Source organism: Callithrix jacchus, chromosome 14 (assembly GCF_049354715.1).
Source record: "Callithrix jacchus isolate 240 chromosome 14, calJac240_pri, whole genome shotgun sequence".
NCBI classification, from domain to species: domain Eukaryota; kingdom Metazoa; phylum Chordata; class Mammalia; order Primates; family Cebidae; genus Callithrix; species Callithrix jacchus.
Genome location: NC_133515.1, coordinates 104,541,942 through 104,794,001, shown reverse-complemented (window position 1 = coordinate 104,794,001; position 252,060 = coordinate 104,541,942). Strand labels below are relative to the sequence as shown.

General features: G+C 52.3%; 2 protein-coding genes and 2 non-coding genes across 31 annotated transcripts; 1 reads left to right on the top strand and 3 right to left on the bottom strand.

Moving 5' to 3' along the window:
• Positions 1–91,750: 91,750 nt before the first annotated feature.
• On the bottom strand, positions 91,751–91,879 carry LOC118147609 (small nucleolar RNA SNORA51). The gene has a single exon (XR_004734051.1). It is a non-coding gene; the product is annotated as a small nucleolar RNA SNORA51 (small nucleolar RNA).
• Positions 91,880–99,401: 7,522 nt separating this feature from the next.
• HPCAL1 (hippocalcin like 1) lies at positions 99,402–223,043 on the top strand. Of its 26 annotated transcripts, none has more exons than XM_078349966.1 (9): positions 99,402–99,475; positions 115,056–115,123; positions 121,824–121,976; positions 122,082–122,170; positions 122,600–122,731; positions 196,976–197,061; positions 215,802–216,201; positions 218,863–218,968; positions 222,222–223,043. In XM_078349966.1, the coding sequence occupies exons 7-9, from the start codon at positions 215,824–215,826 to the stop codon at positions 222,317–222,319; spliced, it is 582 nt and encodes a 193-aa protein (XP_078206092.1). In that variant the 5' UTR covers positions 99,402–99,475; positions 115,056–115,123; positions 121,824–121,976; positions 122,082–122,170; positions 122,600–122,731; positions 196,976–197,061; positions 215,802–215,823; the 3' UTR covers positions 222,320–223,043. The 26 variants fall into 26 exon arrangements, with proteins under 26 accessions (XP_078206092.1, XP_078206081.1, XP_035129137.1 ...); XM_078349957.1 differs by lacking the exon at positions 99,402–99,475 and adding an exon at positions 100,006–100,327; XM_078349965.1 differs by lacking the exon at positions 99,402–99,475 and adding an exon at positions 111,580–111,640.
• A 9,019-nt stretch (positions 223,044–232,062) lies between these two features.
• ODC1 (ornithine decarboxylase 1) lies at positions 232,063–239,856 on the bottom strand. 3 transcript variants are annotated; one of them, XM_078349952.1, is made up of 13 exons: positions 239,467–239,679; positions 238,912–239,010; positions 236,815–236,910; positions 236,591–236,709; positions 236,134–236,307; positions 235,751–235,923; positions 235,357–235,491; positions 235,145–235,226; positions 234,885–234,968; positions 233,717–233,879; positions 233,521–233,633; positions 233,223–233,437; positions 232,063–232,548 (listed from the first exon to the last, which is right to left on the bottom strand). In XM_078349952.1, the coding sequence occupies exons 4-13, from the start codon at positions 236,690–236,692 to the stop codon at positions 232,404–232,406; spliced, it is 1,386 nt and encodes a 461-aa protein (XP_078206078.1). In that variant the 5' UTR covers positions 236,693–236,709; positions 236,815–236,910; positions 238,912–239,010; positions 239,467–239,679; the 3' UTR covers positions 232,063–232,403. The 3 variants fall into 3 exon arrangements, with proteins under 3 accessions (XP_078206078.1, XP_008979386.1, XP_008979384.1); XM_008981138.5 differs by lacking the exons at positions 238,912–239,010; positions 239,467–239,679 and adding an exon at positions 239,740–239,856; XM_008981136.5 differs by lacking the exon at positions 238,912–239,010.
• Positions 238,078–238,211, bottom strand: LOC118147605 (small nucleolar RNA SNORA42/SNORA80 family). Its single transcript, XR_004734047.3, has one exon. It is a non-coding gene; the product is annotated as a small nucleolar RNA SNORA42/SNORA80 family (small nucleolar RNA).
• Positions 239,857–252,060: the final 12,204 nt, after the last annotated feature.

Here is a 252,060-nt window from a genome sequence, read left to right as displayed (position 1 = left end):
CACCAGCCCAAACCTTCATTTTTATTTTATCCAACTTAAAAAAAAAAAGAATCCTTTAAATATTTAACCTAGGCAAAAATCTGTATTCACATGCCTCTCTACAATTTTTCTACCAAAAGATTTTACTTTTTATATTTATATTTTACTTTTCCTACATATCTTGCTTGTAAGGACAGTGGCTTGGAATGTTGGAGCCTTTCCTTGGAATGTCCGGGGTTTCAGCACCAAATGTAAGAGTTGAAGAAAGAAGAAAGAAACAGGAAAAGCAGCTCAACAGTCAAAGACAGATTTATTTTGGAGAATCAACCTGAGAGGGGCTTCTGGCCAATTTCGGTTAGGAGCAGTCTCTCTTACAGACTAAGGGTCTCTAAGGGTTTAGGGAGAGAGCTTATTGCAGGTTCAGAATGCTTCTGGTCAGAGGAAAGTTTATTTTGGGGTAGGAATGTTTCTGGTCAGCAGGGGAGTTAGCTCAGGGTTGGCATGTTTCTGGTTGGAGGTGTCATTTGTGGTTTATGGTCATGCTGACATTAGCCATTAGGCTGATGTTTTCAGAATGGATTTAAGTGGTTTTTAATCAAGGGGAACTTAAAATGGTGGTGTTTGTCCAGGATGGCGATGCTCCTGCTCTTTTACTGAGCTCAAGCGATCTGCCTGCCTCGGCTTCCCAGAGTGCTGGGATTACAGGCGTGAGCCACGATGTCCAGCCATTGGTCCATTTTTGAAAGCTGCGTCTTCCTCTGTGACCGTCAGAACAACACAGATTCTCCACCTCCTCTTTTTCTAAGCTTCCCATTGGCTCTTGCTGCAAATGCTGGAGAAAGAACAGTGACTGTTCAGGCTGCAGCTTGGCCAAAAGGCCAGTGAGGGAGAAGTAATTACCTCAGCAATGACAGGTGTTCCACCCTTTCCTCTCCCCTGTAAATATCAGCCATCCATCAGCCAGGGCCAAACACCCGCCCACACCTGGCTGGGAAAGCAGCCATGCGCCGGGAAGCAGCCATTTTCAAGAGAAGCCAGCCGTCTGTCAGTTTACTAACTCATTCTCTCGCTCATTCGACACTCGTGCATTTATCATAACATCCCAGGGGCAGGGTGGCTTAAGGATGGGTCTGGGGCCAGCCTGGCTTCTCGGTTTCCTGGCCGCCACCCCACTGGCTGTGTGACCTCAAGCAAGCTGCTTCACCTCCCAAGCCTTGGTTTCCTCAACCATTAAGTGGGAGGTAATAATAGTTGTACCTATGCACATTAGTTCCTGAGGGGTGAATGAATTAATACACGTGCGGGTCTACCAGATACGGAGTCTGGTTCCACCTTGGACATGGGGATGGGGCTCCTGGTTAAGTCAGACCCTCAGGCTCTTTCTCCAGGGAGTTTGATCGCTGAGACTTGGGGTGATGACATAAAGACTCAAGTGGTGGCTGCGCCTTTCTCCTCAGTGTGTACCCCCAGAGATTGCTGGTGCTTCCTGCCAGCTGGATCCCCAGAGCTGCCTGGTCCCTGTTCCAGGCGAGGCCGTTCAGCAGTCCTTGTGATGTTCTGAGCATCCCTTAGCCTTCTAGCATACTCCTCCCTTCCCTTAAAATTAGCCAGAGTAGGTTTCTGTTGCTTGCACCCTGACTACCCTCATTGAGATGAGCCCTTGTGCTTGAAACAAGCAGAAGATAGGCTTTCACCTGGGGTGTGGCTTCCTCTGACTGCAGAGCCCAAGCTCCCGGGAGACTGAGCTGTGAAGGGCGTGGGAGCCCAGAATAGGGGATCAGAGCCCAGCCTGTGGGATCAGAGGAGGCTTCTTGGAGGAGGTGGTGCTGGGCAAGTGTTAAAGCATACCTAGGCATCAGCTAAGTGAAGAGAGCAGGGAAGGAGACTTGTGAAGGAGTGGGGGGAACAGTCAGTGGGCAGCTGCCACACTGTCCCCTGGCAGAGGAGCAGCGAAGTCTCTGATGGAGCCCACCTGAGCAGCCTACCCAGCTTCTGTGGTCACTGGCTGTGACCCACCAGCCCTGCTCAGCACCGTGCCCAGCCCTGGTGCAGGGAGGTGCGGTTTGCTCTCAGAGGAGCAGCCAGCCCGGGAGCAGCTGAGGCCATTAGGGATAGGACGCTAATGCATCAGCACCCCATTGATTCTGCCTGGCTTTTGTGAACACGTCTGCACTGACTAATTATGTTTAATTACTTATTGCAGCATCCATTCTCAGTTGCCCTATGCAGATACTTAGTCTGTGGCTGGAAGCCAAGTCTCTGGGTCCCTTTTCCTCTTCCAAGGTGGGTGGCATTGAAAGCTGAGGCCATGGCCCCTCCTGATGTGGTCAGAGATGTCCTCATGTGCCACTAACATTGAACAGGCATTGCCAAGACCAGCCATGTGCAGACCTTGGGTGGCCGCTATGGGGTCCTAGAGGAACCGTAGGCATGGTCCCTGATGGTCCCCAGGAACTACTGCCCCGAAATAGCAGAGGCAGAGTGTGAACAAAGTCAAACGCAGTGGTTAGCAGCAATCCCATGTGGTCGGCTTCGAATCCAGCAAACTCGTGTTCAGTGCCCAGCTCCCTGCGGCTGCTTTGTTCTTACCCTCTCTTCAGAATCTGTCTGCTTCACTCTGAATCTTGACTATTGTCCTGGCTAGTTCAGCGACCCAGAGAAGTGATGAAGGGGTGTGGAGCAGGGGCTGAGGCTTGAGCTTCGAGGGAGGCTCAGTATTGATGATCAGTGACCAGTCCACTGGGGTGTCAGCTTGAATGGGGCCCATGATATCTTCAGTCCCCGGCCTCAGTATGTCTCACTCAGCTTCCTCCCCAGCTCAGAACACGTTTTGGGGCAGAACCCAGAGTTTTCTCATCACTTTCAAACTCTAAAGTCCAGCTCACTCGGACTCATGAAGACTTTCAGCTCATGTTGGATGAATGATTCTTTTCTCCATTCCCTCTGATGCCCCTGGACTCTTGGAGGTCGGGCAGGGCTCTGTTCTTTTACTTTTCTGGTTCTAATTTCTCAGGGAATGAGGCATGAGGGGAGACATGGAAAGGAAGAGAGATACCTTGTTTCCAGGCATGTGCAGTTCAGATGTCTGAAAAACATTTATGGCAGAGATGCTGGATGGAAAACGCACAGTTTGAGAGTGTCCCTTTATTTTGAGATGGAGTCCTGTTGTGTCACGCAGGCTGGAGTGCAGCAGTGTGAACTCTGCTCACCGCACCTCCGCCTCCTGGTTTCAGCTGATTCTCCTGCCTCAGCCTCCGGAATAGCTGGGACTACAGGCACCTGCCATCATGCCTGGCTAATTTTTGTATTTTTAGTAGAGATGGGGTTTTCACCATGTTGACCAGGCTGGTCTCAAACTCCCAACCTCAAGTGATCCTCTTGCTTTGGCCTCCCAAAGTTCTGGAATTACAGGCATGAGCCACCATGCCTGGCCAAGAGAGTGTCTTAAAGTTAAACACACTTCTAACCTATAACCCAGAAATTTCAGTTCTAGGTGTTTATGCACAAGAAATGAAAATGTATATGTCTGCATAAAAATACTTACATAAGATTTTTTATAATAGTTGTATTCACCATAACTAAAAATATAAGCCACCTAAACATCTATTATGTGAAGGAGTACACAGGGAATACACAGCTTGGAATGCTATTTTGCAATCAGAGAAGAATGAAAAGGAGATAGAATGCAGTTCAGAGACGCACATATGAAAAGTACGAAAGGTGGCAAAAAAAGGTGGAGGTGGAATGAGGAATTCTGAGATCTGCTTAACCGGAGTTCGAGAAGATAATACAGTGAACGGGGCCATGTGATAGTCAAAGGTGGGCCCCATCCTCAGATTCAGGAACCATATCAGTTCTCGGAGGGAATAAACAAACAGAAATCTATGTTTAGATCCATCAGAGTGAAACTGCAGAACACCAAAGACAAGAAGATTTTAAAAGCAGCAAGTCCAAGCAGATTACCCTCAGAACACCAGCAGCAGGTTGACAGCTGACTTCTCAACAGCAATACTGGAAGACACAGAGCTGGATACACAAAGGAAATTGACTACAATCCAAAAGATTCTTGAAGGATGAGGGCAAGATAAAGCCATTTTGGGATACATGAAAGCTTACTGCAAAGAGACTCCCACTAAAGGGGCTCCACACCAACACACTTCAGGAAGAAGGAAAGAGGTTTCAGACGGAAGGTCTATATGCAGAGGGAGTGGCTGTCTCTGAGACGACTCAAACTCAGCGTGTCCGAAACGAACTCACAGTCTGCTCTCCAGCCTGGCGCCTCCGGGGACTTTGGCCTCGGTGGATGATGATCACAATCACCTGGGCCTGAAACACAGACAACATCTTGACACCCTTCTCCCTCACCTCCCCCATAGCCAATCACCCCTGGTCCTGTCATTTTGCCTCCTAATCTCTCTCAACTCTGTCCTTTTCTCTCCATCTTCATGGCCACCCAGCTGCCACTGTGTTTTGCTCACCACCTGCGATTGGCCTTCTAGTCCCTGAACCTCTGTGATCTGCTCAGCCTGCTGTCCACACTGAACCTGAGGCTGTCTCTTTGAATGGCAATCTGATAAAATCTCCGCCCTGTTTAAAATATGAAATGGGGCCGGGCGTGGTGGCTCACACCTGTAATCCCAGCACTATGGGAGGCCGAGGTGGGCAAATCATAAGGTCAGGAGTTCGAGACCAGCCTGGCCAACATAGTGAAACCTCATTTCTACTAAAGCTACAAAAAAAAAAAAAAAAAAATTAGCTGGGTGTGGTGGCACATGCCTCTACACTTGTAATCCCAACTATTCAGGAGGCTGAGGCAGGAGAATTGCTTGAACCTGGGAGGCGGAGGTTGCAGTGACCTGAGATCGTGCCATTGCACTCCAGCCTGAGCAACAGGGCAAGTCTCAAAAACAAAAACAATAAAATGTGGCATGGTATCCCACTACCCTGGGGATAAAAACAAAACAAAAACATTTAACAGGTTAGAGAGGTCTTCATGGCTGAGTCCCTGCCCACCTCTCAGACTCACTTCCCACCCCAGCCTCTCTGGACTCCCTTGGCCCCTCATGGGTGCCATCTTTTTTGCCCATGTAGGCTCTTATCTGTGCTGTTTTCACTACAGAGTGGGTCCTTTTCTTCTTTGTCTGGTTCATGACACTCATTGTTTTGTTCATTTGGCCCTTCCTCCAGGAAGCCTGCCTTGACCTCCCTGACTACATCAGCTCTTCCCCATTAAATGCCCTCCTTGTGCCATGGTCCCCTCACCTGTGACATTGATCACATGAGTAATTTCACATTTATTTGTGTAGTTAGTTATGGTCCGGATCCTCCTTTGGATTTTAAGTTCCTACAAGTAAAAGCGTCTCTCTTCTGCCCACCGAGACATCTCCAGGACCACCACGGACATGCAGTACACATTCACCAGTTGTTGAATTTGTGATGAGTGAATGGTGCCTGCCACCCTACAATTTCCCTTATTTGAAATTCCAGAATATGCAGATTCACTTCTTTTTCACATCCATGTGAATTTTGGTTCTTGTATAAATGAATTGTAAGTAAGAGCCCTAAGAAATAATTGGAGAAAGAAGGAATTGGGAATTGGGTAGAGAAAAGAGGAAAAAGCAATCGAGGCAGAGCAGGGGCTTTGTGCAGTCAAGCTTGGGGAGAGGAAGGAAGCCGAAGGGACAGCAAGTGGGTGGGTGGCAGGTGTTTGGCCCCAGGTTATCCAGAGCAGAGCTGAGACCACCCAGTCCTAAGGGGAAGGGACTGGAAAGGAATCCACTCAGCTATGCCAAGCAGATTAAATACAGATCAACAAGAGCCTTTCCCCTTTTGAAAATGTACATCGCTCTGTGTCGCTGGGACTGTGTGAGACCCAGGAGGCAGGAGTAAACAATTCTGAGTCATAAAATCATTAAGGCATCAAAGACTTGGATAGATGAGCAGGCACAAAAGAATATGCTTCCTATACACATGTTAAAAGCCTAACTCTTTTGACAAGGATCTCTTGGGCAGAAGGATTCTGTAATGGAAAGTAGTTATATGCCACTCATCTTTGTTAATTTAAGATGAGTAAAGGGTTATCGATTTACTCTTTGTTTCATGAGCTGTTTTCATGTTGATTTTAGTGAGTAAAAATATTTTCAATAAGGGTTTCATGGGCTCACTTGCCATCTTTCTCTCCCAAGCTGCAGAGCTGTAGATCCAACTGCCAGCTGGACAAGCCCAGTGCATCTCCAGCCATGGCCCCTCCTGATATGAGCCTATCTCAGGATCGGGCACCACAACCCAATGCCAAGCCAGACACTCACATATCATCCTGGATGCTTTCTGCACCCCTCCACCCATCCAACAGATGCCCTATCCCTGTGTCTGCTAACTCCATCGCGCTCTCCAGCCCAAGACCTCCCTCCCACGCTGGATCCTGCCAGTTCAGACCTGTCCTGTCTCATGCCTGGTGGCCACACTGACGTCCCCAGTCAGTCCCCACTGCAGAAAGTCCTCTCCCCTCCCCTCCCTTTCCCTTCCCTCCCCTCCCCTTCCCTCCCTTCCCTTCTCCTCCTCTACCCTCCCCTTCCCTCCCCTCACCTCCCCTCCCCTCTCCTCCTCTCTTTCCCTTCCTTTCCTTTTTTTAAATTTTTTATTATTATGTTTTTTTAGAAATAGAAATTCGTTTTTTTTTTTTGATGGAATCTTACTTTGTCTCTCAGGCTGGAGGGCAATGGTGCCATCTTGGCTCACTGCAACCTCCGCTTCCCGGATTCAAGCAATTCTGCCTCAGCCTCCCCAATAGCTTGGACTATAGGCATGCACCACCACGTGCTGCTAATTTTTGTATTTTTAGTAGAGATGGGGTTTTGCCATGTTGGCCAGGCTGGTCTCAAACTTCTGACCGGCCTCCGCCTCCCAAAGTGCTGGGATTACAGGTTTGAGCCACTGAGCCCGGCCTGGAAAGTAGTTTCTACCATGCACAAAGCCAGGGGTGCTGCACCCCTGCCCCACACACCTCGGCGCCTCCATGTTGCTTTCTGTGGAGTGGACACTATTGTTTTGTCTCCCCCTCCCCTCTTTTCTTGTGGGAATATGCTTCTGGAATCTTCATCTGGAAAACACTCTTCTTTTGATAACTGTCTTTGCCTCCCTAGGACTGCAGCTGACGTGCCTGTGTGTGCGTGTGTGTGTGTCTGTATATGTGTGTGTGTGCGTGTCTGTGTGTGTGTCTGTGTGTGCGTGTGTGTCTGTGTGCGTCTATGTGTTTGTGCATGCATGCGTGTGTGTCTGTGTGTGCATGTGTTTGTGCATGTGTGTCTGTGTGTGTGCGTGTGTGTGCGTGTGTGTCTGTATATGTGTGTGTGCGTGTCTGTGTGTGTCTCTGTGTGTGTGTCTGTGTGTGCGTGTGTGTCTGTGTGCGTCTGTGTTTGTGTGTGCATGCGTGTGTGTGTCTGTGTGTGCATGTGTGTGTGCATGTGTGTCTGTGTGTGTGCGTGTGTGTGTGTGTGTGTGTGTGTGTGTGTTGGGATTGGCTTCCAAATCTTCCTACTGGGAAAATGCCCATTATCCATTATATGCTACTCAATGGGAAGCAGTGCCTCACCCCCTATGGAGACCTAAGGGACTTAATAGACTCTCCCTGCATAGCCAGAGACAGATATGATTTGGGCTCAGCTCAGTGAACCGGTGCTTTGACTGTCCTCAGGGTAGCTGAGAGCTTACTGCCAGGATGGTGAAGGTGGCAGAGTCCCCATAGCTAGTGCTGTTGGCTAGTGCTGTTGGCTGCCATCACCCCCTTTATCCAGGGGCACAGCCAAAATCTGTGCCACTCAGCTCTGCCAGGCAGGTTGGATAAAGCCACCCCAGGCTCTGGGCTGTCCCCATCTCTCCTCCTGCTGCCTGGCCTCCTGGAGTCCTTCTCCAGACTTCCTGTATCTCTCTCCATGCCAGTGCCCTCCCTCAGGTGAACGAGGGGCTCTGCTCACCGCCCTCGGTGCCTGGGCTTGCCTCGGCCCCAGCCCTCCTCCCTGTGCCAAAATCATCTCCCTGTGCATCTTGCTCCTCATGGACCCCACCCTCCTTGTGGGCAGGGACCAGCCCTTGGCCACGTTCCGGCTCCCTGGTGCCCAGTCTGTGTTTGGTGAATTTATGGGCATGAGTTGGATGACCCCAGTTCAGTTCCCGAATCATTCTTTCCCATCCTATCAGTCTTCCAGGATCTCAACCGTTTCTCTCACTGAAGAGACTGGAGAAGCCCAGCCCTCAGTGTGAAGGGAGAGCCACTGTGGTGCTCACAGCAAGACATCCAGAGTCCCTTCTGGGCAGGACACCCCTGGCACCACCCTGTTTCAGCATGAAGTTATTCGTGTGAGAGAACGCAGCAAGCATGCACCCAGGGTGCTGGGCTCCAAATGTCAGCACAGCCTTTCACTGACCTCCACGCAGCCCTGCTGAGCAGGTGGGACCACCATCCTCAGACCGCCACAGATCTGCTGCTCTCAACCGCATCCACTGCCTCTCGTGTACCGGAGTGGGGGACATGGAACCCGCAAAGCCTGCAGGCTGGGGAAGGTGGGAAGCTGGGGTAATGTGAGCCCCCGGGTGGGGGAACACTGTGGACAGAACATCTGTGTCCCCTTGGTTCATATGTTGACCCCCTAACTCCCAATGTGATGGTGTCAGGAGGTGGAGCCTTTGAGAGGTAGTTAGCCCATGAGGGTGGAGCTGCATGCTGGGATCAGTGTCCCATCTGAGGACAGAGAGGGCAGCCATCTACAAATCAGGAGGAGAGGCCTCACCAGACAGCAAACCCACCAGCACCTTGCTGCGGGACTTCCAGCCTCCAGAGCTCTCAGAATCAGTTTCTGTGGTTTAAGGTACTCAGTGTTCTGTTATAGTAGCCCAAACTGACCAAGCAGATATTCATGTGGAAATTGAATTTTGATCTCTACTTCTTGCCGTATGTAAAAGCCAATTCCAGATTGACTGTAGATGTAGATTGGCAAAGCAAAACAGTACAGTTTCTAGAAAGAAGCAGGAAAATGTCTTCATGAGGTGGTCAGATATTTCCTAGACAGGACACAAAAAGCACTAACCAAAAAATAAACAATGAGAAACTGGACTGATTAAAATTAAGAACATCTGTGAAATAAAATACACCATGGAGAGCAGGAGAGGCCAAAGCACTGAGCGGGAGGAGAGCTTTGGCCTGAGATGGGAAATCGGAATATGAAGAACTCCTTCACGTCAGTAAGAAGACAGGCAAACCAAGAGAAAGACGGGAATCGACCTGAGCAGACACTTCACAAAAGAGATATTCAGACTGGGCGAGGTGGCTCACGCCTGTAATACCAGCACTTTGGGAGGTCAAAGCGGGTGGATCACCTGAGGTCAGGAGTTCAAGATCAATCTGGCCAACATAGAGAAACACCATCTCTACTAAAAATACAAAAATTAGCAGGACACTATTGTGCACGCCTGTAGTCCCAGCTACTTGGGAAGCTGAGGCAGGAGAATCGCTTGAACCTAGGAGGCAGAGGTTGCAGTGAGCTGAGATCGTGCCATTGCACTCCAGCCTGGGGAACAGAGCAAGACTCTGTATTAAAAAAAAAGAGAGAGAGAGAGAGAGATCCAAATGGCCAATACACATTCCCGTCTTTTTAACTTCAGCTATTCCTAGGGGTATTGAGTCTTATCTCTCTGTGGCTTTAATTTGTATTTCCCCAATGATTAATAAAGTTGAGTATTATGCTAAGTCCCTAAAATTTGAGAGTTGTTTGTTAGAGCAATTAGATTTAATCTTTCTGAAAGCCTGTCTGAAAAATACCCATCTGTTCTGAATTGACTTGAATTAAACCTTGATACTTTTTTTTGCTTCCCCTTCCAACTAATACATTTTATTATATTGAAGATTAAATACCTAATTTAAAACTCTTTATAGAAAGTCATAAGAGAATACTCAACTTTATTAATCATTGGGGAAATACAAATTAAAGCCACAGAGAGATAACACTCCATACCCATAGGAATAGCTAAAGTTAAAAAGACAGGTGTTGGATGTGAAAGAACGGCACTGTCATGCGTGCTGGTGGGAGGAGGGAGGTGGCCTCCACTCCAGAGGAGGGGCTCACATGCCACACCAAACTGAGGGCTAGCTAAAACAGGGACGGCTGGAAGCAGCTTTCCATGAGACACACCCACCAGTGTGCCACGCCAGTTTACCATTGCCATGGCGACATCTAGAAGTTAATGCCCCTTTCCACAGCAATGATCTGATGACCAGAAGTTACCACCCTTTTCCTAGAAATTTCTGAATAATCCACCTCTTAATCTGCATGTAATTAAAAGTGGCGATAAATCTGACTGCAGCCCTGCCTCTGAGTGGCTGCTCGGGGCACACTGCCTGTGGGATAGCCCACCCTGCAGGGAGCAGCCCCCCTGTGCCGCTGTACACGGCTGCTTCAGTGAAAACTGCTAACTCCATTGGCGCACCCTTACATTCTTCTTGGGTGAAGCCACAAACCCTCCTTGGTTAAGCCCCAATTTTGGGGCTCACCTGCCCTGCATCAGTGGGAGTTTCTAGTGGTAGAAGTTAAGATGTGACTTCTAGGCGTATAACCAATTAAAATGCATATGTAAGTTACCAAAAGACATGTGCCAGAATGTTCCCAGCAGCCTATTCAAAATAGCCAGAACAGGGTACTCCAGGTGCTACCAACAGGAGAATGGGTAAGTTGATTGCGGTATATTCATGCAGTGGAATATTCCACAATGAGAACAAATGAACTACGCCTTCATGCAACTGTGTGGATGACTTGATTTGAGTTCAAAAATAGGCCCACTGGTTGGTCATATTAGAAAGAAGGCTGTGCTGGCTGGTGTGGTGGCTCACGACAGTAATCCCAGCACTTTGGGAGGCCAAGGTGCGTGGATCCCTTTAGTTTGAGATCAGTCTGGGCAACATGGGGGAACCCCGTGTCTACAAAAATACAAAAATTAGCTGGGCGTGGTGGCAAATGCCTTAGTCCCAGGGAGGGAGGCTGAGGTGGGAGGATTGCTTGAGCCCGGGAGGTGGAGGTTGCTGTGAGCCAAGAATTTGCTACTGCACTCCAGTCTGGGTGACAGAGTGAGACCCTGTCAGTAAAGCAAGAAAGAGGAGAAAGAGAGAGAGAGAGAGAGAGAGACAGAGACAGAGAGAGAGAGAGACAGACAGACAGAGAGAGAGAGAGAGAGAGACAGAGAGAAAGAGAGAGAGACAGAGAGAGAAAGAGAGACAGAGAGGAAGAGAGAGAGACAGAGAGAGAGACAGAGACAGAGACAGAGAGACCCAGAGAGAGAGAGAAACAGAGAGAGAGAGAGAAAGAAAGAAAGAAAGAAAGAAAGAAAGAAAGAAAGAAAGAAAAGAAAGAAAGAAGAAAGGAAGGAAGGAAGGAAGGAAGGAAGGAAGGAAGAAAGAAAGAAAGAAAGAAAGAAAGAAAGAAAGAAAGAAAGAAAGAAAGAAAGAAAGAAAAAGAAAAAGAGGCAAAGAGGGAGGGAGGGAAAAGGAAAGAAGAAAGAAGTCTGTTCCAGGCGGCACAGTGGCTCAGGTCTGTAATCCCAGCACTTTGGGAGGCTGAGGTGGGCGGATTGCTTGAGCCTAAGAGTTTGAGACCAGCCTGGGCAGCACAGCAGGGCCTCATCTCTACAAAAAAATTAAAAATTAGCCAGGTGTGGTGGCAGGTGCCTGTAGTCCCAGCTTACTCGAGAGGCTGAGGTGGGAGGATCGCTTGAACCTGAGAGGCAGAAGACCTTATTGGGATCTGAGATCATGCCACTGCACTCCAGCCTGGGGGACAGAGTGAGACTGTCTCAGAAAAAAAAAAAGGAGGAAGAAAGAAGGCTGTGTTTACCCTGGAAGGTCACGGGGGAGGGCGGCTTCTAGGGGTTCCAGCAATGTTTTATTTCTTGATCCGAGTACTGGTTCTCAAGCATTGCTTTGTGAAAATTTCCTGGAACCAAATTTGTATTTTTCAAACAAAGATGTTACACCTTGCAGTTTGTACTCTACTAGATGCTTTTAAATTTTACACACAAATAAAACTCCAAGGGATCGCGTGAGTGACAGAATTGAAGCACTCACACAGTTTTTTGGGCTTGGAAAACACCCCCGCTGCATCCCACACTGGAGCTTGTGGATCCAGCTCTGTGCCCCCTCCTGCCCAGCCCCCTCCTGCACAGACCCTGAAAGCAGGTGGGCAGGGAACCAAGCCCCATGCCGTGGGTGCCCTGGGCGTGGTCCGGAGGAGAGAGGGGCACAGGCTGTGAGGTGGGTGGTGGGGGGATACCCTGGGCTCTGCATGGAGAGAGGTGGCCCAGAGCAGGGCCTTCTAACATCTGAGGCCCAGGCAGCAGGGTCCCTGGCTGCCTAGGTCTAGGGGCAGGACCTAGGGTCATTGAAGAAGGGTGGCCTAGGATTGCAGGCACCTGTTACCTCAAGGGAGGGTCCTGCTGAAAGGAGGGAGTAGGGCGAGGAGGCAATGCCTCGATTAAAGAATTCTGACTGTGACTTGGGCTTTGCAGAGGAGGGGGCTGTGCATTGAAATGCAGGCAAGTCAGGCCCTGGGCAACCCTGGCTCCTGTCTTCGAAGCTGGCGAACACCTTAGCCAGTGCGACCAACAGCATTCCGGGGACTCCAGGCCTTCTGCATGGGTGCAGCACAGCCCTTTGGCTCTCGATATCTGAGCTGTTCCAGGACATAGTACCTTGACCTTCAAGTTCTTTTTTTTTTTATTAATTGAGACAGGGTTTGCTTTGTCATCCAGGCTGGAGTGCAGTGGCACCATCTCAGTTCCCTGCAACCTCCACCTCCTCGGCTCAAGGCATCCTCCTGCCTCAGCCTCCTGAGTAGCTGGGACTACAGGTGCGTGCTACCACACCTGGCTAGTTTTTTAAAGTATTTTGTAGAGACAGTTTCTCCATGATGCCAGGGCTGGTCTCAAACTCCTGGGCTCAGGCAATCCTCCCACCTCTGCCTCCCAAAGTGCTGGTATTACAGTTGTGAGCTGCTGCGCAGGCCCCCAGGTTCTTATCACGCATCACAGAATGTTCTCAGCTTGTTCTTGTGTGTGTGGCCAACCCGGAGGCTGGGGCTGGGTTCCCATGTGGCCTCCTTGCCATGGGTTCCAGGAAGGCTGTTTCCAAACCCTCTTGGCAGGAAGATGCACTTCTGCGTGGGATCCAGGTGGAAAGAGACCGCCTCACTACTGGGGAGCAGGCCAGGCTCTGTGCCCTTGGATAGTTATCCGGCAGAGAGGGAATTCACAAGCCTGACAGAGAACAATCCCACTGGGAACAGAGGAGGAGCAAAGAGGACAGGGACACAGACAGGCAGGACTTTTCTGGACAGTCATTTGAACCAGAGAACGATTTTTCAATGGATAATAAATGTGGCATATAGTTGAAATCCCTGAAAAGAGAGACTCTCCTGGTGCTGCGGTTTCCTCATCTGTTGGATAAGGGGTTATAAGGCCTTGCTGTCTCCATCCGGGATGACTGGGAAATTCCTCTGGAAAACAACTACAAATGCAAAGGTGAAGTATTTGATGATGTGTATATGGGCACTTCCCATTGGGTTTTGTGACCTGTGGGCGTCTCCATAGATCAACAGGTCTTAATAATTTAAAAAAGATTCCTTGTTTAATTAAGTTGATGAAACTCTGGGTTAAACACAGTTAAGCAGATTTCCTTATTGCAGGACCTCTCAAAGCCTTTTGTATGTTAATATGCATTGAAAATCGCCAGGGTAGGAGTTTTCTATGCGGCATATCTCAGACATATTTACCTAGAGAAGGTTGGTGTGCGGTGTGTGTGTGTGTGAGAGAGAGAGAAACAGAAAGAAGGAAGGAAGGATGGAGAGAGGGAGGGAGGGAAGGAAGGAAAGAAAGAAGGGAGGGAGGGAGGGAGAAATTTCATGGGGACGGTTCATGGAAGTTTCCTGGTGCATTTCAACAGCAAGTGAAGAGTGCTGTTCTACACAGATACAGGTATTTTTTCATCATGCCAATTTCTCCGTGCAAAACTACTCTAACAGGTTGGATGAATTCGGGGATATGCATTGCTCCCCTCAGGCAGGCACTGCATAGATTGCCAGGGTGATGGGAACTAATTCAGAAAAGCGGGGGGGGGGGGGGGGGGGGGGGGGGGAAGGCTGTGGCTTGCAAAGCCCCCAGATACACGGCTGCTTTGAGGATTTTCTTTTGCTCCAAGGACTTGGTGGGGGGGGCGGTGAGTGGGGAGGATGGGAGGTGCTTCTTTTGCTTAGAATAAAATCGAAACCTGGAGGCCAAATGACAGAGGCTTCTCAGCGGGTGGCTGGAGAAGTGCAAATGAGAAACAGTTCTGTTTTGGTGAGTGTTTTGGTTTTGTTTTTAATGAGTTTTGATCAATCAGTTTGCTTTTTTTCTAGAATGCAATTTTCAAATGCTCTTATAAAACACATGTTAATTATTTAAATGCCTGCAAAAGAATGTGTTATTGTGCTATAAAGCACTCTACGTCTTAACTCCTCATTCACAGAGACACGGTGTCTTCCTAACATGCATTGCAATAACCTGAGGTTTCTTGGTGCTTTTGGTGGCCTTTGGTCCTAGCAGAGAGGCCTGGGCCGTGTGGGAGACTCGGGTTCTGGGCGGTGCGTGCCTGCCAAGGTGTGGCTCTGCGCCCCCTCTTGGCACTGTTCTCTCTGCTTTTTCATTGGGAGAAGTGAAACCTCTCGTCTAATTCTGTCATCAATACTAAATGGCCTTTCTATATTTTGACACTGAATCACCATGTCCGAGCTGGTTCCATTATTTCTGATGGCTCATGGTTGGGGAAAATGAATCATGGCATTTTTTTCTGAGCCCCTGACTCCTGGCAGGGCCCCCCTCCTCTCCTCTCCGCCCTTCTTTGAAGCTGCACCCCTGGGTGTGGGGCCTACCAGGAGCCCTGTGAGAGGTGGAAATGCAGAAGAAAGGGCAGCTCTGGAATGTCCCAGGCCTCCAGGCTCACAAATCCCTGCTCTTCAGACAGATGGCAGAGAGACAGCTGGATGCAGCAGAACACAGAGCATCCTCGGGCCGGGTCTCCATGGCAGCTAGGAGAGAGAAGAGAGCCTCTCCCCCTCCAGCCTGCACCCACCACGGAGCCTGGTGCGCAGAGAGCACAGCCCAGCGCAGCAGCCTTTTCCGGCTGCCACACATGTGCCCGCCCAGTTCCAGGCGGGGGTTCAGCCCCCACCCAACTCTGCTGGGAAGACATGACGCTTGCACAGCTCCAGGCGGTTCCCTGGGCTCCTTCCCCATTGCCTGGGACAGCTGCACGTGGGGGCCTGGGGCTCCTCACACTTCCCCAGCCTCCATGTGGTGCCCAGGCCTGGGTGGGAGGTCTGTGCAGGGTGGAGACGCGGCCCACCAGCGTGCAGTAACCAGCCCCTGCAGCTCACGTGGGTTATCGGCCAGCTAACCCAGCGTGTCCTCCTCTGAGCCTTGGCTCTGACCCTGATTAGGTGGGAGGGCAGCCCATGAGATGCTATGTGACCAGCCCCCAGGATCCCCTCCCCGACCCACCCCTCTCAATCTGGTCCCATCTGTTTTACTTTCCCTTCCCTCAATGTGCTCTCTGGGCGCTGCCTTTGGCCTCAGGCTGGGGCAGGCCCTCCCCTCTGCTGCTCTGCTTTCCGGACGACTCAGAGAGAGCCTTTACTGTCACCACCCAATCTGGGGCAGCTCCCCATTAGACCGGGATTTTACTCACTTTCACTTACCCGGCACTCGGCACTGAGCTAGGAAGCCAGTGGCTTTCCAGGTCTGCAGCCTGGAAAAAGGCCAGCACGGCCTCCCCACTGCTGCCAGTGCCCGGCCTCGCCACTCCCGGCCACCTCTGGCCAGAGCAAGGACACAGGATCTGGTGGTGCAGGAGAAGGCTGTCCTGCTGGAAAAGGCGTTGGCCTTTGCCTGCTAACCTGCACCTGCCACACGGGTCCTTCTGCAGCAGCTGCCCAGGTTCCGGCTGCCTGTGCCCAGGTGGTCCTCCCATGAGCACCCCTTCTAAGGACCTCAGCCTTGCAGTGCTTGCAAGGTTGCCATGCTCAGAAGTACAGGCACTGCACACAGCCTTGGACATCTGGGGCCAGCACCCCAGCAGGGGGACGGAACTCCCCTGCTCCTGAGGGCCTGGCTTCTACCTCGCTGGATGGCCCTCCCAAACGCCCCCGCCCCTCACTCCCCAGGTGCTCCTATTTGGGTTTGAGCTTGTTAAGCACCACCTCTGCTCTGTGAGTGTGCTGGGTGCTGGGGTAACTCCCAGAAATCCCTACCGTTTGTGACCCCTTAGGAGGAAGACGGGGCACCGTGGCTCTCATTTGCTGAGGCCTTCAGAGGCATGAGCTCATGCCATCCTTGCAAACCTCCAGCAAAATGGGTGTCGTATTTCTGTTTATGGAGGAGGAAACAGAGGAAGGTAGGTGCCTTGTTCAATCCCCAGAGGTAGTAAGTGGCAGAGCTGGGATTCAAACCCAGAAACACCTGTCCCTGCTTGCATGCACCACGTCAGACTCTGGAGAAGCCTTTTGTGGATTGTCTGTCATGAGACCTCACAGACCCTAGGAGAGAGATGCTGTTTGCTCTGCTTTGAATGTTTGTCCCCTCCAAAACTCATGTTGAAATGTAATTGCCCTTGTAGCCATATTAAGGTGTGGGCCTTTAAGAGGAGATTAGGCCGTGAGGGCCCCGCCTCCGGGGATGGGATTAATGTCATCATAAAAGGGCAAGTTCAGCTCCCTTCAGTCTCTCTCTGCCCTTCTGCCTCTGCCGTGTGCCGATGCTGCAAGAAGGCCCTGGCCCGAGGTTGGGGGTTGGGGTTGGGAAGGCCTTGGACTTCTCAACCCCCAGAACTGTGAGAAAATTAACTTCTGTTCATTTAAGATTACCTGGTCTCGGCTGGGCATGGTGGCTCATACCTGTAATTCCAGCACTTTGGGAGGCTGAGGCAGGCAGATCACAAGGTCAGGAGTTCAAGACCAGCCTGACCAATATGGTGAAACACTGTCTCTACTAAAAATACAAAAAATTAGCCAGGCATGGTGGTGTGCACCTGTAGTCCCAGCTACTCAGAAGGCTGACACAGGAGAATCACTTGAACCCGGGAGGCAGAGGTTACCGTGAGCTGATGTTGCACCACTGCACTCCAGCCTGGGCGACAGAGAGAGACTCCATCTTAAAAAAAAAAAAAAAAAAAGATTACCTGGTCTTAGGTATTCTGTTACATACATTGTAGTCAAGACACTCTTGCTGTCTCTATTTTACCAGTGAAGAAATTGAAGCCCAGAGAGGCCAAGCAACTCATTCAAGGTCATACAGCTAGGAAGCGGCAGAGACAAAAGCCCAGTCTGTCTGTCTGGAGCTCTGAACACACTGCCTGCTGGCTCCCACCAGAGGCCTGATCAATCCTTAGGGGTGCCATCCTTCAGGTGGCCTTGCCTCTGTCTGTGGGACAGGCTCGGCACCAGGTGATGAGTTGCATTTTCCTTTAGAGGTAAACCCTGTCCTCCCTGGAAGGAGGCAAGCCTTTTCTCTTTGAATCTTGAGCACATCCTCCTACCTCTCCATGGCTGAGGCGGCTGTAGCAGGGCGTGGGGTTCAACAGAGACGAGTAATTAAGGCCTCTGAGCCATTTGTGCTGATTTTCCTATGAAGCTGTCGTTTTCCAGGCTGAGGCAGGCAGACTTGGATAATGACTGGTTTTGCCGATCAGCAGGCTGTAAAGGAGATGCTGCTGTTGGTAAACAGTTTGGCAATTTGAAGAGCAAATTGTGGCCTGCATGAGGAGCAGGGCGGATGCCAGGGTACCCCCGTGGAAACACTGAGGAAGGAAGTGCGTCTGCAGCGGGGGCGAGAGACTGGAGGGAAAGAGGGGATGGCAGCAGGCAGGTGGAGTCAGCGTGGGCCCAGCGCCATCCCCACAAACTTCCAACCCCGTGGCTGGCACTGTGCTGGCGCTGAGGGGTCTCCTTTGGGCAATGTGGTCTGTTGGGAGGCAGGCACGTAGGTGGTGCTTAAATACAATGCATGACCACAGTGCGATGCCACTTCACACCCACCAGGATGGCTGCTACCCCAAACCAGAAAAGAAGGAGCGTTGTGAGGAGCGTTTGCGGTGAGGTCAGGACCCGTGTGCACCATTGGTGGGTATGTAAGATGGAGCAGCTGCTGTGGAAAACAGTCTGGAGGGTCCTTGAAAGGTTCATCACAGAATTCTCATGTGACCCAGCAATTTCTCTTTTGGGTATATGTTAAAAAATTGAAGGCAGAGACTCAAGCACATTTTTGCACAGCTGTGTGTATAGAAGCATTATTCACCGTAGCCAAAGGTGGAAACAACTCAACTGTCCGTCATTGAGGATGCATTAGCAATGCGATGTGGTCTCTCCATCCAATGGAATATTATTCAGCCTTAGTAAAAGGGGAGGGAATTCTGGCATATGCCAGAACATGGATGAACCTTGAAGACATTATGTTAAGTGAAATTAAGCAGCCGCAGACAAGTGCTGTGTGATTCCATGTCTGTGAAGTGCCTAGAGTAGTCAAATCCATAGAGTTAAAGCAGAATGATGGGGGCTGGGGCTGGGGGCTTGGCCGTTGTTGGTTAAGGGGTAGAGACTTCAGTTTGGGAAGATGCAAGTTCTGTGGATGGGTGGGCGGTGGTGAACATGGTTGCACATCAGTGTGAAGTGCACTGAAAACTGATTAGGCATGTCCTGGCAATTACAAAACCAAACAGTGCTCAAGCGGGACTTCCGGAGCCCCAGATCTGCTAAGGGAGCCCCACAGTGAGGCTGTAGTCAATTCCTCTGGGGGTGGGGGCTGCAGCGACAGGTTCTGGTGAAAAATGCTTGTGGTGAGGACTGGTTAACTCATTCCTAAACCAGCCAGCACCAGCTGCACCTGCTTTATGTGGGACCCCGTGCTCAGCCAGCTGTGGGCGCCCGAGGCTGCGATTCAGCACCACTGCAAGTGAGGAAGAAAGGGGGGGTGGGGGAGGCCAACAAAACCTGCTAACATCAGGGGCGACCAGGGGCTCCCTGCGGGGGGTTTGTGCCTTTCCCATTAGGCCCTCATCTATAGCGCAAGTAATTTCAGGTTTGGCTGGGAAAATTCACTCAATCAGCCGGCGTCTATCATTTTCCTGTAATGACTGTGTTTTGCTCTGACTGCGAGATGCCCTGAAGCGCTTATTTCCTTGAACCCCGGAGCAGCTGCAGGGGCTGGTGTGTGAGCTGCCTTGGCAGGGGTCACAGTTCCTGCCTTTTCTTTCTCCTGCAGGAATTTAGCTGTCAGTGCCAGGCGAATTGGGTCCCTGTGGCGGGTTCCTTCTCGCCAGTCTCTGCTCAGCTGTCTGGATGGAGGCTAGATGTCACCTGTGCCGTGGCCTCCCCCAGAGGAGAGGTGGTTAATCAGGTGATGATGATGAAGATGGTGATGAGCCCTTTGAGGTGCACAGTTCTTTATAGCTGACACCTCCTATTCCTGGTTGAGATCTCATTTTATCTTCACGGCCATCCTGGGAGTTCAAGGGTTAGCCTCATTATCCAGGGACAGCTAGGAGAGTCATGCATCACGCAAATGGTCACCGGTACAGACTTCTAACCCCAGCGTGAGTGATTCCACCACAAAGCCCGCCCCATGCAGTGGGAGTTAGGGATTTTGCGGATTGATGAGAAGCCTTTTGTCCTCCATAAAGCAGGAGTGACAAAGCCTTTCTTGTCAGCCTCCCGGGCATGGGGAGAAGAAGCTAAGAGACAAGGTAGATGGGGCGGGAGGGCACAAACTGGGAGGAGCCATCTGATGGGAGAAAGGGCCAGGGGTGGCACGGCTGCGTCTGGCCTCCAGCTAATTCATTCTGCCTTCCTAAAGACAAGTTCCAAACCGGAGTCAGCCTTGAACACAGGGAAATGGGGGCGGGGCGCAGGCATCAGGCCAGGGTGATGCAGCAATTCACGTTCCAGCGAATCCCTCCGAGATACAATCAAGCAAGTGTCCAATAGCAGCCGATGTCGCAGACGGAGCCACACAGAGTTAATGGTGGAAACACTGATTGACACTCTCACTGGAAAGAGGCCAGAGGAAGCAAGCATTAACACGTGGCTGTCAGAGCGTCGGCCAGACACTGGGCCTGGCCCTCGCTGTCCTCCAGGGCTGGTCGGCAGGGCTGACAACCTCAACTGCAGAGCCCACGGTGACCTGGAGTCATTTCATTAGTCCCTTCGTCAGAGGCGTTTGAACCACAGTGACTCCATCTTGAATAGGGGCTGGGTAAAATAAGGCTGAGACCTACCGGGCTGCATTCCCAGGAGGTTAAGGCATTCTTAGTCACAGAATGAGATACGAGGTCAGCACAAGGCAAAGGTCATAACCACCTTGCTGATAAAACAGGTTGCAGTAAAGAAGCCGGCCAAAACCCAGCAAAACCAAGATGGCGCTGAGAGTGGCCTCTGGTGGTCCTCGCTGCTACACTCTCACCAGCGCCATGACAGTTTACAGACACCATGGCAACATCAGGAAATTGCCCTACATTGTCTTTAAAAAATGGCATGAATAATCCCCCCCTTGTTTAGTATATCATCAAGAAATAACCATAGAAATGGGCTGCTCTGCCTATGGAGTCGCCAAGTTTTGTTCCTTTGCTTTCTGAATAAACTTGCTTTCACTCTATGGGCTCACCTAGAATTCTTCCTTGCAAGGACCCAAGAACCCTCTCTTGGGATCTGGATTGGGACCCCTTTCCGGTAACACCTTTTGCTTCCAAGAGCTAGTTGCATGTGATTAATAAGAGCATGGCATTCGACTCACGCCTGAGAAAGCTCTAGGCTGAGAGTAAGTCATGGGGCTGCTGGGGGCTCAGGAGGGACGTGCCCAGGGAAGGTGGGCTCGTGCAGCTTAACCATCCCAGAACCCCTGTCCCTCTTCTGGGGAGCCATCCCGTGCCTGCTGGATGCCCGTATGTTCTGCTCAGGGCAGCCCCACTCCCCCTCACCTGAGACCTTTGGCCTTCCATTCCAGAAGTGGCATGGAACCAACTAGAGCCTGCACTCCCTGGGTCAAGGATGGGAGAGATCCAAGCCAGAGAGCCTCTCCGTGCGGGGGCTTCTGGGGACAGGCATATTCTCTGCCAGGGATGTGGAGGTGGTGGAGGGTGAGGCTGCAGAAGCTGGCAGAGGACTTTGCCCCTGTGTGTTCCTTGCCTGAGGAAGAAAGCAACCACCAGGAGAGCGACGGGACAGAGCCCAGCCTCAGGGCATCCTGAAGTCCTGCTGTGTCCCAGCCTCAGGGCGTCCCGTAGCCCCGAGTCCTGCTGTGCCTGCACCCCTCTGCCCCCATGGACTTCCCGGCGTCACTAGTCAATAAACTCCCTTTTCTGTTTCCACTAGACAGAACTGGGTTCCTGTCATTAGCAACCAAGTGTTCCAGCTAAAAATACACTCGAGGTTTTAACTTCTTTAAATCCTCTTCTACATTATAAATCACTCTTTTAAATATAATCATTAGCGTTGGTAATAATTTATTCTCAGGTCTTTTAATAAAATGTTCCATTTCATAGGAAACCTGAAGCGAGTGGAGAAGCGTGGAATGAAGGTGGTCTTGGCCCCACTTGGCTCCCGGAGGCCTGGTGTGTGAAGAGGGATGCTTCAGCCAAATGCCCTCAGCAGCCCTCATGCCCCCAGGGCCTGCGAGGAAGAAATCATCCTTTGACTGACCTGGCAGGCGAAAGAGGTACCGGGGGTGATGGAAGCCCTAAGTGAGGGGCAGCATCAGGGAAGATTGTCCCAACCCACCAGGAGGGGAGAGAATGGGCACAGTCCCTTTCGCAGCATCCCGGGGGGAGGTGCTGGGCCCTCAGGATCATCAGGCCTCTCCATGCTCAGCAGCCAGGCAGCAGGAAGCTGTCACTCCCCCCATCCTGCTGCCAAGAACCAAGGGCTTGGATTCCACTGACGTCTTCCACCCTGGTCCTCTGCCTCCTTTCATGTCCCCCGTGGATTAGAGGGACATCTGTCATCTCTGACCTTCACGGCGTTCCAACAGTGAGCAGGAGAGACTACTGTCCTCAGCCTGGAAACAGGAGGGTGGGGGCAGGGAGGATGAGGACCAGAGGGCCTGGTGCCTTGTCCAGGGGGCTCAGGATTTCCCTGGGACCCAGGTATCCCTAACTCTCTGCCATGGGCCAAATGGAGTCCCCCAGAAAGATACGTCAAAGTCTTAAACCCCTGTGACCTTGTTTGGAAATGGAATTCTTCGAAGATGAAATGCAGTGAAGATGAGGTCACCCTGGAGGAGGTTGGCCCCTGAATCCAATGACTGCTGTCCTTGTAAGAGAGAAGAGAGCCCAGTGAGTATGTCAAGTGACCACAAAGATTGGAGTGGTGTGGCCACAAGCCAAGGAGCACCTGGGCCCACCAGAGGCTGGGAGAGGCCAGGAAGGACCGCCCCTCACCCAGCTTCGGGGGAGCAGAGCCCTGCTGACAGCTGGAATGCGGACTTCTAGCTTCCAGAACTAGGAGCCAATGCATCTCTGCTGTTGTTATTTTCGAGACAGAGTCTGTCTCTACTGCCCAAGCTGGAGTGCAGTGGCATGATCTCAGCTCACTGCAGCCTCCGCCTCTCCGGTTCAAGCGATTCTCCTGCTTTGGCCTCCCGGGTAGCTGGGACTACAGGTGCCCACCACCACGCCCAGCTAATTTTTGTATTTTTAGTAGAGACAGGGTTTCACCATGTTTTCCAGGTTGACCTCAAACTCCTGACCTCAAGTGATCTGCCCGCCTCTGCCTCCCAAAGTGCTGGGATTCCAGGAGCCACTGTGCCTGGCCCCATCTCTGTTGTGTGAAGCTGCTGGGTCTGTGGAACTCTGCTAAGGCAGTCATAGCTCACACACCCTGTGAGCTCAGCGTGGCCACCGGGACATGCAGCCAGGAATGCTAAGCGGGGCGGTGGGCGGGTGAGAGAGGGAAAGGACTGCCCACCCCAGGTCACCAAGGCCCCAGAGTCAGCCTTGGCCCATTAAGGAAGGAGTAATAACACCAGCCTGCTCCCTGCCCTCTCCCTTGGCTGAGCTGTCAACACAGAGTGCTAATGACACCTTCCCTTTGAATTGGAAACAACGTCACAGTGGAGGTGGGGGGGGTGGGGAGTGGTGGGGGGCTGACCCCTAGAGAGGGCAGGTGTTCATTAAGCAGGCCATCCCTGCACCTGGGCCACCAGGCTGGGTTAACTCCCGCCCCGGGAGCTGTCAGGCAGGAAGGTCCCTCGATTCCAGGCTATCTTGCTCCGGCAGGCAGACTCACCAAGGCTGAGGGCACAGCCCTCTCTCCAGCCCCCACCTCCAGTTGCTGGTGGCTGCTTTGTTCTGAGGCCGGGTCCCCAGTTTATCCCCTGTCCCAGCTCCAGCGGCCTGGCTGGGAGGTGCTGGGCTGAGGCCACAGCCCTTCCCACTTGGAGCCTGGCTCCAACACCCCTGCTGACATGGGTCTTGGTTTTGTGCTCTCAGTGGGCCTCACTCTCTGCCCCATGCAAGGATGCAGCCATGCCAAGACCCCAGCACAGCTTGCCCAACTCCCCCAGACATTCCCAGGAGTCACTAGAAGCCCAGGTGGCTCTTCCCCAGCCTGAATCCTCTGCCTTCTGAGCCCCAGAGTACACAGCTGAGTTGGTTATGGCCCTGAACTTCGCAAGCCTCTCAAGCAGCATTTCAGCTGAGACCTGGAAGCTTTTGAAATATTAAAATCTTGTTAGCTCCCTGAGCTTTTCCAGGGCTTCGGAGTCCAGTGACTTCCTCTGGTTTCACAAGTCAAATGCAGGCCATGGCCGTTCGCCTCCCTTTGCAGGTTGAGCTGGGGATGTGAGAGGATGCCTCTCCCCGTCTCCATCACCTGCCCTTAGCTCTTGGCCTGATACCTAGTGAGGACCTACAGGTCCTCTCTGCATCCGTCCTTACCTCGGCTGTGGCACCCTGATGGCAAGTCCCGGCAGAGCTCTGACCCCACTTCATTAGTGGGACCCAGTCCAGCCAGGGCTCCCTGTTGCCTGACTTGGGATTTCTGCCTGTGTCCACGAGTCGCAGCAGGCAAGGCGTTCCAGTTACCTACCACTGTAGGAAGTCACCCCAAAACATAGTGCCTTAAGACTGACATTTTATTCTCTCTCGTGGCTTCTGTGGACAGGAATTTGGGATGCACCCAGCAGGAAGGGTCTAGCCTGGGACCTCAGATGGGTCAAACATGCCTAGCGCTGGAACAGTGGGGCTAAAGCCTCTTTTCCTGTAGCCTCTCCTCTCCCCCAAGCCGGAGGAGGAGCCACAGAGGGTTGCTAAGTTCTCTTCATCCCAAGAGAGGAAATAAAAAAAAGTAAGGACCCACCATTGGTTCTCCCCATCACTTCATGAAAGAATGGCTGTGCCGGATGCACAGTGCTTTAGGAGGCCAAGGCAGGAGGATCACTTGAGCCCAGGAGCTTGAGACCAGCCAGGGCAATATAGAAAGACCCTGACTCTATCAAATATCTCAAAAATTAGCAGGGTGTAGTGGCATGTTTCTTTAGAACTGCCTACTCTGGAGACTGAGGCGGGAGGATCGCTGGAGCATGGGGGGGTCAAGGCTGCAGTGAGCTGTGATCATGCCATCGTGCCACTGCACTCCAGGCTGGACAACAGAGTGAGATCTTATCACTTAAAATAATGGATGCGGTTATACGTCTCAGTGCAAGGTCGGTTCTTTACAGTGGATGCATTTGCTTCAGAAAAAACTTGCCCCCCAGATACTGTTCTCCTTTAGTTCCAGACCAGCAAAAACTTGATCCCAGAGGCACATCCCTGGCCTGGACTCCCCTTTCACAGGGTTGGAGCAGGACTCCAAGGTCAAGGTTCCTAGCAGCATGGCCCAACCCTAGGCACCCACTGTAAGCTTCCTCTTGCTGGCAGGACAGAGACCTCTGGCCAGTCAAGGCCACGGATTTCAATAGAAAACCCATCAAGAGCTGCTTTCCTGACTCTGGGGGAGGGAAGATGCTGAGGGGAAAGTGCACATAGGCCCAGAATCTGCTCCCGTGCCCCTGCTAGCCTGCGAGGCCAGAGGCACTCGGTGTCTTCCAGGATTCACTCTTGTCTCCCAGGATCCCTTCCCTTAGAGCTGCCTTCTTAGCGTCCCCTGTTCTGAGTCACTGCCTGGCTGGTCGAGGCTGTGGGAAGCCCGTCCTTTCCCTTGGAGCTGAGCACTTCTTGCCCTGTAATTGAATGACTCTATACTGTGGTGCGTCCCCTCATCTTCCATTTGCAGCCAAGCATTTCTTTTCTGCCTCCTCTTCCGAAAGGTAATTTAAAATCAGATCTCAGCTGTGGGACACAGGCTTTGAGACTTTTTGTTTTGGCGGCCTGGAAGCTTCCTTCTTGTTCTGTTCTGTTCCAACTAGGAGAGGTCACGTGCAGGTGCCTCGTGGGTGATACACAGAGTTGCAGCCAGCTCTGTGGCTCCCAAGGGCCTGGAATTCCACGGGAGGAATGGTGCAAGCTCGTTAAAATGTGGCCACTTGGCCGGAGTATTTATACCACTGAAATGGGAAACAGCCCAAGCGGTGTCTGAACCCGCTTAGCGAGGAGGTTCACCTGTGGCTCTCGCTGGAATGTCTAGGAGGCCTTTATGTCAAGGGCCTGGGCCCCCCACAAACTAATCAAATCAGAGCCCCTGGGACTCAGGTGGGTGTATGTGTGTTTTTTATTTCCCTGGTGGTTACAATGCACAGCCAAGGTTGAGACCAAGGCGAGGGCTCCTGTGTAGAGATGTTTGCCGCCGGAGACACGATGGATGGGCCAGCTCCCACTCAGGCCCCACTGCTCCCCGCCCAAGGCAGGGCTGGGCTGTTTAGGGGTAGGAGGAGACTTCTCCTTGATGGAAAAAAGCTGGTCTGTGATTCCAAAGTCAGTTGTTTACCCAGTTATTTCACTGAGCTCTTTATCTTCTTGGTCAATAAAAGGCACCATGAATGCTCTGACATCAGGGAGGGGTGGCCGAGCACACCTCTCCTGGGAAGCACAAATACACCGTGTTTATGAAGCTGCTTGGTGACCTGGGGTGAGTCCCTGCCCCGCCTGGAGCATCTGTCTGCCGGTGTAAATGCAGGTGTTTGGCTGAGAGATGGTAAGGCCTGGCCAAGGCTGCCACCTCAGACTGCCCAGGCTGAAACCATGGCCTTTTTGTTTTTTTTTTTTTGAGACAGAGTTTGGTTCTTGTTACCCAGGCTGGCGTACAATGGCACGATCTTGGCTCACCACAACCTCCACCTCCTGGGTTCAGGCAATTCTCCTGCCTCAGCCTCCCGAGTAGCTGGGATTACAGGCACGTACCACCATGCCCAGCTAATTTTCTGTATTTTTAGTAGAGACGGGGTTTCACCATGTTGACCAGGATGGTCTCGATCTGTTGACCTTGTGATCTATCTGTTTTGGTCTCCCAAAGTGCTGGGATTACAGGCTTGAGCCACCACGCCCGGCCGGCCTTTTTTTTCTTCTTTTTTTAAATTTTTTATTTATTTTTCTTTTTTTGAGATGGAGTTTCGCTTTTGTTACCCAGGCTGGAGTGCAATGGCTCACTGCAACCTCCGCCTCCTGGGCTCAGGCAATTCTCCTGCCTCAGCCTCCTGAGTAGCTGCCTTTTTTATTTTAAACACATGGACTCAGAAGGCAGGAGCTCAGCCCAAGGCCCTGGGGAGAGGAGCCGGGCTGCCACTGAGGTACTGGCTGTAGGTGCCCTGTCTCAGATGGCTTCAAAAGGAAGCTCCAAGACTGGGACTCCAGGGCCTGAGGAGAAGTGTGAACGGGAGGGTGGAGGGCTCCATGGGGGTCGGGGTGGAGGACTGGGATGGAGCAAGCTGGGAGCCCACCGTCTCAGGATGTCTTCATTCTTGTAGGCAGGAGCCTTAAAAGCTCAATGGAGCCAACTTTACATCCTCTTTGAAATGATCTGATTGATGTGGGGCCTTGCTGGGGAAACTGAGGCCCAGCCACCACCAGCAGTCATGGATGCACCTGCAGCTCCCTTCCCTCAGTTTGCTCCCTGAAAGAACCACAATAGCAACAACGGCAGGGCCGGCCTCATTCCCACGTCCTGGTCCTGGCCAAGGCCATTGCTGGAGCCACCGTGCCCCACCTGGGAGCTGTGGGGCATCCATCTTCCCTACAGCACCGATGGACCTCCTGGCCCCGGGGTCTTGGCCCACGTGTTACCTGTCGGTCCTCACTGTTGCGGCACTGACCATTCTGTTCCGTTTCATTTGGAATTGTTCTTCCAGTGTTTAAAGTGTTCCTAGAAAGAGAGAGACTATAAGCGCTACCAGGCGAAAGGTCATTTGGAATCCTGTCCCAATTCCCACTTTAGGCAGCCTGGAGAGAGGGGAAGTGAGTGGGACCTGGACCCAGAGAGACCTGAGTCCAAATCCTGATCTGGCCCATTAGCAACCTGCACCTCTTATTCACCCACGGAGCGGGTGCCCCTCCCTGCAGGAGAGGCTGCAAACCCTTCCCCAGACATTAGCCATTTCCTTGTCTTTCCAGGTGTACTCCCCACCCCAACTTTTTTTTTTTTTTTTTGAGACTAGGTCCTCAGTCTTGGCTCACTGTAGCCTCAACCTCCCAGGCTCAAGGGATCCTCCCATCTCAGCCTCCCAAGTAGCTGGGAGTACAGGAGTATGCCACCACACACAGCGAACGTTTTGGCTGTTTTGTAGAGATGAGGTCTCACTATGTTACCCAGGCTGGTCTAGAACTCTTGGACTCAAGCAATCTGCCTGCCTCAGCCTCCCAAAGTGCTGGGATTACAGCGTGAGCCTCTGCCCCTGGCCTCCAGGAGCACTGTCCGTCATCCCAACGGTTCAGTGTGAGTGAGCTTCAGCCAACTGAAGGCAAGTGAAGGGAGGCATGAAATTCCTGTGTCAAGGATGTTATGATAGAAATAGCTGGGTCCCCTCCAAGCTCCGCTGAGCTTTTGCCAGCTGAACGCAGGGGAGATTCAGGCCCTCGTGGCTGGTGGGCCCTGGGATGGAAGGAGCCTGGGTCTCTGTGTGGTCACTGCATGGAGGAGAGCTGCTGCTGGCCTGGACATCTGCCTTGACTGGGTGTGAGTGAGGAGGAAATCCCCACTGTTGCTGAGCCGGTATACACTTTGGATCGGTTTCTTACAGCAGCTACAGTTATCTGAACTAATTCACCACCGCGCAGCTTTGTTAGGAAGAGAAATGGAAAGGCCTGGCATACTGCCTGGGACGCAGGAAGTGGGGCACTTAGAGATTTTAGTTTCTTTCCTAATTAACATTAGTTGTTCCCAAGCACATAGCTAGACATGGCCTCAGAACTTTTTAATGACTCTGAATTGAAGGCTTCGCTTTAAATGATACTATTAGTTAATATAAATGAGGTACATGATTGTGTTTTGTAATGGGCAGAAGCTTAGACTTTCTTAGGAATCCAGTCTTTAAGGTGCCACTGGCAAAGCTATAACAGTCAAAAATTCTGGGCTGCAAGTGACAGAAATCCATCTGAAACGGCTTAAGTGGCTGGGTGCAGTGGCTCACACCTGTAATCTCAGCACTTTGGGAGGCCAAGTCAGGCAGGTCACTTGAGGCCAGGAGTTCAAGACCAGCTTGGTCAACATGGTAAAACCCCATTTCTATTAAAAATACAAAAATTAGCTGGATGTGGTGGCGGGTGCCTATAATCCCAGCTACTTGGGAGGCTGAGGCAGCAGAATTGCTTAAACCCGGGAGGCAGAAGTTGCAGTGAGCTGAGATTGCACAGCTGCATTCCAGCCTGGGCAAGAGCATGTGTGAAACTCCATCTCAAAAGCAAAGCAAAACAAAACAACAACAATAAAAGAAACTGGCTGAAGCAAAACAAACGATTGAATGACAGGTAAATCCACACATAGCAGCGCGTAGGCTTGTGATGTGTTATCAGGTATGGCTGAATCCAGGAACTTCGATCGGGCTTCCCGAGCTCTCTCTCCACCTCTTGGCTGTTGTACTTTATTCTGCAAAAAGATTCTCATGTGAGGTGGGCAAGATGGTCCTGGGAAGCCACAGAGCCATACCCTCTCATGATAATAATACAACTGGCTAAGGACAGTGACTTCAGATTTGAAATGAAGTGGGTTTGCCAGCACTTCACCCCTGAGCTAGGCTGAACTGCCTGCCTCCCCGGCCCCGCTGGACAAACACAGGTCTCCCCGGGGGCAGGAAGCGAGCAGCCCAGACTCAGCCTGGCTGGAAAGGGAGGCAGTCCTAGGAGGGATGGAGCTGTGGGCTCAGACCCTTCTGGAAACGCCTATCAGAGGTGCTTCTTCTCCCTCTGCCCCTCATGTTTGTGTCTCAAAAAGAAATTCGGCTTTGAGTAACACACATCTGGCTGCAGACTGAGCCCTGCCAGCAACAGTTATGAGACAGACTTACTGAAGCCAATTCCCTTCTAAAATTCCACAGCAGAAATGCCTGCTTCTTCCTGTCCCTCTGGCACGCTGGATGGAAAACGAGGTGTCGGGGAATAGTGGAAGGAAGTGGGAATGTTCTAGGCTGTGGCCGTGAGGCTTGTGGAGATCATGAGGGCCGTCCTCCACCTCCATGTGCTATTCGCTCTGGAAGGGGGCCCTGGGGTGGATACAAAGAAGCTGATTTTGCTCAGACTGAGGAAGTGCTTTTTGGAAGTCACGCACCCAGCCCTGGAAGGGCTGCTCTGGAGGCGCTGAGGGCCCCATCGGCTGCTGTGGGAGTAGGTGTTGGGGACGTCGGGTGGAATCTGAATTTGGGTTTTCAGCGTGCCGGCAAGGCCACGCGCTCATCTGTCCAGAAGGGAGAATGCTCTCCTCATAGGGAGATCAGATGAGGGTAGTTTGGACGGTGCTTTGCAAACAGCAACATGCAAAGCAAATATTGCCATCCTCATCCCGGGAAGCTGCCAGGGCTAAAGGCAACGGGAGCTTCAGGGTCAAGGTGGGGGTGCACGGGCAGGTGGAGTCAGGCCCGGAGGCCGCGTGGGACTGTGCTGGCTGGTGAGCACAGGGTGCCCATGGGGTGCTGTTGGCTGGAGCTCTGCAGGTTCCTACAAAATACCGGGGCTGGACCCTGGCCCTAACGGAGCTCATATCCTAGTGGGGAGGGGAACAGAGATGGAATAAGGATGTAATAATGAGTGAGCTGTGTGGTGGGAGAGAAGGCAGGCAGTGCAACAACGGCCCAGGTGTATTTCTTCAAAAAACAAAAGGCCGGGCTCGGTGGCTCATGCCTGTAATCCCAGCACTTTGGGAGGCTGAGGTGGGGGGATCACGAGGTCAGGAAATCGAGACCATCCTGGCTAACATGGTGAAACTCCATCTCTACTAAAAATACAAACAAATTTAGCTAGGCTTGGTGGCACATGCCTGTAGTCCCAGCTATTTGGGAGGCTGAGGCAGGAGGATCACTTGAATCCGGGAGGCAGAGGTTGCAGTGAGCCAAGATTGCACCGTAGCACTCCAGCCTGGTGACAGAGTGAGACTCTGATTAAAACACAAAATCACAAAACAAAACACAACAAAAAAGAAAACAAGGTGGGGGTGGTTGGTGCTGTGGGAGGGAAAGTGGGACAGGCTGAAGACTGTGTGTGTGCATGTATGTGAGTGTGTGTCAGTTGACTGTAGGTGGGTGAAATTGGGTGTGTGATTGGGTGTGAGTGAGCCAGTGGCTATGTTTATGTGAGAGTGGGTGTGAATGTGTGTGAGTGTATGAATGTGTGTGCATGTGTAAGCATGAGTATAAGTGTGTATAAGTGGGTGTATGTGTATGTATATGTGAGTGTGAGTGAGCAGGTTTAGCTGTTAAACATTTTGGGTCTGGTGAGTGTGCATGAGTGTGGGTGAGCGTGTGTGTGAATGTGCATGGGTCTATGTGGGTGTGTGAGTGCATAAGTGTATGCAGGTGTGAGTGTTTGTGGATAAGTGTATGTGGGTGTGAATGAGGGTGGGTGACTGTGAGTGGATGAGTGTGTGTGTGTGTGCATGAGTATATGTGGGTATGTGTGAGTGGATGAGTGTGTGCAGGTGTGAGTGTGCATGAGTGTATGTGGGTGTGTGGATGGTGTGCAGGTGAGTGGGCATGAGTGTATGCAGGTGTGAGTGTGCATGAGTGTATGTGGGTGTGAATGAGGGTGGGTGACTGTGTGCGTGTGTGTGAGTGTGCATGAGTATATGTGGGTATGTGTGAGTGGATGAGTGTGTGCAGGTGAGTGGGCATGAGTGTATGCTGGTGTTAGTGGGTGTGTGGATGTGGATGTGGGTGTGTGGATGAGTGTATGCGGGTGAGTGTGAGTATGCTTGAATGTATGCGGATCAGTGGGAGTGTGTGAGTGTGAATGAGTGTGTTGGGGAGGGCACAGTATTGCATACGCGCAGGCCTCAAGGAGAAGCTGGGTTTCAGTGGGAAGTGAGGACTGGTGGAGTGTTGAGGTGCGAAGCCTCAGTTGGAGCTGGTGTCCTGGGGAACATGGGAGCCCCATTTCCACTCTGGCCACCTCCTCTATCACAAGCTGAGTTCAGGAGCCTGGCAAGAGCAATGGTGAGGCAGGAGCTGGGGGAACGGGTGCCAAGGCCAGCTATGGCAGGAGGAGGGATGTCTTTCCATGGTCTCCAGGAAACCTTCATGTCCTGTAGTGAGAGGGCCCTGCAAAGAGGCAGCTGCAGCTCTTGCCTGCCGGGGCCACCCTGAATTGAAGCCCCACATCCACCCTCACCCCTCAGCCCTCCCCCCAACTCCCAGCAATGAGGGAGCCGAGCACAGCCCAGGGGGCCCCCACGGCGCCCCAGGTGGCCAGACACCTGAAGGCGCCTGGCTTGTGCCATGGCGGTGGGTGGGAAGTAGTTGCCCCTCAGCAGGCACAGGGCTGAGGGGAGGGAAGGAACAGCCTGGGGAGTTAGGTGGGGAACTGGGACCAAGGCCACTGGGGCTTCTCCTGGATCCCCCGGCATCGTCCCCCTGCCCTGCTGGCCTGTGGCTTTGCAGCTGGGAATATGCAAGACTCATGTGCCCAGCGTCCTTCCTGGGAGTGGAGAGAGGCTTGCCTTCACCAGTGCTGGAGGATGGTCACAAGCAAGGGAGGAGGCCACACACTGGCCACAGCTTGGAAGGCTCCAGTTCAAGGGGAAGCTGTCCCCCTGGTGGGTCATTGGACCTTCCCGTCGTTCCAGGTCATCAAAGGAAGTGATGGACTCTCCACCCAGCAGGGCCTGTGGTCCTGTTTTATCAAACTCTCTGGAGGCACAAATCCATGTGGGTGTCCTTCTGACTGCTCCCCATCAGCTCCAGCCAGACCCTCCCTACTTTCCTGGAGAGGTCCTGAGGGGAGGCCACAGGCTTTAGAGCCAGGAGTTGGAGGAGGGTTCTAATCCCCCTGGGCTCTGGCGCTGGGGGGTTAACTTTAGGGGCCTTCACTGCCTTCTCAAAAATGGGGAGCACGGATACCTCCTCCAAGGGCAGAGATCCAGTGCGACCATAAAGAAGGTGTTTGGCCCAGCACCGGTTTGAGGAATTGCTCAGTAATTCCAAGCATCTGGGGATGTGGGCCGAGAGGTCTGGATTCTGGTCCCAGCCCTGTCACTAACAAGCTGTGGGGTGGCCTGCAAGCTTTATGTCTTGGGGACTGAGTTTCCTCATCTGCAGCTGGGAGGTGCCATGCCAATTCCATGCAGCAGAACCTTCGGGAATGTCTCGGGATAGCAGTGGGGAAGGGCTTCCCCGGTAAACGTGCGGCGTGAACAGGCATCTCTACTCAGCTGCCTGCTGGAGGGTTCCCAGGGGCTCCTCACTAGCTCACCGCCCCCAGAAACGTCCTCCTCTTTTATCCTGGACCGTCCCTGAAGGGGTGGGAGGTGACGTCTGTCATGAGGCCCATGGCAGTGGCTTGAGGCTTCTGACGCATGCCCGGCAGTTTACAGGCAGATCCACAGCTGTTCTTGCACTTTCCCTGGTCTACACGTGCTTCACCCATTTCACCAATGGAAGACTGAGGTCCAGGAGGTGCACGAGGGTGCAGGGATGTGGGGTGGGCGCAGGGGTGCGGGTGGGTGTGGGTGGGCGTGGGGGTGCGGGTGGGTGTGGGGATGCGTGGGGGTGCAGGTGGGCGTGGGGGTGGGGGGTGCAGGTGGGTGCGGGGTGCGAGCTGCTGAGTGTGGAGCCAGGGCTAGGCTAGGTCTCCCGAACGCGTCCTGTTGCCCGGGACAGTGGAGAGAGCCCTCTCCCTCTGAAGGAGCCTTGCTCAAATGCTCAATTCCAGGGCCTAAAGCAAAGTCCACTGTGGTTCCCATCACCTCCCATCTGATTTGATGGGGCTCCACCCAAACCGGGGATCAACGTACTCCCCAAGGAATTGGGGCTGGGAAGCAGGGAGAGGGGCCTGTTCCCATTAGGCACTGTCCCTTTCCTTCTGCCTCAGGCAGATTTTTTCCGCCTGGCCTTTGCCAGCCCCAGGGGGTGGCACCCTTCCTGCTGTCCTCCCTCTTCTTCTCCATCCCCCTCAGGGCTCCCTGCAGCCCCAGCCACCTGTGCCTCCCCAGCTACCCAGAGGCCACAGGCAGGACCTCAGGAAAAGGCACCCATTTGTATCCAGCCCCATCCTCACCTTGGAGGACCCGTCTTCATCCCCACCCCCATTCTTTCCATTGAGGCGCCCATCTTCCACCGACCCCCACCAGTCCTCACCATGAGGGGCCCATCCGCATCCATATGCAGAGCCCCAGGACCTCAAGGAAATCTGCCAGACATCTCCAGGAACCGCCCCTCCTCCTTTCCAGCTATGTCCAGCTAACTCGTGTTCCCCATGGCACCAATGGACCCTCAGAGGAATATTCTAGATCAGAGGGTGTTGGGGAGAGGAGGAAGGAGCCCCTCAATTCACAGCCAAGCCTGTTGAGGATGTAATGGAGCCCAGGACCTGTCTGTTGTGGAAGTGTTTCCCAAACCCAGTGATGCTGAGAAGCCTCAGAGGGTTGTGTGAAGTTTATGGCTTCTTGGCTGCGCTCAGGTACAGGGTTGCTGTGGGTTCGGGTGAGTCATGCCCTGCTCTGGACTGGCTCCCCAGGGGCTCCATTCTGGGAGCATCCTGGAAAAGTACAAAGCCATTACTTACCGGCCAGCACGTTGCCAGCATTCCTCACCACTGCTGTTGGTTGGGCCGCTGCATACATTTCTGAAAATGCTTCCAGTGGGTGACATTCATCAAATCAAGGGCTTTCTAGTTTTATTTCCCAATACATAGCCAATTCTCTTTGCAGAGCCTGTTGCGAGCCCTTCTGGGTCTGTGCGGCTGGGTGATTTGGTTGGAGAAGAGGCGACGTCTCCGAGCATCAGCAGAGGGAAAGGTGGCCACAGGGCTGGGGAAATTGCTGAGGGGAAAGCAGGTCCCGCCATTTCCTCCCGCTGTTGCCTTTTCTAAGAGTGGCAGGGAGGCTGTGATGGCTGGCACTGGAAGGTCCTAGAGCTTTTGGTTTTGTGCACAGATGCTGGGAAAATGCCCAGGCCACCTCTTGCCTCCCTGCAGGCTGCTCCTGTACCCTGGGCACCATGGCTCAGCATTGGCTGGGAGGAGTCAGAATGTGTGGGCTGTAGCTGCTGTGGCCTAGAATGCTGGCAACTGAAGGGGGCTTCGCTGTGGGCCAGCCACCTGCCTGCCACCGGCCGGCCACCGGCCTGCCACCTGCCTGCCCACAGCAGCAGAGGAGAGCTCAGCCCTATGACCCTGCCCTGATGTACCTTCCCTTTGCCACCTGTTAGAAGAGTTGGCTAAGGAGGATGCACCTGGCACCTGCTGGCCCCTGCTCTGGGCTCTAGGGGCTAAGGAGGACGTGCTGGGGCCCACTCTGGGATCTGGGGGCTAAGGAGGTCATTCTGGAGCCCGCCCTGGGCTCTGGGGACTAAGGAGGACCTGCTGGAGCCTGCCACAGCCCCCTTGGGCTCGAGGCACACTCCCTGTGGCTGCCACAGCAGTGCCGACCACAGAAAGCTCCTACTGTGTACTCAGCTTTACTCAGCTGCCCCATTTACCCCTTAGAGGCAGACTTTGGTCTCCTCCCATTTTATGGGCAAAAATGCCCATTTTATGGAAAGTATTTCCTTCCAAGGTCACCCATCTGCTTTTGGTCAGGGCTGGGGTTCCATCCCGCCTCCACCCCACTCCACCTTGACATTGTGACGCCTGCTCTTCCTCTGGGCTCACCCTGGGCTGGGCTTCTCCCAGGACTGACCCTGCCTCTCAGGACACACTGGAGAGCCCTTGGCAGGACCTCTGGGCTGGAGGAAATCCACTTGAGACAGCCTCACTCCTGACCATGGGAGTCACTCCCTTCCTCCACAGGAAGGACATAGGGAAGCTGAGATGTTCTCCAGGTCCCACTGGCCTCCACTTGAAGCTGCAGGGCCTTCGGCTGTTCTGGGAGGGGCAGGAGGTCAGTCCTTTAGATGAGGTTCCTTCAGGGCAGCCCCTGAGTCACAGCAGCAGCAGCACTCTAGCCTGGTGGACAGCACTGGGGATTGGCAGAGCTGGTCCCCTCTGATTTACTGGCGGCTCCTCGCTGGCGACCCCTGAGCCTCGCAAGAGGCACAGACACACCTGGGAGTCAGGTAAGGTGGTGAAGGCCACTGTGAGGACTGTGCCCACTGCCCCTCCCGGAAGGGAAAGCCCTTTCTTCAGCCTTCACCTCTGGATGAATACAGTATGGAAGAGGGGGCTGTGGAATCTCAGGTGGTTGAGGTCACCTAATTCCAGCCCACTGCAGGTACGAAACTGAGGCTCAGGGTGGGCTTGCGACTGCCCAGGGTCATGTGACATTGGCGGGAGAGCCACCCAGCGGTCCTGCTGTTTGGATGGGTCTCTACTGCTCGCATGTATGTCTGAGGCCAGGTCAGCCATGGCGACGTGTCTCTGGCCTGGCCTCCCTGTCTCCTTGTAGAGCCTCTGATTGGCGCTGACAGTCCAGACGACATCCTGCGACCGTGGGCTGCTACATCATTGGCCTTGGTGTTTGTTTTGAGACAGGGTCTCGCTCTGTCGCCTGAGCTGAAGTGCAGTGGCACAACCGAAGCTCACCACAGCCTCAGCCTCCTGGGCTCAAGGGATCCTCCCACCTCAGCCTCCAGACTAGCGGGGATTATAGGGGCATGCTACCATGTCTAGCTAATTTTTAAATTGTACAGACGGAATTCTGCCATGTTGCCCAAGTTGGTCTCAAATTCCTGGACTCAAGGGGTCCTCCCACCCGGACCTCCCAAAGTGCTGGGATTACAGGCATGAGCCACCCCTTGGGGGTCAGCCCGGCTGACCTTGGGGTTTCTAGGGCAGCACTTAGCCCCCCTTACTTGTCAGTCCTGAGCTGAGCAAGGCTGTGTCTGTGTTTGCTCACGAGTAGTGTGGCAGCCCCTCCCCACCCAAGACTTGCAGAGGCGGGTCCAGGGCCACACTTGGGTCCTCTGGACCAAGCTGGGCAAGGCAGGGGTCCCAGGGTGGGCCCCCCACCTAGGCTTTAGGGCCACGTCTCTCTAGAGCCTACCCATCGTGGGGGGAGCTGGTCAGTGGGACGTCTGGGTTCCCAAAATGAGCTGCCCTCTTTGATTGGTACCCATAAAGTCCCTTCCTCCACATGCCCAGCTCTGTGCAGGGTCTTCAGGCTGCAGAGGCAGTAGAGGGGCCTCCTCAGGGTCCCTCCAGAGGCTCTGAGCTGGCTAGGGTGGGGGCCCCCACCTCTGCAGGCTTCCATCCCTCTCCCGCCCCAAGGTGCACAGGCAGCGTGTCCACACCTACTTCATTCTCTTTTAAATGGAAGGGAAAAAAATAGCAAAGGAAAGTCCCAGATGCTCTACACAGGCTCTGAGCAATTAGGAGCCTGGGCTGCGGGAAGCGCTGAGTGCTGGGAGGTCACTCAGGGAGGCCAAGCCACGCGCAGAATTTTCCATTTCACCCTCCTCCGATCACAGCGTGTCCACGTGAGGGTCCTGGGAGGGTTCCCACTGCCCTCCCCGACAGTGCCCAGGGTGTGCAGGCTTTGACCCCTCCCGAAAGGAGAGGCAGCAGCACTGCCTGTCCTTGGGAGCCCTTCGGGGCTTCTTTCCAGTTTCTTCCAACCCAACTGTGTGCGCTGCCCCTGCTGGCAAGGCCGGCCCCAGCGCAGACAGGGGGTCGTCTGCAACTGCACTCAGGGTGCTGTCAGGGAGGAAGGTGCCAGCACCCATGCCTTAGCCCAGCCCAGAGGCATGGCCCTACTATGTGCTAGACCCCAGGGAAGTGCAGGGTTTCAGAGGGGCTTAGCATGGTCCCCCTTACGATCCTGGACTTTCATGGGGGCAATGGTTAGAAGGGGACAGAGAGCCCACTCTAGGAGTACCTCCTACCAGGTGCCCCTGTCCTCTTCCCCAATAGCCTCACAGCGCGGGGTCTCAGCCTGCAGAAAGATAGAGGGATCTGGCAGTGCTGGGCCCGGCTGAGAACAACACACGCTACATGGACCAACATGAACCCAACTCACACCCCACAAGTACCACCTCGTACATGCAGCTGCACCGAGTGCCTGGGGTCCTCTGCAGGCATCTTAACTTCCCTGAGCCTCCCCGTGTCCTCGTGGGTCAGAGGGCAGAGGCCTGGGGTCCTCTGCAGGCGTCTTAACTTCCTTGAGCCTCCCAGTTCTTGTGGGTCGAACAAGGTCAGCCACATTGACCTCCCTGGGCAATGCCATCCATCCAGGCGTGGCTCCAGAGGCAGGCCTAGCACGCACGGAAGGGGCTGGAAATTCGGGCAGCGGCTGCTTTCGCTCCCGCACAGTAGGAATGCACATGCACACTAACAACCTACATCAGGGAGGCAGAGCGCTGAGCTGAGGGTCTGCAGGGAAGCCTTGGGAGAGAGGAAACTGAGGCAAGCACGAGCCTGGGTCAGCATCTCCAGGTGCTGAGGCTGAGGGTGAGGCTGAGGGCTGGGAGGACTGGGTGTGGGGGGAGGGGTCGGTGCTGAAGAGAGGGGGCTTCACATTCCTGCCCTCCCACAGAGGAGCTGCTTGGGTAGCTGACGCTGTGCCACCTCGGGCCTTCCTCTTAGCCTGTTTCTGCTTACCTGTCTCTCCCCTGAGCTGTCCTAGAGCACCCACCCTCCTCTTGTGTCCAGGCCACTAGAATCAAACCTGAAATGAGGAGGTTCTGTAAGGCAATGTTTTCGAAAAGACCAGCAGGGCCAGCATAGAAGGTGCTTTTACCCTAACCCTAGTTCTGACCCTTCCCGTGGGGAGCTCAGCCCTTCGGCCCTGCCTGCTGGTTGCCTAGGCCACCTTCTTGAATCCCAGGCCTGGGACCATGTGCCCTGTGTCCCAGGGAACCCAGGAGTGTCGTTCCCCTGCAGACCCAGGGGAAGGGCCGTGCACCCAGCATGGGGCAAGGGGCTGCAACAAACCTCTTCAGAGGGAGACTGGCGCTTCCTCCCGTCGGCCACAGCTCCCAATCAAAAGCCCCAGCCCATGACCACAGCCGGCATTACCCAGAGCCCAGATGCCAGAGCAGACACTGCCAACCCCATGGCATATGGCAAACAGGAGGGGTGAGGGCTGGCCTGGGTGCCATGGGCAGAGGCCATCGGGGGATGGCTCTGGTCACCAGGCCGCCCACAGCCACTAAGGGTGCCACAAAACAAGGCTAGGAGGAGTAGCCTGGAGCTTCGGTGCTCGGAGTGGTTCATCCTCACACCCACCTGGGAGCAGAGCTCACGGGGGGCGGGGGGTGGGGAGCCTGGACTGTCCACTTCTTGAAACGGGTGCTCCCGAAACTCCCCCGCTCCCGCTTCACTCCATCCTTTCAGGTGGACTCTTCTCTTTGGCGCAGGGATTTTCATAAACCAGGTCAACCGAAGGCACTTCTCATTCAACCTTGTATTTCTAATAAATGCTCGGATTCACGGGCAGCACTCAGCAACGCTCTATTGGCCCCGCACCTGCTGCCGAACACACGAATCACGGCTTTCCACCTTCCTCCACGCCGGGCCCGTCGTGAGCCAGCCATTGGGCAGAGAAAGATCCGGGGCTGCCTCGTTTCCCAGTTGTTGAGCGGGGAGTTCCCTTGCCTGTGACGAAGGGTGTGCTCGACGCCACAGCGCACAGTCCGCCTACCATTTTCCCCTCACTCTTGTCATGGAATCACGGAGCTGAGCTTCAGATTTTAGCTGAATCTTGGCCTGGTTATCCAGTCCCCTCTCTGTGCCTCAGTTTCCCCAATGAAAAGTGAGAAGGTTGCAGCAGACACCACTAAGCCATCTGGTGGCCCCGAGCCCGCATCTGGTGAAATCAGCGTCTTTCTGAAGGACACCCAGGCCTACGACCCCAGCCGGATTCCACGTGGCCAGTCAGCTAGGCCCGATCCTGACCAGATACAGAGACCCTCACTTTCAGCCTCCACCCTAAACCCAGATGCCCCTTCCCCAGAGCCGGGAACCGGGAGAGCTTGAAGCACCCTCTTGCTCCCTGTCTCTGCAGAGGTGGGCACGGGGAAAGGAGGTGACCCCAAGAAACTGCCTCTGACCTTCGCTAAAATTAGGTTCCAAGCCCCAGGGGCAATTGAAATGAGGATGAAATGAGAAAACAAATTGAGGGCATTGGCGAATGTTAAAAATACGCGACTGTATTAATGGAAGCATTGGAAATGAGGACTCCCGTAAGCAAGCAAAGCGCTCGTGTGGCCATATGATTTCCGATGCAGAATCACAGAGCACCACTTCCTCCAGGCCCCTCATGCTACAGAGGTAGGAAACTGAGGCCCACAGGCAGCGGTGACACCCAAGGCCTTCGCACAGAGCAGGGCCAGAGCCTGGCCCATCAGGCGGGCACCAGCTCTCCCTCTAGGAGCTTCCTCTGGTCTAGGGAGTCAGCAGTCAGGGAGGTCCCCTTGGAGCCTGGGTGCACCCCTCCTTGCTGCTCCCTGAAGGAACTGGGCTCCACCGGGGGCTGGGAGGTTCCTCAGGGCCCCATGGGCTGTGACAAGCTTATAAAAAGTGATGACGACAGTGAGCTTCTGGCAGTGCCTGGCATACAATAGGTGCCTAATAAACCTTAGTTATTATCTTCATGATTAATATTGATCGGTGGAGTGCAGTGACGTGAGAACAATATTTACAGAAATTATTTCTCCTCTGCAGACGGAGTAGGAAGAGAAATGCCAGGGCTGGTCCAGCCCTGGGAGGCCCCACACACTCTGGGAGACCGTGGGTGGGCAAGGTGGGGTCTCCGTGGGGGAATTGCACGTGTCTAGGACAGCCCCTTCCCCGACCCCAGCGGGATTGATTACAGCCAGGCTGGGTCCCGAGCTCCGAGATTGATTACAGCCAGGCTGGGTCCCGAGCTCCGAGATTGATTACAGCCAGGCTGGGTCCCGAGCTCCGAGGGGAAACCCCCTGTGGCTCTGAGAAAACACAAGCAGTGCTGGCCCTGCCAGGTGCCCTGGGAGGCCATCCTTGCTGGCCATGGCACAGGAACTTGACCTCTTACCTTTGCTGTGACCTGGGGAGAGGGGCTGACAAGCAGGAATGCTGAGCAGACACCTGCCCCGTGTCACTCCCACAGCAGAACTGGAGCCCTCTGGACGTTGGACTCCAGGTCAGGCGCGGGGGAGAGGCTGGAGAGAGACAGACCCGGGCCGGGAGTTGCAGCCTGGTGGGAAAGGTGAGCTCAGAGAGCCATGACCTGGCCGGACATGGTGGATCACACCTGTAATCCCAGCCCTTTGGGAGGCTGAGGTGGGCAGATCACAAGGTCAGGAGTTTGAGACCAGCCTGGTCAATATGGTGAAACTCTTTCTCTACTAAAACTACAACAACAACAAAATTTAGCCAGGCATGGTGGCTCACGCCTGTAATCCCAGCTACTCGGGAGGCTGATGCAGAGAACTGCTTGAACCTGAGAGGTGGAGATTGCAGTGAGCCGAGATGACGCCATTGCACTGCAGTCTGGGTGACAGAGTGAGACTCTGTCTCAAAAAAAATGAGAGCCATGACCCAAGGCAGAGCGGTAGGGCTGGAGGTGTCTGCACTCTGGTGTCCAGAGAGAGAGGCCACACTAGGAGGGGAGGGTCCAATGGCTTCTCAGAGGAGGCGGCCCAGGCCTGGCCACCCTGCCCATAAGGTGTGACCCTAGCAGTGAACCTGTGGCATAGGCAGGACAGAGGTCAGCGACCCATTAGGTTCAGAGAGGTCATGTGACTTCCACAATGCCACTAAGGCAGTAAGGAGGTAGCAGGGCTGGAGTGGGAGTGTACCCCAAGACACAGATGCCATGCCCCACTCTCCATCATTCCCCACAACCCACAGCCAGTCACTGGGGCATGCCGGGTCCATAGCCTCTTTCCCACAAAGCCCCTCTCCCTTCTCACTGCAATGCCAGCCCAAGGCCCCAAATGGCCTCCCCACTTCCACACTCACCTCTCTACGAGCTGTAATTCCTCCACCAGCCTGTGTGCTAGTTCAAAAGCCTAAATTGTATTCCTTCTCTGCTTAAACTCTCCAGTGGCTTCAATCACAGCTAAAAGCCACACTCTTCATAGGGTCTTGGAAGTCGGGTCTGGTGGCGTCTGTCCCCTGCTCCTCCGTCACCCTCCTGGCTTCTTGTGCACGCTGAATGTCCCCAGCTCACCTCCTCCCAGGCTCTGGCAGGAGCCATCCTCTCTGCAGAAGTCTTGTTTTTCCTGTGGCTCAGGCCTGAGCTTCATGTCACCACTGCAAACAGGCTCTCGGTGCTAGGAGACAGAGTGCTGGGATGTGGTGGTGAGGACCTGGGAGAAACATAGCTGTGGAAAAGAGATGTACGAGAAAGTTCCATGGGCCTGCTCCTACCTACAGAGGCTCCCCCAGCCATAATGTCTCACACAACTATAGTACAAAACCGAAGCCAAGCCACTCACACTGCTGTGACCCACAGATGTTACTGGCCACACAAGCACTCCTGCGCGTCCGCGTGTGTGGCCCCATGCGATTTTATCACACACGCAGCCTTGCAGACTCCCTGCCAGAATTAAAAGCTGCTCCGCTGTGCCACCCTGGGCCCCCTCGGCTTACTCCTTCACAGCTACACCCGTCCCTTCCTCACCCAGCCCTAATCCCTGGCAAACACGAACCTGCTCCTCCTTGCCACGATCATGTCATTTCACGAGTGTTACATAAATGGAACGGCGCAGTATGTATCTTCTCAAGCTTGACTTTGTCTAGTCAGTTTCCTTCCCTTGCATCTCATCCAAGTTGCTGCATATTAGTAGTTTGTTGCTTTTTACTGCTGAGCAGTATTCCATGGTATGGATGTGACATAGTTCGTGTAATCATTCACTTGTTGAAGAATGTTGGATAGTTCCCAGTTTGAGGCTACCGCAAGTAAGATAAGTTTTAACAAAATCCTATAGGCTACTATATAGAGAATGGATTAGAAAGGAGCAAAAAATGAAAGCAGAGAGAAATGTGCTTTTACTGTGGCCCAGGCAAAAAATGATGGTGGGTTGAACCAGGCTGCTGTTGGAAGAGGTAGGAGAAGAAGCCGTATTCAGGTCCCGGTTTGCAGGTGGAGTCAATAGGACCAGCTGACGCTCCTGAGGCAGTGGGGAAGAGGGAGAGGAATTCTCCACGTTTGGCTTTGGGAATAAGGTGGGTGGGGGTGGGGAAAGCAGTTGAGCTGTAGGAGACTTGTAGAAGAGCTTATTTTTTCCCTAGCGGGAGGATACTTGGGTTTCATTTGGGCCTGGAAGCCTGAGGCACCTGTCAGTGCTCTTGTGCAGGTGGTTTTCTGAGAAAAGCCCAGGACTGAGGTTCAGATGAGAAAGACTGGAGTCTGGGACCCAGCAGGGTCACCTGGGCATCGGGGCAGAGCCATCAGCAGGAGGAGCCTGCGTAACCAGGAGACGGAGAACACCAGGCAGCCAGCGGGGCCATGAGGTGGCTGCAGAGGTAAGAGAAGGAAGTGTCTCAGAAGGAGGGCCACACTGAATGCCACCCGGAGGTCAGGGAGGATAATGAAGTGACCATTTGACTTGGTGACAGGAAGTTGCTGATGACCTTGTCCAGAACAGTCTTGGAGGATGGTGGGAGGAGCCTGGCTGAAGGGGTGGAGGAGAAAGCCTGGGTGAGGATGTTGGGCAGTAACTAAAGATGATGCTTTTAGAACGTTCTGGGGAAAGGGGCGGGGCTTAAGGGGTGCAGGCCAAGAGAGCGCCTTTGTTTCCCATGATGGAGGCAGCACTGCACCTGTGTGCACCAAAGGAACGATGCCAGAGAAAGAACAGGGCAGAGAGACCTGAGAAGTGGGTACGCTGAGACCCAGAACACAGGTGGGAGCCTGGCCTTGGCAGGGAGCGGGGACATGGTGTCCGTGGTGACAGGAGGGGAGCAGTGAGCTCGACCCACATTCCTAAGGCTTTGGACCCACTATAAGATTGAGAAGCTAAACTGGAGCCTTTGGCTGTGCCTGGTGCTCATGCCTGTAATCCCAGCACTTTGGGAGGCTGAGACGGGTGGATCACAAGGTCTGGAGTTTGAGACCAGCCTGGCCAACATGGTGAAACCCCATCTCTACTAAAAATACAAAAAAGCCGGGCGTGGTGGCAGGCACCTGTCGTCCCAGCTCACTGGGAGGCTCAGGCAGGAGAATCGCTTAAACTCAGGAGGCAGAGACTGCAATGAGCCGAAATCGCGCCATAGCACTCCAGCCTGGTGACAGAGTGAGACTCTGTCTCAAAAATAAACAAATAAAAAGTAAAATCGAGACTTCTACATTGTTGTGAGACCTGTGATAGGGCTGAAGGGGTGTGAAGTGATAGAATTGCCTAGTTCTCCAAAGAAACACATGCAAACCCTCTCTGAAGGACAACATCCCTCATTTAGGCCCACAGTGTTCCAGCACATCAAGTGAAACAAACGTGAGCTCCTAATCACAGATCACCACATGCATAAGGAAACAGGCCATCATACATCGTAGAGCAGAAACAGCCACAGACGATTTAGTCTCCCAGCGATGTTAGATGTTGAAATCGTCAGTTACAAATTCGGAAACAGTTGGATGGAGCGGTTAGATAAAATGTTTAAAGAATAAAGAGTAGAATCCCAAAGAGGAACAAACAACCAAAGCCTATTTGGTATGATCAAAAAGATCAGAAAAAGAGCTAAATGAACATTTAACACCGACAAATATAATCATTGAAATAAAAATTCTATTGGCTGAGTTAAATAGAAGATTAAACACAGTTGAGGAGAAAATTAGTGACTTAGTAATATAGCTGAGGAAATTACGAGAACACAGAATAGAAAAACAAATAGTTAAAAAGTATGAGAAAGAAATTAAAAGATATAGAGGAAAGGATGAGAAGGTATATAATACATGCTACATGGAGTTCTATGAAGAGCAGATAGAGACAATGAGAGAGAGATAATGATAAAAGTTTTCTGTGTTGATGAAGAACAAAATCTAGAAATTCCCCTAACACAAAATTCTCAAGCAGAAGAAACAAAAAGAAATTCATACCTAGTTAATTCCTCATAAAACTTCATATCCCCAGTGACAAATAGAGAGTATAGATAGTATATATATAATTCAATTTATATATATTCTACGTATATATGGTACCCAGAGACAAAAAGCAGAAAAATCTAGAATGGAATAACAATTAGGCCAACTGCAAATTCCTCAACAGCAACAATAAAATTGCAAAATGATATCTTCAAAATTTCAAGAATAGTGTTCAAGTACTTTTTGATGCTATTATACATTGAATTTTATATTATAAAGGTATTTTCAGATAAGGAACAGATGCTCAACTTCGTTAATAATTAAGAAAATTAAAATTGGATCACACTGAGATCCCATTTTACTCCCACTTACATTGGTAAAAGAAGTCTGACAATACCAGCTTACCAACTGTTAGGGTGAATATGGGTGCTATGGAAACCCTCACACACTACTGATGAAAAGATGATGCTCATGGGCTGATTTTATTGGCCATCTGTATATTTTCTTGCCCATGTCTTGATTATGTTTTTTTTTAAATTATTGAGTTGTAACATTCTTTCATATGTTCTGAATAAAAAGTCCGTTAGGAGAAGTAAGATTTGCAAATATTTTCTTTCATTCTGTGGGCTGTCTTTTCACTTCCTTGATGGTGTCTTTTGAAGCATAAGAAAGGTTCTTGAAAATTTTGATTAAGTCCAATAGATCTTTTTATATAAGTCATTTGTGATTTTGGTATCACACCTAAGAAACTGTTTACCTATGGAGGGGTCATGAAGGTTTATGGCTATGTTTTCTTCTAAAAGTTTTATAGTTTTCATTGTTACATTTAGGTCTTTACTCCATTTTCAGTTAATTTATATATACAGTGTAGGGCGGGGATCCAAATTAATTTCTTTTGAATGTGCGTATCCAGTTGTCTCAGCACCATTTGTTGAAAAAAGAATAACTATTTCCCCATTGAATGGTCTTGTTTCCATTGTCAAAAAATCAATTGACCATAAATGTAAGGGTTTATTTCTGGACTCTCAGTTCTATCCCATTGGTCTATATGTCTGTGTCTTATGCCAGTACCATGTTGTCTTGATTACCATTGCTTTATAATAAGTTTTGGAATTGGAAAGTGCAATCCCTCCAACTTTCTTCCTTTTCATGATGTTTTTACAGTAAAACAGTAAAAGCAGACCTATTCCAGGTCTCTTGGATATAAATTTTATAGGACTGGCTTATCAATTTCTGTAAAAAAGATGAGATTTTGATAGGAATTGCATTTAATCTGTAGATCCATTTGGAGAGTACTGTCATCTTAACAAAATTAAGTTGTCTGATCTATGATCATGGTATAGTTTTTCATTTATTTAGGTCTTCTCTAATTTTTTTCAACAATGTTTTGTAGCTGTCAGAGTATAAATCTTAGAGTTCTTGCGTTAACTTTATTCCTAAGTACTTTTTGATGCTATTATAAATGGAATTATTTTCTTGGTTTTTTGAATCGTTCATTGCTAGTGTATAGAAATGTGATTTATCTTTGTACACTGATCTTGTGTCCTGTAATGTTGCTGAACTTGTTTATTAGTCTTACAGTTTTGTTATTGTTTTATCTTTGTGGGTTCCTCAAGATTCTGTATATAAGATCTTGTCACCTGTGAATAGAGGTACTTTTTCAATTTGGATTCCTTTTGTTTATTTAGTTTATGAAATAAATATTTTTGGCCAAATTATCATTGTAAAACCTTGCAGTACAGTGTTGAACAGTATCGCAACAAGAAGGATGTATGCAAGTGCAGACATCCTTCTCTTGTTCTGGACCATTGGGAGGAAACATTCAGTCTTTCACTATTAAATATGACATTAGCCATGAATTTTTTATGGATGCTCTTTATGACATTGAGAAAGCCCATCTCTTCCTGCTTCATTAAGTGTTTTTTATCATGCAAAGGTATTCTGTTTTGTCAGTTGTTCTGGGTCTATTGAGATGATCATGTGTTTTTTGTCCTTTATTCTATTTTTACAGTATATTACATTGAGTGACTTTCATATGTTGAACCAACCTTGCATTCCTGAGATAAATACAACTTGGTCATGGTTAATTCTTTTTATTATATTTCTGGGTTCTGTTTTTGTAGTATTTTGTTGAGGATTTTTTTTTTTTTGCATCAATATCCATAAGGGATGTTGGTCGATAGTTTTCTTGAATATCTTTGTCTGGTTTTGATATATGGATAATACTAGAACCTTATTGAATGAATTGGGAAGTACTTTTTTCTTCTAATTTTTGGAAAAGATTGTGAAGGATTGGCATTCATTCTTCTTTGGTAGCATTTACCAGTGAAGCCTTCTGGGCCTGGGTTTTTCACTGTGGAAAGTTTTTAAATTCCTAGTTCAATCAGTTCCTTTGTTTTTATTTTATTCAGGTTTTTCATTTCATTTGAGTCGGTTTTGGTAGTTTATGCATAGTTAAGTTCTCCCCTATAAGTTCTGTGGTAAGAATGGTTTGTTTGCCACGTTTGCCCAGTGTTTGGCACATCATGGGGCTTCATCAATACTTGCTGAATTTAATTGACAATGTAGGCCATCATCCTGAGGATTTCCTTTGACTCTCTTTTATATTCAGTTCCCCATTTCCTGAATTCCATGTGTTCCTATTTCTTAATTTGCTAGTTTGCTTTCTCGTTTTGAGGAACATATGTTTCAGTAGCTTCTTACGGAAGGAATATGCAATATAGTCCTTACACATCTGAACTGTCTCTCTTGTACCTTCAAACTGATATTCATTCTAGTTTGGAAAACACTAGTTTCCAGGACTGCTGATGGAAAGATGGGTGTTGTTCTAATACTTATTTTTTTAGATGTGGACTTTCTTTTTCTTTCTGGAAGCATTTTAAGAACTCCTGTATCGCAGGTGTTTGGGATTTTCTTGATGGAACACCTTCATGTGCTAGGTCAGTGGTTCTCAACCTTTACCTTACACACATCAGCATCCCCTGGAGGGAGGGCTGCTGCTACTGTCCAGGGACCACAGTTTGAGAACCACTGTGCCAGGCCATCAGTGAGCCTTCAACCCAGAGTGGTGTCTTTCAGTTCTAGAAGGTTCACTATAATTATATATATATACACACACACGAACCAATCAGCCAAGATGTCAACAAAGTGTAGGATGTTACTGATTCTTCTCCTTCCTCCTTCCTTCTCCTCCTTCTCCTCCTCCTCCTCCTCTGAATCTCACTGTCACCTAGGATGTGACATAGGCTGTGAGTGCAGTGGCATGATCATATAGCTCATTGCAGCCTTGAAGTCCTTGGGCCCAAGTGATTTTCCCCTCTCACCCTCCCAAGCATCTTGAGCTACAGGTGTGCAGCACTATGCCAGGCTATTTTTATTTCTGTTTTTTTTTTTTTTTTTTAGAGGTGGAGTCTTGCTGTGTTTCCTAGGCTGGTCTCAAACTCCTATCCTCAAGTGATCTTCCTGCTGAGATTACAAGTGTAAGCCACCATATCCGGGCCGACTGGTCATCTAGCCTTCTGGAGTTCTTATTAACAGGCTGAACCTCCTAGAATAATCTCTTTGTTTGCTTTTCTCTCCATTTCCCCCCAGTCATTTTGTTAATTTTTTCAAGGGCATTTTAGCTTCCAACTCTTCCTATTGAACTTTTCCTCTGGGTGATTATATTTTTAATTTTCAGGAATTTTTCTTGTTTATGGATTTTTTTAAAACAAGCACTGTGTTCCTACTTCATGATTGCAATATCTTTCTATTGCTCTGAGGACACTGACTTGGTATTTTTAAACTTCTACTCCTTGCAGAATTTACTCTCCCCACTCCACCTCCAAGTTTCCCCAAGCTGGTGTTTGTCTTTGATGTGAGAGCTTTTCTCAGATGTCTGGGAGCCTTGGCTTGACTCGTGTGTACAGTGAGACACCAGAGGCTGACTGGAAGCCCTGTGTGGGTGTGTGTGTGTGCATGTGTGTGTGCCTGTGTGTTAGATGTGTGCATATTGTGTTGTGTGTGTGCATGTGTGCTGTATGCATGTGCTTGTGTGTACATGCATGTCGTGTGTGCACATGCACATGTATGTGGCATGTGTGTATGTATACACATGTATATGCACGAGTGTGTGCATGTGTGATGTGTGTGCGTGTGTTTGGTGTGTGCATGTATGTGCATGTGCGTGTGCATGTGTTTGTGTACATGTGTGTTGTGTGTGTATGCATGTGTTGTGTGCTTGTGCATGTGTGTGTGTGCTGATCTGTGTCACAGAAGGGTGATTAGGGGGCCAGGTGGCTTTTTGTCTGAGAGATCCCTCAGAATGCCTTATCTGCAGTTACTCCTCTTAGGGTGATTCTGTTTCTCTAGTAAAGGGTCCTCTCATCTCCTGCCCAGGGGATATCTCTCCAGCTATTGGGGTTCTAGGAGGGGAACCCCACAGCTCCTGTGGCACTTGCCTAGACCATCCCACTTCATCTCCCACCTCCTACTGTGCCCGGAGTTCCCAGTTCCAGAGCTTTTCAAGCTCTCCAGTGGACGGAGCTCCTGCCTCTCCTATGGCGGTGGCAGCAGTGGGAGAGGGGCAGGAGGGAACCCTTGGTGTTTGTGGCTGTCTGGGGAACCTAACCACCCTACATTTGAATTGTCATCCCACGTCCCTGCTCGTTTTCTGCCCTTGCCTCTCAGCTGCCTTCTGTGGGACCCGGTTGCTTTTGAGCTCACCCTTGTTAACTTCCTTTTCTGTTATTTTAATAGCATTCCCTGGAGGAGGAAGTAAACAGGTGTGTTTAGCTGGACGTTCCCTGGGTGACTTTTCTGTGGCTAAAGTTAGCACGTACCGACCCACAGTGTTAAATCCGAGCTCTCCCAGCAGGACAGGACTCCCGACAGCCGCTGCCTCTCGCTCTGTGCTCTGGGATTCCCAGGGGGCACTCAGTTGCTTCTTCAAGCCTCCAGCCTTTTGCTCATGCCATTCCCCTTCCCAAAAACACCCTTCCCAGCTGAGATTCAGCGAAGGTGGAGAGTCATGGGACTGTCCCAGCCCCCAGGCTCCTGCAGTCGCAACATTGAACAGGACCTGTTCCTGGAGGGTAGGAAGGAGCACCAGCTTTAACCCACGGGGGAGTCTGCACACACTGGCTGACCGGCTGACTGGCTGACCAAGCAAAACTTCTCAGCAGCTCCTCCCTCTGAGGAGCCCGAGGGCTGGCTGTGCTTGCGGCAGGCAGAGCCTGCATGTCCTGGAGATTGCACCTCTGTCACATACTTTCCCTGTTTATTTCCCTGCTGCTGTCCCCTTACTTGGAGGCTCAAACTCGAATGATCATGGCAGTCACTGGGCAGCCCAGGCCCAGCCCAAGAATTCCAGCCAGGGTGGAAGGTCAGGCAGGACTCAGGGCTCGCGAGGTGATTCTGGGGCAAGAGACCCTCAAGCTGGGTCCTCCGTGTCTACAGAGGGTGGGGAAGAGGCTGCGGGTGCTGGGAGCCAGGAGTCAAGGGAAAGTGGGCCCCGTAGGCGAGTGTGGTGGCTGCTCCCTGGAAATGGGGTCTTGGGGAATGCGGTCAGTTTCGGCAGCTTCTCCATCCATGAAGAGCCCTGTCCCCCTGACTGTCTGGAGACCAGGGTGGGTGCTGGGAGAGAACAGGGTGTTGAGAAACTCCCTCAAAGGCCTTGCCCCCAACACAACCTCCCGTGTTCTGCTGGCCAGGGGAGGGAGGGGCTGACTGGTGGGGCTGGGTGTGGTTGACTTCTGGTTTGAGACGTTGCTACCAGGGCCTTCATGAGACTGTTCTACAGCCTTTCATCAGGCACATCTGGGGTCCCACATTCTGACACCCTGGGGACATCAGCCTCCTGGGTAAGGGGACAGAAGACTGTGCTTCCCCTGGAGGCTGGAGAAAACTGGCCCAACTCAGGACACTGCATTCTTGGTGAACTTGCCCTGAGCCAGGCCTGGTGGGGAAGTTCAGATCCTCCTGGCACCGTGTCACTAGGGACCGGGGGAGAGGCAGGGAGGCAGAGCCCAGAGCAGGCTGCACAGGTCAGTGGCCAGATGAAACAGAGGACACCTGGACAGGTCTGAATTTCAGATAAACACCAAATGAGTTGTTAGTATCTGTCCCCAAAAGGGCATGGCATCCTATGTTTTCATCTGCTCAATCTGGCAACCCTGCGTGCAGCACTCTACTGCCGAGATCTAAATTTCCCCAGGGCCTGGCCCAGGGCCGGCTTACCCAGAGGCAGCTGGAGGGCTCCTGCTTCATCAGCCTTGCTGAGCTGGGTGTTCAGCTGTTGAGTCACAGGTGCAGGGTGGGGCGACCTCCTGGGCCTCATCCGTCTGAAGCCTGGGAGGATATGGGCTCAGAGCCTCAGCTCATCCTGAGGGAAACAGTGAGTTGTTTTGGCAAATGATGCCGATACCCTGGGATGCCCTGGGATACCCTGAGATTTCTGGGATATCCTGGGATTGCTGGCTGCTGTTAGTGACGATGTCAGGAGTGCTCTCTGTGCACCGCCTCTGGGGGGTCCTGGGAGCAGACTCAAGCCTGCTCTCCTTATTGCTGAGGGGGACTCATAGGCCCAGGGAGTGTGGCAGGAAGACTGGCTGGAGGGACTCAGAGCCAGGGCTTTTGGAGTCTCAGCCCTGAGCAGGAGCAGGGTGGACTGGCCCCTCTTTCTGGTCACAGCTACAGTCTAGAGCCTGACTTGGTGGAGAGTCGCTTGCTGCATGTAGGGCTCTGGGGTCAGCCTTCACCTCCAGATCCCCCCCCTTGCTGTCGACCCACTTTATTGATGAGAAAATGGAGGTCAAGTTTGTTAAGTAAGTGTTTGAGGGGGCCACGCTGAGAAGCAGAAGAACCGGGCTTCAAGTCCAGGGCTACTGGCGCTGGGTCCAGTTCTCCCCGAGGTCCTCTGTCCCCGGTGCCTCTGGGGACAACGCCATGGCTGGCTGGCAGAAAGCCCTCTTCTGCAATGGGGGCAAGAGGAGGTTAAAGTGTCTAACTGGAGAGGAAGCCACCCTGCAGAGCCACCTGACCCCTCTGGGCTCCTGGGCAGCAATCTGGCTAGGAAGGAGGGAGTATCCTTGGACACTGAGGCTGGTCCCTGGTGTGCAGGGAACAGGGTCGGGTTGTGCTACCGGGAGGGACAGACGCTTCCTCACGCAGTGCAACACGGTTCACTCCTCAGGGCAAAAATGGATTATTGTGTTAGCCGGGTGAGCTTGCTCTGTGGCCACCTCTGCCACAGCCGATCAAGCTCCCCAGGAGGGAGGTCACGCTGGAGCCTGGGTGCCCCCCAGCACCCACACACAGCCCACAGTCACACGTCCTTCTTCGAAGCCAGCTCAGCTAGGGCAGAGCACTTCTAGCAAAAACCTGAAACTGCCAGTTTGCCTAGAAACAGAATCGTCAGAATCATCCCCATTAGGGAGGGACGGAGCTCCCCAAGGGAGGGGCAGAGCATTCCAAATGGGGACGGCGTTCAGAAAATGAGTGTCAGGAGGGGCAGCTTGCTGAAGAGAAGGCACACCCAGCTCAACCCTTTCTTCCGCTGACCCTAGTGTGCGGGGCCTCCTTCCCACGGCCTTGGAGGGGCGAGAACAAGAGTGGGCAGTGTTAGTGGTGCCCCGCACTCCCTGCTGTCGCTGCTGGAGTGGCTCTGCTGGTAAGGAAGGAACTTGGGCAGCAGGAACCCAACCTGCAGGCCCACAGACACCAGGAGAAGCCGGGGGAGGGTGGGTGTGGGAGCAGCACTACCCAGGCATTGTGCTTGAAGCTGGGGCAGGGCCAGAGCCAGGTCCTGGGTGCCAGCGTCGGGGTCTACATCTACAGTGTCAACCTGAGAATTCGGGGGTGGAGCAGAGATCAAGGTGGACAGGGACACAGGTGGGTCCAAGGTGCGGGGGACCCAGTGGGGAAGAAGCTGGGTGAGATTTGAGCAATGGGCATAGCCATCAGCTGCAACCTCATCAGCTGTTTCCCGGTGAGCCTGGTGCCAGGAGCCTGTCGGAAAGGCAGGCTGGACAGCCCAGGCCTCGGCCCCTTCTGCCTGCTCACTCCCTGCCCCCCTTGCAGGGCGTCTGCTGACCTTGTCCTTGCAGGGTCTATGCTGACTGGGACCAAGGGGCAGCTGCCTGGTATGTGGCTGTGGCACAGGGGTGGGCTTCTGAGACTCTCCGCTGCTGCCCTGGTGGCTCCCGCGGGCAGTGTGTTTGCAGCACCTCTGCACCTGGCATGCTCCAGTGCAGGGGTAAATAAATCACTGCCTTCCGAGGCTAGGCGTCCACAGCTGGGCCCACACAGCCACTGCTCGGGCCATTGCCAGGAAAGGAACGTGGTTAAGACATCCTAATCTGTGAAAAGTGAGAATGCTTGCTCCCAGGGGCACAGAGGGAACGGCTGCAGGACGTGTCTCCTTCACATGGCACCCCCTGACCAGCATGTGCGGGATGCGCCAGGCCGTGCCTCTCCCTGCTCCCATGCTCTCCTCACAGGGACAGTTCTTCCTAGCGTTCTGCTCTTATAATCTTGTGCAGCATTTGACCAGGATGAACCAAGCCACGCCTCAGGTTAAGGAGTGACTTGGACTCCGCAGCTGAGGTCACCACCCTGCCATCTCGCCCACCCATCTGTCCTCCCACCACAGTCACCGTCCCCATTGTTGTCACTGATATCTCTGCCAGATGCCCTGTATTTGGCGGGCATGGCTATGCCCTGACGTGAGGCTGCCCTGAGCTAGGAGGACAGTCATGACCATGGCTTCCTTATGAGGGAGTCCCACTTCTCCACCCTCTGACCACCTTCCAGTAGCAGGGGGAACTGGTCAGGGAGGTTTTCACAAAGGAGATTTGCAAACTGCCAAGCACACAGGAAATGGGCCATCTGTCCAACGTGCGTCTGTGAGGTCCAGCAGTATTAAATGGAACTGAATGAAATGTATTTGTTCATGCAACAAATATTTGTTCAGTGTCTACTATATGTGTCCTGGGGGTAAGTAAAGCAACCAGTTGTCTGGATTTGCCTGGCACTGAGGAATTCCCTGGGATGCTGGATTCAGTATGCAAGACTTCAGTCTTAAAGCCCCAGGCAAAGTGGAACGGTTGGTCACCCTAGGTGAGGCCAGAGTCTCTGTCCTCATGGAGTTTATGTGAGAGGAAGAAAGTAACCCTGGCCATCTGCCACTAGACCCCTCTGTCTGCTTCCCCAGAGCCTCCCTTTTACCTTTTTATTTTTATTTTTTTTTGAGATACAGTCTCACTGTGTTGCCTAGGCTGGAGTGTAGTGGTGCAATCTCAGCTCGATGCAACCTCCGCTTCTTGGGTTCAAGCGATTCTCCTGGCTCAGCCTCCCAAGTAGCTGGGATTACAGGCACCTGCCACGACACCCGGCTAATTTTTAGTAGAGACAGCATTTCACCATGTTGGCCAAGCTGGTCTCAAACTCCTGATAAGGATCCACCTGCCTTGGCCTCCCAAAGTGTAGGGATTACAGGCATGAGCCACGGTGCCTGGCCAAGTCTCCCTTTTAAATATGAGTGGTGAGAGGAAGCTTCCCCCACCTGCTCCAGCCCTGTGGCCTGGTGGGAGGGAGTGGTGGGTGTTCCTAATATCAGCGCTCTGTATTAGCACAAGACAGAAATAGGATCAACTCTTGGGTTAATCAGGAATTCCTATTTCTTTCCTTTTATTTTGAGACAAAGTTTTGCTCTTGTTGCCCAGGCTGGAATGCAATGGCATGATCTCGGCTCACCACAACCTCTCTCTCCCTGGTTCAAGCGATTCTCCTGCCTCAGTCTCCTAAGTAGCTGGGATTACAGGCATGCACCACCATACCTGGCTAATTTTGTATTTTTAGTAGAGACGGGGTTTCTCCTTGTTGGTCAGGCTGGCCTGGAACTCCTGACCTCAGGTGATCCACCCACCTTGCCCTCCCAAAGTGCTGGGATTACAGGCATGGGCCACCATGCCTGGCCAGTAATTCCTATTTCTTAAACCACAACAAGCAAGCCTGTATCCATTGCCACTTGAGCCTAGATGTACTCTCTGCAACGTCACATAAACCTGTGACCCAAAGCGAACCCATAGGGTACTGTGTTTCCAGCTAAAATGCTTTCAGAAACTGCCCAGTGTAATCAGAGCTCATGCTACATAGGGATACCTTGTGCAGAGGTCTCGGAGTCCAGGCGCCTGCGCATGGAAGTATGTATGGTGAACTCTGGGGATCTTGAGGCCCATGCACTGTTTTCTGTCTAGAGAGTGAAGCAGAACAGCCATCACTAGTGCTGGGGGCTCCTGTGCTCCAGGCCTGCCTGTGTGTATGGGCAGCTGCTTTACAAGGTGCCTTCTCAGACCCTGGCAGCAGCGTCCCACGAGGAGGCATTATGAGCGTTATCTTGTAGATGAAACAGATGCAGTGTGCTGAAGCCTTTGCCCAAAAGGACAGAGCGGGTGATGAGGGAGCCAGGATTTGAACCAGCTGTTTCTGAGTCCAAAGGGCCTTCTCACCTGAAGCTGTCCTTACATCTTGGAGCCTGGCTCTGGCTGGAGGCATCCCTAGAAGGTGATGGAGGAGCCAGGACCTCCCAGAGTCAGCCACCTCCACTCACCTCAGTTTACCGATCCCAGGGAAACTTGTGCTCAAGACGTATGGGGAAGACCAATGTGAGCGTACAGAGCTGCGGGGCACAGCCACTCTGGGAGGATGACTAATGCCCATCCTTTTAGGGCACACTTTGACTGCCTGGCACCCAGGGGTGGGGTGCACAGTACTGGGAGGGGTGCCATTAAAACAGTTATTGCTCTATGAAATTTCTCTAGGAACAAAGAGCATCCCTTAGCCAGAGAGACCTGCAATTACAGCTGAGCAAATGATTGCCTTTTAAACAACTCTCCATTTCTGCAATGCCCTGGGTAATGTGTTCCCATGTGAGAAATCATACCCACCTGGCTTCCATTTCCTGGGCTCCCGGCCTTCTCTTTCTGTGATTCTGGTTCCTTGTGCCATTTTCACCATCCCCCAGTTGCCTTTACACTTTTTGTTGATTTGGTAGTGAAGGCTTGATGAGCTGCACTGCACGGAGAATGCAGGCTAGGGTGAGTGTGTGGATGGAGTCCTCAGGCCCAGGTCTCCTGATGCCATTCTAGTCCAATTTGCTTTCTGTGGTGCCTCCATCCATATACTATGTCCTGGATTTTGCTAGAAAATGCTCATTAATCACCAATGTCAGGGTCCTGTGAGTTTTCTGGTTAAATCAGGCAACGCTGGACAAACCTTTCGGTGAGAGCAGGCACTGCAGAAATTTACAAACATTCCTTCAGTGCGAGCCCTGGGCCAGGCGCTGCTGTGCTTTGGAGAAATATGGATGAATTAGACTATGTCATTGCCCTTGAGAAGCTCGGGTGATAGGAGGAAAAGAAATGTGTTTGTCAGGCACAGTGCTCACACCTGTAATCCCAGCACTTTGGGAGGCTGAGGCGCACAGATCACCTGAGGTCAGGAGTTCAAGACTAGCCTGGCCAACATGATGAAACTCCATCTCTACAAAAATACAAAAATTAGCTGGGTGTGGTAGTGTGTGCCTGTAACTTCAAATACTGGGGAAGCTGAGGCATGAGAATCACTTGAACCGAGGAGGCAGAGGTTGCAGTGAGCTGAGATCACACCATTGCATTCCAGCCTGCACAACATAGCAAGATTCTGAAAAAAAAGAAAGAAAGAAGGAAAGAAGGGAAGGAAGGAAGGAAGGAAGGAAGAGAGGGAGGGAGGGAGGGAGGGAGACACAGAAAGAAAGGAAGGAAGAGAGAGAGAAAAAGAAAGAAAGAAAAAAGAAAAAGAAAGAAAGGTATGTTTTCAGAGCCAGGAGCCTTTCAGCTGCATGTGGAAGAAATCAAGATAAAAAGGAGTTGCAGTCTTTCTTGCATGATTGGGAGGTCAGGGGCTGGATCCGGGCCTTATGTTATGTTTTCTGGGGTCTCTCAAGCTCCTCCATTTCTGAGTTCTGCTTCTTTCTGAGTTTCCTTCTTTCTCTGCTGTTCTTTGTGTGTCTGCTTCATTCTCTCCAGCTTCAGACATGCTCCAGACTTAGAGGAAAAGATAGCCTTTTCCAGCATGAAGCCAAACCAAGGACAAAAACAACCCTGTCTGTCTTCATTCATTTACTGTTGTTTGTAATAAAGTATCTGAAACTGGGTCATTTCCAAAGACAAGAAATGTATTTTTTACCTATGGAAGCTGGAAAGTCCAAGGTCAAGGGGCTGCATCTGGCAAGGGCCTTCTTGCTGTGGGGAGTCTCTGCAGTGTCCCGAGGCGGAGCAGGGCATCACATGGTGAAGGGCTGAGTGTGCTCACTGAGGCCTCTCTTCCTCTTTTATAAAGCCACCAGTTCCCCTCCCATGATAGCCCACTAATCCATCAATCCATGAGTGGATTAATCCATTCGTGACAGCAGAGCCCTCATGACCCAATTGCTTCTAAAAAGCCCCACCTCTCAGTATTGTCACATTAGGGATGAAATTTCAGTGTGACTTCTAGGAAGGACAAGCATTTAAACCATAGCACTCCCTGCAGACTATGTCCAAGAGTGTGTCTGAGAATCTCATGACGGAAGTATTTTGCCTGCTAGCTTTTGCTCCCAAACAAACCTCTACAATTCAATGTCTTTTTTTTTTTTTTTTTTGTCTTGAGACCAAGTCTCACTCTGTAACCCAGGCTGGAGTGCAATGGTGCCATTTCGGCTCACTACAACCTCCAGCTCCCAGGTTCATGCGATTCTCCTGCCTCTGCCTCCCGAGTAGCCAGGATTCCATGCATGCACCACTATGCCTGGCTAACTTCTGTATTTTTAGTAGAAATGGGGTTTCACTATGTTGGCCAGACTGGTCTTACATTCCAAACCTCAGATGATCTGCCTGACTTGGCCTCCCAAAATGCTGGCATGACAGGACTGAGGCACCACACCCGGCGAAGTCAGTGTCTTAAAGGTTGTCTGGGGATCAGTGATCCAGGCTGGGCGCAGCTGGTCTGTCTCTTTGGTCTTTGTATTCAGCTGGACTTTGCTCCCCTCTGAGGTTTAGGTCTGATCCTTATGTGTGAACTTTGGGATTCAGATTGAGAGAAAGTGCCTACCTAGAGAAGCACAGAAACCAGCAAGGAGACTGGAGATATTGAGGCCAGAACTGGTAAAGTAGGGGTGCAGAGAGGGACTGAATCCAGAGCCAGCTGGCGTGACTATGGACGAGGCTCGGCTTCTGAGGAGGGATGATGAGGGAGAAGGAAGAGTCCAGGGTGATGCCCAGGTCCCCTAGAACAGGTGGCGTTTGCTGCTGTAACAGATGAATTCAACACATCGCAGTAGCTCAACACGACGAAAGCTTGTTTCTTGCTCATGCAGTTGTTCACGTTGGGTGTCCCTGGGGGGGCAGCTCTCTCAGGCAGCTGTTTTCCAAGTGGTGACTCAGGGACCCAGGCTGTTCCCACCTGTTGGATGTCTATTTCAACATGTGGCTCCCCAGGGCTGCCCTGGAGGTTGTCTCCCTGCAGCCACTAGAAGGAAAAGGGGGTATGGAGGAATAGAGGGAGAAGGTTTTCATGGGGCCGGCTTAGAAGGGTGATAAATTGCTTCTGTCTAAATTTCTCGGGTTCCATCTTGGTCTCATGGCCAGTCCCAACTGCGTGTCCAGGAAGCAGAGGAGATGGCTTTGGAAGTCAGCTTCCAGACTGTGCCACGCCAGGCTTTGGCTTGGAGGAACCGAAGCGGGAAAGGCTGAAGAAGAATGAAGTTTGTGGAGGTGGTGAGTCCCGAGAGTCTCGGACCTGAAGGACGTCTAAGTGAATATCTAAGTGAATGGCCTGGGAGACAGTTGAGGCCGTGGAGGTGCAAAGAGCAGAGGTCACAAACCCGCAGGCAACCCGCTATCAAGGCCCCGAACGGGGGCAGGGGACCTTACCCAGGAGCCTGAGAGTGTCAGGCCAGGAAATGTGAACGTGGTCCTGGGGCCAATGGGGAGCTGTGAAGATTTGTGAGCAGAGTAGTGACCTAAGCAGAACGCTCTTAAAGGAAGACTCCCCTCTGGGGTCGCTGTGGGAGCGAGACGCCTCGGGTGGAGGCTTGGGGACAGGTGACATGAGTGTTCTCTGAACCTGAGACACAGGATGTTGGGTCTTGGCTTTTTAAATCCTATGTGGAAGCTTTTTCCTTGCCTTGAACCTATTTTTGCTTCTTGATTAAAGCCAAATCCACTGAAAAGATTCTTGCGAAGTGAAAGCTTCAGACACGAGAAGGTGGGGAGGGCGGTATTGGTCTAGACTCCAGTTAATCAAGGTTTTCTCTCCTACATGTCTTCACGGTTATGTAAAATATGTGACTTCTGATAGTGCAGCCCTCTGTGACAGCAGAGAAAAAAAGATTTTTAGAAGTTAGGAAATGAATTTTCTTTCTGTCTAATTGAGGCCTAACCTGGTTTTTTTATTCCCTCCTTTATTGTATGCTTCCTTTATTCCATTCTCGAATTCTCTTTAAACTCTTTGAAAAGCCATACCCCCCTTCCTAAATCTGGACTCCAGGTTCTCTCTCGTTGGCCTTGTTTGGGCCTTTCCAAGGCCGCCAAAGGCTCTGCTAGACCTGGGGAAGGTCGGCCTTGGGAAGGTCTGACTCAAAGCCAGCCAACAGCCAGCACAGAGCCTGCAGCGCGCAGGTGTAGCTGGAAAGGCTGGTGTGATTAAGGCTGAGCTGGCCCGAAGTTTTGGAGGATTTGGGAGAAAAAAGACTTGAGCTCCCAACAGTGATGGGATTTCTACAGTCTGCCTGGAGGAAGTGCAGGCTCAGGATCTGCCCTGGCCAGAGGCCTCTTGGGTTGGAGCTCTTCCCTTTTCACTGCAACCGGAGTCTGAAGCCTGCCAGTTGTCAGATGCCTGCCAGGGTCGGGGGCAGAAGGAGGGTCATACCCTTGAACGAATGGGGCCTTGAGCTTCCCAGGCCGCCCAGCACCGCTGGTTCTACAGGAGCATGAGGCACTCGCCTTGATTGGGGAGCCTGTGACATTGCTCTTGCCAGCCCCTGCCTTCCACCTGCACATTCCTGAGCGTGGCAAAGTGTCCCTCGTGAGGCCGTGTGGGGTGTGGTAAATCATGGCCTCTCAGACCCAAGGGTCATTTCTCCTGTGGATAGTGTTTCTGTGTCCTGTGACTGCTGTGACAAAATGCCACACATCAGCACACGTTTATTCTCCTACAGTTGTCGGGGTCAGAGTCTGAAATCTGTTTCCTGCAGCTCAAACTGCGGTGTGGTGGGCTCTGGAAAAGAACGGCTTCCTTGCCTTGCCCAGTTTCTGGGCTGCATTCCTGGCATCGTGCCTCGTGGCTCACACACAGGTCCTCCCTCCTGGGGCTCCAAGGCCAGCGGCCCAGCAGCTTCCAATCTCATGTCTTCACAGCGCCCTCTCCTCTTTTTGTGCCCTCTGCCCCGTCTCAGAGGACACTTGCTGAGAGGCTTTGGGCCATCCTGATGATCCCAGATTATGTCCCCATCTCGAGACCCTGAATGCCCCCACCTTTCCTTGTACCACGGAACACTCCCAAATTCCAGGGATTAGGACATAAACATCTTTGGGACCATTATTCAGCCAACCACAGGCAGATGGGGCTGCACAAAGGCCCCACAGGCCAAGAAGTCCAGAGTCCCTCCCTGTGACAAGAATGCCCCTCCCTGCCCCCTTCCCCGCTGTGCTGACTCCCCAGGGTCAGCTTGTGGCCAGCCGCCCCAGGGACTCTGCTCTGTTCCTCCCAGTCCTTGCAGATCTGATGCTGGAGGGGCCTTCATTCACCAGGATGGCCCTTCTCACCTGAGGACACTGTGAGGCTCATGGGGCGAGGAGGGCGGGGTTTGCTCAGTTTCAGCCCCCTCGGTGACAGGTCAGACCTTGAACCGAGGACCCATGCTTGTAGTCTGAGGCTCGGCTCTCCATATTACCACACTCTGACGCAGGGCTTCCCCCAGAGAGGCTCCAGCACCTGCTCCGCGCCCACTCCCCTGGGCCCACTGCAGGCTTCTGCGCAAGGTGGGGTTGCCCAGGGTTGGGAGTCTCCCAGGTTCAGGGCCCACTTCTCAGCACCAGCTGCCGGCTGTCCTGGTAGCCGGGTTCTGGGGAGCCTGCTCTCTCTGTCAACAGTTTGAGGAAGGAGTCCAGGGTGGCGCTGACATACTTGGGGCCAAGCTGTGTTTCCTGGGACCAGCGGCCACATCCCTGGGCTCAGTGTTCTGACGCACCATGTGAGGACAGGCTCTGAGCTCCTGCCACGCCAGTTTCACACCCCGTGAGCAGCCAGCTCTCAACTTCATCAAGCATTTGAGCACTCCTGGGGAGGGGTGCGTGTTTGTGTTGCCCGGGGGCTAGAAGTGTCCTTGAAGATTCCTGCTTGGCACACTTTTTGCATTCACTTCAAAAAGCTCTTTATGTTTGCTTTAACATAAAAATCAGGCTTCTCTCCAAGTGTGCAGCAAAGGATGGCCCGGGAGGGGCCGGTGCCCAGGTGTGGCTTTGTTTGCTCGCACCCTGCAGCCACCAGAAGGCGGTCGCACCCCTATTTGAAAAGCCCACTTTCTCAGATACAGTGTTTTTGTAAAAAGATCTTCATAACCCCAAAAAGTGAGTCATTAATACAGGGCTTTTAGAAATGGTTCCAGGATGACAGTGGATAAAATGTGTATAGCCAGGCACGGTGGCTCCAGCCTACAACCCTAGCACTTCCGAGGCCAAGGCGGGACGATCACTTGAGGCCAGGAGCTTGAGACCAGCCTGAGCAACATGGCGAGACCGCAGCTGAATATTAGCAAAGGAAAAAAGAAAAAGAAGCCCAGGCACAGTGAGATGCCTGTAATCCCAGCACTTCGGGGAATTGAGCCAGGAGTTCAAGACCAGCCTGGGTAACACGGTGAAATCTCATCTCCACAAAAAATACAAAAAGTAGCCGGGCATGATGGTGCACACTTGCAGTCTCCACTACTCGAGAGTCTGAAGTGGGAGGATCACCTGAACTGGGGGGAGGTCAAGGTCACAGTGAGCTGTGATGGCACCGTTGCACTCCAGCCTGGGCCACAGAGTGAGACCCTGCCTCAAAAGAAAAGAAAGAAGAAGAGAAAGAGAAAAACATGTGTATGTGTGGTTGGAGGAGGAGCCTCTTTTTTACCATCCGCTTCCACCCTCCACATCCCAAGGTCTGCCTGGGAGGACGATGAAGACCCAGATGTACAGGTCACCGCAGAGGTTCTGAGCACCTCAGAATTATTACCACGAGGATGCCCCTGTGTCTGGCCTGGCTCATTCTCCTTTTGCCTTTCCTAAAGGCCTATGAGATTTCTAGAATTTTCCAACTCATGGTGGCAACTCCATGAGGAAATCCCTGGGGGCGGCATACAGGCTCTGAGAATATAGGTGAGCCCGAGCCTCCCGTGTACTGGAGACAGCAGCCTTGGGGGCCCTGCTCTGTTCCAAAAGGGGTTCCTCACCTCCCTCTGTTCTGAGCGGGTCTTCCTTACCTCCTCTGGAGAGATCCTGCCCAGATTTGCTGAGAATTCCTGGTCATTCTGGCTGCCTTAGCTGTAAGTATCCAGTGAGTTCCATTTTTAGGAACTCTAATTTAGAGACGCCCGTGTGCGCGAGGGTGTGCCTATCCTCAGCCCATGCTAAGACCTCGCTGACAGCTGAACCCTGAGCACCTCCTCTCAATATGTGTTTCTCGATGCATGGGAATCATTCTGTTCTGTGTACCCTTATTAGGTGCCAAGTGCTGGGTGCAGGGCTGGGGTTCCCAGAGACAACAGGACAAGGAAAAAATCCTGGACAACCACGACTAGGCAGGGCACCATGTCCGGGTGAGGGAGGGCCGGCTCCCAGGACATCCTTGTATTTCCCTGGAGCCACAGTGTACCCAGTTCCCTCCTCTCACAGGGACCTCCCGGTGACACCTGTCATTCGGGCAAGGCTCCAGCCCAGTGGCCTGCACGACTCATTTGGGCACCAGGCGCTGCCCGAACACAGCCTCCTCTGTGTTGAGTTACACCCTCAGTTTTGCCGAGCGACAGCTGCCCTCCATGGAGTGCCCCTCCCCGGCCCTGCCCTCCACCTGCTCCTGAAGGAAACTTCTTTCTTCACTGTCAGGAAAGGGGCTGCCGGCCTCCTTTACCCAGCATCTGAGGGTTGGCTCAGGGCCAGTCCGGATGGACAGGACACTTTCCTTCCCTCAGATGCCCACAGCCAGGTGGGAGGCAAAGCCATGACAAACAGCCCAACAGCTTGTCCCTGAGAGCTCATGTGTCCTAGGAGGGGTACACGGGGGCCCACAGGAGGGGTGACGGGCAGGGGAGTGGGGCAGGCCAGGCTGCACAGAGGAGGTGTGTTGACTTCCTCCTGCCCGGTGACATGCTGGCCCAGTCAGGGCTCCCCCTCAACCCAGTGCCTGCACCTCAGCCTGGGTTCCAGCTACCTGCCACTCGGGCCCTTGGAAGCTGTGTGGAGAAGTGGCCCTAGAGTGTCTCTCTGGAGGGAAGGTGGCATCCAGAGGTTTGCCGTGGTGAGGATTATAATGTGGCGCCTCAGCTCTAAGATTCTGAAAACTAAAAGACCCTCCACTGAACCAAGCCTGCAGGGAGAGGTGCAGACAAAGTGGGACTGGGAGAAGCGCTTGGGTTTCACAAATCCTGTCATATGTCAGGGGCGGGGGGTGCATGTGAGAGTCGGGAGATGTCAGCATTGCTTTGTGAATGACACAGACGGCACTTCAGAGAGTGCAGTGTGGTGGTTCTCAAAGTGTGGCTCCGGGCACCCCTGGGGATCCCTGAAACCCTTTCAGGAAGGCTGTAGGTCAAAACTATTTCCATAACAATACTAAAATATTATTTGTTTGCTATTCTCCTTGTCTCACATGTCAACAGTGGAGTTTTCCGGATGTGTGCACATTACAGTAGATTAAATGCAGAAGCAGGTATGTGAATCCTCTGTGAAGCCAGACATTCAAGATATTTGCAAAAATGTAAAATCATGCCATGTTTCTCACTAAACATCTTTTCTGTTTTGCAAAATATTCGTTTTTAATCAAAAATTATTATGTTAACATGTAACAGACATTATTATTTTCATGTGAGTTAAAATCTTCCTAGAATTTTTCAGTTTTAGGTGGTTTGTTTTTGTTTTTGTTTTGGAGACGGAGTTTCATTCTTGTCACCCAGGCTGGAGTGCAATGGTGCTCTCCATTGCTCACTGCAACTCGGCTCACTGCAACCTTTGCCTCCCAGGTTCAAGCGATTCTCCTGCCTCAGCCTCCTGGGTAGCTGGGGTTACAGGTGTGCACCACCATGTCCAGCTAATTTTTATATTATTAGTAGAGATGGGGTTTCACCGTGTTGGTCAGGCTGGTCTTGAACCACTGACCCCAGGTGATCCACTGGCCTCGACCTCCCAAAGTGCTGGGGTTACAGGCGTGAGCCACCGCACCTGGCGGTTTTAGTTTTAAACACAATAAATTGGTAGATACAGCCCTTATGCATAAACATGTCTGTGGTCCTCAATACTTTTGAGACTGAAAGGGGTCCTCAGACCAAATTGTTTGGGAATGCAGTGTGTGCCTCCTCTCCGAGCTGCCCCACCATGGCCTGAGAGCTGTGAAGTCACACGAGGATGCCCTTGCTGGCTCTGAAGTCGGATCAGATCTGAGGGTTGGAGGCAGCTTCTGCCCCACTAGGGCTGGGTGGCTTTGGGCAAATCACTGAGTCTCTCTGAAACTCTATCTTCTCTTCTGCCCAGGGGGAATGATGACAGGACCCACTTTAGAGCCACCAAGAAGATCAAAGACTAGGCAGAGTGTTGGGAGAGGGGGAGCTACGCTTCTGAGCTGCAACCTCTGTGCAAATAACAACTTCATCCCCTCCACAGGCTCTTCCGGGTCCCTGGGCATCAGGAGTGTGTCACCAAAAGAAAGCCAATGATGACTGAAGCTCGGTATAAGCAGCAGTTAGGGAGTGCTCTCCCCTCCTCTCTTTCCTCCCCCACACCCCCGCAGCTGTCCAATCCCCAGCTTCATCCTCCCTGCCAGGCTGCTCGCCAGCTGTGTGCCCCATCCCAATCCCTGGCAGCATAAGCCAGATGGGAGAGGCTTTCTGACTCTGAAAGGTGGGAGGCAGTGAGGACAGAGGGAAGGCCAGGGTGTTCTTGGCTGGTTCCCTCCTTGCAACTGTTTCCAACTAGGCAAAGCCAGGCCAGGCCTGGGAGTCCCAGCTGGAAAAAGGACTTTCCCTCCCTTGCCTCTGGCTTTAGCTGGGTTCACCCTTGCCAGGCCACCCCTCTAGACTCATAGTGTCCTGGGTGCCCAGGGCTGGACACGCAGGCACAGGGGTGCCAAGGCAAGCCTGGTGACTTTGGGCATGTCCTTTCTTCCCAGGCTTCAGTCTGCTAAGCTGTGACATGAGGGGGGTTGGACTCTGCTCCAGGGTCTGAAACCTTTCCCTGGGGGCCTTACTCGGGCTGCTAAGGGCTTCTCCTTCAGGAAGGTGCCCAGAGGCTGAGCCCATGAGGATGGCCTGGCTTCACCTGGCAGAGAGGTGGAGGGTACCAGCCCAGGCTTCAGGGGCCCTGTGTGTGCCAACCCCCTTCCTCAGACCAGCACAGGGGCCTTATCTGGCCAGTCCTGCCCAAGACACCCTACTCTGGATCTTGCAAACCCAGCATCTCAGGCTGGGCGGGTGTCCCGGAGACTCCGTGGGTGAGGGCAGAGGGGAGGTGCTTCAAGGGCTTAGAGTCTGGGACGTGCCTGCCGAGCCCTCGGTGCCAGCCCTGCACTATGGAGGACCATGTTCTGCAGCCAGTGGCCCCAAGCGATCTGATCATGCTCCCTGCCAGGAAGGGAGTTTCTTGCACCCCCATAGGTACACAGTATCCGTTCACAGCTCACACACAAGTGTTTTACAAGTTATGAAACATTCCACAACTGAAATTTCATAAAGATGACAGCATTCTCCCAGGGGCTGGCTGTTCACAGGTTCGCTACACCAAGCTGCGAAGGTGCACACTTCCTGTGCATCTGGAAGGTGAGGCGGGAGAGAGTCCCAGGTTAACCCGCCTTCGTCTTCCCACAAACTGTAGTCCAGCACTTGCAGCGAAGCTGGCATGAGACCTGATGTCAAAGGTCTGATGTCAGAGTCCTTTTCAGGCCAGGTGCAGTGGCTCACACCTATAATCTCAGCACTTTGGGAGGCTGAAGCAGGAGGATTGCTTGAGCTCAGGAGTTCCAGACCAGTCTGGTCAACACAGTGAAACCCCGTCTCTACCCAAAATGTTGGAAACTAGCCAGGCATGGTGGTGCAGGTCTGTGGTCTCAGATACTGGGGAGGCTGAGGTGGGAGGATCGCTTGGGCCTGGGAGGTGGAGGTTGTAGTGAGTTGAGATCACACCACTGCACTACAGCCTGGGTGACAGTGAGACCCTATCTCAAAAAACAAGAAAAATGTCCTTTTCAATGGCTCAGGGGACATTGTCAAACGGGTCCAGAGCTTTGCTGGGCTGATTGGCTCCAGGAAGGCAACCCCCACACACATGCGGAAAGACACACACACACACTCACACCCATGCACACACACTCTCACCCATGCACATGCACACCCATGCACATACACATGCACACACACACATGCACATACACAAACACACACACCTGCCCCTCCCTGCAGCTGTGCGCTCAGGCTGTGGAGGGGCTCGCTGGGCCCTCCTTTTCTCTTTTTCCTTCAGACTCTGGGTGATTCATATTTTCCAAAAGGCCCGAGTGGCCTCCCCACCCGTTTATCACTCCTGCGCTTGGGTTTAAAACATTTCCCAACTTCCTTTGACTCTTTCCAGCTGACTGAACTTTCCATGCTCAAGGCCAAATGACACACAAGCCTCCCTTTTAAGTCACCAGTGACAAGTGTCCCGTGGCTTGGTGCATAGCATTGGTTCTCTTTGCAGAGGTGGGACCTGAGGGAGGGTCTGGGAGGGAGAAGGCGGGCTGGGTCGGGGGCACCCAGGCTCAGCTTCGGGAACAAGGAGGGCTGCCCTGCCTGCCCCGCCCTCCACATGCTGAATGGTTGGTGGTCCCTCCTGCCCCCACTGCAGCTCCCACACCCTACCCCTGCCTGGTCAGAAAAACTCCTATTCATCCTGCAGGGCTGTGTGTGATTGCTCCTGGAAGCCCACTAGGATCTCCCGGGTTAGTCGGTGTCTGTCCCTCCCTGTTACAGGTGGAATTGTGCCCCCGTCTTGAAGCTCCCAGTACCTCAAAATGTGACTATATTTGGAGATAGGACCTTTAAAAAGGTCATGGAAGTAAAATGAGGTCATTTGGATGGGCCCCAGTCCAACAGGACTCATGTCGTTTAAGAAGAGTTTAGGACACAGACATGCACAGCAGGAAGACCACGTGAGGACACAGCCACAGTACAGCCACTCACTAGCCAAAGAGCAAACCCCCAGCCCTGCTGACAACTCGATCCTGGACTTTCAGCCTCCACGACTATGAGAGGAGGCTGAAAAACTATGTCCGTGGTTTCAGTCACAAGCCTGTGGGACTTTGTTACATAGCCACACGGACTGAGACTCTCCCCTGGGCTCCTGTGCCTCTGGGCCTCCACCAGCCCAGTGAGTGCCAGGCTGAAAGGTTCTTTCCCTCGTCTCCCTCCCTGCACTGGCACTCTCCTGGAGGAGAGTCTGTCTGGACGTCTTGGTGCCTGGCTCTGCAGGTGTTTAGGAGATGCTTGCTGAAGTGAATTAAACTCTTCTTGGCCTGGACACACATACTTTATACAGCTCTGAGGCTCACAGAAGAGATATACAGTTGGCACGGGTGCACTCATGCTGGAGCCCCTTAAGGACCCATCAAGCCCCACTGGATCTAACCAGAGACCCACAGCCCCTGACCAGCCCTCTCGAGCTTCCGCTCTGGCTGCAGCCTTCTCCCCATGTGCCATGGACTTGGGCTGCTATGGCTGCCTGGATCTGTTCACCTGTCAGAGAAGCTTCCCCAGTCTGTTTATATTAGTTATGCTTATCATAATGGCATTGTGTAACTGAGTACATAAAATGATAAATTATGAATACAAAAGTGATTTCTGTGAACACTCATTAAATGCCTTGGAAAGACCCATTAAACGTGAATTGCTTTAAAAACTTGCTGTTGAGGCCAGGCACAGTAGCTCAGGCCTGTGATCCCAGCACTTTGGGAGGCTGAGGCGGGTGAATCACCTGAGGTCGGGAGTTTGAGACCAGCCTGACCAATATGGAGAAACCCCATCTCTACTAAAAATACAAAATTAGCCGGGTGCGGTGGCGCATGCCTGTAATCCCAGCTACTCGGGAAGCTGAGGCAGGAAAATGGCTTGAACCCAGGATGTGGAGGTAGCAGTGAGCCAAGATCACGCCATTGCACTCCAGTCTGGGCAACAAGAGTGAAACTCCATCCTCCCTTAAAAAAAATTGCTTTTAAGCCAGTCTCCAAGACGGCCCCATGCTTCTGATCTCTCGGAGTTCACACCGTGTGTGCCGCTCTCCCATGCTGAATCAAGACTGGGAGACATAGACCATCATGGGAGGGGCACTGTGTGTTCCCAGGCTGGCTCACAGAAGGCGTTGCAGCCTTTGCCTGGTTCTCTTGGGTCTCTGGCTGCAGAGGAAGCTGTCACACCATGAAGACGGCGATTTGCAGGGGCCACATGGAGAGGAGCTGAAGCTTCCCCCCAGCAGCTAGCACCAGCCTTGGGAGGGAGGCGGTTTGGAAGCAGCATCTTCGTCACGGGCAATGTTCCTGAAGGCGGCTCCTGCGGGACGTCTGCTGCAACCTCAGGGGAAACTTACCATCCAGTTGCTCCCAAATCCCTCCTGCCTGCAGACATCTGAGAGGGCAGGAGCGAGGAGCAGTGCTGTTAAGTGCTGGGGCAGGGTCGTTAGCTGGGCAGCGACACACACACCACAGGAAACAGCGTTAGCTGGACAGCGACAGCCAACCACACACCACAGGAAACAGCGGCCTACGTGGAGTCTGGGCCTGGTTGTTTCACAAATGTTTTGAAACTTGCATTACTTTTTCTTTTTTTAGACAGGGTTTCACTGTTGTACAGGCTGGAGTGCAGTGACATGATCTTGGCTCACTGCAACCTCTGCCTCCTGAGCTCCAGCCATCCTCCCACCTCAGCCTGGGACTGCAGGTGCACACCACTGCACCTGGCTAATTTTTTGTATTGTTAGTAGAGACAGGGTTTCACCATGTTGGCCAGGCTGGTCTTGAACTCCAGGCTAAGTGATCCACCCACCTTAGCCTCCCATAATGCTGGGATGACAGATGTGAGGCACCTCGCGGGCCTCTCATTAGTTAAGCAGAGGTTCTGAGTCAGGGGTCCCCTGGGCACCACGATGCTAGAGTCGGTGTCTACTCCAACCACGTGGCCAAGGCCCGGGGAAGGTGCTGTGCTGACACCCGGATTTGACGGATGAAAGTACTTTTGTATGTTTTAGGTTAAAAATAAAACAATATAAAGATATATGTGAATATTAAAAAAACATAATTTCTCACTTTAACCAAAGTTTTACTAAACAAAACCAACGCTAGCCCTAAAAGTTTGGGAAGAGCTTTTCTGTGGGATTCTCTGAATACCAGTGATGTCCCTTCGTGCAGTTACCTGAGTTTGTGTGTCAATCAAAGTTTCAGACATTTGAATGACACTTCAAGTGTCCAATTAATTACGCAGCTTCGCACAGAAGGGGCCCATGATGAGCCCTTTTGTTACCAGCGAGGGGTCCCGATGCAGACCCCAACGGTGAGTTCACTGAGTTCTCGGATCTGGCGAAAGCAAGCATAAAGGAATAGGAGAATGGCTGCTCCTTAGGAGCGCAGCCCCAGGGCTGCCGGCTGTCCATTTGCACGGTCATTTCCGGCTTATATGCTAACCAAGGGGTAGATTATTCATGAGTGTTTCAAGACAGGGGTGGGCAATTCTCAGAACGGAGGCTTCCTCCCCCTTTTAGACCATGTAGGGTAACGTCCTGACGTTACCATGGCATTTGTAAACTGTCCTGGTGCTGATGGGAGTGTCCCTTAGCAGCTAATGCATTACCATTAGTGCATAAAGAGCAGTGAGGACAACCAGAGGACACTGCGTCGCCACCCTGGCTTTGGTGGGTTTGGGCTTCTCTATCCCGTGCTGTTTATTAGCAAGGTCTTCAAGACCTGCATCTTGTGCCCACCTCCTCTCTCATCCTGGGACTAAGAATGCCTGACTTCGGCCGGGCGTGGTGGCTCACGCCTGTAATCCCAGCACTTTGGGAGGCTAAGGCAGGATCACAAGGTCAAGAAGATCGAGACCATTCTGGCCAACATGGTGAAACCCCGTCTCTATTAAAAAAAAAAAAAACAAAAAAAAAAACGTGGTGGCACACACCTGTAGTCCCTGCTACTCAGGAGGCTGAGGCAAGAGAATTGTTTGAACCCAGGAGGCAGTGGTTGGAGTGAGCCAAGATTGTGCCACTGCACTCCAGCCTGGTGACAGAGTGAGACTCCATCTCAAAAAAAAAAAAAGAAAATTAATAAAAATGAAAGCCTGGCCTCCTTGGAATGCAGCCCAGTGGGAGGAGGTCTAGGCCTTATTTTACCCGGCCCTATCCAAGATGGAGTCACTCCGGTTTGAACACCTCTGACACTTTGATCTCTTCTAGCTTCAGGTCAAGAGGTGGCTTTGGTAGCCTGGGCCAGAAGCAAGCGCTCCAGGTCAAGAGGAGCCCTGCTGCTGCTGCCCCCCACCACCCTCTGGCTCAGTGTGGCTTTGAAAGAACTGCTTGCTTCTTCCTGTTTTCACAGACCGAAGAAGGCTGGCCCAGCAGCTCGGCAGCCCCAACCCGGCAGGCAGCGAGGGGTTTCGCACAGCCCCAGGCTGTGTCTCTGCTTTTCTTCCTCCCTCCTGGCCGCGAGCCCCAGTGGCTCTTCTCCCACAGCTCCCTTACCTCCCTGCGGCTGCCACCCCTTGCCCCTCGCCCAGACCTCTTTCCTGCACCCCCCACCTGAGGGATGACCTCTTCTTACCTCCCGACTCTCGTTGCTCCACCGCCCTCTGCCAAGAATGGCGCCACCCTCCACCCACCCCCCCACCCCTGGGCCAGGCCTGGGCTCGCTCTCCCCTCTGCCCACCCCTACTTTCTTCCCTTCCAAAAAGGACAAAGTCGCTCAGACCCCCGCCACCCTTCTGCTCTCACGCTTGGCCCTTAGCCCTCCTGAACAGAGGGGCTTTCAGGCATTCAGCAAGCACTTAACGCCTGCTGCATGTGGGGCACTGTCCCCACCTGGGAAGCTCATACCAGCCGGGGAGACGGCGGGTGGTCAGATCAGCTCACACCTGGTTGGTTGACCACAGTCCCAGGGGTGCTGTTGGCACACAGGAGGGACCACCTGGCCAATGGAGTGAGTCCTGGGTGACCTGCCTGACCGAGGGTCGTTTTAAGTTGGGTCCTGGGAAGGGGCAGGAGGAGAGGGGGAGCAGAGCATTTTGGGCACTGCAGGTGGTGTGTGTGAAACCCCAAACCTGAGTGGCGGGCCTGCAGGACTGGAGGGGCGACATGGGCTCTGCTTTCTCAGAGAGCCGCGGAAGGGGACAAGGCAGGGATCGGGGATGAGGCAGGGGGTTCCATTTCACGGAGCCCTGGGAGGCTTCGGAGGCTTGGTGCTGGGAAGTGTGGGAATCCACTTGTGATCTAAGGGCTGATTTTGACACACAAGGGATCCAGAGAGAGGCTCTCGAGCAGACTGAGGGAGGGCTGCTTCGGTGGCTGTGGAGGTGTAGACAAGGATGAGGAGAGGATGCTCCTGAGGGATGTTTGGGAGGCCGGGGGTAGGGACTTGGTGGTGGACCACAAGGAGAAGGGAGAAAGAGGCAGGCCACAGATGACTCCCAGCTGCAGGCTCGGGGCCTCAGTGGGGCAGTGACACCTGTTCCGAAGATGGGGAATGCCAGGAGCAATAGGCCTGGGAAGGAAGGAAGAAAATCTATTAGCTTGGGACACCTGAGGACAGGTAGGTTGAGACGCTGCGCTGGGAGGCAACAGTTCCAGTAAGAGGCAGAGGGAGGAAGTGGCTTGCCTGCTGGGGGTCACTGAAGTGAGCCACAGCCAGTGATGGCACCTCGAAGATGTGTATGGGAAGGATGCTTGCCTGCTGAACCCTCGTCTCTGGAGGGAGGGAGGACCTCCGCCCTGTGTCAGGCTCGCCTGGCAGTGTTACCACAGTGGGAGAGCTTCAGGCCAGGACAAGCAGCAGAGTCAGAGGAGGGCAGAGGAGTGTCCACTGGACTCGGGTGGAGGAGGGTGAGGAGCGCTCACTGGACTCAGGGACACGAGGCCATCGGGGGCTTTGAGGGAAGCAGTTCTGATCATATGATGGAGGCCATGCCAGAGTGCACCAGGAGCAAACAGACCCTGAGGCTTTTCCAATGACAAACTCTCCAAAAAGGGAAAGGCTAGGGCCATCGATGAAGAGGAGCATGGAATCCTGGGAAGAGCTGACTGCTCCTGAGTTTTCAGATGCGGGTGGTGGAACACGTGGTCTCTTATGACTGGGGTTTCCTGTGACACGGTTCAGTTAAGAGAGAAGTTTATGAGCCCAGCAGTTTGCGGTGGGAATGGCAGCCTCTCCATTCCTGCCTCTTCCTTCCTGCTCCCCATTCTGGCCACTTTCACCTGCGTCTCACTGGCCAGATCCGAGTCACATGGCACCACCCTGCTGCCCAGGCTTCTGTGGCCAAGGAGGAAGATGAGAAGGGCATTGGTGGGTGACTGGCAGCCTCTGCCACATTCTGCTTAAATATTAATGAGAAATGCATGGAGAAAGGAAAGTGGTTTTTTGTTTCAGATTCCCAAGAAGGTCGGGTAGGGGGAGAGGCGGCTGTCCAAAGCCCAGGTGAGAGGGGCAGACTTTGGGAGAAGGACAGAAACAGCTTCTGTGGCTCCTCTCCTGCAGGAGAGATGGGGGAGGAGGGGTTCGAGTCTGCAGATGTGGCCACAGGAGGTCAAAGGTTTTCTATCTGATGGCTTCTGCATCGCGAAGACGGACGGGAGCTCTGCCAAGAGTGTGAGGTGTGCAGAATAGTCAGACAATTTCACAGGGTCGGGAAGATACAAAGCCCTCGTTAAAGATGTGGAATCGAAAGAAGGATGTGGGGTTGCAGGGTGGTTCAAGAAAGAACTCAAGAGCGTGGTTGACTGTGTAGACATGGGCTTCGAGCACACTGGGAAGTTGGGGAGTGGAGTCCCAATAAGGCCAGTGAGCAGCCTCGTGGGAGCCACTGGGTGGGCAGCTTGGAAGAGGAGGGCAGCTGCAGAGGCTGGTAACTGGAACTGAGATTGGGAGGTGGATTAGTCCAAGGGAATGTCCGGGCTTTCCGTGACTGTGAGAGGAGCTGAAGGTTGAGATGGAGGGAGACGATGTGGTGAGAGGAGGTGGAAGATGCGAGAGGCCAGGCCACCGAATGGGTCATCCACATGGCATCTGAGTTGTTCAGGATGGGGCAGCACTGGGGTGTGAGCAAGACATAAAACCTCTTCACAGCTCTGCCTGGCTCAAGGCTGCGAGGCTGCCGTGGGAAAGCAGTCGTGAGTTGGATGTGTGACTCCCAAGCCCTGGATGGGCATGGTCTCCTGTGCCCATCCCTCCCCTCACTGGCCCTACCCAGGACTCCAGGGGCATCTGGCTCCCCCAGCTCAGAACCTCTGGCTCCACCCTTTGTAAAATAAACACCCAAACCCTAGCCTGGCGTTTCAGGCTGCCTTTACCCGCAGAGTGCCGTGGCTCAGAGCAGAGACCCCTCTGGTGAGACATCCTGGGTTCTATTCTTTTTTTTTTTTTTGAGATGGAGTTTCGCTCCTGTTACCCAGGCTGGAGTGCAATGGCGCGATCTCGGCTCACCGCAACCTCCGCCCCCTGGGTTCAGGCAATTCTCCTGCCTCAGCCTCCTGAGTAGCTGGGATTACAGGCACGCGCTACCGTGCCCAGCTAATTTTTTGTAATTTTTAGTAGAGACGGGGTTTCACCATGTTGACTAGGATGGTCTCGATCTGTTGACCTCGTGATCCACCCGCCTTCCTGGGTTCTATTCTTATGCCTGTAACCTTATGTATGTGGGGCCTTGGCTAAGTTAACAAAAGTCTAGTGCCTCAGTTTCCCTCTATAAGATGGAGATTGTAAAGGACAGCTCTCAAAGGATGAAATGAGGTAACCGACATAAAGTACTTACAGGTGTTAGCTGTTTTAACTCCTCCTGGCCTCCTCGCACAGCGAGCAGGCTACTGACCTCCTGGACCACTCAGAAGCCTCATCTTTTCCCGACTCCTGCCTCGGAAAGCTCTGCACACCCTCCTTTCCTCTCTCCCTCAATCCGGAGCACCACGCCTTGGTAAGCTCTGCTATACTAGCCCCACCATGACTGGCCTGCCCTTCCCATTCCTACAGCTGGGCATGGACAGCCTTGCCTCCTACCGGGACCCCTCACAAGGCTGGCCTCGCTCATCCCTGCCCTCCCACACTCGTTCTGATTCAGCTCCTGCCCCACAGCTGAAGAACAGCTGTGGCCTCTAGCCCACCAGGGGTTCCCCGCCTCATTCAGGAAGGTGTGGCTATTTATTTATTTATTTATTTACTTTCTTTTTAAGTTTTGAGATGAAGTCTCACGCTATTGCCCAGACTCGACTGCAGTGGCACAATCTTGGCTCACTGCAACCTCCATCTCCTGGGTTCAAGGATTCTCCTGCCTCTACCTGAGTAGCTGGGACTACAGGCATGTAGTCCAAGACCAGCTAATTATTATTATTATTTGAGACAGAGTCTCACTCTGTCACCCAGGCTGGAGTGCTGTGGCGCAATCTTGGCTCATTGCAACTTCCGCCTCCTGGGTTCAAGCGATTCTCCTGCCTCAGCCTCCCGAGAAGCTGGGATTACAGGCATTAGCCACCATGTCCAGCTAATTTTTATAGTAGAGACAAGGTTTTACCTTGTTGGCCAGGCTGGTCTTGAACTCCTGACCTCAGGTGATCTGCCCACCTGGGCCTCCCAAAGGGCTGGGATTACAGGCGTGAGCCACTGGACCCAGCCTTTTTTTTTATTTTTTATTTTTAAATTTTTTTTATTTTTAGTGAAATAGAGGTTTCAACATGTTGGCTAGGCTGGTCTCAAACTCCTGACCTCAAGTGATCCGCCTGCCTTGGCCTCCCAAAGTGTTGGGATTATAGACGTGAGCCACCACAGCTGGCCCAGAGGTTTTTGTTCATTTGTTGTTGTTTTGAGACGGAGTCTCACTCTGTTGCCAGGCTGGAGTGCAGCAGCTCGATCTTGGCTCACTGCAACCTCCACTTCCCAGGTTCAAGCAGTTCTCCTGCCTCAGCCTCCTGAGTAGCTGGGATTACAAGTACCTGCCACGACACCTGGCTAATAGAGATGGGGTTTCACCATGTTGGCCAGGCTGGTCTCGAACTCCTGACCTCAGGTGATCCACCCACCTTGGCCTCCCAAAGTGCTGGGATTACAGGTGGGAACCACCATGCCTGGCCAGCTGTGTCTATTTCTTGATGACACTCTAACATCCTTGATGACTGTCCAATACCCTCCCTCCATGACTGTTGAAGATGCACCTCGACTGTCAATACTCTCGATGATTGTCCAGTACCTTCCATAACTTTCCATACCCTACCTGACTGTCCAGCACTCTTCATGCCTGTCAGCTCTCCATGATCGTCCAGTACATTTTATGACTTTCCGATACTCTCCGTGACTGTGCAGTACCTTCCACAGTTGCCCGGTACCCTCCAGGACTGTCTGACACCCTCAGTGAGCATCATTCATGGAGGGAGCTGGTGCTGGCTGAAGAGGAGTGTTCAGATGGGGCACATTTGCGTTTTGAAGAAAGAAATGTATTTGAAAAGTGGAGAAGTGTAGGAGGGGCCTTCCCGGCAGTAGGGAGCACTTGGGACACTAGCAGGTGCTGGCAGGTAGCAGAGTGAAGTTGGGGAGGGTAGGCACAGTGGCCAGCAGCATGAAGTGAGGCTGGAGCGTTTTCCCACTTCCTGGACTCATTTTCCAGCAGGTAGCAGCCTGCCTTGTCCACTGTGGGGTCCTGCTGTACCCTTGATGACCATCCAATACCCTCAATGCCTGTCCAATACCCTCCATGAGCATCCAACACACTCCATGAGTATCCAATACCCTCATGCATGTTCAGTAGCCTCAGGGATGGTCCAGTGCCCTCCATGAGCATCTAATACCCTCCATGAGTGTCCAATATCCTCAATGCATGTTCAACACTCTCACTGATGGTCCCGTACCCTCCCTGAGTGTCCAGCATCCTCCATGAGCATCCACTACCTCTGAGAGTGTCCAATACCCTCCATAACTGTTCAGTACCCTCAGTGCTCAGTACTCTCAATGACTGTCCAGTACTGTCCATGACTATCCAATACCCTCCATACCTGTCCAATACTCTTCATGACTGTCCAGTGCCTTCAATGGCATTCCAGCTGGGCCACACTCTCAAACGCCCTCCAACAGCATCCTTCATTTCCTTGTTCATTTCCCCAAACTCCCCCATCCATATCCTGTCTTCCAAAGCAACATGGTTCTGCTTTGTCCTGCAGACCCCAGGGAAGGTCTGACCCCACCATAGGCCTCCAGGTGCTTCCAGCCTGTCCAGTCGCCTCCACAGAAACTCCCACCCATCCTGCCCCGTGCATCTCTGCCCCTGTTGGGCAAGGCCCCTAGAGGCTTGAACTGATGTCTCACCCACGCAGCTCAGCACAGGGCCATCAGTACCTGCTGACCCCCTTCCCTCACCAGGATGCAAGAACAGAGCCAGTGTGCATCTTAGGCAGCCCTGGAGAAATCGGGTCAAAGATGAAAGGCTGACTCTTGATTTGGGAAGCGAAAGCCCAGGGCTGTGAGGGTGAGGCCAGGCAAGCGGCCGGGCAATGCTGTGTGCAGCCGCCCTGACCACCACTCCCGAAGGAGATGCTGTGGCTCCACCTCAGAGAGAAAGGATGGTGGCGTCTGCTGCAAACCCAATGTCTCCCAGTCCCAATGGTCCAGTTTACCCCACAGGGAAGCCAGGTGGCATGTCCTGGAAGGTGATGTTTCAGCCAAGCCCCAAGGTGAGTGTCGACCTGCATGAAAGAAACAGCAGGCAGGAACAGACCCAAGAGGGGCCGGGTTTGTGTTCACAGCACTAAGGGTTCCCGGCAAGGGGATGAATGAACGGGCGCTCAGCTGCCTTCCACAGGACAAAGCAGCCACGGGCAGGCCGGCCCTCTGTGATGGTGAGGGCACCGGGCAGAAAGGCCTGGCCACGGCCTCCTTTCTCTCCTCAGGCTCTCAGCCGGCATGCCTGGCCGAGGAGCTCCTTAGGGGGCTGGGAATGGGTCTGGAGGAGGAGCCAGCACCAAAGACACAAGGAGAGACAGTTTCACACTCACGCTTTGCAGCAAATAGAGTCACAGGCTGCCTCGAGGGCCACCACGTAGTCTCTTCCTCTGAACCCCACCCCACCCCACCCCGACTCACTTCCAGTGGAGCCACCACTGCTGGCGCAGCAGCCCCTCTTCAGCCCGCTGGCGTCTTGGGCATTGTGTGTTGTGGGGTGCTGTGGGGGGTGTCCACCTTCTCTCTCCATTCCCCTGCCTGAGACCCCGCTCGCCTCTGCATCCTTGCACACAGGGCCCTCTTCACTTGGCTTTCTTTCTCTTTTGCGTTAGACCCTGAGGGTCCAGGCTCCCTTTCTGCAAAGGCCGGGAGAGCTTGACTTCTAGACCCTCCTTGGTGTAAGGGGCGATAGTTGCGTTCTCTCCTAGGAGGCGTGCTCAACCCTGGAGTGGGTTGGATCCTTCTTATGCAGCAAAAACATGAAGAGAGCGGCTGGGCTCAGTGGCTCAGGCCTGAAATCCCAGCCCTTTGGGAGACCAAGACAGGGGGATCGCTTGAGCCCAGGAGTTTGAGACCAGCCTGGCCATCATGAGTTTCTATCTCAACAAGAAATCAGAAAAATAGCTGGGTGTGGTGGCTCACACCTATAGGCCAAGCTTTCAGGAGGATGAGGTGGGAGGATCCCTTGAGCCCAGGAGGCTGAGGCTGCAGTGAGCTATGATCATGCTACTGCATGCCAGCCTGGGCTACTAAGTGTGACCCTGTCTCAGACATAGAAAAAAAAATTAAAAAGAAAATGGAGAGAAAAAAATCGCAATTTCCTCCAGGCTTCCAGCTGCTTTCTCGCCTCACACCACAGAGGTTTGTTGTCTGGGTTCTAAGAACAGGCCCGTGTGCCTGCTCTCTGCTCTGCTTGGTGGCATCCGAATGAAGACAGGGGTCACGCAGCAGAGGGACGTGCTGGCCGCGGGCTGCTCGGCGTCCCTGGTGACTCACAGTGGCCTCACAGTGCTGGGTGGGGTGGGAGTGTGCTTCTCAGGCCCAGCCCCGCGGCCTAGGCTTTAAAGCAAACAAGTGGGGCTGCTTCAAGCCTAGGGGCAGGGGGAGCTTGGAGCTATACGATGCCATCTGAGCCTCCCTTTAGTAAGACCCTGGGTCCCCACTCCTCTGGAGATGAGACCTGAGGAAGGGCCCCAAATGCAGACCTCCCTTTCCTGGTGCTCCAGTCCCTCCGCCATCCTGGTGCGGGGCACTGAGCCTGCACGTGGCTTTGCTTTGTCAGAGCCTGGAGCCGGTGCCAGGTGAGCACAAAGCCACATTGTGCTCCCTGGCAGGCGCGAATGGACCCATGCAGCCGGTTGAGCCCCAGCTCAGCTCTGAGGGGCCCTGCACCAGTGGACGCCTCCACAGGGCTCGAGGTCAGAGCTCCCTGCCCACCTGCTGCCTGCACACCCGGCAGACACACCCTACTCCAGTAGCGTGGGACCCAGATTCTCCAGGGTAACTCCAAGCATAGAAACCCTTCCCATGGTCAGACTCAGACCGGGTGTCCTAATTTGGGGTTTGGAAAATAAAGCTACTGAACACATGCCAGCAGGTGCCCAAGAAGACATCTGCAGGGAACAGGTTGCCTGTCACCTCCACAACTGTCCTGACCTCACTGCACAAACCTTGCTGATCTTCCATCCTCCTGATCAAAGCACCTCTACACCAAAACTGCTTCACTCAGGCCGGTGTTGGGGGGTGTGCATCGGTTCCCCAGAACACCACTCGAATGAAGCCTGTGCCATTAGACTTATCCTGTGAAGCTGGAAACGCATGCAGAGGAGTAAGGGATTTGCCTGAGATCACCCTGCAGAAGCAGGGGTTATAATAGAGAAGGGGTGCAAAGTGCTCCCAGAGCAAGGCCCCTCCTGCAGACACAGAGAAAGGCTTCCTGTGGGAGGTCCGATGGGGAAAGAGATGCTCTCCAGGGCTAGAACACGAAGGACGGCCTGCCAGGGTGACAGCAGGTGCAACTCTGGGAGGCAGGAGGCAGTGGTACGTGAGCCGGGCACGTGAGCGAGGAATTGGCTTTACTGAATTCTGGACTTGGCTTCAGGAGGAATGTTAAGTCCCAAGCCCTTCTCCGAGAAGAGGAAACCCAGCCTCAGGGGGTTGTGCAGCCTGGCGAAGGCCCTGGGAGCCCAAGCCTGCAGGCCCTGACTGTCACCCAGGGACGGCCTCTCAGAAGCACAACCCCAGGCCTCGAGAAGTCACGTGATGTGGCTGGCAGAAGTGGCAGCCCCTCTCAGCAGGAAGCCCACCTCCAGTGCTGAGTCACACTGGCTCTGGCCAGTGGCACGGGCAGGAGGAAGGCGGCGGCCCAGCTGTGGTGACTCCCAGGACCTCTGCTTCCCAGGCCTCCAGCCTCCCTGGGTCCGCCCTGCTGCACACAGCCAGTGCACGGCCCTCCGAAGGGCATGGGGCATGGGGAGGCCACCAGCCTCCAGCCCTCCCTGCCTCTCCCACTGCATGTCACTGGGCTGGGGCTCCCCCGTCCCCCATGGCCACGACAGAGCCTCAGGCACTCTCGGGATGAGGGCTGCGAGGGAGGAGTGTCCGAGCCACAAACGTCAGAGCTACAGGATGTGTGCAGGGAGTTGGTGGTGGCTGAGGAGGGGGGCTGGAGGCTGGAGGGGGCACATTTGCATTTTGAAGGAAGAAAGGTGTCTGAGAAGTGGAGACAGGCAGGAGGGGACTTCCGGCAGGAGGGAGACTTGGGCTTGGGCAGGCACCTTGGCCTTCGGGCAGCAGAGGGAAGTTGGGGAGGGTGGCCCAGGGCAGCAGTGGGAGGGGAGGCCCGAGGCTTTTCCTGCTCCCTGGGCTGATTTTCCAGCTGCCAGCTGCCTGCCTCGCTCACTGTGGGGCCCTGCTGGCCCCTCAGCCTCCATCTGACAGGCCTGGGTGAGCACTTGGGTGGGGAGAGCTGGGGGGCTGGGGCAGGGTGCTGTGAAGGGTGCACTAGGTCTTCAGGTCCTCACTGAGGTCAGAAGGTGGAGGTCCCCGAGGGAAACTGCAGCGGGGGTCTCACCTCCTGCATCTTCCCCAGCTGTAAGGCTCCGAGAGGGCACACCTTCCAGACAGCAGCCTTGTGAGGGAGAGGAGGGCCTGGGAGCTGAACAGAGGCAGCGGCGAGACCCTGGCCTGGGCAGGAAGGGCCAGGCAGTGCCAGCCTCCATGGGCAGGGCCGGCCACCGTTAGGCTCTCACTGGCCTCTGTCTGCCCTTAGTGGAGGAGTCAAGGCCAGGCCGCTTTTGGGCAGCCCAGGCTCCGTTAGATTGGTGCTGAGATGGCAGGGGAGGGAAAGGATGGGCCTCCATGGCTGAGGAGTCCACCAAAGCATCACGGGGAGGCTGTGGTGCTAAACCAATTACCCTGACTCCTGGGTACACAGCCCTGGCTCCTCTGAGCTGATGCCTCCTCTGGGACCTCATCGAGGGTAGCCAGGGCCTCCTGGGAAGGTGACAGAAGTGTCAGCAGCCCTAGAACCCAATCCATCAAGCAGCCCCCCTCCCCCACCCCGGAGCCTTGCAGCCTGCAGCCCTGAGGAGTGGGAGCTGGCCAGGGCTCAACCCCCTGCAAAGCACGCTCAGCTTCGTTTCCTTGCTGGTGCCCTGTCCACCCCTCCTGTAGGCAGTGATGGGGACGGCTTCGCCCAGGGTGGCTTCAGGGCACTGGGAAGTGACGGAGGGGGTGGCACAGTGTGGGTGGCGCCAGCAGTGGGCTGGGTGGCATCAGGAGGTGGGTTCTTGGGTTCTCACCCGGAGCTGCCACTGGCTCACAGGCTGGCCAGGGATCCATCTTGCCTCCCTCCACTGGTACCCGCCATGGATGGGAATTTCAGGCCCAGTCCCCTGGAGCCTCCTGTGACCCTCTAGGCCGTGGCACCTGAGAAGTTGGGAGTAACAGTCCAAGCTGGGGACTCTGCTAGCAGTCTGTCTGAGCTCCAAGGAAGTGGGCACAGAAGGGACCATTTTCTCCCCACGTCAAAAACACATGCTGCCTGGACCACCCAGCTCAGCCCTGATGATGCTCTGAGGCCCCAAACAGCTTTGCCTTGGAAAGAAAATGTAACTTAGGTTACTCATCTGTATTACTCTCTAGAAGGGGAGAGGGGCAGGGAGGGACCCTGGGTCCTGGGGCTCTGTTCCTTTAATGTAGAAGGGAGAAAAAGCTAATAAATTTAGGGGTGGGGCCAGTTCATCAGTTCAGCCAGTATTTCTTGAGCATCTTTTCTGGTGCAGCCTGTCCAGGCTTTGCATATAGCGGTGAATAGAGGACACCAGCCCCTGCCCGCAGGGAGCCCACATTTTGATGAACTCACACTTTTGAAGACAGGCAAATATTCAGCTTATAGCAAAAAGGTGGCATTGGACTATTCCATAAGCATTTACAAGTACACAGTGGGTGCAGGAAAGCCCCCGGCAGAGCCGGGATTGGGAAGGCCAGTGAGGCTCTCATCTCATACACAGAATATAAAGGGCACCCAAACTCGGTCATCAAGAGAAACATTATTTTAGTGAATTTTTTTTTTGAGATGGACTCTTGCTCTGTTGCCCCATCTGGAGTGCACTGTTGCGATCTCAGCTCACTGCAACCTTCGCTTCCCAGGTTCAAGCAATTCTCCTGCCTCAGCCTCCTGAGTTGCTGGGACTATAGGCGCTTGCCACCATGCCCAGCTAATTTTTGTATTTTTAGTAGAGATGGAGTTTCACCATATTGGGCAGGCTGGTCTCGAACTCCTGACGTTGTGATCCATCTGCCTTGGCCTCCCAAAGTGCTGGGATTACAGGAGTGAACTACTGCACCTGGCTGCGATGTTTTTAAAATTGATGTAAAAATTCATGAGAGCAAAACATGAGAACTGTAAATGAGACAAGACTGACTGTTTTATGACAGTGTGTGACTGTGCAATGTGAACAAAGGTTTGCGATCAGCCCGCGTCCCCCGTCAGGCGGCCGTCGAGTCCCCTGGACAGGCTTGATGATGACAGAGGTTGGTGATGGCATGTGAACAGTTTGGGCAACTCAGGGCTTTCTATATAGTCACGGCTTTTGACTGGAGAGCGTCTTTTTCTACTTGACTCAAACGTGGGAGATATTTTAAGTGTCTAGAGGAACTCTGTCTTGCGTGGCCCAGCACGCACTGGCCTTCAGAAGAGCATCTCAGCGGGTTTCCAAGTGGGAGAAGAGTAGAAGATGTAGGAATACCATTCAGTTGACCCATCAAGTAGACAGAGAAAAATAAAAGAAAAAAATTTTTTGAGACAGGGTCTGGCTCCATTGCCCAGGCTGGAGTACAGTAGCATGATCTTGGCTCACTGCAATCTCTGCCTCTTGGGCTCAAACCATCCTTCTGCCTCAGCCTCTTGAGAAGCTGGGACCACAGGTATGCGCCATCATCCCTGACTAATATTTTGTATTTTTGTAGAGATGGGGTTTCACTGTATTACTCAGGCTGGTCTCCAACTCCTGAGATCAAGCAGTCTGCCTGCCTCTGTCTCCCAAAGGTGAGCCCCTTCACCCAGCCTGAAAAAAATGTTTTAACAGTTTTATTGAGATATAATTTATATACTACACAATTCATCCATTTAAAATGCACATTTCAGTGGTCTTCGGTATAGTCACAGAGTCGTGTACCTATGGCCATAATAAAGTTTAGGGTATTTTCGTCAGCCCCAAAGGAGCCACATCCATCTAGAGTTACTTTCCACTTCTCTCCAGACCCAGCCGGCCCTTCTTCCTCCAGCCCTAGGAATCACCAGTCTACTAGGAAAATGAAATCATTTTGCATTGGAAGTTGGCTCTTTGCAGATCCTAGACCTGTCTCGGCAGTGTTGACACAGGTGCGTGCCATCACGATGACCCTGCACGTCACTGGGAAAGCCTTAGCACACCCACACGGTCAGTTCTTGATGCTTTTCCTTTTGAGCACACATGCTCTGTTTTATTTCAACTACTTTTTCATAGAAATTTTCTAAGATGTCGTGAAAACTGCCCCAGTAGTCATTTTCCTCCTATTCCTTAATAATAAGATCCCCAGGGTTTTGGAACTGCAAAGATCCCAGCTGAAGGCTTTGCACATAGCGGTGAATAGATTACACATTTCCTGGCCTCTTTGATGGGCTGTGTGTGAGGTTCTGGCCCATGAGATGCGAGCAGGTGTTGCATTGCAGTTACCACCTTGTTAGCAGGATGGGGACAGCCCTTTCTCTTTTCTTCTTCCTTCCACCTGGAATCAGGAGGTAAATGCTAGAGGTTCTGCAGCCATTCTGGGCCATGATGTGACTTTGGGAATAAAGACCACACCGGGCAGAGAAACATAAGATAAGAAGACCAGGTCCCCTTCACCCGGAGCTGCCATTTTATTTCCAGACTGTCTGCCTCTGCAGTACTTAAAATAAGGAAATTAATCAACTTTCCTGAGTTACAATTCAGAGAAAAGAAAATGTACCTTTTTTGTTTTTAGACAGAGTCTCACTCTGTCGCCCAGGCTGGAGGGCAGTGGTACAATCTTGACTCACTGCAACCTCCTGGGTTCGAGAGATTCTCCTGCCTTAGCATCCCAAGTAGCTGGGATTATAGGCACACACCACCACATCCAGCTAATTTTTGTATTGTTAGTAGAGACAGGGTTTCACCATGTTAGTCAGGTTGGTCTCGAATTTCTGACCTGCCTCACCCTCCCAAAGTGCTGGGATTACAGGCATGAGCCACTGTGCCTGGCCAAATGCACCCATTTTAAGAGTTTAATTCAGTGAGTTTCAATAAATGTTGACACCCACACAAATGCCATCTCCGTAAGATACAGAACATTCCCACCACTCACACATGTTTCCTTGTACCCCCAGCAATCAATCTTCAGTGCTCCTCCCAACCACACCTGCCACAGGTAACCACCTATCTGTTTTCTGTCCTATAGATTCATTTTTGCCCTGGGCTACTTTTCCAAGAGAAAGAACGTCCATCTTGCTGAAGCCAATATTTTCCAGGCCTCTATTATTTGCAGCTGAGTCTAAGCAAAACTGATATCTATATCTTATGGCTTCAAATAGAGGCCCCTAAACACAGTGTAATATTTTCTTGATAACTCCAGACCATCGTTAGACACCCTGTGCTTTAGATCGGTTTCCTGGGAAACAGATTTGGAGATGAGATTTGCCAGCAGGAGGTTTAATAGAGAGGGCCTTCAGGGACACACCTGTGTGCTCAGTGCGGGGCCACAGGATGAGGCAGCTTCCACGGAGGGGGCTCTGCGGCTGGGATAGACCTTCAGAGATGGCCTGGGCAGGGGCCTGAGCCTTGGTGTCCCCACACTGACCACTCATCAGAAGTGTTACAGGTGAACCTTAGCCTACGGCAGTACCAGGGGAGTGACTCAGCCATGAGCCGTCGGCAGCCAACACCCCCAGCCACTGACGCAGTAAAAGTCTTGGCTCTGATGGGAGTGGGAGGTACATGGCCATGGCCATAACACCACATGGGCTGCTGCTTTTCCCAGAGGCTACTTAGATGTGTGGGTGCTTCTCGAATCTGCCCTGCATCCCTCAGCAGACACTCCCCACTCTCCTGCACCCCAGGCCCTGGCATCCATGAATCTATCATAGGCCTCCAGGACTCTGCCTGTCCATAGCCCCTGCTCTGTGCGTGAACTGTCTGATGGGCACGTGCCTGGTGCTAGGTGGGTCCTGAAGCTGTGAGGGCAGCAGGCGCCTGGCCTTGGGGTCAGGACCAGGAGTGTCAGGAGAGCCGTGCCTCCCAAGTCCCTGCTCAGCTCCGAGTTCTCCATGTGCTCTTCCAGGATCCCCTCCCGATATCACTGCCATGCCCGGGAGGTGGGGGTTTCAGACACCTCCTCTCTTCTGTCTCCTGAGCCACTCCTTGTTAAGGATGAATGTCTCTATCGGTCATTTCTGACATCTTTCTACATCCATGACTTTGGCAATGTGTCCCCTGGCCTGGTCCTTCTTCATGCTAAGCTTCACAATGACTTCTTTGACCCTACTCGAAAGACCTGACATCTCACGTCCTTCTGAGCCACTGGCATTCTTCTGCCAGGAGCATCCCATTGCCTCTCATTTCCGCCTTCATTTCCGCATGCTGCCTGAGGCTTCTCCGGAACTTGCCCCGGGCTATCTCATCCCCTCCATCCACAGCAAGAGCATCCCCTCTGCTAGGCTCCCGGGCTATCTTCCCAAAGGCCAGGGTTCCGGGAACCTTAACTGTTAGACAGGCTGGATGTTACCATAGAGCAGAATCCAGAGTTAACAAGAGATGAAATCAGGGATAAGGGATGCTTTTTAAAAGCTATTTTTTAAATGAAAAATATTTTTAAATATAGAGGAGTACAGAGAACAATATATCAGACATATATATATATTTGTTTCCAAAAACACTGTTTTTGGAAACAATGCAATGTCAGGTGCAGGTGAAGTCTCCTTCCCATCACCCCAGTCTCTTTCACCCACTCTGCCCCACAGGCAATCACTACCCTGAATGTGCATTCTGATACTTTTACTTTTACCACATTTTAATCTATTCAAATATTACACACACACACACACACACACATACACACACACACACACACACATATATTTTTCTTTGAGACAGAGTCTTACTTGGTCACCCAGGCTGGAGTGCAGTGGTGGCATCTCAGCTCACTGCAACCTCCACCTCCCGAGTTCAAGTGATTCTTGTGCCTCAGCCTCCTAAATAGCTGGGACTATAGGCATGCACCATCACACATGGCTAATTTTGTATTTTTAGCAGAGATCACATTGGTTTCATCACATTGGCCAGGCTGGTCTCGAACTCTCAACCTCAGGTGATCTGCTTGCCTTGGCCTCCCAAATTGGTGGGATAACAGGTGTGAGCCACCTTGTCCAGCCTAAATATGCATTATATTATGTTGTGTGTTTTTATTTTTTAGACGGAGTGTCCCTCTTGTTACCCAGGCTGGAGTGCAATGGCGCGATCTCGGCTCACCGCAACCTCTGCCTCCTGGGTTCAGGCAATTCTCCTGCCTCAGCCTCCTGAGTAGCTGGGATTACAGGCACGCACCACCGTGCCCAGCTAGTTTTTTGTATTCTTAGTAGAGACGGGGTTTCACCATGTTGACCAGAATGGTCTCGATCTCTTGACCTCGTGATCCACCCATCTCGGCCTCCCAAAGTGCTGGGATTATAGGTGTGAGCCACCGCAACCGGCCATGTTGTGTGTTTTAAATGCACATAAACAGTAACTTACTATATGTGTTCTATTCCTTGCTTTTTAAAATTCAACATCATTTTAGAGATCAATCCATATTGATTCACATATCTAGCTAATTGGTTTTAACTGTGTTTAAGTAGTCTGTAGTAAGAATATCACATGCGGCCGGGTGCGGTGGCTCACACCTGTCATCCCAGCACTTTGGGAGGCTGAGGTGGGCGAATCATGAGGTCAGGAGTTTGAGACCAACCTGATCAATATGGTGAAACCCTGTCTCTATTAAAAATACAAAAACTAGCTGGGCATGGTGGTGTGTGCCTGTAATCCCAGCTTCTCAGGAGGCTGAAGCAGGAAGGTGGAGGTTGCTGTGAGCCGAGATTGCACCCCTGCACTCCAGCCTGGGTAACAGAGCAAGGCTCTGTCTCAAATAAAAAAAAAAAAAAAAAAGAATGTTACATGCTGTATTTATTTACTCCTTCCTCTATTGCTGGACATTTGGGCTGCTTTCAGTTCCGTCGTACAGTGTCACAATGGTGTCCTTGCACGTGGCTTCTGGTTTCTGTAGGTGTTTCCTGAGGGTAGATAACGAGAGAGAGCACCTCTTCGACTTTCCTAGATTTTACCAAATTGCTTTCCAAAGTGCTCGTCCCAATTTACACTCCTCCCGAGCGTGTGTGGAACTCCACCCCCACCCCCACACACCTCCTCCTCCATCCCTGGCATGGCTGGGTAGGAAATGCAATCTCACTGTGACTTGATGTTGCCTTTCCTGGTCCTGGATAAAGCTGAGCATCTTTCCTACATTTACTGGCCATTTGGATTCTTTTCTTCTGTGAAACTTTTCTTTCACTTTTTAAAACGGATTTGCCCTTCAGGTTTCTTCTAATCCATGTTCTAGCAGTACCTAAGAAAGTGCAGCCCCCGGTGAGGGGCTTCAGGAGGCTGAGGCGAGAATATTGTTTGAGGCCAGAGAAGTTTGAGATCTCCCGGGCAACATAGTAAGACCCCGTCTCTACTAAAAATTTAAAAGTTAGCCAGTTGTGGTGGCACGTGCCTGTAGTTCCAGCCACTCAGAAGGCTGAGGTGGGAGGATTGCTTGATCCTGACAGTTGGAAGTTGCAGTGAGCTATGATGGAGTCGCTGCACTCCAGCTTGGGCAACAAAAGCAGACTGTCTCAAAAGAAAAAAAACAGTGGTGCCCCACAGGCCAGGTGAGGTGTGGAGAAAAATTCCTTAGGCACCTGTAGTCCAGGGTCTGGCTCTCACCTGACATTTATTACCTATATGATTTGAGGTAAACGTCCTCCTCTCTGCTTTTTTAAAAAAGCGTATTATTTATTTATTTTTATTTATTTTTTAGTTTTTGAGAGGGAGTCTCACTCTGTCACCTAGACTGGAGTGCAGTGGCGGGATCTTAGCTCAGTGCATCTTCCACCTCCTGGGTTCAAGCGATAGTCCTGCCTCAGTCTCCTGAGTAGCTGGGATTACAGACAGCCTGGCTAATTTGTTTTTGTAGTTTTAGTAGAGATGGGGGTTTCATCATGTTGGCTAGGCTGGTCTCGAACGCCTGACCTCGTGATCCACCCATCTGGCCCTCCCAAATTGCTGGGATTACAGGCATGGGATTACACTGCGCCTGGCCAAAAAGCTAATTGATTTTTAGAGTATGCAACTCGGGTTTTCACTGTATTCACAAAGCTGTGCAACCTTCACCACTCTAATTCCAAAAAGGAATCCTGTCCAGACCCGTGGTCACTCTTCTACCGCCAGCCTCTGGCAGCCTCACATTCATTGTTGGTCTGTATGGACTTGTCTATTCTGGGCATTTCATGTAGATAAGATCACACAGTATGTGGCCTTTTGTGTCCGGCTTCTTTCAGGTAGTATAATGATTTTGGGGTTCAACATGTTGCAGTATGTAGTTGTAATTCATTTCTTTTTACGGCTGAATAACGCTCCATTGTATGGAAACGTCACATTTTGTTTATCTATTTTTCAATGACGGGTCTGGGGGTTGTTGCCACTTTGTTGGTTTTATGAGTAGTCCTGCTGTCAGCATTCACGTATGTGTTTTTGTGTGGACCGAGATTTTCAATTTTCTTGGGTACATACCCAGGCACAGAATTGCAGGGTCTTACGGTAGCCTTTATGTTGAACTTTTCAGAGAACCGCCACACTGTTTTTCATAGCCAATACACCATTTTATATTCCCACCACGAATGTGAGTGGGTTCCACTTTCCCCACATCCTCACCTCTCCTGTTACTGTCCACCTTTTGAATTCCAGCCACCCTAGCAGTGTGAGGTGGTATCTCGCTGAGGTTCTGATTTGCATTTCCTTGGTGACTAATGAGGCTGAACTTCTTTTCATGTGCTTATTGGCCAACTGTATATCTTCCTTGGAGAAAGGTCTAATTATATCCTTTCTTACTTTTAAAATTGGGCCATTTGACTTTTTATTGTTGACTTGTAAGAGTTCTGTATATATTTGCCCAGGCACAGTGTCTTATGCCTGTAATCCCAGCACTTTGGGAGGCTGAGGCAGGTGGATCATGAGGTCAGGAGTTCAAGATCAGCCTGACCAACATGGTGGAACCCTATCTCTACCAAAAATATGACAATTAGCTAGGTGTGGTGGCATGTGCCTGTAATTCCAGCTAGTCAGGAGGCTGAGGGAGGAGAATCTCTTGAACCTAGGAGATGGAGGCTGCAGTGAGCCAAGATCATGCCACTGTACACCAGCCTGAGTGACAGAGTGAGACTCCATCTCAAAACAAAAAATTCTGGCCGGGCACGGTGGCTCACGCCTATAATCCCAGCACTTTGGGAGGCCGAGGCGGGTGGATCACAAGGTCAAGAGATTGAGACCATCCTGGTCAACGAGGTGAAACCCCGTATCTACTAAAAATATAAAAATTAGCTGGGCATGGTGGTGCATGCCTGTAGTTCCGGCTACTCGGGAGGCTGAGGCAGGAGAATTGCTTGAATCCAGAAGGCAGAGGTTGTGGTGAGCCGAGATTGTGCCATTGCACTCCAGTCTGGGTAACAACAGTGAAACTCCGTCTCAAAAAAAAAAAAAAATTGTATATATTCTAGATGCAAATCCCTTGTCAGATATATGATTTGCAAATATTTTCTCCTATTCCATGGTCTTTCTTTTCACTTTCCCAATGGTGTCCTTTGAAGCACAAAAGTTTTTCATTTTGATAAAGTCCAACTTATCAACAATTTTTTTGGCTGCCTGTGCTTTTTGCTGTCATATCTAAGAAACTATTGCCTAATACAAGGTCATGAAGATTTATGCTTGTGTTTTCTTCTAAGAGTTTTGTACTTTTAGCTCTTACATTTAGGTTTGATCCATTTTGAGTTAATTTTTGTATATGGTGTGAGGTAGGGATCCACTTTTTTTTTTTTAATTTGGCCATCCCCTGGAGAATCACTTGAACCCAGAAGGTGGAGGCTGCAGTGAGCTGAGATTGCACCACTGCACTCCAGCCTGGGCAAGAAGAGCAAAACTCCATTTAAAAAATAAAATTATAGCCAGGCGCAGTGGCTCACGCCTGTAATTCCAGCACTTTGGGAGGCTGAGGTGGGCAGATCACGAGGTCAAGAAATCGAGACCATCCTGGCCAACATGGTGAAACCCCATCTCTACTGAAAATACAGAAATTGGCTGGGCATGGTGGCATGTGCCTGCAGTCCCAGCTACTCCAGAGGCTGAGGCAGGAGAATTGCTTGAACCCAGGAGGCAGAGGTTGCAGTGAGCCAAGATTGTGCCACTGCGCTCCAGCCTGGCACCTGGTGATGGAGTGAGATTCTGTCTCAAAAAAAAAAAATTAATTAATTTAAAAATAAAATAATTTAAAAAAGAGAGAATTTGGCCATCCTGTTGTCCCAGCACCATGTACTGGAAAGACTATTCTTTTTCCCTTTGAATTGTTTTGGTATCTTTGCCAAAAATCAACTGACAATAACTGAGAGAATTTATCTCTGCATTTTCAGTTTTATTCCATTCATCCATATCTCTGTCCTTATGTCAGTACCACACTGCTTGATTACTGTCGCTTTGTAGTAATGACATAGTTTCCCCAGAGGCAAACCAGAAAGCATGTTTCTTGCTTGCCTCAGAGGACTGTTTAGGCCAATAGTTCTCAAAGTGTGGTCCCTGGACCAGCAGCATTACTAGAAACTTGTCAGAAATGCAAATTCCAGACAACATTCCAGACTTGCTGAATCTGAAACTCTGGGGGTGGGGCCTAGCAATCCGTGTTTTCACAAGCACCTCAGGGGATTCTGATGCACACTAAAGTTTTGCATTCACAGGTCTATATGTGTGCTGTCCAATGTGATAGCCGCCAGCCACATATGACTACTAAGCACTTGAATTGCAGCTAGTCCAAATTAAGAAATGCTGTAAGTACAGAACACACACTGAATTTCAAAGACTTACTATAAAAAGAATACAAAACATCTCATTCACAATTTTTAGATTGTTTACATGTTGAAGTAATAATATGTATATATACACATATGACTAACATTATGTCCACCCTCCATATGTCACGGAGCTATTATGTTTCAGGGAGAAATGTACCTACTGTCCCTTGCAAGGCATGTCCTCGGCACATGCACCAGGAGCACTAGCTCCCAGAACAGGAGCCACCATCAGGAGCAGAGCTGGAAAAGCGGGCAGCCTTTTCTGGTTTAAGCTGGTTTGAAGCAGAGGTCAAACCTGCTGCTGTGTTTGGCTTTGGGTTTTGTGTTTTAGCAGGAGTGTCCTGTAGCCAGCCAGCCAAACTCTGGACTGCTCCCCTCTCTTCACTGACATGGAAAAAATGTCCATGTGTTGTAAGGAGCCCCAGGCTGGGGGTTCTGCCTTCCACATTGGGGCCTGCGCCACTGCCGATGTGGCTTCCCAACCTGTACTGGACAATCATGTGTCATGGCCTCAGGCTCCCCTCCACCCCACTGTGTAGCCCAGCGACGGTACAGAAGTCCAATCCCACTCTTTGGAACCACTGCTATCACCAGAAAGGGGTCCCAGTCCAGATCCCAAGAGAGGGTTCTTGGACCTCACATAAGAAGAAATTGGGGGCAAGTCCACAGAGCAAAGTGAAAGCAAGTTTATTAGCAAAGCAAAGAAATAAAGGATGGCTACTCCACAGGCGGAGCAGCGGCATGGGCTGCTCAGCTGGTTATGCTTATAGTTATTTCTTGATTATATGCGAAACAAGGGGTGGATTATTCATGAGATTCCCAGGAAAGACATGGGCAATTCCTAGAACTGAGAGCTCTTCTCCCTTCTAGACCGTCTATGGTAATTTCCTGATGTTGCCATGGCATTTGTAAACTGTCATGGCACTAGTGGGCGTGTCTTTTAGCGTGCTGACACATTATAATTAGCATATAAGGAGCAGTGAGGATGACCAGAGGTCATGCTTGTTGCCATCTTGGTTGTGGTGGGTTTTGGCTGGCTTCGTTACTGCAACCTGTTTGATTTTTTATTGTTTTTTCTTTGCTATGTCCCCACTTCATAATACAGACCAGCACCGGGCCTGGGTGGAGGTGTATATGGGGTGGGTTTACTGTACCTCCTCTTCCTCTAGAGTCAATGTAAGAACAGCCTGTGGGTGAGCACCAGGAGGCCTACTGCAACCTGTTCTATCAGGAAGATCTTTGTGACCTGTACCTTTGCTGACCTCCTGTCTCATCCTGTGACTTAGAACACCTAACCTCTGGGGAATGCAATCCAGCAGGTCTCAGCCTTATTTTACCCAGCCCCTATTCCAGATGGAGTCGCCCTGGTTCAAATGCCTCTGACACTCCTTGAAGATGTGTAGTCCTGGAGCACATTTCACATTTTACAAAGCCATTTCCCAGTCCTTGGTGCTTTGGCCTCCCTCCCTTAGGTCATCTGAGGACCAGCTGTTGGGGCGGGGGGGGGGGGGGGGGGAGGGGAGGGGGGGAGGGGGGGAGGAACTCGGAGAGGTTGGGTGTCTGCTCAGGTGATGCCGATAGCTCCTGCTGAACAGGCTAGCACCCGCAGCTTCTGCCTGAAGGCTGTGATGGCTTTCTTTATGTGTGTGGGCGGAGCGGTCAATCAATGGAAGAATGATGATGAGGTTGAGGACACGACAATGAAGTGACACGCCCATCACTTCTTGAGGCGCTACCTCGACAGAGGCCCTTTGCACACATTGCCTCTTTCAATCCAAGGGAGACATGATTCATATGCACGTTTTACAAATGAGAAAATTGGGATCCTGGATTGGGGCCTGATCAGGGTTGCTAAAGGAATGTTTTAAGTTTGCTAATGGGGAGGAGGGAAGATCAAGCAGGGAGGGGAAAAGCAGCTTTTTGGGGTTTTTTTGAGACAAGGTCTGGTTCTGCCACCCAGGCTGGAGTACGGTGGCATCATCTGGACTCACTGCAACCTCCACCTCCCGGGCTCAAGCCATCCTCCCACCTCAGCTCCCCAAGTGGCTGGGACTACAGGCATGCACAACCATGCTTGGCTAATTTCTGTGTTTTTAGTAGAGATGGGGCTTCACCATGTTGCCCAGGCTGGTCTCAAACACCTGGGTTCAAGCGATTCACTTGCCTTGGCCTCCCAAAGTGGTGGGGTTACAGGTGTAAGTTTTTTTTTTTTTTTTTTTTCTGAGAGCATCCAATGTTAGTTCATTTAAGGCTCTCAACCACTAAAGTGGTAGGTCGTAGGTCAAGCTGTCTACCTTATAGAAGAGCCTGGGAGTCCAGGCTTATCTGACTTGGAGTCCTGCTCATTTTTGCGGGTACCTCCAAAGACGGCTTGGTGAGCAGACAGTGTAGCTCCAAAGCACTCCCCTGGCAAGTCCCACTCTGGCCCATAACCCGCCCTGTTCCCCAGTAGCCATGGTCGGGCAGAAGGGTCAGGGAAGCAGGGCAAGAGGGTAAGGCACTGCTCAAGAAACAAAACCAGGTCTTTAATGCCCCTAGTACTGCCGGGCAGGGTCCCGGGACCCAGCCTTGAGATTAGAGAGGGGTAGAGGACAGACAGAGTAGGATATAGAAGAAAAAGTACCAGGGCATATCTCCTGGCTTAGGCTTAGACTGCCATGATGAAATACCACAGACTGGGTGGCTTCAACAACAGAAAGTTATTTCTCAGCATTCCAGAGGCTGGAAGTTCAAGATCAAGGGGCTGCTGGCTGATCCTTTTCTGGTAAAGGCCGGCTTTCTGACTTGTAGACAGTCACCTTTCTGCTGTGTTCCCACATGGCCTTTCCTTGGTGCATGGAGAGGAAGAAAGATTTCTCTCTCTTCCTCTCCTATGACCACCAATCCTATTGGGTTGGGACTCCACCCTTACGACTCTTTTAACCTTAAGTATCTCCTAAAAGCCCTATCTCCAAATATAATTCCATTAGGGGCCAGGGCTTCAACAAAGGAATTGGGGTGGTAGTGGCCCACAGTAGTGGGGGGGTATATTTTCGTTTATCTTGAGTTTGCAAGGATGAAGGGGAAAAGGGGTGCCCATCGGAAGCCGCCTCTGAGTCACGCTTCCTGGATGAGCCATGAGCCACAGCATCTGTATCAGGAGTGGTCAGAAAACAGCACGCCTCAGGAATAAACAAGATGACCTCATGATCCAATTTCCCCAGCTGCGGTCCAGCCACAGATTTGAGGCAGAATCCAGCAATTCTGCTGGCGGACAGGTCGTGGTAAATTTCTAACTCTCTCCTTTCCAGGCACGGCTTTGGTTTCCTGCTGCAGCTGGGGCTGGGGAGTTATTTGGGCATTTCCTCTGCCTGTGGGCTGCTGGGGTTAGGGGAAGGGCGGGAGGCCAGAAATGCAGCCTCTAGCCTAAGTCAGCGTCACCCATGCTATTCCCGGCAGCCGCATTTCTCCACTCTGTGATTACAAATGAAACTGGGGAATAGAATCAAAAGAGGACCTACAAACAAGCTAGCCTCCACTTCCTCAAACATTTTGGGGCAGGAGTTTGTGAGCTGGGACCATGTTATTTGCAAGATTCTCCCTGGTGGATATACATTCAAGTATTAAAGTGCTACAAGCAATTAAAAAAAAAAAACAGTATTCCTTCCAGAGCCTGTGTGGGCCCAGCACAATGACACTGAATCTGGCTGTTAGACCTGGCTGTTACTGATTCTGGTGCGTGGGCTTGGACATTTCATCTCCAAGTATAGCTTTCCTCACCTGTAAAATATGGAAATAATCTTTAGAATGTTGGAGACAGTGTATGTAAAGGGACTCCAGAAACAATAAAGTCCTAATCCCAATGACATTTTTTGGAGGAAAAAAAAAATCCTAAAATTCACATGGAATCTCAAGGGACCCTGAATAGCCAAAACAATCTTGAAAAAGAACAAAGTTGGGGGTAGGGAGGTTGGGGAGGGATAACATGGGGAGAAATGCCAGATATAGGTGACTGGGGGATGGAGGCAGCAAATCACATTGCCATGAATGTACCTATACAACAATCCTGCATGATCTGCACATGTACCCCAGAAACTAAAATACAATAAAAAATATATTTTTAAAAAGCTACAAAACATAACACAACATGAAAAGAAAGAAAAAGAACAAAGCTGGAGGACTCATACTTCCTGATTTCAAAACTTACTACAAAGCTATGGTAATCAAAACAATGTGGCACTGGAATAAAGATTGACATATAGATCAATGGAATAAAATAGAGACCCCAGAAATAAACTCTTGAATATATGGTCAAATGATTTTTGGCAAGGGTGTCATGACCACTAATGACAGAAGGACAGCTTTTTCAACAAATGATGCTTGGAAAACTGGATATCTACATGCAAAAGAATGAAGCTGGACCCTTACCTAACACCATATACAAAAATTAACTTAGATCAAAGACCTAAAAATAACCTAAAACTATACAATTTTTAGAAGAAAATTTGGAGCAAAATCTCCACAATGTTGGATTTGGCAGTGATTTTTTGGATATGACATTAAAGACACAGGCAACAAAGAGAAATAGACAAATTGGATTTCATAAAAATTTTGTGGCCGGGCGTGGTGGCTCAAGCCTGTAATCCCAGCACTTTGGGAGGCTGAGGCGGGTGGATCACAAGGTCAGAGATCAAGACCATCCTGGTCAACATGGTGAAACCCCGTCTCTACTAAAAATACAAAAAATTAGCTGGGCATGGTGGTGTGTGCCTGTAATCCCAGCTACTCAGGAGGCTGAGGCAGGAGAATTGCCTGAACCCAGGAGGCAGAGGCTGTGGTGAGCCAAGATCGCGCCATTGCACTCCAGCCTGGGTAACAAGAGTGAAACTCCGTCTCAAAAAAAAAAAAAAAATTTGTGCATCAAAACGCAAAATCAGGCCTGTGTGGTGTCTCAAGCCTGTAATCCCAGTACTTTGGGAGGCCATGGTGGGCAGATCATTTGAGGTCAGGAGTTTGAGGCCCTCCTGGCCAACGTGGTGAAACCCCATATCTACTAAAAATACAAAAATTGGCCAGGCCTGGTGGTGCATGCCTGTAGGTCCAGCTACTTGGGAGGCTGAGGTGGGACAATCGCTTGAACCTGGGAGGCAGAGGTTGCAGTGAGCCAGTATTACAACACTGTACTCCAGCCTGGGCGACAGAGCAAGACTGTGTCTCGGGGCAAAAAAAAAAAAAAACAAACTAAACTAAACTAAAAAACAAAACAAAAAGGCAAAATTAACAGAGTAAAAAGTCAACCAATGCAATGGAAGAAAAAGTCAACCCTTGCAATGGAAGAAAATGTTTGAAAATCATATATTTGATAAGAGATTAATATCCAGAATACAGAGAGAACTCCTAATGCTCAACAACCAAAACACTAAACAACAATTAAAAAATGGACGAAGGACTTGACTAGATCTTTCTCCAAAACACACATGAAAAGATGTTTATATCACTAATCATTAGGGAAATGTAAATGAAAACCACAGTGAGACAGCAGCTCATACTCATTAGGATGGCTACTATCAAAAACAAGTGCTGGCAGTGAGGATGTGAAGCAGTTGCAAAGCTGTGCGCTGTTCGGCAGATGTAAAACGGTACAGATACCGTGGAAAATATTATTACGATGCTTACCCAAAAATAGAATTACCATATAATCCAGCAATTCCACTTCTGGGTATATACCCAAAAGAACTTAAAATAGGATCTTGAAAAGATATTTGTGTACCCATGTTCATAGCAGCATTATTCATAATTGCTAAAATGTGGACACGGCCCAATTATTTATCGACAAATGAGTGGATAAACAAAATGTGGCATACATACAATAGAATGTATTTTAAGAATTATTCAGCCTTAAAAAGCAAGGAAATTGGCTGGGTGCTGTGGCTCACACCTGTAATCCCAGCACTTTGGGAAGTCGAGGCGGGTGGATCATGAGGTCAGGAGATCGAGACCATCCTGGTCAACATGGTGACCATCTCTACTAAAAATACAAAAATTAGCTGAGTGTGGTGGCGCACACCCGTAGTCCCAGCTACTTGGGAGGCTGAGGCAGGAGAATTGCTTGAACCTGAGAGGCGGAGGTTGCGGTGAGCGGAGATCGTGCCATTGCATTCCAGCCTGGGCAACAAGATTGAAAAACTCCATGTAAAAAAAAAAAAAAAAAAAAGAAGGAAGGAAATTCTGACATATACTACAACATAGATGAATCTTCTTGAGGACATTCTGCTAAATGAAATAATCCAGTTGCAAAAAGAAAATACTGTATGATTCCACTTATATGAGGTATTAGAGAGGGGGTCATGATTTAATGGGTATAGAGTTTCAGTTTTCCAAGCTGAAAAGGGTTCTGGAGGTGGATGGTGGTGATGGTTTCTCGTCGTTAGTGTATTTAATACCACTGAACTGTTCACTTTAAAAGGATTAAGATGATAAATTTTATTTTATGTGCATTTTATAACAATACAAATTAGAAAAAAATTGTCATAAAACTAAGATATTATTAAGAACAATCAGAATTATTTCAGTCTTGTTTACAATCACCATATGAAAAACAAATCGTTTACCTAGCATGACAGCAGCTATGGGTTGAATTGTTCCCCTCAAAAGATGCTGAACTTCTAACCCTTGGTACCTGTGAATGTGAGTTTATTTGGAAATTGGGTCTGTGGAGACGATCAAGTTAAGTGAGGTAATTAGGGTGTGCCCTAATCCAATAATGACTGTGTCCTTATGAAAAGGGGAAAAGAGACAGACAGGTATAGAGAGAACATGTGAATTCACAGGGAGCACACATGGCAATCCCTAAGCCAGGGAATGCATGGGGTTTCCAGAAGCTAAGATACAGACATGAAACAGACTGCCCCCCACATCCCTCAGAAGGGGCCAGCCCTGCCGACACTTTGATCTTGGACTTCCAGCCTCCAGAGCTGTGAAACAACACATTATGTTGTTTAAGCTGCGCAGTTGGAGGTGCTTGTTACAGTCGTCCAAGGAAATTATACAACATCTTACCTGAATTTGCTTTCTTCTTCGATGTAGTTAATTAAATTCAAAACTATGTATTGAATAATGACGGTATGCTCTCTCTCCATGTAGCTTCAGAGCGGGTAGGGAGTCCATCTCCTGAAGGAACAGGAAGGACACAAGAGAAAGGACCAACTTGCATCTCATCGGAGAGAGATACATTTCTGGAATAAGAGGTCTGTGGTTAAGTGTGTTTCTCTAGTAGTTCAGAGACAAAGGAAGCACCTGCAGGCTAAGATGCTGAGAAGGTGAGGGCTGACCTAAGTTCTGAAGGATGGATGGGTTATGGGTTGGAGGGGAAGATGGAAAAGCCACAGGGGAGAGGAGCAGCATGGGCCGAGTGTGGAGGAACCAGTGAGTGGGCTGGGTTTCAGGAAGGGGCCTCGGTCTGCTTTTGAGCCCTGCCTGAACTTTTCCACTCTGCCCTGCCTCCTGCCTGTGTCTGCCATTCTCCTCCCATCCTGCGGTGCTGTGCCTATGTGGACAGCCTTTGCCCCTTTATCCCGTGCTTGGGAGAAATGTGATGTTTCTGTGGCAGGGATGTTGCTATGTGTTTATCAAATCGGCTTCATTTTCTTCTGGAACATTCAGGAAGACCACAGCTCCCAGAGCCCCCTGCATCCTGGTGCGGCTGTGCGACCACTTCCGGCCCATGGATGTGGGTGGAAGTGATGTGTGTTGCCCCAGGCCGGGTTCCGGGACCCCACCTAGTGCTGTCTCTTCTCCTGTTGGAGGTAGGAGAACCAGTAGCGGCCTTGGAAGCCCTAAAGACGCCTGGGGAATCCCAGGGTGGAGGAGGCCAGTTCCCTGCCTGGTGGAGGCTTCTGCTGTCAGGGTGAACTGCAGCCTGAGTGAGAATTTGGGTCTTACTTGTGACCACAGCATGACCGATCCTGCTCTGGCTGACAGTCACTGCTGCAAGTCACCCTGCTGATGGGTCTGGGCCTTGGCCTCTAATTGAGGTTTTCTCACCTGTAACCCCACTCGCCCTTTGCCTGGACACTTCACGGGGAGCTAGAGTGGCCTTGGCCATTGGCCTTGCTAAGGAGGAGGCATGGCACCCGCAGGTACCGGGCCGTCCGCATCAGTCGGTGCAGGCGGGTCCACCGCCCACCAGCATGACTTCATGTCATCCTCACTGCAGGGCCCACCGGGAGGGGAACTTCCTCGAGGTCTAGCTTTGCCTTTCCGCCTTCAGAGCCAAGTAAGGAGGGGTCTGGACCCAGCCACTTTCCCAGCAAGGCCCTGCTATTGCACGTTGCTCTGGAGGCCTCTGTAGCAGGAGTTCACTGTTTTCCGTGGAGGAGAAGTGGAAGGAGGGATTGAGCTCTCCCCTAGAGACGCTAGAAAGACAGTTTTGTCTCAGCCTCACACGATCGCCCAGCTCCATATTTCTAGCTGTTTCTGTGGTTACCTTTTTTCGGGGATGTTTGGGGCGGGAGGTGTGTGTGTGTGTGTATATATATTTGCTTTTCTGAAGCCATTTTTCCGGAGCCCCTGATGGTGGAGGGCAGTGCTCTGGGAAGCGGGGTCCCTGGTTCCACTCCCGGCAGGTGCAGGGGATGGAGGATGCCCCCCTCCCCGAGAGCCAGGAGATGCCAGTTCGGCGCCTCTCCTGCGTGGAGCCCGAAGACCACAGATGTTAGGAAGGAGGAGCTCAGGAAACACGCCCCTGCTCCCTTACGTGGTTAGGTGGGGAAACCGAGGCTGAGGAGGCCCAAGGGACTCGCCTAAGCGGCCTGGGGAGTCACCGGAGGTAACCAGGGCTGGAGCCAGGCCTCCCACTTCAGGCCTGAGCGGGCGCGGGAAGGGGTGCGAGCTGCACGCAGGGCTGGGGACGGGGCCGGGGCAACTCATCTCTTCCCCTTCCTAGGCCGCCCGGGCCACTTCCTGCGGGGTGGGGGCGGGGGGCGCGGGCGCGGGCGCCGGGCACCGGGGCAGGGCTGGCCCCTCCCGGGCGCCGCCTCTAGGCCTCTCCTACACCCGCAGGCCAGAGGCCAAGGGTTAGGGGAGCGGAACCGGTGCCCAGCTCCACCCCTGTCCCAAAAGCCACTGGGGGCTGGGACCGAGCAGGGCCTAGGCTGGGCCGCGAGGGCCGAAGAGCTGCGAGGGGCAGGAGCGGCGAGGGCCCAGCGGGCGATGAAGGTCCGGCAGGGGGCGTGTCGTGTAGGGGGCGGGGCATGGAGGGGCGGGGCCGGGTCTGGAAGGGGCGGGGCGGCAGAAAACTTGAGCGCCCGCCTCCGGCCGCGCGCCCCGCCCCGTCCCCCGCCTCTGGGTCCCGCCTTCGCTTCCCTTCCTTCCCGGAGCTGGCAGGCGGGCCGCGGCGGCGGCGGCGGCGGCGGCGGCTGGCGGCGGACGGGTGGACTGGCGGACTGGCGGGCGCCGCCACCTTGCACCTTCCCTGGCTGCCGGCTTCCTTTTGTCTTTCTGGGCGGCGATGAGCGCGGGGCAGGCGCGGCAGCTGCGGACGCACCGAGGCCCGCGCTCCTAGTCACTCCTCCCGGCCTCGGCACGCTTGTCCCGGGGAGCGGCCCGCGTACGCTGCAGCCGCCGCCGGCGCGGAACTTGGGCTTGGGAAGCCGGCGGACCGCGTCCTGCGCCGGAGCAGGTAGGGAAGGGCGGGCTGCGGGCGTGTGCACCGGCGAGCGCGGCGAATCCGGCTCTTGGCGTGTGTGTTTGTGCGCGCGCGTGTGTGTCCGGGGGTGCCCGCGTTTCTCTGCGCGGTGGAGTTGTGGGTGACCGCGGACGGTGGTGTGTCTTTCGAATGGCGCGTACTCGTGGGGATATGTGTGCGCCTTCGGTGTGTACATTTTGGACTGCGTTTGTGGAATCGTGTGTCGGGACGCGGTTGCTGGTGGGGAGCGGTGCCTGGAGGGTGTCGTGTGTGGGCAGCTGTGCGTGGAGCGGGGTGGCGGGGTGGGCGTGGGCGGTCCGGTCCCTGTCCCCTGTGGGGTCCCCTGGGCGGTCCCGTCCCAGAGCCCCCTGCCCCTGTCGGTCGGCGCAGTGCGTAGCTTAGGAGTCTCCCGGACGGCAGGAACCCGACGGGGCAAGCGCGAGCCTCTCGGGAAGGCTGGGCCGGACCCTCGGGGACTGGTCGGCGCCGCCCACGTGGGTCGCCGGTGAGCTTCTGCCAAGGGTGGGGGCCCACGCGGAGGCGATCCGCAGGTTCCTCTCAGGGCCGTGGGGCGACGAGTAGAGCCCTGGCCTTCCCATGACCCGCACTGCGACCTGGGCCAGACGCGCCACATTCCCGGGTCTCCGCTTGCTTCTCTTTCAAATGAGGACAGCTCCTCCCTCGGGGGCTGTGGTGACAGGTGAAATGAGAACGCACTGAAGACAGCTCTTGGCTCGATTCCCCGCACCCAGTAGGTGCTGTGTTAATTGGATTAGCGTCTGCTGTTTAAAATCTTTTTTTTTCCTTTATCGTGCCTGGGGCCTTACATTTCCCCCGGGCATGTTTCCTGCCTCTCTCTGGCCCTAACTTAACGGCGAAACACCGAGATTCCAGAAAGTTTAGCTCTCAGCTGCGCTGCCTCCTGCCGCACCTCCCGGGCGCTGCCGCCTCCGCCAGTGCCCGAGAGCACAGCGTGGGGCCCACCCTGCCCCAGCCCCCGGGCTCCGGCGCCGGCGTGGGGGTCCCTCTCCTGGCCGGGAGGCAGCGAATGCGGAGTCGAGAGCCCTTTCGCTCAACAAGTGCCTAATCCCGGAGGATGCGGCTCAGCCCATGGAGTTCGAGAGCCAGGGCGTGAAATTGGTGCTTCCCGCACACGCAGAGCTCTGGCTCCCGAGGTATCCCGGTCGGGCCTGGTCACGCCAAAGGCCACCCCTTTCCTCCCGGCTGACCCCAATTCCACCAGAGGAAGATGTTTGCCAGGTCGCCGAGTCCAGCCGAGGGTCTCGGCATTAGATACCCCCCAGCCCCAGCCCCAGCCCCTGCCACCCCTGCTCCCTTGCAGCCAGCCTCATGCCCGGGGGCCACATGGGACCCCTCCTCCTAGTCTCACACCTTAATTTAAAACACATTTACTTTTGAAACCTACTACTCATAAAATTGAACCGCAGTGAATGTGCACCCAGCTCTGACCACGACTCAGTCTCTGGAGAGTCCTGGCGCCTCAGATGCAGAAGGCCAGCTCTGTGGTTCAGGTGCCCTCGCCAGAGCGAGCGATATTCCTTCCCTTCATCGCCTTGGTGTCTTCCTCTTGGGGTAGGGGGTGGTGGTGGGGAATCGCCTTTACCCAAGGGAGCCACAGATCTCACCGATGCCGGAGGCTCTCAAAATGGAGCACCGGCATGAGATGGGCTGCGGAGGAGGCGGCATGGGCGGCCTTTGGTATAGGTTGCGGTTCCCAAGTGTCAGGTGCTACGCGGTGGTGTTCCCAGAGAGGCGGACTGCTTTGCCTGTTTTTAGGAGTCAGGAACAGAAACCTGGTCTGGTTCCTTTGGTTTTCCTCTGCCGGGACTGAAGCCCTGCAATCCCAGCCGTGGCGGGCCAGGGGGAGGTGATGAGCTCATTTTTCATCCTGACTTGGTGACAGGGCAGACTTAGAATGGACCCTGTTTTCTGTTTCATCGAATGATTTTGTATTCTACAGGAGAAAAGGGCTCGTAATCAGATTCCACAGTAATATTTTTAAAAATCAGCCTGGCTTTATCAGCTCAAAAGACAGACCAAAACGCAGGGTTTTTTGGTTTGTTTTGTTTTTTTTTCTAGTTAAAGCCAGCCCTTTGTCTCGAGCAGCCAGTGTTTTGGCCTTAGATCTATTTCTGTTTCACTTTTGAGAGCGCCTGTAATTACTGAGCTCTTGAGGTTTTATCGGATAATGTGGCAAAGGGAAGGCCCGGGGCCCTGCCTCTCCCTTGTGGTGGGATGTGGTGCCACGTCCTAACCTTGCCTGCTCCCTCTGCGTTCCACTTTGATGCTGTTTTTAAGGTGGAACACACATGTCAATGTGTGATAACAATTTGGGAGACTTTGTCTTTGGAATCCAATAAATGGAAGGTCATTTGACCTGTGGAGAAACCAAAACAAGTCAAAACCCCAGAAGAACAGAGATTTGCCCATACTCCAGCCAATGGCCCATTTATTTCCAGCAAGCCCTCCTAGAGATAGATTCTAAGTGAAATACACAACTTGGACACATGGCTTCAGAAGGTATCTCCGCCCCCTTTCTTGCCACAGGGCTGTGCAGAATTAGAAGTGCAGTCTATGGAAAGACGTGGACTGAACTCCGGTTGGTGCACATGCCCCAGCCTGGGCCCCATACTCAGCACCGTTTCAACCTGGAGCTGTTTCCTTCTGTGAAGCACTGGGGCTCACACCCACACCTTCAGGGCTCTGTGAGCACAGTGCCAAGGACTGCAGCGTGCAGACAGTGCGTGCCTGGTGATTGTGCATCTGGGCACCTGTCTCCCTATGACACTTATTCTAAGACCCTTTTTGCTACTTGTAAGTGGTAGAGTACCATGCCCACTCATGAACCAGTGATAATCCAGGGTACTAAAAGGGGGCTCCAGAGTTTAGTTGGCACTAAAGATTAAGCTACTTGGCAGCTGAATTTTAATCTAGATTGGGGTTAGGTTTGTATTAAAATTTTGCATTCCAGCAAGCCCTAAACCGTGCCTGTTCATTACGGGATAATGCACTCAATTGATGAGTTGCCAGCCTAGGATTGATGGAGGATTATGTGTATTCTGCTAGTTTGTCAGCGTCTGATGTCATTGTGCTTCGGAAGGGGCTGGGGGAGGCACGTTTGGAGTTAGGATGACACACACTTGTAGATTTTAATCATGCTGTACTTTGGGACTCCCTGTTCTCCCACGGTAGCAGTGGGTTTCTATGCTGTTCTCATGTCCTCACGTAAAGCTGCACATCTGTGAATGTCACGTAGCTCTTGTCCTTTTCCCCTTACATTTTCTAATCCGGGAATGACAGAGGGTGGCTGTATATGGAGATGGCAGCATGGGCTTAGGGGCTCTCTTGGTGCCAGTTGCCCTACGGAAAACAAGTTTCTTCAAATCACTTTCTACAAAGAAAAAAGAAATGGTCAGAATCTAGTGGCGCAGACTGTAATCTAACTCCAGGTCATCAATACGATTTGACAGGTGGAACATTTCTTAGTGCTGATGAGCATGATGCAAGTCTCAAGATTTTTTTTTTTATCATCTGAAAAGCACAGTAAATCCTTTAGAGAGCCCTACCTTGGCCAAGTCGTTTCAAGTAAAATTGAATTTCAGAGGCAAAGCTTCACATCTCTGCATTGATGAGGCATGACTAACTAAAGACATCCTTCCCAGAGACCTCTACACTCACCTTCCTCTGCCAGCAGCAGGGCAGGAAAGATGACTTCTCGGGGCTGTGTGCCTTTACCTTCATAAGCAAGTGCACACTGAATGCTTGCTGATCCTGCAGCTGGGTTTTCTGGGTATTTGTATCATTTTGGTGCTTGAGATACTAACCAAGTTGGCAGGAAGCCAGGAGCCTGGGGATGGAGGTGCTTTCCTTGCTCTGTGTCCCCTTAGGCAAGTGAGGTCTGCCTCAGACAGGCACGATATTAAGTGCATCTCTAGAGGACGGTTCCTTCCACTTGCCCAGGTGCACTGGCCGCCCTCACCTGTGCTCATGTCTGTGCATTGGCAGGTGATATAGATACACCTGAGCTGGAGACCCAATACTGGGTGTGGGCTCTGAGCTACCCCATATCAAAGCAGAGCCCAGGACTCTTCTCCCTTGCTGAGGCTGTGTCTCCTACCTATTATGGCCAACATGTCTCATCTGCTCATTGGTTAAAGCTAGAAATCTCAAAAGAGTTTCATAGCTCTTTTAATCGGGTCAGCGCTCTCTGAGGTCTCACACCCACTCTTCCTGCACAACAGAGCCTTATCTGCCCTTGGCCCAGAGCACGCCTCCAGTTCCTTCACTTCAGCCCTGCTAGCAGCACTTCACTGTTTAAAACACAGATTTCAGTCCGGCTCAGTGGCTCATGTCTGTAATTCCAACACTTGGGAGGCCAAGGCGGGCAGATCATAAGGTCAGGAGTTCAAGACCAGCCTGGCCAACACAGTGAAACCCCATCTCTACTAAAAATAAAAAAATTAGCTGGGTGTGGTGGCAGGCACCTCTAATCCCGGCTACTTGGTAGGCTGAGGCAGGAGAATCGCTTCGACCCGGGAGGGGGAGGTTGCAGTGAGCCGAGATTGTGCCATTGCATTCCAGCCTGGGTGACAGAGCTAGACTCCGTCTCAGAAAAAAACAAAACAAAAAAACAACCCACAGATTTTATCATCCCACTCTCTTCTGCCTCCCCAGCCCCGCCAAGGTTTGTTCTCTTACTCAGTAAGTGCTTCTGATACCTGCTGTGTGCCTTGTGCCAAGCTGGGTTCTGAGAAGGTTGGACCCAGGCATCCTCCCTACCTTTGCAGACTTTAAGGTCTTGGGCTGGGGGTTGTGTGTGGGGGACCCATCAAATAAGTCCAAGGGCCTTGAAGTGCTATGGAGGGGAGCTCCTACCCCGGGTTAGGGGGCTCCCTGGAGAAACACCCTCTAAGCTGACATGTGGGCGTGTTGGGGGGCAGGGTAGGGGCTAGAGGTGGGGCTGGATTGTTTGATGCCTTTCTTCTCTCCCACCCAAACTTCCTTATCTACTAAACTCCTACTCATTTTTGTTTTAATTAATAGCTCTACCGAAATAGAATTCATCTCTCATGAAGTGTACCCATTCTAAGTGTACAGTTTAATGATTTTCGGTAAATTTATAGAGCTCACAGCCGTTACCACAATCCGGTTTTGGAACACATGCATCACCCCAGAAAGATCCCTCTTTTGTAGAAACTCTCTGTCCTTACCCTCAAACCCACAGACCCCACAAATTTGCTTTCTGTCTCTAGATCTGCCTTTTCTTTCGACTTGTGTTTTAATAGGTTTGGCTCAATGGCTGCTTCACGGGGGCCCTCCTGGAGTCTTCTAGTTAGAATTGATTTTTCCCCCAGCCCTGAAGAAGTGAGCTGGGTGTGTGGCTCTCCCCCTGAGAGATGGTGAGCTCTCTTACTGGCCTCTCATGCCTGTGCCTGGCACCGCACAGGCACCCAGGGTGTGTATACCCAGGGTGTGTTGGCTGGCCCAGCTGAAGGCGTGTTCCTCACATTTCTTTGCATAACTCCTGAGTATCTAGCAGAGTGTTGGGATTTAAAATACATGGCATATATTGATGGTCAAGTTCTTGATGAAACAAGTTAATGTATGTATGTAGCAGGGCAAATGGCAAACAAATTAAAACCCCATTTTTTAAGCCAGGCACGGCGGCTCTTGTCTGTAGTTCCAGCTACTCGGGAGGCTGAGGTGGGAGAACCACTTGAAACCAGGGATTTGAGTCTGGGCAATATTGTGAGACCCTGCTTCTTAACAAACTTTTTTTTTTTTGAGTTAGGGTCTTGCTCTGTTGCCTAGGCTGGAGTGTAGTGGTGTGATCCCACCTCACTGCAACCTTGAACTCCTGGGCCCAAACAATCCTCCTGCCACAGTCTCCTGAGAAGCTAGGACTGCAGATGCACACCACCACCCCTGGCTAATTTATTGTGGAGATGGGGTCTTGCTATGTTGCCCAGGCTGGTCTTGAACTCCTGGACTCAAATGATTCTCCAGCCTTGGCCTCTCAAAGTGCTGGAGTTACAGGTGTGAGCCACTGTGCCAGCCCAAACCATTTTTCCAAATGAAAAAACTGAGGAGGCTCAAAGCAAATAAGTAGCCTAAGGCCATCAGCAGAAAGTGGAAGGATCAAGAATTAAGCCGGGTCACTTTCTCTTCCTTGGTTGGTAGTAATGCTATGCCCTTTCATGGCCTTGCCTGGGCTGGTGCTCAGTTTTTCCTATACGAGTCTTGTCATCCCTTCCTCAGCCATGGAAGTGCCTTATAAGGCATGAGTGCTGTGTGACACGTCGTCCTTTGCCCCAGTACCTAGTCCACAACTGAGCAGGCAGAGGTGGTTCAAGCTATGTGTGTGTGCAGAGAGGTCTCCTGGCAAATAGAAGGGGCTGGGATGGAGGGTGTTGAATGCAGTGGTGCTGTGGACTCAGGTGGTTTGTGCATTTTAGTTTTCTGAATGCATTTCTGATGCATTTCTCTCCTTGCATCATTTTCGTTCTTTGAGGAAGAGAGCAGAGGATGAGACGCCATTGGACAGATGCACAAACCGAGACACAAAAATTGTATACCCATTGTACACCAGGTAGGTCACAAATGACCGTTCTCTCCCAGGGTTGTAAGCTCTCATGCTGGACAGAACCATGGAAGAAACCATGGTGGAAAGAACCAAGGCATTCTTGGACCCTTATTTGCAAAACACCTTGGGGGAAAGATCAGGGACACTGGGATATGAATTGTAGTCTTTGCTCTGTTGTTTTTTGGCTGGTGATGGTCTCTGAATCTGTTTGCCCATGCGTGGAAAGGGGTTCTAGGCCAAGCTCAGATATTGACAGGAACGCAGATGTGGCAGACGTGGGTTTGAATTGTAGTCTTTGCTCTGTTGTTTATTGGCTGGTGATGGTCTCTGAATCTGTTTGCCCATGTGTGGAAAGGGGTTCTAGGCCAAGCTCAGATATTGACAGGAACGCAGATGTGGCAGACGTGGGTTTGAATTGTAGTCTTTGCTCTGTTGTTTATTGGCTGGTGATGTTCTCTGAGTCTGTTTACTCATGTGCGGAAAGAGGTTCTAGGTCCAGATGAGGCATAACAAGAATGCAGATGGGAGTACCCAGGTGAGTCCGGCTGGTCACGTGTGGAATGAATGGAGGTGGCTGCTGTTACTCTTTAAACATTCTTGGATCTAGTGCCTCCTCTGCCACTGAGTACAGAATTCCTTTTCAAATTCAGGCTTATGAGGCATGTTTTGATCCAGGCAGTTGTAGCAAGGGATTGTTGCTGGTGTCTGTGACTGCGGTGAGTGTGGAGGCTTCCGGAAGGCAGCCAGTGCCGGTTACTGCTTGGAGTTTGGGGAGCTGCCATTTTGGATCATCCCAGCCTCATGCCTTCTGAGAAGCATCTCTCAGGGTCCCTGAGGCACCCATACCTGAGCTTGGTGGTGGGGGCTGCACAGAGAGAGCTGCAGGTTGTTCCTTAGGCATAATAGGGCCCAGAGCTGGTGATCCCCTCCCGCTGTGAGTGCGTGCAGAGCATGGATCAGGTCTGGGTGCATACATGCTGGCAGGCCGGAGGACTGCTGGGCGCACTTGCAGAATCCCAGTTCTGTGCAGCGGTGTGTATGGACTGCAGTGTTCTTTTTCTCTAGCAGCAAAATGATCAGCTCTCTGCCTTCTTTCTGTGCATTGAACAGACGTTTCCAGAAACCAGAATTGATGACAGCCCCACTCTTCCCTTTCACTCCCATCTTTTCTATTTGCTGCCCTGTAATCAATTTTTGGAGAGAAGTGAGAACCTCTCAAAATCAATCACCTATGTTAAAAAAGAAATCATTTCCAACATCACACAGCTTTCTGTATTTCCTGTGTGTGGCTGGAGACACTCCTGGCTGAATAAGTGTGGGATGTGGGAGGTCCAGAAAAGCCCCCAGCTTCAGGGGCTGACGCACAGCTGTGGGTGGCAGAACTGCTTGTCCCCCCCCCGCCCCGCCACTAATCCTTCGGCAGTGGCTGGGGTGTGCCGTATTAGAAACTCTTCCGTCATGCAGTGTGGAACCCGTGCTGGTGACACAGCCTGGATACCTGGCAGGGGCTTAGCCTCCAAGGGTGGGACATGAGCTGTTGTGGTTGCCTGCTGTGGCTTCTCTGTGTCTTTCTTATTCCCAGCAAGTAAAGGTAGAAACAGGCCTCCGGCAGGTGTTAACACCCTGCTTGCCTTCATGCTGGAATGTCGGCAGGTATAAACCGTTCTTATTTTTTAGGGGTTGCTTTCCCCTCTTCTTTCTGAAGACATTCAGGGATAAAGAATTGCTGCTTTTATTAACGTATGTTCTTGGTGATATGCTATTACCTTATTTAAAACCAATATGGCCTGGCTGATTAGTCTCAGAGCTCACTGTAAGGTGAAAGGTTATACATTTGAGAATTATTTTCACCAGTGTGGGTGGGAGTAGAGGAAGGAGATGTAGAGCACAGGTAAGGAATTCCAGATTTTGGGGCTGGGGTCCCCAAGCAGCGTAAAGGCCTTGCTGTGGCCCATAGCTCCTTCCCCCTGTGACTTGTGCTGGGCCAGTTGCTGACTCCTCAAGACCATTATCACCATTATCATCATCCTCGTCACTATCATATCCATCACCATCATTATCGCTGTCATCATCACCATCTCCATCACCATCATCATCATCACTATCATCCCCATCTTCATCACCACCATGATCACCATTCTCCATCACCATCATCATCATCATCACTGTCATCTCCATCCCCATCCTCACCATCACCATCACCGTCATCTCCATCACCATCATCATCATCACTATCATCCCCATCCCTATCCCCATCACTGTTGCCGTCATCATCACCATTCACCTTCATTATCATCACTGTCATCACCATCATCATCATCATCATCACTGTCATCTCCATCCCCATCATCACCATCACCGTCATCACCATTCTCCATCACCATCATCATCATCATCACTATCATCCCCATCCCTATCCCCATCACTGTTGCCGTCATCATCACCATTCACCTTCATTATCATCACTGTCATCACCATCATCATCATCATCATCACTGTCATCTCCATCCCCATCATCACCATCACCGTCATCACCATTCTCCATCACCATCATCATCATCACTATCATCCCCATCCCTATCCCCATCACTGTTGCCGTCATCATCACCATTCATCTTCATTATCATCACTGTTATCACCATCATCATCATCATCACTGTCATCTCCATCCCCATCCTCATCATCACCATCACCGTCATCACCATTCTCCATCATCATCATCATCATCACTGTCATCTCCATCCCCATCCTCACCATCACCATCACCGACATCTCCATCACCATCATCATCATCATCACTATCATCCCCATCCCTATCCCCATCACTGTTGCCGTCATCATCACCATTCACCTTCATTATCATCACTGTCATCACCTTCATCATCATCATCATGATCACTGTCATCTCCATCCCCATCATCACCATCACCGTCATCACCATTCTCCATCACCATCATCATCATCACTATCATCCCCATCCCTATCCCCATCACTGTTGGCGTCATCATCACCATTCACCTTCATTATCATCACTGTCATCACCATCATCATCACCATCACCATCATCATGACCACCACCACCATCACCATCATCACTGTTGTCCCTGTCTTCATCATCATCACCACCATCACTGTGATCACCATCATCATCACCATCACCATCATCAGTATCGTTCCCATCCCCATCATCATCACCATCACTGAAATCACCACCATCGCCATCACTGTCACCAATATCATGGTGCTTCTCAACCTCTGCCACTGCTTCACGTGGCATTCCTGCTGAGTTAGCTGTTCTGTGTGGTTTTCTGCTGTTGGTGTGGTAATTAGGGAGTCAGGACAGGGTAGGCATAAAGAACCCAAGTGGATGATGGTGGAGTGTGATTTTTCTGAAAGAGTCTCCATGAGAATCACTGATCTGAAGATTTTGGGAGAATCTCACATATTCTTTCAGGCCCAGGAGTAAGCCAGTGTTACCTGCTCTGTGGAGCCCTCCTTTGCTCCTCCAGGGAAGACAAATTATTCTAGCTGGAGGCTGACCTTACTGCTTGTCCGCCCTCCCAGGGTGGTAGGCCACTTTAGGTAGGAGGACCCTGTGGATTTCTCCTTGGTGACCCCCCATTCCTGGCACAGAGCCTGGAACATAATGTCTGCTCAAATGTGTGACCAAACCATCTCCCAATTCCTTAACTGTAGGATGGCGGGTGCCTTGATAAAATGTCACACGGTGCTTGAGGGCTGGCTTTGCAGGTCTGAGTAGATAGGTTACGTTTGTCGTCAATTGGTGAGAGTTGTTTTATGCATTTGTTAAAATTGTGGGACAGTGGTCTGGAAGCCAACAAGGCTCTAGGATTGGCAGAGTGATTCCCATCCCATTGTTGATGTCTGGCTTCGACTTGGCGCAGGGGACATTGCCTCTCCAGATCTCAGTTCCCTTATCTGACAAATGGGGCTTAGGGTTGAACAGCCTCTAAATCCTTTATCAGCTCTACAATTCAGGAAAGATGTTTAAAAATGTAGACTTGCGTTGTATGTACATTCAACATAGAGCAAAGAGAGAATTTCCCTAGCTAAATTGACTGCAAATAAAAATGAAACCTCTTGGGCTAGGTGTGGTGGCTCACGCCTGTAATCCCAGCACTTTGGGAGGCCGAGGCGGGCGGGTTACGAGGTTGGAAGTTCAAGACCAGCCTGGCCAATGTGGTGAAACCCGACTCTACTAAACATATAAAAATTAGCTGGGCGTGGTGGCGGGCACTTGTAATCCCAGCTACCTGGGAGGCTGAGGCAGGAGAATAGCTTCAACCTGGGAGGCGGAGGTTGCAGTGAGCTGAGATTGTGCCACTGCACTCCAGCCTGGAGGACAGAGCAAGACTCCATCTTGGGAAAAAAAGAAAGAAAGAAATAAAATGAAACCCCTTATAAAATGCAGGCACCTTAGCAACTACCATCTTAAGAGGCAGCATTATGATTCAGAAGGAACTGATAATATTGAGGAACATATTTGTGTAGCACAGATTAGGAGAGGTTGGGGGTGGGGGGTGGTGACGGGAAGATGCTAAGGTTGGAAGTTAGGGAAGTGAGCTCTGTGGGTTGGTTTCATGCACTCAGCTCACCATTCAACCTTTCCTGTTAACTTCCTGTATTAAGGAGGCTGAGATTAAGAAGATGGGGGCTCATGGGATAAGGGGAGACAGACAGAGGTGAGTGGCTGCAGTGGGGGATTCACCGTGGGAGCATTGAAGAAGGTTGGCAGTCAGCTAAGGTCTTAGGCTGTAGATCGGGTGCCTTATTTAGAAGCTGTTTACTGTTCCCTTAAGAGGATGCTCTCGAAAGAAAAACCGCTGCGAGGCTTGTTGCTTTCCCCATTTTAGTGATGTCTTTATGTTCCTCTTAGGAGGTGATGGTACTGATTTTATAAGAAACTGGTCAGCCGACCTTCCTAACTAGTGTGAATTAGAGAAAAGTCAGAACTAGGGAGTATCATAAAGGACAAATAATTGTATTATTTTCAGACAAAAGTATATGTAGTAAACTACTGACTAGATCTTCAAACTGGCTTTTTAAAATGAATTGTTAAGAATTATTTGAAATTAGCACATTAGTGGTAGTAGGATAGCAGGTATTATATAGATTTGATTAGGAGAGTGGGTAGTAAATAGTAGGTACAAAGAGACTGAAAATCAGCCATTTAAACATTTCTCCCAAATGTGGGGCTGGGAAGCTAGAGAAAGAATTACGCAGACAGTTTCATTTCAGTTCTGTCTGGAGGGAGAAGAAAGTCAGAGAAAATGGATAGGAAGGAAATATACCAAAGTGTTAGCAGTGGTCACATCCCCTGGGATCATGGGTCTTTCCTTCTCTTTCACGTTTTGCCACATTCTAAATTTTCACCAGTGGGCATTTATTATTTTTGCAATTAGAAAAAAGGCTTTAGGAGGAACTCCAAATACCCATCTCATGTTTACCCTCTTAATTTGCTTAGCAAACTTTCTTGTTATAGTCAGATTGGCTGGAATCCATAATTTCCATACTTGCGATTATTTAAATTAATGGAAATTTATCCTAATCCCTCATTAAAATGTGTTCATTGCATTGAAATTCAATACTGAGCAAATCTGTTACCTGGGATATAAAGAAAAATGTTCAGTCCAAGTGTGGTGGCTCATGTCAGTAATCCCAGCACTTTGGGAGGCTGAGGCAGGTGGATCACCTGAGATCAGGAGGTCGAGACCAGCCTGGCCAACATGGTGAAACCCTACCTCTACTAAAAATACAAAAATGAGCTGGGTATGGTGGCTTACGCTGGTAGTCTCAGCTACTCGGGAGACTGAGGCACGAGAATTGCTTAAGCCTGGGAGGTGGAGGTTGCAGTGACTTGAGATCATGCCACTGCACTCCAGCCTGGGTAACAGAGTGAGAGACTTGCTCTCAAAAAAAAAAAACCATTCAGAGTCTTCCAGGAAATTCACCAATTCATTGTGGCATAGTGTAGGGTTTGTTTATTATCTAGAATATGGTTTTTCTTTTTTGTGTGCTTGAATTTGGGCATTCACTTCATTTGTTGACCTGCAAGGAGCCATGTTGGCGCCTGCTGTTTGAACCTTGGGTATTTTAATGAAGTCGTTTGGTGTCCTGATACCACCAGCCCCCACTGTGACTGTTCATGGCTCCTGCTTTCCCAGGAATCATCTCCTTACTGTTTGTCTGTCATTCTAATACGTTTTATTTCCCTTTTTGAAAATAACTTTTTCTGCTCCCCTTCCCTGCCTGTTCCTCACGACCCCCAGAGAATGGACCTGCTAGTCTCCAGCCCCTGTGAATGGAAGACTCCTGGCAGTGATCTTCCTTCTCTCCCTGTGGCTCAGATGGTGGGCGTTGGGTTGACCGTCTTTCTTTGCTGGCTGGGAAGCAGGGCTACCTCAGCCCTTGTGAGGGCCCTCCAGTGGCTTTTCTCCAAAGGGTTTAGGGCTGTGACTCCCCATTGTTTTTCAGCGGTTTAATCTGTCTGAATCCAGGATATTGAGTCAGCAGTGGAAAGTTATGAAGACGAGGCCAGCCATCAGAAAAATTGGCTAATATGAAAGATTCATTTCAGGGTGAATGAAGGAGAGGGATGCTGAGGCTGGGCTGCCTTGCCAGGCAAATCACATTGCTGTAAAATGCGAGAAAGCAGAGGTTGCCTGCACCACTCACTCAGTGGCTACTTGCTGTTTCTTGGATTAGATATTGAAAGAACCTCATTTTATAGTCTACTGTTCACATTTATGGTCTGAAGAAGGAAAATGTAATTTTCAGCAAAATTCCATCACGTCTGGCAAATAATTTCAGGATCTTTACCTATGATACCACTTAAAAAAAAATGAGTATGGCTTTTTTCAAAAAGCGATTGTCCTTTTCAAACTCTGGGCCCTCCGGTTATTACGAGATTTAACACGGACGTAGGAAGCCTGCTCGCCTATCACTGGGACAGGTAGGTTGCTATGGAGAACAGGTGTGTCCCTGCGGTTTCCTGGGTATCCCAGTTGTCCTGGAAAAGAAATCAGCTCACTTTGTGTGATCTTTCTGCAATAGCGTGTGTGAATTAAATTTTTCTCAACAAAGATCAGATTTTTTTGTTGACTTACAGTGTGATTTCCAGCAGAATTTTGTCCTCTGTTTTGTTTTGCCTCATTGTGAATGCCACATAACTCTACCTTTTCCTGCCAGAAACACTTCCATGCAATGATCGCCCATCCAAAACAGCAGCAGCAGCTTCACCAACACAATCTCTCACTGCTGGACATGCCCACTTTCATGCCAATGATGACTACCCCTTAAAATAATTCAACATTTTTTTTTTTTAATTTTGGAGACAGGGTCTGACTCTGTCTCCCAGGCTGGGGTGTGATCTCGACTCACTGCATCCTCTGCCTCCCGGGTTCAAGTGATTCACCTGCCTCAACCTCCTGAGGAGCTGGGACTACAGGCACACACTACCACGCCTGGCTAATTTTTGTATTTTTAGTAGAGATGGGGTTTCACCATGTTGGCCAGGCTGGTCTACAACTCCTGGCCTCAAGTGATCCACCCACCTCAGCCTCCGAAAGTGCTGGGATTATAGGCGTGAGCCACCGTGCTGGCCTCAGCAATTACATGTGGCTTGCCAAGCCCTGGCCTGGGCCCTGGGGTTGCAACGTAGAGCAAGACCAATGGAGCCCCTTCCCTGGTGGAGCTTGTGTTACGGTCATGATCCTAGACCACGTGAACCCCCGAGGGGGCCCTGGGCAGACCTGTTCCTGGCTCACATTCACCGTCAGCCACAGCCAGACCTGGGGCCCAGAGCCTCTCTCACTGTCCCCTGGGCCAAGTGGGCGTGTGTCTTGTTGGATGGATGACAACATCAACGGTTTCGTTTCGTGTGTGATTATGCAGAGGCATTTTTCAGAATGGAGAACAGTGCTTTATCAGTCTGCTTCTGATAATTTTATACAGGAAAAAAATCCTGTTTGTGCATATTCTTGGGTCCCTCCCCATTTAATAGTTTCTAAAGGCAGTCACTTGGTGGTGGGCTGGAAAAAGCTCTTTGCACTTCCTGGGACTTGTCAAATATTGACAAGTCTTTCTCCTTTCATCCAGTTCAGCGCCAGCACCCTCAAACTCACGGAAACACAGCATCCCGCAACGGCCGCCACTGTAGGCCCCAGGTGAGTGTCCTGCTCCCCTACCCGCACCCCAGACTCCCCAAATCCAGGTCGCACTGGCAGAAGTTACGTCTTTGCAGTTATTTCAGGAGCAAAAGGCAGTGATCACTCTCTCTCCCTTCTGTGGGTTTGTGGTCAGCAAGGGTCTACTGCAGTCCCGGTGCTGGACAGCCTGTTCTGCCCATGCTCGTTAACTGGTAGGGTCCTCAAGTGGCCTTGTCACAAGCCTGATTAGGCTGTACATGGATGTGGACAGAGTTGGTGACAGCACTGGACATCGGTGACGTGGAGACAGTGACAGACCCCAGCCTCCACGTACAGCCGGTGATTTGCCGGGTGGGCTCAGTTTTCCAGCAGCAGAGAATGCTGTGATCTGCATGAGCAAACAAAGCGCAGGCCCCGAGTGCCATGGGCTTGGAGACTAGGGAGGAGGCACTTGAAACTCCATTTGGGAGGCTAAGGGCAGCCAACAGCTGCTGTCTGAGGCTGATCCACTCCCTTGCCAGGTAGTGAAAAGACCATCCTTTTTAAAGGAAAATGAATGCCTCCCTATGGACTCTGTTCCTATCCCGCCACCCTCCGTGAAGCTTGAACCGCACCCACCTGTGCCTTCTCCAAGCCGGCCCCTGGTTCTGCCGGTACCGCTATCATGCTTTGGATGGACACGGCCTCATAGCGTCTATTTCTTTATCTGTGAAATGGGAATTATGCAGCCTCCCCTTCACAGGCTACTTATAATAGTTGCCATTAAAACTCTTCTAAACTCTAAAGTGCTGGGTCAATGTAAGGACTGTCATCGACATCACTGTCATCATCAGTCTTTCCATATTCACCTCCTGCTTCCCCAGCCCGGCAGTGTCTGAAACTGCAGGGTCCCTGGGGCTCCCCTTGTGGAAATTTGAGTTCTGAGCCTTCTGCCCTTTTGCATCCACCAGTCTGGAGTCAACCCATGTTTTTCATTTTCCCTCTGCAAGATGTCAGCCCACAGGAGAGGCCTGGAGCCCTGCAGGGGAGATGGGACAGTGTTTGCAGTAAGCCCCGTGGCTGTGGGAGCATGCAGTCTCCTCCATATTTCTGTCTGCCAGGCAGGGGGGTAACTTGCCATTATGTACTGGGCAGCCTGGGAGCTGGACTCTCAGATGAAAAACGCTTGTTCAAGCAGACAGCCAGGCATGGCCTAAATCAGAGCATCGATTTAGCAAGCAGCTTCGCTCAAGCAGCCAGCTGTGTAAATACCTTTTCAGGGGATGATGGGCTAAAGGGCAGGTGGGGTGGGGCAGGCAGACTAATACAGGGACCCTGTGTTTGATAGCCTTTGTTTAAGCAGAGGCCGGGGCTGAGAGAGAATCCCCGGGTAGGGAGAGGTGCTCTCACATCAGTAGGTTCACCTGGCCCCTTGGTGGAGCTCCCATTCATTCATTCACATAGAGTCTGCTGTGTGCCCGTCTCCGTGCTAAGAGAATGATCCAAGCAGAAGTCTGAAATCCTCAGGGATTCGTTTCCCATCTGCTTTATGTCTTGCTAAGTGGAGCAGGTCCTGGGCTGCAGGACTCCCTGCTGCAGGTCTGGGGCTTGAATTAAGGGAGAAAGACAAAGCTCTTCTTTTTGGTGCCGTCATTTGAGGAGAGGAGCATTTGCTTCCTGCCAGCCTGCCTGCCTGGGAGGCCCTCTTGCTCCTGCAGTCCCCGAGTCCCCTTTGCAGTTTCCAGTCTTGCTTGGGGTTGCCTCCTCCAAGAAGCCTCCTGGGCTAGCTCAGGTACCCTGCAGAGGCACTGCTGGGCCACTGACAGCTGGGCTCCTGGGGCCTGGCCATCTGCAGGGCTTTGGTCCTGGCCTTTTGCTTCCCAGACATGAGTCTTACCTTTCTACTTGGTTGTGGCCTCCCCATGGGCAGGGACTGATTTGGTTTGGATTTGTGTCTTCACCCAAATTTCATGTCGAATTGTAATCTCCAGTGTTGGATGAGGAGCCTGGTGGGAGGTGATTGGATCATGGGGGCAGAGTTCCCCATGCTGTTCTCGTGATAGTGAATGAGTTCCCATGGGATCTGGTTGTTTGAAAGTATGAAGCTCCTCTCCCTGCTCTCCCTTCTGTCCCAGCCACGTAAGATGTGCCTGCTTTCCCTTCTGCCATGACTGTAGGTTTCCTGAGGCCTCCCCAGCCATGATTCCTGTGCAGCCTGTGGAAACAGGAGCCAATTAAATGACCCAGTCTCAGGTAGTTCCTTATAGCAGTGCGAGAAGAGACTAATTCAGGGACTCTGTGTTTGGTAGCCACTGACTAAGCAGAGAACGGGCCTGGAGAGAGAATCCCTGGGGAGAGAAAGGTGCTCTCACATCAGTGGGCTCCACCTGGCCCTTCGGTGGTGCTCTCATTCATTCATTCACTCATTCATTAATTCATTCACATAGTACCTACTGTATGTGCCAGTCTCTGTGCTAAGAGAGTGATCTAGGCAGAAGACCTGCCTTCTTAGGGCTTCTGTTTCTAGCTTATAATAACTAAATAAGTAGATTATGATGTATAATATAGTAATACTTAGAAGGGATGAGACTGTGGAAAACAATAAATCAGTGAAGAGGGTGAGGGTATTAGGCCATTCTTACATTATTATAAAGAAATACCTGAGACGGGTTATTTATAAAGAAAAGAAGTTTAATTGTCTCACGGTTCTTCAGGCTGTACAGGAAGCCTGGTGCTAGCATCTGCTCAGCTTCTAGGGCGGCCTTGAGAAGCTACAATCAGGGCGGAAGGTGATGCGGGAGCAGGCACGTCACATGGAGAAAGTAGGAGCAAGGAGAGAAGAGTGTGAGGTGCCACACACTTTAAACCACCAGATCTGTGAGAACTCACTCACTGTCTCGAGGACAGAACCACGGGGAAGGTGCAGAGCCATTCATGAGAAATACACCCACATGATCATCTCCCACCAGACCTCATCCCTGATACTGGCGATTACAATTCAATGTGAGATTTCGGTGAGACATCTAAACCATATCAGTGAGAGATGCAATTTCTTTTCAGAGGAAAGTGTTGTTATAATAAGATATAATTTACATACCATGAAAGTCACCATTTAAAAATGTACAATTCTGACGGGTGTGGTGGCTCATGCCTGTAATTCCAGCACTTTAGGAGGCCAAGGAGGACGGATCACGAGGTCGGGAGTTCGACACCAGGCTGACCAACATGGTGAAACCCTGTCTCTACTAAAAATACAAAAATTAGCTAGGCATGGTGGCGTGTACCTGTAATCCCAGCTACTCAGAGACCGAGGCAGGAGAATTGCTTGAACCCGGGAGGTTGCAGTGAGACAAGGTTGTGCCATTGCACTCCAGCTTGGGTGACAGAGCAAGACTCCGTCTTAAAAAAAAAAAAGTACAATTCATTTGCTTTTAGTATACTGACAAAGTTGGGCACCACTAGCTGCCAATTTCAGAACATTTTCCTCCCCAGTAGCAGTGACTCCCCAGTCTCCTCGTGCCCAAGGCCCTGGAAACCAATAATTTACTTTTGATCTTTCTGGATTTGCCTCTCCTGGACATTTTATATAAAGGAAATCATGCAATATGAGGCCCTTTGCATCTGGCTTCCTTTACCAAGCACAGTGTTTTCACGCTTCCTCGCTGCTGACATGTGTCCGTACCACCTGCCTTTAGATGACCAAATAATATTCCATTGTATGGACATGTGTTTATCCATTCGTCTGTTAATGAACATTTGGGCTGTTTTCACTTTTGGCTATTCTGAACAATGCTGTGAGAAACATTCGTGCACAGGTTTCTTTTTTGTGGACATATGTTTTCATTTCTCTTAGGTAGAGAGATGCAATTTTATTTTATTTTTTTATTTTCTTGGACACAAGGTCTTGCTCTGTTGCCCAGGCTGAAGTGCAGTGGCACCATCATAGCTCACTGTACCCTCCTGCCTCAGCCTCTTGAGTTGCTGGGACTACAGGCATGCCCCATTACTCCTGGCTAATTTTTCAATGTTTACTAGAGATGGGTTCTCACTAGATTGCCCAGGCTGGTCTTGAACTCCTGGACTCAAGTGATCCTCCCACCTTAGCCTTACAAAGTGCTGGGATTAGAGGCATGAGCCACTGTGCCCAGCCACAGTTTTAAATAGGGTGGTCAGAAAAGGCCTCATGAGAAGGTGACATCTGAGCAAAGACTTGAAGAAAATAGGGCAGAAGTCACATGAAAACCCCAGAAGGATACCAGATGCAAGGGTGCCTCCACCAAGAGGCTGGAAAATGGAAGGCTTGACTTCACCAGCTGCACTCCAACCAGGGGGACCCAGTAAGTTTAGGCCTCACTGGCCCTCCCTGGCTTGGGGGCAGCCTGCTGGGAGGGGCTTCCCTTTCTGAATAAAGAGTCAAAGACCCAAGACAGAAGATTTTTGGCCCATGCATCTTCTTCCTGCCTGGAAAGCAGATGTGATTTCTGGAGATGGGGCAGCTCTTCTGTGACCATGAGGTTGAAATCCACATGCTAAAGACAGTAAAGCAGGAAAAGATCGTTGCCTTGATGGCATTCTTGAGCTACCCCCTGAACCTTGGATCTCTTGGGCCTGGAACTTTGTTCTATGACACGAAAAAGACCCTTTCTTATCTAAGCCACTGCTCATCAGGTTTTATGTTGTTTGCAGCCAAGTGCATTCCTCACTGATGGAATGTCCAACACAGAATGTATTGTCCCTGAGTCCCCCAGATGGAGCCCTGGCTGCTCAGACAGCAGGCAAGTTGGGAAGACTCGCTGGGCCCTTCTGCTTTCCTGTCCCTTCGCCATGTGAAGCTGGCCTTTCATAGGATTCAGATATCCCAGGCTGACCCTGAGGTCCCCTATGACTATGCTGCGGCCACCACCACTAGCCGCGTCATGGCGTGTTTCCAGCACATCTCCCTAACCTGGCTACTCTGGCTCCCCAGACGCGTTCCCCACGGAGTCCCGGTGTGCATGCATGGGGGCACAATGCTCTGTGATCTCAGCCCTTGCTTGCAGGTTCCTGTCTGGCCTCTCAAGCCAGCCGCTCCCCTTTCTCAGTTATCCCCCGTGTACCTCGTTCCCCACCTTCAGTGTTAGAGTACTTTTCCAGGGGAATGGCGTGGAAAAGACTTTCTCCCTAGTAGACAGAGTGCGCTGGCCAGCAGAGGCCAGACACGTTCCCATTCAGCTTTGTTTCATGCTGGGTCTGGCCCTAGGCCTGCAGCTGGCTCTGGCAGTGGGTGGATGTTAGGTGGGATTGCTGAAGGTGGTGGGCGGATGAGACAGTTACGGGTGTTGGCTCCAGGAGAGGCTCCCCAGCCTCCACCCCTTAACCTGGAGCCGGCCCCATCCCTCACAGCCCAGTGGCATACTACCTTAGCTCAGCAACCACGCCTCACTCCATGAAAATAATAAACGCTCCAGCCACCAGCATTGTCCTACTGCTTTATATGCATGACCTCAGGCAACGAGCGTTAGCCCACATCCATTCATTCCACAAGGATTTATGGAGCACCTACTGTATGCCGGGGATTCTTCCAGGTACTGGGGAGACATTAAAAAAAAAAAAAAAAAAGACAAAAGAATTCCATGTCCTTTCGGAACTTCCATATACACTTCCACTGGCTTCTTCATGGAAACATCTGGAACATCCTCATTTTTCTAGTCTTTAATTTTTTTTTGAGACAGAGTCTCACTCTGTCGCCCAGGTTGGAGTGCAGTGGTGTGATCTTAGCTCACTGCAACCTCCACCTCCCGGGTTCAAGCAATTCTTCTGCCTCAGCCTCCTGAGTAACTGGGGCCACAGGCACATGCCACAACAACTGGCTAGTTTTGTATTTCTTTGTTTTTTTGAGACGGAGTTTCGCTTTTGTTACCCAGGCTGGAGTGCAATGGCGCCATCTCGGCTCACTGCAACCTCCGCCTCCTGGGTTCAGGCAATTCTCCTGCCTCAGCATCCTGAGTAGCTGGGATTACAGGCACGCGCCACCATGCCCAGCTAATTTTTTGTGTTTTTAGTAGAGACCCGGTTTCACCATGTTGACCAAGGATGATCTCGAGCTCTTGACCTCGTGATCCACCCACCTCGGCCTCCCAAAGTGCTGGGATTACAGGCTTGAGCCACCGCGCCCGGCCATGTTTTGTATTTCTTTTAGTAGAGAAGAGGTGTCTCCATATTGGCCATGCTGATCTTGAACTCCTGACCGAGTGATCTGCTCGCTTCAGCCTCCCAAAGTGCTGAGATTGCAGGCATAAGCCACCACGCCCGGCCTAGTCTCGTTTTTAATGTGGCACATGAACATAGTCTAAAGGATGAAGTTCACTATGCAAAAGCTCTTGTCATCTCAGAAAAAGAAGGAGAATTAAGTAGAACGTACTTCAAGAAAGTCAGTTAAGAATTTTTCCAGTTAGGAAAATTTCAAATGATTGGCTTTCGTGTTGCTGTTTTCCAGGGCGCACTATTGAGAGAACTCACTCACCCTGTTGTTATTAAGGGTGAAACCCAGACATTTCCTTATGTAAAAGCCAATTAAAACAAATTAAATGCAGATACTGTGTCACTGTAATGTCAGTTTTGAGAACTGGATCAATCAGAGGTGGTGGAAATGCCGAAGTTGTTAAGGCTTTGGTTGCCATGACAACAGTCCTCTGGTGTAAGTGGTCTGTTATTTGGGAATTCTTCCTGAGGTCAGGCTAACAGTGATTTTACTTCTCAGGGAAGCAGGTGGCGCTCTCTGGAGTCAGGTCTGGGGCCAGAAGACTTGGTGAGCAAAAACGGGGGTTCAGCCAGAACTGCCAGTGTTGTGACCTTGGGAGGCAGTCACTTCTCTGTCTGCCTCAGTTTCCTCGCTTTAGCGGCAGCCATTGCTGTGAGTATGTTGTGGCCCTTCAGCACTTCTCAGAAGTTGCTGCATTAGTCTTGGGGATTCCTGATTCGCCGGCTGGCTTTCAGCCTGTGTTTTGGGGAAATGCAGATGATAGGAAAGCACCCCTGACGCTGCCCTGCCTGTCCAGAAGACCCGTGGTGGAAGTGGGAGTTCCTGACCGTCTCAGCTAGCGGCTGGTGAGTGCCTGCTGGGGCGGAGCATTTCCTTTGCTTTGTTTTGTGGGTGGGGTTGTTGGTTTTTACATTTTGTTTGCAATATTGAGGTTGCTGGTTTTTGTTGTTTTTTGGGGGGATAGAGTCTTGCTCTGTTACCCAGGCTGGAGTGTAGTGGCACGATCTCGGCTCCCTGCAACCTCCACCTCCCAGGTTCAAGCAATTCTCCTGCCTTAACCTCCCAAATAGCTAGGATTACAGGCCTGCACCACCACACCCAGCCAATTTTTTTTGTATTTTTAGTAGAGATGGGATTTCACTATGTTGGCCAGGCTGGTCTCAAACTTCTGACCTCAAGTGATTCACTGGCCTTGGCCTCCCAGAGTGTTGGGATTACAGGCGTGAGCCACCACACCTGACCGGGTTGCTATTTTTGTTTGTTTTTTGAAACAGAGTCTCGCTCTGATGCCAGGCGGGAGTACAGTGGCGCGATCTTGGCTCACTGCTACTTCTGCCTCCCAGGTTCAAGTGATTCTCCTGCCTCAGTCTCCCGAGTAGCTGGGACTACAGACCCCCAGGGCTCAGGTGATGCTCTCGACCTCATAATCACATTTTGTAGGCGTCGGTGTTCACAGATGTGCTGTCCTACATCACCATTTAAGTGTACTTCGTCTTCAGCCCTGGCCTCTGAGGCCGTCATTATTTTACAGACGAGAACACTGGGACGCAGAGGGTGATCTGTCCCTAGCCTCAGGGCTCCAAGGCAGCAGTGCCAGAGTTGGTGGGGTTCCCCAGTATCAGGCCAGAGTGGCGCTGTTCTCCCCATACGTCTCTGCTTGTCCCTGCTGCTGCTCCTGCAGAGGCCTGCTCGGAGCAGGTCTCCAGCGACCTCCCTCGCCAGCATCAGGCTGACCAGGCCCTGCAGGGTGGTTTCCCTACTTTCTGACCCCAGGCCCAGAGCTGCCTGGATGTTTCTCTCAGGGCACCCTGCAGAGGGGACTCCTAACGCAGTCATGGCCATAAGATGTCACAAGCCACAGGTGCATGCATCCAAAACATCTGCTCCCCTGGCCACAAGAGGCCCCAGAGCACCTCTGTCCTGCTGTCCCAGGCCCAGCTGCAGCCAATTAGCACCTCTGTTGGGCCACAGGACCATTTCCTTGCTGCCCGGGAGCCGACTGGCCTTTTTCCACTCTGTGGCGGGGGGGCTGTTGTTGGGAAATGAGGAAGCAGTTGGGGATTGAAAAACTCTATGCAGGAAATAGGCTGCTGAGCTAACGTTTAAGCCACTGAACAGTAGTGGAGTGTTTGCTTGGAAGTGAGGCCCGGGAGGCTGCAGAGGGCCATGAGATTCAAGCACGGTGTTTGTCAGGCTTGTCCGTCATCCTCTCTGGGCTCGACATCAGGGCACCCATGCCTGTTAGGTGCTTGGTGACCAAACACATCCCAGATGGAATCAACCCAGAAGGAAGAGGGTTGGGTGGTAAACGTTTGTTCACTTAGCCATGTTCTCTTAGGGTTTCTTCTCCACATAAGAGCAGAAGGGAGATCTCCCTGCCCTAAGGGTCCCCTGGCCAAGGGGCTACAGGCAGATACTGCTAGGTCAGCCCCAGCGAGATGACTGAAGGTGGGAGGTGGCTTCAGTGTGTGTGCAGGAGGCTGGCATTGCAGGTTCTGAAGCAGATGGCAGGAGCCCCGGGGTTGGGCTGTTTCAGAACCTTGGCTGACTGTTCCTTGGAGGTGAGGTGGGGGCGGGTAATGTTGGCTGGAAGGTTGGGCTGGGAATTGGCCACCTGGGGTGTGCGCTGGCCCATCTGCCTTCCGCTTCTGTGCCATGAGCCCCTCGTCCTCCGCAGTGAAGGTAGGTGAGGCTGCCCTGCACCGGCCAGCAGACTGGGAGAAGGTGGGAATCAAAGGAGAAGATGTGTTGGGCTGGCTGGAGCCATGCTGAGCCCTTGCAGGAGCAGGGGTTTCTGTCCATCACCCCTGGTCCTCATGCTCCTCCTCAGCAGCGTTCCTGAGTGCAGAGTACAGGTGTGATTGCTCCCTCGGGCAGAATCTGGGAGTGCCCCCTTCTCCCTCCCTGTGCATTTGAAATTTGGCTGGTGCTTGCTGACAGATGCTGAGGCTCCCGCTTGGCAGCTGGCCCTGGCAGCCACTTGTCCTCTACTCTCCCTAGATTTGGCTGAGCTGGGCCTCTGCTGTACCCCTCATGCCCCCGTTCCTTGTCTTGGCTGTCCCTTTGGACCAGTTCCAGGTATCAGCTCTCCGGGAAGCCCTTATTTACCGAACTGGAGTGAACTCCTGGGTGGCCAGAGCATGTTGCGGTGACCCTGACTTTCTTCTGTGGGTCCTACATGTTAGAGGGAGTGTAGGGCCTCTTCCCCCAGCATCTCCTGAGGAAGGGCGCCCGTGGGGAGGTCCCCGATGCTACCTGGAATCCAGCTTCACCTTCCCCCAGCTCCAGGGATTTGCAGCCACAGCTGGGAGTGGGAGAACTTTGCCTTGTTTGCATTGCTCCAGATCGTGTTAAACAGAATTTCAAAACATGCATTTCGTAGGTAGTGCTGTCATTCAGAATGTGTAAAGTAGCTCTCTAGGTAGCTATGATGGTGATGGACAGCCTGCAGGAAGCATTGTGCCAGTTACTTCTGTTGAGCCCCCTGCAGAGCGGTTAGCGTCGGGTGGGGGATTAGACTCTGGTTCTTTGCTTCCTGGCCCTGTGAGCCCTGGCAAGTCATTAACTTCGTGGAGCCTCAGTTTCCTGACGTGTAAATCATACTGACCTGGTAAGGCTATTGTGAAGATTACATGAGCTATTATATACCAAAGTATAGAGCGTAGTATATATTCAAGTGACTGTATTTGCCTTAGTTCCATTATTTTGTTAACATGGGAGATCAGTGGGTTTTTTTTTTTTTTTTTCAGATTTGATTTTTATTTTAAGACCAGGATGGGAACCAATTTCCCACAGTCATCTTGGGTATAAGTACTCTTACCTTCAGCAGGGACTTAATTTTGGCCAAGAGCCTTGGCTTCTTCCAGTAGAAGGTGGAGTTATTAGAGCCGGAGTGTAGGGACTGAGTCCTCGGGGTAGCACGTCCTGTAGGCAGTGGTAATGTGAGTGACTTACTGTATATGCCTTCATACGTGGGCATTTATGGTCAGCCCAGGACCAGAGCTTCTCACTTCCTGACCGATACGTCAGAAGCTTCGTGTATAATGGCCTGTTAGATGTAGTGAGTGCAGAAGACTGAAGTTGAGGTCATTTCTGTCCACAAGCTGTTCATGGAGGAGCTGTTCATGTAGCTCAGCTGTGGAAGTTGCTGGCCCTATGTGACGAGGATGGACAGCCAAGGGGGTCAGCGCCACATGCTATGGCACTTGGTTCTGCGTGTGGTCTCCTGTGTCTCCCCAGGAACTCTCTGCAATAGGCAGGTGATGGCCAAGATTTCATTTTAACCAGGAGGACACTGAGGTCCAGAGAGTTTAAGTGACTTGTCCGAGGGTTAACAGCTCTGGGTATCAGGATCTGCTTTGGCGCCCAGGTGCCTCTGACCCCTAGGCTGGAATGGTACCAGCACAGAGCAGGTGTTCAGTGATGTTTGCTGACCTAGGTGATGGTTAATCTTCCATGCCAGCTTGACTGAGCTAAGGGATGCCCAGGTAGCTGGTAGAACCTAATTTTAAGGTGTGTCTGGGAGGGAGTTTCTGGAAGAGATTGGCACACTGAGTAAAGATCTGCCCACACCAGTGTGGACGGGCACCACCCCATCCATTGAGAATCCAGATAGAACAAAAATGTAGAGAAAGAGTGAGTTTGCTTGCTCTGCTTGAGCCGGGACGTCCGCCTTCTGCTGCTCTTGGACACGGAGCTTCTGGTTCTCAGGCCTCTGGGCTTGGCCTGGAGCAACCTGGCTGGCTCTCCTGAGTCTCCGGCTTGCAGACAGCAGCTCATGGGCCTCTTCAGCCTCGATTGTAACATGAAGCAATTCCTCATAATACATTCCTTTCTGTTTATTTGTATGTATTTATTGGCTCTGATTCTCTGAAGAACCCTGACGAATACAACCTAGATCTGGGCTACGTCCCCACCTGAACATTCTCTGCCCCATGTGTTCCGCATGTGGGGGTTTCTGGGAGGCTAATTAGACTGCAGATTCCTGCTGCCCCACCCCCCACTCCCTTCCTGCATCAGTGTCACTAGTGGTGAGCCTTTAAATGCCTGTAACCTGCCTAAGGGTACCCCCTAAATTAAATTTAAATTTTAATTTTAATTAGTTGTTTTTTTTTTGAGGTGGGATCTTGCCATGTTGCCCAGGCTAGTCTCCAACTCCTGGGCTCAAGTGGTCCTCCTGTCTTGGCCTCCCAAAGTGCTAGGATTACAGATGTAAGCTGCCACTCTCAGCTTCTAGGGGTTCTTATGCACCTAAAATTCCAAGACTCATAGCTTCAAGCTTCATTGATTCTTTCCTGAACAGTCTTGTGATAGCGATATAACTCCCCACCCCGGAGATGCTCGATCGGAATCCCTGGGACCTGCAGATACATTGTTTTATGTGGTAAAGGTCTCTGAGAGACCCGTGTCCACAGACGGAACTATACGAAAACAGGATTGGGGTGTATAAGCCACTAGGTTGGTGGTGATTTGTTAGAGCTGTGACACCAACCTTCATCTCAGCTTTAGACTTTTCCTCTGGCATGATCCCTTCCCCTGCTTCTGACCCGAGGATCCCAGCCCTGCCCAGGCCCGGACCCGGGCTCCAGGTGGGTCTGGGTTGGGGCTCCCAGCTGCAGGAATGCAAAGTTCACGGTTCTACACAGTGCTTTGAGGTGAGGCAGGTCACATCAGCGCGGCCTCAGATTTGCTGCTTTTTTTACTAAAGAAGGAACAGCTCCAGGCCCTGCCTGACTGACCTACTTGGGGGTGCAGACCGAGGCCCCATCAAGCAACACAAGGTCCCAAGAATTTGACTTTAGGATTAGTTGGGCCACACGCAAGGAGTTCCTGGTCTCATGACACCTGCACAAATGGTCTTCAACCCTCAAAACACTTCCTGTTATTTAAATCTTGGTCCTTTGATTTTTTTTTCCCCTTTTAGAGACTCTGCACAATTTATGTGGCAAGCTAGAGATGCTTTCTTTTTCAGAGCAGCCTCAATGCTATGTTTGGGGCCATCTGTGGGCGCCATAGGGAATGGGGACTGGTGAGTCGTGCTCAGGAGGTCCCAGTGGAGATGCTTCTGATGAGGAGAAAAGATAAGAAATCCTGAGTTTTTGGTGGATGTTTGCAATTCCCAGAATGCTTATTCCTATTTAGTCCTTGTAGGAGAGGTGAAGGGCAGCAGCTTTGGCACGAAAGCCACACGGCCCCTCTCCAGCACGCCCTGAGTCCTCTGGCCTCCCGGCTGGTGGTAGTCAGCTCTGGCTACTGGAACATGGGGCCACAGTGTGGATGCCTTAAACGATAGGAATTCACTTCTTTACAGTCGTGGAGGCTGACGTCTGAGATCAGGGTGTCGGCAGGGCTGGTGTCCCCGAGGCCTCTCTCCTCGGCTCCATGTGGCCCTTTCTCCCTGAGTTCTCATACTTCATCCTTTTGAGTGTGTCTTCGTCCCCTTCTCCTCTTCTGGTAAGGACACCAGCTCTACTAGATTAGGACCCACCTAGTGACCTCATGTTACCTTCATGACCTCTTCAAAGACCTTGTGTCCAAATATCGTCACATCTGGAGGTAGTAGGGATTGGGGCTTCCACATGGGGATTCTGTGGGGGACACACTGTGTCCACTTTAACTCACTTCCTGCCTACAGCAGGGGCTCTCTAAGTTCGTGTGTGTCCCAGTATGGACCCTGATCATCTTCATGAGAATGCAGGTTCCCAGGCCCACACCAGGCTCGTTGAGTCAGAGTTTCTGGGTGTGGCGTGGGGGTGCGGCAAGCCCAGCCCTACAGGCGGAGAGCCCCTGAGGGAAGCCTGCTGCTTGAGCCTCCTTTGCGGCCCTGGCCTGTCCCCAGTTCTCTGCATCTTGCCATCTTGGTCTCTTCCTCATCCTGCCTCTTCCTCCATCTCCTGGCCTCCCATCTGCTCTCCTCCCTGCGGCAGGAGCGGTTTCTCTAAGACTCGCCTGTGACTGCACCCTCCTACTGCACAGGGGCCTTGCCAACATTCTGCAGAGTGCGGGCAGGCACTGGGGACAGCCTGGAAGCTCCTGCCTGCCCCCAGGTGCCCCAGCCCAGCCACAGGTGCTGGCTGCCTGTTACTCACCACGCCTGCCTCTCCTGCCTCCTGAGCCCACAGGTGCCCTTCCTGTCACCCTTGTAGCCTCTCCTTCCTCACCTCGCCACCTACACGTTGTCACCCCTCCTCCTGTGTTTCTTCCTGTCTCCCTGGGGAGCTCAGAGTTCTGCAGGTACAGGGCTGGCGGGCTGGCTCCCTTTGTCATGTCCCTTGTCCCACAGGGCACCATTTCAGAACCTGGGAGACACTCAGGAAACCTTGCTGGTGGAATGGATGCAACGGCAGCGGCAGGGTTTTCCGGGGCAGGGACTCCCTCCCAGCCAATTGCTGGCTGGTGGCAGAGCTGTGCTGAGGTCAGCGTGTGCTTTGGGCCAAGCTGTGCTTCCCTGCCCCCAGGCTGGGATGAGTGTGAGGCTGTCTGCCCCCCACTGCACACTTGGCTGTCAGGGGCATCTGTCTCCTCCCTCCCTCCATCTTTCTCCCTCTTTGGCCTGGTGTTTCTAGTCTTTTGTGGTTGGGGACATAAGCTGCCATCGACTGCTTGGTGACATTGGCCACTCTTGTGGTGGCCTCAGCTAGGCTTGCTGCCTGTGTGTGGGGAGGGTGCCCTTCTTGCCACCTGTTGTCATTTATGAGAGAGCCCTTTTCACCTGTTGATTTAGAGGGAGTGATCTTTGTCACCTGTTGTCATTTATGAGCCCTGTGTCACCTGTTGATGCTTCATAGGGAGCACTCCTTGTCACCCGTTGTCATTTATGAGCCCTATGTCACACATTGATGCTTCACAGGGAGCACTCCTTGTCACCTGCTGTCATTTTTGAACCCTGTGTCCCTTGTTGCTTCAGAGGGAGCACTCCTTGTCATCCGTTGTCATTTTTGAGCCCTGTGTCCCTTATTGCTTTAGACGGAGTGCTCCTTGTCACTCATTGTCATTTTTGAACCCTATGTCCCTTGTTGCTTCAAAGGGATTGCTCCTTGTCACCCATTGTCATGTGTACTCATTTTGCTTCTCTTGTCTCCCTTCCTGCTTTTGGATGATAGGACAGCGGCTCCAGAGGAGAAGTGCTTTGACCTGGCTGAGGTCACGTCCAGAGTCTGCCGGCTCTCTCCACCCACCCGTGGCCCTGTCAGCCTCTTCCTCCTCTCCTCTGTCTGATCTGAGCATTTGCCATTTCCTTCCACTGAGGCTTCATTTGAGTTGCAGCATGCTGTTCTCCTTTTTTCAAAGTTCCATCTGCCCACAGGTTTCCATTTTCTCTAGAACTCTCCTCCTTCTTCTCTAGGCCCTGGCCTGCCCCTCTGTGGTTCTTGGGAAGCCCCTGGGTACCCCCCACCCCTTATCTAGGACAGCTTCTGCCCAGGGTGGGCAAGGCAGGGTGAGAGTTGGGGGGTAGCCATGCAGGGGAGGGCGGAAGTGGGCCCCTGCACTCCCTAGCTGGCTGAAGGCTTGGAGGAAAGTAAGAGTCCGATGCTTGTTGAAACGGTGAGGACAACTTTATTCCAGGCTGATGCAGTCAGTGTTGACCTTATCAGCAAGGGAGAGATGGAGCTCTATGTCTGATACCACCAGGAAGGGACAGAGCTGGGAAGTGGAGTGGGCTGGTGGGTGGAAAGCAGTTGTGAGGAGACATCACAGGTAGGGGGATTCTTGCCAAAGGCAGGGGGGGCTTCGATGTCAAAGGCAGGGATGATGACTGATTGGATCTCAAGGGTGGTTGGATGTGAAGGGGGGGATTTCCCCTAAATTGACTAGGCAGGATTCTTGCTAAGACTGGGGCAGGCAGGCTGAAGACAGGCGGTGGAAAGAGGGCTCAGAGGAGCCTGAATGAAGTTTGATTTTAGAGTGAGGAGTGCAGGGGGAGGGGTGGGGTGGGTCTCTGTTGGGGTTCTGTGGGAGATTTCAGGGCTCAGTGGATGTGTGGGCACAGCAGGCCCTGTCTGAGCCCCGTGACGCCTGGACGCTGCCACCAGGGGCCTGTCCACCGACAATCTCTGTGCTTGGTCTTTAATCAGCCTCTTGGGTGTTGTAAATTCTAGACAAAGATTCTTCTCTTCTTAAAGTTTGCTGATTCTGCTACGATAAAAGTAATGTGCTTTCACAGGAGAGACTCGGGAGAGTACCAAGGAGTGTGAATCAGGTGGTCACAGTGAATTGTGGATGTTTGTCTGCCTCCAGGAGCTGGTGGTGTGACATTCTCCAGTGGGCTCCTGTTCTCTGTTGGAGGTCAAGGAGCCAGCTCCGTCTCACTGCCTCCTCCTCTCAGCAAAGTCAGGAGGCCATTCCCTCCAGGATAGGCGGGCTGCAGCCTCCCAGCACTTCCCGGGGATCTGCTGGCAGATGCACTCTCCACCTGGCCAGAGCCAGCCTGCTGTAGACCTTTTCTTCCCACGTGGGCAGCTGGTTCCCACGCAAACCTTCCCTCTTAACCTGGAACTCCATTGTACTCTCAGAGCTGGTGCGTTTTGGTGTCCAGCTATGACCATTCGGTTTTGTGTTTGATTTGATTTTTGAAGAAATTTTTGGCTGGGCACAGTGGCTCAAGCCTGTAATCCCAGCACTTTGGGAGGCTGAGGCGGGTGGATCACGAGGTCAACAGATGGAGACCATCCTGGTCAACATGGTGAAATCCCCATCTCTACTAAAAATACAGAAAATTAGCTGGGCATGGTGGCACGTGCCTGTAATCCCAGCTACTCAGGAGGCTGAGGCAGGCGAATTGCCTGAACCCAGGAGACGGAGGTTGCGGTGAGCCAAGATCGTGCCATTGCACTCCAGCCTGGGTAACGAGCGAAACTCCGTCTCAAAAAAAAAAAAAATTTTTTTTTTTAAACTATCTCCAGTAATGGGTATAAGCAAGAAGAAAATTTTTATTTTTTTACCCAAAATTTTTATCTCTTCAATAAGACTGGGAAACAAAGAAGAACAGAGAAAAAAAATTTCCCTGTAACTACCCTTCTCACAGCCATGGTGACTAGCATGAGATGGTCTTTCATTGGTTTTGACTTGTGTCTCTCTAATGATCCATGATGTTGAACTTTTGTTCATATGCTTGTTGGCTGCATAAATGTCTTCTTTTGAGAGGTGTCTATTCATATCCTTTGCCCACTTTAAAAAAAAATTTTATTTTGTTTTTTTGAGACAGAGTTTTGCTCTTATTGCCCAGGCTGGAGTGCAATGGCACAATCTCAGTTCACCACAACCTCCACCTCCTGGGTTCAAGTGATTCTTCTGCCTCAGACTCCTGAGTAGCTGGGACTACAGGCATGCACCACCATGCCCAGCTAATTTTGTATTTTTAGTAGAGATGAGGTTTTTCCATTTTGGTCAGGCTGGTCTCGAACTCCCAACCTCAGGTGATCTGCCCACTTTGGCCTCCCAAAGTGCATAATTTTATTGGCATTTTGAGCTCTAGCCCTCCAGACTCATTTCTGCCTCTCCGGAGGTGTGCATAAAGTCTAGAAGCGTAGGCTAAGAAACCTAACACCATCAAAAACATCTTCAACCTGTAAAGGAATAAAATAATGTCATCTGTGTCCAGATTTTATAGATGCTTTGTAGATATGTGTGACAGAAATGTGGATGTTTTAGCAAAAATAAGACTGTATTTTTGTTTTTATTTTGATTGATTGTACTATAAAGACCAGTAGAGCATTATAGAGCCAGCCCACACCCATCTCTCCTCTTTCCCCAGTGACCACTAAGCCCTCTGCGGAGGGAAATGGGGATCATATTTGTGTGCTTTTTATGCTCTTGCCACCTGTGTGCATAGCCTTAAACAAAACATTAGTTTTTATTTGTTAGAAATACTCATAAATGGTAGCCCAGGCATGGCGGCTCATGCCTGTAATCCCAGCTCTTTGGGAGGCTAAGGCAGGAGGATCGCTTGAGTCCTGGAATTCAAGACCAGCCTGGGCAACATAGCAAGACCCTGTATTTTTTTTTTTTTTTTTTAGAAACAACAGTTAGGCCGGTACAGCATCATGTGCCTGTAGTGCCAGCTCTTCAGGAGGCTGAGGTGGGAGGCTCTCCTGAGCCCAGGAGTTTGAGGCTATAGTGAGTTGTGGTCATGCCACTTTACTCCAGCCTGGATGACAGAGTGAGACCTTGTCTGTTAAAAAAAAAAAAAAAAAAAGGAGAAAACAGAAAGAAAGATTCATAAATGGCATATATTGTTGTATACACATAACTTTGTAATGTGTTCTTGACTCCTTTGTCAGCAATTTTTAAGCTGTATCTATGTTGATACTTAGATGTGGTTCATGGTCTTCTTTTCCCTCCTTTTTGTTAACTGCTCTATAGAATTCCATTGTCTTTTTTATTTTCTTTTTTTGAGGCAGGGTCTCGCTCTGTCACCCAGGCTGGAGTGCGGTGGCACGATCTCCGCTCAGTGCAACCTCCACCTCCCAGGCTCAAGCCATCTTCCCACCTCAGTCTCCCAGGTAGCTAGGACTACAGGCACATGCCACCAAGCCCAGCTAATTTTTGTATTTTTTATAGAGACAAGGTTTTGCCAGATTACCCAGGCTGATCTTGAATTCCTGAGTGCAAGCAATCCATCCACCTTGGCCTCCCAAAGTGATGGAATTACAGGCGTGAACCACCATGCCTGGCTCATTGTCTTAATAAGCCATCGTTTCCCTAGTCACATAGTTAGGTCACTTCCATTTTTTCACTATTATGAAGAGGGCCATAATGAATATTGATTATCCTTGAGCACTGACCATGGAAGGAAGCCTCTAAGATGCTGCCACTGGTCCCTGCATCCTGGTCTTCACACCCTTGTATAATCCCTTCTGTTAGGTGTGGGCTGGATTAACTGACTTGATTCTAACAAATAGCATACAGCCAGAGGGATGGGATATCACTTCTGACATCAGGTTATGAAAAGATTGCAGCTGCCAGCTTGGGTGTTCTCTGTTGCCCTCTCAGATTGCCAGCCCTGGAAGGAGCCAGATGCCTTGTCTCAAGGCAGTCCTGTGGAGAGACCCACATGGCAGGGGACTGAGGGCTGCCAACAACCGTGTTAGTGGGCTTGAAAGCAGATCTTTACCTGTTCCCCCTTCCCAGTCGAGGCTTCAGATGAGACTGCTGCCCTGAAAACAGCCAAGGGGAACCTCATGAGAGACCTTGAACCAGATTCCAGGCCCAGAGAAACTGTGAGATATGTTTATTGTTTTAGGCTGCTCACTTTTGGGATGTAATTTGTTAAACAGCAATAGCTAACCAATACGAATATACCCTGAGAACTCTGTAGAGGTGTAGAATATGTAGCAGTAGAACTGCCAGGTGCTGTGATATTCTCACACTCAACGGTACTGTTGTTACTAAATTCATGTCCAAGGCGTTTGTGGCAGTTTCACTCCTCTCTGCAAGGGGCGGTGAGTTCCTTTTCCTCATACCTCTCCAGCACTTGCGTTGTCAGACTTTACCATCAGAACACTCTAATGGGTGTAAAATAGTATCTCGTGATTATTGGAATTTGTACTTCCCTAAGTTCTAGTGAGGTTGGACGTCTTTTCAATACGTTGTCGTCCTTTCTGCTTTCCTCTGCTGTAAGCTAATTGCATGTTCATATCCTTTGTCCAATCTATTTTTGGGTGGATTATCTTTTTCTTAGTGATTTGTAGTTTTTCTTTTTTTTTTCACTCTAGAGACTAATCCTTTGTCAGTTAGTGCTATTTTATACTTGGCTTTTTTTTCCAGCTAGCAGAGTGTTGAGAATGTTCTTCTGTGCCAATGTATACTTCATTTTATTGGCATTCCATTGTGGAGATGTGTCATTTATTTATTTCGGTGGACATGTAGGTCGTTTTGTGTTAATGGGAACATGACTGTGTCAGTTAGCTGGGGATGCTCCGATACCAGTGACCCTCCAAGTCTTAGTGTTTGCAGCAATGAAGATTTCTTTGCCCCTCAAGTGACGTGACTGTCACCTGTTGGCTGTGGCTCTGCTCTGTGACGTTGTCCCTCAGGAGCCAGGCTTTCAGAGCAGTCCTGTCTGAGACGTTGCTAGTCTCATGGCAGAGGGAAAAAGATGGTGGAACAACATAATTCTATTTTTTTTTCTTCAGAGACAGGATATTGCTGTGACACCCAGGCTGCGGTGCCTTGCCACTATCATAGCTCACTGCAGCCTCGGACTCCTGGGCGCAAGCGATCCTCCCGCCTCAGCTTCCCGAGTAGCTGAGACTACAGGTGCGCACCACCACACCAGAGTAATTTTTACTTTTTATATTTTTTGTAGAGATGTAGGTCTTGTTATGTTGCCCAGGCTGTTCTTGTACTCCTGGCCTCAAGTGATCCTCCCGCCTTAGCCTCCCAAAGTGCTGGGATTACAGGTGTGAGCCACTGGGCCGGGCAGGAACAATGTGCTTTTTAAAGCTTCTGCTCAGAAGTGGGAATGGACAGGGCTGCGTGTCAGTTCCCCTCACATTGCATTGCCTGAAGCAAACCCTGTGGCCCCACTGATGTCAGTGGGGTGGGAAGTATACTCCTCCCATAGGGAGGCCAGGCAGGGAGGATTTTGAGCCAAGACCACCCACCACATGCTGCGATGAGGATGAGCAGCTGCCCCGACCTCCTTTTTTGTCTTCATGTCTCCACATGTATCCTTACAAGTAGAATTGTTGCGTTAGGAATATGCACATTTGTATTTACTATTTATTATGCCAGCTAGGTTCTAACTGTTACTACATTGCTGTGAATTATAGGTAATTATTCCTCCTGATGACCATTTTAAAAAGAACAACATTATTAGGTAGAAATCCTGCTGACCCCCCACCCTGGTTGCCCACCCCAATTATAATGGCATAGCTCGCTCGATAGTTTTCAAATGACTTTCATGTTTTATTTATTGCTCACAAGTTCCCTGTGGGGTTTGGAGTTACAGGTATTTCTCCACTCAGCCACTGACAAGGTGCCTGAGGCTCAGAGAGGCTGAGAAATGTGCTCAGGACTGCACAGCTGGGGATCAGGCCAGATCCTGGCCCCTGCTCAGTTCTGGGCTCTTTCTCCTCCACTCTGGCCTTTGGAGGCTGTGGTTAAGATCTTCCCCCAGCCCCTTCCGTCCCAGCCTTCCCTCCCTGCTCTCGTGCCCTGTTCTTCGCTGTGCTCAGTGGCTGGTTTCTCAATTCCCCTGGAGGTGCAGGCTGGTCCTGATGGTCTCTATGTCAGTGTTCCCGGCAGGGCCTCCGAGCCTGCCCTCTGAGGATGGATCGCCCATGGCTGCACCGGCTTAACCTGTATTTAGGTATCACTGACTATCACTGGACTTGGGTAGGGGATTTACTATTTTTAGAGAAAGTCAGGGGAGCTCCATAAATCCCGTTAGTCAACAGAACTGCAGAGAGGTGGCTGTTTATGAAGGAGGGTGACTTTTTTAGAAGTGGCGCATTTAGAAGACCACATATTGTATCATTCTGTGTACATGAGCTCTGCAGAATAGGCAATTAATTCTAAAGAGACAGAAAATAGATTCATGATTGCAGGGAGTGGGGAGGAGGGATGGGGAGCAGCTCCTGAGGGGTGCAGGGTTTCTTTTGGGGGTAATGGAAGTATTCTGAGTATTCTGGAATTAGATAGGGGTGTTACAGGGTTTCTTTTGTGGGTGATGGAAGTGTTCTGGAATTAGATAGGGGTGTTATAGGTTTTTTTAGGGGGTAATGAAAGTATTCTGGAATTGGATAGTGGTGGTATGGGGTTTTTTGGGGGGTAATGGAAGTATTCTGGAATTAGATGGGGTGTTACAGGGTTTCTTTTGGGGGTGATAGAAGTGTTTTGGAATTGGGGTGTTACGGGGTATCTTTTGGGGGTGATAGAATTGTTCTGGAATTAGATAGTGGTGATGGTTATAGGACCTGGTGAATAAACTGAAAACCACCCTTGAATTGTACCCTTAAAAACACACAAAGCAAACTGACAAATTGTTAGGGGGCAACAAAAGAGAATGGGATGTGATCTTTGGGTCAGGAAGTCCTGGATATCAGCTGTGTGGTGTTTCAAATAGATTGCGTAACCTCTTTGAGTCTCAGTCTTCCCATCTGTAAAGTAGGGTTCATTCTCACTTTGTAGGGTTGGCGTGAGACTCAGTGAGATGAAGTTTGTGGGTCACTTGGCAGTGGCAGGAGTCACGGGGCGGGAGCTGTGATTGTTCAGCCACTACTCTGTGCCCAGTACCGTGTTGGTGACCAGGTATGTATGAAGCCAGTAAGGCACAGTCCTGAGCTTCGGGGCAGACCCGACATGTGCCCAGAGTCAGTTTGGCAAGACCCCTTGACACCAAGTACATGGAGGGTACCCCCATGGATTCCATAGAGCTTTGAGGCATATTCACAAAGTGTCCAGGAAAGGTGGCAACGTCTCCACTTGATAGAGGAAAAAACAGAGATGGAGGCAGCCAGAAGCATGGTGCAGTGGTGGGGTGTGGTCACTAATTTGATAATCACATAGAATGCAAGCTAAGGTTTACTGAGCACTTACTGCATGCCCACTACCGTAACTCACTGCTTTAATCCTGTTACCTCATTTAATTCTCAAAGCAGCGCTGTGGGACACTGAAGGGGCTGGAGATGGAGGGATGTGGGGCTGCCGTGTGTTTGCCAGGAAGCAGCGGATGGGAGTGAGGGCACAGACAGACACATGTGCCAGGACTTGGGTACACGAAGCTGAGGAACATTAGCTTCATCATTCATTATACTCATCTCTCTGTTTTATATATATTTGAAAAATATACATACATATATATATATATATGTATGTGTATTTTTGAGACAGAGTCTTACTCTGTTGCTAGACTGGAGTGCAGTTGTGTGGTCTTGGCTCACTGCAACCTCCACCTCCCAGGTTCAAGCAATTCTCCTGCCTCAGCCTCCCTAGTAGTTGGGACTACAGGTGTGCCAGCACGCCCAGCTAATTTCTGTATTTTTAGTAGAGACAAGGTTTCACCATGTTGGCCAGGATGGTCTCATTCTCTCTTTTTTTTTAACTGCTCCTTGGGGAGCAGGGCTAAGTCACAGGCCGTGCGCCCAGAGTCAGCCTCATCTCGATCTCTTGTCCTCGTGATCTGTCTGCCTTGGCCTCCCAAAGTACTCGGATTACAGGCATGAGCCACTGAACCCGGCCAAAAAACTTTTTTTGTTTATAGGGTTTCGCTGCCACCCAGACTGAGGGCAGTGGCACAATCTCAGCTCACTGCAACCCCCACCTCCCAGGCTCAAGTGATTCTCCTGCCTCAGCATCTGGAGTAGGTAGGATTACAGGTGTGTGCCACCATGCCTGGCTAATTCTTTTGTATTTTTAGTAGAGATAGAATTTCACTGTGTTGGCCAGGCTGGTCTTGAACTCCTGACCTCAAGTGATCTGCCTGCCTTGGACTCCCAGAGTGCTGGGATTACAAGCATGAGCCTCTGCGCCCAGTCATATTTGAACTTTTTTACAGTAAAAAGTTTAAAAACCAACAATCCTATGAGGTAGGTCCTCTTATTTGTGCTTTACAGATGGGGAAATTGAGGCACAGAGCATGCGAGGTTACACAGCAAGATTTGGAGCTAGCTCGCCATGCTTATGCCCAGCAGGACGTAGCAACGGGGCTGGCGAAACAGAGGCCTTGGGCTCATGGGCCTCCTGCGGTTCCTGTGCGTTGAGCCTGAGCCCCTGCACACTCCCAGTGGAGCCAGCGCTCTTCTCCTTGTCCTAGTGAGCGTCACAGGTGTGGTGTGACGGGTTTGGGGGTTGGAGACGGAAGACATTTTCCTCTGTCTCCAGATTCAGGGGATTCTTGGTTAGTCTGGGCTTCATGACACATGGCTGGAGTTCTTTCATTTGGCTTGTTAATCTGATAAAACCTGTGGCCCTGTGGTGTCACCTTGCTTCTCACAGTTCGAGCCTTCAGAACTTAGAGTCAGCGGTGGGCTGTGGCTGCACTGCTTCCCCCACCCCCTGTGGCTTCAGCTCCTCCTGCCCACAAAGCAGAAGGAAGGCAGACCTGAGGGTGCGCTTCAGCCCTCAGCCAGCTGTACGCCTTTGGAGAAGCAGCTTCACCTCTCTGAGCCCAGTTTCCTTTCTTGAACAGGAAAAATATTAATGCTTCCTTCATTGATTACTGGGGTATCCTGGGCTGCTCTCTAACTGTGTCAGGCATAGACTCAATATTTTAGGACCTGTTGCTAAGAACTGTGCCACTATCACGATAAACATGTTTTCCAGGGACTGTGGAGGAATGTCCTAGTTATTAATGTGCTTTTAAGGCTGGATGACTCAGAATGTCCCTCAGAGAGCAGAAGAGGCAGCTTTGAGGGATCCTCTGGAGGAGGGCGCAGGAGGGGGTATCACACCTGTTGGCACTGTGGGGATACATGCTCAGAGGAGACTGAACTTTCCAGGGCCACACAGTCTGTAAGCGGCAGAGCTGGGACACAACCCCAAGCTTGCTGCTCTCAAAGCTTTGCTTTTAAACTCTCACTTCAGATGCCAGGGCTTCCTTTCAGATTTAGCTTTTTTTTTTTTTTTTGAGACGGAGTTTTACTCTGTCGCCCAGGCTGGAGTGCAACGGTGCAATCTTGGCTCACTGCAACCTTTGCCTCCCGGGTTCAAGTGACTCTTCTGCCTCAGACTCCCGAGTAGCTGGGATTACAGGCACGCGCCACCACGCCTGGCTAATTTTTTTTGTATTTTTAGTAGAGACCTGGTTTCACCATGTTGGCCAGGCTGGTCTTGAACTCCTGACCTCAGGTGATCCGCCCACCTCGTTCTCCCAAAGTGCTGGGATTACAGGCGTGAGCCATTGCGCCAGGCCAATAACGCTCAATAACTCTTATTTTTTTTTTTTTGAGTTGGAGCCTTGCTCTGTTGCCCAGGCTGGAGTACAGTGGCACAAACTTGGCTTACTGCAACCTCCGCCTTCCATGGTCAAGCAGTTCTCTTGCCTCAGCCTCCCGAGTAGCTGTGATTACAGGCACCTGCCACCATGCCCTGCTAATTTTTGTATTTTAGTAGAAACGGGGTTTTACCATGTTGGCCAGGCTGATCTCAAACTCCTGACCTAAGCTGATCTGCCCACCTCAGCCTCCCGAAGTGCTGGGATTATAGGCGTAGCCACCACATTCAGCCCAGATTTCATCTTCTTTCTAAGCACTGTTGGAGAAGAACTCTCCAGGCTGCAGGGCCCCGAAGTTCCCCCATATCCCTGCCCTTCCCCACAGCCCACCCTGGGGCCTGTCCTCCCCTGCTCCTGAGTCCCTGTTTCATTCCTACCCTCCGGGCAAGACAGCACTTATAATCATGCCTCATGCCGAGTTCATGAAATTAACCCTCAGACTCCCCTTCTCTGGGTTAAATCATTTCACTTTTTTCCCGTCCTCATAAAACATCGGTTATCCATTCTAGATACTATATTGGATGTGTAATAAATTCAGAATAAATGACATGTGATGGCCACTGAATTAACCTCCCTCCATGCGTCTGGAGGTAGGTTTTCAGTGGAACTATGCTTTAAATTGGCTATCCTGCGCAGTTTTTCTTAAAGCCTAGGTTGACCACTCAAGGGTCTAGATTTATGATAGAAACGGGCCGGTTGCGGTGGCTCACACCTGTCATCCTAGCACTTTGGGAGGCTGAGGTGGGCGGAACACTTGAGTCCAGGAGTACGAGACCAGCTTGGGCAACAGGGTGAAACCCCATCTCTACAAAAAATACAAAAATCAGCCAGGCATGGTAGTGCATGCCGTACACGGGAGGCTGAAGCAGGAAGATCACCTGAACCCAGGAGGCTGAGGCTGCGGTGAGTCTTGATCGCACCATTCCACTCCAGCCTGGGCCACAGAGCAAGGCCTTCTCTTAAAAGCAACAACAACAACAACAACAAATTGTGGCACAAATGTATACACAGAAGTATGGAGAGGCTTCTCTGCAGTTAAGCCCAGGAGTGACCAACGGGTGGGGCTTTGGGGGAAGAGACTGGGGTCTTTAAGCAGAAACTCTCCCCTCAACACAGGAAAGCCGCTAAAGGACTTCAGAAACCTAAATGTGAGCCGTTGGCTTTTCCGAAGTGGGGAGGGGAATCCCTCCTGCCTAGTTACTGCAAGACTGCCCGGGGGAGGGCGGGAGAGGGCAGGAGAGCAGGCCTTGGCTGGAGATGTGACTATCGTAAAACCAATACCTTCCTGATTACCGTGGGAGAAATTCAGATGTTTGGAAAAGATCTGCCACAGGTTTGAAGTTGAAGAGGTCCTTTATTTCAGTTTCTCTGGGCTGGGTGTGCTGGCTCACACTGTAATCCCAGCACTTTAGGAGGCCAAAGTGAGAAGATGGCTTGAGGATTGCTTCGAGGCCAGCCTGGGCAACAGAGTGAGACTCTATCTCTAGATAAAGTTTAAAAAAGTTAGCCAGATATGGTGGTGTGCTCCTGTAGTCCCAGCTACTTGGGAGGCTAAGTTGGGAGGATCACTTGAGCCCAGGAGATCGAGGCTGCAGTGAGCTCTGATTATGCCACTGCAATCAGCCTCAGTGACAGCGTGAGACCCTGTCTCTAAAAAAAATAAACATAAAAAAATTAAGTTTTGCTCCCCGTTTAATTTAGATGGAGACTTTGTGGGATTTGGGACAGAATTTTCCTTGCTGAGTGGTTATCATTAACCTGTTGAATGAGCAACAGACCAGGGCGGGGACCCAGCCTTGCACGCCTCCAGGGACACACGCATTCTTTGTGGAAGTGTCCGCTGGAATGCCACAGCCCTGCCTTCTGTGCAAGGCCAGCCAGTCTGGGTCCTGGGATATAGCCACATGTGCAGTCCCTGGCCTCCAGCACGCAGCCCGACGGGGAGGAATGCAGAAACAACGCAGCTTCAAGGAGGACTGACCAGACTAGCCTGGGGCAGGGTGGCAGGGGCCTCCCAGGGGGCGGGGCTCGTGCTGGGCTGTGCTGGGCTTTGTAGGATGCCGGACTTTTGGCAGGGGAGGAAATCGGGGTGAGAGCATTCCAGCCGTAGGGAACAGCATGCACAGAGGTGCCCACCTGGAGGAGCCCCATGGGTTTGCACTGTGCGCTGAGCTCCCTCTCAGTTTTTCTTGTTGAGTTTTGTTTTGTCACCAGCTGGTCTTGTGGTCAAAGAGAGGCACAATCTGTTCCCGGCTGGGCTGTCCACCCTTCAGTAGCTACGCAAGACGTTCTGGCTGGCCTCTGAGGAGTTTCTTCGTCTGTCCATCTCATGGCTGGAGTCCATGGCCTGTGGGTGGCAGTTGGCACCTCTCCCCGCTGCATCCCCGGGCCCCTTTCTGGACAGGATGGTGCTCCCCAGGGCCTGGCACCGGGGTTGGCCAGCTCTGGGTTTGAAGCTTCTGTCTCCCTTGTGGGATATCAGTGCCCCCAGCGGCTGTTGCACGTTTTAAACTCGATGTGCCTGTGGATGTGTGTGTAGAGTCGGGGTCCTCCCCGAGCTCCGGCACCCTGTGTCAGTCTCTTTGATCTGTGGCAGAGCTCTGGGGCAGCCCTGACTACGTTCCAGCGTGGGCCTGCAGCGTGGGTGTGCACTGGAAAGGAGTGTGCTGTCACAATATTAAAATAACTTCCATGTTGGTAAACAGCCCCATTCTGCCTCTCCTAGGACCGTAGACCTCTAGCATACCATGGAGGCCTGCCCCATCCTCATAAAATACACCATGTTCAAATTACTTATCTCCTTTTCACCTGCCACTCTGCTGAGAAGGCTGATCCCACTCCTCAGAGTAGTGACTCTCTTCTAGGAGTAAGATGATGCTAATTCTCACTAGCGTGTGAAGGACTGATAGCACCATATCTCCTTCCAGGACTGCTGGGTGGGGGGTGGGTGTTTCCACAGTGGTCCACTCAGCAGGCAGGTGGGCCAGCCTGGTTTCCCACAGACTTCCATGCAAGTGATTCTTGATGTTCCCAGGGTCTTCCTTTCTTTCACTTCTGAACCTGGAGGTTTCTTGAAGTCTGGAAGATTTTCAGGGTGGGCATGGCTTTAGGTGGGACCTCTGCTCTATGGGTTTGCAAACTGCTACTGCTTTGACTGCAGACACTGGATTGAGCGTGGCCAATGTCAAGTCCAAGAGATCGGGCTGGAAAGAGGCTAAATGTTAAGGCCAGAAACAAAACCCGTCCTTGCGAAGGGACTTTTAGATCAGTGGCAGATGGCATAGAAAGTCTTTCTGCTGTTCTCTTGTGCTGGGTGTGGCTCAGGGCTGAGGAGAGAGAGGAGAGATGAGGGCAGAAAGAGAAGAGGCCCATGGCTGTGCTCTTCCTAAGCAAACCGTTCTGGAGTGAGGCTTGGGCCTCCATGCCTCCTGGGAGGCTGCACCTTTTGGGAGATGGAGAAAATTGGCTTCAGACCCAGCAGGAGCAGCGGCGGCTGTGTGTCGTGTCCTGCCCAGAGCTGTTGCTTTCTAACCGGGTTATTGAGCTGTCGAAGGAGCAGGGATGAAGACTCTCTTATGAAAAACTAAACAAAACACAAAAAGGCAGAACCAGCCAGCAGACAGTTGAGAGCTGCAGTGAACTCATTAACCCTGCAGCTTTGATCTCGAAGGCTCGGCGGCTCCCGGCTCAGAGGACCCTGGGGACGTGGTCTTTGATGCTTGCTCTCCCCACAGGCATCACCTCTCCCAGCGTCTGTGCCCAGTGTGCAGCTGCCCTGAGCCAAGGATTAATTATGTAACAAGCCCAGATCCCAGCCCTGCCTGAGCAGGCCATGTGCTGGGGGGGTGGTGGGGGGGGCCGAAGTGCCGCTAGGTGCCTCGGGATTAGCATAAGGCCCATTGATCCAGGAAGCCAGAACCAGTGCACATCTGTTAAGCGTGTGCACCAAGTGGTTATTCTGCAGTTGTATAGTGATTGTCTTTGTGGAACTCCAGAATAGCTTCTTGGATATCACTCTTCAGGCCCTGAAATGGAGCCCTGTGCAAAGAAATGAAGAAAAGCTATCGGGCATCTGCAGCCGCTATTAAACCATCTGGCAGCTCAGAAATATTTTATAATCAAATGAGTAAGATGGGCTTCCCGCAGCCCACGGCACTCTGCTCCCCCTTCCCTTCCTCTCAGGAGGAGCTCTGTCTGTCTCTTTCTCTGTGTCTGTCTATGTGTCTGTGTCTCTTTCTCTTTCTGTGTGTGTCTCTCTGCCTGTTTCTGTCTGTATGTGTGTCTGTCTCTTTCTCTGTGTCTGTCTATGTGTCTGTGTCTCTCTCTTTCTGTGTGTGTCTCTCTGCCTGTCTGTTTCTGTCTCTTTGTGTCTCTCTTTCTGTGTGCATCTTTCTCTGTCTGTCTGTCTTGCTCTCTGTTTCTATCTCTCTATCTCTGTGCCTGCCTGTCTCTTTCTCTCTGTCTCTGTGTGTGTGTCTCTCTTTTTTTTGGGGGGGACACACTAGAGGAACCTTCTTCCCAGGAGTGAAGATACTGTACTCTGCATTTTTGCCACTTGCTAGCTGGGTGATCTTGGGCCGCTCTCAAATTCTCTTATCCTGGGTTTCTCCATTTGGATCAGGGAAGCACTGCTTCACAGTGCTGTTGTGTGGATCCAGATGAGATGAATACGTCCTACTGTGGTACTGTTTATTATTTGTCCTAGAAAAACTTTTTTTTTTTTTTTTTTTTTGAGACAGGGTCTTGCTGTCACCCAGGCTGGAGTGGTGGCATGATCTTGGCTCACTGCAACCTCGACCTCCCAGGCTCAAGTGATCCTCCCACCTCAGCCTCCCAGGAAGCTGGGACTACAGGTGTAAGCCACCACACTCAGCTAATTTTTGTAGAGACGGGGTCTTGCTATGCTGCCTGGGCTGGTCTTGAACTATTGGGCTTAAGCACTCTTCCCACTTCAGCCTCCCAAAGTGCTGGGATTATAGGCATGAGCCACTGCACCCATCCAGAAAGACTTTTAAAAACTTCTGTGTTTTAACTTTTTCTGATTGTAAATGTGATGCATGCATGTTCACTGTAGTATAGAAAATACAAAGAAAGTAGAAAAAAATGACCATTTATGACACCCCTCCCCCACCACAAAGGGCAAGGACTGCGAGAATTTTGCCATATTTTGGAAGATTTCCCAAGTCACACAAGCACACAGATGGTCTGTTGATCCAAACTGGGCAGAATAATTGTGGGAATAAATGGAAGTGTGAGTGTGTGGGTGTGTCTGTGTGCCCTGGAGGGGTGGATGTTTGTGTATGTGAGAGAGAGCCAGGCTCTGTGTGTGTGTGTGATGCTTTGGGGTCCTCAGACTTCCCTTGGTCCATCAGGGGCTGGCGGCCTCCCATCAGGACACTAGTCCAGCTGCACTCGTGTCATTCTTTGAGAGGGGGTGAGGGGAAAAGTTGGGGAGCAGTGAGTGCTGATGTGGGGGTTGTGGGGGCCATGGGGAGCCTCCTGGTATTTTCTCTCAAGAGGCTCTGGGGATGTGGTGGGAGAAGCTGTCATGCCAGAATGGATGGGGATGGAATGGGACTGAACTGGGGGATGGGACTGAACTGTGGGGGATGGAATGGGACTGAACTGGGTGGGAGTAAATGGAATGGGACTGAACTGTTGGGGATGGAATGGGACTGAACTGGGGGGGATGGAATGGGACTGAATTGGCGGGGATGGAATGGGACTGAACTGGGTGGGAGTAAATGGAATGGGACTGAACTGGGGGGGGATGGAATGGGACTGAACTGGGGAGGATGGAATGGGACTGAACTGGGTGGGAGTAAATGGAAAGGGACTGAATTGGGTGGGAGTAAATGGAATGGGACTGAACTGGGGAGGATGGAATGGGACTGAACTGGGGGGGATGGAATGGGACTGAACTGGGGGATGGAATGGGACTGAACTGGGTGGGAGTAAATGGAATGGGACTGAACTGGGGAGGATGGAATGGGACTGAACTGGGGGGGATGGAATGGGACTGAAATGGGGGGATGGAATGGGACTGAACTGGGGGGATGGAATGGGACTGAACTGGGTGGGAGTAAATGGAATGGGACTGAACTAGGGAGGATGGAATGGGACTGAACTGGGGGGGATGGAATGGGACTGAACTGGGTGGATGGAATGGGACTGAACTGGGTGGGAGTAAATGGAATGGGACTGAACTGGGGAGGATGGAATGGGACTGAACTGGGGGGGATGGAATGGGACTGAACTGGGGAGGATGGAATGGGACTGAACTGGGGGGGTGGAATGGGACTGAACTGGGTGGGAGTAAATGGAAAGGGACTGAATTGGGTGGGAGTAAATGGAATGGGACTGAACTGGGGAGGATGGAATGGGACTGAACTGGGGGGGATGGAATGGGACTGAACTGGGGGGATGGAATGGGACTGAACTGGGGAGGATGGAATGGGACTGAACTGGGGGGGATGGAATGGGACTGAACTGGGGGGATGGAATGGGACTGAACTGGGTGGGAGTAAATGGAATGGGACTGAACTAGGGAGGATGGAATGGGACTGAACTGGGGGGATGGAATGGGACTGAACTGGGTGGGAGTAAATGGAATGGGACTGAACTGGGGGTGATGAATGGGACTGAACTGGGGGGGATGGAATGGGACTGAACTGGGGGGATGGAATGGGACTGAACTGGGGAGGATGGAATGGGACTGAACTGGGGAGGATGGAATGGGACTGAACTGGGGGGGATGGAATGGGATTGAACTGGGGGGATGGAATGGGACTGAACTGGGGGGATGGAATGGGACTGAACTGGGTGGGAGTAAATGGAATGGGACTGAACTGGGGGTGATGAATGGGACTGAACTGGGGGGGATGGAATGGGACTGAACTGGGGGGATGGAATGGGACTGAACTGGGGAGGATGGAATGGGACTGAACTGGGGAGGATGGAATGGGACTGAACTGGGGGGGATGGAATGGGATTGAACTGGGGGGGATGGAATGGGACTGAACTGGGTGGGAGTAAATGGAATGGGACTGAACTGGTGGGGATGGAATGGGACTGAACTGGGGGGGATGGAATGGGACTGAATTGGGTGGCAGTAAATGGAAAGGGACTGAACTGGGTGGGAGTAAATGGAATGGGACTGAACTGGGTGGGAGTAAATGGAATGGGACTGAACTGGGGGGGATGGAATGGGACTGAACTGGGGGGCGGGATGGAAAGGGACTGAACTGATGGGGAAATGGAATGGGACTGAACTGGGTGGGAGTAAATGGAATGGGACTGAACTGGCGGGGAGTAAATGGAATGGGACTGAACTGGGGGGGATGGAATGGGACTGAATTGGGTGGGAGTAAATGGAATGGGACTGAACTGGGTGGCGGGATGGAAAGGGTCTGAACTGATGGGGAAATGGAATGGGACTGAACTGATGGGGAAATGGAATGGGACTGAACTGATGGGGAAATGGAATGGGACTGAACTGATGGGGAAATGGAATGGGACTGAACTGGGGGGCGGGATGGAAAGGGACTGAACTGATGGGGAAATGGAATGGGACTGAACTGATGGGGAAATGGAATGGGACTGAACTGGGGGGCGGGATGGAAAGGGTCTGAACTGATGGGGAAATGGAATGGGACTGAACTGATGGGGAAATGGAATGGGACTGAACTGGGGGGCGGGATGGAAAGGGACTGAACTGATGGGGAAATGGAATGGGACTGAACTGGGGGGCGGGATGGAAAGGGACTGAACTGATGAGGAAATGGAATGGGACTGACCCCGTCACAGCCCAAGTGCCTTATTCAGGGCATAGCCATCGAATCTCAGGGGAGGCATTCCCTTATCCTCAAATGTTAGCTTTGTCTGCCCAGCCCCAGTCCCCTTGTGCCTTTCTTCCTCTTTGAATCAGGAGGCAGTTCTAACTTGTGGAGATGGGTAACCCTCTAGGGCTCCTCGCAGGCGTTTGTGTCCTGAGCCAGTGAGTGCGTAAATGGTCCCCGAAAAGCTCTGTCCAGCTGGGATAAACTGGTCCACCAGGCTGAGCCCCACAGGCCCGGGACTGGCATTTATTTATGGGTGTGAGGTACAGGGAGTGTTTATATCACCAAGCAGAACGAAATGTACTGTGTCCTCACCGTGATAGTATGAAAATGAGACCTCCAGAGCACCACTTCTCTCCCTTCCTCCTCTTCCTTCTCCCAGTCTTTGTGCTCCTCCACCGCCCCCTCCCTCCACTTTCTCCTCTCTCTCCCTCTAACTGGGGTCAGGACCCCACTTGAGGATGTCAGAGTTTAAGCATTTGTTCCTCTCGTCGCCGCCACCACGCGCCCACCCAGATTAGCGTCTAAGGGATTTATATTTGCTTGCAGCGTAGTGCAGACTGATTTCATCCTCAGAGGAGCCCAGTGCTCACAGGTGAGCTGAGTTTGACTGGGATCCACTTTCAGAAGTCTCTAGAGTGCCTGTGCTGGAGTTCAGCCCGCCGCAGGCCAGCCTCCGTGAGAGGGAGTGGCCGCCTCCCTGGGATCCGTGACCCTACGGTGGGCGCCTGTTCTTTAGAACAACTTGCTTCTTCCGTCGCTGGCTGGGTCACCGAGCCCCAGGCCCACCCTTTTCAGAGCTCGTCCTCCACACCAGAGCCGTCTCAGAGTTAGACGGGGAGCGGGGCCTTCAGGGAACGTGTCCTCGAGCTGGGGGCCGACTTGGACCACAATGATTTTGTAAAACGTGCCTCCCAACCCTCTGTTAATGGTCATTACCCCCAAGCTCCAGCCCCAGGTGTGGACCTAGGGGAGGTGAAGGTGGTGCAGGGAGAGGAAGAAAGAGGTTGAAAATGGCCACACCCACTGCTTCCCTTCGGAAGTGCCTCCTGCCACCCTGGGGTCCCAGGAGCTGATGTATGGGTGTCTGTCCCAAGCACCCACCCCGCTCTTCCTACAGGCCCAGCTTGGGTTATCTGGCACTTTCTGGCGCGGTTCCCCTTGGGTTTAAACGCCCCCCCACAGCAGACCTCCCCATGGCATTGTGTCTGGGGGGCGAGGCCAGGCATTTTCCGAGGACTCCCGTGTTTCACTGGGATCCAGTACACAAAGCCTGGCGCGGAGCGTGGGCCAAAGCGGTTTAATGTTTACCTCCCCAAGCCCTTCATTTCCGTGTCCTCATTAATCACACAGGGTTGGGTTTAGCAAATGGAGTCTCCAACATAAGAAAATGCAGCCTGGGAATGGGGGCAGGGAGGTGTGCTGTGGAAGGGCCATTTCAGAAGCCCTGGTTTACAGGACAAAGTTGGTGTCTTGATAAGTCACTCTTAAGCTTGGATTTGTTCATGCTTTAACGCAGTTATTAGATACCTACTGTAAGCCTAGCATGGTACTGGGGATATAAAAGCAAGGTCAAGTTCAATGGGGCAGGATTTAGGGTCAGCGAGACAGACCTCTGAATCACTTATTTTGTACACAGCAGAGCAGTAACATTGTGCTTTTTTAAAAATACTCAGGGCTAGGCCGAGTGTGATGGCTCACACTTTTAATACCAGCACTTTGGGAGGTCGAGGCAGGTGGATTGCCTGAGGTCAGGAGATCGAGACCAGCCTGGCCAATATGATGAAATTCCTTCTCTACTGAAAATACAAAAATTAGCCAGGTGTGGTGGCGAGTGCCTGTTATCCTAGCCAGTTGGAAGGCTGAGGCAGGAGAATTGATTGAACCCAAGAGGCAGAGGTTACAGTTTGCAGTGAGCTGAGATTGTCCCACTCCAGCCTGGGTGACAGAGTGAGATTCTATCTCAAAAAAAAAGCAAACCTCTGGGCCAGCTGTGGTGGCTCACACCTGTAATCTAATCGCTTTGGGAAACCAAGGTAGAGGGATTGCTTGAGCCTAGGAGTGTTTGCCCAGCATGGGCAGCATAGCAAGATCCTGTCTCTAAAAATGTACACACACACACACACACACACACACACACACACACAAGATCCTGTCTCTAAAAATGTACACACACACACACACACACACACACACACACACACACACACACACATTAAATTAGCCAGGCAGGGTGGTGTGCATGTGCATCTACAGTCTCAGCTACTTGGGAGGCTGAGATGGGAAGATCAGTTGAGCCCAGGAGTTGAAGGCTGCAGTGAGCTCTGATCCTGCCACTGCACTGCAGCCTGAGTGACAGAGTGAGACTCTGTCTCAAGAAACAAAAAAAACCCTCTGGATTCTGGCCTCTCCTAGGAAATCCAGGTTTGTCTGGTATGTTCCTTGAAGCCCTTAAGACCAGCAGTCTGGCTTTCCAAAAGCATGTCTGCCTCATGGTACCCAGTGGCTTTAACCAAAGAGCTCAGCAAAGGGGCCGGTCTGAGTTTCAGTCAAATTCAGCAATGTGTTTCAATGTTTGGTTAGCCTTCGGTTAAAGTCGCCACGCGTTGAGCCTGATGGTCTCACTGCTTCATGTTGTTCCTTGTGCACCTTTCCTGCGTGTTTATCTTGGTGTCCCTGGGGCATTCTTGACTGCAGTAACGATGCTGGCCACAGCAGAGCAGCCCTTCAGAATTTCTTCCCTTTATTACCTGGCAGTAATGGAATCTGAATCTTCAAAAAGAAATTTTACATACTTTTCTTTTACCACAAGTCACCCATACTTACTAGAACGTCTCGAACATACTAAGTGGTAAGAAAAGAACAAAAAATAATAATATTTTGTCTCCCCTGCTGAGGAACCCACTCTTCTGTTTGAGTGCTTGTAAGAAGCCTGCTTTTCCAGTGTCATCTGACCTGGCAGGGTGCTCAGCAGTTGACAAAGATCATTAAAGAGGGGATCATAAAAATGACATAGACATATTGAACATTTTGTTATGACATAAAACATTTCTAGCCAGGCGATGGTGGCGCATGCATGTGATCCCAGCCACTCGGGAGGCTGAGGCAGGAGAATCGCTTGAACCTGGGAGGTGGAGGTTGCGGTGAGCCAAGATCATGCCATTGCACTCCAGCCTGGGCAACAAGAGCAAAACTCCAACTCAAAAAAAAAAGCCAACATAAAACATTTCATTTTCATATTAAACATGCATTTATTCCCCCATCTCTCGATATAGGGCTAAGAACTGTCTTGGATTATGGGTCCAATCTGTTTCAATGTTTGGTTAGCCTTCGGTTAAAGTCGCCACGCGTTGAGCCTGATGGTCTCACTGCTTCATGTTGTTCCTTGTGCACCTTTCCTGCACAAGGAACTGGCTTCTGCCCTGATTTATCTTTCTTGGGTTATCCACACCATTATGCATTTTCTGAGATTCTCTGTTTCTGCGTCTGTCAAGTGAAGTAGCAACTAGCACCAAATACTTGCGGATTTTTATATACCTCTGATACTATACAGTTATTCTGTTCATGACTAACTGAGCCACCGTCTTCTTCAAACATTCAACTTTGTTTCACAAAACCAACTCCTTTCAATCCTGTTCCGAGGGTTTACATAAAGTTTAATGAACATAGGTAATCACGTAAGTACTGCTGGTTTAAGCAGGTTTGGAAACAAATGTAAGTGTGACTTGGTGGGCTCAGGGTGGACCTGCCCAAAGGGTCCCGCATGCTCTGTGCACCCAGAAGGGGACAGAGCACACCCCATAGTCCAGGGGCAATTAGGGGAAGCAACTAATGAAGTCTGCTTTCTTCTGGCCTTTAAAAAAAAAAATCTGTGTTCTTTTTTTTTTTTTTTTTTTTTTGAGGCAGGGTCTTGCTCTGTTGTCCAGGTTGGAGGGCAGTGGCATGATCATGGCCCACTGCTGCCTGGGCTCAAGCGATCCTCCCACCTTGGCTTCCTCAGTAGCTGGGATGGTAGGTGCATCCGCTATGCCTGGCTAATTTTTGTATTTTTTGTAGAGACAGGATCTTGCCATATTGCCCGGCTGGTCTTGACCTCCTGGGCTTAATCGATCCACCTGCCTTGGCCTCCCAAGTGCTGGTAAGCCACCACACCTGGCCAAAATTTAGAAAGTTTGTGCCTCAAAGAATACTATCAAGAAAGTAAAAAGACAGCTCACAGATTGGGAGAAAATATTTGCAAATCGTATAGATTCTAGGCTTGCATCTAAGATATATAAAGAAGTCTTACAACCCAATAACAGAAGACAACCCAATTAAAAAATAGGCAAAAGACTTGAATAGACATTTCTCCAAAGATATACAAGTGGCCAAGAAGCACATGACAAGATGCTCAGCATCATTAGTCATTAGGGAAATGCACATGAAAACCACAGCGAGATACCCACTAAGACTGCTGGAATCCACTAGACCTGTAAGCACAAGTGTAGACGAGGAAGTGGAGAAGTTGGAACCCTCATATTTACTGTTGGTAGGACCAAAATGGTACAGCCTCCTCAGAAAACAGCCTGGAAGTTCCTCCAAAGCTTAAATATAGAGTTACCTTATAACCTAGTAATTGCACTCCTAGGCATATAAGAATGAAAGAGAGATGAAAACCTACACAAAAGTGTTTATGGCAGCCGTATTCATAGTAGCCAGAAAGTGAAAATGACCAAAATGTCCATCAACTGATGAATGTTTGAACAAAATGTAGTCTGTCTGTATGATGGAATATCACTGAGCAGTCAAAGGAAGGAAGTATAAATTCACGCCACAACATGGACCAACCTTGAAAAGATATGCTAAGTGCCTCAGCCTCCCAAAGTGCTGGAATTTCAGGCAGGAGCCGCTGCGCCCAGCCAACCATTGAATTTAAATACGTGAATTGTATGGTATGTGAACCACGAGTGTTGCTGCCTATCCATATACCTCCCACCCACTTTCCCTCTCCCCATCTCACTGTTCTGGGCAGGGAGACTCTTTCTAGGTTGCTTTCCTTTCAACCTGTTTGGGATCTGCCTTCCTTTTTCCCTTCCCCGTCCCTTGTAGCCCCTTCTCAGGAGAGAGAAGACATCTTGATTGCCATCCACACTTTGCTAAAACTTTTCCATTCTAGTCTGAAATCTCTCTCTCTCTTTCCTGATTTCCCAGTAGGGTTTTTGTTTGGATCTAAATTAGCCCTCCTGGAAGCAGCTGACTTCATCCTCTAGCAACTGTGACATCAGCAGAGGCTGTGCATGCTAGGGCAGGATCCGGGCCTCTCCCTTCCTCTGCAGTCCCCGGGGATGTCGAGATCCGGTTCCTTGGTTGGGCCACACTTAGCTCTCCTCCTCATGGGTGTCTCAATGCCAGGGTGTCAGGAGAGCCGCAGTAGTCAGCTCAGGCCCTCCCAGAGAGAGCTGGGGAGGGAGCTGAGGGCCTGGTGCCCGCCGGCAGGTGGGAGCTTTGGAATCTTTCTCAGCTCTGCCCAGGCCTTCTGAGCACACAGAGACCACTCTAGCCCTCTGCCCTGTCTGTAGCAGAATGAAAAGAATCTTCAAGTCTTTCTAGAAGCTCTAGTCAACTAGTAAGCTCTTTAAAGGTGTGTCATTCCTGACATTAGAAAAACTTGAGAGCCGTTTGGATACTGAATGCTTTTTGACGTGCCCTGGTCGCTGAAAGAGAAGACTCTTCATGAAAATGATGCTTTGTCAGTTCTACAGAGAAAGATGGGTGGAATTTTGGCTGGCCAGGTTTGGGTAAGGGAAGAACGAGACCCCAGCGCCGCGAGCTAGCAGGCAGTCGTGCCGATGCAGTTCTCATCTCTGCTGTTGATTTGCCAGGAGACTCAGAAAAAGGCCACTATGCCTTTCTGCACCTCAGTTTCCTCATCTGTCAAATGGGCAGTGTTTTTGGCCTGCTGGGCACAGGTTTGTCTGAGAACCAGCTGAGGCCTGTGTAAGTGTGTTATGCATGGGACCTACTATTATTCTTTCTCATATTAATACCAAGGACATTTAACACCAGCACCAACAAGAACAAGCACAGTCTCAGAAAAGGAAAGCCCGCCCTCTAAATGAGTGCCTGTAGTGCAGAGAAGCCCCCAGCGCCGTCCTTCTCTTTCTGCCGAGCTCCTGTGCCAGTGCTGTGGTGGGGGACACTGTCTGTGGGTGTGGGGATACTGGTTCAGGGCCAGTGGCCCCTGGCAACTGGTTTGTCTTTTAGAGAAGTCAGGACTAAAATGATTAGCTTTCCATGTAGTGCCAGACTTTGCACGGGTTTCTTTTTTTAATTTTTTAAATCTTTTTGAAACAGGATCTTGCTGTCTCACCTAGGCTGGAGTGCAGTGACGTGATCAGGGCTCACCGCAGCCTCAACTTCCCAGGCTCAAGCAATCCTCCTACCTCAGCCTCCCCAGGTAGCTGGGATTACAGGCGTGGGCCACTATGCCCAGCTAATTTTTTTGAATTTCCCAGATTGGTCTTGAACTCTTGGACTCAAGCAGTCTTCTCACCTCAGCCTCCCAGAGTTCTGGGATTACAGGTGTGAGCCACCACACCTGGTCTCAAATAAAGTTTTATTGAAACAGCTACACTCATTTGCCATTATGTCCTGCAGCAGGCAGAGATCTGTGGCCCCTGGTCTAGAATGTGGAGTGCCGGACCCCTAGGTTGAGGGAGTTTTTTTGTTGTAAGTACCCATACTCGGACCCTTTTCACTGTGGGATTGTGATATCTCTCTCCTCTCCTCTGGGCTTGCATTTCTCCAGGGACAAGGTGCTCACTCCCGCAGTGGCAGTGCATTCCAGCAATAGAATCATGCAGGTCTATTGCTGAACCCTTCCTCAGCTTGCCCTTCCCGAAGCCTCAACTCACACCCTCAGCCCACAGAAGTCCGCCTCGTCTTCTCCAGGTGTGCCCTCAGCCATACAGTCCTGCGTCTCCTCTTTCTTCATCCCACACATACTTTTAAGGCAGTTCAGGAGACCTTCTGGAAGCTTCCCAAGGCCTGCTTTCTTCCCTGTACTGGAAGGGGACACTTTGCTCAATGGTCCACTTGAACACAGTCTTCAATCTCTTCTAGGGAATTCTGGGCTGAAATCAATGCCGATTTGACCAAATTAAGGCCGCAGTCAGGGTCAGCCACCTTCCAGGTTGACTTGCCAGGGTGTCCTGGAGGGATCGTTGTTCTTTTATGGCGGCGTAAACTGAGGCTCCCAGGGTTCAGTGCACAGCCAAGGCCGGGATGTGGGGACTCAAAGCCCGGGCCCTGGGCTGTGTTCTCACATTCTTTCCATTATCCCACGTGCTGAGGCAGAGACAGGAATTTTAACTACTCAAAAACTACTGTTGACGTCTTTTACTTCTTTCTGGGTTCTTGCATGGGCTTCAGGGAGGGAGGTTATGGATGTGAGCTGATTATACAAGTGCCCTAGGTTTTCCAAGTGCGTCTGATCTTAAATACCCAGCCCTATGTGCTGACCTGATATTAGAACTTACGATGTGACACATGCTTTGCAAACCATGGTCCTCTCCTCATAGATCCTTCAATTCAACAAGCCCCCAAGCACCTACCATGCACCAGGCACTATGTTAGGTGCTGCGGAGATGAAGATGAGGAGGACAATGGCTTGTCCCCAGGCAGGGCACAGACTAGAAGAAGGACAGGAAGCAAAGTGGACATGTGCACCACGTCTTTAAAGCCCGAGAGAACAGCTGCCAGGATCCTCCTGGGGCCGGGTGGTGGCAGCCACAAAGAGAAGGGACATTTCAATTGGGCTTTGAAGGGTGCCTAAGAGTTTGCTGGGATGGCCACACCACTGATCACTCAAAAGTGGGTAGGTTGTGAATCTTCAGCATTCTCGAAATTTTTAAAAGTTGTTCAGTGGGCAGCAGTGAAGAGCGTTTAGTTTTACTGGAGACGCTGCTGCAACTTTGCTGGCTTCTACAGGGACACCCAGGGAGTGGCTGGGAAAATTTGTAACTGTCCCACCTCCTCCGCTGTAGCTCACTGCCCGGGGCTCAAGGAGATTGGAGAGCAGTTTGCAAAGGCATTTGAAGATTAGGCACCACACAGATGGACACATTTTTTTTTCTAAATAGATACAGAATAACCTTGTGAAGGTTTCTTTTGGCTCTGAGCAGGGGACCCACAGGGCATTGCTATGAGGGTCTCAGAAACTGGTACCTACTTTCCTCTTTCCTCTTACCTGGCGCCGGTGTCCCGCCAGAAGACATGTTCTAGTGACAGCCTCAGGCTCAGGCTTGGAGAGTGAATTGTCTTCCCCTGGACGGTGGTCACGGCTCAGTAATTTACCCCAGGGATTGCACAGAGCGGGTGGAAGGGTATTGATTTGTGGGCCTTTTGGCAAAACATACTTGTTCCTAACTGGCGAGGGAACCAGCCTGAAGATGTTCCCTGCAAAGCTGCCCTGCGTGGTCACAGATCAGGCCCAGCTCTGCTCCCCAGATAAGGGTGGGGCGGTGGTGAGACAGAGACAGGGAAAGACAAGCAGAGGGAAGACGGAGGAACCCACGGGGAGAGAGACGGAGACACACAGAGTGAGGTGGGGAGGGCCGCAGAGAGCGGGAAGGGGTCCAAGGCAGACGGAGATGGGGAGGGAGGCCCCTGCCATTGGGTTTGCACCCACACGTTGCCTTTCTCAGACCCCTGGGAAGCAGAAGTTTCAGGTTGGCCATGTGGGCTGGGATCCTGAGTGTCCCTCAGTTTCTTCCGCCCAGGGAGTCCCTGCTTTCCTGTCTGGGAAGGAGACTGGCTCTGTCCTCCCTGAGCAGTGCTGAGACCTGCCCTCCCTGCTCCCAGGTGTGCAGCGGAGGCCTTGGCCAGCTCCCCTCTGCTTGGGCACAAAGTCCTCAGGCACAGGGAACCCAGGGAGTCTGAAAATGTGGGGCCCTCATGCCGTGACATGCTCGGGCTCCGTGGGCCTCCAAAGCCTGGTGGTTCCTCTGGCAGTTTGTGAAATTGGGTGGTGGACAGTCCCTCCCTCTTCCCTCTTTCCTTCCTGTGGAAGGAAACACACCTCTTGCCCCCCTCGGTGTCCACCTGGGCATCAGTGTGCTAACCAACTAGTCATGGGTTCAATGCCAACAATTGCCAACACCTGCAAAATGCCCTCTGTGTGCCAGACACTTTAAAAACTTTATTGTTCATTCGTTTATTTGTTCGCTTATTTATTTGCTCTTTTGAGTCCAGCAACAGCCCTATGAGACAGGCATTATCTGTTTTCTGTCTAAACTGATGCTCAGCAAGGTAAGGCAGTTCGCCTAAGGACACGCAGCTCCTAGGCCACTAAACCTCCCACTGGCCTGGAAGGGCAGACAGGACGGGCAATAGTGAACCACGAGCACAGTGGGAGAGCTAAGGCCACAGGACGCCTTGCCTGAGGATCTGGGGAGGTGGTTTTGAACTGGGACTTGAAGGCCAGGCTGGGGTAAGAGCAAGAGGGAAAGCTTGAGGGACGACAGTGTGTGCCAGGATGGTGGGACTCAGAGGGTGGGCGGAAGAGGGCACACCCACTGTCCCCTTCCATCCTGCATTCACTCCCTGAGGTGGTATTTCCTTGAACGACAGGTGAGGACCCTGAGGCGTGGGAAGATTAAGTAACTGTCCCAGGTATAAGGCGGCATTTGAACTCAGGTCTAGCTGGCTCCATAGCCAGGCCCCGTGCCCCACACACCACGCCGCCTGGTGCTTGGCCAACAGGAAATCACATCCCCCGGTATGTAAGTCAGGGAGGCAGAGGTACTGAGATGCTGCCACCTGTGAGCTCCCGGGCCCGGCCTTGCCCTGCCCTTGGTGTTCGTTCAGGCCCCGGCCTCCCACCTCCCTCCAGGCCGATCCCTGCCTGGGTCCCTGTCTGTTCTCCCACACACACCTCCCTGTGGGAACACCCAAATCCCAGCTGCATATCTGCATCTGGGCCGTGGCAGGGGCCCAGAGTGTTTCACAATAGTGATGGTTGACTGGGCAGCACATAGTGAGATCCCATCACTACAGAAAATACAAAATTAGCTGGGCGTGGTGGCATATGCCTGGAGTCCCAGCTACTTGGGAGGCTGAGCTGGGAGGATCCTTAAGCCCGCACCACTGCACTCCAGCCTGGGTGACAGAGCGACACTCTGTGTCAAAGAAAAAAGATGGTGATGCGGTCCAGGCATGGCATAGGAGCCTCTGTTCCTCCTCAGGGCTGGCGCTATCCTCTCCAGGAACAGCCTCCTTTTAGTAAAGATGAGGGTGGCTGAGGTGGGACGTGAGAGGTGTGCAGTACCCACAAAGCCAGGCCAGCCAGCAGCAGGTGACGGCCACATGGCAAAATTCTCATCCCCTGGCCCAGCCCAGGTTGTCAGCTCTTTCAGGTTTTGCTCTTTCTCCTCCATGCTTTTTCCCTGTTCTTCTGCACTATTTATCTTAACCTCTTCATCTGATGCCACGTCTTTACCGTGTGTGATGCTGATGTGGGCCGGGGAAGCCGTGGCAAGGGCCCGGGAACCACCCCAGGGGGTTGCTAAGGGAGTGGACCCTATGGGGCTCGGCCATAGCAGAATTCTGCTCTGATTGGCTTTAGACCATCGCCTGTGACAGCGTTTCCTCTGAGGAGTGTGTTAGGAAGAGAGAAATGCCTCCTGCATCTTTATTAGATCCCCTAAATGGAAATCCAGCAGAAAGCTGACGTTCTTGTAAATATCACGACCTCCCTCCCCACGAGGTGTGTGCAGAGCAGTTATTTACTCACGTCATTTCGCCACCTGCAATTTACAGAAGAAAATCAAGAAAGCGTGTTTTTCCTTCCTACCTACATAATCCCGTCCCCGACTGTAACAACACAACTGTCCTTCTGTTAGGAAGCAGCAGTGACTTCTTTAGGCAGGAAAAAGAAAGAAAGAAAGAAAAGTGCGCTGTGCCAGAAAGCAGGAGCGGCTGGGAAGGGAGAAGGAAGGAGTCATGCCCGGCCCCCAGGTCACGTTTTACCCAGGGATCCCCCAAGGGAAGCAGGCTGTGACCTTGAGACTGCACCAGCCCCAGGGCTGAAACCCCAGCCCTGCCTGAAGGCTTCCTTTCAAGAGCTCAACACAGCCGCGTGCTGTATAGCAGCCCTGGTGCCAGGCACCTTCCTCCCCTGCCTGGAGGAATTGCTGGAAGAAGGAGAAGGCGATGGCTGGATGATCCTGGCCCCACTTTGATAAACAGGATAGATGTGTGGTAATATCAGGCCCTAGTCTGTGATACAAAGGATGAGGTGGGAAATGAGCAGAAATTAGTAGTGTCACAATCTCAGCTGCTTCTTCCTTTTTTATTATTTTATTATTATTATTATTTTGAGATAAAGTTTCGCTCATTTTACCTAGGCTGGAATGCAATGGCGCGATCTCAGCTCACTGCAACCTCCGCCTCTTGGGTTCAGGCAATTCTCCTGCCTCAGCCTCCTGAGTAGCTGGGATTATAGGTACGCGCCACCATGCCCAGATAATTTTTTGTATTTTTAGTAGAGATGGGGTTTCACCATGTTGACCAGGATGGTCTCAATCTCTTGACCTTGTGATCCACCCGCCTCGGCCTCCCAAAATGCTGAGATTACAGGCTTGAGCCACTGTGCCTGGCCTTTTTAAATTATTTTTTATTAATAGAGTGGGAGTCTCACTATGTCGCCCAGACTGGTCCTGACCTCCCAGCTGAAGTGGGGCAGGGAAGTGCTGGGAGAAGAAGGGTGGGTCCCTGGTGAGGGCTCCACCCCTAGTCCTGTGCCCACGGCCCTAGGTGAGGACTGGGCACTCCTGCCTTTCCACCCAAATGTTGCATTTCCCAAGACTACCCTGGCCTGCTACACCCCCATCCTGTGCCTAAAGTAACCCGGAGACCCAGCTGGGCACACACACAAGCAGCTGGACATCGAGAGGAACCCGTGGGCGGAAGAAGACACCAGAGGCTGGACATCGAGAAGACATTGAGGGCAGTATGTTGGGGAAGAGCACACCACTGACGCTGGAGCGCTGGCAGGCCACTGACCAGCAGAACCACGTGGAGTTTGGCTGGAACGAACGGTCGGAGAAGAGTTGGAAAAACCATCTCCCTTCTGGCTCCCCCATCAGCTGAGAGCTACTTCCACTCAATCAAACCTTGCACTCATTCTCCAGGCCCTCGTGTGAGCCGATTCTTCTGGTACACCAAGGCAAGAACTAGGCATACAGAAAGCCCTCCGCCCTTGTGATAATAAGGCAGGGGTCTAATTGAGCTGACACAAGCCGCCTATGGATGGCAAAATAAAAGAGCACCCTGGGACACACGCCCACCAGGGCTACAGCTGTGAACATTCGCCCCTGGACGCCGCCATGGGGTCGGAGCCCCACAGCCTGCCCTTCCTTATGCTCCCCGAGAGGTTTGAGCAGTGGGGCACTGGAGAAGCAAGCCTCACCCCCATTGCACACTCTGCTGGGGGACAAGGGAACCTTTCCCGTTTCATAGCCACATCTTCCTGCTGTTTTCTGGCATTCCTGGTGGCCGCTTCCTTGGTGTCCTTAGGTGTCTGGTGTGCCTGTGTTTGCTGCAGGCTGGCCCGGTGAGGATGAAGTGGGCTGGGGCGGCTCTCTGGACCCCGAGGCTGGCAGGGGTTAGTGGCTCCCTGTCGCCTGGTTTTCTCTCACCTCTGTTGTCCCTTCTAGCCCCTGCAGCCAGGAGAATCTAACGCAGAGATTAAGTTGAGATGTCTTTGTTCCCAGAGGAAAGACCCTGCAGGCCTCCCCGGCCTCTGTGACAGTGGCAAGGTTAGAGGCAGAGCTGGCCCAGAGGGAACAGTTCTTTACCCTCTGTCCCTTGGGGACCCCACTTCCCAGGTGGCCTGGAGGATGAAGTTGGGGCCCTGGCCTCTATGAGAGCCCGGAACTCTTGAGAGCCCAGGGCTGGAGGGAAGGAAGGGTCATCCCTGTGTCAGGACCAAGCTCTGGTGGCCTTCCAGGCCCACTCAGTGGCTGGCAGACCCACCTCCAAACGCAGGCTGATCACATTTCCTGAAGGGCAGCGGCCAGGCCAGGTCAGGCCAACACCTCTCCACTCTGAGGAAGGGGCCTCACCTGGATGCCCGCATCCCCCACGGTGGTGGCGGTTTTATGGGTGTATTTGCGGTTCATGGAGGCACAGGGAATGCCCTTCTCAGAGCAGGCTGTGTCTCCCCTCAGCTCCCACACTCCCAACCTGCCCCTTGCCTCCTTCCACAGTGCCCGCCAGATTTGATATGGGCTGAGCAGCCCCGCCACTCACTCATTCCTTCGTTCATTCCCCACTGTGTGGGGTGTCAGGCATCAGGGCCTGGGGAGAGCTTTGCTGGAGGGCCAAGGAGGGCGACCCTCACTCCTCCTGGGTAGAGGGTGTCGCGTGACCCTCCTGCAGCTTCCAAGGGCTGGCATGGGAGGGATGCACCACTGGGGAAGAGAATTCCAGGCAGTGGTGCCAGGAGCCTCATCCAAGAGACAGAGAAGCTCCCCAGACTCCCAGGCAGGGTGAGCCAAAGGGCCGTGGAGGGTCCCTGATGTCCTGTTTCTTCTCTCAGAAAGCGAATGAGTGCTCAAATATGGAAGATGGAGAAATGGAAGCAGGAACAGAACAGAACCTCTACCTGCTGGGTGGGTGTTAACTGAATCTTTTTTTTTTTCTTGAGATGGATTCTCGCTCTGTTGCCCAGGCTGGAGTGCAGTGGTGCGATCTCAGCTCACTGCAACCTCCGCCTCCTGGGTTCAAGCACCTCTCCTGCCTCAGCCTCCCGAGTAGCTGGGATTACAGGTACCCGCCACTACACCTGGGTAATTTTAGTAGGGACTGGGTTTCACTATGTTGGCCAGGCTGATCCAAAACTCCTGACCTCAGGTGATCCACCCACCTCGGCCTCCCAAAGTGCAAAAGCCTTAACTGAATCTTATCACACATTCCTTTGGAAAACAAATCCCCTGTGACAGGAAACCCGCCATTGTCCCAGGGCGAGGCCTGGGTCCTGCAGCCATTCCAGCATAGTTAACCGGGGACTCTCCTTGCCTCTCTTTTCTCTCCTCTCCATCCTGGCCGGCCTGCTTGTTCCGTCCTTCCCCCGTTTTCTGTCTCTCTCCTTCTCACCACGAGCCTTTGGAGGTTCTGAATATGCTTTCGTCTGCCTGTCCAGCAGTATTCTTTCCATGGGCTTCTCCTGGGTGTCTGGTGTGTGCTTTGCTTTTGCTGCGGGCTGGGGTCTGTGGGAATGACATGGTTGGACATGGGTCCTGAGCCTGTTGGCTGGGGGACTCCTTTCCTCCCACACTAGAGGAGACAGGTAAGACTGCCCTGGAAAGCCCAGCGTGTCTGGCCATCCCAGCGTTAGACGGTGGCCAGGCATGGTTTTCCAGGTGAGTCCGTGGGCTCCGGGTGGGTGGTTGGGCTCTTGGGGGGATCCCAGGCATTAGTTGTAGAGGAGGGCGGAGGGGATGGGTGGATCGGAGAGAGAGCAGGCTGGTTTCCACTTCAGGCTCGTGGTCTCATGAAGAGAGTGCACAGATAAGGCATGTTTTGTTTTGCTCTGTCTCTGGAATTTCAATCAGTTGCCCTAATTGCCTTCAAATGATTGGAAGGGAAAAATCCAGTGAAAAGTCCCGGCGGATCCCCGCTGTCTAGTTGAGAACTTATCTTCTCACTGTTGTGGTGAAACCAGCCAGGTTTAGGGACTGGAGGTGGATGAGTCATTGATTCTTTTAAACTGATCTCCTCAGCCGTGTGCATATGTGTTAAAGCCCTTCCTATGTTATCAGTATTACTCTAACACAGCAGAGGGTGGGGTTTCTCATAAGGCCACCATTATCTTTTCATAATAACATAAATAATGTTTCCGTAGTTCTCGAAAGCTTGCCAGATGCTTGCATGCACATTAGCTAATTTCTTTTTCTTTTCTTCTCTTATTTTTTGAGATAGGGTCTCACTCTGTCAACCAGGCTGCAGTGCAGTGGCATGATCTTGGCTCCTGCAACCTCTGCCTCCCAGGTTCAAGCAATTTTCCTCCTTCGGCCTCGCGAGTAGCTGGGATTACAGGCGCCCACTACCACGCCTGCCTAATTTTTGTATTTTTAGTAGAGACGGGGTTTCACCATGTTGGCCTCAAACTCCTGACCTCAAGCAGTCCGCCTGCCTCAGCCTCCCAAAGTGCTGAGATTACAGGTGTGACTGACATTAGTTAATTTAATTCTCACAATAATCTTATGAATTGGGATTCTCATCTCTCTTTTAAAATGAGGAAACTGAGATTCAGAGAGGTTAAGTAATGTGCCCAAGATCACACAGCTAGCTAGTAAGTGACGGCAGGGCTGTGGGGTGGGGCTGGTTCACGTGATTCTGCTGCCATTTCATCGGTTTGCTCTGCTAGAGTCTATTGAGCATCTGCTGTGTGCAGCCTCATGGGGAGGCACTTTGGAACCCAGGTATTGAGAATGAGCTGTCATCAGTCAATCCTGGAATGGCAGCCTGGGGTGGGGGGCAGGAGTGTGGGGGACAGCAATGCAGGAAGGGCCTGTTGATAGACCCTCGGAATGCAGGGGGCTGGGTTGGGCAAGAGGAGGAGAGAACAGGGAAGGAAGATGTCTGCTTCGTTCCTTCAGGAGAGGAAAGGTGAGCTGGGCGGTGGGGGGTGCCTTCGAGGTGTTCTGTTGTAACATCCCGCCACTTGGCAGCCTCGCCGGGGACGTATCAGCTCCAGGCTGCTTATCTGCAGATCGGGATCCCATTTCTGCCGCTTTGGGAGAGAAGAGAGGGCAGCCCTGAGGCCATCCCAAACTCGAGTCTGTTTACAGAGGGGCTCTCCCGGCACCTTCCCCAGCCTAGACACTGAGGAGGGAGGCCGAAGCCCCTGCGTCAGGTAGGAGCGCAGGGTCTTGGATTGCGTTGAATGGTGGCTTTAGCACAGCTGTAACCTGTGTTAGGGAGGATGAGTTTGGACCGTTCCTGAGCAGAGAGTGACCTCAGAGGACAGTAGGACTGGGTAATTTCTGGCCCAGAGAGGGAAAGTGGTTTTCTCAGAGTCACACAGCTAGGTGCACCTTTGATGGTTCTTTCAGTGGGTCACGCCTGTAAGCACAGCACTTTTGGAGGCCAAGGCAGGAGGATCACTTGAGCCTAGGAGGTCAAGGCTGCAGTGAACCACGGTCATGAGCACTGCATTCCAGCCCGGACGACAGAGCAAGACCTCGTCTCAAATAAATAAATGAATAAAAATAAAAAATAAAACCCATTCTCACTCTAACCCATACTGGATCTGATTTTTTTTTTTTTTTCTGAAGCAGGCTTGAGATGGGAGGGTTGTTACATTTTGTAAACGCATTAGGGGCAGAGTGGGGCAGGGATTCCCCTGCAGCTCTTATGAGGCCACCACCACACCATGGCAAGAAAAGCATTTCTGCCTCCGGAGTTCCTCGGTGTGACAGGTGGGCAGGAGCTGCAGGCGGTGCCGGGTAGGGGGTTCCCGTCCAGCACCCCCATTTCTGCTGCTCCGATGACTAGGATCAGCTGAAGAACCTCGGGGCTTTCTTGGCTGTTTGTAGGAGCTTCCAGAAGGGACCTTTCGGGATCCTCTGACACAGTCCTGCCTATACCCTCTACCCGTGGCATTTCAGGTCTGGGGAGTCATGTTTCTGGAAAGTGTGTGACCCGAAGCTTCCTCCCATCAGGGCCACTGGGGAGCTCACAGGCGTAAGTGCAGATTCCTGGGTCATCCCAAAGCTGCTGACGCTGAATCTTTAGGGTGGCTCTGGGAATCTGCATTTTAAACAGGTTCCATAGGTGGCTGTGAGGCCAGCCACAGTTTGGGCGGAGCACGGCTGGGGAGCCTGGCTTGTTTTGGATCTCCAGCCCTCCTGTGGGCTGCATGACCTTGGATGAGTCATTTCCCATTTCTGAGCCTTGGTTCTCTGGTCAAAGTGGCAATCTTGCCCGTTCTGTTGTAGGGACTGTCAGATTGCCGACCATGTAGTAAGCGTTTAGTGCCCTGAGCAACTCAGCTGGTGCTCAGGGAGGCCTTTGTTGGGTGATTCAGGGCGCTTGTGGGGGAGGGTGGGGGACGCCCCACTGGGAAGGGCAGTGGTCCCAGCTTGGGTGGGCAGGCCACCTGGAGGAGGTGTGGACCTTGGGAGTGGGTTATATTAGGGCCTCCAGGCCTCCATTTGGGAGGAGCTTGCAGTGACCTTGCAGATGGTAGTGACCTTGTCCTCCTGCTCTGCGTGGGTGCACAGGCTCCCAGCATGCGGGTGGCAGAGGTCCTGGAGAGCACCCAGAGTGGGAGTGTCTGCCTGGGGTTGAGTGTGGGAGCTGGGCCCAGAGCCCACTTGTGCCTGACAGCTGGGGCTCCCTCCAGGAACCTGAGGTGTGTTTTCTGAGCAGTAAGGACTGGCCAAAGCCCTGAGGACCGAGGGATAAGAGCGATGCCCCCTCCTTCTCCCACCCTCCTGGGTACAACTGCTGACACCAGGGAAGGGAGGAACCCCAAGGCCAGTGACCTGGAATTCGGAAATGGCCAGGGAGGCAGAGGCTGGAGGCTGTGTGGGGCACGAGGAGGCTGATCGGGTAAGTCCCGGGGGAGATCCTCGCCACTTCCCTCAGGCTGGTTTCCATGGAAGTCCCCTCCCTGGCCCCCAAGGGCCTACCTCCTTTTTTCTTTTTTTTGGAGACAGTGTCTCACTCTGTCACCCAGCTGGACTACAGTGGTACAGTCTTGGCTCACTGTAGCCTCGACCTCCCCCGGCCCAGGTGATCCTCCTACCTCAGCCTCCCAAGTAGCTGGGACTATAGGTACACGCCCCCACACCAGACTAATTTTCATATATTTCGTAGAGATGGGGTTTCGCCATGTTGCCCAGGCTGGTCTTGAACTTCTGGGCTCAAACAGTCCTGCCTCGGCCTCCCAAAGGGCTGGGGTTATAGGTGTGAGCCACTTCACCCGGCCACCTCTCTTCCCTTTTATGTCCTTTTCTCCCTCTCTGAGGTGCGGGAACCAAGCCCCTCCTCCCCAAGCCCTGCCCACTTCAGGCCTTCTGCAGTGCAGGCTTGTGCATCTCTGTGGCGTCACCCAGGTGCCACCAGGTGTGCGTGTCCTGATCCCTTCTGCCACCAGCCTGAAAATCTCCCTGAGTCCCAGGTGCTTGGTGGAAGGGATTCATGCACCCCTACTCCATCCTCCATGGGAGAGTGTCCACACCACCCGCCCTGAGTTCTGAACTTAGCTACTGGGAGAAGAAATGGGGGCCCCAACCCTGACCTTGCTCAGATGGCATTAGGTGGCATTCCAGGACGGATGGGATCCTGGTCATCCAGCAGGTGCCATCACTGTGCAGCTGCCTCCAGGTTGTGGGCAGCACTTGCAAAAGCCTGAGCCCCTCCTCTGGGGCGTGTTCTTGGAAATAAATACAACTTGCATCCTGAGGTGGGTGGGTGAGGTGCCTGCTGTTTGAACAGACATCTTGGAGTCTGTGTAGGAGTTGGAGGTACAGCAGGCCGAAGGCTTGGGGAGGGCCAGGTGGGTTTCTCATGGAGGGCTCCTCTTAGAGGCTGCAGCCAGGAGCCCTTGTCTCTCCTCCCACCGGAACTTGGATGGGTCCCCTTCGGCCCAGTTATGACGTCCCTTCCAACCCCCAGCTGCACACCTCCCCCACTTAGCTGCTTCAAAGCCTAAGATGTGGCAACAGCTGATGGGTGCTGGGTGGTCCCCGCCCACCCTCCTTCAGGCCCTCTACACCCAGCTGGGTGGGCCTTTCTGTGTTCACTTCAGGGACGAGGCTTGGAGAAGCGGGTGTGTGAAGGTGTGCGGGTGGCCCCCAGACTGGACCCAGCGCTGCTGCTTTCTGCGTTGGGGTCCTCTTGCCGCCTTTCTGTGAGCCAGCCTCACCTGCTGGGTGCTGTGTCCACATTGCGTGTCCTCGTGTGTCCTCGGCCTCCCACTGAGCTTAGCTAGATGTGATGTAGACCAGGGCTGCATGCCTTGTGAGGAGGCACTCACTGCTGAGCCCCATTAGGAGCAAAATCTCATAATTTGCTTTATTTTATTATTATTATTATTTATTGAGATAGGGTCTCACTCTGTCTCTCCGGCTGGAGTGTAGTGGTGTAATCTCGGCTCAGTGCAACCTTTGCCTCCCAGGTTCAAGTGATTCTCGTGCCTTGGCCTCCCGAGTGGCTGGTACTACAATTGCCTGCCACCATGCCCAGCTAATTTTTGTTTCTTAAAAATTAGAGACGGGGTTTCACCGTCTTGGCCATGCTGGTATCAAACTCCTGCCCTCAGGCGATCCACCTGCCTTGACCTCCCAAAGTGCTGGGATTACAGGCATGAACCACCAAACCCTGCCCCATAACTTGCTTTAAATAAAGATCTGGTTACCAGATGAGCTTCACAGACAGCTGTTCCAAGAGCACATCTGTCTGGCATCAGGAGACCCACCCCATCCATACCAAGCTCACAGTACTGGCTGTGATCCGCTCCCCCCACCCCCCGGCCCCCAGCAGCTCAGCTTGGTCTGGAGACCTTCTCTGGCACCTGCCTCAGCCCCCCAGCCCCGGGCTCCCTGCACTGCGCACTTCCACTCCCGTCTTCTCCACCAGGAGCTCTATGGTATGGGCTTTCTGCACCTTCACCTCTGAGCCCCCACTGGTGAAGGCACCAGTAATTTCACTGCAGATCCAAGGCTGCTGGAGCCAGGGGCGGCTCTGAGTGTCTCATACAGTGACTTTTTTTAGGGGGCTGTGTGGGCCCGGGATTTTCCTGGGGTGGGGATGCCAGGTCCCTCGGTGTGTGACGACAAGGATGTTGGCTGGACGAGGAGACTGCCTTAGATCGCACAGTGAGGCTGGCCCTGCCTTTGCTAGCCTGGCTGATCTGACACCTTCCCGATGGCCTGACAGAGACTAGGAGGCATCTCGGGTGGACCTGGATGTGACCCTGAGACGTTGGGGAGTCCGAGGGAGATTGTTCTGTCTGGAGAGTTCCCATTGCTTTTCCAGTTTATTGTCATCCGGTTGGGACTTGAGGGTGGCTTCATTTCTCAAAATAGGCTGAGACTTTTTACAGTTAGATATTTAATATATGGATGATGGGCAGATGGTGGTGTTGTTTTAAGGGGGGATTTTGTTGGCTTTTGTTTTTTGGAGACAGTCTTGCTCTGTCACAGGCTGGATCACAGCTCACTGAAACCTCAAATTCTCAGGCTCAAGTGATCCTCCCACCTCAGCCTCCTGAGTAGCTGGGACTATAGGTGTGCGCCAGCACCCATCGCTAATTTTTTGTATCTTTTGTAGAAATGGGGTGTTGCCATGTTGCCCAGACTGGTCTTAAACTCCTGGGCTCAAGCAGCCTGCCTGCCTCATCCTCCCAAAGTGCTGGGATTATACGCGTGAGCGACTATGGCCTATTGGCATTTTTAAACTAAAATTTTAATCTCCAATTTGTAAATTCGTAAATTTCAGAAAGTATAATAATGTGTAAAGCAAAGTCATAATAACAGCAACAATCACTGTCATCCCACAGGTTGGTTTAGATGTAAATTTGAGGCTTCCCAGCAAAAATTTGTGAAAAGTGCTGGAAAAGGCCTTGTCCCATATCACAGTCCCATGAAATGCTCCCATGGAAAGCCTTGGAACTGATGTCAGCATGCACCCTGTGCTGGAGAGGAGGGGAGACAAGCGCTTCGGAGATGAGCAGCCTCTACTGCCACCCCCCCGGCCCTGGAGCCCCATGAAATGTGGGGTCTTCAGGATTCCTCTTGTGACCCTTACCCTGCCTGCCCTGGGACTGTGCCTGTGTGCTTGCGTCTGTGTATGTGCATGCCTGTGTGTGTGCCCATATGCATGTGTAGGTGTGTGCATATGTGTGCACATGTGTGTATAGGTGTGTGCATGTTTGTGCATGTGTGCATACATGTGTGTATGTGTGTGAATGCATATTGTAGATGTGTGTGCACATGGTGACATCAGTTCCAAGGGTTTCCATGTGTGTCCCTGAAATGCCATTTTGGTGCTGCCGGAGCAGGCTGCAGAGAAAGCTCAGTAAACATACGCATCAGTTCAAGCCCAAACACACACCCACTGACCTTGAGCCCCGGTGCCAGGCGCTGTGCTGAGAGGCCAGCTTCCCAAGGGCAGTGTAGGTGTGTGCATGTGTGTGATAATAGGAGTATAGTGTGTGCATACATGCATATACACATGTAGGTGTGTGCAGGTGTGTGCACATATGCATGTGTGGGTGTGTACATATGCATGTGTTGTTTGTGCATATGTGTGTAGGTGTGTGCAGGTGTGTGTGTGCCAGCACTCATGTGTCTGCGTTCACTAGGCCAGAGCTCCTTGAGGGCAGGGTGCTTCCCAGCTTCCTGTGTCCCCAGCTCCCAGCCCCAGCCTGACTCTTGATCACAGAGTAAGCTGAGCCTCCCTTGGGGCCTTCCAACTCCCCTAGACACACTGAGTACTCTTTCCTCGAGCTCCTCAGTGCAGTTCGTCCACATTTTCCCAGCAGCGCTCCTCCTGCAGCGTTGTCAATATTTACTCGCGGTCGCCGCTGCCTCCCTCCTGGACCGCCCATTCCTGGGCCCTGTCTGATGGTGGCTGCCCTTGGGAAGCTGGCCTCTCAGCACAGCGCCTGGCACCGGGGCTCAAGGTCAGTGGGTGTGTGTTTGGGCTTGAACTGATGCGTGTGTTTACTGAGCTTTCTCCGCAGCCTGCTCCGGCAGCACCAAAATGGCATTTCAGGAATTGAATTACCGACATTTCAGTGCTTGCAGAATCCAGGAACAGATTATTTGATTGTATCTGTTGGAAGTCATTGCCATAACCGGCTTCGTTTCTTAGCCAACATCTAAACTGAGTGGGGAGAGGCAGCAGGGGATGCTGTGGTGACTTGGTTTTCCCAAAAGCACATCTCCCAAGCTGGCAGCAGCTGATGGCTTTTCCCCGGGACTGGGGAAAGCCTCAGGACTCCCCGTCACCTCGGGCCAGTTGGAACCTGCCCGTCACATCGTGGAGCCGTCTGAGACTGAAAACACTGTGCCGGTGGTGGCAGCAGCAGCAAAGGGATCCCCTCCAGCTCGGTGGTGCTGGGGAGCAGGAGCCAGTGAGTTCCGCTGTGAAGTCACACAATGCCTGTGGCCTGATTTCTGTGCCCCCGTCTTGCCTCTTAGAGGTCGTTGACCTCAGGGCTCACATGTCCCTTGTGAGAGGTTGTGATGGCTTCAGCAGCCTTCCTGGCTAGTTAGGATTTTCCTCCAGTGCTGGGGGAATTCTCTCGGGATCTTCCCTGGCCTTGTGCAGCTGCAGACTCTATAGAGGCCCTGCAGGGACGTCCACCTCCGAGTCCATAGTACTGCAGGCCTCAGAGGCTGGGCCAAGGTGGGTGCAGACACTTGGTGGGGCTGGGCCTGAGCCCTGGTTTCCTGGTTGCTTCATAGCTCAGGCCCATTTGACAGCATTCGTGAGCAGCTGCCCCATGCAGGACCAAGTTCAAGAGTAGAAAGGGCTCCAGGCAGAGGGAGGTGGGCTCTGATAGGGCTCAGAGGCAGCCTAAGTGGAGCGGAGAACCGAGAGGGGATCTCTGAGGCCTTCTTGGAGGAGGCGGTGGTTAAACCAGCTAACTTTGTCCTTTGGAAACTGTCACCAGTTCCCTATTAATCAAATAATGATGAATATGCTGTGTTTGATCCACTAGGGAAAGCTGAAAGTGAGCTCAGAGGAGGCATAGGCTCAACCAGGCCTGAACTGGTTCTGCATTGAGAAGCTCAGCTTGTAATTTTGAAAAGGGAAAAGGCTGTGGCCTCATTAGGCTGCCCCCAGTGTGTCCTTGAGAGCTACTTACTCCTAGAAATGTGCTTCTTAACCTTTTGGAAAAAACAACTTTCTCCTTCTATACGTAGCCCTTATCTCAACGTGCAGGCGCCTCCCTGGCCCACTTATCTTCAAGAAATGTGTTGGGTTAGGCCTCAGGAGTGGCGGGGACACAGATACTGTATTTGGCCTTGGCCTTCTGCCCAAGTGGAGTCTACGAATTGCTTTGTATGGGCCCACTGGGGACACCTGGCTAATCCACGCACCCTCTTTCCACCCTCATTCCTGGATTTCCCTTTCTCTTCAGTAGCGGCTACCTTCCTGTTTCCCCAATGGCCTCTGCTTTTATCTTCTTCCAATCTAATTCCCATCAGTCATGGAGCAGGTGGGACACTGGTGTATGTTGCGGGGCGGGGGGTGGGGTGGGGAGAAGCAGCCTGCGCTCACCATACCTGCCTGCAGGTGCAGGCTTGGACTTGGCAGTGGGAAGACTTTGGGGTTAGCATTTCCAGGCCGGCTTGACACTGGCCTGTTTTGTTTCAACCCGTACAAGCCCTAAGCCCTCATGTGCAGATCCTGCTGGCTCTCTGGGGAACACTTAGTTGGTTACAGGTAGGAAGAGGCTCTGAGGAGCAGAGGAGGTTCTGGCTGAGGGCCAGCTGCTTTGTCTGGTCCCCAGAGCAGGGCCCAACACGTGGGAACTGAGCGATGACTGTGAGCTGAACTCAGGCAGGGCTGCCCATGATGCCAGTACACGTAGGGCAGACTCCAGATGATAGGGCCACTGCTGTCTCTGGCCTTTTGCAGGGCACAGGAGCCTGCTAGGAGTGTGTTTCGGAGCAAGCCAAACAGGTGTACAGCTGTGAAAAATCCCAAAGATGTGTGCCCTGCTCCTGGAGGTCTTGGGGGCTCCCAGGTATCAACAGTGTTCTGGGAGGACTTGGGCTCAAATTCCAACTTTTCCCCCAGCTTATGGCTGTTCTTCATCCCTGTGGGCCTCAGTTTCCTCATCGCCAAGGTAGAGGGGCCCATCTTAGGTTGTCACAGAATTGGTTGTGTGATGGGGCAGCTCCCTTCACCTGCGGGATTCGAGGCAGAACTGGCACCTCCAGGCTGTAGGGTCTGGTGACCCATCATGGAGCTGACAATCAGGAGGCCAGTGGGCAGGTGGGCATTCAGGCGGGGTGGGTTTGGGATGGCCTGTGGTTTGTGTGGCCCTGCCATCTGCAGTTGGGGTTAGTGGTCTGGCTGGCCACTGGGGTTGGAGGGGAATGCCAGTGGGAATATACGTCGTCTCCTTGGAGGTGACTATGCCCCTAGAACCAAGTGGATAAGCCGGGCCCGCGTCCACATCTGCCCGCTGTCTTTGACCCTTTGCCAGCTCTCTGAGAAGAGCCTTTCTTAAATCATGCCCTGTTCACCTTGTGCTTCTCTGTGTCCTCTGAAATCAGAGTTTCACCTTTCAGGGCCCAGGTGCAGGCCCAGGGGGCAGTGGGGGTGGGGGTCTCTGGCTGGATAGCCCCATCTGGGAAGGAAGCTCCCAGTGTGGCCTCGCCTTGGCTCTGACCTGGGAGTCCTGCAGAGCCGTGTGCCCTGTTGCAGTGAGGTGTCAGGCAGTGGGAAGAGGGGACGGTTTGGAGAAACCGCATCTGTCTCCCTCACGTGTCAACACCGTCGCCTTTGTTCCAGGGCAGCCTTCCCCTTGCCTTCCATTCCACACCCTTGTCCTCCCTCTGAGGTTCCCGGTCACCTCCTAGGGGAGGCTGCCTGAGCATCAGCGAGACGCCTGACCCAGGCCTTCCTGGAAAGGTCCTTGGGCCTGGCGTGCTCTGGGAATCTCACCACCAGGGGGCAGCGTGCCAGGGAGGGACTTTGGTCCTTGCGGGTGGGGGTCTGGCTTTGTCTGGGGGGATTTTCTGCTGCTCACCGGCTCTGGGTCAGGGTTTGGGTCTGTGCAGGAGTCTTAAGCCAGCGGGCCCAGCCGCCTCCTCCAGCTTCACCAGCACCTCGGATGTTTCTCTCCTTCTTACAGGCGTTTCACATCCTTTTTTTTCTCTGCCCTATTTTTTGCAGATGAAGGAATACACACAGTGGTAGTCTTTGTCTTATTTGAAAGCCTGAGAGCCACGTTGCTTACACGTTGGGTGCACAGTGAATATGTATCAGTTCAGCGCTTTCACCCTCCGGTCTGATTTTAGTGTTGCTTTATTCCTCAACCGTAGCTAAAGATCAGAAAGATCGCATCTTCAGGTCCTGAGCCATGGCGAGGAAGCTGTGAGGCTAAGGTAGGGGAGGAGGGTTGTCGGTGGGGGGAGCCCCATGGGGCCCTGTTTGAGTTACAGGAGTGCGTGGAGCACCCACTCCGTGCCTTCTGTCAATTATGAAGCACCTATTACATCCTGGATACTGTGCCCAATTCGGTGGACACATTGTTGGGTAAGCACGATCCTTCCTGGAGCTCCCAGTTGGGTCGTGGTGGCAGACAGGCGATCGTACAGTGTGACACTGTGGGGCAAGTGCTGTCATCAAGGCAGAGTCCAGCAGCTGAGCCCTGAAGCCCCCACACCCAGCCGCAGCCTTCCCGGAACAGCCGAGATCAGCCTGAGCATTCTTCCTCCCCGCCTGCCTGGTGCCATCGCTCTCTGTCAGCCACAGCAGGGCACACCTGTTCTACTCCTCAGAAGGGCTGTCACCTGTGGAGATGGTGACAGCTGCTCCTGTTCCCTGCCCCAAGGACAGGACCTGAGCCTGTGGGTGTGTAAGGAGACAACTCCCTGACACAAAAATTGTGGCCAGTTCTGGAGAAGGTGGCCAGGCACTGGGTCCCGGGACTAGGACCCCTTCCTGCCTTAAAAGCCACTCTTCTGGCCTGCATGACTCAGCCCCTCCTGCCCCCAGAGGGAGAGGTCAGCCCTGCAGGGGTCCAGAGAGCGGGGCCCTCACTCACAGGCACTCCTGGCTCTCCTCTAAGCCGGCCTGAACCCTGGGCAGGAACAGTGTTCTGAAGCTGTGCAGGGTGAGTGAGGACAGTAGCCTGAGAGCTGTGACCAGGGCCAGGGGTTTCCTGCAGCGGCAGGAGGGATAAGTTGGGTTTCAGTAACTACATGGGCCACGAAGAGGGAGGGGTTTCCCTGGGAATGAGAGTGGCTTTGGGCCGATATGGGCCAGCAGGGCTTGGAGGCGAGGTAGGTGGTAAGATCCCCTGCTTAGAATGAGAGGCAGGTGGGGAAACTGTGGCTTGGGGAAGCAGGCGGGCCGGGCAGAGCCTGAGCCCCCAGCAGGTCCCAGTTCATGGTGCCGTCCTGCTTCTCCATGAATGAGACATGAGGGGAGGGCAGAGGCCTGGAGGTGTCATCATCAGCATCATTTAACTCGCTAATAGAAAATTAAAATTTAAAGTAATTGAAAGTGACAAGTGACAGAAATGTTCCTGGAAACCGGAGATTGGGTGCTGAGTGGATCTCAGGATAGATGATATCAGACAAAATCCCCTGGGCTGAGGTTTATTTTTTTTTCTTAATGTTTCGGAATTCTAAGGCAAGGATGAAAGGCTTCTCTATTCTTGAGGAGCTGGGGTCCCTCAGCCTCCACCTTCCAGCCTCAAGAAGCTCCCCCATCTCACCTGGCCCTTAGCCTTCTGGAACCAGACAGACTCCCCCAGCAGCCCAGCCCAGCCCACCAGCACCCCCACCGCTGAGGTTCACACCATCTTCATGCGGTGGGAGGCTCAGCCCTCCACCCTGGGGCCTGTCCACTTTATCCCTAAGGGTCTTATCAAGGGCAAATCTTTGGACCTCGGGGCCCTTGGGAACTTCTGGGCCAGACAACCCTGCCATCACAGAGGCTCCTGCAGGGTAGACTTGATGATGCATTTGGGCCATGAGGTCTGTTTTTATTCCTTTGGGCCTCTAGGAAAGTCCATCCTGACCAAGACCTCAGTCCCCTAGTCCAATGGCTGGCTGGCCCTAGAGCGCTGGTGTCCCGCCTGCTTCCCCACAGACAGTGCTGTGGCTTCTGCTACCTTCGGGGTTCCGGATGCTGCAGGCTCCTTCCTTCTGGGTGTCCTGAGTCCCCCGAGTCTTGAATCTCCAGTCTAGGCTCAGTCCTCGCGGTCAGTGGGGCAGAACGCCAGAGCCCTGGGGACAACGGGCTGCAGAAAACACTTATTTTAAGAGTTATGTAAGAACATATCAGAAAATTGGCAAAATACAGGGCAAAAAAAAAATAACTCACGGTCGCCTTCACACACAGGCAAGCGCAGTGGTGTCCAGCCTTCTGGTCTTTCTGCTTTTGTTGCAATCTTGGCACCTGCGTTATAAGATCTCCTGTTGACCATTCTTATGTTCGCTGTGGGCTTTTGCAGCGACAGCTGTTCCTCTTCAGGATGCAAGGAGACCCAGCCTGCCCTCAGGGAGCTGATGGTCCCACTGGGAGGCATCTTGTCTGCCGGCCCGTGCTGGGGACACAGCAAGAGGTGCAGTGGAGCCAGACCTTGCCCTCCGGAAATACAGGGAGCAGACCCAGGTGCATTTAATTCAAATCCAGCGTGAGGTTTTAGAAGGCTTCTTGGAAAGGGCCTGGGATTGAGCCGGGCCCCAGCAGCGGGGACTTAGGTGGAGGCAGCAGTTCCACCCCACGAGTAGGGGAGGTGCCCTAATCACTGCCTTTGGGGCACGCCCCTGCCTGTAATCACTGTTGTTGGCTGATGTTGGCTGTTGTCGTCTCCTCCAACAGAGTGGAGAGTGGAGGACTCCTTGGGCCGGACTCCTTGTCCTCTTCACCCAGAAAATAGGTGATTTAAAATACTGACTAGACAGGAGGGAGAGACGGATGGGGTGGTGGGGGCCATGTCATGGGAGAATTCTCTGGGCTAGCCGAAGAGGATTGGCGTTGGCAGGGAGCTGGGAGCCTGCAGAGGAGTTGAAGACCTCTCCCATACTCAGCTGACTTTAGGGAAGAAATCCTAGAAACTCACAGAAAAGAAAAGAGCTGGGGAAGGGGAGGAAAGCGTTTCCCCTGCAGTCCCAGCGGGAGAGGGAACACTGGAGTACAGTCTGCCCTGCGGGAGCCGGCCCTGCCTGGACACATTCCTATAGATAGGATTCTGCAAGTGGGTTCCTTCCTTAGCTACTGTTTTACAACCTGGTTTTGTTTTTCCACTTAGCAGCGCTTCGTTCTTCCCTGCAGTTCACCAGGCAGGACAGGGCTGACGTGGGAGCGTCTCCCGCCTGGACCCTCAGAGGCCCCTCCCAGGGCTCGGGGCTTTCATCAGAGTGGTCGGCGGGACAGGGGGCACAGGAACGACCACCACTCCCATTTCATGTCCTTTAGGAAGCTTGAAGAAAAGCGGCTAGCCAAGAACACACATTCCGGTGCTGTGTTTGCAGAGTGGCAAACTTTGAAGTCAGAATTGACCTAGATTTGAGCCCCAGATCGTCCTCTTAGCAACCGTGTGACCTGGGACAGGTTACATAATGTCCAGACTTTAGTTTCCTCACTATACAACAGGGACAGGGATAATGCCTTTCTCTGAGAGTTGGAGGAAAAGGGGAAACGAAATGAACCCCTGTGACGTGCCTTCTGCATGGCGGGCACTCAGCAGGTGCTGGCTCCCTCCCTGCCTGAAGGAATCAATGAAAAGCTCTCAAATAAATAAATAGTTCAAGAGAGTAGCTGCAAATACGATATTTATATTAGCTGATGTGGTTTGGATGTGTGTCCCCTCCGAGTCTCATGTTGAAATGTGATCCCCAGCATAGCAGGAGGGACCTAGTGGGAGGTGATCAGAGCAGGGGCGGGGATCCTCATGAATGGCTTGGGCCTCCCATTGGTGATGAGTGAGCGATTTGGTCGATTAAAAGAGTGCATCACCTCCCTCTTCTCTTGTTCTGCTCTTGCCATGTGACACGTTGGCTCCCTGTCGCTTTCCACCATGATGTTAGCTCCACCATGCTTCCTGTACAGGCTGCAGAACTGTGAGCCACTTAAGCCTGTTTTCTTCATAAATGATCCAGTCTCAGCTATTCCTTTATAGTAATGCAAACAGACTAACACATTAGCTGTAGCCATCTATTAACATGTAATTTTAAAGATTTCAGACTTGTGCTGAAGTTGTTATGTTGGTAGTGACACATTTGTCAAAACTCAGTGACCTGTACACCTACAAAGGTGAATTTTAGTGTGTGTAAAGTATGCCTTAATAAACTTGACTTTACAAAAAATCCCTGTTTTTTTGAGACTGGATCTTACCCAGGCTGCAGTGCAATGGCACGATCTTGGCTCATGACAACTTCCACCTCCTGGGTTCAAGCAATCCTCCCATCTCAGCCTCCCAAGTAGCTGAGGGCAGACCCTAGCCGGGCACCGAGATAGAAAACATGAGGGTGTTCTGTTGAGGAACGGTGAGTCTAGTGTGAACAGTGAACATAGAAACATAAAGAGACATCCAGAGTCACCTCAGGGCAGCGAGCCACCGAAGGGTCCAGGCACAGGGAGGGTGTTCGAGGGCAGAGAGCCACCGCAGGGTCCAGGCACAGGGAGGGCGTTCGAGGGCAGAGAGCCACCGCAGGGTCCAGGCACAGGGAGGGCGTTCGAGGGCAGAGAGCCACCGCAGGGTCCAGGCACAGGGAGGGCGTTCGAGGGCGGCGAGCCACCGCAGGGTCCAGGCACAGGGAGGGCGTTCGAGGGCAGAGAGCCACCGAGGGGTCCAGGCACAGGGAGGGCGTTCGAGGGCAGAGAGCCACCGCAGGGTCCAGGCACGGGGAGGGCGTTCGAGGGCAGAGAGCCACCGCAGGGTCCAGGCACGGGGAGGGCGTTCGAGGGCAGCGAGCCACCGCAGGGTCCAGGCACGGGGAGGGCGTTCGAGGGCAGAGAGCCACCGAGGGGTCCAGGCATGGGGAGGGCATTCAAGGGCGGCGAGCCACCAAGGGGTCCAGGCATGGGGAGGGCATTCAAGGGCGGCGAGCCACCAAGGGGTCCAGGCATGGGGAGGGCATTCAAGGGCGGCGAGCCACCAAGGGGTCCAGGCATGGGGAGGGCATTCAAGGGCGGCGAGCCACCAAGGGGTCCAGGCATGGGGAGGGCATTCAAGGGCGGCGAGCCACCAAGGGGTCCAGGCATGGGGAGGGCATTCAAGGGCGGCGAGCCACCAAGGGGTCCAGGCATGGGGAGGGCATTCAAGGGCGGCGAGCCACCAAGGGGTCCAGGCATAGGGAGGGCATTCAAGGGCGGCGAGCCACCAAGGGGTCCAGGCATGGGGAGGGCATTCAAGGGCGGCGAGCCACCAAGGGGTCCAGGCATGGGGAGGGCATTCAAGGGCGGCGAGCCACCAAGGGGTCCAGGCATGGGGAGGGCATTCAAGGGCGGCGAGCCACCAAGGGGTCCAGGCATGGGGAGGGCATTCAAGGGCAATGAGCCACCAAGGGGTCCAGGCATGGGGAGGGCATTCAAGGGCGGCGAGCCACCAAGGGGTCCAGGCACGGGGAGGGCATTCAAGGGCAATGAGCCACCGAGGGGTCCAGGCACGGGGAGGGCATTCAAGGGCAATGAGCCACCGAGGGGTCCAGGCACGGGGAGGGCATTCGAGGGCAGCGAGCCACCGAGGGGTCCAGGCACGGGGAGGGCATTCGAGGGCAGCGAGCCACTGAGGGGTCCAGGCACGGGGAGGGCATTCAAGGGCAGCGAGCCACTGAGGGGTCCAGGCACGGGGAGGGCATTCGAGGGCAGCGAGCCACTGAGGGGTCCAGGCACGGGGAGGGCATTCGAGGGCAATGAGCCACCGAGGGGTCCAGGCACGGGGAGGGCGTTTGAGGGCGGCGAGCTACCGAGGGGTCCAGGCACGGGGAGGGCGTTCGAGGGCGGCGAGCCACCGAGGGGTCCAGGCACACGGAGGGCGTTTGAGGGTGGAGAGCCACCGAGGGGTCCAGGCACACGGAGGGCGTTCGAGGGCGGCGAGCCACCGAGGGGTCCAGGCATGGGGAGGGCGTTCGAGGGTGGAGAGCCACCGAGGGGTCCAGGCACACGGAGGGCGTTCGAGGGCGGCGAGCCACCAAGGGGTCCAGGCATGGGGAGGGCATTCAAGGGCAATGAGCCACCGAGGGGTCCAGGCACGGGGAGGGCATTCGAGGGCAGCGAGCCACTGAGGGGTCCAGGCACGGGGAGGGCATTCGAGGGCAGTGAGCCACCGATGGTTCCAGGCACTGGGAGGGTGTTTGAGGGCGGCGAGCTACCGAGGGGTCCAGGCATGGGGAGGGCGTTCAAGGGCAGCGGGCCACTGAGGAGGGCCAGGCACAGGAGGGCATTTGAGGGTAGTGAGCCACCGAGGGGTCCAGGCGCAAGGAGGGTGTTCGAGGGCAGCGAGCCACCGAGGGGTCCAGGCACGGGGAGGGCGTTTGAGGGTGGTGAACCACTGAGGGGGCAGGGCAGGCTCAGTGAGGGCATTTCAGGGAGTGTGGGGAAGGAGGGTTAGAGGCAGGAAAGATGCTGGTTGAGGGCATGGGTGAGGTGGGGAGGGTCATGACTTTGGCTGAAGGCCTTAGTTGACCAAGGTGGTAATTTCTAGTCCTGCGACCTCAAGACAGGCGGGACATTGGAGGACAGGATGACATTGGCCCTCCTGGGGTCACCTGTCTGGGTTTCAGTTCTTGATGGGGTTTAGGATGTGGTGGTACCCGGACCCAAGGAAGGTGCCAGCGCCTGGATTCTCCAGCATCTTCCAGAGTCAGGACTCTGCAGCTACCATGCCCAAAAAAAAGTGGAGAAAGGTGGTTTCATGTTTTGGGTTTTTTGTTTGTTTGTTTCTTTGGGACAGAGTTTTCCTCTTGTTGCCCAGGCTGGAGTGCAGTGGCACAATCTTGGCTCTGCAACCTCTGCCTCCAGGTTCAAGCAATTCTCCTGCCTCAGCCTGTTGAGTAGCTGGGATTACAGGCATGGACCACCACACCTGGCTAATTTTGTGTTTTTAGTAGACACAGAGGTTTCTCCATGTTCGTCAGGCTGGTCTCGAACTTCCGACCTCAGGTGATCCGCCCACCTCGGCTTCCCCGACTGCTGGGATTATAGGCGTGAGCCACCGTGCCTGGTGGTTGCCTTTTTTTAAGACCGCTTTGAAGGGAAGTGTGGGACTCCTTTGCACAGTGAACATTTCCAAGGCTTGTGGGGTCAGAGAGATTTGGTTGCAGCTGCTAGTTTTACTTCCTGTCCCGGTGAAGGAGGGTGTTTGCCTCAGCCCTCTCCAGCTGCCATAAGAAAGCTGCCTAAACACAGACACTGACACTCAGCTCCGGAGGCACGAGGGCTAGATCAAGGCGTCCGCAGGCCAGGTTCTGGGGAGGGTTCTTCCTGCTTTGCAGGTGGCTTTTTTCTCTGTGTCCTCCAAGCTCTAGCCTCTTCCTCTTCTTACAAGGACCCTGATACCATCACGGGGACCTCACTCTCCCGACCTCACTGCCAGCTCATTCCTTCCCAAAGGCCCCGCCTCCTACCACCATGGCCGTCGGGGTTAGGGTATCTGGGCACATTTGAGGAGAGGGCACAACCGTTCAGTCCATGGCCGCTCTGCATGTTCCAGGAGAGGCTGCTGTTTGCTGGGCCCCTGAGCTGGTTATAGGCTAAATCCTCATGGTAGAAAATGTGGGAAATGCAGACAAAATGATAATGCATAATCCTACAATTCAGAGGTCATCACAGCAGACATATGGGTTCATTTCTTTCGGTCAGTATTCGTTTACAGCAAGGCGGGGAGACCCATGCTGTAATTGAGACATGCTACATATTTGTTTCAGGTCCCACTTTTTCTTTCCACTCAAGACCATATCATTTCATTTCCTGTGTCATTAAAAATTATTTGTGGCTGGGTACGGTGGCTCATACCTGTAGTCCTAGCACTTTGGGAGACTAAGGCAGGCAGATCACCTGAGGTCAGGACTTCAAGACCAGCTTGGCCAACATGGTGAAACCCCATCTCTACTAAAAGTATAAAAATTAGATGGGTGTGGTGGCAGCAATTTCACCATCTGCTTGAAAAGCCCTGTTATGTCCATCAGATTGGCTAAGGGTACAAAACTGGAATGCTGTTAAATTCCAGAGTCTCTGGTTGCTTGGAAGGATGAGCTGAAAATAAGATGAAATTTCACAGGGCTAAAGGCAGGCTTTGCACTATGGTTTAAGTATAGAGTCGTTCATTCATGAGAGTATGGGTTTGGAAGAAAGGTTGGGAGAGGCTTGAGCACACTCAGAACCGGTGGCTCTTTCTGTCTGTCCCCGCTGGTTGTGCTGCAGCCCCCCTAAGCTGGAATCAAAGCTCCCCCAGGTCAGGCATGACCTCTTGTAGGGAGGGTGAACTCCCTGACCCGAGTCCACCTGGAGGTCCAGGCAAGAATTAGAATCACTTCAGAAAAGCTCTACACAGATTGAACTGCACGAGTGCCTGGGGCTCAGAGCTGCAGACTGAGCACGTTGTGCAATTGTTGGGCTGCTTTTCTCTTTGCCACAGTAGATTTGCAATGAAGAAAAACAAATCCAGCTCAGTCAGAAGGGTGCAAGGTTCGCTTGGTCTGGTGACAGCAGCTCCTATGCTCTGGGGTAGTGAGAAAGTGTGTGGGCAGGTTGGCAAATCAGCCACATGTGTGTGCCCTGGGCTCAGCCCCTACCTTAGTGGGCACACCGGGGTCCATGAGACCCAGGGACTATTATATAGGGTCTGCTGCACCTGGGTGTGTGGATGGGTGCTGGTTGTGTTGTTGAATTGACTGCCCCCTGGGATTTTTCCAACCAGACCAGTCTGCTGGGACTAGCCTTCTGGCGCTATGCCAAAGGCCTCCCCAGCTGTGATCCATTCAGGCCTAGAAAGCTGGGGATGCTGACTTCCACCACCCGCTGGCCTCCATGGTGTGTCCACAGAGAGCCACCTTCCTGCAGGGCAGAGCTACTCCTGTCTGGGTATAGGAGTTTCTTGTAAAGCCCCTAGCAGGGCTGCTCCGTTTAACCTACCCCTCCCCATTCTCTCTCTCTCTCTCTCTCTCTCTCTCTCTCTCTATGACTAACTCTTATTCACTCTTCAAATCTCTGTTTAGATGTCACCTACTCCGGGAAGCCTTCCCAGATTCCAGGTGGGGTTGGAGGCCCCTCTGCAGGCTCCCCTGCATCCTGCACTCACTCACCTATGGCACATATCCCTGGCCCCAAAATCTGCTGGGCACTTATCACACTGTGAGTTCCTTGAAAATAGGAATCACTCTTGTTCTCTGTTGCATCTGTAACACTTAGGATGGTGCCTGGGACATAGTAGGAGTTCAATTAAGAATGTTTTGGCTTGGCGTGGTGACTCACACCTGTAATCCTAGCCCTTTGGGCTGCCGAGGCGGGCGGATCACTAGGTCAGGAGTTTGATACCAGAATGGCCAATGTGGTGAAACCCTGTCTCTACTAAAAAGACAAAAATTAACCAGGCATGATGGTGTGTGCCTGTAGTCCCAGTTACTTGGGAGGCTAAGGCAGAAAAATCACTTGAACCTGGGAGGCGAAGGTTGCAGTGAGCCGAGATCACACCACTGCACTCCAGCCTGGGTGACAGAGCAAGACTCCATCTAAAAAATAAAAAAGAGAGGAATTTTTGAATGAGTGAAAGAATGCCTAACTGAGACTTCAGTTCCAGCTTGAAGAGCAGCCCACCACCTATGCGATGGAGAAGTTCAAGTGTGGGAACCACTGGGCATGCTGATGGCCCGGGTCCTCTGGATCACTGCTTTTGCAGGACGGAGGCAGCCCCTGAGTTCTCATGGGGGCTGGTGAGCCGAGTGGGGCCCCAGGATGCCTGATTGCCCTGTCTGAGGTGTCCAGGTGCCCCTGAAGTGGGCACCACCTGGAAGATGCATGTATCTGTGAAATACTGAATAGGCCCTTAGTCCAACCAGGGAGGCACCTGAGCTCCTTAATGGATTCTGCAGGGATGTAAGGTTATGCTTTGAACAATAGAGACGCGGGTCTGCTGAGCCCCAGCCCAGGTTCCGCGCAGGGACCTGGAGTCTCCCCACCTGCTGTAGGAGACCGGCTCTAGTGCGTCTCCTGCCGCCTTGGGTCTGGGTCTCCATGTGGAGGCGGCAAGTGACAAAGTGGCTGTGACGCTCCCTCTAGACTGTAATGCGTGCTGTGTGGAGATGTTGGTGTCCCAGGGCAGATTTGGTGCTGTCATGTCAGGCTGGACTACAGGGACAGTGTTTGTCAGCCTGTCTTCTGGGCAAGTTGGGGTGTTCTCCCTTCATATCAACCTGGCCCACCTTCTCTGTGCCACCAGAATATCGTGTCATTTGGGATTCCTGATGGGACATTTTGAACTTTGGTTCACAGTAAAGATTGGTCTTGTGTGATCTTAAGGTAAATATGGCTTAAAGACAAATGGCTGTCAGGGAACTGTAAACCAAACACCGAGGAGAACAGCCCAGACCCAGGACACAGCTCCAGATGCAAGGCAGGACGGGAAGCCACAGCAACGCTCACTCACGGCTGGTGGGAACGCAAAACAGTGCAGACACCTTGAAAGACAGTTTGACAGTTCCTTAGAAAGCTAAACACACTTTCACCCTGTGATCCGGCAATCATGCTCCTTGATATTTACCCAAAGGAGTTAAAAAAACTTATGTCCACACAGAAACCTGCGCAGGGATGTGTACAGTGGCATTATTCATAATTGCCACAACCTGGAAGCCGCAAAGGTGTCCTTCAGCAGGTGAATGTATAAATAACCTGTGGTGCACCCGGACAATGGAGTATTATTCCACAGCACTAAGAAGAAACGAGCTAGCAAGCCAGGCCAAAAGACGTGGGGGAGCTCGTATACATATGACTAAGGGAGAGGCCAATCTGCAAAGGCCGTGCCTGTGGAGGATTGCGCCCTGCGACATCCTGGGCAAGGCAAAGCTATGGAGATAAGAAAGATCAGTGGTTACTAGGGGTTGGGAGGGAGGGAGGGATGAACAGGCCGAGCACAGGCGTTTTTAAGGCAGTGAAACTGCTCTGCATGAGACTGTAGTGGTGGAGACGTGTCCTTCCACACTTGTCAAAACCCATAGAGTGTACAGCACCAACAGTGAGTCCTGATGTAACCTACGCACTTGACTGATAATGAAGAGGCAGGGCGGGTTCATCAGTTGTAACAGACAGCCACCCTGGGGGTAGGGAGGGTGGAGGGATGTGAGAACTCTGTGCTTTCCGCCCAATGTTGCTGTAAACTAAACGGCCCTAAAAAATAAAGTTCATTAATTAAAAAAAAAAAAAAAAAAGGAAATGGCCACATGCCACGCACTGCATGGAGGGCATGCGTCCCCAAGCAAGTCAGCTAGAGCAGAGGCAGGAGCCGACAGCTCTATCTGGCGCTGGGCGAGAAGCTACACGTACCACCCCCTCCCTGCTCCCATCTGGGACCCAGTGAAGCCCTCCTGTGCCCGGCTGCAGCTCTGAGTAGGGAGTGTGGGCTCCACAGCGAATCAGCCACGAAGGCTGTTTCTGCCCGGCCACACCACAGGGCGCTCAGCCCTTCTCCTGAGCACTCGAAGGTGCATTTCCTTGAGCTCCTTCCTGTTTAGGAACAGGAGGGGCGTGGCAGCTCGCGTGTGCAGGACTTTCCAGGGCAGTGGTATGCGGGACACGCTGCGGCATCTTAGACCCGCCTCCGGGAATGAGGTGTGGATTAATCCACACAGCCCAGGCCGCTAGAGTCTGCCACTGGTCGAAAGGTGAGTATGGGCTTTGCGGTGACTCATGTCTGTCATCCCAGCACTTTGGGAAGCTGAGGCAGGAGGACTGCTTGAGCCCACAAGTTCTAGACCAGCCTAGGCAACATAGTAATACCTCGTTTCTACAAAAAGTAAACAGAATTAGCCTGGCGTGGTGTCATGTGCCTGTGGTTCCAGCTACTCAGGAGGCTGAGGTTGGAGGATCACTTAAGCCAAAGATGTTGAGGCTGCAATGAGCCAAGATCACACCACTGCACTCCAGCCTGGATGACAGAGTGCGCCCCCCCTGAGCCCCCTCCCACATCTCGCTCTCTCACCCAGGCTGGAGTACAGTGCTGCAATCTCAGCTCACTGCAACCTCCGCCCTCTGAGTTCAAGCAATTCTCATGCCTCAGTCTGCTGAGTAGCTGGGATTACAGGCGCCCACCACCACTCCCGGCTAATTTTTGTATTTTTAGTAGAGACGGGTTTCACTACATTGACCAGGCTGGTCTCAAACTCCTGGCCTCAAGTGATCCACCCACTTCAGCCTCCCAAAGTGTTGGGATTACAGGCATGAGCCACCGGGACTGGCCCTGAATGAAAAAAAAAAAAAAAGGTAAATCTAAGAAGTGACTAATAGGGGAATGTGTTTGTGAAGTTTCCTCACCTCAGCTCTGTTGACATTTGGAGCAACATAATTCTTTGGTGTGTGGGGGTGGGGGGCTGTCCTGTGCACTAGGGTGCTTAGCAGTGTCCTTGCCCCACCCATAAGATGCTAAAGTTGCTAGTGGATGTGTCCCCTCAACTCCCCAGTTGTAATAACTAAAAATGTCTCCAGGTTGAAGTCACTAAACTGTATGTGTGCACATGTAATTACACATGCATACATACACATGTGTGCACACATACCTGCATACACACACATCTTTTGCTGGTGGCTCTGGGTTGGCAAGCTTGCTCCATGGCCAGAATCAGCATCCTAATACTTGCCCCACCCTTTAAAATAAACTTCCCAATCCCAGGCGGACAAGAGAACAACCCCAGATCTCCACCATCGGGGTGGGAACAAGGTGAGGGAGATGGTGCCCCGGCTGGAAGTCATTTCTTTCTTCAGCCATGTCAGATGAGCCACTTCCCCTCACTGGGATTGGGATGGGAGCTGCCAGTGGTGTTCTTTCAAAAGACCCCTTGTGGGAGCAGAGGGGTGGAGGGAGAGAACCCCCACTCCACACATCCATGTGGGACATGTTTGGGGGGAAGAATTTTGAGCACCCATCCTGGGGATAGGGGAAACAACCCAGGCTGCCACCTCTGGGGTCCCCTCATTCACATTCACTACTGCCCTCCACAACCTACCATGCTTATGTGGTGCCAGGTGCTCTGCTGGGCACCGGTGCAAAGTCCCCTCCTCTGTGGGGCTACAGATGTGAATCTGCAACTCCCAGAAAAGTGGAATTTCAGTGGCAGAGGGGACTGAAGGGGTGGTGCTCAGTGCTGTAAAAGCCAGCGGCCAGGCATTTTGGGGGCTTCTAGGGAGGGACCCTGAGCTAGGATCTGAAGAAAGAGCAGTTGACTGGGGAGCTAGGGAGTGTTCCAGGCAGGGGAAACTGGGGGGGCATCTGGGGCTTGCACTTTTAAAGAAAGCTTCAGACTTCTTTTTCTGATTGTGAAGTGAGCTGAGCAGACTGAAATCAAGGGTGTAAAATAAAGATAGAGGCGACAGGAAGACCCCACCGTGAGTAGCTGCCACGGAGTGCACATGTGCGAGCTGCTGTGTGGTCCTTGCCGTCTTCCCGTCAGCCCCTCCCAGCCCCTGGGCCTGGAGAGGCTGAGAATCTGAGCTAAGACCACCCAGTGGTGTGAGGCCCGCCAGCCTCCCTGGGGGACTCCAGGACCCCAGTGCTTCCCGCTGGTGGCTTTAGCTTCAGGACAGTTGTCAGGAATGCAGTGTCCAGGGCTGAACTCCAGGAGGTTGTGTGGCCCAGGAACCTGCATTTTAGCCAGCGCCTGCTCCAGGCTTGCTTCCCGGGCAGGGAGGCTCAGTGATCCGAGTTCCTTGGGTGCAGGCACTTGCTGCTTCTCTTGGAGGCCGGGCCGGGCTGTGATGTTTCATCCAGTGTGCTGGGCTGATTTCACTTGCGAATGCAGAATGAGAAGCTGTGGAGGAGATCACGGTGAGCTGTCTGTGTGGGCGATGGCGGAATCCAGTGTCTGCTTGGCCAAAGGTGTCACTAATAGGATTTGCCGAGCCTTTTAGATGTTTGTGTTGAGACGGCTGCTGCGGGAACCCAGAGGCTGCTCATTTGTGGGGAATGAATAATTTATTTCTGTTTTCAGATGACTTATCCCTTCATCACAGACGCCGCAGCCGAGCTCCAGAGTGTTCTGTAAGGCTCCTGATTAAGTGGTTTCAGCAGGAGAATTTGGCTTAATCCCCCACTTCCCTGGATACCTGGTTCCAGGCTGCTGCTTTGCCGGCTGCGTTTCAGGGGTGTCGAATGCTTTGCCTGTTTGGGGAGCCTGTTTCTTCCTGCTCTGCCTGTTTGGGGAGCCTGGGTTTCAGGGTTGTCCGGCTATTAGGGTATTGGTGGCGATAACACAGCAGGATTCGAGTATGATAAGCTGAGCCGCACAAGGTCACAGTTGCTCTTGAACGTCTAGACTTTAACAAGGGCCAGGGTCACCCCAGCCTCAGTTGCTCCCTCACCTCCTCAGGGTCTCCCTGACATCAGTTTCGACATGTGCCTTCTGTCTTGCCCGGGCCACCTTGTTGATCCTCTGGGTCTGTGGCTCAAGAGCCCACCATGGCACCCTGTGGCCAAATGCAGCCTGAACTCAGTATTCAGAGCCCTTGGAGAACGGGCTTGGGCCTTTCCGCCTGGGCTCCGCGCTCTGGGCTGCCGCTGACTGACTCATTCATTGCATGTTTATCCTTTTGTTGTTTCAGCACTGAGTGGGTCTGTGGAAGCTTTGGAATGTTTGTTGAGAGTCTGCCCAGTTGCAGAGGCTGGGAAGGGGCTTTGATGTGGGGAGCAAGACCCCACCCCTGGTTACAGGTGGGCCCTCCCAGGTGGCCCAGGGCCCTGGCGGGGAGGGGGTGAGACGGCAGTGTGGGAGAATCTCAGAATTTTTGGCATCTAGAATCTGCCCACTGGGTGAGATTGAGGCTCCAGGTGGGTGTCAGGGGTGTCGAATGCCAAACCACAAAGGTCTGCAGGCTGGGGAGGCTGTCGTCAGTGGTGGGGGGGCATTCCAGCCTGGTGGAGGAGACCACGCTGCAGATGGCCAGCTGGAGCACCCCCCGCCAGCCCCGCTGCCTGCACCCTCTTCCACCTCTCCAAAGGCCCGCCTCAGGCCCCACCCACCCTCTGCGATGCTTACTTTCACTGCAGTGGCTCACTGGGGCGCTTTCCACCCTCTTACTGCTCTTTGGGTGAGGTTTGGTTTCCAGCCTCTCCCCGAGGCAGGGTGCAGTGCCGGGGAGTGGCCGGTGGGAGAAGCAGGGCTTGCAGGCCAGGTGGGCCCAAATGTGGTTCCTGGCACAGTGCTGGTGGCTGTGTCACCTGGGGCAAGTGGCTCGAAGTCTGTTTTTCATCTGTAGATGGGGGGATGGTCTGTGTCTTTCCAGCACCCATGAGGAGCAGGTGAGACAGGGTGTGGCCTCGAGGGCTCCTAAGGGGGACCCATAAATGCCACGTTCAGCCTTCCACGTTAAGGACCATGAATCCAAAGAGTAGCCCCATGTGAAGCCACCTCCTCCAGCCAGCCTCATGGCCTCCTCAGGAAGGGCATGGAGGAGGGGTGGGATGCCCACAGTACCCTGGAGGAGGCAGTCCTGGAGGAGGAGTGACACATTGGAGGCTGGCTGCAGCCTACTGTGGGGCATGTCCATGTGGAGGGGCATCTGGTGTATCCCCCACTCTGTCACCCCCACAGCGTTCCTGGTGCTCTGGGTACCTGCTGTTCCTGAGCCATTTGGTTGGACACAGGGACCACCTCACCAGGGACAGCGTGGCCCCGTGCTGCTGAGCGGGTGATACTGACCCTGGTTCCAAACTGCATTCCTGCTGGTCCTTTGTCCCCCTCCTCCAGTGTCATCATTAACACAGCTTGAGAGAGTTGAACAGTGGTACTCAGGGAGGCTTGTGGCCCTGGCTCATGTGACCGTGACCAACAGCCGAAAGGTGACTTGTGACCTGAACACCTGCAAGGGACACTTACTCAGATGCCTGAATCTTTGCATCTCTGCCCAGCAAATGAAAGCACCTGGAGTGTTACCTGGCCACACTGGCCTTGTGAGCCGAGGTGAGACCCTTTTTCTCAGGGCGTGCTTGTTCAAGCATGCAGTGGAAGGGTTGGGCAAGATGGGTGTTTTTTTTTTTCTTTTTCCTTCTTTGCAGTTGACTATTTTCCTCGCCAGTGAAGCCACAGTGGAGGTCTGTGTGTTGGGCAGGTGAAGTGGCCGTGAGGGGTGGGGGAAGCCCTGGATGCATTTTCTCCCTGCCCTTGCAGGACACGCCTGAGACCCTCAGCCCCCGAGGACAGTGGGAGGCTTCTGGCCTAGGGTTCTAGGGTCTCCTGAGAAGGTCAGAGGCTTGTCTGGCTGAGACAGACAGCGGATAATCAGTGTGTCTGGGGGCAGGAGGCTCCCCAAATAGAAAGTGCTGGATTGGGAATGGGTTTATTATTCCCCACCTCCCTGGGGCTGTCGGCATTTCCTTTATGGCAGCCTCACTGTTCTGACGTTGGCAAAGATTCATTTTATCTTCCTCCTTCCAGAAGAGGAGGTGCCTCAGACGCTGCCCAAGAAGACACCAAGCAGGCTCTTTATGCCCCTGGTCCGAGGGTCGGAGGCATCCAGGAGCTGTGGTGGGGGTGGCAGTGACTGGCTTGGGAGGTTCCAAGAATTCTGTTAATGAGCAGCGAGCTGTCTCCTTTTCTTTCCTGCCTGTGGAAGGTCATGGGTGACCAAACCAGATTCACTCTCAAGAAAACAGCCTGTTTAGAAGGGACCTGTCCCCACCCCACCCCCGTCACTGGGAGAGGACTGTAGGTCTCCCGGCTCCCTTCTCTCTCTGCTGCGTCAAAGTCCAGGGACTCCTGTGATTTCTCTCCCTGGTGCCTGGTATTTTTGTAGCACTCTGGTTTCCAAAGTTCTTCTGTAGCAATTGTGCTTAAAGTAAAATATAAACTCCATCCCCAGCCCCCAAGCCCCGCTCCCCGCTGACCTCGTCTCTTACTGGGAAGCCCAGTCTGTGTCCCCAGCCACAGCTGTGAACAAACACCTTGTCGTTTTTAAGAGTCCAGGTCAGGCTGGGCGCGGTGGCTCACGTCTGTAATCCCAGCACTTTGGGAGGCCGAGGTGGGCGGTTCATGAGGTCAAGGGATGAGGTCAGGGACCATCCTGGCCAACATGGTGACACCTGTCTCTACTAAAAATACAAAAATTAGCCAGGTGTTTGGCACACACCTGTAGTCCCAGCTACTTGGGAGGCTGAGGCGGAAGAATCACTTGAACCCGGGAGGCAGAGGTTGCAGTGAGCCGAGACTGTGCTACTGTGCTCCAGCCTGGGCAACAGAGCAAGACACCATCTCAAAAAAAAGAGTCCAGGTCACGCAGCATCTTAGTGGGTACTGTGGACCCATTGTGTGTATGCCCCAAATTCCTGTGCAGAGACCCTCACTCCCAGTGGGGTGTTATTAGGAGGGGGCCTCTGGGAGGTGATGTGGCCCTGAGAGCAGAGCTCCCATGATGGGATCAGTGCCTTTATGGGAAGAGGAGGCGAGCCAGACCTGCCTCTCCTGTCTGCCATGCAAGTGTACAATGAGAAGGTGAGGTAGGAGGCGGGACTCAACTCCAGAGGCAGGACTTGGACACCAGACCCAATTGAGGACTAGCTAAAATAGGGCCAAGATGGAAACAGCTTTCCGTAGATGCGCCCTGTCACCTCTGAAATAGTCATAATCCAAAACCATCCATCTTTCACTTCAGACCTCATTATAATTTTTTCTCCCTAAGGGACTTTGCTTCCTAATTATGTTGGATTTCAGTTTGCCACTGCCAGTGACACCCAGAAGTTACTGCCCCTTTCCATGGCAATGATCTGACAACCTGGAAGTTACCAATGTTTTCCTAGAAATTTCTGTGTAACTCACCCCCTAATTTGCATGTGATTAAAAGTGGGACGAAATCTGACTACAGCCCTGCCTCTGAGCGGCTGCTCTGGGCCTCACTGCCTATGGGGTAGCCCTGCCCCTCAAGGAGCAGCCCCTCTGTGCCACTGTGCATGGCTGTTCAGTAAAACTGCTAACACCACCAGCTCACCTTGAATTCTTTCCTGGGTGAAGCCAAGAATCCTCCTGGGCTAAGCCCCAGTTTGAGGGCTCACTTGCCCTACATCAACAGGAGCCATCGGTACACCAGGAATAGAGCCCTCCCCAGAACCCAGCCACGCCACCACCTTCATCTTGGACTTCCAGTCCCCAGAACTGCAAGAGGTAAATGTTTGTCCCTGAAGCTACCCAGTCTATGGTAATTAGTTCAAACAGCCTGGACCAACTAAGGCACAGTATGTAAGTCTGGCTTCTTCACTCAGCACTGTGGTTGTGAGATGCATCTGTCGTGCGTGGCATTGAGGTTCACTCTGATTGCCGTACAGGGCTCCGCTGTGACTATATTCCAGTTTCTTTGCCCATGGAATGTACATGGATATTTGGATGGTTTCTAGGATGGGGCTGGGACAAACGGTGCAGCTCTGAGTGTCCCTACACATGCTTTTTGGTGCACGTGTCGTTCTTTCTGTTGGACATACATGAAGGAGGTGAGTTGCTGCTTCACGGGGCACATGTGTGGGCACGTTTAGTAAATATGCCAGTTTTTTAAAGTGGTCATAGACTGTAGATTCCTTTTATTATGTGACGGGAGCTCAAATGCGCTGGTAGTAGGAGTGGCAGCAGGAGCTACAGTAAGGCACTACGCATTCTCTGGATGTCCGGGATCCCTGCCAGTGGCGCCCGGCACCCCAGGAACCAGGGGCTTGGTGCTAGGCACCGTCATGGCCACTCGCAACTCAGGTGTTGGGTGGTCTCTCCAGACCGCCCCCTGGGTGAAGCTTGCAACACGTATGGTCTCATGTGGACTTCCTGGCTTCCACCGTGTGCCCTGGAGCTGGTCTGAGACCAGCACACCCTGGTGGTCTCTGCAGGACACGTAGGTGCCTCTGTAACTCAGTGTCTTGAATTGAATGATGGGAGAAAATGCCTCCACGAAGAAAGGTCACTGTGCAAAGCATCTGTATTCTTGAAGCAACTGTGCTTACCACCTGGGGCCACAGTGGAATTAGTCATTTGAAAATCACAGTCACCTCCGAAATAGTCATAATCCAAAACCATCCATCTTTCACTTCAGACCTCATTATAATTTTTTCTCCCTAAGGGACTTTGCTTCCTAATTATGTTGGATTTCAGAATATATTAAAATAATTTGTCATCTCTCGAGCACACATCGCCCACTGTGAGCAAGCAGGAGAGGCCATTTCCGGTTTTCTGCAGGTCCCAGTGAACACGTGAAGCCTGTGCCTGGGTAGGAGCTTGGGTGCTGGGAGGAAGAAGCTTTTCCAGCACCCGTTGCCAAAGACCAGCCAGCCAGGGAAACGGGCACCATATCTCTCCAAGACTGGGCCAAGAGGGAGGAACTGAACCCAGAAATAGCCCCGGAACCATAAGCTGCTAGACCGTGACCTGCGGTACCCAGGGTGGCAGCCTGGGCTGTTTGTGGGCTTGAGCTGAGAGTTCCTCTAGTGGAAATTCCTGACAGAACATGCACATTCCTGAGGGCCTGGGCTCTGGCTCCACCCCACATGGACTGGGTCACCGCCTTGAAGGCAGAGAGATCTTAAGAGCTTGTCTCTGACAGCCCACCAGACGCCCAGCACACATCTGCGTGCACACCACTGAGCCATGGGCTTCTCAAAGGTGGGGATGCTGTCCCTGTCCCTAACACACATGTGGCGCACTCAGCATAGGTGTGTGGGGCCTGTGTGGAGTTCTCCAGGCTCCTTCCAGCTACCTTGTAGCTCAGTTCCAGCACCTTCCTGGGGGCCAGCCCTGGATCTGAGGCTGCCAGGTTGTTGCCGTCAGCTAAGTTGGCACCTGTTCATCTCTTCCCCTCTGTAGGGGTGACCAGCACTGAGACTGTTATTTCCCCTGGCTGCAGGGCTTGGCAGCTCCGCACTTGGGCCCCTTGCTCCCGTGAGTCTGCTCTTTGCTGTCCCTCTCCTGGCATAGAGGAGTAGGAGGAGATCGACTTAGATTCCTTTTTATTAAAAAAAAACAAAACAGCTTTGTGGAAATGTAATTCACATACCCTACCATTTACCCATTTAAAGTACACAGTATATACACTGTAAAGTAAACAATTCAGTGATTCTTAGGATCTTCAGGTGTGAGTGCGGCTACCACCACAGTCCACTTTAAGTGTTTCATTGATCCAGAAGGAAACCCCCACCCCTTAACCGCTAACCCCTCTTTCCCCATCCCTTCTTCCGCCAGCCCAGGAAACTACGAATCTACTTTCTGTCTCTGTCCTGGACATTTTATATGGATGGAACCATACCACAGTTGTCCTTTTGTGTCTGGCTTCTTTCATGATATTTTGGGGATTTTGTTGTTTTCTAAGACATGGTCTTGCTCTGTCCCTCGGGCAGGAGTGCAGTGGCAGGATCATAGCTCACTGCAGCCTTGAACTCCTGGCTCAGGTGATCCTTCCACGTCAGCCTCCTGAGTAGCTGGGACTACATGCGTGCACCGCCATGCCCAGCTTATTTATTTATTTAGTAGCAACGAGGTCTCACTATGTTGGCCAGGCTGGTCTCGCAGACCTGGGCTCAAGCGATCCTCCCACCTTGGCCTCCCCTAGTGCTGGCATGGTAGGTATGAGCGTCCACACCTGGCCGAGCATTGGTACTGCCTAAACGTTGGTAGAATTCAGTGGTGAAGCTATCTGGCCAGGGCCTTCCTTTGCGGATAGTGTTTTGATGACTAGCTCCACCTCCTCACTTGTTACAAGTCTTTCGGATTGGCTCTTTCTGGAGCCGGTTCTGGTAGTTCGCTTGGCTTGGGTTTTGCAGGCCTCTCCCTGCTCGTTCAGTCCTAGTTGACGTTTATTGAGTTCTTCCCATGTACCAAGCATTTATCTCGCATTAGCTCATTTAATCTTTCCCCAAACTTGATGAGCTAGGTAGTACTATTATCATCTCCATTTTACAAATGTGGGAGTGGAAGTAGGGATTGGTGAGATGACAGGTTAAGGTCACACCGCTAGGAAATAGTCCAGCCGGGTTTTGAGCCCAGACAGTCCGGCCATGGAGCCCCGGGGCTTGCCACCCGCTGCAGTTCTCCGGAGACTCAGAGAGGGGCCTAAGGCCTGACATGAACACAGGCTGGGGGAGGTAGGGTCCAGAAGGGCCCAGGAAAAGCATGTGTGTAAAGGGCTCACACCTCTAGTTGGGGAGTTCGGATGGCACCTCCCAGGGCTTTCATCTTCTGACCTCTTCTCTCACAAGTGCTCAGCCAAAGGGCAGCACAGAGCACCCTACCCTAGGGTGCGACACCCCAGCGGGCAAGAGTTTGAAGCAGTATAAGTCTGCCCAGCAGGTCTGGATGAATCACTCAGGCCTCTGCATTTTGCTCCTCTAGAGGAAGAGGCATGGCAATTTGTAAGACAATCACTAGACAGAAATCGGAGCAACCAGACATAACTCAACATAATTGTTTCTGCATAATGACTTCTGCTACTTGATTCTGTCTCGAGCCATGACTGTAATCTCTGTCACTGGAAAGCTGGTGGCCAGGGAGCCCCTGTGGCTTAGAGATAGAGCCAGGAGGAAATTTGCAATTTGAGTTAATGGAGTGTTCCCAAGCAGCCTGGAAGCCAGGCTGCCTTCAAGGTCTCTGGAACAGCAGACCCCCTCCTGCTAGGAAGCCTGGTGTCAGAGCTGGCCGGGCCTGCTTGGAGTCCAGCTCACCCGCTTTGTCACAGATGGGGAAATGGAAATGGCAGAGGTCACAGGGTGTATGCCCAAGGCCACTGAGCAGCAGAGGCCAACCTGGACCCAGCACCTCCTCGCCACCCTCCCACCACCCAGCATTTTCCCCATCAGGTGGCCTGGCTGTCGGTGGTACAGAGAGGCCATGCCTCTGTGGAGCTGGTAACTGAGAGTGTCGGCCAGGCAGGGGTGCCCCCAGGACGCTGGAGACAGTGGGGCCTTGGCAAGCAGACAGCGAGGGACCTCAGTGTGGTGGTTTGGTGTGCTGCTTGGGCGTGCCCAGTGGCACTCACCTGCTCCAGCTGGGGCCACACAGAGGCCCCTCCTACTCTTTAAGAGGCCATGGAATGGAGTGTGCTTACTCACTGCATTCCATGGCCTCTTAAAATTCCCCTTTAGGCTGGGCGTGGTGGCTCACACCTGTAATCCCAATACTTTGGGAGGCCAAGGCAGGCAGATGGCTTGAGCCCAGGAATTTGAGACCAGCCTGGGCAATGTAGTGAGATCTCATCTCCACTAAACATGAAAAAAAAAAAATAGATTTGGGTGCACCTGTACTCCCAGCTACTTGGAACGCTGAGGCTGGAGGATTGCTTGGGCCTGGGAGGTCGAGGCTGCAGTGGGCTTTGATTTGCCACTGCACTCCAGCCTGGGTGACAGATCAAGACCCTGTCCCCCCATAACAAACAAACCCTTTTAATTAACCAGAGCAGCTGAAAAGAACAGAGCATGGGTTTGGGGATTTGTGTTTTGGGCTCCCCACGCCCCACTTAGCCGAGAGTGACTTAGGCTGGTGACCCGCTCTCTCTCCTTCTCCCTAAAGAGTTGAGAATGAGCTCTCTACCAGGGCTGGTGGGAGGGGATGATGAACTGGGGACTTGGTGCATCCCTGGGTTTCTCCTCATGGAGGGCCCTTGACCCTGTCCAGGTCTTCTCTGAGTGTCAAAGCAGGGCGCGAGGAGCTAAGAGAACTTCGCTGAGATCCTGGATTTGAAAACACCATGGGAAAATATGGGGCAAGGCGGAAGCACAGAGGAGCTTTAGGGGGGTGAGCGCGCTGTGATGCTGTAATGGTGCGTAGGCATACGTGCACGTTTGTCAAAGCCCTCGGAGTGACCCCACTGAGAATGAACCCTGATGTGAGCTGTGGACCTGGAGGTGACGATGGTCAGTGCAGGCCCCTCAGTTCTAACAAATGGAGCACTCTGGCGGGGGATGTGGACCATGGGGAAGGCTGTGGCCGGGAGTGCTGCAAGGGGTGTGTGGGGACTTTCTGCTCAATTTTGTTGTGAAGACCTAAAAAATAAAATATATTATTTTATTTTATGTTTTTGAGATGTTTCACTCCATCACCCAGGCTGGAGTACAGTGGTGTGATCTCTGCTCACTGCAACCTCCACCTCCCAGGCTCAGGTGATTGTCACACTTCAGCCTCCCAGGTAGCTGGGACTACAGGTGCACACCACCACACGCGGCTAACTTTTTGTATTTTTGGTAGAGCTGGCGTTTCGCCATGTTGCCCAGAGTGGTCTCTGGGACTCAAGCAATCCACCTGCCTTAGCTTCCCAGAGTGCTGGGATTACAAGTGTAAACTATGGTATCCAGCCTAAAATCTATCTCACACACACACACACGATACTATCTTAACAGCATAGTAACTTTGCAGTGAGAATTTCTGGTGGGAAGATGTGTGACTTTGCCAGGTCTTGAATTCTAGCAGTGAGTTTACATTCCATAATTGGCCTATAAAAGGCTATATTTAGGAAATGGTAGAAATTTAACTCTAAGCAAGATATACCCTATTTCTAACCATGGCTGAAGCAACTTGCGGACATTCATTTGTCAAACATTGATTATTCATTGAGCACCTGCTGTGTCCAGGCTCTGGGCAGGAGCAGATGCACAGACATGAAGCGGGCAATTTCCCGACCTTATGGAGCTCACAGTCGGTGGGGTGGGTGGAAGGAGGGGAGAGGTGCAGTGCCCCCATTACGCGGGAGCGAGGGGAGCCCCGCTGGCACGCCGTACTATGCTGAGGCTGCGTGTTCCAGTGGGCATTTGTAAAGTGGGATCATTGCTATGAGGGAGAGAACACTGTGCTGGGAGGAAGTAACTAGGGACTGTGGGGTAGATGCAGAAGAGAAATGGGCTGTCAGGTGAAGGGGCTGCCGGGATCCCATTCTGGCTCTGCATCTTGGAAGCCACATGAGCTTGCAGGTAATTGGCTCCTATAAGCCTCCGCATTTCCCCACCTGTCAAATGGGGATGATGGCCATGCCTGCCTCCCAGGGTGGTTGTGTGGATTATACTGGATAATGAGTACAAATGCCTAGACAGCCTTCAGCAGGGAGCCTGGGTGTGTGGAGCTGTTGGCCTCAACACTGTTAATACACATAGGTACCAGAGGCTGCAGGTTCAGGAGGAGGGGTCACCAATCTGTGCATGGGGAGCAGGCAGAGAAGAGGGAGGTGGGCCAGTCCTAGTTCACCCTATACGGAGGGTGCTGAAAATGCTTGCGCCAGAGCTGGCAGTGGGGGGGGGGTGAAGGTGGGAGTGGTTGGGCACCCGGACGCCAGCAGTGCAAATTTCCCTTCTCAGCCTCTGGGTGGTTTTGTGAGCTGCTGGCCGAATGTCAGTTGATGTGTCCTGACTTTTTCCTGAGCTCCTAGTGTGTGCCCTGCACTGGGCCCGGGCAGCATGCAGGGGACAATGTGGGCCTGGAGGAAGAGTTTGGGTGATGAGGGGCCACCCAGGTATGCCAGTCAAGAAACTGTGGAGGCTGGAGGGACCCTGAAGGGGGCAGGGCACAGTTGTGGGTGCCAGGCCTGGGCGTGCATGATTCCACTGCACCCTCTTGACAGCCCTACAGGGAGCAGAGTGCAGAGTGCTGGGTTAGGACGCAGGCTGTGCATCTGTGATGGCCCCAAGTGACAATGCTATTGGGATTTGAAGCTGTTTGCAGACCACGGAGGTCTTGGACACGCTCAGTTACCACGCCAGTTTGTAGTGACCAGCGACCTCACTTGAGGGGCGGCCAGCATCTCACCTCCGGGCTTCTGTCAATGTAGTCGTGGGCTTCCCTCCCTCTGGGGTGCAGCAGCCTCGGGCAGGTACCACTGCCCACGGTGGCTGGCCAGAGCCAGGAGCCAGGGGTTCTGAATTTCACATGGCACTTGCAGAGGCTGTGATACCCCAACAGGCGCAACAGAAGTAACCAGAGGGAGGGGCATGGGCTCCGGCTGGGTCGTCATAGCCCGCATGACCTGTCACTCTTGTCTTCCAGGGGCATGGTCTAGCGGCCTGGTCAGGAGGCGGAAACACGCCCCGGAGGTTCTGACCCACTCCCTCTCGGCCTCCGCCTGATCCCTGGTAAGTCACTTCCAGAGGCCGCCTGGCCCGGGGCCAGTGAGGGCTAAGGAGGGAAGTGGGTGGCTTCTGTGGTGCTGTGGGGTCCTGCCCACGTGTGGGGACCAGACCCAGCTCAGCAGAAAGAGCAGAGAGGACTGGGTATTGGGGCAGCCCACCTAGCACCCCTGAGACAGGTCAGGAACCTGAGGCTCAGACATAAAACCCCAGGGTCCACAGTCTTCTTGGTTCATAACCTAAGCTGGCCGGGTCTTTCTGGGTAATCGTGTGACCTTTGGCACTTCTGTTTGGGGATTTGTTGGGGGAATGAAGGGTAAACTGTGAGAAGGACTCGTGGTTGAGGGCAAGGTAGGGCACTGTCTTCGTGTCCAGGTTTGTCTTCTCCCCTGCAGCCCCCATGCCTGGAAGCTTCCTTCTCCCAGGCTCCTGCACGTGGCCAGGGCCACTGGATCCTGCAGACCCACCCATGCCGTAAGCTGTCTGTGCTGGAGCTGAGCTTGCGGCTCTCCCCTCAGAGCAGGGCCCAGGGTCTGTCTGAATCTGCCACCCTCCAGCCCCCCAGGCCCCTGCCTGTTCTGGGTGTGAGGGAGGCTTGAGAGAGGGCAGAGTGCTTCCAGCTTGAACGCACTGCCCTGGCCACGGCTGCCACTCCCCTGTCGTTAGCCTGGCTCGGGAGCTTTATCCATCCGGAATCCTTCCTGGCCCAGTCTGAGCTACCTGAGTTTGGGAGGGCTCCTCATGACCCTGGCTGTCCTGCCAGCTCCAGAGACAGGAAGGACCTGCCATGTCCCGGAGCTGCCCTTGGGTCTGGAGAGCCCACCAGCCCTGCTATTCCCGCGCTGAGGGTCTGGTTTTGTTTGCAAGCAAGGAACCAGGTGTGCGGTGCTGGCCAGGTGTGTGGTTCTGGTTGTGCCTCTTCGAAGCCTGGCCAGTTTTGTGCATATGAAGGTTGATAAAACCGCCCTCTTTGGGGCCAATGCCAGATCAGACCTAGAGTGAAGTGTCCCTGAGGTGTCTGGACCGGCAGGGCCTGGCTGCCCCACGGCTCCTCCTCCTACCCTCCTCCCTCTTGTGGTCTCAAGATTATTATGGTGACTCTTGTCACTTACCACCCTGCCCCACATGCCCCTGCATGCTGTGAGCATCAGGTGGGGCCCTGGATGTGGCAAGGGTCAGCTGTCACAGGCTGGAAGAGGCAGCCCAGGGGGGACACCTGGGGAGGGACATTTGGAGACAGAGCCCCATCTGGCTGTGCCTAGCCCATGAGAGCCCTCATCCGCTACTTGCATCTGGTGAGTTTGGCCGGGTCCTGTATAAGGATTAAAGTCCTCCGAGTCCTCATACAAAGCTACTTTTGAAATGTCTGGAATGCTCTTGGCCCAGAAGGGGGAGACCCTCTTTATAATTTCCATCTTCCCATGCAGAAGAAACCACGTTTGAATGCTCAGCCAGGCAGAAATGTAGGCCCGAAACCTGTTAAAGTGTCACTGCCTTAATTTCAGTGGTTGTGAGGGGTTCCGGGCTACATGTGGGGTGGGGGTGGATGCCAGTGGCTGATTCCATCGGTGGCCCTGGTAGATGGGAGTCCTGCAGGCGGTCAGGCCCAGGGCAGACCCCGGGCGTGGCTGCTTTCTCGCTGGGCTCCAACAGCTCCCCACCCTCTGGCCGTCCCCTGCCCCGCCCTCGGGTCTCCATCCTGTGGGTGGGGTGGGTTTTCCTGCCTTCCTCTTCCTGAGGGAGTGGATGTCTCCTTGGCAGAGTGGCTGCAGGGTTGGGAGGAGACACCAGGCTGGAACCTCAGCCTCAGGGTGCTGGTTAGTGGGTGAGTCTTGGGTTTTCTCTCTGAAGAAAATAGGCACAACGGTATGTGAAGCTGCCACTTGCACTCACTCATTCTCCCTCCACCAGCCCAGCCACACTGGAGCTGGAAAGCAGGGGACATCTGGGTCCATGCTGCCTGGATGTCCCCTGTGTGCAAGTGTCCTGGCCCAAGGCCACAGTCGGCACAGGTGCACAGGTGCACAGGGCAGCGCCTGGCCCGGCCAGGCATACTAAGGCTAACCCGTGTCAAGAAGCTGGAGGAAGCAAAGGGATGAGAAGCAGGTGGAGGAGGTGGTCCAAGGTGTCCGTTTCCACCCCCAGACCCCGGGGCATTTCAGTGCATGCACAGCAAATAATACCTCTGCACCACTGCCACCGGCACAAGTGGAGGGACTCGGGGTCAGAAGGCACTTTCCAGCATGTGCACACCATTGGCCGTGGATGTTGTGAGTCAAGTGATGGGTGGTAGAAGGGCCTTCGGCTTCTCTCTGCCCCGGCCCTTGGTGGTGGACGGTGGGCCGCTCCTGGCAGTGGAGAAGCAGCACCTGCTTAGTAAGGCTGAGTCCCAGCTTCCCCTCCCTGCCTTCCTCCCCGCATCCCAGACACTCATGGGTTCCTTCCTTCAGCATGGGTTCACGGAGCATGTTGTGCCAGACAAGCTTCCATGCTCTGGGCTTCTGATGGAGAACACGCCAGAGTGAGCCTGGCCCGAGGACCTGGAGCTTCACTCAAAGGGAGACAGACAGTGAACTCAGTAAAACAGAAATGAGAGAAGGGATCTTGCTGGGAAGGCGATAAAGAATGAGTAGATAGAGTGCTTGGGGAAGGCCTTCCTGAGATGGGACCTGAGCAAAGGCCTGCAGGAAGCCAGGGACAGGCACGCTTCTAGCTGAGGAGCAGCTGGTGTAAAGGGCCTGTGGCAGACACGTGCCCATGGCAAGGAGGGGGACGAGCAGGCAGCTCAGCCAGGTCAGGGTGGGTCACACCTGAGGGGCAGGATGCCAGCAACCCAACCACTGAGGAAGACAGGCACGAGCAGCATCTCAGCGCAGCCAGAGTCCCACCATATGGCGGCCCTCTGTGTCCCTTAAATAGGGAAGCCTCCTCCCATGCTTAAGAGAGCATTGTTGCTTATAGTGATTTGTGTAGCCAGTTCTTCTGGAGGAAGTTAGATGAACAGGGCCGTGGAGGTGTGGGCTCTGCAGAGAAGAGGCCACAAAAGCAGGCCCCCGGGCTCGCCTCCCCCTGGTGCTGGCTGGGCTGCCGATCCCAGCTGGGCATCTCAGAGAGCCATCTGAGCAGGCTTTCTGAAAGTGGCCTCTTTAGTGGACTGGTCATGAGGCAGCGCACCGGGGAAGGGACAGTCCTCCTGTGATGTATGTTGAGGGTTATATTTAGGGTGACTTGGGATGACTTGGCAGTATCACTTCCTGTGGTCGTCCCCTCCAGCCCTCAGCCACAGAGGGCAGACGCTGTCTGACTGGCGTTGTGGGCAGACACGTGCCTGCACGCATGTATACACACATGCGTGCAGGCACAACTTGGCATTCTCATCTGCTGTGGAATCAATGGAGAGCTAGGGACATTGTCCTGGCCTTTCTGCAGGACTGCCAGGTGCCTGGCAGGGGAATCCCGGCCATCAGTATCTCCTGATTATCCGCTCCATGTCGGGCTCTGTGTGAGGGACTGCATCCAGATCCCACGTGAGTGACACCCGCCTGGGCTCCCCACCTGATTGGGAGATGCCAGGCGGAGGTAGAAGGAAGGGCAGCTGAACTGCCTGTTAGTCGGCTCAGCCACTGACCTTGCTCCCTGACCAAGGTTAGGGAGCCGAGGCTGCACATGGACGCTCCCCTGACCTTGCTGCCCGTTGGCCCCGGGCTCCAGGCCAGGTCCAAGCCAGCCAGGCCCTTCCCCACCCTTGTTGCTGGCCTCTCTAGGAGGAGTCCACAGTCATCTTTTCTCTCCTTCCCGAGGCATCCAGCACCACCCCATGCACAGGACCTAGTGTTTCTGGGACAGCCCAGATGTCACATTTTCTCTCAGTTACCCCCTAGAATATTCTTATACTTCTCAGACTCTAGGTGCAAATTTTTAGCTTAGAAGTAACCAGAGACTCTCTGGTTAGAATGTATCTGATGGGGCTCTTGGAGCGTGCACAGAAGTGCCCCGCTGGCTGAAGATCCACTGTTCCGAGGCCAGATCCACGGAGGATTTGGAGGTTGTCTGGAGGAACTTCTAGATCAGAGGAACCTTCTCCCTCCCTCCCTTCTCGACTTCCTTCCTGCCTCTCGTCAAACAATTACTGTGTACTTCCTGTGTTCCAGGCACTGTGCTAATTGCTTATGGGATCATTCCTAGCCACACCCTGGGTAAATGGAACCCAGCTCTCTGTCCTTGGGGAAAGGGTCAGGAGAGGATTGAGGCCCAGCTGGGAAGCTGGAGACTTGAGGCCTTTGGTGCATGTTGGAATGCTGCCTCCCTCTGCCATCCAGCACCCCCGCACGGCGCCAGGCTCGGAGCAGGGACTGAACCTTGATAAGAGAAGGGAAGAAGGAGCTCGTGCCTCGCCCTTCTGACCAGCCTGTCAGTGCTCTGAGGGTGTTTCCATTTCTGTGTCTCCCCAGCAGTTAGCACTGTGGCCTGCACATAACAGGGTTCCATGTGTGTTGATTACACTTTGTGTGTATGGGTGGGTGTGTTGCCATGACTCTCCCGGCGGAGCCTGTGGCTTCTGGTGTTGGGATTTACAGACTGAAGATGGTGAAGAGTGGCTTTTATGAGCTGCCCCTACTCCTGATTATAAACATACTCTCTATGAGTCAGAGGCCTGGGTGATCATGGATAAGTCACTTGCCAACAGTTCAAGACTGTGGCTGCCAGGGCCCCCGAGGGTGGTGGGCACATCACTATTCTGTGCCTGGTGTTTCAGCCAGGCTGATGCCATTTTACTGAGAATGACTGACTGTTTTTATTGCTTCCAGTGAATCAAATAATCCATGCAATGATTCACAGGAGGTTTCCTTCCAAGTTTAAAAAACAATTGAAGAAAGTTTTTGACAGATGTGCTGAGCTCTAAGTGGACACCAGGCCCCTGGGAGACCTCCGGCCTTGACCTCAGCCGTGGGCAGCCCGGCACAGTGGACCTTGCCCTGCAGACAGAGCCAGCAGCCTGCACAAAATCCCAGGGAGGACAGGAACGTCCCACAAAAAACACCTCTTCAGTCTAACATTTACCATGAGACTACTTACAAATGCTTTCCACCCGAGATATATTAGAATGTGGCCAAACCCCATTCATTTGGGACACATGAATTCAAAATTTGGAAATAGTTCCTTTGGGGCTCATGAACTGAGAATTTAGTCATTTCTCAAGCAGGACCCAGCAAAAAATGTAGCTTTTTACCATCTACCAAGACTAGAGCTCAGCAGCCAGGTCTGTTTGTGCCCAGAGCTGATTTCCAGCCTCTCGGGAGGTTGGGGCGCTCTGGGTAAGTCTGGGACCATCTCCTATGTTGTCCACAAAATCCTGCAGAAAACCTGGCCTCTGCTGGTCAGCAGGGCGCTGCGTTCCCTTTCTTTCTTCTTCTTTTTTTTCTTTTTGAGACAGAGTCTTGCTCTTATTGCCCAGGTTGGAGTGCAGTGGCGTGAATGTCAGCTCACTGCGACCGCCTCCCAGGTTCAAGCGATTCTCCTGCCTCAGCCTCCTGAGTAGCTGGGATTATAGGCGTGTGCCACCACACCCGGCTAATTTTTGTATTTTTTTTTTTTTTTTTTTTTTTTAGTAGAGACGGGGTTTCACCATGTTGGTCAGGCTGGTCTCGAACTCCTGACCTCAAGTGATCTGCCTGCCTTGGGCTTTCAAAGTGCTTGGATGACAGGCGTGAGCCACCACGCCTGGCCTGTGTTCCCTTTCAAACGGACCCAAAGCAGTCAGCCTCCACAGACTCCTGCGAGACGTGGTGTAGGGAGAGAAGGTCCCCCACGCCCCGAGGCAGCCCCAGCCTCCCTCCACGTGCACCAAGCACTGAGCAGCCCTCAGATCCCGGCCCCTCTGCAGTCTCAGGGCTGGGCCATTCTTGTGCCTTTTACCAAGTGGGCTCCGCCCTGCTGTGGAGTGACTGGGTTTCTTCCGTCCTTTCTCCGTATTTTCTTTTTGAACAACAGGAGTTGGAATTTCATTCACCCGGCCCCAGCTGGACATGTCTGGGCCACGGTGATCCCAGGGTCTCTGTCCATCCGGGCCTTGGGACCAGGTTTTGATGCCACTGATCAGGGTGTGCCGAGTGAGACCGGCCTGCCAGGCAGTGCGGGTTTCCACCGAGCCCAGGCCGCAGCCCCTGCGTCCCACCAGGCTGTGCTTGGTGTCAGGGTTCAGCTCCAGGGTTGCCGCCTTTCTTATAAAGCTGCGCTGATGCCCCAGGTGTCTGACTGGTGCTTTCCACCAGGCACTCCCTTCATCCTCACAGCTACTCAATAGGATCTGCAGGCAGGGACCCTTAGTCCCATTTCATAGCCAAGGAAAATGAGGCCCAGAGAAGTTGAGGCAGCCAGGACTGGAGATGGCAGGCTGGGCAGAGCCCCAGCAGTGCCCCAGGTCTGTGGGCTGCTCCCACCAGCACCCCTCATATATGCACCCCCATCCTGACTGCAGGCCCTTGATGCCGGTTCCATTTTATAGAGGAGAAATAGGCTGGTCTGGACCGTGGATGCTGGCAGCTCTAGCCCAGCTTTGCCTGACTCCAGGGCATGGCTCCAGGACCAGGGAAGAGCTGCCTGTCCCTCCACAGCCCCTCCAGGGTATGCTGGCTGCTGGCTGCTGGCAGGGCAGGCTGAGGCACTCAGCAGAGTTGGCCCCATAGTCTGAGAGATGTGGTTCCCTAGGGACGGGCTGTTGCTCACCCCCTGGCCCGGAACATCGGGGTGGAACCTGCAGACAGAATTCTGCCATCTGATGCGTGGATCTTCCCACCCAGGCATGGGTCAGCGCTTGACTCATTCTGCAGCTGCCACAGAGAGCCCGGAAGAATGCGCTCCAAGATGCCTGGGGGCCTCCATCCAAATCACCAGGCATCAGCAGCGCAGCCAAGCCAGGTGGGGGCCTCGGACAGGGCCCAGTGCCTGCCAGCTCTGGCTGACTGCATGAGGGGTCACATCTAGAGGGACAGATGAAGGGACTCTAGAGTCTCAGTGCTCCATCTGCAGCCTGCTACATCCTCTTACATTTTCCTCCAAAGAGCAGTTAGCTTGTGGCATGCGCTGAGTCCCTGCAAATGGGAAGTTGAGTGATTCACATGTTTGTTTCAACTTTCACGTTTTTATTGTGTGAACAGTAACAGAATTATTCTCAGTGTTTCTATGGAGCGTTGCCGGGTGGTAGGGAGGTGGGGACACTGAGCCTCTGCTGTTTCTTCCCTTCATCTCCTCCCTGCTGCCATCAACATGCGTTCTCCTGCAGTCACGCTCTGTGCTGATTCCTTCTGTCATTCCTTCCTGCATGACTGAAACTGAAGAGTCCTTGGTGGTGTGTGGGGACTCCTCGTCATACAGGGCTTGAGTGTCACAGGACCTGGTGCTTGCTGCCCCATGCCCTGGCACACACTATTCCCTCTGTGTGTCCCACCTGGAGAATTCCTGGAACCTTGCTCAGCCCTCAGCTCTGTTCCATCCCAACCGACTTCTGTGCTCTTTGCCCAAGCTCCTGGACCTATGTATGTCTCTTCAGGCCCATCACTGCCGTTTCATGGGTGTGTGTGGCTGGGGGCACTTCGTGGAGCCCCAGGAAGGGTCTCTGCATCTCGTCCATCCACATGTGCCTGCACCCAGCATGGAACAGGACCCCGGAACACTGCGGTGTGGGTGCAGGGACCAGTCAGAGAGTTCCCTCGGGCTGCCACCTGATGCTTCTGAGGTCCATCACTGAAAGCCCAAATTCGCCTTCAGAGTGAGACCCTGGATGGGGGTAGAGGAAGTCCCAGGCTCTGTGGCCGGGACTCCACACTCTGATTTCCACGGGCTCGCTCCAGCCTGGCCCTGGCATGGGTGCTACTTGGCTCTGCTCCTCGCCTGGCATCCAGCACCCTCCACCGCTGTAGAAACATGGAACTGTCATAGAGACAGACGTACATGGGTCGGGGGTGGGTGGGTGGTGCTTTAGGAAAAGCCTGTGGTCTTGTTTTGGTCCTGCCTTTGAGCTTCCTCTTCCTGTTGGGTTAGGGTTCTGGGCGGAAGGGGAGCATTCTCTTGGGTGTTTCCCTTTTCCTGTCTCCCTGTTCTCTCCCCAGAGGCTCAGGAACGTGCGTTTCACTCACCTCCCTTTCTCTGCTGGGCAGGCAGCTCAAAGAGGTCCTCCCCAAAGACCCAAGCTGGAGGGATGCTGGCTCTGTCATGACGCTGCACTTGTCCAGAGAATGATCTCGCTGGAGAGTAGCAGGAAGTCCCCCATCCTGTCCCCACCCCACTGGCTGATGACCATATAGCTGAGATTTGTTCACCTGGGAAGGAGACTATCACCAGTGTGGTAAATGGACCCCCCACCCCCAGTCTGGCATGCCACCAAACTCTACTCTGCTGCAGCTTTTTCCATGCCAGAAATACCAAGCAGGAAAGCACCTTATCATCCTAACCCCTGACCTTCCTCCAGCCATTCCTAAAACTGGAAGAGTCACAGAGTGTTAGAGCAAGAGGGACCCTAGAAAAGAAGCGCTCATTCCCTTGTTCATTTGCTCAGGCACTGCGCTGGGCCCTTGGAATACGCAGCCATTCATCCGAACATTTTTACTGTCTGAATTGTGTGCCAGGCCCAGTTCCGGGCACTGTGGGGGTACGGTGGTGAGCGGGGGCCGACAGTCGAGAGATTTTGTAAATGGAGTGCCAGGTGTCAGGAAATGCTGGGAAAGGGATCAGGGTGAGAGACCAGAGGGTGAGGGGGATGCTCTTTGAGGCGGGTCCCTCGAGGAGGCTTCCCCACGACTGTTGAACAAGGACATTAATTTGGAGGGAGTGAGCCTTGGAGGCACTGAGGGGAAGGAAGACAGACAGATGGAGGGAACTGGCAGTGCAGAGGCCTGAGGCTGGACATGCTGAGCAGGTTCCCCAACTGGGAAAATCAGGGTTCTCCTCCCTTCAGGAGCTCCCAGTCTAATGAAGGAAAAAGACAAATAAGTCATATGTTCAAAGCTGAGTTCATACTAGCAAAATGCTGTTGGAACTCAAAGGGAAGGGCAGTTGTAGGAGCTGGGAAAGGCACGGCCGAGGAGTGAGCTTTGTGTTGGGCTTTGGTGGATGAGTAGGAGTTGGCTGGGTGGCTGAGGCGAGCATGCCACATGGATGAATTCATATCTGCAGAGGCGCAAAGTGTATGGAAAGAGCCACCCACATGTTCCTCTTCTGCCGCAGTAGCAGTTTGTGCAAAGGAAAGTACGTTCTCTCGGGGATTTCCCTTTCCTTTCTCCACCTTTTCCCTCTTACCAGCCTCATTGAGGGCATTTTAGCCTTGAGAGAGTGGAAAAGGAGGGATGGATTGGCAAAGGGAGGGGATTTCTATGCCCTGCTGGGTCTCTCTCTCTTCTTGTATGTTCTTACGTTTTTCTTGTAAGGCTCTGGGGAGCTGTGGAAGTGGCTGGGATGGATAAGAAGTCAGGAAGGTTGCAGTTGGATTTCTCAACAACAGGTCACTGGCCTGGAGCCTGTCCAGTGGGCAAAACGCTGACGCAACAGGTCTCAGGACGGCCTCTAGAATCGGGCTCTAGGTCAGTGGGTTAGATTTAGGTGCAGGCACACCCTGGAACTGTCACTCTAGATGTGTTACTAACCTCCTCTCTCCCCAGATGTGACTCAGCAGGGTTAGCTGTGCAGCTCTAAAGAGAAGGAGGAACCTCTTCCTTCTGCAGCCCCCTGCCCCCACCAGCCTCACTCCTTAGCTGGGGTCAGACCTGGGGTCCTCATTGCACCTGGCCTCTAGTGGAGTTTTCAGGCCAGCCCTACCAGCTGGAAAGAGAACGGTGTGGGACCCACAGGTAACTGGGAAACACAAACACCACGATCTTTCATTCATGGGCACTAAGGAGTGAAATAAACAAAGGATGCCGCAGGATGCTGATGAGCTTGAAGAGTCCTGTTGGGTAGCCCCAGATTCAGGGTCCCTGGTGTCACCCAGTGAATGCTACTTCTACCGAGCATTGCCCACGAGAAACGTAGTAAGAGCCACATACCTATGTGACTAACTTTTTCTATAGCCGCATTGAAAAGTAAAAAAGATGCAATTGAAAAGTTGTTTGATTTAACCCATTAGACCCCAAATGGTATTGTTTACCATGTCACGTATAATCAAGAAAGAAAAATATTAATGAAGTATTTTATGTTATTTTTTTCCATATGAAGTCGTCAAAATCCAGCTTGTATTTTACACTAGGGGCACATATATGAGTTCAGACTGGCCACGGTTTAAGTGCTCAGTAGCCACATGTGGCTGGTGGTGACCACAGTGGACAAAGCAGCCCCAGCAGACAGATGGAGACACGGAGGCACCTGAGAGGGGCCGGGCCTCAGCTCAGGCTCTGGGAGTCTGCCCAACAGCGCCCTCTAGCTTTAGCCCAACCACACTTCAGCCCGATGGTCCCAGGTGCTCTGGCTCCTAGCTGCACCTGAGTCCTGGGATCTGATCCGCCTCCCCGAAATCACCCAGGGGTAGGACTAGCCCCTCCTTGGAGAACTACCCGGGGAAACTAAGGCTGCAGGCAGCTTGACTGCACCTGCCTATTTGGAGGAAAGGACACAGGCCCAAGTTGTTTTGAAAAATGCAGTCGGCCCTAGGGGAGGGGCTTAGTTAGCTGCAGGAGGCAGCGTCGCTGGGAGAAAGAATGTGTTGAGTAGTGAATAAGAAAAAGCACCAACCCACTTGTTTCCCACCGGCCCCTTCTACCTCCCACCTCCTGTTCCACCCAGGCAGAACCAGCTCTCATCTCAAATGGGCTGAGCCCTCTGATTCCTTGAAGTTCACATTCACAACAAACGCCTCTCCGGTCCCTTCCTGAGCCTCAGTCTCTTTTACTTTTGTTTTTTCAAGACAGAGTCTCGCGCTGTCGCCCAGGCTGAATGCAGTGGCATGATCTCAGCTCACTGCAACCTCCACCTGCTGGGTTCAAGCGATTCTCCTGCCTCAGCCTCCCGAGTAGCTGGGACTACAGGCACGCACCACCATGCCCAGCTAATTTTTTGTATTTTTAGTAGAGACGGGGTTTCACCATGTTGCTCAGGCAGGTCCACCTGCCTTGGCCTCCTAAAGCGCTGGGATGACAGCTGTGTGCCACCGCGCCCGGGCCAGCCTCTGTCACAAACAGTTGGTTTTCCCCACCTCTCTCATTGTGGTTCCTCAAAGCATCTCAGAGTCTAGTTGGCCTGGCAAGCTTCGCAGATCTGACTGATGAAAGCATTTTGCAGGGACAGGATGAGATGCCAGCCAAAGCCATCAGCTGGCACCAGGGTGGGATTAACAGGACAATCAAGCCCTCGGTTCCCAGGAGCCTCACTGAGCAGCTGCTAGAACTGTGCCGCTAAAAAGGCTTTCATTTACAGGCAATACTGACTCTGGGTTAAATGTTTTTCACAGGGCTCCCCAGCTACATGTTTACATTTCTTTCCTTGTTCCTCTTCTTCTTCTTCTTTTTTTTTTTTTTTTTTTTTTTTTTACAATTTAGCAGATTAAGAACAGTAACAGGGTAACTGAGAGCCAATGAGGTGGCTACAAGTGATATGTTAGCTTCCTCTTCCATGCTTTCATCACTGTGAATGAAAACGTCGTCTCTGATGCCCTCAGACACCTGTGACTAGTTTGATCTGAGCCCTGCTTGAATTTGAGTCTTTTTAAACTGAGCAGGAGACGGTTCTGCTCTCAAATAGACGGCCCTCCCCTGGGCCCCCCATTCCTCACCCCACCATCCTCCTTGGATATGAAAGTAAGACTTCCTGAGAAGTGAAGGCTGGGTTTGCCTAATTACCAGAGCCAGGTAGCCATTTCTGCCGGGAAACGTGAGTGGTGGCTTTCTGTCTCTGCAGAAAGGCTTGCTTTTTCTCAGTCGTCTTACTAGACAGCCAAGTGTCAATGAGATTGGCTCCTTTGCTTAATGCACGACAGAGGGGTTACAGTGGCATGCGGCACTCCCCCGGCCCCATTTCTTGTGAGGCAGCCTGTATCAGGCCGACAGCCTCCAGGAGAGAGCTAAAATGAGGTCCCTCGGATTGCCTATTTCATCTGGGCCCTTTTAAGCACACGCTGGCTGTCCCGATGAGCGATCGGAGCAACTGGGAGCGTGTGTGCGGCCGTCAGCTTCATTTGGCATTCATGGACTCAATTTAACAGCTTCATAAGCATTCCAGAGAGGAGGCCATCTTGCCAACCTATCCCAGCAGCAAGTCTAGAACCAGGAGAGTGCTGGACACCAGCCGGGAAGGTGCTCCTGCAGCCGCTTATGGTCTTGGCACAGAAAGGGTCCAGGATAGGTTACAGGACAATGGGAAGGAGGTGGACTCTCCACTCAGACCTCCTGGGTCCACAGCCCACCCACCAAAGCCTCAGTCCCTTGTCCCTAAGGTGGCGCTGACGTTGCCTTCACCAGGCGTGACCCCACTTTCCCAGCTCCTGGAATTTTCACTGTGTCCTTCTTGTATGTGACCTGCGGGAACCGGGCCTCCTGAAGCCTTTGAAATCCTCCTTGTCATTCAGCTGTGATTTCAAATGCCACTCTCCTAAGCAAGCCGCCAAGTGCCCCAGAAATGAGTGACTCCCTTAGAGCCCTACCTGATTCATTTTTTATGCCCCATCCTGGGTGCGCCTATGCCATAACTCAAGTTTTCGGGGAGCTGGCGAGTGGGGACCGGCATCCCAGTGTTCGGCCTGGGATTCAGCACTCAGAGGGCCCAACAGCCCAGAATACACCCAGGACCCAGGCTGGCACCAGGCTCCCAGGACAGGCTGAAGCTTCCACTTCCCTGGAGAAAGATCCTCCATTTCCCTGCTCAGGGCCTGATCCTGGCTGGCTGCCTGCTTGCCTGGGGTGGAGGGGTAGGTTGGAGAGCGCGGACTTCTCTCAGCTCACCCATCTTCTGTGAGTTCCTCACCGGCCTTCCTCTGGGCCTGTTGTTTTCCTGTTTGGCGTCTTTCCAGAGAAGATTCCTCCCCTCCGCTTTGGAGATGGAGGTGGGGTGGAGGTGGTCAGCTGACTGCCGAGTTGGAGGACAGGGCTCTGTGTTGGTCAGGGATGGCTAATTGCTGTAGCAAGCAAGTGCCAAGCTCTGCTGAGCCCAATAAAGTGGTGTTTCCTGATGTGTCGCAGTGGGATGTCACCTCGGGCAAGGAAGGCTCTGTTCCACATAGTCACGCAAGGACTTGAGTTTCTTCTCTTTAGCAGGTCTTTCGTCTCACAGCCTTTCCCAGCTGGGGTTTCAGGAGGGAATCAAGGACTCACAGCAAAGGCATCATGGCAGGCAGGGAATGACTTTTCTCCCGCGCACCTGGAACGAACCCGGGTACGCACCGTCCCTAGGTGCATGACTGAGCAAACAGGCACGCCAGTTGTTGGCTGAGGGCTGTGATTCAGATGAGAACGCCTGGTTGAGAAAGGCTTTAGCGTCTTTGCCCTCTGTGGCCTCCGAGTCCTCCCCTAGATATTCTGCTTCCAGGTGCCCCGCAGGAAAGGGAAGGAAAAGACACATGGAGCAATGGCTGCCCTGATAGTTATGGAGGCCCAGGCTGGAAGTGTGGTCATCATTCTATCCACATCCCATTGGACAGAGTGCAGTCACATGGTGCCACTTGGCTGCAAGGGAGGCTGGGAAATGTAGTCCAGCTGTGTGCCCTGGAAGAAAAGGCAACAGGGTAAGAGGAGCACATGGTCTCAGCACAGGCTGTATTCTGGCACATTCCTTCAGACTCTGCCTCCCACATCTCCTGAGGCTCTGAGGACCCCTGATCTCCAGGACTTCTGGAATTTGGGGGCCCCAGTTGCCCTGTTTCTCCTCCCTGGCCCCGCTCCCTGCTCAGCTGTTTGCCATCTCCTGCCCACTTCCCACTGATGTGTGTTGGGGCTTGGGGGCATAGATGTCGCCTCATGGATATGATCAAGGTCATAGGCGCAGCCTTTTTCTTTTTTTTGTTCTCCTTGTTCGGGTGGGGATTTTTTCAAAAGGAAGAGGCAAAAGTATTGTACTATTTTTGGGTCCCTACACTCTTCTGCCTCCACATTATTCTGTTGTATTTATGCTTCTAGACCTGGAATCTTAGTATGAGCAGGTCTTGGCATCAAACTTTGTTTGCATCAGCAGAATCCTTTCTTTAAAAGAGGATGGATGCGGAAACAGATCAGAGGGTTGCTGCTCCGGTCAGTGCTGGGCCCAGAGGCCCAGAGTCCTTCTTCCTACCCTTCCCCATCCCATAGACCCCAAAGCCTTAGGAAGGTCCCTGTGGCTCCTGGGACACAGCTCAGAGGCTCCTGGCTGGTGTTGCGCCTCTCTGAGGGTTGAATTCTCTCCCTTGCATTCCAAAAGTGGGTCACACTGGGATACCAGCTTTGCCCAAACCTCCCTGTCTCTGCAGTTAGCCAAACCTTAAAGCAGGTGCTTGTACATGTGTGTATACACAGCAACTGCAACCACAACAAGAATCTCCATTCTCCCAACACAGACACCCACCCTGTGCCAGGCCAGATGAGTCACCGGGGAGAGGATGAAGGTTAGCAAGCACTTCCAGAGGAGGTGCTGAGTGAGGCAGGAGGCTGCAGGCTTGCACATCTGCCCTCTGGCACACTCGGGAAGGTGCTGGGAGTGTAGAGAGCTTCTCCCCAGCAGACTATAATGCACTCCACCTGTTACTTTCTAGCAGTGCACTCACTGGGTTTGGCACTGCCCCTAATCTGGTACCTTCCTTTCTGTACACGTCTGTGATTTCAGGCAGAGAGGTATGAGTTTGGCATTCCAATGGGATCAGTAAGAACAAAAATCACAGATCCATTCTAGGATAAATTGCTCCCTTCGTTCTGAGCAGTGATTTGGTTTTCACTGAGGTGAGTGGATTCTTAAGGCAGTGATTCTGAGCTCCCAGAGCCTAGAACTTCACAGAAGGTGGCTCATTTTGATGATGAAAAATGCAGTGATGCAAATCAGGCAAAAAGGGCCTGCCATTAGCTAACACTGTGTCCATCACCATGTCGCCCTTGCCCAGGTCAGCCTCCCCTCCACTGCCTGGGGAGAAGAGGCAGACCGCCTGGGTCCAGCCCTGGTTTTGCCTCTCAGGCTCCAGGACTCTCGCAGGATTGGTTTCCTTATTAGTGAAGCGTGATTAATAGGTAAAGTGTCTGACAAAATTGGCCCCACAGGCCACAGGTGCTGCTTCTGACTGTCCCTGCTGAAAGCAGGTCAGGCACCTGGCTTTGCTCCTGCCCCATAGACACTGATAGCAGGCGTTTGTCAGTTGCAGGTCAGTTTCCCAAGGGTGACTGCTATGCTACTATCACACAGGACTGCAGACTGGGGCTTCAGCTGTGGAACTCTGTTTTCTCATGGTCTGGAGACCAGAAGTCCAAGGTGTTGGCAGGGTTGCTTCCTTCAGAGGCCTCTCTCCTGGGATTGCAGGTGGCCATCACCTCCCTGTGTGTGTCTGTGTCCTCATCTCCAGTCGTATTGGATTGGGGCTCACCCTAGTATCCTCATTTTAACTTATTGACCTCTTTAAAGACCCTGGCTCCCAGTGCAGTCCCATTCTGAGGGACCTGGGGTTAGGACTTCAACATGGGAATTCGGAGGAGGCACCGCTGAGGCCATAGCCGCTCTGCTCACAGCTGGTTCTCTCTGGCCACGTGCCCAAGAGGAATACAATGCTGTCCTTTAAAGCACCCACAGACACGCTGCCAGGAGGAACCTTATCAGATCGCAGTGGAACTGTGGCTGCACATTCAGAGCTGGCCAGGAGGAGAGAAGAATCCCTCTCAATACAAAGTCCCCAGGGGCTGGGTGTGGTGGCTCATGCCTGTAATCCCAGCACTTTGGGAGGCTAAGGCGGGTGGATCTTGGATCACCCGAGGTCAGGAGTTTGAGACCAGCCTGGCCAACATGGTGAAACCCCATCTCTACTAAAAATACAAAAATTAGCTGGGCATGATGGTGCCCACCTGTAATCCCAGCTACTGGGAGGCTGAGGCATGAGAATCACTTGAACCCAGGAGCAGAGTGAGCCAGAATCATGCCATTGGACTCCAGCCTGAGTGACAAGAGCAAAACTCCCATCTCAAAAAAAAAAAAAATAAAGTCCCCAGTGTCGTTGTCCATCCAGCCGTCTCTCCTCCCCAGCCAGTGTCATCCTTTCCTCAAAAGCCAGAGCATGAGCACACAGCACATATGTTTGTCTTCCTTTTTCTTTCTTTCTTTTTTTTTTCTGAGACGGAGTTTCGCTCTTGGTACCCAGGCTGGAGTGCAATGGCGCGATCTCGGCTCACCCCAACCTCTGCCTCCTGGGATAAGGCAATTCTCCTGCCTCAGCCTCCTGAGTAGCTGGGATTACAGGCATGCGCCACCATGCCCAGCTAATTTTTTGTATTTTTAGTAGAGACGGGGTTTCACCATGTTCACCAGGATGGTCTCGATCTCTTGACCTCGTGATCCACCCGCCTTGGCCTCCCAAAGTGCTGGGATTACAGGCGTGAGCCACCGTGCCTGTCTTTTTTTTTCATAAACGGTAGCAAACTCTGTGTGCTGTTGTGCAGCTTCTCTTTTCACATAAAAATACACCTTGAAGATGATTTCTCATGAGTGCGTCAGATGGGCACCTGGGCAATTCGCTGTTACAGACCACGGAGGCAGTGGCTGCCTACACAGAATTGTTTGCACAGGTGGGAGTACTGCTAGATATGTTTCTAGAAGTGGGATGAGTGGGTCAAGGTGAATATGTGTTTGTAATTTTGAAAGATAAAGTCATAAAGATAAGTAAAAACACCAGGCATCTTGGCTCACGCCTGTAGTCCCAGCACATTGGGAGGCCAAGGCAGGAGGACCCCTTGAAGCCAGGAGCTTGAGACCAGTCTGGGCAACATAGAGAGGCACTGTCTCTTCAAAAAAAAAAAAAAAAAAAATTTAATTGGGTGTGGTGCTGTGTGCCTGTAGTCCTAGCTCCTCAGGAGGCTAAAGCAGGAGAATTGCTTGAGCATAGGAGCTCATTGCTTCAGTGAGCCATCATCACACACTGCAGCCTTGGTGTCAGTGAGAGACTGCCTCAATTAAAAAAAAAAAAAAAAAAAAAAAAAAAAAAAATATATATATATATATATATATATATATATGATAAGTAAAAACAAAAACGTGTATGTACTCTAAAACCTGGGATGGGCTGGGCATGTTGGCTCATGCCTATAATCCTAGCACTTTGGGAGGCCAAGGTGGGAGTATCACTTGAGGTCCGAAGTTTGAAACCAGCCTGGCTAACATAGTGTGAAACCCCATCTCTACTAAAAAGACTAGAAAAAAATAATTAGCCAGGCCTGGTGGTTCACCCCTGTAATCCTAGCTACTCGGGAGGCCAAGATGGGAGGATTGCTTGAACCTGGGAGTTGGGGGTTGCAGTGAGCTGGTATCACACCACTGCAAACTTTAGCCTGAGCAACAGAGGGAGACACTGTCTCAAAAATCAAACAAACAAAAATCCTGGGATGGAGGCAGAGAAGAAAGGAAGTGGTGCGCAGTGTGGGTGGTCTGTTTTATGTTTCATAATGGAGAGCTGGCACCTATGTTGAGAAGTCAAAGGTAGATTTCAAAGTGGCTACCTCTGGGACTAGGGTAAGAGACACCTTTTCCTCATTCTTCATGTGCTTCAAAAATTATCATGCCCTGTATATATGTTAACTTGTTACTGTAAGAAAATAACACGAGGTGGTGTCGAGGTGGTGCAGTGACAGCCGTGTCAATGCCAGTTAATCAGTCTTGCATTCAGGCCTCTTGGAGAACCGCCCTAGGGGATGGTTTCGGGCAGAGCGGTTCCTCATTCCCACAGGTGCCTCATTTTATCCGGGTGCTGTTCAGAACATCACTTACTGCCTGGAGCTAATTCCAGATTCTCCTCCCACCCAGGGCAGTTCATCAAAGGCAAAATAAAGAAGGTGGGTTGAGCACAGTGTCTCACACCTGTAATCCCAGAACTTTGGGAGGTCAGAGGCGGGTGGATCACCTGAGGTCAGGAGTTTGAGACCAGCCCGGCCAACATGGTGAAACCCTGTCTCTACTAAAAATACAAAAACCTAGCAGGGCGTCGGGGTGCAGGCCTGTAATCCCCGCTACTCGGGAGGCCGAAGCAGGAGAATTGCTTGAACCTGGGAGGTAGAGGTTACAGTGAGCTGAGATTGCACCACTGCACTCCAGCCTGGGTGACAAGAGGGAAACTCTGTCTCCAAACAAACAAATAAGCAAAATGAAGGTGGGGGGGAACTCCCTGAAAGCTTCCAGATGCTTCTTCTAACGATAAAAACGTAATGTGTTGCCTGAAAGAGGGAAGAACTGCCCCAAAGAGTCTGGGACGCGGCTGCCGTGGCCACTTTGCCAGCGGCTGATGAGGGGATGAAAGTAAGAACTGATTTTAATCTTTGCCTCTTGTACAACCCCTGGTGGGCACTGGATGGTGCCTCATTCCCCTGATTTTAAGTTGCATTTTTTCCCCACATTTCCACATTCTGTAAGTGAGAACATGTCCTGCTAAACATGGTTTAACTGCGGTCTCCTGGCCTTCTTCGTGCTTCATAAAATAGTGGCACACCTTCCGATAGGGGACCGGGAGGTGCTGAATCACAGTGCTCACACAGCGATGGGCTCATATACTCTCTCCGGCACGTGGCTCAGCCCTGCTCTATGTCATGGGTGTTGTCCCCGGCTGACCCTCTGTCTTGCAGGTGTAAGTCGCCGCCAGCAGCCATGGGCAAGCAGAACAGCAAGCTGCGGCCTGAGGTGCTGCAGGACCTGCGGGAGAACACGGAGTTCACCGACCACGAGCTGCAGGAGTGGTACAAGGGCTTCCTCAAGGACTGCCCCACCGGCCATCTGACTGTGGATGAGTTCAAGAAGATCTACGCCAACTTCTTCCCCTATGGCGACGCCTCCAAGTTCGCCGAGCACGTCTTCCGCACCTTTGACACCAACGGCGATGGCACCATCGACTTCCGGGAGTTCATCATTGCGCTGAGCGTGACCTCCAGGGGCAAGCTGGAGCAGAAGCTCAAGTGGGCCTTCAGCATGTACGACCTGGACGGCAACGGCTACATCAGCCGCAGCGAGATGCTGGAGATTGTGCAGGTACCGAGCCCCAGGCCCGGGTCTCACTGCGGGCCAGGGCCCCTCCCAGCTCCCAGCCCAGGGCTCTTTTTTTAAAGACAGGGTCTTGCTCTATCACCCAGGCTGGGGTGCAGTGGCGCGATCTCAGCTCACTGCAGCCTCTGGCTCCTGGGCTCAGGTGATTTTCCCACTTCAGCCTCTTGAGTAGTTGGGACTACAGGCACGCACCTCGATGCCCTGCTAATTATTTTGGTATTTTAGGGGGTAGAGAGAGGTTTTTGCCACATCATCCAGGCTAGTCTTGAACTCCTGGGCTAAAGTGATCTGCCCACCTCATGGAGAGTGCTGGAATTACAGGCATGAGCCAGCATGCCCAGCCTTCCAGTGTATTTGATGTTCACTTGACAGAGTCTTTCTTGGCCAGGTTGCTACCTGGGGCACTTTTGAAAGTGAGCAGTTGTCACCTGACGGCAGATCCTTGCAAAGAGCAATAGTAAAAGCCAAAGTTTATTGATGACTTGCTGTACATCAGGCCCAGATGGAGCACTTGGATCAGATTGATGACACGGGTCATTCTCTGCATTTTACAAAGTCTGAGGCTCAAATAGGTGAATTTCTAAGAATTATATACATATTTTTGGAGATGGAGTCTCACTTTGTCACCCAGGCTGGACTACAATGGCACAATCTCGGCTCACTGCAACCTCCTCCCCCTGGGTTCGAGATTGTCGTGTCTCAGCCTCACAAGTAGCTGGGATTACAGGCATGTGCCATGGCAGCCAGCTAATTTTTGTATTTTTAGTAGAGACAAAGTTTACCGTGTTGGCCAGGCTGGTCTTGAACTCCTGACCTCAGGTGATCTGCCCACCTCAGCCTCCCAAAGTGCTGGGATTACAAGCATGGGCCACCGTGCTTGGCCAAGAATGATATTATTGCTGGGATCCTTGGGACTTGCAAGAGGTACCTGCCAAGTCCGTGGGAAAGCCCTGTACTTGGGAATGCAGCAGATAGCTTGTGATGTCCCCAGGAACATACAATCTTAAAGTAAAAGCGAAGCATTAATGATCACAAGAATCAGCTTAGCACAGAAAGGATGTCACTTTATGAGGCGTCTCTTTGCCTTCATGCCTATCAACAGCTCTAGCAGGCAAGGCTGTGTTTCAGAAGGAAACCGAGTGCCTGTGTGTGTGAGAGAGAGTAGAGAGCGCAGAGCTGCCCCTCCCTGGCACTCCCCTGAGTGCCTCCCTGAGCCCGGGAGCATCCAGTCTAGACTTCCTCATGGCCAGGCCTGTAATCCCAACACTTTGGGAGGCTGAGGCTGAAGGATCGCTTGAGCCCAGGAGTTTGAGGGTGAGCTAGGATTGCACAGCTACACTCCAGCCTGAGTGACAGAGTGAGACCCTGCCTCCAAAATAACCAAAAACAAAACAAGAAAGAAATGGAACTCTTCAGAAGCAGTGGTCCCATGGTAGGGAACCTCAGGGGTAGGCCTCCAGCAGCGGGTATCAGATCCAAGAACTCCTGCTCCAGCCGCAGCCCGCCTCGGAGCGAGGGGCCCGTTTCCCACACAGATGGTTTTCACACTGCAAGAGGAAATTAACACGGGTTCGGGGAACTCTGCTTCAGTCACCACTTTCTGGCTCTTAGCTTCACACAGTGGCGGAAGTAAGAAATCTGTTTCCCGGGAACCGCCCACCCTGCCCTGTGCTAACCCTCACCCTCTGGAGATCAGCATGCCTGCCCCTGGCTGAGCAGAGGCGTGGCCAGAACCTGGAGGCTCTGGCAGAACTGTTCGGAGCAGCAAGGAGCAGCCACTTCTGTCTGAACAGAATCTCGCTTTTCAACTCCCAAACCAAGTCTTCAAACCCTGAAAGCCTTCCCCCAGTGCCATGGATGGCTCCCTGGCTGGCTGCCTGGTGTTTCTCAGGGGACACTTGGTGCTACCTCTTCTCAAAATGAGAAAATGGTCTGTTGTCTTGGAAATGACACTTCTACACGGAGTGCTCAGAAAATTCCACAGCAGTGCCGCCCCTCCCCATGCATGTCACTGCTCAGCGGCCACTCACCAGCCCCATCACCATCTCCCCTGTACACTGACCAGCAGCGCAGGGGCATGTGCCCTAGGCTGGGCCACTCAGGCAGAGATGCACAGAGAGACCAGCAGCTAGGCTGAGCCCTCGGCTGACAGTGTCCCAAAGAGGGTGTGGAGACCCAGGGCCACGGGTTCCGGTCCTGTCAGGGGCTGGTGATGGGGCTCTCCCTGTGAGTTTCAGGGGCAGTCTCTTTTAAACTGCGGGGTAACAGCCACACAGTAAAATGCACATGGCGGGCAGCATGTCGAATTTCACGCAACTCTGCCCACGTGACCACCACCCTCTCTCAGCATTCCCAGCCCCCAAGAGGGGCACTCAGGCACCTTCCTGGCACTACCCCCCCAGGCAGAAATACCACCACCCTCACCACCTCCCAGTAGAGCCATCCTGCCAGCTCTGCTCTTGAACTTCACTTAGACGCCAGTGAAGTTCACTGGGGAACATTCTCCCCACTGGGGAAGGGTCCTGAAGGCCACCAGGAGCCCACGACCTCTCCAAGCCTTGTCATGGGCTGGGCAGAAGCCTACCCTTGCTGCACCTGCCCGAGCTTCCGGGCCTCTGAGCACACTGTCCTTGCCCCCGTCCGCAGGCCATCTACAAGATGGTGTCCTCGGTGATGAAGATGCCGGAGGACGAGTCCACCCCGGAGAAGCGCACGGACAAGATCTTCAGGCAGATGGACACCAACAACGATGGTAGGGCTGGTGTGGGGGCAGGGCTGCGTGTGTCCAAGAAACATGTTTGGGTCGCCCCCTCCCCTCTGCAGCTTCTTGGTCTCCTGGCCCACCTGCCTGGTGCTTGTCATGCCCAGGGAAAGGCGGGATACAGTTGGGGATACCCATGCTGTGCCCCAGCCCCTCTGTGCGGCTTTGTGATGCTGGGCATGTTGTGGCCCCTCTGAGCCACCATCTCCCTACTCGTAGAACAGGACATACCTATATTCCTGTGGGTATGTTTAGGGGCAGGGAGGCAGGCGTGCTGGCAGCCCTGAATCTGGAGGGCTTGGGATCAGAGGATCCCAGATGGTGGGGTCCTGGGGTGCTGGCCATGCCTCTCTGGCTGCCATCCTGAGAGAGGAGGCTGCCCAGATGGCCTCAGTGTCCAAGGGGAACTGTCAGGATGTACACTGCCACCTTGTCCGCCTACGGCAGCTCTGTGGGGACTCAGCCCCACTGCAGAAATGCAAGTCTCACAATGGTGGTGGCAGCAGTGGTGACGAGGCTGTGCCTCGAGTGCCCTCCTCTGCACTGGCTGTGAGATCTGGGGCGGCTGTGGCAGCTTCCAGTTCTGCTCTTCTTGCTGGCTTTGTCAAGGGCAGCCATAGCACCAGGCTTGCTTTGCTTTTGAACAATGAAGAAATGCAACCTTAAGAAGAGAAAATACTCCCTGGGTTGTGCTGGAGAATTTAAGATAAGCTAATGCCCAGGAAGCTGCTCTGGAAAGTGTGGAGTGCAGCCCTCGGTGAGGTTAGCACGGCCCCAGCGGGGGACGGGCTGTGGGGGAGCTGTAGGCAGCAAAGATCGTTCCAGGCAGCCAGGTCACCATGTTCAAAACACATGCACGCAGAAAGCAAGCCTGCCTGCTGTCTGGCGTGGCCTTCGGGCTGATGGGAAGTGTTTTCCACCCTCCAGCCTAGCAGGGCACCTGCTGCTGCTCTCCCGAAGCTGTTCGATCCTCGTGGGGAGGGCGAATCCAGTCCTACCGGGTTGTGAGGTTTCAGCGAGACGATGCCATAAAGCTCTCAGCAGGGTTTGCGCTCCACAAACAGCGGCTGTGTTTCCTGACTTCAGCGTCCCTGGGGAAGCCACCCATGGTCCTGCCAGAACCTGCCTCCCAGCTTGGCCCTGCCCACCTCTTCAGAGGGCATATTCGAAGTTGTTTGGGAATTGGGATGGCATGTGACGTTGCTAATGTGCCCGCTGGGATGGAGCACTTCCTCCTCTGAGCCTAGGGGACCTGTCTGTCCTTGGAGTTTGGGTTAAGGAGGGAAGAGTGATACCAGGAAGGTGGGCCGAAGCCAGGGGCCAGAGTTCAGGTTGTGGTCCTCAGCCCTCAAGGCTCCTCCAGGGACTGCTCGGGAGTGACGGTGCCCTGGAGGGTCCCCCAGCTTCCCTGGCCACCCCAGCAGGTGCACGGCTGCTCCGGGCCTCTGGGCTGGGCTGACAGGTTTCCCCAGGGCACAGGTATCATTAACACCACCCTCTCCTCAGGCTGTGCTGAGCAGTCCCCTCGCCTGCCTGCCCTCCGTCAGGAGGAGCCCCTGGAATCTTCAGCAGCTCCCTGGCATCTCAGCAGCCCTCCAGGTCAGCCTGGGGCAGCTCTGGCTCTCCCGACCCGTGGTCCATCTGGGCAGACCTGCTCTCTCTCAGCCTGGAACTAGGGGGCTGGGGTCAGGGACAGGAAGTGGGGCGGCTGGGGCTTGGCCCAGGGCTTTTGGGGCTGTGGACTCTGAGGCCCACAGCTGGCTGCCCTGTGCGGTCGGAGGTGGAGGGTGGGGAGTGGCCCACAAATGTCCTCATCAACCTTAAGGCCGGCAGCCTCCATTGGCAGAGGGTCCTGGGACTGCTTGCTGGGAACCTGGCTGTCCCTCCCTTTCCCTGCCCATCCCTTGGCCCAGGCATCGTGTGGGGTCCTTTGGGGTTAGTAGGCTGCCCAGGCCCCAGAGGCATCGAGTTTGTGCCCTGGAAGAAGCCAGCCTGCTGGAGCCCAGGCCAGAGTCCCATAAGGACATGTGTACCTGACTGCCAATGGGCCAAAGGGGCTGGATTCCCAGCAGGGTCCTACTGGGCAGGGACATCCTCCGCCCTGGTGTTGGGCTCAGTCCTCAATTGCATCCCCCCAGTCGCCTTCGAGATGGGCATTCTCATTATCCCACCTTCGAGACGAAGATCCTGAGGCCTGGAATCATTGGTGGCTTGCCATGTGCCAGAACCGAGAGCCTAGAGCCCCCACTGCGCGCCTTCCCCTGTGCTAGGCCTGTGTTGCCTGCACAGACATTTTGCAGGGTGCTCTAGCGATTCCAGCTGACACAGAGCCTCAAACAGACACAGAGGCCGCACCAGGGCTCAGGCTGCCAGGGCGGAGCCAACCTCGAACCTTGTGCTTCCCTACCAGCTGGAGCCAGAGGCGCCCCCTCCTGCCCTCGAGGCCATGTCCACCTGGGCAGACTCCTTACGGCGTCTCCTGCATGTAGACCAGCAGAGCCAGGGCTATGGTGACCACAGTGTGGGCACATTGACAGCAATGATGGGACAGGGAGTGGATGGTCAGAAAACTTCCCCCACCTAGCTCAGCCGGTCACCTTACAGAGACCCGCCCTGGACCATGAGCCTCCAGAGGCCACTCTGCCCAGTGTGGAGTCACCGAGGCTATGTCCTGGGAGAGGGAAGATGTTGTCACCAGCTCTGGGTGAGGAGGATGAGGGGCAGCTGATTCCTTAGCATGGCCAGTCTTTTTCTAGGTTTTCCTCTCACCACATGTGGCCGACAGTGCAGAGCTTGAGTTCGGTCCCCTAGGCCTGAGCAGCAGATGCCAGGGAGGATCCGGGCCCTACTTTGGGGGTCGCCAACCAGCGTGGCCTTCTCAGCCTGGATTATGTATGGGTTAGAGGCAAATGCTGTAAAATTTTTCTGTACAATGTACATGTTCCTTAATAAGCAAAATGTGGGGTAGTTTCTAAAAGGATTTAAAGGGCCCTCATCAGCCATGTCCTGCTGTCCTGCTGGGTAATCCCTTTGAATTACCCAATGTATTTTATGGAGCTGGGAAAAGAAAAAGGATTTCTTTTGAAATGCCTATAAAGTGAGTTGAGACTGGACACCATCAGCTTCAAGTTGGCTCAGGACTTTCAACAAAGGGGGTGTCCCTGACCTGAGAACTGTCCCATCCTCTCTGGAAGCATAAAGAACAGTGAGCACTGTTATTCCTCATCTCTTCCATCACCTGCAGGTAAACTGTCCTTGGAAGAATTCATCAAAGGTGCCAAGAGCGACCCCTCCATTGTCCGCCTGCTGCAGTGCGACCCCAGCAGCGCCAGCCAGTTCTGAGCGAGCGGCCCAGACAGTGCAGAGGAACATAGGCTTGTCATGCCGTTTACGCTTTGCTTGCAAGAGTGGATGCCCCTCCAGTCGCCTGGTCTCCCCGCCCCGGGCCTGGGCCACGCATCGCACCTGCCCGGCCCGGCGGCTGCGCCTCCCTCCTCCGCCTGACCAGTGAGACATTCCTCCCCTCACACCCGGCCCGGTCCCTTCCAGGGCAGCTCCCAGGGATGTGATGACATGCAAGATTCAAGTGTTCTTGGTTCCAGGCACCTCCCAGCTCACAGGGAGACCAGGCAGCTTGTGCATTCTGTGATCCCAAGTGACTCCGTGGGAAGGGTGGGGACGAGGCGTTGGGAGGGTAGACAGGGAGCCCCTCCCGTGCATGGCTGCCCCCGTTCATTTTCTCCACCACAGCCGCTTGCACATATAGATCCTGTGGTCCCTTCCTTTAATATATAAATGATGTATGGTGAAGTGAAATGTAATGTGTAGGTCCCGTATTTAATGCCTCTAACTGCCTTTGAAGCGTGGCCCCCTGTGGCCCGTGGCCCCCAAGCCTGGCTGTTGTGTGGTATTTATGCTCTCTCCGTCTGCCTGTTTCTAAGGAAATGCATGCGTGCCCTGAGCCGTGGTGACCCTCCTGTCCGTGTCGTGAATGCGGGCATTTGTGTCTGGTCTGTCCTCCCTGTTGATTGGTCTGGCATTTCTGGTATTAAAATGATAAAATAAATGGCATTTTCTGAGTTTTGTGTCCGCCCACAGGAGCCCCCTTCCTCAGGCCGTGGCCCTGCTCGCTCCAGCCAAGGTGGGTCTGCCACGTGCCGCTGCTGTTGGTAAACCGGCCCCTCCTGTGTCCCTCCAGCTGTCCCTGCATCTATAAATCTTGTTCTTCAGTATCTGCCTAATGCCAAGAAATATTCAGAGAAATAAACGATGACTGCTCTTGGCAGGTCTGACCATCAGGCTTCTGCCGCCCGCTCCCCCCGGGCCCTTCCATCTCCTTCTCCTTCCACGTTCCAAGAGGATGGGTGTGGCCAGGGGCTCGATCAGGCTGGTGTGGGAGGTGGCAGGCCTGGTTCTCCATCTAGCCTTGGCCGCTGCCTTCTAGTCCCAGCAGCAGAAGGCCCAGCTGAAGAAGGGGGGGTTGGTCTTGCCTGCTGAGGGCTCTAAAGGCAGCATCACTGGGGGCCCCCAGGCATCAGCTGTTTTTTTTTTAAGTGATGGGGTCTCTCTATATTGCCCAGGCTGGCCTCAAATTCCTGGGCTCCAGCAGTCCTTTCCCATCAGCCTCCTGAGTAGCTGGGAGCTTGGGTGAACTGCCCTTCGCCCGGCTAACCACAATCAGCTTTTCACTCACCTCAGACTGTCTCCCTGGGGTGCCCACACTGCTGTCGTGGTTCTGGGCAGTACGGCTGACACGGGAGCATCAGGAGGCAGGGAGACAAGCAGCCCTGTCCCCTGGCCTCCCGCTGAGGGACTGGAAAACCTTCCAGATTCTGCCCACCACCCTGTCTCCACCCGCCTCACATCTGATGGCTGAAACCATGGCCCATGTTCACAGGATATCCATTCGATGGCCATGGCTGGCTTAGGCCGGTTAAGATGGGCCCCTTGGCCATGGAGGCACCCACCTCCCCCAGGGGCATAGCGTCAAGAAGGGGTGAGTGGCACTGAGGTTATGTTACCAGGATGGGCACCACGGTGTCTGCCCATCTGCCTGCCACTGTCGGCTCTTCTGTGCCTCAGTGTCTTCACCGTAGGTGGGGGGAGCTGGGTGACTCAAGGTCACGTGTGCAAAGTGCATGGCCTGGAGCCTCCCAGCAGGCCTTCAGCAACAGCAGCTCTTTTATTGATTTTAATCATTGTAATATTTTTTTGGACTCCATGCCTCTTTTTTTTTTGAGATGGAGTCTCACTCTGTCTCCCAAGTTGGAGGCAATGGCATGATCTCAGCTCACTGCAACCTCCACCTCCCAGGTTCAAGCAATTCTCCTGCCTCAGCCTCCTGAGTGGCTGGGATTACAGGCACATGCCACCACGCCTGGCTAATTTTTGTATTTTTAGTAGAAGTGGGGTTTCAGCATCTTGGCCAGGCTGGTCTCGAACTCCAGACCTCGTGATCCACCCTCCTTGGCCTCCCAAAGTGCTGGGATTACAGGCGTGAACCACTGCGCTTGGCCAACTCCATGCCTCTTTTAATAGAAATGATGAGTCTGTTTGCCAAGTGCCTTCTGAGTCAATGGCACTGCTAGAGCTATTTCATAATAAAACTCTCCACGCACCCAGAGCCGCCAAGCCTTGATGGGGGAACCAGGGGGAGTGCAGAGGCAAAGGCCAGGTGCCCTGGGCAGATCCACCTTGCTACAAAGAGGCAAGATGGTGCCTTTGGCAACACTGCCTAACCTGGGAGAACAGTCAGTGAAGGGCTTGAATTTTATAAAACTGTAACTGGGACTGGCAAAGGTTAAATCAAGAGTGCTTGTTATAGGGAGGGCTCACTTATGATGGGGACAGTGTTCAGCAGACACAGATGGGAATGACCACCATATTAGTCAGGGTTCTCCAGGAATAGAACTGAGAGGAGGCATGCATAGATGAGAGGGGTGAGTGGATGGATGGGAGGGGTGGGTGGATGGATGGATGGATGGGTGGGTGGGTGAATGCGGGTGGGTCGGTGGGTGGGTGAGTGGATGGGTGGGTGAATGGATGGGTAGGTAGATCATGGATGGGTGGCTGGGTGGGTGGGTGGATGGATGGGAGGAGTGGGTGGGAGGGATTGGTGGATGGATGGATGGATGGATGGGAAGGGTGGGTGAATGGATGGATGGGTGGATGGCTGGATGGGTGGATGGATAGGTGGGTGGGTGGGTGAGTGGGTGAGTGGATTGGTGGGTGAATGGATGGGTAGGTAGATGCATGGATGGGTGGCTGGGTGGCCTGGTTCATGGATAGCTGGGTGGATGGGTGGGTGGGTGGATGGATGGGTGAATGGTTGGGTAGGTGGATGCATGGATGGATGGATGGATGGATGGATGCATGGGTGGATGGGTGAATGTATGGGTGGGTGGGTAGATGGGCAGGTAGGTGAATGGGTGGGTGAATGGTTGGGTAGGTGGATGCATGGATGGATGGATGGATGGATGGATGGATGGATGGATGCATGGGTGGGTGGGTGGATGGATGGATGAGTGGGTGAGTGGATGGATGGATGGGTGGGTGGGTGGATGGATTTATCATAAGGAATTGGCTTACATGATTATGGAGGCTGAGAGGTCCCAAGGAGACAAGCAGTCCTGTTCCCTGTAGACAGGGATCAGCAAGCTGGGGACCCAGGAGCGCTAATGGTGTAGTTCCAGTCTGAATCTGAAGCAGGGAGGCCAGTGATCCAACTCAAGACTGACTCAAAGAACAAACTCTCAGCCTTTTGTCCTATTCAGGCCTTCAGCCAAGTGGATGAGGCTCCCCACATCAGGGAGGGCAATCTGCTTTATCCCGCTGGTTCTCCCATCCATCACCAGTTCCAATGTCAGTCTCACCCAAAAGCACCCTCACAGGCACACCCAGAATAATCGGTTTGCCCAAATGTCTAGTGCCCCATGGCCCAGTAATGCTGACACATAAAATTAGCCATTATAACCACCTCTGTGCAGATGTGGAGGAGGGAGATATGGGGGTCCTAGTGGACCTTGCCCTACAAGGAGCTCACAGAAGCCAGTAAGATTCATTCAGGAGTCCCGTGCTCCCTGGGAAGGCAAAGACGCCCCAAAGATCGTGTTCCTGTGCCAAGAAGCCCAGCCTTTCAGAGCTGTGGTGGCAGGCACAGCCTGGCTGGGGCAGGAAACTGGGGAGGATGGGAGGAGCTCGGGAGGAGGGGTGGCTGAGGCCAGCGCCAGTGGGGCAGCAGCCCCGGGAGGGCAGAGTGGGGCTCCCCACAGCCTTGGCCCCTCCAGCTCTTCCCAGCAGCCTGTGGGACTGCACCATGGCCTCCTGCAGCTCACGGGAGGGACCCTGGCCTGCCCTGGATCCACCTGCCCACGGCTTTTCCCAGCAGCGGCCAGGCTCTTGGGGCTCAAACAGGCTCCCAGGACCCAGAGATGACCAGAGTGACCAGGAAATGCCTCATCCACTAGGGGTGTCTGTGTGCCTCTGTGTGCGGGTGTCTTGTGGGGTTTGTGTGTGACTGGGACATGTGGTCTTAGTGTGCACTGTAGATGTGTGTGATGTGTGGGGCATAGTTTGACTTTCTGTGTGTGTGATGTGGATTGTGTGGTATGTTTGTGTACAGTGGTGTTTGGGGGATGATACGACATTGTGTGCTGTGGATATGTGTGGTGTATTTGCATGTGTGGCAGTGTGTGGGGCATGGTGTGACTGTGTGTGTGTTGAGATGTGTGTGGTGTGTTTGCATGTGTGGTGGTGTGTGGGGATGGGTGACTGTGATGTGGATGTGTGTGGTGTATTTGAGTGTGTGGTGGTGTGTGGGGATGGGTGACTGTGATGTGGATGTGTGTGATGTGTTTGTGTGTGTGATGGTGTGGGGCATGGTGTGACTGTGTGATGTGGATGTGTATGGTGTGCTTCTGTGGTATGTGGGGATGGTGTAACTGTGTGTGTGTGATGTGGATGTATGTGGTAGGTTTGTGTGTTATGTGTGAGGCATGGTGTGACTGTGTGATGTGGATGTGTGTGGTGTGTTTGTGTGTGTTGTGTGGAGCATGGTGTGACTGCATGTGTGATGTGGATGTGTGTGGGGTGTTTGTGTTGTGTGTGAAGCATGGAGTAACTGTGTGATGTGGATGTGTGTGGTGGGTTTGTGTGTGTTGTGGGTGGAGCATGGAGTAACTGTGATGTGGATGTGTGTGGTGGGTTTGTGTGTTGTGAGAGGCATAGTGTGACTTTGTGTGACATGGATGTGTGTGGTGTGCTTGTGTGTGTGGTGGTTTGTGGACATGGTGTAACTGGACGTGGATGTATGTGGTGGGTTCATGTTGTGGTGGGGCATGGTGTAACTGTATGATGTGGATGTGTGTGGTGTGTGTGTTGTGTGGGGCATGGTTTGTGTGTGAGATGTGGATGTGTGTGGTGTTTGGTGGTGTGTGGGGCACAGTGTGACTGTTGATGTGGATGTGTGTGGTGTGCTTGTGTGTTGTGTGTGGAGCATGGTGTGACTGTGATATGGATGTGTGTGGTGGTTTTTGGACATGGTGTAACTGTGTATGTGTGTGTGTGTGTGTAATGTGGATGTGTGTGGTGTGTTTGTGTGTGTTGTGTGGAGCATGGTGTGACTGTGATGTGGATGTGTGATGTGTGTGTGTGGTGGCTTGTGGACATGGTGGAACTGTGTGTGTGATGTGGATGTGTGTGGTGGGTTTGTGTGTTGTGTGCGGGGCATGGTGTAACTGTGTGTGTGATGTGGATGTATGTGGTGGGTTTGTGTGTTGTGTGTGGGGCATGGTATAATTGTGTGTGTGATGTGGATGTGTGTTGTGTTTATTGTGTGTGGGGCATGGGGTGACTGTGTGTGTGATGTGGATGTGTGTTGTTTGTGCATGGTGTAACTGTGTGTGTGATGTGGATGTGTGTTGTGTGTGGGGCATGGTGTGACTGATGTAGATGTGTGTGGTGTGCTTATGTGTGTCGTGTGTGGGGCATGGTGTGACTGTGATGTGGATGTGTGTTGTGTTTGCGTGTTGTGTGGGGGGCATGGTGTAACTGTGTGATGTGGATGTGTGTGGTGTGTGGGGCATGGTGTGACTGTGTGATGTGGATGTGTGGTGTATTTGTGTGTGGTATGTGGGGCAAGGTGTGACTGTGTGTGTGAGAGATGTGGATGTGTGTTTGTGTGTTGTGGTGTGTGGGGCATGGTGTTAACTGTGTGTGATGTGAATGTGTGTTGTGTGTGGGGCATGGTGTGACTGTGTGTGTGTGATGTGGATGTGTGTGGTGTATTTGTGTGTGTGGTGTGTGAGGCATGGTGTGACTGTGTGTGTGATGTGGATGTGTGTGGTGTGCTTGTGCGTGTCATGGTGTGTGGGGTATGGTGACTGTGTGCACTGTGGATGTGTGTGATGGTGTGTACTGTGCTGTGTGTGTGTAGCATTGTGTGTGCTGTGGTGGACCTGGGTCCACAGGTGGGTGGCTGGTTGGGTGCCACAAGAGGCTGTTGAGTGGCAGCCCTGGCAGCTCATTCCAGGAGGGTCAAATGGGGCTCCCGGCTCTGCAGCCTGAGAGGCTGAGCCCGGGCTCTGGGCACCGTGGTCCCCTTCCTGGCCTCCCCACAGTGGCTTCCCTCCCTACTGAGCTTCCCTGTCCTAGGCCTCCACGTCCCCTCCTCCAGGAAGCCTTCGGTGACTTCTTCAAATCACTCTGGTCGTCTCCACTCTGGAGCCCTGCTCAGGAATGAGTGGATGGAGAAGGGTCAGCGGTGGCTCTGCCCCATCTTCACGCAGCTGGAAATGGAGGTGCCTGTGCCCTGGACACACACTGAGACCCAGGAGCAAGTCCCAGCTCCACCTCGAATGAGCCACCTGGCCCTGGACACACACTGTCTTCACCTGTAAACCATGTGGTTGGGAATCAGGGGTGCGGGCTTGATCCTGCCTGCCAGGGGGCAGAGGGAGGGAGTGCAGGGTCTTGGGGGATGGCAAGAGTCCTCAGGAGCAGGACTTGACCCCGAGCTTCCTGGGGACCTCCGGAGGTGGGGGCCCCAGGGGTAGGGTCAGGCACTCCAGTGGGGGTGGCAGAGTATGGAGCCAGGACCACGTGGAGATGGTGAGGGTGGCTCGGGCAGCCTCCGGTGGGCTCTGCCTCTGGCTCAGGGACATGGGCCAGGCACCAGCCCTGCAGGAGGGGCGGGCAGGGAAGATCTGCCCTCCACCCACTCAGCCCGGCATGAGGGGTGGTCAGGGGAGGCCGGGTGGGGTCACCAGGCACTTGTGGGCACAGCGGATCGGGAACACCTCAGAGGTGATGGGGGCCACTGTGGACAGGCAAGGGGCAGCCAGGACCGAGGCTGCAGGGCCCCACCAGCTGTTCACAGGGCTGGTTCTACAACATGGGGTGGTGGGGGCAGGGGTTGGGCTGGGGGCTTCACCTGGGGGGCCTTAGGAAGCATTTTGGGGGTCAGGGGAGTGGTCTGGTGGGGAACAGGGCTGCCTGGAGCCCCTCCTCAAAGCCCCTGGTACTCTGGTGTGGCTGAGTCCAGAGCTCCAGGTAGAGGCTACACTCGTCTCACAGCCCTGTGACAGTCGAGCTGTCAGTGTTTGCCCAGTGGCCGAGGACTTGACAACCTTGTCCCGCCCCTACTGTGCTGACACTGCGGGGTGCTTCTGCCCCCTGGTGGTCATAGCCGGGAGGGCCGTCCAGGGATTGGGTGTGCTGGTCCCAGGAACTGCTTGCGCCTGCATTCGAGAAAAGCTTTCTGTTCTGGGTCGCATTTGATGACAGAGGAGGATGCTAAGGCCTAGAGGAGCCCCTGGCTTGTTGTGGGCCACACAGCACACAGAAGCTGAGGCCAGGCTGCCAGTACCCAGGACCAGAGGCCTTACTGCCAGATAGGAATGCCAAATACAATACACGGCACCCAGTTACACTTGAATTTCACATCAAGAAGCAGTTTTGCAGCTGACATATGTCCCATTTGTGCTGAATTTGGCAACCCTCCTTGACAAGCCAGGGAGCGGAGCCAGCACAGCCCTGGGGTGGGTGAAAAGCTGGAAGGGCCGGGCCCCCTGGCAGGCACCCCAGGGCCAGGTGGGTCACCCTCCTGGCGGAGCCACCCAGACCCAAACTGGCCCTTGCCCGGCAGGACACCAGGCCTCCTCCCATGTAGAGCTGCCCCCCAGCTGGCCTGGCCTGGAGACCCCCACTCCCCAGCTCACAAGCTCATCTGGGAAGGTCACCTGACTGAGCACTGCCTAGGTAAGCCCAGCCAGGGGCAGAGCACATCTGGTCACAGCCCTCTCCGGCCTAGAGTCAGCACTGAGCATGGATAAAATTCTTACTGGCTTCACCGATCCTCCCTCAGAGCAGCCCTGTCAGGAGGGTATCAGCTCAACGGGGGCCCCTGTGCCTAGTGAGGCGTGGGGCCTGGGTTTGGCTAGTGCCTAGTGAGGTGTGGGGCCCGGGCCCAGTGCATCTGTCTAGCTCCAGCTGAAACCAAAGCCACAGCAGGAATGCAGGGCCAGGTGCCACACTGATATTCTAGGGCCAAGGGTGCTTGGGGACGCCTCTGCCACCCTAGCAGGGAATAGGATTGGCAGAGAGCAAGGGCTGGAAGCTTATCACCCTTGGTGAGAGAATGGTTCATTCTTAGTCATAGCCATTGCTCAGCGAGAGCTCAAGAGCAAAGCGTGGTGGGCGAGGCAGGGCTCTGAGGACTCCCCGCCCTCCTCCTAACTCACCGACTCACCTTGGACAAGTCTCTTGGCCTCTCTGGGCTTCATCTCGTCTGTAAAAAAGAGCTGAGAGAACTCAGAAAAGCCTTTTCTCCACATGATGCCCTACCTTGAAACCCAATGGGTAAGACTGGGTGACCCACAAGAGGGCAGAGCCCCCCACGTACCCCTCCCTGCCTGACACTGAGGCTTCTCAGGACTCCGGGGTGGGCACAGACCCCAACTGGAGCAGGCTGACTCTTGCCTTCATGAACAGTTCTCCAGCCAGGCCTGGAGATGGTGCACAGCAAACCCCCAGACCCAGCATCGGGGAGACCCATGCCAAAGAGGGTACACGGTGACAGGCAGAAAAGCCCCTAACAGCAGAGGGGACTAGCCAAACTCTTCAAATTACTTAGGAAAGCCTAGTAAGGAGGGAACCCGCAGGAGATGTGTGGTCCCCAGCTGAAGAGGTCACTGTTGGGGATGTGACTTCAAGCCGATTCACAAGCAATTTTCATTGATGTGGGGGAAAAACAAAGCCAAGCCGAGCGAGGCCTGGGAAGGGGCTGGCCTCATCCACAAGAGGGTGCATCCTGGGATTTCTTCCCTTTTAAGATGGAAGACCTATTTACCTTGGTGTCTAGCTCAAATTTCTTGGCACACAGTACATGACGCAAACTCTGTTTTTAACATAATGGGTTCAACCCTGGGGAACAGCCCTCGTTGGGTAGCTCAGAGTTCCCCCAACACACCAGCATCCGACTTCAGACTCCCAGAAGACAGCGCTGTGGACTACAGCACTCCTCAGCTCGTCAGAACCAACCTCTGGCTTGTGAAAAATCTGTTTTGGCAACTCTGACCCAGGAGACCAGAGTTGGTGATGAGCCAAGCCCTGGGCTAACTGCAGCCACATGACATAACTCGCAGTGACAGGAGGGCTCCTGTCTACTCTGGAACTCAGGGCTCAGGGGAAGGTGATGCTTTGGAGAAAGGCAGGAGTCCCTCTCTTCAGCTTTGATTATATACATTCCCAGCTTCTCACGGGTGTGAAGGTGGAAGGGGACACAGTCTCTGCCTGCCAGGCTCAAAGGGCCTCCCAAACCTCCCTGGGCACTGGCCTGGACAAGAGAGGCCCACCTACGTAGGTCCCACCACCGGGGCTCTGTACACCAGGTTCACAGCCAACTCTGGACATTTTGGCTGGACTGAGCAGATGTGCACCGTGCACACGGGAGGATGGGGCTTCTGTCTCACCCGTCCTGCTTCTACTTGTGTATAGGCGGACCACTCACTGTTCTCCAAGAATCCAGAGTGAGCTATACGGAACTTGTGAACCATCTGGAATGAAGACACTGTAAAAACGTCCCAATGCCTATTTATTTCAGGATGCTTTATTTTAAAAACAGGTCACAACCCTAAGCTTTTGGCCCATTCTGCCACTGTACAAGCTACAAACGCTTGTTCAGCAGCTGAGGAGCACTCTGAAGTAGCGTGTCTGAAGAGTGAATAAAAATCCATATAAAACAAATATTCAAATAGTTTCCATAGGAACACAGATAAGTGTGACCCATATCCTAGTCTTCTGTGTGGCCGCATCGTGCAGACCCTACCTTTACAAAGACATTTCAAAACTAGCAGTAATTAAGTTAAATGGTCCTCCCAAATCCTTTAATTCAAGCTAAACTTGCAGTTAACAGCTACAAGAGTGATATCTACACATTAATACTAGCTGAAGCACAAGCTGCTGGGTGGCGTTCCATCCCACTCTCCCAAGCACAAGAAACAGGCAGGGTGCTGACGTCCTGTTCCTCTACTTCGGGTGGGAAGTCAGGGTTCTGGATTTGCTGCATGAGTTGCCTGACAGAGAAAAAGTAGCATATTAAAAACCCTGACTCACTCCTAACTGGGCATGAGAGTACTGACTTCCCATCAGCAAACAATTCTAGGTATTTTTTTTTTTTTGAGATAGGGTTTCTCTCTGTTACCCAGGCTGGAATGAATACAATGGTGCTATCATAGCTCGCTCCAGCTTCAAGCAATCCTCCCACCTCAGCCTCCCAAATAGCTGGGACTACAGGTGCCCACTACCATGCCCAACTAATTAAATTTTTTGTAGAGACAGAGTCTCACTATGTTGCCCAGTAAGCTCTTGAACTCCTGGGCTCAAGTGATCCTCCTGTCTTGATCTCCCAAAGTGTTGTGATTTCAGGTGTAAGGCACCATACCCGGCCAATTCAATGTATTTCTCAAGCAAGCATTTCTTCAGAATTACCATTTTGGTAATAAGGAAACCACAAGACACATGGCGTAACTTAAATATATTCCAGTTATATACAGAAATATCCTCAACAGTCTTCTCTAAAACTTTTCTTGGAAAAATATCCATTTGCATTTAATCTTAGGCAAGGCAATTTCTTATTCATCTAGACAAAAAGCACACATCCAAAAGGCGCCTACTCTTGGCAGCCCCGTCCCCACGCCAGGCGTACTCACCATGCAGGCAGCCCCATCCCCACGCCAGGCGTACTCACCATGCAGGCCCCGACATTACATAGTAGATTGTCGGCCTCTGGAAGCCGTTGAAAGTAGACGCAGCAGCAACAGTGTACGCGCCCATGTTTTCAAAGAGCATCCAGTCACCCACGTGCATTTCAGGCAGGTCACAGCGCTCAACAATCCGATCGAGGCCATCACACGTTGGTCCCCATATGCTGGATGAGTAATACTTCTCGTCTGGTTTAGGTCTCTATATGAAGAGAGAGAAAGTGCTACTTAATTACACTTGTGACCAGTTGTCTTAATTGTTTTCTACAGTAGCTCAGAAGTTACCTTTTGCAGAAGGGGTTTGACATGTGCATGATCGTACAGTATGCAGTTAAATGATCCATAGACACCGTCGTTCACGTAATACATAAATGTCTGCTCACTCGACTCATCTTCATCTGGAAAGGCAGATCGACAATCTTAATACTGCTTTTTGCATTAGCTTCAGTTACACAGGCAGTGACTCGTCCTTTATACACACCATCAGAGCCAGTCTGTTCCTTTAATACAATTTTCTTGGCAATGATATTAACTGCAAGTGTGAAGGCTGATGCAACATAGTATCTGCCGGGCTCAGCTATGATTCTCACTTCAGAGTCAGACGGAAAATATTTGTCCAACGCTGGGTTGATTACGCTGGTGATCTGAGAGTGAAACGGAAAAGAGCGGCATTTCACGGTGGGGAATTCACATGGGGAAGTAACATCACAGGGCCTTGTGGAGTGACATGAGACCAGGCATCAGCAGGCAGGTTTATCACTAAGTAACAAAAGCAGAAAAACACCTCCCTGAAAACCAGGCCCCAGGCACCCTATCTCTTTTAAGATGTCATGGGTATGATTTTACCAAAGAATAGTACACAACAAATTACTACCTAGGAAGGCGTTGAGATCTCAAAACATTTTTACTTAGCAAATATATGCCAACAGGATAAAAATCCTATTCTGCCTACATCATGACTTTTACAAACCATGTGGATGTATTTTATAAATTCAAGCACCAACAGAATGGCTTAACTTCCTAAGCGACTGAACACTTCAGATATTTTAAGGAGAGGAAGCACAGCCAGCAAAGCACATTTGGGGTGATGATGTGCCGCAGTCAGCACACTCTCTAGGAAGACCACAGCAACATTTTCCATTTTTTTGGAGACAGGGTCTCACTCTGTCACCCAGGCTGAGTACAGTGGCATGAACACAGCTCACTGCAGCCTCAACCTCCTGGGCTGAAGTGATCCTTCCACCTCAGCTTCCTAAGTAGCTGGTACTACAGGTGCCCGCTGCCACTACACCCAGCTAATGTTTAAATTTTTTGTAGAGATGGGGTCTCCCTGTGTTGCCCAGACTGGTCTCAAACTCCTGGGTTCAAGTGATCCTACCGCCTCAGCCTCCCAAAGTGCTGGATTACAGGTGTGAGCCACGATTTCCAATGTAACCAATTATCCAAAACTTCTGGGAAAGCTGATTCACTCTTTAGAAAACCAAACGGTATTAAGTGCAACGTTGGACGGCACAGAGACGTCACTCAAAATGTCACACCAAGACACTTCAGCCCATTTTGATATTTGTTAAGACACTTAAATTTTGAAATATTCCAAAAAGGAATTTGCTAAAACAGCTACTGTGTATTACTGTTTTGTTCTAAATTACCTCTTCAAATTTAAGCTTCACATCCTCAGATCCAGGAAAGCCACCGCCAATATCAAGCAGATACATGCTGAAACCAACCTCAGCCTAGAATCAAGAAAATAAGTCAGCCACATCCACAGCTAGTAACAAAAACGTATGCCACAGATAGGTTTAAACCCATGTAATACAGGACTGACTGCCACAAAAAGTTAACTCTAGAATTAAGACTAGTTATTGACAGTCGTGCCCCGCCCTTCCCTAACAGGGTCACATATACTCACCCCCATGTCAAAAACACAGCGGGCATCAGTGATTGCCTGCACAAAGGTCTCGGGGTCGGTACAGCCGCTTCCTACGTGGAAGCTGGGGTAAATAAAGAGACGAAGACACTGTGCCTTAGTATTTCTTAAAATAATAACAAACACTGGGAGAAAGCCTGTGACACTTGAACTGTTTAATGTCTTGGCCTCTAGCTATGCCACCAAGATCTCACCTGACACCAATGACATCGATATTTAGCTCTTTCGCCCGTTCCAAAAGGAGCCTGCTGGTTTTGAGTGTGGCACCGAATTTAACGCTGAGACGACAGATTGCTTTGGAATCATCAGTGGCAATCCGCAAAACCAACCTACAAGCAAGCAAAGTGTAGCAAATGTCTCATGATAGACGTTCACTGACAGCCGCGATGAAAATACAAGCTTGTTCTAAATACTGTCGCTGATATATTTTGTAGTTTGAGTCTAATAATCAGCCTTCATGACTCAATAGAGGGTTTCAACTACTTTCTACTAAAGTACAGAAATACAATAATCAGAAATTTAAATTTGTTTGATAAGAATCTACATCTTGTGCCCCTGATCTTGCCCTCGGATAGGGGAGTAACTCACTTTGCTTTTGGATGTGCCCTGGCAACTTTCATCAACTCAACTTCACTATCAAAAGTCATCATCTGGACTCCATTATTAGCAGCGTACTTAATTTGAGATACTTGTTTACAAGGGTTTGCATAGATAATCCTCTCCGGAGGCACCCCCAGACTCTGCACCAACTGTATTTCGGTCTGAAAAAGAAGAATGGTGTCATGCTATCCATATGCAGCTAACAGGTGGAATAAACAGAAAAGCATGGGAAATTGTCATGTGCCCCCGGCCCACTGCCACCTCCCTTTAGTGAGCATTTATAGCCCAAAAACCACAACTTGTATCTGGCCTGTGGGGAATACAAGGACCATTTTATACAACGGCTTTTGAGAGCTGCTGCTTTCTCTTACCTTGCTAGCACAGTCAAACCCTGTCCCAATAGCAGCAAGGGCATTCACGATGGCTCTGCTATCATTACATTTGACTGCATAAAAGGGCATCACACGAGGGAGGGCTTTTAACCACCTTAGATGTTTCTTTAGAATGTCTCCCAGGTCTGCGACATAGAAGGCATCCTTATCATCCTGAAACAAGAGTGGTCACAGGTGACTCACTAGCAGCCTCACCACACACCACACCGACAGCCAGCGACCTTCTCTTTCCCATCAGTCACAATGAATCCTGCTCTTTTGAATCTAGCCACTGATATAAGTACCGCCATTATTATTATTTCACCCCCAGAGAATTAATTTCTACATTCCCTAACAAGACAATGTAAGCCTCACTGCTCTTCCTTAGACCTTGCCAAAGCTTTCCACTTGCCTGGCACTCTCAGCTGCACTGCCAGCATGGGCCTCATATACTTACAGAAGAAGAAACTTCATTAATTTTTTGGTCCAGAATGTCCTTGGCAGTAAAACCTTCATCAAGGAAGTGGCAGTCAAACTCTTCATTGCCAAAGTTGTTCATGATTTCTTGATGTTCCTCTGAAATGCAACAAAATGCAAATAGAGGCGAGAAATTCACTCAGCAGCCTCAGCAACACAATCCTTAAGATCAGCCTGCAACACTAATGTAAACTGAACACTTACACGGAAAACTAAGAGATGGATTCCAGCTTCTCACAGAGGCAACTCTCTAGGAACTCCAAATCCCTCTGCGCGTGCCCTTGGAGCAGCAGTGACAATCTGAGACATAAAAACACAGAGTTTGCTGTCTACCTCGGGAACATATCAAGTTGAAGATGCAGAACCCGCCGAGCACACGCAGTGCTAATCATGCTCAGATATGAACCACTCACTGGCCTGGGTCATCCCAATTATTACTACGTATAAGACACGTGATTCCATAAACCTTGGCAGTGTAAGGACACCACAATACCAGGATTTTCCAAGGCAGCACACTAAGCATTTCAACTATTTGTACCAAAAAAAATGTCGAATGCAAGTTTCAGAGCTTATCTGCACTCAGCTCACTGATATGGGAAAAGGTTTTATAATGGTCTGCTTTATTTCAGAGGTTTCAGTTCTTTAACAACTTAAAACAGCACTATGGCCTTTTTTATTACTTTTTAATTTTATTTTTGGAGACGGAGTCTCACAGTGTCACCCGGGCTAGAGTGCAGTGGTGTGATCTTGGCTCATGGCAACCTCTGGCTCCTGGGTTCAAGCGATTCTCCTGCCTTACCCTCCCAGGAAGCCGGGATTACAGGTGCCTGCCACCATGCCCGGCTAATTTTTGTGTTTTTAGTAGAGACAGGGGTTTCATCATATTGTCCAGCTGGTCTCCAACTCCTGACCTCAGGTGATCCACCACCTGGGACTCCAAAGTGCTGGGATTACACTATAGCCTCTATATACAGTCATACAAACATCTTGCTATTTCCTACTTCCACTAAGTCTTAGAATGATCAACAGGCATCATGGAAATGTCTGGAGCATTTGAGATGCTCCACAAAATTAGCTTTTGTGAGCTAATTTTGACGTATTAGCTAGGTATATATTTCTACAAAACTGTAATCTTCAAGTCAACCTATCACATTGTATTGCAGTTGCTGTTACCCGACGAGAACTCAGTATCCTTACACCAGTGTGGCCTGCCAAGTTTAGCAGTTCCAGGAATGCCAACTGTCCTTGCAGGCACTCTCACATTTGCTTAGCTATGAGACATAATCCCATGAGAATAATTTGGGCTAACTGCACCAATAAGAAAAACAAGCAAGAACATCACGCTAGTAACAATAAAAGCCACTGTCTTTGGTTTTCATGAAATGTGACACTTGTGAACCCGTTTTCTTAAAACTATTTATGTTAACCTTTAAAAATTCCTGCCAGGTAGAGTGGAGCTTTCTTTTCCACTGTGCAAGCCACTTCAGTGCGAGCAGCCTACAGGCACAGAGGCCAGGCAATGGTTTGGGGACAGTCTGCTCTGGCATGGGTTACTATGACAGGCCCAGGGCGATGGGCCTGTCACGAATCCAAACCCCTGCATCGCAGAAGTTGCTTTAAAGCTCTATCTAATGTGACTTTTTGGCACTGTCAACTTCGTAAGTTGCCTAAGTCACCTCTAGGAGAAGGCAAGAGAGTAACACTAGCAAAATCATTTTTGATATAGAGATGGTTATATGTTTTTGTTTATAAAAGAATATTTACAATTTAACAGGCTCACACAGTCACAGAGTGGACCAATTAAGGCCTTGTTAAATACTTTTAAGGCAATGTTCAGGCCTAAACTTGAAAAGTTTTAATTTTTTAATATGCAACACATTTTTTTTTCTTTTTTTGCTTTTCTGTGTCTTTTAAAGCCTTACTTAAGTAACTTACTGGAATATATCTTACTGAAGAACAGCTTTCGGTCTTTCTGTAACAGCTAAGTTACTTAAAATGGTGACTCAATTAGCACAAGAGGGTAATGGGCTCATTCAAACAAATTCTGAAAACATTTCACAAGTCATTAAAGTAGGCCAAATTTTGTGTTTAAACAAAGTCAGCCAACACATTCTTTGTCCTCTCCAGACCTATTCCTGAGAGGTTCTGCCTTCTACACTTTCACCAATTATTTTCGGCTTCGCAAACAGCATAATCAGCCTTTTCCGAAAACCTTAGGGCTGGCTCCCCGGTGCACCATCCGTTCACCCACGCCAAGCTTTTCCGAAATTACCGAGTCATTCAGAGTCCTTAAATAAATACCTCTAAGTCATGGCTGGCCGAGCATCTAATATCACAGCTACAACGAGGCTGTCTCGGCTCTACCCACTCCCGCGGGTTTCCAAATTGGTGTCATCTGCTCTGTACACACAGCGAAAACCCAGACGGAAACTGAAGGTGCCAAGGCCGGGGCCCGGCTCGTCTGCACGAAGGCGAGCCCGGGCCCTGCGTTCCTGCACTTGCCCCGCGCCCGCCAGGGCCTCCCCAACGGCTCCCGGGCCCGCGCGCGGCCGCCGACGGGTTGGGGAAGAGGCCGGAGCCGGGACTGAGGTCTCCGGGAGGGTCTCCGCCAAGCCCCTCCAGCCCCAGGCTGGGAAGACGCGGGCAGGACGCGGCGCCAGGAGTACCCCCATCCCGCCGCGGGAAACCCCCGGGCCCAAAGGAAGCGGAGCCCAAAGGTCTCGGCCCGCCCGGCGACCACGTGTCTCCGCACGCCAGCGAGGCGCGTCGCACACGTGCCCGGGGCCCGCCGCCCGCCGCCCACCCCGGCTCCCGCCCTCGCAACCTGCCTGCCTCCGCGACCCGGCCGGCCCTCACCTCAGAGCACCGGGGCGTCGCGGGCCAGCCCCATAGGGAAGCGCAGTCACCGGAGCACAAGCCGCAGGAGCAGGAGCAGGAGCGCTCCGCCGCCCCCGCCGCGCCCGTCAGCGCCTGGCTCCCGCCCGCCAGAGACGCTGGCCCAAGGTGGCGCCGGAGCTGCAGGCAGAGGGGCGGCCGGCGGTGGCGGCAGCGGCCACGGGAGGGACTGACAAAGCCCCACGGCGCGCCGCTCCCTACTTATAGTGCCGGCGGGTCACCATGGAGACTCACCAGCTCAAACCAGCCGCGATCGGTTCCGGCCGGGACGCCGCCGGGGGAGGGGCGGGGGCTCGGCGGCGGCCAACCCGGGCCCGCTTGGAGCTCGCGGGGCGCGAGCGGGCCGACGTCAGCGCCTCCGAGCGCCGCCCGCCGCACGCGTGCCCTCCGCCCCCGGCCTCGCGCCCCGCCCTCCCCACCCTGCGGCGGCACCGCCCCTCCCCGCCCTGCGGCGGCCGCGCCCGCTAGGAGCTGGTCCGCGCACGCGCACGACGCCTCAGGCCCTGGTGCCGCGGCAGCTGAATGGCGGAGCCTACCTCTCCAGAGTTGTGCTTCCACCTGGCCTTCAGTACCTTGTGTCCGAGGGCGGAAAAGGGAAATCGCCAGCCGAGGACCAGTGTGCTGGCCACGTGGGCCCCACCGGGCGGACTCTGGACCCTGCCGCCCGCCGCCCCGGTGCGAGGGACCTGGAAGTGATCCCAGTGCCGCTCAGCTCCCACCGGCGAGGGAGCAGAGGCGCGGGAGGGAAGGGGCGTCCGGAGGTCGCCAGCACGGCGGAGGCAGGGTTGGCAGTCGCCTTCACGCCCGCGCGCTGGAAGTCTCGTCTTTGTAACATCAAGGTGTCCTGTAACTAGACGTGGCCTGGCCTACGGAGGTAGTTTCTCAAGTGAAGCTGGGACCCACCCAGGGGCGTGAGGGGAGCCAAGTTCTGAGCCCCCAAGCCGCCCACTGTACCCTCAGCTCTACTGGATAAAAGCTCTTTAGTAACGAGGCATCTTTAAGGGCGGCTCTCTGGCGCGCTCTGAGAGTTACAGAAGTCCCAAAATACCTGGATCAAAAACGTCTAAACAGTGAATACATAAGGAAAAAAGCCACGTAGGAAATTCGAGTCCCTAGGAGCGCCAGGGGACGCCTCTGGAGGTGGACTGCCACTCACCCCAGGCCACGCTGGAATGCCCGCACGTTGCACGCTCTGGACTTGAACTGGGAACGCCTTTTTTTTTTTTTTTTTTTTCTTATTTTTACCATTCATTACCTTTTAGACAATTCAGACAGGATATGTTCCTCCTGAGGGTGGGGACTTCGACAGACCGGAGTGTGGCCCGTGAAGAGCTAAAGAGAGGGGCGATCTAGATCTGGCCCTGGGTGGGTGCAGCGGGGTTGGAGGAGCCAGCTGTCCCCTTGCTGTGTGCTGTTGGACAAGTTACCTCTCTTCTCTGGGCCTCAGATGACCCAAGGGTCCTTACATACATATCTGTATAGCCACAAAGCCCTCTAAGGTTTTGAAAACCTTCCTTGGTACCCAAGGCCAGGTCTGAGGCACCGTCAGCGACACCTATTTAATGAATGCATGCATCAATGAATGAATGGATGATCCAGCTCCTCCTGGAGCAGGGGCTACTTCCAGAGAAACAAAAACAGGGCAAAGGCAAGCCCTAAGCAGAAGTGAGTCTTCTTCCTAGGTGAAGTGATGTCGGGGTGGAATGCCTCTATCAGCTTTATTACATAGTCCTTGGGCACCCACCCAGCACCACGTGCCCTGGGCTACAGGGAAGGAGAGGAGAGTTAGCCTCACCCTTAACAAGCTTAATTCTTGAAGAGATTAACCATCAGAACCCATCAGAGAACGTTTTAGTCTCCAGCGCTCAATGGGACATCTTTGATTCTGTGGTTATGCAGACTTTGTGCCTCTCTGGAAGGAAGCACTTTGTTCCAATGACGCAATTTTCCTCACACTCCGGAAGTCTCCTGCCCTGCCAGAAATGCCCAGCTTCCTGGCACACCTACCAGCCAGTCATTCCCAACAGTGCCCAGTATGCAGCCTCCCAGCTGAGGGCCTGGATGTCTTGGCAGGTGGTATTCCCCCCGTATCCCCTGTAGCGGCCTGGGGTGGCCAGATACAAACATTTAACTGGAAGGTGGAGGCCTCAGGGAGCCGGGAGGGCTCCAAGTTGCACACACAAGCCACTCACACTGGTGTTGTTCACATACCTTCTTCCCCACCAACCCACCTCAAAGCCCAAACTTCTGCCCACATGCTGCACTGTCCTCTGGGAAGGTGAGGCCTTGTGGGGATAGCTTAGCAGGGGAAACAGGAGGGAAGGAGCCCACTGCTTCCCCGGAGATCTGCTCTGCGGCTGCAGGAAGACCCGGAGAGGACCTTGGCAGCAGGACTGTGGACAAGGCCTGAGTCATGAAACCCAGCCACTCACCTGGATTCCAGAAGCTCAGATGGTGGTGGCTAAACCTGGCCTTACTCAGGATGGATGACTTTATTGTCTTTCAATGTATTTTCAGTAAACTTCATCCTCTCCCTTACTATTTTTTTTCTTAGAAGAAAAGCAACAGATCCTTGTAAAAATACGTGATGCCAATCACATGGAGGTGAGAATTTTTTTTTTTTTTTTCTGAGATGGAGTCTCACTCTGTTGTCCAGGCTGGAGTGCAGTGGCATGATCTCGGCTCACTGCAGCCTCTGCCTCCTGGGCTTAAGTGATTCTCCTGCCTCAGCCTCCCGAGTTGCTGGGATTACAGGTGTGTGCCACCACACCCAGTTAATTTTTGTATTTTTAGCAGAGATGGGGTTTCGCCATTTTGGCTAGGCTGATCTCAAACTCCTGACCTCAAGTGATCCTCCCACCTCGGCCTCCCAAAGTGCTGGGATGACACGCATGAGCCACCACACCTGGCTGGAGATGAGATTTCTCTGTGTAGTGCTTAAAGAGTAAATGAAAACATCAGATCCTACACTGGACATGCTGCTAGGAGCTTAGTCATCCCGCCTGAGTTCTGGGGCCAACTCCATGTTTTCAGGTGTCCTTGGCCTCCCACCCTCACCCTGCCCCACTCGTTATGAAAGCTTGGACATCAGTCCGCGTCTCTGGGTGCAGGCTACCTATCTGTAAATGGGGGTGTTTGGACTGCATGAAAGCTCAGTTTCTTCTTGCCTTCTGATGTTTGATTCAGAAAACAAAAACATGTCTGCTGAAGGAGGTATCTTTTTTCTTCTTTGCTAACTTACATGAAAAGGCTTGTGAAGGTATATAGGTGATTGCAGACTTAAGCAGTCACTCTTATTCTTATTTTTTAAGATGGAATCTTGCTCTGTCGCCCAGGCTGGAGTGCAGTAGCATAATCTTGCCTCACTGCAACCTCCGCCTTCCAGGTTCAAGCAATTCTCCTGCCTCAGCCTCCCAAGTAGCTGGAAATCCAGGTGCTCACCACCACAACCAGCTGATTTTTGTATTTTAAATAGAGATGGGGTTTCACCACGTTGGCCAGGCTGGTCTTGAACTCCTGATCTCAAGTGATCTGCCCACCTTGGCCTCCCAAAGTGCTGAGATTATAGGTGTGAGTCACCGTGCCTGGCATCGCTCTTACTGAAAAGAATTAGAAGACAAATAACCACAAGGATTTGTGTATCCATTTCTCAATATTATAATGTTTGTGACATTGAGAGCTTTCTGGAAAATGAATTTGGGCTCTGCTTATGTTTCCGTGGTCATATTGTACTTCACCGAACTCCTTCCCGAAGCATAGAAGAGTGGACTATGGAGGAGGTTTATGACCTCCAGTCCCAGGAGGACTTTGGAAGGGTCCTGGCAAGGGTACCTTAACTCAGGACACCTGAGCAATGGGGACTAGTCACTGGATGCTCTAGTCCAATCTGGATGTTTGACCAAAATAGTTTTCCCTAGCTCACTCACTCACCAATTCTCTAACTTTGAATTGTTTTACGTGTTTCTGAAAAATCCAATCCACCCTCCAAGGTGGAAAGTGTGCCATCTCTATTCATAATCCAAATGGCGTGCCCGAGGCATAGAAAGCAGCTTTCCGGGAGGCTCTCCTTCCTCTGAGCAACAGTGGCATCATCAGAGAAGTGGCGCTCTTCCAAAAGGATCTACTGGAAGCAGAGGACGCTCCTGTTTAAGTGGAAGTCCCAGGATTTTTTGTTTTATAAAGTGTTACATCATGGCCCCACCTTGCCCCAGCCCTGGTGTGGCTCACTGGGCAGCTGCTGGAGCAGAGCCAAATAGGAGCAACTGGGCCAGGACCTCTTGGAGCCCAGAAGTGCCCTGGGGCAGGTCAGTGGGCACACAGTTGTAGAGAAGAGGGGGGCCTCTGTCTGGAGCTGAGTGTTTGGAAGAGTTTTTTTTTTTCTTGAGGCACAGTCTCACTCTGTCACCCAGGCTGGAGTGCAGTGGCTCGATCTCGGCTCACTGCAGTCTCTGCCTCCTGGGTCAAGTGATTCTTGTGCCTCAGCCTTCTGAGTAGCTGAGACTACAGGTGTGTGCCACCATGCCTGGCTAATTTTTTGTATTTTTAGTAGAGACAGGGTTTCTCCATGTTGGCCAAGCTGGTCTCAAATTCCCGACCTCAAATGATCCGCCTGCCTCAGCCTCCCAAAGTGTTGGGATTACAGGCTTGAGTCACCACACCCAGCCTGGAAGAGTTCATTTTGACGGGGAAAGTGATGTTTATCATTACTTTGCTTCCCACAGCCCTGTCTTTTTCTGTGGGCAGAAGTCAGAGTCCCATTAAGCCTGTACAGAGTCAGTATTCAGACCTGCCATCTGTGGCGTGGACAGAAGCTTTGCTATCTGCCTACTTGGCTTATCTATTTCAAGCCCTTTACTGGTGGCCCTTGGTCCACAGAGTAAAGTCCAAACACCTTAGCCTGCCACCCAGGACCCTCTGAGGCCTACCTGGCCCTGCCCACCCCCCTGCACCCTACCTCTTCTGTCACCCCAGCTCCCTGAACCACTGATGTTCTGCAGCCCCTGCCCCTGCTGTCATAATGTGAGTCACATGGTGTGGCACCTTACCCACCTCGATCCTGCCTTTCCTTCCCCAAAACTTGTCCTTTGAAGTCAGGACCATGATTTGCTTCTCTTCATATGTCCGGTTTCTAGCCCAGTTCCTGGCACACAAAGCCGTTCAATACTGCCAAGATGAAACTGGGTTTACTAGCACCTGTGGGCTATTGGGGACAAAAGAAAGTGAAGCTGTGCTGAAAAATCATCTTTTGTGGTTGCTGTGCGAGTGATTAGCTCAGGAGAATTTCTCCCCACGCGTGATCTAAAATTAGAGGAACAGAAGACCCTGGGTGTTCTTCCTTTGTTCATGTATCTGTTGATTCATTCCATATGTGTCTGCTGAGTGCCACCCATGTGCAGGTGGAGTGTGGGACAAGGGAGGACCCTCAGTCGCTGGGCTGGGTTCCTGTGGACCAGCAGGGAAATTTATGAGCCACAGGAAGCCTTGCCTTCACCTAGCGCCTGAGGAAACTGCCTGCTCTGTTTTATTTTCTCCTGAGCTCCTGGTGACTCCCTCTGACCCAACAAGTCACAGCACCTCTGCCGGGCTTTGCCACTGCCCCATTTTTGCCAGAGCCTCACCCTGGTGGGGCCCCACCTCTGGGAAGCCCCAGAGCCTGCAAGATTTTTTCCTCTCGTGACAGGGAGCAGTGTGCGGAGGGGCCTTGCACAATCTGGGTCTCCTGGAAGGCGTGTGCTCTGCCCAGGGGCGGTGTGAGCGCCCATCCCTGCCAAGTCAGAGGCGGGACCATCCAAAGGGCCTGTGGCTGGGGTCTGCTTGCTACTCTAAGCCTTTCGGGCCCTTCAAGGGGTGCGGTGCCCTGAGGGCGGTGCTCCCTGTCTCTGTTCCAACAGCTGTGAGTGTTTGCTTTGTGCCAGTGCTCCTGCCAGGTGCCAGAGAGAAGGAGGGGAGGCCAAGGAGGTCCCTGTGCTCCAGGAGCTCATGGTCCAGAACAGAGGCTGCCCTAGGCTTGTGCTTTACAGCTTCTGGTCCCTGGGGCAGTGGTCACACAGACAGAGGAGAGGGACATAGCTCAGGAAGCAGGGGCCTGGGCTTGGAAAGGCTCGTTCAGGGCTGGGGAGAGTTGGGAGGGGCCTGTAGCACCCAGGGCAAGAATAAGACCTGTGGGCACTGAGGAGGCTCCTGCCCACATGCCCAGCTTTCTTCTGGGAGAGGACTGAGGGTGTGAAGGGGAGAGCAGAGGAGGGGTCACTCTGGGGAGCAGCATCTCACCCTCAGTAGCTGCTACATCGTTCAGCTCTGGCCTCCATCAGTCCATCCAAATCCTGGTTGACAGCCAGGCCCAGCCATTATAGGAGGCAGGTCGACCTCCCTATGTGGCACAGAATTTCGTGCCTGGTATCACTGAGGGCCCAGGCTAACGTTCAGCAGAGGGAATTTAGCGCCGGAACCAGTTACAGAGATGACATATCTAAGGGCTGCCAGAATCCGTTACCACCCAGAGGAAAGGATAAGGGGAATGAGGGTCCTCGGAAGCATGGCAGCCACCTGCGGGCTAGCCAGTGGAACTAGGACCACAGAGAGACCCACTAACCACCATGGGGAAGCAGCTGGTGCTGGGGAGCCTGCAAAGCCTAGAGAGGGTGAGGGAGAGAGAGGAGGGATAGGAGCCAGCTTCACCTCCACCCATCCTCCAGCCTCCCACTAGGGCTTCCCAGTTGGAAGTCTGTTGAGAGATCCTGGTCGGTGTAACTGAGGCCAGCCCTGTCCACTCCACTGGAGAAACAGCAGGGCCACAATAAGTGTAGGGAGTGGATCTGAGAGTGGGTGGGTAAGGGCAGGCTCAGCCCTACGGAAGACCTGTCAGAGTCTTCCTTCTGCCTTCTTGCAGGACGGTTTCTAACAAGACTTCTGGTAAGCACCGGTGACATTTCACATTGGCTTAGGCAATAAGGAAAATCAGTCATCTCATGTAGCAACACGGCTCGGGGAAGGGAGTCTCCAGATTCATGTATTCTGAGCCCAGGAATGAATTTGAAGACCTGGATTCTTTTCCTGTTTTTGCAGTTCTGTGCCCAGGTATTGGCCCAGCTCTCCTCATGGTTCCAAGAAAGCTGCCCAGGAAGGCCTGTGGACAGAGGGAGAAGCATCTCTTCCTCGCTGTCTCTTTTTATCTAAGAAGCCACTTTGACCCGCATCCTTCCCCTCAGCTCCCCTGGAGGAATGCGCGGCTCCCTTCTTTCCCCTCCCTCCATGGTTGCCTAAACCCGAGTAGGAGCCACTCCTTAGCCTGGAAATGGGTTCAGGTCTCCCAGGAAGAGCATGAGGATGCCCCCTGTATGGGTTACATTGTGTCCCCTGCCCCTAAGACTTTATGTTGAGTCCTAACCCCAGTGTTGCAGAATGTGACTTTATTAGGAGAAAGGGCCTTTATGGAGGTCATCAAGTTAAATGAGGGCATTAGGGTGGGCTGGTGTCCTGATATAAAGGGAAAATTTGGGGCTGGGTGTGGTGGCTCACACCTATAATTCCAGGGCTTTGGGAGGCCAAGGCAGGAGGATTGCTTGAGGGCAGGAATTCAAGATTATCCTGGGTCACATAGGGAGTCCCTGTATTTATTTAAAAAAAATTAAAAACAAAAAAATTAGCCGAGTGTGGTGGTACATGCCTATAGTCCCAGCTACTCAGGAGGCTGGGGTGAGAGGATCACTTGAGTCAGGAATTGGAGGCTGCAGTGAGCCATGAAAAGGTGGGGGACAGCGGAATTCGGACCTGGAGATGCACAGGGAAAACACCTTGTGGACGCAGCAGATATACAGGTGAGGCCTCTATACACAGACGAACTTCAAAGCCAGCCAGCAAGCCACCAGGAGCTGGGGAAGGCACAGCGAAGATGCTAGCTGCCCCCAGAGGGAGGCCAGCCCACCGCCCCCTTGATCTCAGACCTCTGGCCCCAGGAACTGTGAGGTGATAGATTTCTGTTGTTTAAGTCCCTGTCTGTAGTGCTTTGTGACAGCTGCCCTAGGGAATGGATCCACTATCAGAACAAAAGCAGGGCTGGACAGCTAGAAGAAAGGAGAGGAGAACAGCAGAGGATACCTGCCTCCGGGCTGAACCTGAGATCACTCCGGCATTCCCAGGCTGTTTTGAAGAAGGGAGATGGATTTGTGCAGGGCTCACTGTAGAAGCTCGGTGCAGCCACTGAGCCACTGCACTCTAGCCAGGCGACAGAGTGAGACTCCATCTCAAAAAAAAAAGAAAGAAAGAAAGAAAATTTTGGGAGCTGCTTCCATCTGTAAGTCTTTTTTGGTCTTTTTCTCCCACCTGCAGGAAACCGTCTCCCTATGTCCCCTCAAGTACTCTTTCTCTGCTGGGCCACTTACTCCTGCCAGCCCTGCTTCCCACATGTCCCTCCTGCCCTCATTACACAGAGCAGGTATCCCTGGGGCAGGCAGTCTTCATTCTGGTTGCTTTTCTTGCGCTTGGGGGGTCTGCAGGGTGGGAGGCAGGGCAGGCAATGCCTTCTTGAGGGAAGGGGCCAGGATGATGGTTGGGAAGAGACAACGTGTTCCAAACGCTTCAGCGGACAAGGGAGCCAAGGCTTTACTTGGAAATTTTCAGGGTCTGAATAAATGTTTTCCCTGACAGTCCAGGGAGGCAGCGACTGCACAGTGCTTTGTAAATGTCTTCAAAACTCAGTAGACACCCTACATATCAGAGGGCTTCTAGCTGCTGTCTCTCCCAGGACTGTACCCCACATTGCTCTCGGGGTTGGGGTTTCCGGACGGACCTGTGACAGGCCAGGCAGGGTCTGCAGCAGGACAGAAGTCCTAGGAAAAGCCCAAGTGGGAGCTGAGAACGGAAGAGTGAGGACCAGCTGGGCGAAAGGAGAGCGGTGAGACGAACTGTGCTTTCCAAAGAGAGCTGCCTCAATGTCTGTTCAGGCCCCTTAAGAAGTCAAGTCTCCCTTCCAGTCTAGACAGGCTTGTGATTTGTTTGAAACCAATAGAATATGGCAAAAGTCACCTGAGATCACATCATAAAAGGTGGAGCAGCTGCTACCTTGTTAGCTGGGATGCTGGCTTTGGGAACCCTTGGTCACCTTGTAAGATGTCAGGCCACATGGGAAGCCCACGTGCATTTGTCTGGCTCAGCTGAGCTGAGGTCTCAGTTGACAGCAGCACCACCCATCAGACACATGACTGAGGACACCTCCAGGTAACTCCAGCCCCAAGCATTGAGCCCCTCACTGCTAGCCACCAAATCTTCCAGCTGAGGTCCCAGACGTCAACCAACAGACAAACCGGTACCTACTGTCCCTGACCCCCAGAATCCATGCATATAAAAGATGGTTGTTAACCCCACTGAGTTTTGGGGGTAATTTGCTATGCAGCTGTGCAACTGAAAGCAGCAGCTACAATATTCTCACAATGAAATTCTCAGCCAGGACCCTCATATCCCAGCAAGAAGTTCTTTCCAGAGGAGCCCAGCTTTGGGGTTGATCTAGATCTGAGTTTTAATATGTCAAGAGGGCAGGCCCCGGAGACAGAACACATGGATTTGAATCCCAGCTTCTCATCGGCAGGTTAATTAATTTCCCTGCATCTCAGTTTCTTCGTCTCTAAACGGAGAAAATAATAGAAGCCACCTCCAAGGGAATTAAATGAGATCATTTACACACAGCACCAAGGCTCTGTCTACTGTATCTGACTCCTAAATGGTTAATTTTTCTTGACATCCCTTCCTTTTTTTTTTTTTTTTTACAATGCATGAGATGTTCTAATTAATCTAGACATGACAGGAGGAAGTGGGTAGGTACATGCCAATATTCTATTTTATAAAAGAGCTGGCATCGTGGATTTAGGTATACTCAGGGTGTACTGGAATCAATCTTCTTGCATATATCAGGGAGTAACTATTTGAAAGAAATGGAAACTTCTTAAGACTTTACCAAGTTTGCATGCATAGAATTTATTTCTTTCAAGTATCTGAAATGTGATAAAACGAATGAATGCTTTCCCACATCCCATATATTTATAGAACATCCTTCCAGTGAGTCCGCTGACGTCTGTTAAAGGCACTGAGAGAACTGAAGGCTTTCCCACATTCCTTAATTCATAGGGCTTCTCTCCAGTGTGAATTCTTTCATGTTCTCGACAGAAACTGGAACGACTGAAGGCTTTACCACAGTGTTTACACTCACAGGGTCTTTCTCCAGTGTGAATCCTTTCATGTCTTAGAAGGAAGGAGGGCCAAAAGAACGCTTTCCTGCATTGCTTACATTCGTATGGCTTCTCTGCTGTGTGAGTCCTTTCATGAGTTTTTAAGTAACTGAAATGAGTGAAGGCTTTCCCACAAGCTGGACACTCATAAGATTTTTCCTCACTGTGAGTCCTTTCATGGTGACGAAAGAACTTAAAAGAACTAAATGCTTTCCCACATTCCTTACATTCATAAGGCTCCTCTCCACTGTGCGTTGTTTCATGACTTTGAAAAGAATAAATCCCTAAAAGCCTCTCCCACATTTACATTTATAGGGTGGGTCTCCAGTGTGCGTTGTCCATGTTTTCGAAGGGAACTGGAAGTACGAAAGCTTTTCCACGTTGCTTACATTCATAGGGTTTCTCTAGAGTGTGAGTTCCTTCATGAATTTGTACTGAACCAGGAAAATCAAAGCCTTTCCCACATATCTTACATTTATGAGGTCCATCTCCACTGTGCATTATCATGTGTCTTTGAAAGCTTCCGAGATGACAAAATGCTTTTCCACACTGTTTACACATATAGGGTTTCTCTCCAGTGTGAATTCTTCCGTGTACTCGAAGGGAACTGGAAACACTGAAGGCTTTCCCACCCTGTTTACGTTTGTCGGGTTTCTCACCAGTGTGAATTCGTTCATGTCTTAGATATGAACTATAAGCAGGAAAGGCTTTGGAACACCACTGCTTACATTCATACGGTTTCGCTCCAGTGTGTATTTTTTCATGTCTTAGATAGGAACTATAAGCAGGAAAGGCTTTAGAACACTGCTTACATTCACACGGTTTCTCTCCAGTGTGAGTTCTTTCGTGCATACGTAATATGACTTCTCCATTCACACTGCTTTCGCATGCATCTACTCTGGCAGGAGTGCTTTTGTTTACAATACTATTTCGAATCTGGCTGAAGGTTTCTCCACACTAACCACCATCTTTACTTTTACCAAATCTCTCTACCACATCACGTCTTAGATTTCTCCTGAGATTTTGGTACTGATCATCAGTGTTCTGCTTTTCCCATTTCATTCCATTTCCCAGCTTTGCGGTGTCCCGGGTCCTCCCAACTCCCCCCGCTGCCAGGGTAGGTCCCAGCGTGACAGAAGCCTCCACAGATCCCCCATGGCGTCTCTCAGTGACAGAAGCCAGAACTGACATCCCTTCCTTGATCCATGTGTTAGGGTTCTCTAGAAGGACAGAACTAACAGGAGATTGTGTGTGTGTGTGTGTGTGTGTGTGTGCACATGTGTGTGTGTAGGATACACATATATACATATACACACATGGGAATTTATCAAGTATTTATTAAGCTTTAATTTACACATCACAAGGTCCCACAGTAGGCTGTCTGTCAGTTTGAGGAGCAAGGAGAGCCAGTCAAGTCCCAAAACTGAGAGGGCAGGAGGCATCCAGCATGGGAGAAAGATGTGGGCTGGAAGGCGAGGCCGGTCTCTTCTTGTCACGTTTTTTCTTCCTGCTTTATATTCGCTGTGCCCACCAGATTAAGGGCAGCTCTGCCTTCCCCCGCTGACTTCAGTGTGAATCTATTGTGGCAGCATCCTCACAGACACCAGGATCGATGCTATGTATCTTCCAAGCCAGTCAGGTTGACACTCAGTATCAACCATTGCAGTAAGGTAGGGTTATTTTCCGTAATTTTTACATAGGTTGCTATGTAAAAATAAGCAGTCATCATTATTTTCCTGTTTTGTTTTTTAGATATAAAACGAAAAAGAATTTTAAAAGAAGAAACTTCAAGTATAGTATTCAAACTAAGTTCAACATTTCATGGATAAACTAAAACTATAAATGTTGTTTGTGTGTATCAAACAAAAAGATTACATCTTGCAGTTAACATTTCACTGTTTAGATTTTCAACAGCAAAACTCCACGTGTAATGACAGAATTTAACTTGGTAAACTCTGCCTCTTTGACATCACAGTCACAGTGATACTGTATTTCAAATGTCGTGAGAGTTGGAGGTACGCCCTGCTCCTGGGCTGGATGCAAAGGTGAGGTGGTCAGTCGTTGGTCTGGGACTTTCAGTGCTAAAATCAGAGAAGTCCCGGGTGAACCAGGACAAGTTGGTCCGCCAGCCGAAGGACTGGAAAGAAAGCTCTAGACACTCTCCCAATGAACACGTAGCCAAGTCTGTGTGAATCAGAGGCCAGCCGTGGAACCGCCAGTTTTCTGAATTAATTCAGGTGCAGATATGTTTATGAAAGGACAACTATTAAAAACCTGAAGTTCACCTATGTATTATTAAAACACCACCGTAACCTCAGCAGTAGTTTAGAACAAA

Excerpts from the sequence above, each read along its gene's own strand:
- HPCAL1 (XM_035273246.3), top strand. The coding sequence starts at position 215,824 with ATGGGCAAGCAGAACAGCAAGCTGCGGCCTGAGGTGCTGCAGGACCTG. Across the intron at positions 216,202-218,862 it reads AGATGCTGGAGATTGTGCAG|GCCATCTACAAGATGGTGTC; the intron begins GTACCGAGCCCC and ends CCCCGTCCGCAG. Across the intron at positions 218,969-220,483 it reads GATGGACACCAACAACGATG|GCTGTGCTGAGCAGTCCCCT; the intron begins GTAGGGCTGGTG and ends CCCTCTCCTCAG.
- ODC1 (XM_008981138.5), bottom strand. The coding sequence starts at position 236,692 with ATGAACAACTTTGGCAATGAAGAGTTTGACTGCCACTTCCTTGATGAA. Across the intron at positions 235,227-235,356 it reads ATCGATGTCATTGGTGTCAG|CTTCCACGTAGGAAGCGGCT; the intron begins GTGAGATCTTGG and ends TATTTACCCCAG. Across the intron at positions 233,634-233,716 it reads GGAACAGACTGGCTCTGATG|ATGAAGATGAGTCGAGTGAG; the intron begins GTGTGTATAAAG and ends CTGCCTTTCCAG.